The sequence below is a fragment of the Agelaius tricolor genome, unplaced genomic scaffold, assembly GCF_023055355.1.
Source record: "Agelaius tricolor isolate 1412-34295 unplaced genomic scaffold, bAgeTri1.0.p SCAF_44, whole genome shotgun sequence".
Taxonomy (NCBI): Eukaryota; Metazoa; Chordata; class Aves; order Passeriformes; family Icteridae; genus Agelaius; species Agelaius tricolor.
This window is the reverse complement of record NW_027269304.1, coordinates 831,689-1,120,046: the sequence shown is the minus strand read 5'-3', so window position 1 is coordinate 1,120,046 and position 288,358 is coordinate 831,689. Positions and strand designations below refer to the sequence as shown.

At 38.5% G+C, this 288,358-nt stretch overlaps 1 protein-coding gene, 2 long non-coding RNA genes and 2 other non-coding genes across 5 annotated transcripts; 3 read left to right on the top strand and 2 right to left on the bottom strand.

The window, feature by feature from the left end:
* Positions 1 to 43,886: 43,886 nt before the first annotated feature.
* LOC139604106 (uncharacterized) lies at positions 43,887 to 44,248 on the bottom strand. Its single transcript, XR_011683893.1, has 2 exons — positions 44,118 to 44,248; positions 43,887 to 44,071 (listed from the first exon to the last, which is right to left on the bottom strand). It is a non-coding gene; the product is annotated as an uncharacterized lncRNA (long non-coding RNA).
* A 51,807-nt stretch (positions 44,249 to 96,055) lies between these two features.
* On the bottom strand, positions 96,056 to 237,937 carry LOC139604122 (uncharacterized). The gene is made up of 2 exons (XR_011683896.1): positions 237,689 to 237,937; positions 96,056 to 96,142 (listed from the first exon to the last, which is right to left on the bottom strand). It is a non-coding gene; the product is annotated as an uncharacterized lncRNA (long non-coding RNA).
* A 4,539-nt stretch (positions 237,938 to 242,476) lies between these two features.
* Positions 242,477 to 244,733, top strand: COX7C (cytochrome c oxidase subunit 7C). The gene is made up of 3 exons (XM_071455106.1): positions 242,477 to 242,647; positions 243,587 to 243,732; positions 244,645 to 244,733. Exons 1-2 carry the CDS (start codon positions 242,573 to 242,575, stop codon positions 243,701 to 243,703), a joined length of 192 nt encoding a protein of 63 aa, XP_071311207.1. The 5' UTR covers positions 242,477 to 242,572; the 3' UTR covers positions 243,704 to 243,732; positions 244,645 to 244,733.
* LOC139604141 (small nucleolar RNA Z39) lies at positions 242,797 to 242,859 on the top strand. The gene has a single exon (XR_011683899.1). It is a non-coding gene; the product is annotated as a small nucleolar RNA Z39 (small nucleolar RNA).
* LOC139604142 (small nucleolar RNA Z39) lies at positions 244,020 to 244,080 on the top strand. The gene has a single exon (XR_011683900.1). It is a non-coding gene; the product is annotated as a small nucleolar RNA Z39 (small nucleolar RNA).
* Positions 244,734 to 288,358: the final 43,625 nt, after the last annotated feature.

Genomic DNA, 288,358 nt, shown 5'->3' with positions numbered 1-288,358 from the left:
TCTTGGGTGTGTTCAAGTGCAGACAGAGAATAAAAAACATGGGATGTTCACATCCTCAGGTAAAAGATGTGTCCAAAATATTAAAAGTGAGAGATTTCTTTTTGTCTCACCCTGAATGAACAAATTAGTATAACAAGCAATATCAGTGACTTCCTCTATCACTTCTAGGTCTGGTAGTCAGCAGTGCTCTTTTTCCATTCCTTATATTTCCCCACACCACACATGATAAAGTGAATTGGTGCTGGCCACGGCTATGTTAGATTTCAGCAATAGTAAAATTCATGTCACCTTTGCTTTGTTTGTTCTGTGTAGGACTTGAGAAAAAGATGGAAAGCTTTCCCCCAGGGCTGGGTGTGAAGGGGGAAGTTTGCTGATTTTTGGGTTGCCAGACAGAGCAAGAGCCACTGTGATACTATATCATTTAAGGGAGAGCTCAAGATAATTTTGGCAGTCGGTCACAGCACTGACACAGTGTTTTTTCTGCATGCAACTTGCACACAGATCTTCAGGAGACTTGTTAAGTCCCATCATGAAGAGCAAATGCTGGGAAATTATTACTAAAGCCATGGTGGTTTCCTTTCATTAGGCTGTTATAAATGATCAAATCGGAAACCAAATTCATAAGAAAATTTAGCAATGATTTATTGGATCGTTAACAAAATAGAATTCCGAGGAAAAAACCAGCACAGCCAAGGCAGCTTGAGCCCCGGGTGCTGGCGCTGGGCGCGCCTGGGTCAGGCTGACAAAGCGCCAGCGTCTCCCCGGTGTTTCACCCCAGTGCTTCACGCTGCCGGCTGACAGAGAGTTTATCCTGCCCGGGGCAGGGGTGAGCGACCCTTCCTCTGCGTCCCTTCACACGCAGAACCGGGGCCATGCGTGTGCGGGGATGGGCAAAAGCGAGTCCCGGTGTCCGGATGGATGTGCGAGCCCTTCCGAAGGGTCCGCGTTCACAGGGAGCAGGGTGGCACCGCTGCTGGAGGGTGGTACATGCAATATCCCGGGTGCAGGTGCCTCCTGAGTGCCCTGACATTCCAGGGAAGTCAGCAGTCATGGCTGGGAAGGTTTCATTCCTAAATTAACAGACTTGATACTATCTCAACATTGTCCGTGAACTAATTGAGTAAAAATAAGACTCTGCTCCCAGCCGGGGTGGTCAAAGACATAGCTTGGATTTTATAATATTTTATACATAAATAGCATGAATTATCTCTACCTTATATTACAAGACCTACCCATTTTTCTGTTGGATACTGAAAAAAAAGGTAGAAGATTCTTGGAGAGTTAACAGCTAACGACTAACCTCTAGATTATAAACAGACAGATGGTAGATTTTCAATGTCAAAAATTAAAGACCCGAAAGTGCAGGACAATTGCCTACTAGCGCTCTTTGTCCTAGTCTAATGACAGCATAAATGTGAATTACTTGAGGACATTTTTTGGGGGAACTTCACCACCATGTCTCTGAATTTCCTCAAATATCTGATGAGTTTTCCACATGATCCCTAAATTATGGACCCTTTTAGTTTTCACCTTCTTTTTCTCCAAGCCTCTGTTATCCCAAACCCCATCCTTTTGAAGCCTAAAGAATTCCAGCAATGGAAAACACAGCCTCTTGTATAATATTTTTGTAGATTTTTTTTCCCTTCTTTTCCAGAAGTAGGTCAATGTTTTATACAAGTTCCTCTGGAATGACCCAGGGAATGACAATAACAATATTAAATATGCACAGGAGCCCTCAGATCCCCTTTCCTCAGGATGACTCTGCAGCTCTCAGGACATGGAGCAGCACGAGGGTGTTGTTAAAAACCCTCTGCATCTCCCTATGGCTCTGGGAAAGGAAAGAGGAGCAAAACCCAGGGGCTGGATTACCACAGCAAGGCTGGTTCATTTGCTCAGTAATTATGACTGATCTCACACCTAAATGTGGCAAAGGCCAAGAGGAAGGAGACACTAAGGGGACTCACTAGTTTGGAGTTAGGACAGAAACAAAACAGACATAAACACTAAGTGCACGGAAAAAAAAATTTTTATCAAAAAAAGCTGTTATTATCAGCTTAATTTCATTTCGGTGACGCAAAGGGGGATTTGTATCCTCATTAGAAATCTAAATTGCCAATGTCTGCTCCTATATCTTTTCCCAGGAAAATTATTTATAGTAATACTTGGCAACTGGGCTTGGAGGAAAAAAAATCATGAAACCTCCATTTGCAGTGTTAGAAATCATGTTCTTAAAAATGTAATTTATCAAAAACATGATTATGAGAACTTTTAAATGTTTGGATTTTTTTTAAATCAGTTATTCTCCATAACCCCTTTCTAATCATGTTAGTCTTGAATTTTTAGAGCACAGTAATATAGTATATATATATAAAAATCTGTAATTACCTAAATTCACTAGATGATGGAGTTTACTTCATGCTGTAATATTAATGATTTAATATATATAGAAAATTTGAAAAAACTTAGTTGTAACCTGAAATGGAAAATTCTCACATCATGCAGCAGTCACATAATTTGTGTTTTGACTCTGGGAGGGAAAAGAAAAGAACCACCCCTCTGGGTGTGGAAACAGAATTGAAAATAAGACTTTTCCTGGTTTCAGCTCAAATAGAGTTATATTCCTCTCAACAGCTGTTTCCAGGGGTGTGTTTGGATTTTGGAATGAAAATAGTGTTGATAACACTCTGATTGTTTGGGTTTTCACTCAGTTGTGTTTATCTGAGTCAGACATTTCATTTTCCTTGTCTCCCCCTCTGGCACTGAGGAGATTCACAATGGAAACCGAGAGGGAACATAGCCAGGACAGGTGTCCCCAAAGAGGGACACTTCACACCCCAGAACTCCATGCCCAGGATACAAACTCAGAGAGTTCCCAGAATCCCAGCTGATCCGGGCTGCGGAAGAGGGGTGTGGCATCAGTCAGCAGGTGATGAGCAATTGCATTGTGCATCACTTATTTTCCCTTTTTAATAATCTTTATCATTATAATTATTACTGTATTTTTTGTTTTATTTTCAATTATTAAACTGTTATCTCATCATATCAGTTCTACTTTGATTCTCTTCCCCATTCCACCAGGATGGGCTGAGAAGAAAGCGTGAGTTGAGCAATTGGCTGTGCGATGTTTTGTCTCCAGCTGAGCTTAAAACCACAACAAATGTTAGAAACATTTTAGAAACCACCCAGTAGCAGAATTGCATTACTGTCTCTCCAATTCCTGCAGTCCTGGATCAAGGCTGTCATGACACAAAAGAAACCCTGGCTTCCCAAATAGCCTGGGTATTTTGGATTGTGGTATGAGTCCTTCTCTGGCTTTGAAATGTGTTCATCTCTGTCATGGACATATTTTCTGAAAAATACTTTTGCTAGGATTTTTCTCCTGAGGAGATGAGAGGCCTCAGAAATGAAATGTGAACAATGGTTATCTGCTGCTGTGGGTGCAACAGGTGCATCTGGGATTGGTCTCGTGTGGTTGTTTTTAATTAATGGCCAATCACAGTCCAGCTGTCTCAGACTCTCTGGTCAGTCACAAGATTTTATTTTCATTCCATTCCCTTTTTGCTAGCCTTCTGATGAAATCCCTTCTTCTATTCTTTAGTATAATTTTAATATATCATTTTCTTTTAATATCATATATATAATAAAATAATAAATCCTCCTTCTGGAACATGGAGTCAAGATTCTCATCTCTTCCCTCATCCTGGGACCCCTGCAAACACTACCACACATCTCCAATGACCAATGCTGATGGCATGTATACAGAACCAAAACTGCCTCCAAAAAAATTATATCGGTGATACCTATTTCTTCAGCTTTCACTGTCTGTCTCTGGAAGGTATTACTGTCATCATCTCTGCAATACCTTTACTTCTTCCAAGTGTTTTTAATCTGCATTTTAATTGGCAGTGCCACTGCCTCAGACACCACAGAGGCTCACATGCTTCCAGCTTGTGGAATCACAGGATCCTGAGAGGTGGAAAGGACCTCCAAGGTCCCTGAAGATCTGCTAACCCAGCACTGCCAGGTCCACCACTAACTCACATCCCTAAGCTCCACATGCAATGTTTTATCACGAGACCTTTGGACAACAACCACCTAATCTAAGTGAAGGACTGTGAAAACTGCAGTGGGTGACAACCTTTTGTCATTAGCCTGAGAAGAGCTCCCCTTGAAGATGACAAACGAATACGTTGGCTGCCACACCAACCCAATTGTTATGCAAAAGGCATTGGATGAGAGTTTAAAGTAAGCATAACACAGAAAATGCACTGTCTAAATGTCCTGCTGTCTTTCCCAAAGCTCTGTGAGGCCGTCACATCCTTTGGGGATGTCATTGCGTGTTGGCGATAAAACACCTTCTGCTTCAGAAGGCTGGAGCCGGTTTTGAACACATACAAAATTAAACAAGCAGCTTCTGAGAGCATGGCTTACACAGCAGACCATCTGTCCGTCCTGTCCTGCTTTCCCACATGTCCAGTTGTTCCCTCAGCCATTCAATTTAGATTTCACAGCACCACCAGCCCAGGGGAGGTGAGATGGGAATGAACCTCTCTGTTATATATGTATACTTTCATTTTCATGTATTATTTTTGGGGTTAAGTGTTACAGACCAGCTCTCATTCTGGGTCTGCATGCTATTGCTTTGGACAATATATTTTTCTTTCCTTGTCAAAAAAGCAAAGTCATCATTTTCATATTTTTTGAAAAATCTCTTTGCCCAGGATTTTCTCCTGGGAAGCTGAGAAGCCTCAGAGAAAAAGGAAACCAATAGCCTCTCATTTGCTTCTCCTGTGTTTTGCTGGTTTGGAATGTGGTTGGAGATTGTTTATCCAACAGGTGAATTGTTTTGACTTAATGACCTATCATGATTAGACTGTGTCAGGACTCTGGAAGGAGTCACAGGTTTTTCATTATTATCTTTTAGCCTTCTGTCTGTATCCTTTCTCTATTCTTTAGTATAGTTTAGTATAGTATTCATTAATATCATATAGATCAAAAAATAATAAATTAGCCTTCTAAGAACATGGAGTCAGATTCATCATTCCTCCCTTCGACAGGGGTCCCAGAAAATACCACACAAAGTTGAGACAAAATTTTGAATATTCAAAAAATTCACCAACCTTCACCAGAGAGATTAAAAATCCATAGAATCTGTGATATGAGATGACAGAGGAAGTAAAATAGATATATAGGACATCATATGATCATTAACATATTTATCGTGTTTTACTACTGATAATTTCTAGTTTATGGAACATTGCACTTAAAATTGATGTCATAAACTTAAATAAAATTAATTCCTTTTATTTAAAAAACATGAAAAATATTTCAGTAAAGCGTTTCAGTACTTAAACACTTTCAATTACTAGGAAAAATGTGTTTGGGAAATATTTTCTCTCCTACCACCACTCTGGAGCATTTGAAAGCATTACTCTGGGTAAAGATGGGGTTTTTTTCCACTGCTGTGTGCCAACATGAAGATAAGTGCCATCTGTGAGAGGGATCTCTTTATCAGGCTTCAACAGTTGTAGGGAAATGCTAACAGAAGTTATTGTTGCAAGGAATGGGAAATATATCCTAGGAGAAATGGACACTTCAAAAGCACTGAGCTTTGGGACATGCAGAAAAGTTCTGTTTCAGTTTACGAAGTTTCCAAAGGTCACACTGCACTCCTTCCTGTGGCTTTGGCCCAAAACAAGAGTGTCAGAAACATTCACTCCAAAGCTGTAAATGTTTTGTTGCTCTCATTTCATTCCAGAAGAAAGCAAGAGTGTGGGGAGAATTTCTGACCATTTTGAAATCAAAGACTATAAGGAGTGATATGTTTATTTAGATATTATGCATGCAGATTTTTTTTCTTAAATTGGAAAACGTGACAAAATTTAAGTAACAAATAAAAGAAACAAAATTACTTGGCACAAGGAAATTGAGAATGCCCCTGTAAATTAAAAATTAGGCCCTGAAAGAACATTTCTGGATGTAACAATTTTTTTTTTAAAGAAACACAATTGTGGTCATACAGGGGTCCCTTCTAGGTAGCACTTATTTTACAGAGGAAGTTTGTAATTTTAAGGTAGCATGGTATTGACTGACAAAGAAAGAAGTTTTGAAACTTTTCTGTAGTAAGTGGAGTGATTTGGTGCTTATTCATACATAAAATGAGGAGTCCAGATGTGACATTTAAATAGATTAATAGACATCAGGACCAAATGATCAAATAGGCAAAATGGTGAAACTGAGGAAAAAATATCATGAGAAGAAGAGCATAATTCTATACCTTCCTCTTTAATCATTTGAATGTGCCCTGAATAAACCTATTTCCCTTCAACATCATACCTCAGAGAATTTTTGGTCAGATCTGTAGAGCTTCAGATCACTGAGTTAGAGGTGAATGGCTCAGTACCTGTGCCCTGCCTGGGTCAGATCCTCTGAAGCACAGGTTTTGGTCAAGGTTATACACTAAATACTTGACTGAATACATTTATGCATAAAACAAGGAAATCATTTATTTTATGTTAAAACAAGAATCATTTTAATATAAGGGCAGATAACCCCATTCTGATTGCATTAATCTTGTGAATCCATAATTTTAAGTTATATCAACTCAAAGGGACCAAGAGTATTTGCTGTAAAAGCAAATGGTTCAAAGAATTAAAAAAATATAAAGTGCCTGAAATGAGAATATTTTTTTAAAAATAGAAAACAAAACAAAACAAACAAACAAACAAACAAAAAGAAGAAGAAAAAGCTGCATAAAGTTGTACAGCATAAAGATCTCCAACTGCAATTTTTAACACCAACAAAAGAGTAAAAATTAGGATGACAGACTTTTTGGCTAAAATGTACTATTGATAATTGTGATGAACAACAAAGAGAAGCAGACTGTCAGTATGTCTATACGCAAAATTCACTATTGACAAGAGCAAAAAAATATATGTTTTCAGAATATGAACTTCTTCAATATACGCATGAATTTTACCACAAGATTACCACAGAAGGAAGCAGTTTCAGTGGCATAATTGCAAATTCATTTTCTCATAAGGCACTTCAAAGACTGAAGATCTCCACTACAGTGATATTTGGATTGCTGTCTGAGGAAAATAGTCTCAAAATATTTAAAGTCAATGGTTTAGTAGCTCTGAACATATATTCACCCCAAATGATTTAATAAAGTAATATTTGATGGTAATTAGTTGTTTATAAGTACAGATGTTGTATTTAGACATTGGTGCAATATGTCTTGGCTGCTGATGTAGATGATAAAATTCAGTGGAAGACAGTTTTGACACTTAAATAGGAAAATGAGTTACTAGAAAGGGAAATGTTCTTGTTAAATGGTGCAAGATGATATATTCCAGTGGTCACTACAGCATAGAAAATTACACCTGTGTTAGTAGAGGTATTTTTGCATATCTTTGAAACAAATCTTTTCACTGCCATGGTGAAGAATGAGCAACAGCAATTTGGAAACTATTGGATGTAAGATGGGGTCTATTATTTTTCCAGATCTACCAGCATGGATCTCTGATGAGTCTTTGGGTTCGCAGCTCCAGAAACATGAGCTTCTCTAGAAGCAGAGATCTGAGAGTTGGGATTGTTCAGCCCAGAAAAAAGAATTTTTGGCCTGAGCTCAGGGTGGCCTGGCAGGGCTTGAAGGGGCTGCAGCAAAGATGGACACGGACAATTGCCAAGGGCTGCAGGGACAGCAGCCGGGCAATGGCTGCCAGTGCCAGAGGGCAGGGCTGGCTGGGATCTTGGCAATGAGGAATTGTTCCCTGGCAGGGTGGGCAGGCCCTGGCACAGGGTGCCCAGAGCAGCTGGGGCTGCCCCTGCATCCCTGGCACTGCCCAAGGCCAGGCTGGACATTGGGGTTTGGAGCAGCCTGGGGCAGTGGAAGGTGTCCCTTCCAGCCCCGACCTTTTTTGTGATTCTGTGTAAGAAGATGTTCACAAAAGTATTCCCTGCTGAAGACACTGGAAGAGTAGCCCCCACTGTAAAAGGGTTTTCTGACAGATTCCCCCATGTGGGATCTTTGTCTGAGTGGTCTGCACTGAAATTCTGACTGCAGCCTTGTCAGGGCAGAAGTGATTCAGCTGGATAAAGAGACCTTCCTGATTTGCAAGGTGTTTGGGTTTGTTATTTCATTATCTGTGTCATTTGAAAGCATCTGTGACTGTGTTGCCTGTTTTGGATGTTGCAAATGTTCTGTTTGCATTCCTCCAGACAAAACTCAGTGTGATTGCAGATAATTGCAAAAGAGCAGCAAAACTACAAAAAGCACAGGGATGCCTAACAAGTGCAGTAAGCAGAGTTGCCTACCAGTTTATTTCCTCTCTATAACTACCTGGCCTGGTTTAGAGGTAAAATGAGGAAGGTTAGGAGACAGAAAGATCTACCTGTTACCAGCTGTGATCAGAAGGGCACTTCTGCTATGCAGAAAGATGTTCATGAGCATGGCCAAGGCCAGGGGGTGGCACAGAGAGTGGTCTGCCCAGAGAAAATCTAAGGATTGAAAGGTCTTGACAAAGAGTTGAAATGTGACTGAGGAAAAAAATCTGAGCTTGGAGGCAGTTGCCCCCTGTTCCCATGAAGGGTAGGCAGTTGTAATCATGAGATTAATAGGCTCTCAAATCCATCTTGCTGTTAGACTGCAATGTTGTAACAGCAACAGCTGAACCTGTGTACTTTTACAGGAAAAACTAAATCTGGGAACTAGATTTTCCCCAGCTGCCCCAGATCATTTGTGTGGGAAGCATGTTTATTAGCAATACAACAGCTTGAACCCTGATCTATTGATTACGGTTGCAAAATTTTGACACAATATCATAACAAAATTCTCCAAGTTTAGAGGCAGTGGTGTACCCAAATCAGTCTGGGGTCAGAATACCAAATTATCTAGACTGACTAGACAGTGGGGGCTTTTTTTCTCCCCTCTTCCAAAGTTCTTGTTTTGGATTTGATAGAAATTGAGAACAATAATTATCTGAAATAGGATTTTTTTTGAGCTTTGCTGCAAACCTTTGTGTATATAAAACACGTTTAAAGCTGTTGGCAGATAAGCAATAAAGATAACCAAACCTAGATTCACATAAAACTCCATCATATATCCACAAAGTCACCTGAGTGATACTTTCAATATGCTGGGTACTGATATAGCTGAGGCTGAGCTGGCATCTCTACATCTCAGCTGTCCATTTACTAATGTACAGAACAGGAGTGCAACTCTATCTTGCAGTGAAGTAGTATAGGATAGATACATTAACAAGAAAAAAAGAATAATAGAAGCCATTCCAGTGTGAAATGTGATGGAGCACAGCTCGGCCATATCACCTCTTTCCGTCTCTCTTGGGAAGAGAGCAAGCACAGAGAAATATCCAGACCAGATCAGCAATGCACAACAGCTTCTCCATGTACCAGGGGAGTGCTCTACCAGGCACAGGCTGCCAATTTATTGGTCCTTTTGTACTGGATGAAAGATGTGGAGGATAGAAGAAATAAATCCAACTGAGAATCTGGCCCTGGAGTATTTAGGGGTTATATCGTGTGATTGGGATTTTCATACCTCTATTGACTTCACAAAGCCAATAGAAAATATATAGAGAGGAAAAAGGAAGTAGAATCCCCAGACCACACCATGTCTCTCAGGTCTGGTGTGATATCCTTCATTTTGTCTCTTCAATGCTTTTTCATCTGTCTACAGAAGCTGTAAGTGGATATTAGTGTCTCTGCATTGCAGTCTAAGTGCAAGTAAAGGCTCCAGTCTGTACATGTCTGGAAAAAAAAGTATTACAGGCTTTTTCTCAACAATTCAATTTTTACTCCAGGTGTTTCTCTAGGAGAGATCATTCACTCTTGTGTAGGCAAAATGCCATATGAAGAAACTAAGGAGGGATCTTTCTTTTATAATGCCCTCTGTTTCATTACACTCTGGCAAGCAAAGCATGTTTTATGGCTTTTATTTTATTTCCTGCACCATTGTACTGATAGAGGTGAGAAAAAACTCTTCAGATAAGGAACAACGAATGAAAAAATAAAAAGCAAAGTGACAGGAATAAGAGCAGCAGATACTAAGGAAGTTCACAATACTGAGGGGAGCTGTCGACTCCCTCGAGGGCAGGGAGGCCCTGCAGAGAGGCCGTGACAAACAAGAGGCCTGGGCCAGCTCCAACTGTGTGAGGTTCAATAAGGGAAAGTTTGGGATTTTGCCACAGACAGCCTGGGGAATGAGAGGCTGGGAAGCAGTGCCAGGGAAAGGGACAGGGGTCCTGGTCAGTGGCAGTGCCCTGGAGCCAGCAGGGACATCCCTGTCCTGGGGACACCAGGCCCAGCATGGCCGGCCGGGCCAGGCAGGGATTGTCCTGCTCTGCGCTGGGCCGGGGAGGCCTCACCTGGAATATTGGGTGCAGTTCCGGTATCACAACACAAAAAAAGGCATTGAACTGTCAGGGAGTGTGCAGAGGAGGCCATGGGGATGTGCAGGGCCTTGAGGGGAAGCTCCGTGAGGAGCAGCTGAGGGCGCTGGGTCTGTTGAGATGGAGGAGAGCGAGGGGAGGCCTCACTGCAGCTCTGCAGCTTCCTCATGAGGGGAACAGGAGGGGCAGGCACTGATCTGTGCTCTGTGGTGACCAGGGAATGGCCTGAAGTTGTGTCAAGTTTAGGTTGGATATTAGGAGAAGGTTCTTCCCCCAGAGGGTGGTTGAGCACTGAACAGGCTCCCCAAGGAGTGGTCCCAGCACCAGTCTGTGAGATTGAGGAGTGTTTGAAAAATGTTCAAGGCCAGGAACTGGACTCAATGATCTTTGTGGATCCCTTCCAACTCAGTTTATTGTGTGGTTCTATGAATATCACTTAAATATGAAAATCTTCTCCCAAAAATTGAAACCTTACCACTGAATCAATGCCTCTTCTAGGGGCATCACCCTCTTTCCACACAGGGTGTGCATGTTTCCTTTCTCTACGCATTCCAGCAATATGTTTAAAATCCTCAGGAATCCGTGTTTTATGTTGTTATGATCTTCAGTGTTTCTCCAATACCCTCCAACAGCTTATGTTTGCAGTCAGGAAATCACAAAAACAGGACAACACTGACCACCCCTCTACAGAGTGCTTCCAGCTACTGCAAGATACAAGCAGATAAACCTTTTTTTTACCCAAAAAATAAAAATGCTCTCACTCTAAACAGTGCTATGCTCTTATTTGGCAATAATCTCATGGGATTTATTTGCAGTATGACTGGATAGCTTGTACCAAAATTGTAATCAAAATTTTTGTACACATCACACATACACGCACACACACACACAATGAAAGCCAGAATCCATCTGTCTGGATCAAAGGTTCTCCTGGGAACTCTTGTTGCCTAATGCAGGAGCTCCTTCTATTGGCAGTCAAATTAAGTTAGAATGGGAAAAAGTCACCTGATAAAGAGGGAGTAAAAATAGCTTTTGATGCAAATTTTAAGATGAACTCTCACTAAACACAACTATATACATCTACTGTTAAGAACCTAAAGAAAATTCTGCCCTGAAATTAATTTAATTTTGTCATAAAAGGAAAAAAGCTTGAACCTCACTGTTAAAACATTCATTTTAAATAAGTGATTAGCAATTCCCCATTAGATCATCAGCAATCTTGTTCTTAGATCTTCAAGCTGCAAAGCTAGGGTTAAATATGCTATGAAAACAAAAGGGCCTATTATGGTGGATAATACCTTTTTTAATAGTATTTTGCTCATCTAGACATCTTTTGATCATATAAAAATATTTTGTCAGCGTTAAAAGAAAACTTTCTGAACATTTTCTCTGTTATCATCACACAAAGGATTTATTTTGTCAGGCCACTAAAATTCCCAGGATAATCCCAAAGTAACCACTGCTACTTTAATAAGGTTTAAGAGTTTACCAATGTTAAGGTCAGTTTTAAAGGATATTTAAGGGTCAATATTGTGCAAACTGGTGAAGTGCCAGGAGGATTGGTTGTGAGGGAGCATGGAGGAATGAATCTTAAACTAGGCTGCTTTGTCATCTGAAATTGAGAACTAGGTTCTCATCAAACTTACAGTAAAAGTTATGGTCCTTAATTTTTTAACAGATTTCAATTGTCAGTGAAATCTGATTTACCATTCCTAGCTGCCTGAAAAATTGGAAAACCACCTCCAAATTTCAGTGTTCAAATGGTAAGGACTCATCATGTTTTTTTTCTGAGACAAATTTTGAGAAGAACAGGCAACGCTGCAACAGAACTGAGAGTATGAAAACAGAACCTGGAGTTGTTCTCTAATAACTGTAGAATGTTTTCAATGTCCTCCAAAGGATATTAACTTCTTCCTTGACATCATGAAGACAAGCACCCTGTCAGAGGCCTAAGTAAAATTCATTTACACATTTCTCAAAATCTCAAACCTTCAAATACAGACTTGATTTTATGCAAGATTTTTGCACAGTTTTGAGGAGCTGTCTAGATACCAATTAACTCACAAGGTTACTCTGGCATGTGAAAAAAGAATACAATAATAGAACTCACAGCTACTAGTGAAGAGATATAAGATTTTAGGCTTGTCACAAAAAATGAGAACAAGTGTGACAAGTCACAGAATGAGTTGTCTCATACATCTGCTGAGTGGGAATGGAGAGCAGCAACACAAACAAATATCTTATAGCTCACAGACTGTCTAATATGTTAATGACCTGAAAAATGAAATACCAAGTTAATATATAAAATTAGACTGTCAAGACTTCTTAAAAGGATTCTGAAATATATGTATATATATATTTTTTTAAATATATATGATTCAAGAACAGTAACTCAAACATCACAATGATTTTTTGATAAGCAGCTTCGGCCAGTCCATATTAAATTGACACCTTTCTGATGTCCCCTGGAAATTAAAAATAAAATATGAATAAGAGAAATTGTAAGTTAGGCTGGGGACTCGAGCATATCTGGTGCAGGAATGTAATTACCTATTTATAATTGTCATTTGAATCCCAAAGAAAGTCTTCACTGAGTTGAAGAATATGGGTTGAACGTACTTAGAACAGTAAATGTTGGCCTTGGAAAAGACAAATATACGAAATAACCTGCATTTACATTACAGAGCAATATTTGCACTAGTTTTTATATTAATTTTTAAATCCAGACTCAAGGTCACTGAACCAAGAGTGTTCCACTTTCTATTCATGAACATTTTGACAGTGAATTCAAGCATGACAATCCTATTGCGCACAGGATATAATTTGGGATGCAGGTCTGGACTCTCTGACCTGCAGTGCACTTACCTTTCCTGCTGCAATGGAAATGAACACACCAAATCCTGCAATCCCTCATCCAGGTAAGTTACCAAAGCCATGAGAAAGCATTTTTGGGTGGAAAGCACCAACTGCATGATCCAGGACTTGACCTGACCCACTCCTACACTGCTCCATTAAGGAAATATTCACTGCCACGTGGAGTCTTGTTTAGGAACATGGCTGGAGTGAGAAAATCTGCTACTGTAACCTTCAGAAACAGAGCTGAGCAGTGCCAATTAGAACATGCCCTGCTTTTTTGTGACTGGGAGCAAGTGCATTGCAGAGAGCATCAGGGATTTTGCCAGTGAGGAACTGTACATTCTCCACTGATAAGCTGTGTTCAGGTCCCAGGAAAACTTTAAGAGAAGAGCAAAAACCCCTCAACATTGAGAGCTGATGTCTCATCCATGTGCCTTAACTTGGTCCAAATGTGTTACAAGTAGGATTTCCTTGTCCACCTGTAGTCACTCACACCGTGCCTCCCTCTCCCACAACAAGGCACTTCCGTTGTCTTGAAGATTACAGACTAACAGAAAATTCATGGAATGTTTTGGAATGGAAGGGACCTCAAAGTCCATCCAGTGCCATGGCAGGGACACCTCCCACCATCCCAGGCTGCTCCCAGCCCCAGTGTGCAGCCTGGCCTTGGGCAGTGCCAGGGATGCAGGGGCAGCCCCAGCTGCTCTGGGCACCCTGTGCCAGGGCCTGCCCACCCTGCCAGGGAACAATTCCTCATTGCCAAGATCCCAGCCAGCCCTGCCCTCTGTCAGCGGGAAGCTGTTTCCCCTTGTCTGGCACTCTATCCCGTGGAAATTTTCTCTTTCCATCTTTCCTATTGGCTGCTTCAGAGACTGGAAGGCCACAATTAGGCTACCCCAAAGCTTCTACTCTCCAGGCTGAACAATTGTCCCTGTGTGTCATTTTTTGTGGAAATGTGACTCCGCAGTATTTGTCCTTTGCTGACCATGGAACTGAGAACAAAACAGAACCTCTCCCACGAACCTTGCCCATTAGGCAGCAAACTTTGTTTTGAAATGCAACGTTCACTGAGAAAACACCTAGAGATCATTTAAACTGGGTCTCAGTATCCCAAAACACCACCTTAGACTAATGCATACCTTCAGTACCAAAACAAGTGGACTGTGAGCCTTAGTGAAAGGGAATGGAGCCTTAGTGAAGGGAAGGTTCACCTGCAAGTGATGGACGGCCATCCTCAGTAAATAAAACAAGTTTTCTTATGAAATTTTCACTGATGCCCATAGTCTGAGTTGGCGATTGCTGGAATATTTTTAAAAACTCCAGTAACGATGTCACTGTTCCACTTGGTCTATGAATCATCCAAGGAATATTCCAAGGCTGTCAAGGGATAATTGATTATCTCATTCCCTTCCTTAGTCACACAGAAGTTTCTATGCAGACATTCCCCACCTAAGTCATGCAGGAGTTTCTAGTACAGACAAGGGATGATTTACTGCTCAACCCATTACTCAAAGTCTGCGGGATAACAGGAATTCCTGGGATCCTACAGCAGCTTGAGGACAGGGCAGTGTGTGGGATTCACTACCACAATACTGCAGCATACATGAGCACTGCCTTTCTTAATTCCAAATAAGTTAACATGAGAGTTAATGTCAGTATTTTATTTTGAATAAATGAAAACAGTTTCACCAGTAAGTTATAGCATAAATTCAGTAAATAATCAAGGTAATGAACCAGCATTCAAAAAAAAAAAACCAAAAAACCCAAACCAACCAATCAAAAAAAAAAAAAAACCCAAAAAAACAAACTCAAACCAAACCAAACTTAACACAAATAAACTGACAGATAAAAATAATCCACAAGACCACACTGAGAGAGCTCTCTTCACCATGTCCTCTTGTCAGGATCTCTCCCCAGTACACTCTCCACTCATATTCTCTGTTCTGTCTCCAGATCACCATGGTTCTTTCATGTAAAAATCAGATTTTTCCAGAGATCCTGGCTGATCTTCCTTTAAATCTCTGGGCACCCAGCCCCATTGTGCCTGGGGGAAGAAACCTACATCAAGAGCTGTCTCAGGACATGCTGGTGGCAACTCTTTCTCTGAATAAGACCTCAGACAAAACCACAAGCTTTCTGTCCAGCTCTACGTGAGGTGTTCTTTCACCTCTTTCAGCTTCTTTTGAAGTTTCGCAAAGAGTTTTGCCATTTTCCCCTGGAAGTTTCCCATGTTTGGGAGGAAAATGTATAAATTAAACATACTGCAAATTCTCTCTTAAATGAGCCTGTGATGAAGTACACAGGGAAAAAAAAATTCTTAAAAGGGAGCCAGAAAGTATATTATTCTTTCCTAGGTTTTGCATGTGCAATCCATTCTGAAGCAGCCTTTTTTAGTTTGTTTCTGTGTGTCCTTCTCTCTAAAATTGCTGAAGAGCTGTACATCCTACTCCTGCATGGGAAGCCCACCTGCAGCACCACACAGGAGTGTGGTGGCCCATGCTCATGGACCTGGAGCTAAAGAGGGTGGCAGAATGAAACAAAAAGGGGAGGAAATTGCCATAATTTGGTTCCTTGAATGCATTATAAATGAATGTTTTTAAGAGCAGGGAGAGCATTGCTTATCTCTAAGGGAGTACAGCTCCATGAGAAAGTATCTGCAGCAGGAGAGACTCCTGGAATGAGCCTTTCCTCTAAAATTAAGGATTTTACTGCAATCAGCAATAGCCCAAGAATTTTAACCTAACGTATCTAACACGCATTTTCAAGGGGTACTTAAAACCAGAAAGTGGAAACAATGGAAAATTTCTGAATTAATTTAAATTCCAGTCTTTGATTATGTTTAAGAAATTAGCTGAGCAACAAACAGTGATTGCAGCACACCTATAAACTATAGTGGAATTACATTATGAGCATAACACCACAGTTAAATAAGTACTTCACAAAACCAGTAACTATCCAGACTACACTACTCTTTTCTCTCTTTCTTTTTAGAAAACTGCACTCAGGGCTTTTAGCATTGAACCACAGGGCTGTTAAGCTGTAATAAAATATTGTATCAGAAAAAGCTAGAATGAGCTGCAATAATAAAACCTTGATTATAGGATGTACAGAGAGATAATATCTATCAGATAACCTTACTTCACCTAATTTGTGTAGGATTTTTTGCTACATTTGTGCTTGCAAATTGAGAAGTAAAAATTATCTTCACTTTAATCAAGCTTCAGTGATTTTAATTTGCTCAGATTCCCCTTTTTTCTGTTACTATGAAGACATTTGCTTCCAGCCTTGCATTTCAGTCATGAAAAAAATCAGTGTGGGAAAAAAGAGATTATATAAAGAATTGCATGTAAGTGATTTGCAGTAAAAAATTGCAAAGCTCATGAGTATTCTGTGGGAATTCGTCTGTTTCAGAAACACGGGAACCAGAGAAGCCATAAGCAAAATAATTTTCTCCTTTATTTCAGCAATTGACTGGAGATTAGAGAAAAATAACCACCAATCTTTCACTCCACAGGCCAGCAGCAGGAACTTGCCACGTTCTGCCACTGCAGAAGGAAGGACTCAAATTCAGAGGGAAAGTGGCAGATCCTGGCCCTCAGCCACATCCTTGTTACGGCAGCAATTTGAGGTCAATCCCATGGAATACATCCTCTCACAATCTTACCATTCCTTTAGATTTGAAGTGTAAAATATTAAAAAAGGAAATATTTATTTTTGGGATTGCCATTGTCATTTGGAGTGACTTTTTTTGATGGCACTTTCCTGTGCAAACATCCAAAACAACTTCCTCACAGACTTTTTCTCACACATTTATCTCACACAGGCTGGAATTAAAGCTATAAATTCTCTATTAACCTTGATCAACCTTTCTTCATAAATAAACTCTGAAAAACTCCTTACCTTCACCTGGTTTTTTTTTGAGTGAAGGGAAGAATGGGAAGGAATAAAAATATTATTTTTGAAAACTAAAGCTCTAATGATGTTACTGACTAGTGCAGCATAGGAGCATTAGCCAAGCTATTTGAGGAAAATGCTTTTGTAAACTAAAAAAAACCCCAGCATTTTATTTGCATAGTTTTCTGCAAAAACTATAGTATTTCAATATTCTAAAATGTATGGGAAAAGAATACCTCAGGTCTGCTTTTCTGAACATTAATCTGTAACATCTTTAAGCTTGAGTAATATACACAAGCCAATAATAAGTATTTCATTGCCTGGTTTTTACTTGGCTTTTGGTTAATGCCAATTCCACTGAAATGTAGTTTAGATGAATACCACCATGAGATGATTATTATTCTTTAGTTGGAAACCAAAGATGAAGATTGATTAACAAATGCTGCTAATTGTCAGGTTGCAACGATAAACATATTTTAAGATAAAGACACCACTTTCAGAAACCTTGCAAAAAGTTACTTGTGTACCAAGAGCTCACTTTCCATTGAAGTACAGTAATTATCTAATTGGATTTTCTATGTAAGTGTAATTCTTTTTTAGTAGGCAGTTAATACTACTTTCGTGAAATTTTAATTTAGTAGAGGATGTATTTCTTGTCCTTCCACCTGTGTTTAATTAAAGCTTTGAATATAGTTTAAGCCTATCCATATTGGCAGACTTCTTTGAACTTAATTTGCTTTATCTTGCTTTATCCATGATTGTTTCCATTTCCTTGCCTACATTTTCCCAAGATTGGTGGGCATTTCTGTGGTGCAGGAAAGCAGGGGTTATATTTACCTTTTTTTTTTTTTTTGACTTACAAGCATTGTAAAGGTTTAGGTTTTGATCTGTAGCTGCATTAGCTAGACTTCTAGACTTTCACTGTTGCTTACACCCTTTTTTGAAAAGGGAGATCAAGTTTGCATGACGCCTCTGATGTTTCAAAATTCTTAAGTGAACTCAAACAAAATGAGATATAATACATATTATTAAAAAAAACAAACAAAAAAAAAAAACAGAGTAAAGCTGAGAAATTTATTTTGTAAAACATAAGTTATGTTTTCCTGCCTGGAATGAGTTACTGAGAAAATCATGGTTGGGAGGATCTGCCAGTGACCCTTCCCAGCATAGCCAATTTTAAATTCACATGAACCCAGGATACACAGTTCTTACACTTTTTTTTACACTTTCCCATTTTACACTTTTCTTTCCCATTTTCTTTCACAACTGTACCTCAAAATACAGGAAACTTTTTAGGTCCCTCAGACAAAAGTGGTGCTTGGAGCAATATTGTGGATGCACCCACTAACAAAATCCTAGATGGTGGTAGTTAAGTTAGACTTGGTAATCACGACATAAATCTTCATACCAACATGTAAAATGTAGTCTATTAAATGGTGATATTCCATACCATAAAATATGATATACTTACATGACTTTCTGGATGGTATTAGTGACATTTTATGTATAATTTGCATTATGCAAATGGCACATTTCTATGCCAGCTGTAATGTTTAATTTTTTTGCCTATAAAACATGCAATAACACTTTGCTACATGGTTTTATGGTTAGGTGTGGTATCAAGAGAAAAATGTCTTTACTAAAGCCAGAACTCATCTGATATAAGACAACACTGCTCAGTGCAGGCCCATTAACTACCACCACCACCATGAACTCTGTACCCAGAACAGATTTCACTTCACCTGACAGTGTCTGTTGATTTTTTTTTTTTTTTTTTTTTGGCAGCCATTCTGATAGTTACCACCATCAAGCAAGAATCCGAATAAATGGTAAATCACATTATCACATGATAAATAATCCTAGGGGAAGCCAGGATTGGGAACTGGGAACAGTTGGGTCTCCAGTGCATCAGGAAGAGTTCCAATAATTAATTCTTCCCTAACAGAGACTCAGCATATAACATTTTAAGGATGGGCTTTTAATTGAACTGGCTGACAGCTACTTTAACTGACTGGTTTGATGGTATCTGAAGGAAAAACATCACTCAGATCTGGCAAAACTGCTCAGACAGGTTTTTGGGGGGATTATCTCTGACAAGGTTTCGTACACCTCTTGTTTCAGTGCAGCAGCCATGCACACTGATGCTGACAGCTTGTCACATTTACAGCATAAGTTTCTTGTAGAAAACCTGTGCTCCTCAGTAGGAGCACATCACTCTGAGAAACACCTGTTTTTTCTGTGTTTATCCCTGACTGTACTCTAAGTGAAAATTAGGAAGCCAAAGTTCTGTATTTTTAACAGGAATCTACAGACTTCTGTCTGAAACTAAAAAAAAAATTACTAAAAAATTCTAGAGTCACAGAATCTGGGGCTAATTCTAGATAAGATGCACACAGTTTTAGCACCACCTCTTGACAAAAGATAGCACAATGCAATTATGTAGTAAGCACATATTAATTATGTAATAAACAGTAAACATCCCATAGCAATAGTAATAGCAGTAGTAATACGAACAGTAATTACAAGACTGAGAGCAAGACTAAGACTAGGTAAGTAATAGCAATTAAAACATGAACAGTAAGTGCAGTAATTACACAGTAATACATGCACTATGAAGGCAAGGGTCAAGATTCAATAAACTCCATATGAGCTGTCTCCCACACATGGCTGAAGCCCAGATGGCTTTATTGAACTTCTAGACAGATAAAACTTCTTATCCATGAAGAGTGTAACATCAAGGTCTTCATAAATTCTACTTTCTTCAGCATTTAGTCCAAAGAATCAGTAGTAAATACCAGTGACAGGTAAATTGTGCTTAGGCTACCCAAGGGTACACTTAGGGTGTGGGCATTTTTACAGTTGAAAGAAAAAATCATTATTATGCAATCTCTAGTCTAACTATTTGTGTGCATCACATAAAAATATGCAGAGGTATCTAAGTAAAGGGTGTTGTAAGCACTTTTAGTACAGAGGGAACCAATTAAGTCTGAGATAATAGTTTTCATTTAAGAAAAGATAAAGAGAGAAGCAACTGATGTCTGCCCTCTGAAACAAACATTCTGTTTTCTTCTCTTTAAATAAAACTTGAGCCCAGACTCTCAGCAGTTTCCTGTCTGTGCAAAATGATGGGAGCTATTATTTCCTCATCAAAACTTTCTGAGGGGATTATTCATTTTGCTACAAACCGTTGTGATGCCAAGTCATGGTGCTCAGGAAGCAATGGCAGGAAATCGTCCTAATGCTCATGCATAATGCTTTTAAAAAATTCTGCCCATAAAGTCAATCTCCTCTGTCATTTGCTGTAGTTTCCAGCACAATTTAGAGAACACTGGGTCTTTCACTGCTGCTCCTGGTACTCTTAGTAAAGCCTTTGGCACAGCTTTCCCAAGGAACATTTGAGATATTACTTACCTGCTGAAATGTTCAAGTGGAAAATCAACAGGCAGATGGTAGGAGATAATAATATTTTAATAAAAGCAGAAATTCAGCCGATAAAGTTGCATGCCATTAAATTATTCAATGTTTTGTAGCTAGGCACACTAAAGCAGTAGTTATTTATGCCAGAGACATTAGAGGGTTTTTTTTAAATAGAACTAAGACCAAAAATTCCACTTGTGACTTTTTAGGTGCCAATAAGCAACAGCAAACAATAGGGCATCAATAGGCAAACACATAAAGCTAACTATAAACCACCACAAAAAAAAAAAAAAAAATCAAAACTCCTAGATGTTTTCTAGAGTAGTTTTAGAAGAGACAATGATAATGCAAATGTAGCTATGAAATGGCATAATGATCTTACAGCAGCAACCTAGACTCCTCAAAATGACAATCAGAGATGCTGGGATGAAAGCTGCAAGATGCCTGCTGGTTACCTGATAATCAGAGAACCATCAATCAAAAGCACACTGCCTTAAGATCTTCAGCATTTTGAGAGAGTAAATGAACAGACACACAAAGGATTTGCTCTCAAGAGAACTAGGACATGTTTCTGCTACAAAATTTTAATTGGGTAGTGAAAACTCTGTTTATTCAGACAGTTTTGCTGAATATTTTGCCAATATTTTTTTCCTCCAGGTTGCACATCAGCTGGAGTCACTTTGTTGTTGTCTTGCTGCTCCTCTTGCCTGAGTTACTGCTACCTCTCTTTTACCTTTCTCAACACATATGAATTACCTGAGTGTGTGGATTCCAATACTAGAAAAGGAAGGGGCAGGAGGTTCTCACTCACATTTCCTCTCCTCTTTTCAAATAAAATTTGAGATTCAGAAAATCGGTATTCTGTACGAGTCCTTGACTAGTGGAATTTGGCAAACTCACAGTGAATTTAAAACGAGTTTCATCATGTTATTTCAAAATGGTATGACATTTTTTCAGAATGTGGTGATTGGCAGGGCCTGGTGGCAGAGAAAACAGGTACAAGCTGCAAGGTTCGAAATTGCAATTAGAGGACAGGAGAAAATTTCTGACTCTGAGAGAGGTTAAATATTGCTGCAGTTTTCCACAGAGGTTGTGAAACAGCCATCCTTGAAAATACTCAAATCTTACCTGGGTGAGCCCAAAGAAAACTGATAAATGTTAACCCTGCTCTGCTAACAGAGATGAGATGAGTTTAGGGATCACAGCATCCCTCCAAACACATAAACTTTTTTTATGCCCTGTAGAATTAGTAACATGCTAGACAAATTGCTTCAGTGAACCACAAACCACTAAAAAGCAATGATTTTTTTAAAATTTCTTTTTCAGAAAGTTTTCTTCAGGTGTGCACACTGCAAGCATGGACAAAAGTATGAGGTGTATGAATTCTTTTGCTCCTTCTCAGCAGAATTTTGCACTACTGAACAGAAAGCCTTGACGAGCTGTGAGGAAGAAAAAATTATGTTTGATCAGACAGATGGTGTAATTTTGAGATTATTATTAAGAGTTGTGGCATTTGATTTTCATTTGATTGCACCCTTCTAGATTTTTATTTTTATTTTAACAAAAAACTTTATTTCCTTTTACTTTCTGCTGTCCCTGTAAACTGCACGTTTGCCATAATTTCCACTCATTTCTAGAAAGCAATTATTTATACTCTTATTTCTCCTACAAAAATAACACTGCAAAATTCTTTCAATCTGGGTGGGTGACAAACACAATTAGATTGCTCTTATTTTATGAAAAATGTGGCTGAGGCCTTCAGGGCTCATAATGTTAATGTAATAATTCATTGCTACTTTTTGATATAAAAATATATCACACCTTTACTGTCTTCTTTACAAAACCTTTACTCCAGTGAAAAGCAAACTTCCTCTGCGGACATACCCAGTTTCGATGATCTGATTATTTTGAGAGCAGATGTGAAATTAAAAATTGGCTCCATACTGCAAAGAAAGTACCAGGGAATGTAAAAACAGAGAAATGTCATGACTCACACAGAGAATGTTGTTTAAAAGACACCCAGCCTAATTTCTTATTTTAGAAGGTTTTTTTTTTGTTTTGTTTTTACTTTTGACTATCATATCTACTGGTAATGAATTATACATTTTCACAGATTAACTGCTGTGTACATTCATTTCTGGTTTTCTGCAGAGCAAAGCAACACAAAACTTCACAGCAAACAAGAATAATAGGAGGAAAGATGATTTATTGGCTTCAGTAGTAATCCTAAGGCTGTTCACACCTCTTGTACATAATTTCATTTAATAGGAAAAATTTCTTTATGAGGTCTTTCAGCTCAGTGTTCTAGAGGGTGCTGGAAAAACTAAAGAGCACGATGGAACTATAATGATGCACCAATACCATGGAGAAGTATCAGGAAAGTAAAAAAAATCTAGAAAAACCAACAATACAGAATACTTTTTGATATTGAGCAAAAAAACCCCAAAACTTACTCTTAATGGGAAAAATTGTTTTGGGAAATAGAAAGTCATCTGTCAGGGAGAGGCTGTGGAGCTCTAAAAGAATTTTCTTAACATCTCTTAACAAATGCTATTTTCTAGAATATTGATTCGCATGTGGAGAAATGTTTAACAGAAAATAATTCTGTTGATGTTATTCTGATTTCCTTTTCCCCTTTTGTCTAAATGTATGTATGAATCTCTAAAAGGATTGCAGCTTGAGCGGTTGCTAAAGTTTAATGTCTTCAGGGTAGACAACGACATGGAACAATTTAAAAAGGAGAAAAAAAAGCAGAAAGCAAGAGTCGCATTTTGAAGGACACCACAAACCCTGCAAAAACACATATGAATGAAATTGCCTAACCTGAATGTCATTAAAAGTCAATAGTAACAACCTTGTTTTATTCTTTATCATTCCTGTCCTTTGTTTTGGAACCACTCAAGAGAAACTCTCATGTTTAGTGTGTCCTCTTTCCCATAATTAATTCTAACATTTCAATAGGACTGGATAAATCTTATTAACTCTCTTTGCTGACAGTTCTTTCCTGTTTATTTCTCTACTACTCCATTTGTAATAGACTTCATGGTTTTTTTTTTTTATATTAAGATGAAAGTTTCTATATAAAGCTTATATACAAAGTTTATATATTCAACCCATTATATTAGTCAATTTTTAAATGTAATTGAAAAATATACCTATTCAATGGATTTGAATGGCCACACAAGTACAAAACATAAAATATTAATATATAAGCTGAAAAAATTTGCAGCATACTTATGTATGTGTGTCTGTATATATCAAAACATATTTTGTTATGTTAAGGTCCTTCCCATTTGTAATATTTCAGTTAGAATCTTCACATCTAGGATTTTTTTTTTCATATATTGTTTTATTCTCTCCTGCACATCCCTCTCCTGGCAACCAGACTATTTGCACGCTACAAAGAGCAAGAGCTCCCTCACAGAGGTCACCAGTGCATCAGAGAGAATATCAGGTATTTCTGGATGTTGAGCAAGACATCATTTGACATTATTGAAGGCACCCAGTAGTGCAAGACATTTTTATTACTTCACATGGAACAACACCGTTTGAAGAAATGTATGTGCAAGGGCAAATGGCACAGCTTCAGATTGCATCTGGCAGTAGGCAACCACAGGAACAAAACCTGGGGACAAAGAAAAATGATAAATCGATTTCACAGACAAAAAAAATTTCAATCAGAAATTCTAGCTCTAGTTATCCCATGATATTCACCATATCTGAAAATCTGAGTGGTTTTTGCAAGAAACCATTGACTATGGTACTTCATCAGCTATATGAAGTATTTTAGCTGTCTTAGTATATGTTCAAAATCCCACTAAAATTGCTGTTAAATTGGGAGGAACATAGATCTATGCAACATCAGCTAAGGAAACAGCACACAGGTGAACAAATTTGCCAGAAATATAATTAAGATAAAATAAGCAGATCCGTTTACCTTTAGATTTCATTTTGGGAGACCTTTCTGCACAAATTCAGGTATTTATTTATTCTGTTACTTGTCCTTTTCAGCTTGTTTTTTGCTAGACCCACTGGCTAATTAGAGAAAACTGGTATTATTAGATATTTGTAATCCCCTGGTAACACCTCCTAATCTCTACCTTTCCCTAGATAACCACCTCGCAGCTCTGCAGACTTTATTCTTTTAATCACTTCCCACATAATAACACTGCAGCGCATGACTAAATACAACCTTTGAGAAATACCTGGATGCAAATATTCCTCACTCACTCCTTGTCTCTCTTCCTCATCACATTCCAGCACTTCCTTTCCAGTTTCTCTCCTGTTCTGAGCACACAGGACACTCCAGCCCAATGGGACTTTCTCCATTCTTGAAATATTCTCCAACTTTTAACAATTGTCAAAGAAATAAGAAAATGTGACCTATTTCCAAAATTTCCATACACTGCAATCTCTGGGGTCACTCCTGTCTCATTTACACCTTTTCTATGACTTGACATGAGTCAGATTTACAAAACCACAAAAGTTTAAGTGTGCTGATTTTTAACTTTTTTCCTTACTATTCCTGTTGTTAATGGCTATTCTTTCTTCCACTGTCTTCTCAACATCTTCCCTGGTCTATCTGGTTTTTTGGGGGTTTTTTGCCAATTTTAATGTCATCGGTATGATAAATCCAAGAAAAAAAAAATAATGAAAGAAATGAGTTACAGAACGACACCTCCTTTAAAAATATCACTTTACCTTGAATTATAAAAAAAAAAAGGCCAACAAACCAGCAATCAGTACTTTCTCATTTCTGTGTTCCCAGGGGAAAAAAGGCCCTGAGGAAAGTAGCCTTTTACCACCAGAGAAATAATTTTGCACACAACAATACCCTTGGCTGATTTTAATCGGGATTTCTCCATGGCCTTCACGAGGAAATTGCTCTCCTCCAACGAGCTAATGACTTCCTCATTTCAGCTGCTGATGGATTTTTCCTCCCCGACCTTGGGGATGTCCCCAGCTTTGTGGACCTCTCCATCTCCCAGCAGACCGCTGCCCCTGTGTCCATGGGATGTTTGCCACAGCACAGTTCCAGTATCCTCATTTCATCTCTCTTGTGTCACCTGCTCCCTACCAGCATCCCTTCTACTTTACAGACAACTTTTATGTTACTTTTATCACTTTTTATCGCTTTCTTTTAATCACTTGCTATCTTTTTTTCACACTTACTACTGGGTATTCACATGCTCTGAGCTTTATCATGTTTTCTTAGACATATCTTTACATATTGCATGTAAATAAAAATGCTAATATGCCACATATATTTACTGGTAATAAATAAAGGGGGATGACTTGCACTAAATAATATGTGGATTGTGCTATGTTTTGGGTTTGTTTGGGTTTTTTTTTTTATTTTCATTTCAGAAAAATCCAAGGATATCTACACATCTCTAAGCACATCATGTTAAAATCACAAGTTAAACTCTGTTTAGACAGTTGAGATGAAAGGACTAAATCTCAGCACTGAAATCCTAGAATTAATAGTAAAAAAAGCTATAATCAGTTCTTGAATGTACTTTTTCTTTCAACAGTACTGTGAATGAAAACAGAAAGTATTTATATTTCAGGGTAACAGAAAAAAATTTAAAGTTACCAAGCATTTAACAAGAAAGGATAATGACACAATAACGAGTATAAGGAAAATAATTCTGGATACCACAGGAATGTGAGCAGCAGACCCACAATAGTCAGTCAGTGGGACTGGGAGGAGTTTTAGTGGAAGAATTTTAGGAAACAGAGGAGTGTGGCAGTGGGTCAGTCCTAGGAGGGAGGAGATGATGGCTATTGCAGTGGTAGGTGCAAAATTATTCATCTCTTTCCTTTCCTAAGTGCCAGTGGCACTTTAATTATCAAGACCTTGTAACTACTCCCCTGGCTGTGACCAATTTTCTGCATTCATAAAAGCCTGTCTGATTAACAATTAGGTGCCACCTTTGGACAGCAGCCCACAGTACTTGGGAGAAAAAGTCTGCTCACTGAAATGAAGGAGGAGCAGGCTGGCAAAACCTGAATGAACAATTTATGGGGATTATTTGAGTGGATGACAACCCTGTCTTCAAATGGATGTCAACAGCCTGCTCAGGAGATGCAGGTACCTAATTCCAGTGTAAGAGTCTGCTGAGCCAGAGGAACGTGGCCACCTGCATACAAATCAGAATTCAGCATCTCCAGAGACAAAAAGATTTTGTCTCTGCTTCTGTACCTCATATCACAAAACATTCAGAAACAGGTGCAAGCTGTTTAACTTGCTATAACTTCAGTTTTTCTTCAGTTAGCAAAAATTACCAAGCATATTTCTGTGGAAAATTCGTACTTTGCTTTCCTGGTTATGGTAATAACAAGGTTGTGCTAGTTTTTCTTTTCTGAATAAAGATTTAACATCATGCCTGAATAAAAGCAAACAATAAATACTATGATCTCATACACAATTTAAGCAGAATTTCCCATATTAACTTGTCAAAAAATAAAGAACATGTCTCTGGCCTGCCCACAATTTTCAATGTGTTTTTGGTTACATAGTGATTTAGTATTGACTCTTTTTTGAGACTTGGTTATTTTGAGAAAAAGTTTTTTTTTTAAAATAATTCAAACTTGTAACTTGTCTTACCAACAGTTTGAATGCTTATACTTTTAAAGAAATCCTTTTCTGAACATTTATGCTTAGTAAAAGATACACTGAATATGGAAAGCCATTCTATATGCGGCTGACGTGTCTTTAAAAGTCAATCAGAATTAATTCTCAATAAATAACTTTACAATCTTTGGAAATTTCTTGTTTTATGTGAACCTATCAGTAGTTAAAGGTCGTTTACTCTTCATGTCAGGGGAGTGGGATGAGGTGAGGTGGGTGTGTTTGCACAGGTTTAGAGAAATCAGAAATCACCATAGCAAGGTATTGTAAAGCCAAGTACTCTAAACTAGATCAGTGAGAGCAAAACGAAAATGCTTTTCTGAGAAACCAGATTCAACGTAAGCAAAGAGTGCTGGTTTCAACAATCAAAAGTCAAAAATTAAAATATATGGACTAGCCAAATCCATTTACTTCAATATACAGACATTCTACATAAGAGTCATAACGTAGAATTTACTTGTAATATTAATAAGTTAGTTGTGACTTTCTGCTTATCAAAATCCATTGATTCCTAGGAACCCAATTAAAACCTCATAATACTTTGAAAATTAACAAGTTCCTTTGCTCTGGTATTAATTCCAAGTGCATAGGCTAAACAAGTAACCATTTCAAAGGTAGGCAGGCTACAGTCAAAATGGTCTGTGGTGTTTGGTTGTTCTGCTCTCTCCAGATGAGTTAAAAATTTAATATATACTGCTTCCTGCTCACATTTACATCATGTGACTAGCCAGCTTCACAAACTAACATCATTTGATGTCATATTCAGAAAAAAAAATATAGATATAAATGCATGCAGATAAATGAAATGCTTGTATTTCACTTTATTTATATGAACAGTGCTTGTATTTTTTCCAAGGCTGGACAAGAGAAATCCAGCTGATCTGATGCAGGGCTGGCAGTGTGACAACTTCTCTTGTGACTGCTGAACTCAGTGAGGCAAATCAGTCTGAATGTGGCTTTTTAAGCTGAATCAGGTACTTTGAGTTCTTCTTTTTTACAGATAATGGACTTGAGCAATATAAATCTCCTGCATCTCACTTATCTGTTTGAAATGAAAGAGACTGTCATGCAGCAAGGTCTATTCAAATCCATCCCACCAAGCATTAAACTGTATTACTAAATAAAATTGGAATCTGTAAAGTAGTTATTGTACAGCCAGGATATTGTACTAAAATCAGACTTTTGTATGATATAATGCCTTTATGCCAATAGCTGCACATGTAGATAAAAAACAGATTATCAGGAGTAACTGGAGTACTATCTCATATATTTACCACTGCTACTATTTTTTACAGATTGTTTGGTGATCATTATGTGGGACACATGTCTGAAGAAAGTCTTATTTGTGCTAAATTTATAATCTGATTTCATTTCAACCCTCATAGTACCAATATAGAATATAATATATATAATATTATAATATATAATATTATTTTTTATATATATATATATATATATATATATATATATATATATATATATATATACATGTCAAATTCTTTCCAGTGTTCAGGAGGAAACTTTGAGTTTCCTACACTCTCCTGTAGCTTTAAAAGCCCCCACATAAATGCAAATTTGAAGAATAGTTGGTACAAAAAAGAACTCTTTTGCATAAAGTCCTACTGTGCCTTTTTATTCAGCATTCACATAAGTGCTCCAAAGTCTAGAAAGAGCATATTTCTTAACTGGAATCTCTTTGAAAGTGATCCTAATTTCCTCTATTCGAAGAAATGAGGCACATAATCTGACAGAGACTCTGTCAGCAGGTGGAGATGACTTGGACACTCCTGTGCCAATTCTTTAAGATTCCTCTCTCCTCACATGGCCATGACCAAAAGAGGCTGCCACATGCAATTAAAGAGAACAGAAAGAAATTAAATACTTTTTATCTACAATGAAAAATACTGTCATCACCAAAATTACAGAGAAGAAATGATACGACACTCAAATACTTCTCTCAAAAAGTTTCTGCATTTCTTTATCTAATTGGAATGTCACGCTGCAAAAATCAATGCTTCTCTAATGGTTTACCTGCTGCAGCCATGGCCTTAAAAGGATATTTATTGCATAGGTGGCTGCTAGTGATGACTACCATTATTTCCCCATTTTATAGTTCAATTGCATACTCTCATAAAGCATTGTGACACAACTCTCGAGCAGCCCTGTAATTTCCCCAAAATTACTGGGAATTTTGGGCAGGGCTGTCTGGAGAGAATTGGTATCATTCACACAAATGTATTATTGATACTATCTTTGCTCTCCTCTTAGACATATTAGTTCCAGTAACTTGTTTCTGCCAACTACAGCTCTTCACAATATCCTTCTCTAAACTGGAGAGAGATGGATTTAATGAACAGGCTGTTAGATGGATAAGAAAGTGGCTGGATGGACACTTACATAGAGTAGGGGTCTCAGATCAGAACCCTGATGGACATCAGTGACCAGTGGTGTCCCTCAGGGTCTGTACTGGGACCAGCATTATTTAATATCTGAACCCATGACACAGCCAGAGGGATTGTGGCACCCTCAGCAGGCTTGCAGGTGACACCAAGCTGAGGGTGCAGTGACACCCCTGAGGGACAGGGTGGCATCAAAGGGCCCTGGACATCCCCAAAGGATCCCATGAGGACCTCAGGAGGTTTAACCAAGCCAGGGCTGGTGCTGCCCCTGGGTCAAGACAGGCCCGGGCTGGATCGAGGCTGTGCTGGGCTGGGACCCCAAAGCCCTGTGCTGGGCCCAGAGCCCAGACCCCCGTGCTGGGCCCGGAGCCCAGAGCCCAGAGCCCAGAGCCCAGAGCCCAGAGCCCAGAGCCCCGTGCTGGGCCCAGAGCCCAGAGCCCAGAGCCCCGTGCTGGGCCCGGAGCCCAGAGCCCCGTGCTGGGCCCAGCCCAGCGTGGGCAGCAGGGCAGGGGCGATTCTGCCCCTCTGCCCCTCAGTCAGAGCCCACCTGCAGAGCTGCCCCAGCCCTGGGCCAGCCCAGCAAGGAGCTGGAGCTGCTGCAGCCAGGCCAGAGGAGGCTCCAGGATGGGCAGAGGGATGGAGCAGCTCTGCCGGCAGCCAAGGCTGGCACAGCTGCCATTGCTCACCTGGGCAGGAGAAGCTTTGGCCTGAGCTCAGGGTGGCCTGGCAGGGCCTGAAGGGGCTGCAGCAAAGATGGACACGGACAATTGCCAAGGGCTGCAGGGACAGCAGCCGGGCAATGGCTGCCAGTGCCAGAGGGCAGGGCTGGCTGGGATCTTGGCAATGAGGAATTGTTCCCTGGCAGGGTGGGCAGGGCCTGGCACAGGGTGCCCAGAGCAGCTGGGGCTGCCCCTGCATCCCTGGCACTGCCCAAGGCCAGGCTGGACACTGGGACACTGCGAGGTGTCCCTGCTGTGGCTGGGGTGGTGCTGGAATGGACTTTAAGGCCTCTTCCAGCCCAACCATCTTGGGATTCTTTGGTTCTACTGTAAGTGCTGCTAACCATGGCTCTGATCCATTCATGCTTGACATACCATGCTAAGGCCTTAAATCACGTACAACTGTATTATCCTTCTAACTTCCAAAAGTCTTTTTAAAGACAGGTGTAGATATCTGTCTTAAAAAAGTAGCAGCAAAGAGAGGTTTTAAAGTCACAGAAAATTGCTCTGATCACGTACAACACTATTAGAGAGATCACCTTCCCTTTTAAGATTTTATTTTAAGATTGATAAACCCCCATGTCAGGAGCAGGAGGCAGGATGCGTATGTTAGAGGTAAACAATGAGAAACGACTTTGAACCCTCATTAATTAATTAATGCACATGTTCTCTGCAATTTCTGTAAATGACAGACAGGAGCATAGATCCACTGCAGCACAGTGTAAAAATAATAAATAACCTACTGCCATCTGCTGCTCATGAGTCTGAGCTATCATGTGGTGTCACTCGGGTTTGGCTTGCACTTGTTTTGTGTTTGGAAGAAACAGACTCCCATTGCAAATGTTAAAAAACCCTACACAAAACTGTTCAGCACCAGAGTTCTTAAAAAAATTACTTCTCAAAACATAATTTATTATTAAAAGTTGATAATTTATTCATTTATTGATGATTTATTACTTAAAATTTTTTGAAAGGTACTTTTACCAAAGAATATCAGCCATTTTCTAGAAAAAATTGTGATTGCACAAAAAATGCTCTTGGTTTAGTTTCCAAGTTTTTGAAAAAACATGTGTTAAACTTTGGTAATCTATTATTTATAAGACCCAAATGCTGGAGTAGCTCTAGAGAAATAAGACAATTTTTATTGTGAATTTTACCAGTCTTTATTTTATGCTGTGATAATCCCTTTATTAAATAATTTCTATCTCATAACTAAAAGATTGTTAGCTTAATTAGGATTTTTTGCTTCAGAAATATATGGATTATCTGAGGTGGGTATTCAACATATTGTCTATTCATTTGCATGATTAAATTGAGCAATATGACCCAAAAAATGTCCTTGGAAAAATGAAATTATCAATTATGTTACAATTATGGTGTAATTAATCCCATTTATCTTTAAAAAAAAACCCTAAAATTCTATGCCCTGCATGGTTCCTATCTGCTACATTTTCAATTAGGGAATCCTTCCATAGGAACACAGATAACTCTGTTATTAAAACTTTTTTTTTTCGCCAACTAATCTCTTTAATTATGTTCTTGAGTACATAACTGTGAAGAAGTGAGCATTATGATTTTCTTCAGTGATTCTGAACTGCTTCCTGACCACTCGACAACCTTGTGCAGCCACAGTTTACCCTCCTGTTCCTCTCCATGGTGTTAATTAACACAGTGTCACCTTTCTGAAGAGCTGTTATTCAGTGCAGGCTGCCTTTTGCTGTAAAGATGATGTCAGCAAAGTAATTGTTCACATATCTGAGGCTATTATTTCCTCTGGTGCAAAATAACTGCACAAGCCATTGAATTATACAGAGAAACAAAATAGAGTAATCTAATAGAATAGTCTAGAATAACCTTTACGTGTTTTGGGTGTGTATTTCAAATGGATTTTTGAAAGTTTTCGATGTTGACCAAGCCCTGCCTCCATTGGCCTCAATACCTTAATTACAGTAAGAACATTAGGTCAATGCCAGGTGTTTCTTTATAATCCAGTAAGAGGTTTTCTTTCTGATAGTGTGTGAAATATTACCCTTAAAAAATAGGAAGTCTACTCTGGAGAAAAAGGTCATTTGCGCTTGTGCTGCTCTAGTTTTCAACAGATGTGTCGGTTGTTTTGATAATAAAAGTCAAAGCTGATGGAAAGGATCTTTAAAAAAAAGGTATCGTGACATTATGAACACCAAAAATGTCTTGAAATTAGATGTTTACCTAAATCCTTTGGACCAGCTGGGAAAAAAGTAAGGCTTTGATTTCCTGAGTAGGAAATGCTTATAATTAAAAATGGATTATCTAATTATGATGAGGGAATTAGTGATGAAGTACATTATTTTATGAAGTACAATATTTTGATTAAAAAACAGAAAGTGATAGCCTGGTCATACCTCCTTGTACCCAGCACTTCTCAAAGAATTCCCAGAATTAAGGGATTTTATGTGTAACATGTCTTCATATTTTATGTACAACATTGTCTATAAATCTACTCATTATTTAGACACTCTCCCTCTAAAAAAGGAACCAGAAAATAATATATTATGAAAAGTCCTTTATTTTCTGAATCAACATCAAATACTTCTAAACTTTTTGCTGTCCAATGACAGCTGACAGCAGAGCATGAACGGAATAATTTTGGATAAGTATTTTGTGTATAGTCCTCAATACTTCTTGAACCTCCTTCTCCTACTCAAAAACCTGCAATTACTGTGCCATTTGGAAACCAGGAAAAAAATCTTGATTGCATAGCTTTGTAAATTTTTATTGTTTATGGTCCACAGTTTAAATGTTGATAGAGCTCTTATCTGGAACATGAAAAATTGGCTCTTCGGGAGGTGCCTCACAATCCAGCACATCCTCACATGCAAAATCAGTAAAGAATGTCACATTTTCTTCAATCTTTGTGGTGGTGCAAGTTCAGAAGACAAAAAGATTCTCAAAAGACACAGCTAAGCACATATGTAATCTTCAGAACAAATATTGGATTATTTAGGAGCTTAAACTCCTTCTAATATCTCCGGTAAAACATAATTGGTTAAAAAAAAAATCCATAATACTGAGTTAATGGATTTTCCTCTTATTTTACCAAAAGATATCACAGTCACTCCAAAATAACAAACAGACATCTTTTATTTCAGAACTTCATAGGAGTTCTTCTCCTGGAGGAAGAGCTAAAGTGGCCAAAGTCTATCCAAAATAACCAAGATGGATATTATAATTTTACTGAAAGAAAAAATATCATGTGCTTTTTAAATCTACCTCGGGTATTTGGAAATTCCTGGATGCTGGATTTTCACATTCTTCATGACCTAATTATCTCACAATGTAAGGGACATTTTCAACTTCTACAAATATCAGAAACTGGATTCTGTGAGATTATGAAGACTGCAGTCCAAGGAAAACATTAAGTCTGGATCACTCTTTTACAATTTACATTTTAAAAACATTGTCATTAATTACTGTTGTTTAAAAATAAAAACTAAAAAGCAGAACAAAAACAAAAAGATAAAATAAACAAAACCACACAATGAGCAACTCGGGAAGAAAAAATCCCCGATCCAGACTCCTTAAATAAAACAAGTGCAATAGTTGTGGGAAACATTTGAACTGGAGAGAAATTTTATGAATACTTATATCCATTCAGGGAGAGTTTAATCATATGTTTAAGTACTCAAGATCCTAAGATACCACTGCTTTGTAAGTATATGGGTAGAAAATTGCTATCTAAAAATCAATGTCCAGGAGCCCTGGAAACTCTCACTAAGGAAAAATTTGCAAATAAGCAAAGCTTCTCAGAAGTTTTCTTTACCCTTTTTTTTCCTCCTGAACCATGATTTCTATGATAAAAATGAAGATTGAAGGGAAAAAAAAAAAAAAGAAAAAGAAAAAAAATCTCCAGGAAATTGAAAACAATTAAGTGCTTTATTTGATTTTGCACTACCGTGTTGTTTATTCCAAATTCCAAGGTTGCAATTCCAAAATTCTTGTGCTTGGCACCGGATTTCTGCTCATTTTATTAATTTAATTAAGTCATCTTGTCATCAGAATCAATAATTTGAAACAGGATTTTGAAAGGCTTTGGTTAACCCATCACATACTGAAATGTGGGAAGTACCCAGTGCTTTTGAAGACTCAAATTGTTGACAGAATGAAACCTATCAATAAAAATAAATTCATTGGGGGTGCATCAACAAGAATATATTACAAATCTTGAAGCCAAAAATAGTAGTGGAATATAAAGGTTTTTTCATACAAACTGTGAACAATTTGTATTTGATTAAAAAAAACCAAGAAAACCAACCAAACAAACAAAGAAAAATCCAAACAAAAGAATCCAAACAAAAAATCCAAACAAACAAAGAAAAATCCAAACAAAAGAATCCAAACAAAACAAAAATCCAAACAAAAAAATCCAAACAAAAGAAACCCAACCAAAACAAACCCTTGAACACTAGTCTTGGTTGCAGGTTTATAGAAAAGAAGATCATACTGAAAGGGATGCAAAAATGTTGCTAGGATTCCCAGGGGAATTAGAACACAGGATATAGCAGATGGGTGATAAATTATTATCTTGTTTTAAAATGTAGAATAAATATCAAATCAGACAAAATCCTCTCCACAGATGGCTCAGAAGACAAAAGGTAAGAGAAGTTTTAGACAAACCATAGAGCAATATTTTAACCAAAATTTGCCAAGGACAAAGAGAAATCCATTTATGATGGTATTTAATCTTGGAATTGGTTAACTATTCCCAAAGAGCCAGCAATTTTTAAAGGAAAACTGGTGGAAAATTCCCCTGTATTCAATAACAGAAGCAAACACTGTTACAGCAGATTATGCTGCATGGCAAGAGATTGAAGTCCACACTCCAAGAGATTTTTTCAAACTCCGTGTTTTTATCGCATATATTTTACAGTTCAGTTTACCAAAATACTTTATCTTTTACTCACTGTCCCACTATCAAATTCCTTGCCATCCTCTTCACTGTCAAAGCAAAGACAGGTATGAGAGAAACAGAGTCCAAATCCTGGCAACTTAAGTGGGCATTGCAAGACCTGGCCCTCACTTCAGTCCATGAATTAACCTTGAAAAAATTAATTGAAATTTTTTCTTGGGTACAGGGCAATGTTAATTTATTTCAAAGTGTCTCACTGAGAGAAGTGCTAATGAAACACACTGGATATAATTTTAACAGCTATTGCTATTGTTATAACGACTCAGCATTTCATCTGAAGGGCATATTTTTATTAAATAAGATAGGCAAACAACAAATGTCAAAGTCGTACAAATGTCCACACAAGGGAAGTCAATCTTTATTCAAGGTTCTACCTTTCAAAATTAGGCAAGTGGATTAAGTCAATTAATTAGCCACCTATTCAACATGAACATGATGAAGTCCTTTGTCAGAGCCATCTGCAGTGCCTAAATTTTAAACATGATGTATAATAAATTGAAACTAATTCAAAACAGCAGGGGTGGAATGTGGGAATTATTAAGTAGGTGTCAAGGGTTTGTCCTGCAGGAATACTTCCTCCTACTGCCAGTGGAACAGAGAGTGGCACCTGGCCCTGACATCCTGAAGCAGGAATGCCTAACATTATTTTGAAATGTACTTTTTTTAGAGTCCTGTCATTAGAACAAGCCTAAGAACCTCAGTTGCATCTTTTGCATTACTTCTGGCCTCTGTTTCACTATTTAAAGATTGTTGTACCCCAAAGCTGCTTGGATCGACTACTGAAGGATTTTTTTTCATCTCTTCACAACTTTGAGGTGCTCTTTTGAAGGCTGTTAGTTTGTCCAAGACTTTAATCTCAATATTGATGACCCATCTGCTTGGAGAGTTTGCAACTGTCTCACAGCACTGAAACACTGAGCTTTTTTCCTACCTCATTAACTTCTGTTCACAGGCATAGCCCAATAAAGATTAGTACCAACATATTAGGTTTCACCTCTTTTTGTCACCCCTACTTCTTTCTTTTTTTTTTTTTCCCCAAAAATGCCAAGTCAATAATTTGTTATTTTCATTCTACTTCAAAATATTTTTCCCCAACACATTTTAATTGTCTGTTGGTCCAGAATGAAGTGCCTGCCACGCACACCTGCTTCTCACTGCTCAGTCACAAAAAGGGAATTGCAATCCATGTCTCATTCAGATTGTCATGATTAATAAAGGAAATGGATATTAATAGTTTTGTTTTGTTATTGTAACACTATTCTCTGTAAATGTACAAATTTCATTATTTTGGGAATTTGAGAGCTGATGTTGAATCACCTGATTTCAGTGGGCATTTTGAAGACTTAAGAGATGTATTTGTGTTGAGATTAATTCTAGCCAGGTCATATAGTTAAACTTTGAAATGGGATTATGACAAAAACTAAATGTGCCTCCATTTTTCCCTTGACTTCCTAAAGGAAAAGATGAAGAGCTCATAAAATGGTGTGGTGACCTTGGGAATACATTTCTATTACAGTTCTTGGGGTTGTTTAGGTGCAGTTTTGGATTTATGAAGTGATTACACTGACTTCATGTTTGCCCTGAAGCTGAAATTCTCCAATTGCCTGCAAATGACCCCATCCTGGCTCACCCCACAGCTCAGTTAAGTCAGGCTCTCCCCTTGGTGGGGAATCTCAGGCACAAAAATGAGCTCTCATTTGCACTGGGACTTAAAGTGGGACCCAACCTGCTGTGGGAGCTCAGGGAGGGTTTTTAGCAGAGTGCTCAAACGTGTACATCACCTTTTACGAGAGGCATTTCTAAATGACTTAGAGAAAGGGAGAGACCCTAGAATTTGGGAAATGTTCCACAGCAGATCATCCGTTTCATTATCTCTGTGCTAAATGATTGCACTTTGCCTTAAACTCTGAAGCATACCATTTTTTTTCTTTCTTTTTCTTTCTTTTTCTTTCTTTTTTTTTTTTTTTCTTTTTTTGTCTTTTACCATAAACATGGGTTCTGATAAAATACAACAGAAGACCTTCTGGAGAACTTAGCAGCACAGATTCTTCCATCTCGCAATCTTTGCCTTGACAGTAATGGCGTGCATAATGTCTGAAATAATATAAAATCTTAATAATTACTGCAAAACAAAAACTATCAAACCAAAGTTCAAGAACTATTGCAGGTTTTTCTTGAGCGCTCAGTATTAGTCTGTAAGACATTTTTGACTTCTTAAAACTTCAGCTTTTTTCATTATTGATAAGAATTATCTGAGTGAGGACTGATTGAAAGGTTAACACAGTAAGCACGTGGTGCAAGTAAGCTGGGATCACAAAAAAAAAAAAGAAAGGGATTTTCTGTGCAATGTAGAGTGGAAAAAAAGCTAAAGTTCTAACTTTTATTCATCACTCAATTGTTTAATCACTCTCTTGGGATTCAGGAGTGGCAATCCTTCTCCTGCCTGAAGCTCAGAAAACAGGTGACTCTTGTCCACCACAAAATATGAAGGAGGAAGACACTGGCACTGGTCACAAAGCAGGTAAAATCTTTGTGTTTGAAAACACCAACACCATGACACAGTTTCTTCTCAGTCACTGATAATCAGTGGCAAGAGGAGGATTTTTTATTTGATTTCATTTTGTCTCAAGGCTGTTCCCAGTATGGCGTAGCTGCACTAACTACAATAACTACAGCCTTGTTTGGCTCTCCCTGAAGATGCAGTGATGAGACAATGAGCTCCTACAAAAGGTGATTTTGGATATTCTGCTCTAAGCAGCACCCTGGAGCATTTCTGCTCACTGTCTGGTTATTATGCCAGGCACCAGCTGCCATGTGTGCTGCTCTTTTCTCACAGCAGATGACAATGTAATCAGTAAGACTTTGCTCACTGTGACTCACTGAGATGAAGCATTTGGCAAAACAACATATCTAGAACAGCATCACGTGTTATTGAAACCATTCCTTGCTGCTACCTGTCTGTATTAAAGCCCTTTGCATAGGGGAAAATTACTTTGGACAAGAGGAAATAAAACAGCTTCGGTTTCTCTTCACAATTTTTGTTTGTGTTTTTATCCCAACTGCACCAATCACCCTGCTCTGACCATCAGTTTAATGCAGCCCTTGTGCTCTGTGTTCTCCACTGGGGTTAAAGACAAAGGGTTTGTAATTTCATCCTTTTCTTCTCCTGCCTGGAGAGAAGAAGATTTTGTGCAGACCCAATAGAAAACTCCCAGCTCCTGAAAAGGACTTAGAGGGAAGCCAGAGAGGGACCCTTCATCGGGAACTGTAGTGATAGAAAAAGGAGTAATGGGTAAAAATCGAAAAAGGGGAAATTTGCATTTGAAAATAGGAAGAAATTATTTTCTGTGAGGGTGGTGAGATACTGGCACAGGTTGCTCAGGGAGGCTGTGAATGCCCCAGTCCTGGCAGTGCTCAAAGGCAGGCTGGATAAAGCCTTGAGCAGCTTGGTCTAGTGAGAGCTAGCAAACCCCCATGGCAGAGGGTTTGGGACTAGATGATCTTTAAGGTCTATTCCATCCCTTAAAAGTTCTATGATTCTGTGAGTCACTGCTGGGGAAATTATTATTCTATCTGGTAGTCCTCTTTGCCCTTTCTCTTAAGCAAAAAAAAAAGGAAAGGAAAAGACAATACTTCAAAAAGCTCTTCATAGATCATCTCTGTTATTCTTGTCTTTTTAAAATGTGGTTTCCTGACAGTTTGGAATTTTTTTTTTTGTTTTTTTTTGGTTTTTGGTTTTTTTTTTGCAGGGAGGGGAGAGGGTTTAATATGAAGAATATGAGAATATCATTGAATATGAAGATATCCACCATCTGTGAAGCCAGCAGTGTCATCCTTTCATTTGGGATTCAGAGAGGGAAGGGGACCAGCAGTGACATTCCAGGGTACCTGTGTGCACACCCAGGGCCTGACTTCAGAGCTGGCTCTGCTTCACACAGGTGTAGGGGTCAGAATGGGCAATGCCTTGGTCATGCTTTAACAAGGGAAAGAGAAAGGAATTCTCTTGGGAATGAAGATGGAAGGCCTCTCTGCTTTCCCTGTTGAATTTCTTTATTATTTTCTTTCAGGATCACCGTGACCTCGACTGTGTGTGGAGTTCATAACAATGCTTCGGGTTCACCAGACATTCCTGGAGGGAAATAAAATTTGCTGCCAGTTGCAGGTGATGCTAAGTTAATGTAGCTGGACTTTCTGTTTTGCTATTTTTTGTTTCTTTGCACTTACAACAATCACTTCCCCATTATGACACACATGGGAAAGACACGTTCTTTTAAACCCTGAATTTTGTACCTTTACTGAATTATTAGCTAATGACAAAGCAAAAGTGATTCTACCTTCTCTCTTTAAAGATTTTTCTGGGTCCTCTACTATATATGAAACAATATTGCATTTATTACTGCATTATGCTAATGTCAAAACCAAGAGATAAACCAAACTAATATGGTCTAAATAAATAATATTGCAACTTCTAAAAGTGGCATTCTAGGCTAGATGGACCATGGATCTTACCAAGAGGAAGATTTCTTATGTTCTTAAATCCTTTTGATTTTTATTGATTTCAAAGGAGAAGTACTGGGAGTGAGAGTGAAAACACTGCATAAGGGAATTTTTTTTATTAGGGTGTTAAGAGTTTTATGAATCTGACAAAATTTAGTGGCTGTAATATATATATTCACCTACAAACCACCAACAAGCTAATCAAATGTCTTTTTATATGCAGTATTCCTAAACCAAGATAAAACCATGGAGTTACCTGTCTTGGAAAGATAATAAGTTTACCTCAAACTCCAAAAAGCAAAATGATCAAATTATCCAGGAAAGAGTTTTTCCCAAACATAACTATTTTTGCATGTGACAAACCTGACTGGGACACGGGTGATTTCTTGCATCCCTGAGTGTGTTCCTGCCATATTTGCAGGGCTCCCCAGACAAAGGAGGAATTGAGAATCTGACTCCATGTTATTAGAAGGCTAATTTATTATTTTATGATACTATATTATATAAAAGAATACTATACTACACTATATTAAAGAATAGAGAAATACTATAGACAGAAGGCTAAAAGATAATAATGAAAGCTCGTGACTCCTTCCAGAGTCCTGACACAGCTGGACAGTGATTGGTCATTAACTCAAAACAATTCACATGAAACCAATCAAACATGCACCTGTTGGATAAACAATCTCCAACCACATTCCAAACCAGCAAAACACAGGAGCAGCAAATCAGGTAATTATTGTTTTCATTTTTCTCTGAGGCTTCTCAGCCTCCCAGGAGAAGAAATCCTGGGCAAAGGGATTTTTCCAGAAAATATGAAAGTGGCACGTTCCTGCATGGTTTAATACTTCATGAAATACAGCTGCCACATGGTAGTCACCACTACCCTGTAACTCCAGCAAATTACATGCCCCAAGCTGGGCGAGTCTCACTGTGTGATGTCTCACTTGAAGTTTTTTTCCTGCTCCTTTGAACGAATTTCTGCAGAATTCGGCTACCACACAGTGCTCGTATTTATGCAATATCATGTGTAATGCCATAATGACTATAATGAACCCTCCACTAAACCTAAATGAATAACTGCCTTTGAACCAACTTAATGGTCATTTCGCTTTATCACAATTTGGAGAGGATTCTGTTTGGTGCTGTTGATTGTGGCCATCAACAAGAGTCAAACACTAGGAACATTTGGAAATCTGTGTGTACAAACTGTGTGACCATCTGCTTGCTTAACTGATATGAGAAGACACTAATTATATGAGAAAAGACCCAGTTTGCTGCCTGAGAAATCACAAAAATGTGTGCACAGCACAGATACACAAATGCAGCCTCATGTTTCTGAGCAGCATTTGAGGCAGAACGCTCCTGAAGAGGCAGATATGTCCCAGGTCCACTGCAAGCGTGAGAGCTCATTCACCACTCTCACCTCTTAAATTCTTTGGGGTTCAAAAAACACTCAGCTATATTTCTTCAGTTACATTTTTTTTCTTATGCAGGAGCAAATATGGTAACTTTCGTTTTCTTGATGCTTTGGTGCTTGACATTCGTTTGCTGTACATCCTCCCCAAAACCACAGACAGAAGCACTCACTGGTCCAATTCCCTTAGAAGAAAATGTTGCCTTCAGATCCCAGCAAAGGGAGCAGGTATCTCAGATATTCCTGAATTGGACATGTTTGCATGGATTTAATAACCTTTAACAAATGTTTCTTCTCAAATGTTCCCTACCTCCTCTTAAACTCATGGAGTATTTATAAATTCACATGAACCTTTAAATATTTTCAGATTCAAAATCTGTAAGATATTTCCAATGAGAAGGTGGTTTGCAGAGATGTCTTGCTGCATGTAAGAAATGGATTTCTTTAGGATAGGCAAAATCAACAGTGCACATTCACTGTTACTGTGCCAAAAAGATCAAAAAGCCTCTCTCCCTTTTCAGACAACAGACTGAAACACCCAATCAACTGCTGGCAGGATTTTGAGAATTCAGCTTTTACTCTTGAAATAGTGATGGAGTTATGTTGTTTTCTTGTGAAGAATGTTAGATTTATAGGACAGTTATCGTTGTGTCAGGCAGTATCTGTGTTTTGGTTTTACGATTTCCAGATTTGATCATCATAAGAGTAGCATAAGTTTCTGAAGACAGAGCTGTTTATGGCCCCTTTTAGGACTGGTTTCTAGAAATTAGCATTTTAATTGATCCATTATCAGTTATTTTTAAGCAACTGACGCATTTGATGATTTGTCTATTCTGAACAGACTATTCCTCAGCCTCAAAGGATAGAATTGTAGAACAGATTAAAACCCAGAAATCCTTATTTCTGCAGAACATAGTGACACCTCAGACTTTACATATACAGTAAGTGTGTGTTTATACAGCCATAGCAGCTAAACTCTTCATTAGAATTTCCAGAAGAAAAGGAACCCAGAAGCTGTGCCTAAGCCAGAGCTACAGCACTGAGCTAAGCAGAGTGGCCACTTCAGTTTGCAAAGTGTGCTGCACAAATTCTCTCCTGCAATCCAGTGCAGAAATGAACTTCTACTTGGCAAACCATCATGTATTCCTGGAAAAGGGGTTGCTCCCATGTCGGGCAGATCTTGTAGTTTTATAGCTCTGTCACAGACATATTTTATGAAAATCCTTTCGCTAGGATTTTTCTCTTGAGAAGCTGAGAAGCCTCAGAAAAGAAATGTAAACAATAACTGTCTGATGGCTGTGAAATGGGGTCTGGAGATGGTTCACCAAGAGGTGCATCTTTGATTGGTTCCATGGGGATTGTTTCTAATTAATGGTCAATCACAGCCAGCTGTGTTGGACTCTCTGATCAGTCACAGGACTTTATCATCATTCTTTTCTAGCTTTCTGATGTCTCCTTTCTCTTTCTGTAGTATAGTTTTAGCATATCATTTTCTTTTAATATAATATATATCATAAAATAATAAATCAGCCTTCTGAAACATGGGATCAAGGCTTTCATCTCTTCCCTCATCCTGGGGACCCTCAAATACCACCACATAGCTCTGCTGGTGACAAACCCACAGTCAGTGCGAGATCAGGAGCAAATTGGTCATGTCCTGTCTGTCTGGTCCAGAAGGAAATCCACATCTGCTCATGCAGACTGAGAGAAATGGAATTGCAGGCATGTTCCAAAACAAGAGTGGTGTTTCCTGATTTGCGGCTTAGGTGACGACTTGAGAAGCAAGGGATGGTTATGGGATCACATATTTCGGTCCTCCCCGAAAACAAACCTCTCCCCATCCTCCGTGCCACAGCCACACCCCTGACAGGGTGACAGGCTGATGTTAGGGATCTAGACCTGCCTGCTGTAGCTTCCAGAGTCTGCTGATCAGCCAGCAAAGCAGTTTGTCCGGCAGTTTGTGCATCAGACTGCACTCCGTGGGGAGGATGGAGGAGGACCAAGAGCACCCCAAGTGTGAGAAGGCTGCATGAATTATGGAAGGCCCACCATGGCATATGTGCGCCCATGATCTCTCCTTCGCTGGCGGGAAGGAAAATAACGCTGAGAGCAAATATCTGCAGTGAGCAGGATGTGAGAAGCCAGAGCTCCCGAAGCCTGGCTGCTCTGCCCCTGCTCTGGCTGATGAAGCATAGCCCTGATGCTACAGCACCCGGCAGAAGGACCTTTAATTGCATTCTAAGCTGCAATTAATTGCGGGGTGGTTGTAAAATGTGCATTTGGACAATTACAGGCCACCTGAGGCTGCCCACACAACTGACTGAGCACAGAGGGGGGTAAATGCCATGTGCTGCAGGGGAGTTCTTTGCACTTTGCAAAACATTTGCAGGGGAGAGGTGGTGAGCTTGTCCCAGGGGGACGGTGGTGCCAGTGCTCATTTACAGAGAAGGAGGAGGCAGGCAGAAAATGCACCTGTGATAGCAGGGTCTCACTCCAAGAAGGGAAAGAAATAGCAGGATGTGGCCTCATGCTTCTTCTGTAGAGCAAATTATCATAACAATGTAAAATGTTGGCTGGGGAGGAGCTGTCATACTGGATAATACAACTTCAGCAATGTATTTCTGACCTGACAGTTTGCTTTGGTTTTTTTGTACTGTTTTGTTTCCCTCTGGTTTTGTTGTTGGGGTTTTTACCCACTCTCTTTCTTTCTTTCTTTTTCTTTCTTTCTTTCTTTCTTTCTTTCTTTCTTTCTTTCTTTCTTTCTTTCTTTCTTTCTTTCTTTCTTTCTTTCTTTCTTTCTCTTTCTTTCTTTCTTTCTTTCTTTCTTTCTTTCTTTCTTTCTTTCTTCCTTCCTTCCTTCCTTCCTTCCTTCCTTCCGCCACTTCCGCCACTTCCGCCACTTCCGCCACTTCCGCCACTTCCGCCACTTCCTTCCGCCACTTCCTTCCGCCACTTCCTTCCTTCCGCCACTTCCTTCCGCCACTTCCTTCCACCCCTTCCTTTCCTTCCTTTTCTTTCTTTCTTTTTCCCCTGTGGTGAGAATTTTTTTAAAGCTGGTTTCCTTAGGACATCTGAGTCATAAAATCCAACAGTACAGCCAAGAGTTCACATTCACATGGAGCATAAGCAGCCAGATGGAAATAAAAGGAAAAAAAAAAAAAGTGGCTTTGTTATTTCAAGCTCTTTACATCTCAATCTCAAAAAATAAAATTTAAAAAGTGCATAAAACAAACAGGGCAGGAGGGCTCAGTTTTTCACCAGCTGAACAACAGCAGACTGGGAGGAGGGAAAAACAGCTGTATTAAAAATCATTATGTCCTGACTAAATGTGAGCCCCACAACAGCTCTCCCCATGATTTTGTCACATGCAGTGCCTCTGGTTGTAGGCATCTTCTTCCTCCCTTTCTGCTGGTTCTTCTCATACCTGTCCCACCACCCCATACTCAATTAGCTTTTTACATTGAACAAAAAAATATTGTGCATTTTATTCTGTCATGTTGCCTCATGGCAACATTTTGGCAGTAATAGCTCGCCTGTTTAAACACCTGATGTTCTCAAGAAATTATTTTTTTCTTCTGGGAATCTCCCTCTGACATTACAGCAGAAGGATTCTGGATGATTTTGCTTGGGTCCTCGTGATTCCCACATCTCTTGCTGGCAGGTGGCAGGGCTCCCCTGTGGGCAAGATGTCCCTAAAAGCAAAGAAATTGTGCTTATTTTTCTGTCTGTCAAAATTAAAAGTATTCACACACAAAGAGCATCTTTTACCCCTCCCAAAATGGGGGGATTTTTTTTTCTTTACCCACCTTTGCAAATGCTTTTGTATCCTCATTTATTTAGCAACAATCTTTGCTTTGTGGCTTTCCAGGGATGTGTCAAAATAAACCATTTTTTTTTTTTTAATTATAAGAAAGCCATATGGGTTGCACAACCACATGAAGGAAAAAAAAAACATTTGGTCTGCATGCTGTGGTACTTACACATTGGAAATAAATATAGAATAAAGATTTCACTCCTTTCCCCCTAGCCCATAAGCCTGGGTTTTTTTCCCAGTGAAAATATAAAGCATGGTAACAGAGCAAGAGTGCACAATGTCCTTTGCCCTTCCCAGCACTGCATCACAGAGGAGCCCCACAGGTCTCATTACTTAAAACAAACCAAAAAAAACCAAAAAAAAACCCAAAAAAAACCAAACAAAAAAAAAATCACACAAAAAACCAACAAAAACCAAAACAAATAAACAAACAAACAAACAAAACAAACAAACAAAAAAACCACCAAAAAATAACAAACCCCCCCAAAAAAACCACAACAGCTATTTTACCCTGAGTAGAAAAGGTCTTGTGTCCTCATTCATGCTTTTAAGACCTTTTACAAGCCATTGGATTGGTCCAGAGCCTCACCCAGAGACACGATAATGAGCAGTGAGAATAACCTGCAAATAAGGGATTTCACCTCTTGATTATAAAAGTAGCTGTATTCAAATAAAATAATTTTTCAGAATAAAATAAATTTTATTTTTCAAATAAAATCTTACATTTCAAAAGAAAACTAATTTTCTCTCGAGTAAGGCCCACTCACAAAATCTTTGTAAAGAATAAGACCCACTTCCAAAACCTTTGCTTCTGGGGTAAAAATTCATTTTTGCCCCAAGGATTATGGTGGCTCCTGTTGGAGCTCTCAGAAAGCTTTTTCTACCTTTCACAGAGCAACTTGGGATGAGCATCTTGGCTCATCACCAGCCTTTTTTTGCCAGTTTTTTTTGAGTTGTACTCTGCTGCATTTTCTCACCTGGGGACAGCGAGTGCCACAGGAGTACCAGAGGGTGGACATCAATTTCCTGCACACTGGCAGGATTGCATAAGCTGCTTTCTTGCTGTGAGAGAGGAAACTTTCAAGCCATAAAATCTGATTTATTTGCTCCTTCTGAATGAGGAACATTGAGATAAAAATGGCTAAATACGGTTTAAAAACATAAAGGATTTCATTAGACACATTATTTAGAGTTACCTAATTTTATATTTTTTTTCATATCAACAAATTGCCTTAAGCATTCTATCTTGATTTAAAAGATGTGCATCCTTTGCTGTCAATAGTGTGATTATCAGATATTCAGACTATCTGATGCAGGAACATCTAGGACATTTCTATTTAGTTCATTTCTGTGCTTTATCTTCTGGAGTTTATTCCAAGTCCACAAGTAAAATGAACATTTTATTCCATCAGAGTGTTTACTGAACTATAACATGAATAACCACAATCACTATAGCTTTCAATGAATGAATTTCATTTTTTCACCCTCTCTTCTGCATTACTTTTGACAAGAAATCCATTATCTGATCTTCAAGGTAGCTCCTGAATCTATTTTGGTAGAATATCAGTCTTTTTTAAAGCAGAAAATAAATATCACATATAACTTTGAGATGTCCTACTGCTTGTAGATGATTTCCAGATATGAAGGCAATACAGGCTCAATTTTTAGGGGGGAAAAATTAAAATTGACTAGGTGGTTAAGATAATATACAATCTGACTTGCCTGAAGTAGTAAGGACATTTTTTTTTTTTTTCCTAGTTTAGGTATGCGCAGGTAAAGAACTTTTTCCACATAAAATTATTACCTGATACTTATTCTGGGCATTTCCCCATTCTGACCAAATTGAATAATACTTTCTGGAACAAAATTACTTTTAAAAATGTACCATGTGAAAGAAATAAATGTCGTGCCATAGGAGGACACAGGAAGGATTAAGGCCCAGCATGAATGAATAACGGCATTATCTCCTTGATTCAGAAGGTGAATTTTCCCATTTCAAGTCACCCTACTGCATTGGCTGTGAAAGCCAGCTTTTCCATGCATCTTTTTATGCTCCCACAACCCCTTTTATTTCCTATTTCCATGGCATTGTTTGGAATACAATCGAGCAGGACTTGTCCAATTATCCACGAAGAACCCTGCGCATTCAAGAATCTCCAAAGCCCTCTGGAGGCAGCTCTTTGATGAAAGGTCTGGAGCACAAAAGTTTGTCCATGACCAAGGGGAAGCAGTCCTAGAAGTGTATTTGTAAATCTTGCCCAAGTTCACAAGTGGGGATCTGAGCTTCAAAGGAATACGTGTTGCTGAGACAAGATAAGGCACCTTTTGACTGAAGACACAAATCTCTAAAACAAAATTAGCCAAGCTAGCAGCTGCAAGATTCACAGTGGGCCAGCAAATGAGGAAAGAATCTAACACTGCACTTGCGAAAACTCCACAAAAAAAGGGGAGTTTTAAGCACCAGAGACACTTTCAGGGATTTGGATATAAATCTCATGAAAAGAGAGAAATCTTTTGAGCTTTTTTATAGATGGACATAAAAATTCCTACTTCAAGGGGGGAAAAAAAATGCCCTCTCTTTCAGAAGGATGATGTGCAGCCCCTTTAGTACATAATATACCATTTTCACAAGGAGTAAGAAAAAATATTTCTGCTGAAGAGAGAACTGAGTGACTTCTCTGACTAATATGTACTGGCTTTAAAATATGGCTGTTCCTTCGGAAGGGAAAAGAGAATTGTTCTTCCTTAAAAGTGGGATTTAAATCCAAAATGTCTGTACTGGGGTGCTCTAGCACCAGTCTGCATTGTCAGTGGATGCCTCCTTTTCTGCCTTTTTGCACAGAACTGGACACTGATGGAGCTTCTCCATCAAATGAACCTATTCAAGTAAAGCAAGAAAAGAAATATTTATTCACAGCTGTTGTTCAAGCATTAATTAATTAAGCGTGCAGTTAGCTCCAGGACACAATATCACTGCAGCAAGAGCAGAGCCAAGTCTAAAACAATTAGTCTTTTTAAGAGTGCACTATTTCTAAAGGCAAAGTCAATGCTGGTGCTTGATGTGCTTTTACCACATGGAGATACACCGAGTCCCAGAGCTGGCTGAGGGATCAGCAAACACAGGCACACCACAAATTCTGCTGGTGAAATTAGCCCGATAAACCTGTCCACTTTACTTAATTAAAATTACCTTTTGTGAGAGAAACAGAGGAAAAAGTATCTAACAACTCTAGGCAATCTGCTATTTAAAAAAAATCTTTGAAATTCCAAGTATGGGACACATCCCACCCATACAAATGATAGATGTGGGACTTTGAAAGAGAAGAAAGGGAATGCTGTGGAAAGATATATTAAACCAGCACCAGTGATCTCCATTTCACTAAGAAAATTAAGATAAAATCATATCTAGGAAAGAAATCTCCATAGTCATGTGTCAGGCACCATAACAAGAGTAATCCATGTCACCCTGCAGACTCACTGAGAGCAACACTTTGGGACGAAATGAGGTTCTACACAGAAAACAAGGGGAGATCTCCCTAATTTTTTTTTTTTTTTCTGAATGCCAGAGAACTATTAGCATCTTATGATCCATGAAGTTACAAATATGCAAGCCATTTTACTTCACAGGTAAGAGTCCCACTATATAGAACTTAAAGCCACAGAGAGTGAATTCATTGAGAGAATCACAGAGTTGTGCCATGTCTCAGACGGGAAGGGAATCCATGAGATCATCACATTCAGCTCCTTGCTCCTCACAGGGTTAAACCAAAAGGCCAAAACCCGGCCCAGAAGCCCTTGAACAGGGACAGGTGTGGTGTCATGATGCCTTCCCTGCAAAGCCTTTTCCACCCAGTTCCAGGGGCAGCCCATGCTCGGGATGGAGAAGCTTTTCCTGAACTCCTCCCTGAGCTTCCCCTGGTACCACTTCATTCCATGTCCTGGTGTCTTCCTGCTCAGAGAGGAGATCAGCACCTCCCCTCCACCTTCCCCCCCGTGATGGGGTCATCTCTCATCCTTCTTTTCTCCAATCTGAAGAAGCCTTTGTTAAATTTCACATGGTTGGCGGTTACCTAACTCTCTGTCCTATATAATATTTGCACACAGGCTTATTCAAAGATTTTTAAGATTTTATTTCTAAATTTAACTTCCGTAGCAGGAAGCACAGTCATTTTGCTTCCAACAGCTCCAAGAAAAACATTTTTGGCTGCAGTCAGAACCTTTCTTGCTACACAAAAAATTATAGTCTCTGTGATTTTATTCTCTTCTGCTTCCCAGTGGCTGAGGCTCTTAAAAAAGTAATTTTCCCTTTCATGCATTGACAGAAGGATCCCCAAACAATGTGAAGCCAGTGCCATCAACTCGCCAGCGGCAGAGGTGAAACAGGGATTGCAAGGAAAGCAGCAGCCAGCTCAGCCAGTGGCCAAAACCCCCCTGGGCTCACTAGGTGTGTCACAGCCTCCACAGTGAGCAAGGACAAACTGCAGCCAGAAACAGAACCTCTGTGGGAAGGTGCAGCTGAGCAGACCCTTATTTTGAATTGAATCTACAGTAGATGTACTTTAAAAGATGTGCTTAATCTCTTAAACACTTTATTTGCTTCCCGCAGATGGTGGGGAGTTTTTCTTGTGGTGGTTTGCATTGTTGAGGGGTTTAGAAATTATTCTGTCAGTGAGTTCCATCACAAGATGAGACTCATTGTTTACAGAGATGGCTGTAAGTCACAAATTATTATAAGTTCAGAAACCAGTTTCTATGGTACTGTATGGGTCAGATCTAATAGAATGCAAATACAGATATCTAATATGTGTCCACATCCTATTATGCTCTCATTTAAAAAAGATCTTTTCTTTCTGATCCATAGGAAGCAGCCACTCTCAGCAGGTAGACCTGTTGTCAACCCTGAAAACCATGAAATATGTTTGGATAAATAAAATCTATTGTAAAATGTGGCCAGAGGCACTTTTCCTTAATGCTTTTGCAACACATTCTTATTTATCCCAGGGGGTAAATAGGGCAGAAAATCAGAAATATCCCTAATTTTTCACAACAACCTCCCTTAAATACTAAATAAATACTAACTACCTCATTCAAAAGACGTGAAATCAAAAACTAACCAGTTGTTAGGTTCATGATCTTTAATTCTTGCCCACTGCTGGAAATATTCAGTCTGAAGCTTGTTCTGCCATGGAACAGCTTCCCATCCTCACCCTCTTCAGGGCTAAGCAGTGTCTGCCACAGAAGCACAATCCCCTGAGACAGATCTGCAAATATGGGATAATTTCAAGTTAATGTCAGAGTTTTTAGCAGACTACACTCGTGAACTTGCTGTGGCAGATAAAATCATGCATGGTTGGAATACCAAGTTCTGCTGGGACTACTTAAAAATAATCAACTCTTGCCCTGCTGAACTGAAAGGAAAGGCTTTGAGAAGAGAGTAGGACAGTATATACTGAAGAGAAATATTTGTGATCAGAAATCTGCAGAAATCTTCCAGAAAAGTACTTGTGCAAACATTCCAGAAAAAAAAAAAAATCATGCACTAATTAAAAGGCAGATAAAAGAAAAAGAAAATTAAAAATGGTTTTAAAGTATGGATTTCAACAGAACCAGTCCAATATATATATATATAAGCTAAAGTCTAATCATTTCACCTATCGTAAAACATTCCATATTGAGGTGGACTTATATCTTTGGTCTCCTCCTCCTTTTTTTAAATAAACCAATTTTAAGGACTCAAGGTTAACACATGATTGGTGTCACCAGGATTGCCTCAATTTACCAAGGAATTCAATCGGTGCCAGTAGAAGCAGCAAGTCAATTCTATCTGCCAAATCTAATGAAGAATTCTTGCACTCAGGGACTGTTAAAGTCACAATAATAAGAATAAATCCTCATTTGTATCTATATTTGACTTTGCTGTTTGACCATGCCCTAACTCTATCTATAAAAACAGATGTAGCTACAGGGGTTTTTTTAAAATAAATGATGAGGGAGATCAGAAAGCAATGTGGAGTCTCAAAATAGCACATCTCCTACTGCAGAGGGATGTTCCTTTTGGATCAATATCCTTTTTGTCTTTAAAATTATAGAGTAGAATTATTCATAATGACAGGATAATAACTGTGCAGCCAATTTTAAGAGAGCTATATTTATACCAGCTATGGGGAAAAGAATCTAAGCACTTGGCAATATTAAAAAGCACCCTGGTGGCCAGATGTGTGACAAAAAGCATTATTGTAAAACACATGCAGTAATTATAATATAACTATAGGCAACAATTTATATTAAAGGATATATTTGACTCTTATGGAGCCTGTGCTGCTAATTATCTTAAACCTTTGAGGAATGCTGGGATCTGATGCTTCACAAAAAATAAACAGAATTTTATAAATAACCATTCTGCCTGCAAAAGATATTTTAACATTATGGCTGAAAAACTGAAAAATGTTTTATAAGAGCTTATTCCAGGTATTTTAAACACTATAATGATAGTGTTAAATATGACCTTGGGACTGTTCAGTTCCAATTCATGAGACCCAGCCTGGATTTAGCTCTGGGAACCTCGGTCCTGGAGAGATGTGGATCTGTTGGAAATGGCCTGGAGAAGGGCTAAAAAATTATCAGGGAGGGCACAACCCTTATCCTACCAGCAAAGGCTGAGAGAGTTAGGGTGGTTTAGTCTGGGGAAGAGAAGGCTGCAGGGAGGCTTTATTTCAGCCTTTCAGAGCTTATAAAAGAGGTGGGGACAGACCTATTAGCACTGCCTTGAGCAATAGGACAAAGGGTGATGGTTTCCAGCTAAAAAGGGGGCAGATTCAGATGAGATGTCAGGAAAAATCATTTTCTGAGGGTGTTGGGAGCCTTGCACAGGCTACTCAGAGAGGTGAGAGCACCCAAGGCCAGGTCAGACAGGTCCCTGAGTAACCTGGTTTGGCTGAAGATGCTCCTGCTCACTGCTGGGAAGACTTTTAGAGGCCCCTTCCAGCCCAAACTCTGCTGTGGCCAAGACTAAAGTGAAAGCTGACTCATTTCTGGCCGTTCTGACATTGCCGGTCTTCCTTCAACCAGCCCTTCCAAAAAGCAATTTTGCCATGAAACAGTAAAGGTATTTTGCTGCATTGTATTTATAGAATTATGGAATTGACCTGCAGTTCTAACAGCTGGCTATGAAGTGGTGCATGGCTGGGAATTCCTGGGGAATATTGCATTTACCAATCAGAGTGACCACATGTAGGCTACTCAAGTGAGATTCAAATTGAGGGTTAGAAAAAAATAAATGAGGGTTGTATATTATTCATATTGCAAAGCAGTTCAAACTCTGACCCACAAACCCATAATTCTGACAAAAACAAACCAAAAAATTTAGATTTCCCTGCATTATGTTATTATTTGGCATTTAGGGATGGCATGCAGGACAGCTGGTTTGCATGTGGGTTCACTTAGGACAAGGGTCAGCAGCCAGGAAGTTTTAGAAGGCCCTTAAAATAGATCTGCATAGGCCATTAAATTTCAGTGCCACAAATTTAGTAAATAGTAGTGCATTTTCCAGTCAAATTCCATATAAAATTTCTCATTCTACTAGTAGGACAAAAATAGGTATTTTTTTCCCAAAAGAGTTAATTCAAATGTTTAGGTTTAACTACTATAAGTTTTCACTTCAGGTAAAAATGAAACAGAAAAGAAATCCACAGGTCTGTATGTTAAGATTTTTTTGGTTGTTGAAAACAGGGAAGGTGGTCAATGACATTATCTGAAGAGAAGGCTTAACCTCTGTTTTTGCAGGGTTTGTTTGGTTTTTTTTAATATATATTTATATAATATAATTTGATGCATAAGCCATACAATTTTTCTTTATTTCTCTTTTCCTACCTTCATTATGTCTCCTACTGTAAACTTTCCAAATCTCTCACAACCTCATAACAATTTTCAAATCAGCTGCTAAATGAGTTCCATTCGATGATAATGGCAATAATGCTGTAATCCATTTTAACTCACTCTGTATTTTGGATAACAATGAAATGTACTCTGTTTGCTCTTGACAGTGTATATATTTACACTATCAACGACAATTGTCTTTATATTGAATCAATATATTATAAAATGGGGTATATTCTACAAATTATTTCTTTTTCTCTAGCAAAGGCTCACTGTAAGATATCATCTTCCATTACCTTTAGTTTTCCCCAATTTTCATGGTGTCAACATTCAGATGTTTGCTGTTTTATAAAAGAATAGATGTTAGTCTTTCACTCTGGATGAAGTCAGTGTTTTCAGCTTCTTCTCCACAGGAAATTTTGCAAATGGAAATACATCATAAAAGAAAAGCTTAATGTTGCAAAGTACCCAAAGAATTTATGTCAGAAAACATCAGAATTTGCCAAATGAGCCTGAAAATATTTGTGAAATAGAGATGTAGACTGATGAACTGATTTGAATCTCTGCTGGCAAATGCTTGATTCAAAATCACAATGGTTTTGCTTCACTAATATAATGAAATACAATGTCCATTTTTTATTTATTTGACAGGCCAGGAAAAATATTGGATAGTGGAAAAGTATTGCTTGGTGTGTGGCGACACAGAGTTTGTCAAATGATAAAGGAGAATGTGTAGAACAGTATGTTGGATGGTCATGCAGGATACGTGCTTTTATAAAAAATTATATAAAATTCTACTTGCTACTAGAGAAATGAAAAACTAAAAGCAATTCTAAACAGGAAATTTTCATTACCTCCATGTGGCAGGGGACATCTCTATGGACACAATGGATGGAATGTCCCAGTCCCAACTTCCAGCTGGCAGGGCAGTGTGAAAAACAGAGAAACCCTTGACACCGTGCAGGCTCTGTTCACCACTAGATAAGAATTCCTACATTATCAACACTGTTTTAATCAGAAATCCAAAACGCAGCACCATGGGGAATGATACAGAAAGATTATCTCAACAAAAACCATTCACTCCTTCATGGATGCAAAGCACTCTGTATCTGATGAATTTCAAAATAAATTCAAGGTTCCCTGCCCCCAAAAGAGGGAACTGACTGCTGCCTCTTTCCAAACCAAACTAATGTGGTGCTAAATAATTTCATTTACTGTTTAAAATTTGAGACAGAAAAAGAAGGCCTACTGCAATTATATTCCTACTAGAAAAATATTTACAGGACTGATGTCAAAGATGGATACGAGATGTAAATGTAAGACACATTCCTTTTACTAATGGAAAAAACCTATGGAATCAAGACTAGTCAGTTCTTCATTTTCCTTGTTTTTAATATTAGTTTGCCACAAATTATAGATTTTTTGGTTTGTTATTCATTGAACGTGATAAATCAAGGTTGGTTTTTTGACATTTTTATCTACACGAAAAATAAAGATAATTCAATTCTTAAAACAATCATAAATATGATACTCACTCAATGCCACATTGCCACTCTTCTGAAATATGGAAGACACGAAACCAAATTATCACTTGGTACAACTGTACTCAATCCTCAAACTTAGAGTATTCAGTGCTGAATTTCAGTAAATATCTGTATATAAAGTCGTTCCAGAGACAAATTTAATGTTATCAGCTAAGGTGCAACATTAAGTCTATAAAATTAAACATATATTTAAACATGTTCCATTTCATTCAGTCACAAATTATGAGTCTTAGGACAGAAGTAACTGGATAAAATTCAATCATTTCTCAAATGTAGAGTGAGAACTGGTTACACAGGCCTCCAGCCCAGGGCGTTAAATTGTAGATTCTTGTATTGATATTGAAGAAAAATTACCACCACCACTACGTAAGATTTTAAAGTCATATTCCACTTCTGAGAAAAGAAGCTGGGTTGACAATATTAGTTACCACTATCTCTACACCATCTTGCTCTACCATGATGGCCTGGCACTTCAGGTACTTCAAAAACACCTATTTTTCTCTGTTGACTGCAAAAAGAGAGAATTGGTGGCTAAGTTTGTGTCCAAATCTACATCACAGATGAAATAGGTGGGTGAAATAAGCTCCACCCAGGGGGCCAGGACTAAGAAATCAAAGAAATCTTTGACTTCATTCCTTCCAGAAAAAAAACCTCTCCTCTGCACACATCCAAAAACAAGACCACAATTTGTTGCATGTAGCCAACACTAACAAATACTTTGGATCTCCCATAGCCTAGGAGTTCATTATCAGTTTATAAGCAAAGAAAGCCTTGGGTTATTTAAATAAATGAGCTGCCAAAAAACATTGAGATCAGTCAAGTGGATCTATCGAGTATAAATCATACCACTTTCATTCTTCAGAGAGATCTTTCTGCTGAAATTTTATTGGAAACATGGATCTATTTAAAAGTGATTATTAATTTGAGGCTGATATTTTTTGCAGAACATGAAAATGGCAAAGTATTTAATATGTGCAAATTTATATAGACAAAGCCAGATAAGAAATCAGATCCCAACCAGAAGAAAAGGAAATATTCTAAAAAACTTTTGTCATCTACCTCTGAAAAAGCCCTCCAAAATCACAATTTCAGCTGCCATCTAACTCAGATTCTGGTAAATTTAGACTTGATGGGAAAATATCTAACCTTCCATTTTTGTTACTTGTATTTTTTTCTTCAGAGAGACACAGAAGTTCTTGTCATGAACAACAATTGTCTCTTCCTACACCTTTCAAACCACTCCATTAGTGGGGTGAAATAACACAAAAAACACTGTTGGAAATGTAGTTAAAATATATCTCTAAGTATGGATTGTGCCAGGATCCTTGAATTCTTTCCTAAAATATATTGTGGTCATGAGACTGGGTCCATATCACTCTAGAATTGCCTATTTCATTCTCCCTTCAGAGTTCAAGTGTTCAAATCCATATTTCCACTCACCATCCAACATTTTCTTCGAAAGTTCACCTCAGGGAGAAAAAAAAATAAAAGCCATTTCAGAAAAAAATTATGTTTGCCCAACCACATGACTAAAATTTATGGCCAAAATGTAGCTCTGATATAACTTTCTTTGTGATCATTCACTTCAATTAAGCCATTCATAATTAATTATGCCACTTCCACAGCAACTTTGCCATGAAGGGATGGTTTAAGCACATCCATCCCCAGGATGGAATGATCTCAAGTCATTTTCATGCATGATCACACCTTGATTTTCAAATTTGTCTTTAATAGGGGTTTAAAATATACCACGAGTGCTCTTAGGCATTTCCCTGATTAGTACTGGTAAAAAAATTTTCTCTTGATGACTGTCACATGACAATGATAGCAAAACAATAGTTTATATTTCTGTTAATAAATAAAAAATCTATGCAAATAAAAATTAATTGTAAAAGTTTTGATTTCAGCATTTGATACAGAAGAAATATTATCTTGTAAGAAAAAAAAAAATCAAAAATCAAAATCCAAGGCGAAATATTTTAAATTATTGCTGCTGTCCAAAACAAAGGCCATTTTTCAGGCAGTTCAGAAAGTGAGGCAGAAAACTGACCAAAAACACTGCTGAAGCTGGCTTCACAGACCTCAACAAGCATTTGAGGCAGAGTGCTGGATGAAGACAAGACCAACCCAGCAGCTGTGAACAACAAGAATTTTGTTTTTCTATACTGCTAAACAACATTGGCTTGGCTTCCTTCTGGTGCTGCAATGGAGATTTAAACCCTGTGAATAAAATCTGGATTAAAAAAATCTTCAAAAAGGATTTCTCATAGTCTTCCTACCTTTCTTCTTTTTTATCCCCAAGCAAAGGTTACTGTACAGCTCAGATGTATGAAGTCCCAAGATACAACATTAATGTCTTCATTAATTTAGCTGAGGAAGGCATTCAGCAGGAATATGTTCGATTAATTCTTTTAGAGGTATTTATATCCCTCAAAATGCAAGTTCATGGGTGTTTTTCAAAGCACTGTGGTGCCTTTGTAAACAGAAATTGAGACAGAAGTTGTACACACCAAAGTTTCTTTGAAATTTTCATAGTTGAAGGGTTTTTTTTTAAATCTCAGGCTATAATATAGAATAAGAGTATTTAAGAGCATTTATGTGGTATAAATGATTTTTTTTTAATATTAGTTGCAAGTATTCCATCATACTCTGGTGGCTATGAATTTGTCTTTTATTTAAAGTTTGCAGATAATTCCAGAGAGAGCTTACCTGCCCTTCTGAATTCTTTCACAGAGAAACAAGACAGCTTTTTTTAGAAAATAGCTGAAAAAATTTCTTTCACTACCTTTTATTAGAAAAGCAAACAAACAAAAAAACAGACCAAAAAAATCCCACAAAGCAAAACCCCCACATTTAATCAAGTGACTGAACTATTTGAGTAATTAACGACCTGTGGAGGAACCATTTCTTCATAAATTGAATACCAGCAGAGAACATCAAATAGAAAATAGAACAAATTCAAGTAAACTGCAGCCTGGAAAGAATAAATGTGGCTTTAGTTATACTAATTTCACTTTTCTAAGAAAGGAGAGGCTTTCAAGCCTATTTAACTGGTTATAGAAATTTTACAGGTTTTTACTTTCATTGCAAACAGCTTTATTCTTGAGTCTTTTTATCCTTTTCATATTCTCTGATGTAATTTTAACAGAGGACAAAACCTTGCTCATGTGGGATAGCCAAAGGTAACAGAAAATTACTGTATTTTGGAATATGTACTTTACAAATGTGGCCTTGATAGGTACATTTAGGCCTCTTTTTTAACAACACAATTGACAAATAACTTCAAAAATGTGCATTCCAGTAAGAGAAAATGTCATATTTACAATAATGGGCAGCGGAACTAAATATTTGGAAATTTATATTCTTTTCCTACTGTTTCTGCAAAAAGTTTTGTTTGCCACATCAATGCCCTCTCTGTTAATCTTTTCTTTCATTAAGTTTAAGCAGCCTGGATAGAGTAAATTGGATATCCCAAGTCCATCATGCAAGCTAGCTCAATCAAAGCCTAAGATGTTGTATGTGCAGACACACTCTGAGCATGAAATCAGAGAGGCTGAGGCATTTATAATTCTACATATGGATGATGAAATTCCCAAAATGGCAAGATCCTCCAAGATAAATTCTTCTAAGGCTGAATTTTCAGATTTAAATTGGGAAAAACCAGGACACATAAGAGCCTGTTATTGCAGTGAAGACAGGAAAACACTTGGGCACGTAGGACACCAGAAAACAGCAATCTTGCTGTTTAAATAAAAACAGAAATTCAGGATTTGCGGTTATTCTTATTTCAATATTCTCCATAGCTCTAGACAGTAACAATCAAGTGTTCATTTTTCCTTATTGCTCCCCTGACCTTTTCAATGAACTCTACAGCTGTAAATGTTTGGGTTTGCAGCATGAATTGCAGAGAATATTTGACTTCCATCACCAACAGCAGTTATCTCAAACTCAGGTTTGCTGTGCAAATAGTAGGGACCACAAAGTGACTTTTATAAACTTTCTGAGTCAGTTGTTAACATTCTCCTCCAGAGAACTTCTCAGAAATAACTTTTTTTTTTTTTAATAACAGCAGACAGGATGGTGACAGATAAAGATCTTTGGAAGATATTTTATTTTAAAAATAGAACATTGTGGCATGTTTCTCAAAAGCTGTGTTTCTCCTTACAATGCATGACAATGACTATACATATAATGAGTTTTTCCTACAGTTAAAGCTGTTAAACAGACTTTAGACTGCTTTTCTAACTTGAATAGACTTTTTGTAGATAATAGGTAATCTTCTATGAATCAGACCAGAAAAAAGGAGGGAATCACTGCACTGATACAATGCAAATCATCCCCACCTAATAGCAAGTAAAATAAATGAATTTTAGTACCACATTATTATAGCAAGCAGCGAGGAACATTAAACATATAAATATAATGAATTACTGACACCAAGGTGACAAAAACATTAATGACTTTTGACAGCTCATGGTGTAATTAAAGATGCCATAGTATATTTGAGTCTGTAAAGTCTCTAACTGAAGGATTAATTTAAAGATTACCATATTAAGGGCATAAATAGAATTTTCAAATCTATATCATTTGGGCCTTTTAGGAAAATATGTTACTCTCAAGAACAGTTATGTTGTATAGACATAAGTCTTCAGCCTTGTTGATAAGAACAAACTCCTCTTCTTAAATTTGCTGTATGGTGATGAGAAAAAGGAGCAAAAAAGTTTATCCAGCCTATGGCCAAGAGACTGCAGCCATGAACCAAAGCTGACCTGCTATGCAGTAAGGAACAGAGTTATCATTAAGTTAGAGAAACTAAATAATCCAATCTGCAGACCAGACACACACATTTCCAGTGGCTTAGAGAGGGAAAGAAAGACAGGAGTGCTGCAAAGAGAGTATTTATTTGTTGCTTGTGGTCCTTCAACGAACTTGATTGTCTCTTCAGTTCCTCCTCATTTCAAAAATTCAAATCCCAGCTTCTGGAAAAACTTGAGGAATTTAATGCAGAAATTGGGACAAGCAGCACAGTAATGAAAAGCTTTGTCACTTCTTTTGCAAAAAAATTATGCATTAGGAAAGGTAGCAATCAATATTTCCTATTTCCCTGTCAGTAAAAACTATTCCCTCTGAAGAGAAGTGTCACTGAGAAAAAAATAAGAGTTCAGATTCCTTTGAAGAGGCAGGAGTCAAATAATACTTATTTCCCTATGAAGTCCAAATTGGCACAAGGTAGGGTGCAGCAGCACATTCTGCAGAACAGAGATGTGAATATCAGTGCTTCTGGCAACAATTAAATAATTTATGAACCTCCCCAACACAAAAGTTTATAAATGTGAGCTCTGTAGGGCACAGCCTTACCCATGACAGCCTCTGCCATGACACTGGGTCGTGCCACCACCACCCCAGTGCCAGGCATGACTTTGGAGGCAACTCTTGTCTCCAAAATGGCCTGGAATAAGATTTCATACAAAAAAAATGAAACCTAGAACCATCCAGTCCCTACAGTACAAATTTCCACATGCCATAGGAAATGCAGTATTTTTGGACAGTCAGCATAGCTTTTCTTTCACAGCGTAATTAATTATACGATAGCAGCAGCAAGGATATTTTCCCCCCATCACATCCAGTTCCAGAACATGAACCTCTGAGAGGTGAAACTCAGGTTTCCACTGGGATTGGGAACAGCAAAAATCTCTCCAGGAGAGCTACAAGGCAGGAAGAGAGAGTTTTCCAGGTTTCTGTAAATAGTCTTAGATGACTTAGAAAGGCAATAGAAAGCTGAGAGCTTAAAATTGAAACTGCCACACTTGTGCAGTGAATTGGTAGGGGTAAAAAAGGGTTCAAAACTGGCTTATGGGCACCATCCATACTGTGGAATTACTTTCTAACATCTCTACTTTCTTTTCTCCTTAATAAGCAGATTTTTTCCCCTCCACAATAATCTTTCTCAAATGCAACTTCAGTTCCTTAGCTTTCCTTCTCAGAGTTTGTTTCCCTTTCTCTAAAAATAAACAGAAGTTTGACTCCTGCAAGCCTGTCCTACAGGAATAAGATTTGAAGTCCATGTGAACCATTCTTTAAAACTGTTTTAGAGAACTGACAGTGTGCTTCAATAATCCTTGAAAAAAAATCACTGGGAAAAGTAAACACAGTAAATAATTTTTGGACAACACAAAGCAGCAATCTTTGGGCAATGTTAGTAAAAATGAAGCATCAAGGGAAAAGTTACTTTAGAATACTCTCCCCTTTTGATCTTTCCTTCCCTCTTGTCCCTCTTTTTTTTTTTTCCTTTTTTTCTTTTTTTCCTGGTAGTGATTTAAAGATCCCACTGTGTGCCATTTTTACATGAAACAGTAAATGATGTTCTGACTAAATTCAAGTTTGAAAGGCCAGTGAAATGTGCATGTTTTAAGTGGAACCATTTAAAATTTGCCAGTACTACGACCTCACTTCTTACTGCAATTGGGTATAGAAGGTTTATTGAAAGAATATAGACTTATATGAAGAATGTATAGAATAATGGAATATCAGTGTATAGAGAGATGTGTTAATGTCCCAATGATCTTCTGCTGCTCCCTCACATGTGATTATCAACTTTCAGTCTTTGGGTCCTCCAGAGTCCTCCTCATTACTTCAGAGGTACCTGAAAACTTAGAAGAAAAACTAAAACATAGCAGCTATGCACCTGTACTGAGAATCAGAGGTTCAGCAACTGGTAGAGATTTAAAACCATCCCACAACAGCTGAAATGGCCTAAAAAATCACACAAGTTTCACATGGTTTTCTTCATTTCTGCTGCATAATTTACCATCATCTCTCTACTGCCTTGGAGATGCAAGGGCTCCTTTGGGGTATTTTATGTCTGTTAGGAATGTGGAATAGCAGGGTTTATTTGAAGTCACCACACATCCTGTGATTTAAAGACTCACCTTAAATTTATTGATGATTCTGTTGTGCAGTCAAGTCCATCACAGAGAAGTGAACCTGCAATTCAAAACCCTGCCTGTGCACTCTCCTCGTCCTCAAATAATGCCACAGGTTACTTCTGAGCAAAACTCCTTATCTTCCAAGACAGATGTGGAATAATTAATTCAGCCCTTGCCTGTCTCTAAAGCCCAGGTTGAGTGAGAGAGAAATGATGAAATGACAAAGGAAAAAACCCCACGCTTTTCTATCATGTCGCTTTGATGAATAATCCATAAAATAAACATGAGACCTTGTAAGGGTTGTGCGATACAAGAAGCACAAAACCATAACATTTTTAAGGTTGGAAAAGACCTCCAAAATCACTGCATGGGACCATTGACCTCCCCACCACTGTGTCCACCTCTAAACCTTGTCCCCAGAGTGCCACATCCACGTGGGGTTTTGTGCAGTTTTGGGGGTGTTGGTTCCCTCCCTTCCCTATTCCACTGCCTGACCACCCTTTTAGGGAAGAAATTTCCCCCTAATATCAAATCTAAACTGCTCCTGACCAAATGCAAATTGAGGCCATTCTGTCTTGTCCTGCATGCCATGCTTCAGTTTAAGCCCCAAAAAATTTGTGAGAGGGGAAAACAAGAAATAAAAGAGCGAAATAAGTATCAGTCATAGGATTGTTTTTTTTGCTCTTCCTTTGCAGGAACATTAAATAAATCTTGCCACATTCCCCAGAACACACTGAGAGAATGCATAGAATCCTTTCTATGCTTTAGACTCTATCACAGAATGCACCCTTTCATTTTAATTCTTTTGCTCTGTAAATAACTTTGCATAATCATAATTAAAAAAAAAAAAAAAAAGGAAATGCCAATTTGGGAAAAACAAATAATTGTTCTATATGTGAGAGCCTTTTATTGCTACAATCTTAGTGCCCCAAAGATTAACCGAGGAGAAAAAATTACACTGATGTAATTATGTGTCTGAAGAGATTAGGTAATTTTAATAATTTTACGACGTTTTATTGCAAGACATTTATTCTGGATGACTTAGGATGAATCATTAAAAATCAGTGCTGAATTTTGCTCTCCTAATTTCCAGATTACACAGCAGGTGGTGGGGATGGGGAAGAACAAGGAGAAGAATATTACGTATGAAATGTACTGTGAAGTTTTGTGTGCTTATGAAATGAATTGTTGAAATTTCCTGCAAGGGTATGGTAGGAAATACAGATAATACTTTAGCAGTGTTTCTTCAGCACCTGGGAAAAAAAATATCATTATAGGCGTAGATCTGTGCCTTTATTCTTCTACTTTTTGCAATTTTACTTGTTTTCAAGACCTGTTAAGGAGTATCTGAAAAACAACAGGAGACCAAGAAAAAGGGGAGCAGACAGGTGTGTTTGACAAACCACTCATCTCTGAAAAAGACACTGCTGATGTTCAGTTCTAGTCATTGGCTCCCTGCCATTTCCAATCTAATTTCTTCTGGAGATGGCATCTCGAGCAGAAATCAGCCCAGCACTGCCTCAGAAGTGAAGCAGCAGCAGAAAGAAACCTAAAACTGCATCCAACAGCATGTGTGTCAATTTCTGTGTGTGGTGGTTTGCAGGGGTCCCAGAACAAAGGAAGAGAAAGGACTCTTGGCTCCATGTTTCAGAAGGCCGATTTATTATTTTATGATATATATTATATGAAGAGAAAATGATGTACTAGAGCTATACTAAAAGAAGGATTTCATCAGAAGGCTAGCAAGAAAAGGAAAGGAATGGAATGATAACAAAACCTTGTGACTGACCAGAGAGTCTGAGACATCTGGACTGTGATTGGCCATTAATTGGAAACAACCACATGAGACCAATCACAGATGCACCTGTTGCCTTCCACAGCAGCAGATAACCATTGTTCTTCTTTTCTTTTGAGGCCTCTCAGCTTCTCAGGACAAAAAAATCCTGGCCAAAGGATGGTTCATAAAATGTGTCTGTGACATCTGTGTACTTGAAAGAAGTGGTTTGCCTTTGCTTTTCTTTTAAATAACAACAACAACAAAAAAAAGCCATTATCCCAACAAGTGCATTAAAAAGGCATTTAAAGAATGATGTACATTCTTGGGCTCTCAGGAACCACTGGGCAGTGCAATAACAATGTGCACAGGATGGCCAGAAACACTCATTTATCTGCTCACTTTTGCACAGCCTTTTGAGTTCTTTGCACCATTATTCTCTTCCCAGACAGCACCCCTTGCTCAGATTGCATCACCCCTTTGTGATTCCCCCAGATGCAACATGTTCCCTTTCTATAATTAATAAGTGAAAATTGCTAGACAAACACACACTCTGGATGGAATAATTATTTCATTTGGAGATGTGCTGAAGCAATTAGAACTCGCTTTCCCTGGGCAGGGGGAGAGCAATAGCATAGTTTGCTGTGGTAAATTAATAGCTAATTATCTTTATCCTGAAACTTTGTGGGACAGTGCTCTGGATCCATCAAAAAGCCCCAGTGGTATTCCTGAATTATTGCTCCTGAGTAGAATCTAGGAATTATTTTAAGGCTTTTTCCTTATATTTATAGGTTGTTCCCATTGCCTTTAGCTGGGAAGGAAATACAGAAGACCCAGCTAACAAGGCACAAGGTAAAAAACACACAGAAATCTGTGATTAAAAAAAAAACCCTAAAAGTGTCTCCTTGTGAGTACTAATTGGAAATTAAAAAGTAAAAGGATACCTTGTTTCAAAAAACAGACTGAGTTGACATTGCTCAGTTAATTTAATAAATTGAAAATTGTTAAATATGCATTCATGGGGTTGACAGGAAGGGGTTGGATTCCAGTCAGTTTGCAACCAGCTGTCTGGGTCCAGTTTTTGCACAGATTGTCAGCCACCTAAACCTGAATTTACTTATGAGTCTGCTTTCTCTGGCTAAACTGAGAAAAACAAATTCATTAGTAACATAGTTGCAGTACTTTACCACAAAAGCAATAATAAAATAGCAAACACAATGGCACTGCTGCACAGTGATTCTCCTGCTCATTTCCTGTATATTGAAAATATTTAGTTTGAAGATGGAGTTTCTTACTGCTGCCAGAGGAAGATCTGTGAAGAGTGCAACCCTTTCATCTTTTATTTTCTTCTAAGATTTTTTTTTTAATTTTAGACAACTTCATTCATACTATTAAAAAATTAAATCATACCCATACATATGAGTACAGTAAACTCCCATTGGCCACTTTTATTAAATAAACACAATATGGGATTCTTCCTAGTAGAATTTTGTCAGATATTGGATTTCGAAAGCTTCTGAAAAAAAAAAATTAATTGGTACCTAGCAAAAAATTTGCAATTGAATAGGAGCTTCTAACACTTCCAATTTATGTCAAAAGTAGTTAATTGATTAATGACAGTTACTCAATCATTTCTTGCTTCTGAAAATGTAGCCTCTGCAGTTCAGAAGAGATGCAGCAATGAAAGGCTGTGAGGTGCTCGTGGCAACCCCTGTCCCATCTGTAACCAATTTCACAAGTAAACAAAAATTCCCTCTCCACAGGGGATGGAAACCAGAGTGTGTGTATTTATATGTTTCTGTTATGGATCCTATTACAATTTCATTATCTGAAATTCACTGTTTTTCTACCTTCCCTCTAAGTGATCCAGAAAGTGTAAAGGCACAATAGCAACCAACTTACATAACAGCAACCAGCAAACTGAATTTCAACAGCTGACTGGAAAAGTCATGAAAATCCCATTAAATGCAAAAAACAGATAATTATATAAAGCTTGCCAATCCATTTAAATAGTGAATCAGTTGGGATTTACATTAATTTGGTTAAATCTCCAAACTTCTTCTTGTTTGTTTGTTTTTTATTTTCCTTTCTAGCTGGATTTCCTACTCCCAATCCAAGAACCAGGAACATCCAAGACATTTCAAGAAGTTTCTTCCTAATATGCCTGTGTGTTTTTGGAAATTAAACCTGTCCTGGATTTCTGGAGCAGAGGATGCCCCTCTGCCTCTGATCATCTCCAGTTCAGCTGCTGGCCATCCAAGCTTGGCCCGCATGGGAATGTTCTCTCCTGGACTCAGAGCTCCTCTGATGCACCTCAGCTCTGGAGCAGCTCCATAAAAATCCAGTTTTCCCCCTAAAAGCTGAATTTATCATATCTTTCCAAACTGCCCACCGATGTGCAAACCAGACTGTTCAAGGCAAAAATGTGGAAGGTGCCCCTTGCTCAGCCAAGTCTGAGAACCAGCTGGGCAAACACCTACAAGCAAATATCACTGATCTCTTGGGAATTCAGATGAGAAATCTGACACCCACAAACGGGATTTCTCTCCTAAGACCCAGCTTATTTTGAGCCACTTCAGAGAAACGCCAAGACAGATGTTCAAGATGTTATCATCTTTCATAAACAAGCTTTAAATATTACATGGGAATATCACTGAAGCTGTTTAAATGTCTGCATATGTGCACAAAATCACATAAAGATTTCTCTGTTTTATTCAGATGTTTAACTCAAAACTAATCCTTTGGTAATTGCTTCCTATCAAAAGCTGAAGTCTGGATGCCACTAAAGTATCCTGCAAAGCATTTTGAATGCCGAGGCTATGAAATATGGTTAATAAATAGTCAAACATACATTTCATTCATACTTAGTCCTTGCCTGTGTAATAGTTAACTATAGTTTAACTATATCCTGTGATATATTTAAATATCCATGATGGATGCTAAAAAAGTTCTTTAAAAATTTCCCTTTAGGGGTATGGAATTCACTCTGTATGACTTTAAGAATCAGAGAATCCCATAACAACTGGAGCTGGAAGGGATCTCTGAACATCACCCAGCCCAGCCCTGCCCAGGCAGGGTGCCCTGGTCCATCCCCCAGGAAGGTGCAGCTGGGGCTGGGATGTCTCCAGCCAGGGACACTCCAGGCCCTCCCTGGGCAGCTGTTCCAGGGCTCTGCTGTCCCTCCATGGACACAAGTTCTCCCTCCTGCTGCCCTGCACCTCGCTGCCCTTTATTTGATGGCCACTGCTGCTCATCCTGGCACTGGCAGCACCGAGCAGAGCCCGGCCCGTGCTCTGGCAGCCCCTGCAGATGTTGGGATGCATTGATGGCATCCCCTTGGCACCATCCGCTGGGGCGAGCGGGGTCGTGATGGCTCCTTCCCAGATCCCAAAAGTGCAAAAGACAAAGAGCAGGGGACTGTCAGTTTAGTCACAACAAATGCACCTTTACTGAGGGCCAGCAGCAAATGTGATGGAGGGATCAGGAAAGGAAATAAAGCATAGAAAGAAAGAGGGTGCAGGGAATATAGCTACCAAGGAGACGGAATCCTCGTGGTCCAGCCACACAGATTCGCCGTGTCCCTGGGGGTTCACCAGAGCCATCTCAACAGTTCCAGTGCATACAGTCTCAATGCAAAGCAGTGGCATCTGGCCCAAAGGTGGGGAAGATTCCTGGGCCATTGTGCTGAGAGCCCTCGGCGTGTGGGGCAGGTGCGAGCGAGCAAGGCCGAGCCGCTGCTTGTCAGACCTTGTGGGGCAGGTGCAGGCGTGTGAGGACAAGGCCCCATCCATCAGAACCTGTTCCCAGCAGGGCTCTGTGCAGGCACAGTGAGCACACTGCAAACAATCCCTTGGGATAACACCCAGAACACGTCCAGCCAGGCCAGGGCTCCTGACGGGGCCTTCAGGGCCCTTGCCACCATCGTGAGGCCAATGAAGGAAACTTCAGAGCGTCCCTTACACCCCTCTTGGTGTTCCCTTCTGCAGCCTGGCCAGCCCAGCTCCCGCAGGCTCTGGCCAGCCCAGAGCTGCTGCAGAGCCCAAATCCTGTGTGTGCCTGCCCTGGAGCCTCTGCAGCAGCTCCTGGTGTCTCCTGTGCTGAGGAGCCCAGGGCTGGAGCCAGCCCTGCAGAGGAGCCTCAGCTGGGCCATCCCTGGCCTGCTCCCACTCTCTTCCTGATGCTCCCTTAGCATCTTTATTCAATTTTTTGCCACAATGGGAAATGTTTTCCAGACCCATGAACCAGGATGGGTTGAACAAACCTCACCTCCCCTATGAATCAGCTCCTTTCTGTAGCAAATTCCTCCCTTCTGTGCTTTTTTCCCGTTCCCACTGGGGTGGCCTAACTCATAGCAAGCTCCTTGTGTAGCCTGCACAGTGCAAGTGAAAGCATTCAGTGAGAGGGTTAAAATTGTTCATTCTGAAGAACAACTTTCTCTCTACTTGTTCATGAAGGAACATCTGTTACTTTAAAAAAAAATTATATAATTGTGATAGATTCCACTATCTGTATTTAAAAAATATTTATAATACCCTGGATTACTTCTGATGAGTTCCACTTACATGAGTGAATTTGTGTGTGGAAAAAACTAAAGAATCACTAGACAAAGAAATATTGGCCACTAATTATACATTTATATTCCTGTATGCGTATTTTTGCATCCATATTTTTTATTTATAAATCAAATAAACTACATGTCAGTTATCAATGACAGCATCCTGTTTATATCAAACTCCTTTTCTATTTTTGCTGCCTTTTCCTTTATTTACTGAAAGATATATAAATATTTCCTTTGGATCTCTCCTCCACAGACCCCAAACTTCCTGGATGACCTGCAACAGAGAACAATGTGCAGCATTTTATATTTATATTATGTATATTTATATTATTTGTGTTACTTATATGTATATTATACATTATATATTATATATTATATATTATATAGTATATAGTATATCATATATAGTATATATCATATATCATATATCGTATAATATATATCATATGATATTTGTTATATAATATATAATATATAATATGTATCACATAATATAATAATATATAATAATATATAATAATAATATCTATAATAATATATCATATATAATATATAAATATAATATAATATGTATTATATCTAATACTATATATAATAGATAATATCTTTATGAATATATTATATTACATTTATAAAATATTTATATTTATATTTATATTTATATTTATATTTATATTACATATAAATATGTAATATTTATATGTAATAATACATATAAATATAATACATATATTTATGTATATCAAGGACAATCTGTAGCACTTCGACAGAAAAGAGGAACCAATGCAACACTATTTACACATACTAAAATTTAAATATGAGCCAAATGTTCTTTACAATGTGATTTAAAATGTAATTCGAAATTATATTCTGTGCAGAGGTGAGGACCTTATCTGTTTAAAGCCAAATAATAGTTTAAGTCACACAACAAAAGTTGTTTTGACATCAGAAAACAATCTCTACCTCAAGTCAGTGTAAAATCTCAAACTCATGAAGAAAAAGCAATGCAAAAAGCAAAAAAAAAAAAAAACCCTTTGCACTTTTCCCGATTCAAAATTAATTTGAAGTGTTTTTTTCCATGGCAATGATAAGGGAATATGATTTATTTATTTTAATTAATTAAGAAAATATAAAAAATAAGTGTCCTATCAAACATATCTGAAATACTAAACCATGGGGCATCCTTAAGGTTCCTGTTAGGCAAGAGCCAGCAGCATTCTGGTGTCTCTCCATGCTGCAATCAGAATGTGTGACTTCCAGCTGCATGCACAAAATAAAGCCCCTTGCTCATCTGTGATTGTGATCAAACAGCCCAGAATGAGCAGAATAATTTGTCCTTGAGAAATGAGATTATCAGGAGCTGGAACCAAATATGGAGAAAATGCTCCTTGAGAGGGGGAAAGTGGCAGCCAAGCAAATTTATGTTCCTGAGTGGGGAAAATCCCCCAAAGGTTTGTTGAGGGATTCTCCCAACTGGAGAGGTGCTGGAGCACCAGGATGGGTCCAGGGGCTTTGTGTCAACAATCTCAGGAAAAAAAATGCAGCAAAGGAGGAGAAACTCTGCATTTTGTGAGTTAATTTTTCCATTGCAGCCTTAATCTCTTAGAATTCTGACAAACAGGGCTTTTTCATCACTAAATCATATAAATGAACCGCCTCCAAAAAGGCATTTGGGGATTAACTGGACCTCATGTTTCATCCCAAACTATGACAATCAATCAAAATAAACTTGTGTATAACTTTTACTTCAGAAAAGCACAAATTTATAGTATCAAGGAAATTCTTAGCATGGGAAATTTTTCTATGCATTCATGCCATGTAAGCTTCACTTTCGAATTTCTTTTTTTATTCCTCATCAGTCAAAAATATATTTTCACGCGATAAATATATACCCATATACAATGGGGGAATTTCATTACACATTACAAGAATTTTATTCCTGTGTCACACATTTTTTATATTTTCTTTCAAGATTTATATTGTTGTCATGCTCTGAAACTTACATTGAAATGCAATTTTGCATGGGTTCCTATCATTTATTGGCTAGGACAATTTGATGCCCACAATGCATAATTTTGGGATCTAGTTATATGTAGAAATCTATTATATTTTTCATGTAAATTTAATATTATTATTTGCAATTAATATTTCTTTTAAAATAATATTGTACATAATGTAGTAACTTTGTGTTAATGGTTCCAGAATGAGCATTATGCGTCTATTATAAATATTTATTTATTTTATAAATATATTTATAAATCTATATTTATATTTATAAATATATGGTTTTGTTTATATATATTTATTAATATAAAAATAATTCATGTGTATTGAAAATAATTTAAATATTAGTCAATTTGAAAGCTCTGCTTGCCTGAGTTGTTATTAGTTTTTAACATATATTTTTGAGTTATACATTCTGTTTACTTTGGAAAAAGAACACTCTTGGAACCTTTTGTCCCTTTAGAAGCAGAAGGACTTTCATTGCTGCCTGATTTTGTCCTTCTGTGTCATTTTTTTCCCCCTTTTGATGGGAACTGGAATGGACTCCCTAAATATTTATGACCCTGTGATCAGGCCTCCTGCTAGCACTGCCTTTACCCTTTAGCACTTAATCAGGATGGACATATTTAAAACATCAAGCCTGAATCTTGGCCTTCTTGCAGTCAAAGGACATTTTTGCACGCATTCAAGCAAGTCCATGGCTCCACCCTCTGGGGAAGGTTCTTTGAAAAGTGGGTTTTTTTGGTGCCACTTCTGAGCAGTTGGTTGCTACACATCATTTTGGAGGATTTCAAGGGACAGGGTAAACAGCTCCAAAATTCTCCACAGCAAAGCCAGGGTGACTTTTTCGTTGATTTCCAGATGGTCCTTTAAGCTTCTCTGCAACTTTTTAAGTTTTGGTTTATTTTATATCCCTTTTCTCAACCTGCAAATGTATTATCCTTTATTGGTTGAAAATAATCCCTTCTGTATTATTCTGCAATGCCCAAACTTTCCTTGGATTTTGATACTAAGAGTGACTCTCCCTTACCTCTTTAATTGTTTTCTTGTAATCCCACCTCCACAGAATCATGGGCTTTTACATAAATTATGGAAAGATGTGCAATTGAGAAATGTTATTTTTTGATAAATTCATTGCAATGTATAATTCTTATGCTTATTGACAAATGTCTTCTGATTTCATTAGCATTCTGAATTGTAGCCTTGAAAAATAGTACAAACTGATGGAGAGAAGGAAAAAAAAGTTGGAATGTCCTATATATGAATTTTTAAATTTCAATTTGGTTTAAATTTTACTTCAGGTCTTTGGTTTAGACCAAAGAAAGGTTTCTGAATCTTGGATTAGATCTTAAACTTAGACTCATTCACTATTTTCAGGGTGTATCAAGCGGATTTGATAGATATAAAACCAAAAGCAACATCTGGAATTATTAAAAAATAACACATCTATCAGTCACTAGGACAAATTCAGTTTGTTTCAAATTCCTTCTCTGCAAACTGGGGGAGCATTTTTTTCTTTATTTTTCTTCTATACAGGATTGTTGGCCAGCTTCACGTAATCAGATTTGGGTTTTCACTGATTCCTACCTGATATGAGTTAAATTTTAACTTATCTGGTGCAGCTCTGTTTTTAAAAGCAGACAAGTCGGGTTACACAGCTCACTGGCATTGTGTGATTCAGTATATTTTAATAAACATACTGAATTTAAAATAGGCTGTTATAAATACCTCCAGATACAAAAATATATATATAGATGGACACGTACGTGTTCACTCCAGGTGAATAGCAACCACATTTTTGGTGCACAAAGATTGGATGCAGAAGTATTTGGCCTATTTTGGCCCAAAGGTGGAAAGAATAAGGCAAAGGTATTTATTAATATGTTTGTTGCTAGTGCTCTGTGTCAGAGCAAAGTGAGAAAATAAAAACTGTGCCAATTTTAGCACAGAACATGGATAGTATAAAACATTTTCCATACAGAAAATCTCCCTCTTGGGCAATAGCTCAGCCAGGGACATGGAGGGGGAGTTTATGAGATCATAAGTTCCAAAATTTGGGTTATGTGAGACATTTCCCCCAGCCTATGCACTGCCCTAAGTGCAGATGAGGAGGTTGACCACTAATTAACCCAAAAATACTAAAGATTAAAGACTTCTGCAGACCTTCCTACTGCTGTTTGGTAAAAAAGAACAAACACAAGTCTGCTTAAACAAGAAAGATTAGGTTTCCTACCATGAAATTATCATCCTTTCTGAGCAGAGGAGCAAGAGGAATTTATTTTTATATTTGTGCTAAATTCTTCAACGGTGGAAGTGTCTTGAAGCCCCATTAAAGTAAGGCTCTTAAAATAAGCATCATCATCAGATTTATTGTGAAATAAAATTTTACTATTATTTTCACAAGTACAACTTTTATTTACAATATTTATGGCATTTTTATATTCAGAACTTTCCCTGGAACTGTTATTAACATCTTCTGCCTAGAGCCTTTTCACAAATATCTTGGAATAGTCGTTTCTTTTAAATTCTGACTAGACAGCCATTAAATGAATGGAAGCAAAAGAGTTACACATAATATTATTTCTCTGCATAAAATACTTCCATCATAAGTCAATCAGCTAGTTCAGGGGACTCAGCAGGAAAATCAGTGTAATTACTGTTCCTGGCCTCTAATTTTGGTCACTCTCTGCTTCCAAACTTCCCACAAGGAGAACTGCCACACCTGGGAGCTCTCAGGTGCTCAGGATGGATGTTCCCACAAAGTTTTACATCTATTTTTGTCAGACAGGTGGATTGTAGTATCTCATCCTTGAGGATGTTAAAAAATCTGCCTGGGAAGGGTGTTGGGCGTCCCTGCTTGAGCACAGAGCTTAGGGCAGTGACCTCCAGGAGTCCCTTTCACCCTCAGCTGCTCTGTGACATTCCTTGTGACATCAGGGACAGCTTGGATCAAGGCCACACTGTGACAGTTTTTATGTTCTTTAAGAAAACCCTAACATTTTCCTTGAAGGTTTTTAAATACAGAGTTTAAATACAGAGTTTTAAACACAGAACAGTAGGTTTCTGTGCAGAGGCAGGTTCCTTATTGAAGTTTCACACCAATAATTTTATCTCTGCCTACGTATTCTCCATGACTGAATTACAAATGAGTGTATTAAAGTATGTTCATCATTATCAGTGTAACCAGAGCCTGAATAAGCCATATTATACATGCTGAATTTATGCGTGGGAAAAGCAAAAAAAGGTATCTTTCCTGTCTCTGATTCTTCCCAAGGCCTGAACAAAATGCACCTCATTGGATTCAAAATAGCTCTTCCTGAAAGAAAATAGTAAAACAGTTTCTGAAAATAACCTGGAAAAAAGGAATCTTCTATCTGACCACTAATATATGTTCTGAAGAGACACATCATCACATTAGATCCTACCATTCCCTATATTATCCCTAAATGCATGGCTTTCTCGATATTAATCCACTAGTAGCCTAGGAACATAAAAAGTTTTTAAAGAATTAAAAAATTTATGAACTGTATGAGAAGTAACCACCAATTTTTACATAAATTACTTATTTTGACATTATTTAGTATCTTATTATGTTGTATTTCCCTCCTGTTTTGCCCTCTGTCTTTCTTTACCTGGCATGAACTACTCCCAGTGACTTTCAACTACTCAGTCCTGAGGGCCAGAATAATCAGGGGAATGGAAATAAAAACAAAAGATAACTCTATAATAGGAGACACAAGGAATTGTGAATCAAAGTGGGCTCTCAAGTAAAAAGCAAAAACCAGCAGCAAAGCAGAGTCACTACAATGAGACAGCACAATGAAGAAAACTAACCTTGTTTTTTTTGTTTCCTTCCTCCAGATATGGCTTGTGGTAAGGATGATGTCAGCACAAGGGCGAAGGTTGCACATTTCAACCAGAAAACTCCATTATCAGAGAGGTCAGATCTAGAGGAACTTGGAAATATGAATCAAGGTACACAAAACTTGGTCAGCTGAGCTGGCCAGCAGAGTCAATCAAGGGAAAAGTGTAGAAAATATTCACATTTTAATAAAAAGTATTAAATATCAGTTTTAAGTGGGACAAGCATTTCTTAGATTGCTTCAGGTGATGGAGGAGGTGCAGAGTTGATCTTTATTATTCTCTGTGGATCTGAGAAAGTCTCTCCATCTGCCCTTAATATCTGACATGTATAACATAGGCATTTAGATCTGAACTAGTTATCTGGATGTCTTTTGCAATTGTCTGAGGAAAACAAGCACAATTTATTGAACCTGTTTCAACACACCTATTTAAGGATAAAATTAATTGTGCTCTTCAAGTGCTCTCCCTTGGCTGGAGCAGACACATGTGTTACCACACACAAGTTAATATAGTTTTCAAACATGAATTGATAAATCCCACCTTGCCACCTCTATTTTCTCTCAGCCTTTTTCCACAGTCATCCATCTAAGCTCTAAGATTTCTGTGGCAACTTCTAAATTCACGTGGTGGTGTCTTGAATCAATCAACAAACTACCACAACAGCACTTTTGAACAAGCAAGGCCTTCTCCCACTTTGGAAATTGTTAATGTACCTGGAAATGCTTTCCTGACCTCGGAGTTAGGATAATTTTGTGAGTTCTGTGCCATGAACAAGCTCTGCATCCTGGATGGTTGCACGGAGGGACACACTTGGTGTCTGGTGCTGTTTGCACACACAAAATCCTCAATTTCCCATTCATCAGTGGCGCTGTCCAGCATTAATCCTTCCCACAGCTCCTGCAACAGGGTTTTGGTTCCTCAGACCACTCATTTCTAAAAACCTAACAACCAGACTTTGTTATTTTTACCTGGCATAATCTCACTTATCTCCAGGAAAACCCTTTCCTAAATTTTGCTCAATAAAATTCCCTAAAAGCAGCAAATTTATGCCCATTGCTCAGAGATCTGGCTTTGTCTAGAGAAAAAACACTCAGAAGGTGAGGGAAGTGAAAACAATTAGGAAAACCTAAAAAGCAAAGTAACTCTTTCAATTTGCAGTTTTAATTTCAATGTTTGCTTTTCCTACCTTCTTCTGCTGCAGGGTCTGAGTCAATAGAAACTCTTTTGGCTTCAGAGAAAATGCTTTTTACAACCAAAAAAAAAAAAGACCTTGTGAGGCTAGCTCAGGCTGCAGTGACATGAAAGCAAGATACTGTTTTTATTAGATCCAGGTAAAATCAGAACAGTAAAATTATTTCCATTTGCCTCAAGAGAGTGTTGACAATAATGACATTTTGCAGTTCTGCAAGAACATTGGGTTTGCAAACTGTGGCAATGTAAATCACCTTGAGAGTTAGATTTTGGCCTTAAAACACATTTTATCATTTTCTCAGTAACATGATTGCATCAGGACTTTTGTTACTGCTGGAGAAATGTGACCAAAATGTTCTCTTAATGTCTGCAGTTGTGAAAATATCCTGTTATTTGCATTGTACAACACTCTGGAAGGAACATCCTGCCTTGCAGCTGAGTATCCCATGCTCAGAGCTCAGTTATGTTTAGAGTCTTCATGTTTTGCAGAAATTTGTACCGGAATTGTACAATGCAAAGGCAGTATTTGTGCTGCCTTCTGCGGGGTTTTTTTCCACTTCCCTCCCTTGCCTGTTTATGGAAAAAAATGTAACACTTATCTCCTTGAAATGGCTCTATACTGGAAATAAATAGAGCCTAAGTTCTGCCCTCAGATGAGCATGAAGTTTTTGCTGATAGAAATAATAAATTTGACTCACATCCTCTTTACATCTCTGCAGAGAGTGCTTAGGAAAAGCAGATGCTATCTGCTTCTCAGAAGTGGTTCTGCCAGGCATACTCACATGTACTTGTCAAGATGAAAATAATGAAAATTAATCCTGTTGCCATTAGTGGGAAAAAAGGGTAAAACCTCTTAAGCAGATGCATCCTATTAAAAAAAAAAAAAAATCTTTAGAAATTTTGACTTGTGTTTTGGCAGAGGGAACTCTTCAAGTACCTGGAGATGTCCAGCAGTGTCTGCCCAGGTTAGGACATGGTGTGTTTTCCTCCCTGTTTGTGTTTTCTCCCTTACTGTCTGTGTTCTGTGAAAAGAGATTTCCATCTGGCCTTTTCAGATGCTAAAGGACAGATAAACATGAACAAGGGTTAGGTGGGAAGGAGGAGTATCTGCAGACATTAAGGATAAAGAGTTTAAAGATGGTTCATATATGTAAAAAAAACAACTTCTCGTATATTTAGAAAGGAGTTTTTCAAATTTTTTTCAATTTTACGTGATGGAAAACCTGAAAAAAAAAGTAAAAAAAATATATGTCTGTTTAAAAAAATTTTTGAATAGATGCATTATAATCACATTTGAAGGTAAATGAATTACAATTAACAAAATGCTTTAAAATTTCCATCAGGTGTTGACAAGGTCTCTTTCAGCAAAATGGTGAATTAAAGTGTTGAGTCAAAACAGAAAACTCAGGCTGGCTTGTAATGATGACTGCAACAAAACTTTCTGCTAATGATGAGCAGTTTGGGAAACATAGAAGTAAAATGTAGTGTTGTAAAATTCAGTTCCTAAACAGAAAAAGAGACAAAACCCAGGTGTAAACATTCCTGAATTTCTGTGATTTCCTTCCTGTGAGAGTTCTAGACCTGTCTATAAGGATGGCAAAGCTCATCTACTTCGCTCACTCCTGTTATTGTGTCAAGTGTCAGAGAGTAGAAATATGACTTTTTTAACTGCCTTATATAAGAGAAATGGAAAATATTGAAAGGTGTCTGGGTTTCTCCTTATTCTGTTTTGATTTTGGTGGGGTTTTTTCTGTTTAAAACCTGAACTTTGTCTTAAGAGGCTCTGAGAGAACAAAGAATTTTTATGCAAGTATAAATAAATGTTAGAAAATTAATTTTCATTTTTGTTATGACAAGAAAGGTCTTTACTAGAAAACAGGGAAAGACGAACTAATAACATCAAAGGGTATTTGATCTCCTTCTTGCACATTTTTTTTTGAGGAGTTTTCTTGAAAGTTAACAGCTGGAGCCACTTAAAGTGACTTGACACTTGTGCAATGATGCATATTTTTGTAAGAAATTCTGAAGCAGGCTATTCTGTTGTCAATTATGAATTTAATATAAATATAAACGCTGCAGCAGGACCACCCCAGCTAAGAGGGAGAAAAGGAATATGACAATATTACAACCTTTACACCTTCCAAAGTGGTCTTACCACGACTGTTGGTGACAGCAGAAAATTATCATTGTGGTTGCTATTAAAGCTATCTTAAATTTCTCATTAGCCTCAGTAAGACCAAGGACTTAACTTGTTGCTTTTTGAAGGAGGAATACCTGAGGTGGAAGCAGAACAGAGGTGAAGTGCAATGAGGAAAGTGCTCAGTACTGCAACATAAGAGCAAATTCTACCTAAACATAGCTTTTCAGGCATGTTTTGTGACTATACGGAAAGCACACCCACCCTTAGCTTATGTTTACTTTAATAAAGTGTCACACAGATAAAGCACGCAGGGAAAAATACCAATATTTATTTAAGAACATTCCCACCCACCTGTATCCCTCACAATTGCGGCGCTGGCACGTAAATTTCAGAGTAAATGTCTGCACACAATAGCCTGCAAATGGTGCTAACAAAATATTCAATCTGCTCTGAAGGCAGGGGGCTGGCACAGTGGCATCTGCTCTTATATCTGCTCTCACTGTCAGCATGCAAAATGCAAAGAAACCAGGAGACCGGGGGAAAAGAAAAAATAAAAACCTGGTGTGTTTAGTACGAACGACAAATACTATAAGGAAACAATGTCTCCTAATTTATTATCATGCTGGGATCTGTTCCCTTTGTGTTTATAAATGGATTTAGTTTATAAGTGAAAACAGATTGCCTGGCTGTTTTGAGATAGGAATAAACAGATGCTGAACTGCTGTGAGTATTAGGGAGAAATTCCTAAGAAATAGCTTGTCTTAGATCAATGACTCAACATATTCATTTATAATGCCTACATCAGTGAACAAGGGAAGGGCTGCAGATGTCATTTTTCTGGATTTCTGTCCCCCACAACGTCCTTTTCTCTACACTGGAGATGGGATTTGATGGGTGGGCATTTGTATGGATAAGAAAGTGGTTGGATGGTCCCACCCATGGGTAAGAGCACTGATGGATAAGCTCCACAGTCTTAATAGATACTCTTTCTAAAAAAAGAAAGAGATAAATAAAGATTTTTCTTCAGTAATAACGGGAGGGCACTACAAGAAGGAGCATTTCACCTAAAAACTCATGTGCTGTTCAAAGAAAATTTACCTGAACAGTTAGTTTTAGACCGTGCTTTTAGGAAATATTTTTTGTTCACTTTTTCTTGTGAAGTATCATAGCATAACAACCAGGCATGAAGAAAAACAAAGCAAGACAAAAAAAAAAAAAAGAAAAAAAAAACCAAACAAATGTTGCCTGCTAAATATAGAAAAACAAAAATTAAATATTTACTTTTTATTATATTTTCCAAGGTAACTATTTTTTTTAACCAGTAGATAATTTCCATACATGATCGTGCAATTGTTATAAACTACAAGATTGGTTTTCTTTTAATAAAAAAACCCATTTCTTCAATAAGGAGACAGGAACCTGATGAGGAATGCTAAAATTAGAGCAGTTTAACATGAGCCCTTATTAAGAGTTATAAAAGTTTTGTCATGAAGTGATGCTACTGTGCAGAAGATAAATACCACAAGCTGTTATTCTCATTTAGGAGAGCTTGAAGCTAACTTACACAGGAAGAACAAAAAAGAAAGAAAAACAAACCAGCACTTAAAACCCAAGAGTATTTGATAGATATATTTTGTGCAGGGATTTGGGTTTTTTTCTCTGTGTTTCCCCTCTCTAGGTATTTTTACCAGTAAGTTAAACCATAAGAATAAACCTCAGCCTGAGCGGAATGAACCTCACATTTCTCCCCGGTCAATCTTACACCTCCAGAGCGAATGCTAAATATTTTAAGCAGAAATTAATGAATTTTGCCACATTTCCAAACCCTTCTTTCACTTGGAGTCAGCAGAGCAGTTCAGTGTACTGCACTTTCTGCTTCACTGACCCTCACAGGCCCTGTGTTTCAGACCCTGCTTGAGGCATGGCTTAAATTTTTGATGAGGAGGGGTTGGTGTCTGGACCTCAACAGCTCTGACTCTGGGGTTGAGGCAGTAAGTGGTAAAGAAGTGAAAATATCTGTATGACACTCAGAAATTAGTCATCCTTGCACCGCTGAATCATGTTTGAGTGATTCAGAAACGTCAAGGCTCCCAGGAACCTGAGTGGAAAGGAAATTATTTGTATTTTTACGTAGCCCTTGATGGTGTCACAGGACTTGACTGAAGTGCAAATTTTAGAAGGTACTTTTAAAACCCAGGTATTATTTTAGCTTAGCCACAGCAATTTAGATGTGAGAATGATTAATGGAGAGGGAAAAGCTAATGCTGTTGCACATCAGACGAGAAAATTGTCATCTGGCAGCCCAGACAGAAATGGTTCATTACAATGAAGCACACTGGGGGAGAGATTTCTTTAAGAGAAAAAGAAGGAGAAAGGAAATGACTGAGCAGACGAAAGGAGGTAGCAGAACATTGTCAAAAAAGGAGCAATTCAGGAAAAAAGGTGGATTTATGGGCAGTTTTGGGGAAATGGCTGTGATCTTCCTGCCATATGGGTTGGGATTGTCCCATCTGCCAAGGGCAGGGTCCCAAAGAGGTTTTTTGCTGCTTCTTCGTGGAGTAATGGTGGAAGTGGAATAAAGCAAACAAAACCAAAGCCAAAACCAACCAACCAATGAACCAACCAATGAACCAACCAACCAACCACAAAAAAAGAAACAAAACAAAACAAAAAAAAAAACCAAAAAACAAACAAACAAACAAACAAACCAACAAACAAAAAAAAGCACTGGAAGAAAAAAAACCAAAACAATAATAAAAAAAAAGCTACAGGAAGAGAAAAATTTCTCAGAGATTTTGTCCTGATGCCATCATCATGGAGGACCCAAAGGTCTTTTAGGTGTTTTAGGATCCTTGCACCTGGGATTTTATGTATTTCCTGAACTGGCTTTTAATGATGGTGTTAGCACACACATTGGGGTATATAGAGGGCATGTAAAACACAGCAAAATCACTTAAATAATTTAAAAACCTGACATAATACATTTTTCCTTAAATTCCCCATGCAACTGTAGTGAAGAGAACTTAATCAAGCTAAGTCTTGCCTCTCCTAACAATGAAGTTCAGATCAAGACATTGCTGTAAGTACAATTAACACTGCTACAGCACAGCAAATTATAGAGGAATAAATACATTTTGATGAATTCACCCTCATGTTGTGCAAAAAACATATGTTTCCTCACTGGTTAATTATTAAGCTTTTCTATAACAAAGATCACTAAGTAATATGTTAGAATATACAGTAAAATATCCTATATTTTTCTTTGTGATTAGAGTTGAATGGTGTTCCTAAATTTTGTGGCCCACTGTTTATAATAAGAATGAACCTATGCAAAAGATAAATGTAAGTGGTGAATAGAGACAGAATAAAAAAAAAAGTGCATGTTGAACTCTTCTCAACCTTTCCTGTGTTAAAGGCTGCATAACAGTTTTGAATGCTTTCATCTCAGCAAAGTGTGGAAGTGTTTCTTCTTTATTACGTTTTTCTCACCAAAGACACTCTGTAAAACAAATTTAATTCTCACAGGAAGGGTTCTGTCTTCACAGAAACTTCACGACTGTCAACTTTTTTTTTACCCCATCATTTCTGGATGCAACAAAAAAGAAAATAGGGCTTTCCCTTTTTCTGTCACCTTCTCCTAGAAGAAAAGGAAGAATTTTGTCCCACACCCAAGTCTGAGACCTCCCCAAGCTCTGAGCTCAGCTCACTCCCTTTGAGCAGGCAGAAAGGGAATCCCCCCTCCTGAATGGGATTTGGCACAGCTATATAGGGCTACCCTTTTTAACAGATGCCTTTGGAGATCAAGATATATTATATAAATTTACATTTATATAATATTTACATTTGACTGCTCTGAATCGTTTAAATCCATTTCACTTGGCACCGAAAGCCACTGCAGGACTTGGCCAAAGCAGCAAACCTCCACGGGGAAGGTTTCATGGAGACATTTAAACACAGCACACAAATGGAGGTATCACCCTCATTTTTATTTTGACGTGATTTATCACCAAGCAGGATTTCCTTCTCCCCTCCAGCCTCCACAGAGCTGATACAAATTTTTTTTCCCCTCTGCCTTGTGGTATGACAAGCAGGAGGATTAATGACAGGGAACAAAAGTCCTCTTGCTATTTAACTGATAACTCCATCAGGGCAAAGTGTGTGTAAATCAATACCTCTGCCCTGCAGTGTCTGTTCAAATTCTGGCGTGGCACCAAAGGGGTGCTGTTGTATTTCCCCCAGCTGGCACGAGCACATTTATTCAGTGTGGGTCAGCGTGGACAAATATCATGATCACTGTGAGGAAACAGCCCCTCCTCAGCCACAGTCAACACCTGCATTTTATTTGCATCAATTTCATTTTAGCATCCTATTGAAGTTAGATCAAAGACAAACAATTATTTTCAGGCTTATTTGAACTTTCTTCTTTTTTTTTTTTTTTTCCAGTTGCTTTCTCAGCCAGCTACAGATCATACATTTCAAAATTCTTTCAGATTAGAATGGTGGGGTAATACCTGCACATCTTGTATTTGTAGAGTAAACGATGTTTAAATTAGCAATCTGATAAAAGCTGGGGGTAAAAGCTGTGATAAAAGGTAGGTTTGCACACTTGCTGTGTACTGATTCTGTGCACACTTGTAATTATCTGAGCAGTCAATAAAATGAAGCATTAGCATTTTGTCAATCAATTGACTAAAATGTAACATCCATAGAATTTTTTTTCTGTCGAAATTAATACACTTATTTCATTAATCCAAAATGTCCCTCCTTAGCTCTAAGAATACTATTTATATTGCTTTTAAATTGTCTTTTTATATTGCTTTAAAAATGAAGTAAAGACATCTGAATGTCTTTGTCTCCCTTTTTTTTTTTCCCCTGCAATTTCTACTATACGGCAAAACATTAAAATAATGAAGCCCCTACTTGTTCTAAATGCCTTTATTCTAAATGGTTATGTTCTAAATGCCTTTCTGCACAGGAACTGCAGGTAGGAATAATTTCTTTAGAGACAGAAACACTAACATGTTGTCACTGGCCCTGGGGCTCTCTTTAACAAGTGTACTACCACTAAACACCTACTAAGCCTGTCCCCTTCAGAGATAAATCTGAGCAGAAATTTAAAATGTGTGGATGGGCACAAAAAGCTGCTTGGAGCTTGGAGATGGTGAGAAATAATCTTGTCAATCACTCTCATAATTCCCCATTTAACTGACACACATTTGCATTAATACATGGGGTTTTGGGTTTGTTTTGTTGTTTTGTTTTTTTTTTCCAGGTCTCAGTAATCTATCCAGGGGGAATTAAAGACTGAAAGAAAAAATAAAATGCTAGGAGGTGATTTACTGCCATGTGAACACCAACCCTTCTCTCAGGGCAGTGTCTGGGATTACAAGTGCTGCTGATATTTGTCAAAATGTGTTTCCTCACCTGCAGCTTCGCTCTGTCTCTCTCCAAAACAATGATCCAAGCGTTTTGCTGCCATTGGAACAGTGCTGGGCAGGCTCAAGTGCTGCTCACGCTCAAAGGACTGCTTTGGTGAAGTCTGCACCCAAACGGGTTATTCCTGCAGCTGGAATGAGTCATGGCTAAGACCCCTTTTTTTACAAATAATTTTTGTGACAGAAAACAGAAAAGGGCTTTCACAGGGTTAACATGGTGGCAATGTCCCTCCTGGTGAACCCTGCTGAAAGATGGGGTGCTTTGATCCCTGTTGATTTGGGCTTTCTCTATTACCTGTCTTTACCTCAACCCTAAACTTTCCTCACTTTGCCTTTCCGGGTCTCTCTTCCAGGATTAAGCCCCAGCAAACAGAAAGGAAATTGGACACAGATCTTAAAATTGGACACAGATCTTAAAAAAGGGGGGTTTGAGGTCAGGAAACCTACACTCAGGAAAAATGGTTTAATGTAATGTATTCGAGTGACAACAGCAAAGACATCCTGCACATTTACATATATATATATATATATGTGTGTGTGTGTGTTTGTGTGCGTATATATATATATATATATATATATATATATGTATGTGTATATACATAAATATATACACATACATATATATATACACATACATATATATACATATATATATGTATGTGTATATACATAAATATATAAATACATATTTACAATATATCTAAATATATATACACATATATATACACATATATACATATATATACATATATACATATATATATGTGTATATATATGTGTATATATATTTATATATTTATGTATACTTTTTATATATTTTATATATGTGTGTGTATATACACATGTATATATACATACATATCTACATATACATACATATATATATCTTTACATATGTATTTTTATATATGCATATACATATATGTATGTATGTATGTATATATATATGTACCTTATAAGGTATTCAGCTTTTCCAGCTTCTGGCACCTGACTTTAGGATTATGGAACAATTTTCCCTTTCCACTCACAAATTCCGGGTATTTGTCACTGCCAAGACCTTACCTGGGCTTTGGGCACATCTTTTGTTGGGCTGCTGCAAATTTCCAGCTGGGGAAGCTTTTCTTGCCCTTCACAGCTGTGCCCTCGGGGTGCTTTAATGGGTGATCATTTTTTCTTGTAAATCTTCCTATTTTGCTGACACTTTCTTTTCACCCCCTCTGTGAATATGAAGAAATGATCAAACCCAGAAAAACCCACCCAAAACACCAAAACGTGTCATTTGGGAAGATAAACTGCATTGAACCTCTTTATTAAAAAGCTGCATAACTGCCAGGTGAGATGAAGAGAATGCCAGAAAAACAGCTCTCATCACAGATGCCATTTAACAAATCTTCCTTTCATCTGTGTGAGTATTTACCTAAGACTTTGGTGACTTGAGTGTGGTTGAGCAGGATGGGCTAAGAGTAAGGAAAAAGCAAAATACAAGATGAGGATATAAAAGTTTGCACTTCTTTTCTTGCTCCTCTAAACATGCTTCTGGATTTTTTTTCACCAAATTTTGCCTTCTGATCAATAAAAGATTTATTGTGTAGTGATACATGTAAGCAGGAGACTAAATTACTGTTCCAGCAATATTAATTCCTCAATTATTAAATGGTAAAAAAAGCCAAAAAACAAAGCAAAACAAAACAGAACAAAAAAAAACAAAAAAAAAAAAAAACCAAAAAAACCACAAAAACCACACAAAAAAAACCCAACAAACAAACAAACAAACAAAAAATGTTTGGGCATTTAATAACTATAGATAGAAGCATCAAGTCAGGAGAATGGTAGGTCTGGGTACATCAAGTGCAAAAACTTGGTTACTTTGTGGAAATCTGCTCCCAGTTAGGCTATTATTGCAGTTGGAATGATGTCCATGAGTAGGATCTCTTTCTTTCCAAACAGGTTTTATGAAAGGAAATAGAAAAGAACTTTTGCAGCATTAATTAAACGGCAATATCCCTCTTGATGACCCATAAATATGCCACTTAATACAGTTATGTTCATACTTAAGACTGCAAAGAAATCATGCATTACACTTCCGTTTTGAAAAGCAGGTATTTAAACAGATGAATTTAAAAGAAAAAGGAATGTACTAACACAGATTATTCTAAATTTAGGAGCTAAAATGTGGATGTGTTTATCAAAACTGTGGCTCACTCCACAACAAATGCAGAAAAATTGGCTTTCTGGTTAAACGGGGACTTTCTTTGGTTGTTCACCCAAAAGCAGTGAATTCTCTTAATTGCATTGTCAGAAAAATGGGAAATCTTAAAGAGTGAGAGGAGGAACCAGCTGTGGCCTAGGCTCTACAAAAAAATAAGGTGTTTTACACCTTTGTCATAGCAGATGAAAGCAGAGGGTGGTCAGACGTCATCTTTAAGGAGGGGAAAGTTGACACGGCAATAAAGTTTAAAACTCACCCAGAAACCCCATTTCCTTGTCTGTCCACATCAGTAATGAGCTGCTGACCTTCTGCCAAGGCAGCTTGCCATGGTTACAGCAAGAATCACCAGATAAAGATCCCAGGTTTATTGCAAATTTCAGTGCAGACACGCAAACCTCCCTGTAACAAGCTTAATTTTGTGAGAAGGGGAGAAATCCGAGTGGATTTATGTGGGAATCCACAAAATCAGAGGGGTTTGGGAAAGCTGCAAAAGGCAGGCCCCAGAGGCAGTAGAACTGTGATTGGAGATAAGCAGCAGCCATGAGATTGGTCAGCAGAAAAATTATTTAAAAAGTAGAAAAGCAAGGATAAATAGAGCAATGGTCTGTGTATTAATGCTTGTCTAGAAAAACTCCCTAAGTTACAGAAAAGTTTGTCTAGCAAAATATTAGGAAGTTTGAAGCTTCATAATGGAGCTCTGTGCATTGTGTTTTAAGGCTCACAAGCAGTTATTGTATTTGAAATAAGCGGGCATTGTTTAACCACAGGTACCTGTGCTTATAGTGATTGGACAGAACTACTGTCAATATAGAATATTTACTATACAGATATAAATACTGTCAATGTGCTTTTGCTTTGTGGGATTGGTCAAAAAACTTATAAAGTGAGTTGTAACATTAAGTTCTTGGTCTGCTGCCTGGGATGTGAGCTGGTGGCATCTTCCCATTGTCACAACCATGGAATGAGACTGGTGCTGGAAAATCAAACAGCTCAAGGCACGTTCCACAGCAGTCCCATCCCGTTTGTGATTTGTGCACAGACCCTGGTCAGTGATAGATTTACACAACAGAAATCAGGGAGTGGGGGGTGAAATTAAGCATTTTAGCAGGTCTAGGTGATCAGGGTGCTGGAAATAGCCTCAGTGATAAGGGCTCTGCAAATAAAATCAGCAGGGATTTACAGCCTTCCAGCTAAAATTGCAACTTCTCACCAGGCATGCAGTGCATGGTTCCAGGAGCCAGCAAGCTTCCAGGTCAATCTCCTTCAGGCACCTGGTCTGTGCTGTTGTAAAAACACCTTTAAAATTAAAACACAAACAAAAAAAAACTAGAAACAAACCTGAAGAATGAAAAATCACCACCACCAAAACAACTTGGGGAAAAAAAAAACAAAATCCAAAAGAGACAAATAAAATTTAAAAAAACAAAAAACAAACAAACAAACAAACAAAAAACAAAAAACCCATATTGGTATGCCCATATTGGCCAAAATTCAAGAAAAGAATCAGCTTCTAATACACAGAGAAAAGACTGAAAATTCAAAAAGAATGGATGAGCTTCAAAGCTGGGGCAAATAGAAATGTCTGTCCAAGGGTGGCCATTCTTTAAGCAGTGAATTTTTAACATATGCATATTTGGCCTATACATATTTTATTTTATTTTATATTACATAAAATAATACACACACACACACATATATATATACATGCATATATATATATATATATATGTATGTATACAAATTTTTTTTTACATGTAATTTATCACATATGTATACTGTATCATTATATAATAATATATATTATACATACTATTATATCTATTTTAGTATACCATTCTATAAAATATATTAATTATATTATATTATCTAATATCTATATCATACTATTATATCTATAATCTCTATAATATCTATATCTATTATATCTATAATCTCAGCTACATCACATATATTAACCATATACACTAAACCCCTCACTTTTATTTCGGTATTTTTAAACAAGCCAATTTTGTTACAATATATAAGATCTCAGTGCTGTGAGTTCTGATTTTTTCCTTTGAAGCTCTTGGCACCTGCTGATTTCAGAATTGAAGGTACTGTAGAGGGAATGAAAATGTCAACCACATTAAAATTGCGTTAAGCAAGAAGGAAAATATATTTTTTAAGGAAAGCTTTGCTCTCCTAAAATGAGACATGCATAGTTTTAAAGGATCGTGTGCATCCTGGAAGATAATTACAATTTCTGGGTTAACTCTGTAACCAACTGATATTTCTGAAGTTTACAAATTTTTCGTTTTAGGTAACACTTATGAGCCTGGATAAAAAGAAGAAAAGATGAAATACAGATGTAAATAATTTATGTGAGCACCTCAGTTCAGGTTTCTGGAAATTCCTTATTCCATTAGGATGCTCAGAATTTACAGCGAAGTATGAGCAGAGTCAGTGCACACCCGAATTTGGACTGATCAGAGCTCAGGCAGAAGAGAGTAAAAGACTTATTTGAACTCCTGATAATAGGAGTTGGTAATAGGCCAAATGTACTGAGAATGTAAACAAATTAAATTCAATTAATGATCCATTAGTGGGCACAATTCTTCACAGCTTCATGTTTAAGGGGTTTGATGTTATAAAACTAACAATTTATGAGTCACTATGTAAAAAAAATAACACAGCAATTATGCTGAAATGTCACCCATTACATAATATAAATACTACCAAATGCCAATAACTCATCTATAAATATCACTTTCTTAGCTGCAGGGGGAATTTGCTGAACTTCCCATGCAGTTACTTCAGTTTGTTTAGACAATTTTTTTTTTATCCTAATGGGACCATATAAGAAAACATTAGTGAAGGTCTCTAATGAAAATGACAGCATTTCTTATTAATTATTAAGAGGATTCTAACAGTCAAGATTAATTATAAATCATGGCCTAAATTATCAGCCTTCCAAGAATTCCCCCACACAGACATGACAGAGCTGGAGCTGGTCAAAGGAACTTCAGGAGAACTTTGTCCCATCAAAGCTCCCCATTCTAAAAAGTTGAGGTGTACTTTAGGCTCTTAGGTGATTTCAGGATAATTTTAGTTTAGACTACATTTAGGAAGTGAAAGTGAGGCAATGTAATATCCTTTACGCAGAAATATTTTAATATTGCCTCTCCTATTTGAGACTCCCCTTTTGGAATAAGTTCCACTTTGATATTTTTCAATGCCATGTAGATCAAAAAGGAAACTTAAATTAGAAAAAAAAAGATTATTTGGACTGAACTTTTCTGAAGAAAAAAAAAATTCCCTTTGGAAAATTAAGAAAGGTGTTGTAAGACAAATGGGTTTAGACTAGAAGAATGCATTTGGCATGCACAAATTCTTCCATCAATTCAATTCCTATGCCCCCAAAGAAATCACCCATCCATGAAGGGAAGGTTCCCCATCCCAAGGGAAAGTTTTGGGGGCAGCCATGCTCCAACCCACCTCCTATCACTGCAGAGATTATTGGGTTTCTCTGGAAGCTTTGCTCAATTTCAATAAATCCAGTGCTAAGTGGCCAAAGCCACTTTAGTGCTACATTAAATTAGCTCTGCATTACAGTGGAACTCTTATGGCTGTGATGCCATAAAATTAATTTTAAAAGAGTTCATTGGTATTGCTGCAGCCACACTGGAGTGAATTGAGGGGACACTCAGAAAAATTAAAAATTTCCATTGAATGTTGAGTACAGTTAGTGCATTGTGTTTTCAAGCTATTTTTCCATTTCTGCAGATTTTTGTAAATCTACACCACTCAGACACACAAACATTTGAAGCTGAACAAGAGACTTTTCACAAAACCTTAAGAATGGTTTGACGTGCCCTTTTTTCTTTTATTTATCTTCCAAGAGTTATTTCAAATTATCTCTTCACTGGCTTGCAGCTCTCCTCCTACAGTAAGCTATCCCGTTTGAATTTATGAAGTGCAGAAGAGAAAAGAAAGAGAATTTTATAAGGGTTATTCTACCTCTGTTGCACATAATTCCTTAAATGCTACACTTCAGACCTGAAAAAAACAACACAATTATCTTCCTTTTGTCTCCTCAGCGTGCATGTATATCAGATTTTATTTCAAAGAGGGCATATACTTGAGATTCATGCATATAAGTACAGAGTTCCTATGAATTACATGAGAAACTTCTTCGTATTGTCAGTGTGGTTTTCAAACACAGCAGGAATTGTTTTCTGGAGATTCCCTGGAAGAGCTGAGCGCAGTTTGAATGAGAAATCTGTGCCACATGTCTAAAATCCATATTGTCCTGTCCCAGGAGTAGCCTCACTCCACTCACAATTGAGAGTTAAATCTGAATTATTCAGATGATAAGGACCTAACACAATGATGCCTTTTCTTCCTTTTCTGTGTATACTTCAAAGGCAAAACAAATGAAAAAGATCGCTCAATTCCTTTTTCTAAGTATCTCCAATCATGGCAATTCAGAGCACGATGAGTTTCCTAAAGTAAAAGTTTAGGGTGCTTTTAATTTTTTAAAATCTGTTGCTGAGAATGCTGCATGTCTATAATATAAATAACCTCTATTTTTAGATGCTTACATGGAAAAAATATTTAAACTTTTTCTCTCAAACTTGAACAGGATTATTTTAGCAACACTGAAAAGTTTTCCATTTTTAAATAGCAAATTGTTTTAAAATTACCCTTTTCTATGGACATTTCTTAGTTCAGTTGAAACGCAAAGTGAAAAGATTTTGCTAGAAACTCAGAAGTATCATATTCAAGTATTGTCATATTCAAATTAAGTAAATAGAGGGTTGCATAAATTGCAGAGATAAAGCGAATAAGTAGTTTTCCGCCTCATTTTCTAAGATACAGCACTTCCAAAGAGATGGTGTTTCTCACAGCTGTGATTCAGAAGTCTAATTTGTGTTAAGTTACCCAACCTTTTTTGTTCTTAACATGAGGTTTTATGCAGGTGTAATTGCCAGACTGGAGAATGTTGGATTTGATGCCTCAAAATGGAAAATGCAGGAATTTACTTGAACAACTATTGTACATAATAAGAAATAAACTATTTTTTAAAAGATTTCATTAAATAATCCAGCAGCAGGCCCATCAGTTTTCCCTATCTTCTTGTCACTTATTCTTTGGCACCTTTTAAAATAAACCTGCAAACATATTTTTGCCAAACTCCTTCCCTACAAATTCCTCAGCAAACAGAGCATAATTCTCAATATTCCAATCTGTTTCTTTTAGACTTATCATTAATTTGGTCATAAGCATCAAAAGTGAGCGACAATTCGGAGCCAAAATATAATCCCTGTTCCAGCCTGCAATAATTTGATATTCACAATTTTTTTTTAAATCTTGACCTTTAAAAATTATTATTTTTATTAGAATTGTCATTATAAATGAATTATTATTATTATTATTATTATTATTATTATTATTATTATTATTATTATTATTACCCTATTCAAAGACATGCCTCCCTTTAAAAAGAACTTAATTATTCTGGATCTACATTTTGATGGGTTTCTTGACTCTAGACTCACACAGCCTTTTCATCTATCCCCGGGGCCCAATTCTCAACCACAAAAGGCTAAATATTACCTTGTTTATTTTTAATGGATGGAGGAAACCCTCAGATTTTCCAGGCAGTGTGACCAGTACACATATTTAAGATGTCTCCTGGTGGCTACAGTCATGATTCAATAGCAATAGTGACAAAAAAGCACTTCAGACAGTTCCACTTCCAAGTCTTGAAGGTTGTTGGATGTCTCACAACACATATTTACTTTCAAAATACTTCCTTTGAAGCTTTAACCTGTATCCTCCTGTGGGGAAGAGATTAAACATTGCCTTCAAAGCGAAACAGGAGTCTTCAGTTAAATAAAACAAAGTGTAAATGAAAAGCACTTTGCAAGGCTAAAGAAATATGATTAAAAAATATTTTTAAGCAAATACTTTTGATGTTATTTCTTGTCTTCCTCAGATAAGAAAGTTTTATTTGTGTCTGTTATAAACCTGTTTCTTTGGTTCGGTGTGGCACATTACATTTTGGGATTAGGATGTGGCCTTTTTTCCTTTATTTAAGAAGTGGATGGTACAACAATAAAATAAAACAAATCATTTCCTTATTTTTGCTGTAGGGTATTACCAGTGTAACCTTACACTTCTGTTAAATGCTCCCTTAAGCACTCTTTCACAGATTCTCTTTATAAAAATGAAGGTACTTTAATCAGCCATTGCTACATATTTGCCACTCTTTCTTCAAGACAGAGATGTAGAATTCTTTGCACTAGGATTTCTAAAATTCTTGGGAACCAAAAGCAAAAATATTTCACTTTTGAGCTGCTTATTTCCATTTTTACGCTGTTTGTCAATACCCACTTGGCTTCTTAATTTTGCTTTAAGTACCCACTATGTACATCAGTTATTCAGCAGCAGAAACTATTAACTGTGATTATTCTATTTTTCCATCCTTTAAAACAACAGGCCAAACACAGTAGTTAGCATGAAGCCATTAAAAAAAAAAGAAGAAAAATAAATAAAATAGGTTTTCCAAAGGAAGTTTTCAGTGGTTGGAACCTCTGAGTGGGTTAAAATTGTAGAGATAATTCTACTTCACAAGATCACAGTCAAAAACAAAATGAACAGGACTGATGGATCAAAGCAAGAGATCAAATATCTCTCATTGGGTCTGAATTTTTTTTTTTGTTTTTTTGTTTTTCAAATCTCATAAATTATGAAGTGGGCAAAATCAGAGGATCAAATTCCCAAATGATATCAAATGATACCACAGAAGACACAGAATTTTATTTGGACTCATTATGTAGAACCTTTGCTACTTCTGATCCCCTTGAGTTGTCAATAACATCAAGCATTTTATTCACTTTCTTTTAAAATTCTTTTCCCATATCTCTAAAAAAACCAAAACCTTCAATTAACCAAAAAAACCCAGCAAAAAAAAAAAAGAAACAAAACCAGAAAATATCCTAATTGATAAACCAAAGCAATTAAGCAAACTAAAAGCCTTGCAATAAACAAAAGTTTAGCTATGAAACTGATATTATGGATTTACTGAACCAAAATTATATAATATTATCTATAAGATATACACCCCCAATATTTTCCAATTACAAGAATGAAATAAAAGTAAAATAAACCTTTTCTTGTTTAACTCTGGTTGTTAAATTTCACGTTAGTCTGCATTCTTTCAAGTTTCACTTAACTATTAAATATACCAAACCTAAGTAGTTAAATTTTGATCCTTATTTGACTCAGAATCTCTCACTTCTCAAAAAAAATTTGGAGTTATGTGGTATCTTTAAATAAGCATTTATGAGTAGACATGCATTTTGGGGGGAAAATTCCCATTTCATTTCTGTAAGAAATGTGACGCACCTTATCAAATCTCAGATTTTTTTTTACCACATCTTAGACTTTTACTATTTAACTGTAAAAATGTTTCCCATATCAGGACACAGGTGGAGCTGCAACATCTGATGGCAGCACTCAGCCAACCATACAGCTAATGCTTTCAGAGCAAATAAAAAAATAAATAATATTCTGTGTCCTTTAATCATCCTCCTCAAGTGCTGAGCCATTGTTGAACTGATGGAAGTGAATGGGATAAATACATTTCAAACAAGAATAAACACATTCATGGAAACCAATTTTCATCGTTTTTAAAAATGGTCCAGATGAAATATTGTTCTTGGGAAGCCCTTAAACAATGTATGATTGACAAAGAACAGAATCTTTTTATCCCATTTCATTCTTTTCTTTCTCTGAGATGGAAATAGCCTCTGATGAAAATATGTCCTGAGGACAAATTGTGCATTTCATCAACCAAATATTTCCTCTTAATTTTTTTTTTTTTGGATCCTGTTTTCTCATATTTTATCCACAAGACTGGGAGAGGGAGACAAGAGGGGCAGTAAAGGCTGAGCACTACAACCCACCCCTCTAAGAAAAAACATAAATATGGAGAAAAGTGCTTCTTACATATAGAGACATTAATAAGAGCAAGCAGAAGGCTATTTCACTCCTCTCCAAATAAATTTTTGGTTGGTTGGTTTTTTTGTTTTGTTTTTTTTTAATCTCCTCTAGATCTAAGATTTTTTTTATTTATGTAGGGTGTTTTTTCAATGGATTTTTATGTCTTATGTCCCCCTTCCCAATCCCCCCTTAAAGCAAGAACAAAAGACATATTTTCAGGAAGTCTTGGCAATAGCATTCATAAATAATAGTATAAGAAGAAAAAGGAATACACCTCAGTAAAATTATTTTCAGTATTTAATACATAACATTTTTATTTCTGCCAAATCTCAAATTGTGCTACATTACAGAAAATAAGCTGAAATCAGAGGTGTTGCCAAAGGAGAATGTAAACTTCATTACTACATCTTCAAAATATTGAAGTATTGAAAAAAAAGAAATAAAATTAACACTAATTGAAATAATATGGCAGTCATTATTCTTTTGGATATATTCTTTTTCTTTCAGTTGACTTGGAAGAATCTCATCATCCAAAATATATTAAAAAATAAAAAAAATTATCCAAGTCACTTAAGAAATTTTTCTACAAATTGGAATATTTTTTTATTGGTTGCCTTTGGACTTAGGGGTAGAATTTTTCCAATACAGGGTGAACCGGGACATCTAATTGTAAATGTAAAATTTAATGAGTCTAATCTTGTAATTTTATGCCGTTCCATACCACTATAACCTTGTAGTCTTAAAATTACTTCCAGAAACTGTGTATAGATTTCCTACTCAAGAGTTTTTACTTCTTGCTCAGGTTTTCTCAAATTCAAACTGGTCTGCATCAAAGGAAGTACTAGCACACATTATGTAACTTCATTGTTTTTAACTTCTATATTTAGTCCTTTTAACACACAGTAACATGGAAGATTTTCAGTTGCCATTTTTTGGTTTAATTAGACTTAATTTAAGGTAGCACAGGAGTGACATTTGCCATTCTACGACAATTTAATGTTCTGCAACACATGAGCCAGTCCTTGACAGACTAATTAAATGGCTCCATTTTGTAAAGTCCATCCTCACTCTGAGAATATTTTTACTTCAAGTAAAAAATATTTTCAAAATATATAAAAAATATTCTCTTCAAGTTCCTCAAAACAAATAATACATATTTATAGAGTTTGAATATTTACAATTATTTTACTTGACAAAACATGCTGGTATTCATAATTTTACACATAAATTATGATTATTTCTTTATCTGATTTTGTGGTTTCTATTTAATTAACGAGAGATCTGTGCCCTGCTTTCAACACAAAACTGTAACAAGCATTCTCATTATTTACAGACCTTTACCTGACACAAGCTGCACAACTGAACAACCCATTTTGCAAGTATTGAACATTTTCTATAGGTCAAGTTGTATTTATTTTGTATTTTCATGGCAATGGATTTAGAATCCTGAAACCTGAGTGTCTTGCATGCTATATTGACAATTATTATTATTGTAAGTTTTAAGCCAAATGAATTGATAATATCTTGGGTCATCTTATGGGTATATTTCAACATGTGCAACTTTTTTTTTAATTAACTATATATTTTGAATAATGTCCTTTTCTTCTCTTTACTTTTAAAGAAAATTCGAAAAACATTTCAAGACTTGTGTTTATGTGGTAATGCACACCTGCATGTGTCATGAGGTGATTCCATCCTTTGAGAGACAACATCACTGGTAATAATTTAACATTCTAGTTTATCTTCATATATAATGACAATATTTTTGTATATCTCTTCTTTCACATATAATGCCAAGACCATATGCCAATCTCATTTCTCCTGCCTGCCAGAAATGTAATAATGTACTTGAAAAAGATAAAATACCAGAACTAGTGTCCAAGTTTATTCTAATCAAGGTAATGGTTCTTTATAAAAGACAATAATGACAGATTCATGTACTAGAAGGAAACTCTAAATAACCTCAGAAAGTTATTTTACAAATTAAAACATTCATCTCTCAAAACAAAGAGGATGAGAAATCATTCACAGGAGATATCCTTTCAGGAATCAAGGACTAGATCTCAGTAAATCTTTGAGGTTTGCAATCATTCAAAAATGTGAGAATTACTTTTTTAGACTTCCCAGTATAGATCATGAAGACTTATGTGTAAACTTTCATGTAAATGCCTTCAAGTTTTGTGGATGAGAGTATTTAGATCTTTAACTACAACCGCAAATTTCTTCTAATTACCTGATATTTGGCATACAAAAATAAAAGTTGGGCAGTAAAAATGTACTTAAGATGTGCCTTAAATTCACAAGAGAATTTCACAAAATGTTAGAGAAGATCTGCCCATCACCTTTTTTGTTTAAATTTATTTGTTTACAGAAATTCCTAATAATATGACAATAAATACAGTTTCTATGAACAGGAAAGAAATGTCATGTCATAAATTGAAGGCTTCAAGATTCTTGGTATGCTGAGTGATGCTAGGAATTATTCTGTTTTTATTTCTCACCATCTCAAGGCAGTGGTGGCTTGGGACCTGTTTTCCAAAGTTGCTCTGGTTATCCTCCCAAATGAAGGGAGTATTAGGCATGGTGGATGTGGAGCCAGTGCTGAACAGGCCAGTACTTTGTCACACATGTATCATCTCAAATCTTGTCACAAACTCATGGGATCAAACCCATGAGAATTTGAAAGCAGAGGCACAGTTTGTCTCTGGTTTTGGTATTGTATTTTACCTTTCTCCAGGAAGAACTCTGGTCCATTCCCCGGTTAGAGTTTTGGGAGTTCAATAGTGAGAGATTATGTGGGTTAAGTTTGTATACAGACAAAGTTAAAATGTGGGGGTTTTGTTGACATTTAGCCAGGCTAGGTGGTTTTATCTACTTATTTCAGTTATCTGGTTTGGAATAAGTTGTCAAAGAGAATAAAATTGAATCCCCAAAAGCTAACTTTTCCTCTGTTACATCCTTGTCCATAAAGTGTCCATAGTTTATTCACCAGATTTATGCCTAAAATCAGCAAAACATGAAAGCTGGATATGTTATTCTAATATTTTTTATGTTCTGGGGCAATGGGTTCAGCATTACTTTGTAAGATTTGGTTCTGATCCTTACTCTGCCCTGACAATTCCCACTTCTGTGATGCTTATTTGACTCCTTGGCTGTACCAATGCTGTCCTGCAACAGAGGACAAACACTTTTGTGCATTATTGCTTATTCCCCTCTGTGAATATGTTACATTTAAATTTACAATATTTTATAGGATTTGAATAGTCAGACACAAACCCATCCAGGCCTTGCCAAGAGATATTTTTAGCTTTTCCTCCACTCTCAATTCCCTGCTAGGTGTATGTGACTGGAATTTAGCCAAAGCAGGATTTATGTTGCAAATAGCAGGTGTGATTTAGGAATGATGACCCCATTATTCTGTTATCAGTGATGGGCTCTACAGTCGTATAAATCTCCCCACAAGAGCAACAGAAGACATAATGGGAAGATGGCTGTCCTAACTATTATGCCATTAAAATACAGAAGGAGAGGATGCCTAGTGAAGAGGTGTTTTCTTTTGTGGAGATATCATGAATCAAATTCATCTTTTACAGATTAAAAAAAAAACAAAAAAAAAAAACAAAAAAAAAAACCTCATACCAACCAAATCATTTCCCTAGTTCAAGAGGACTAGAATTTTAATAATGAAATTATCTTACAGCTCTCTCCTGGCAGTTGTACTGTGGAAATAAGTTATATAGATGTTAATAAAATCTTCCTGGGTGGGATATTTGGTGAGGAAGTCCAAGAGAACTGGTACTATCAAAGGGTGCAGCGAACTTTTCATTTTGAGGAAGGAGAATAACTTCATTATCTAGCACAAAAATTGACCAAAAAGATTTTTGGCACTTCTCTCATGTATCAAGAACTGCAACAGTGATTTTTTTTATTATTAGAATGTAAAAATTGTTTACTAGTGTGTGCCTGCAAATTTTCTCAGAGTTCACTTGCCCCTTCTGCCATAGGGGAAAAAAATCTGTGTAGGTCTCTTTCATCCTTTTCCCTTTTGTCTTTTCTTTACAGCAGGAAAAAATTAATTCAGTAACAGAATTTGCCTGCCTCTCCTTTCAGTGCTGCTCTAATACATCAACAGCAGAGATTTCACATGCACAGCCTGGTAATTTTCAGCTTTCTGGCACTGTGAAAATAAGACAGCACTATACCCTGCTGCTGATTTATACAGCAAACACTACACATTCCCTCAAAACAGATTAAAGGGTCTGCAAGCCTCTTTGATGGGCAAGTTCAAAAGAAAAATAGGCTTAGTATATCTTCTTCACCTGATAGACTTGTATACTTACTCAGGCTAAATGGTTTAAATATGCTGATTTGTCAGGAGCTTTAAAGTTGAAAAGAAGCCATGTTCAGCCACATTATGAGACTATAAACAGGGTTTATATATAGGATATTCCAACATGTTAGGCAGCTGTGAACCCATGAATCATCTCTGGTGCTATACAACTAATTAGCAGCCAGCAGGAGTGAGGTTTTTTGCAAACCAGGAAGGTCCTTGTGTCATTTCTCAAGCAAATACACAAGTAGAATATGTAAATCTTTTAGGTCTATTTAGATAACATTGAACTGTGCATAAACCAGAGGCTTGCCTGTTTCTTAGCTTCTCCTGCTTTCAGCACTCTTTGAGGTGAATGCCCTGAGCAAAAAAATTTAAAAGCTTATTCGATTTATTTTGTTGTTATTAAACGTGATGTTACACAATTTGTTTAAGCAGCAGTTAAATGAATATGGAAGGTATCTGCAAGTTATCACAAAACACTTAAAAAGTCTGTCACCACCTCTACTAGTTTATAAATTAATGTCATTTTCAGTACTCCCAGATTATGGTCATTTTGACATTTCCTATCCAGATGATCATAAATTCTGTTTCCAAAGTGCAGTCCTTATGACTCCATTAAAATGCAGATGTGTCAGGTGGATAGTTATGATAATAAACAACAGAGAACCACAGAATTATTTAGGTTGGAGGGAACCTTAAAGATCACCTAAAGGTTCCCTACTGGCAGAGACAGCACCTTTCCCAGGTGAAAACGCCACATATTTTGGCACATCATCAAAAAATAGAGGATGCGATATGTTACATTTTAAATGTTTGATTTTAATCTTGTGCCACTGTTCTGATTTATTTCAAGGAAACAAAAAAGAATGAATAGTGGGACAGGTGAGATCAAGAAGAAACCTTTGAGGTTTTAAAAGCACAAGATCTATTAAATTATTATTTATTATATTAAATAATTTTGAGCTGGGTATTTTCAAATTATTGCACTTTCATGGCTCTCTAGTTTTAATTTCAAGTCTTTGTGAGAAAAGAAACAAAATAGCATAGGTACAATCTTGCAATTTTGATGTATTTTACCCAAATACAAAGCTCTTTAGCAATTTAAATAAATTACTAAGACACTTTCCTGCTGTCCCAATTAATATATTGGGTCAAGTGGTGGACAGAGAGGAGAATGAGCTGAGTATTTCAGTGGAACTCCTTCTGATGACCAATAAAACCTGGAGAAATATTTAATTTCCTGCAGCTTGGCTTTAGGAATGGAGTTTCCCAGTCTCATGTGCATGGGAACTTCCTGTCATCTGTAGCCCTTTCACCCCACCTAAAATCTGGAACTAAAACACCTGAGAGACACAAAAAGAGGCTTGTCCTGCCAATAGGGTGGTGCAGGAATGCCTAAAATTCTTTGGGTTCTTCAGGGTCCTCTTGTTAACCCTTAAAAGTTTCAGCTCCTGGGTCATTCCCAGGTTGAACAGGTGAGAGCAGTTGACATTCATGCTTGGAAACACGGTTAGAAAAATTATATTTAGTTCATGGCTTCGCACCCTATCAGAACAAATCGACCCAAAGGCCACAGGTTTACCCAGGAAGTCAGAAAACAATTTGTGTAAGGCTTTAATGGAAGGATAAATTTTGTTTCCAGAAGAAAACTGTTGGAAAAAAAACACTCACATAACTGGTATGCCAATTTGTGTAAGGCATGGTCCTAATTAATGAGGACTTTGCTGTGGGACTTCAGCTCAGCTGGAATGAGAGGTTTTTTTTCATGAAAATCAAATGCAAGAATAACGATTCAACGCTGAAAAATGAAGTATGGGGTTTGCCAGCGGGACAGCAGGATATGTAATGGTATAGTGCTCTGAAAAAATAAACCTACTCTAGCCCTCTTCTTAGTAAGGATCAATAAATTCATGCTTGCTTTATATATGCTGTAGGAATTAATATCTTGCAAAAAGCACTGGGCTTCTTGACTCCATTCTATTAGTAGCCACTTATTCATTATGAACAATCAATTTTGCTATGGAAATAAGTCATCAAAAAAACCTGAGCAGAGAAATTAATTTCTTTCATATTTTTTCTTTTCCATGGCTTTGGATATGGAAAGAGTTTGCACCTGTTATATATTTGATAATGATTTTGTGACACTTCTCTACATAATGCCTGCAGATAAATATCAATATTCAGTGAAATTAGGGAAGAAACATGCAATAAAATAAAAGATTTTTTTTAAAAATAACAGTTTAATCAGGGAATAAGGACTGTGGAAAGGTCATGATATGGAACTCTATTAAAACTTTCAAGGCACTCTTTTGAGAGTCAACAGCTGTGAAATGCAAGATATAAATCCATATAATCCACATATCAGCACATTACAGCAACATTATTGTAAAAAGGGAATAAACAAGGCTCAGGAGCCTGTTTAAAATTACAAAGCATCAATTGGAACATAAGGGTGGTCTAAATATTCTTTCCTTTCCTTCACCACACAGAGAACGAAGTAATGAAATGAGATATATGGTACTGAACATAAAAACTGAGACATGACTTCCCTCCAAATGTAATTTATCACACAGCCACCGTAAGAACAAATCTATGTATCATGAGAGATAAATATAAGAACAGCAACAATAAAACGAGTCTTAGATCCCAATTTATTTCTGGCTTGCAGTTAAGGTTTATGAAATAGAGTTCCAGGCTTTCTTTTGTAAATTGTGGAGAAATGTTACTAAGCCACTGAAATTGTCCAAGGGTTGGGGAATAGACTGAAATCCACACATGGGATCACATTTCCATTCAAAGTTTGAACATCCAGACACCAGGTACCTCATCTTCCCAGAAATATTACCTGCTTTCCTCCTTTGAAATGGTCTCAAAGGTTTTTGCTACAACCACTGCAGCTCCCAAACCCATTTGGTGATTTACTTGGTCCTGCACAGTTTCTGACATGTGAGGGAAGGGCAGGACACCAAGACTTTTGCTATGTGAAAGTTCTCCAAGGGATTTGGCTGCAGAACAGAGAAAAAGTAAAAAAAAAAGAACTTCGCAACAGAGGATACAAAGAGAATAAAGAGAATTTGTATGCTAAAAGTCCCTTCTGTATGGGAAAACCTCCTTGTCTTTCAGAAGTATTAACAGATGCTGGGTGAAGACCTAAATCCGCTCCTATTCAGAGGAAAATTCAGTAAGGAAATTTTTCCAGAAGGGCATCCTGGAAATGCCTGACTGCAACTTGAGGTGGCCTCCAGGTCCTGTCTGAGCACCTGGAAACCACTGAGCACTGGGAAATTGTCTGCACTGATCCTTCTTCCAGGGCCATCCCCTGATGCCAATGACCAGAGCATCTCCATTAGCCCAGTCCCTCAGGCAAACAGGAAATTACTTTCTCCTTTTTTTTTTCTTTTTTTTTTTCTTCTTCTTCATATATTCCTTTTTCTATCAGTTTTTGCCACTCCTGTATCATCAAATTATTTTTAACACATCATTTTCGTACCCAAATTGAAAAGCAAATATGCATTATATTGCTATGCCTTAACTCGAATGCAATCTGAAATATTGAGATTTCTGCTGGTAATAAAACCTCGTGGAAATCTTATAATAAAACCTTAAGGAAATTGTACAGGGAAACTGTTTGTTCCAGTGATTCTCAGACCTCTGTAATTCTGCTACATTAAGATAAATATCCATCTAAATGTCACTCCTGAATGGTTTAAAATCATTCCCATCCATCATTTCTTGTATACTTACAGCAATTTCAAGTGAGTGTTTTCATAGCAAACACTTTCTTGTATCATAAAAAATGCCCACATTTCTGAGTATTATATGATATTGTAAAATAAAACTTGCTGCTATGTTATGGACTGCTTAAAAAATTATTTTTGCTATCTGCAAGGAAACACTTTCCCTGAAAACACCATTTTTTTATAATATTTGTCTCTTTGCATTTTAATTTTTTCACTGATTCTTACCAGGTCATGAATATAAATTACAGTGAACCAACAATAGTGAAGTCACAGATTCATGTGCTTGATGCTTTTTTTTTTTTTCATGCAAAAGACAATATTAAAGTTAAGTTTGATTGTTAAACAATGCTGGGTTTTTATTGCACTGAAAGCACAAGAAAAGAGAAAACTCAGGGCCTTCTGCGAATTCCGGTTTTTTGGTTCAGGTGCAGATTTATCTGTTATTGGTGAAGAACAGAATATATAGGGTTTTTTCTTTCTTTGGCACAAGAATGAGGCATTTATTCACACCTGTTATCATCCCCAAGTCGTTCAAACCATATTCACTTTACAGAGGAAAAATCAGCAGAGTGGAAGTGACCCTGAGTGCAAGTGTGCACAGAGTTTCTTAAAAAACTCATTTTTTCAGGAAAATTTGAAAGGAATTGTGGATTGTAAAATAATCTGAAGATCATAAGATAAAACCTCTGGAATTTATATAAAATTAGCACATTTAACATTGATTTTTTTAATCTCTTTTCCCCAAACTTTTACCAAGGTGCCCACACCCACCCTTAGAGAACAAACACTGCACATTCAGTTTGAAACATCCTGAGAAATATTTCAAATATATATTTTAACAATATTTAATTTTCCACATGTACTTAACAACAGATCATTCTCACCTCAGTCCAGACATCTTGGTGAAGGCACCTGTGCCTTATCTAGAGTCAAGATAAAAGAGAAGTTTTGCTCACCTGAGGTCTAACTAAGAATATTTTTACTTGTTCTGCCTGGTCCCAAGGGATAATGAGATAAATGTGCAGTTAACTTCACAGGTAAGGAGAGAGTAAAAAATAAGGGAGTAACAACAATGATAGATTCCACCACTTAACCCTCTAATGGCTCTACAGTAAAAAACAATTTACTTTTCTATTAAGAGACATCCAAGTTGTATATTCTGAAAAGTAAATTAGGAGGGAAAAGCTGAAGGATCCCTCAGAAAATTCTGACGTGAAAATATATTTGGAACAATTTGTTAAAATTTTAACTTTAGCAAACAATCAAATATATAATTTGCTAAAATAATGTATTTTAATATATGTTATAATAATGTTTTTTATATTTATAATATATTATTTTTAATTAAATTATTTTTTAATTGAAATTGAAAAATTTTAAATTGAAATTTTTATTTTATTGTTAATATAATATGCTAACGTTAAAAATAAAGAGGTAAAAACAGACCTTTCCATGGCAGGTGACCATAGTCAAACATGCTCAGAAATATTTAGACACATCTATACCTCTTTACTCGTTTTCCAAACATCAAAAATTGGTAAGTTATGAATAGATCACACATCTTTCTTCTGTCTGTTTTCAGACTTTTGGAAAAAATGAGCACTTTTTGTGTGCAGTATATTAGAAGAACTTTTTCAATGGGATCAGGATGCATCGAAGGGTAACCAGTAATGGCTGAAGGGTAAAAAGCATTTGGAGATGGGCTGGGATGAAGTCAGAAGAAGCTGCTTATAAAATCATAGAATCACAGAATGGTTTGGGTTGGAAAGGACCTCAAAGCCCATCCAGTGCCACCCCTGCCATGCCAGGGACACCTCGCAGTGTCCCAGTGTCCAGCCTGGCCTTGGGCAGTGCCAGGGATGCAGGGGCAGCCCCAGCTGCTCTGGGCACCCTGTGCCAGGGCCTGCCCACCCTGCCAGGGAACAATTCCTCATTGCCAAGATCCCAGCCAGCCCTGCCCTCTGGCACTGGCAGCCATTGCCCGGCTGCTGTCCCTGCAGCCCTTGGCAATTGTCCGTGTCCATCTTTGCTGCGGCCCCTTCAGGCCCTGCCAGACCACCCTGAGCTCAGGCCAAAGCTTCTCCTGCCCAGGTGAGCAATGGCAGCTGTGCCAGCCTTGGCTGCCGGCAGAGCTGCTCCATCCCTCTGCCCGTGCTGGAGCCTCCTCTGGCCTGGCTGCAGCAGCTCCAGCTCCTTGCTGGGCTGGCCCAGGGCTGGGGCAGCTCTGCAGGTGGGCTCTGACTGAGGGGCAGAGGGGCAGAATCGCCCCTGCCCTGCTGCCCACGCTGGGCTGGGCCCAGCACGGGGCTCTGGGCTCCGGGCCCAGCACGGGGCTCTGGGCTCTGGGCTCTGGGCTCTGGGCTCCGGGCCCAGCACGGGGCTTTGGGGTCCCAGCTCTGCCCAGCCGAATTCTGTCCTTTCTGATGGGCTCTCACTGCACTTTTGAGTCCTCACCTGATCAACTGCACATTTTGGATGGGAAGTTCTGGCAAAGAGACAAAATAAACAGATCTGCCTTGGGGCAATGTGGTTTTGACCCAAATCTAGATACAGGGTGGCTCTGTGGCATCCCTACACACTGTTTGCTGCCATGAACTGTGAGGACTTTACATGAATCCAATGTACTATTACTGGTGGTACCATTAACAACTAGCATATATGTCCTGTTACTCCAGTGGCCAGAAATGTAGAAATGTCTTTCTACACTGATAATTGCAAGAAATTATACAGTAATAAGCAATTAAGTAAGCAATCTATAATAGTGCACGTTAATTTGTACTCATTGATGCACTTGCCTCATGCATCCACAAAGATTTATTATTGAATCTGAGGTTAACTTATATATTATTTATTACCACTACATTAATTTTAAAATAGGGAAATTGGGAAAAAAAATATTTGAAACAGAGGCTTTGCAAAGGTTTTCGAATACTTATATAGGAATAAAACAATTTGAATAGGAAATATTCTCTTTAAAGTTGGGAATATTCAAGTTTGTAAGTCAAGCATTAAGATTTCAGGAATACTCTTCCTCCTCTTCTTAAAATGACTGAAATAAATAACCCTAACCTTCTTTAACCTTTTAATGATGAAGATTTAGTGGTTTATATTTCACTAAATCCTTATTACTTATCTCCCATATAATCATTTTATTTCCCAGAACTGCCCTTCTTGGTTAATAAAACTGAGGTTATTATCTTTATGATTCTCACATTATTTTAAGCAGTACCTCTACTGTCATTAACTCTTTCACTCACCTGCAGTAAATATATTTTAAAAAAACAAACTTTTGTAGATATTTCATAATCTTCTCAGGTTTTATTGAAAATGTCTCAGAGCTTTTCTTATTTAAATTTTAATCTTTTGGTATTAAAAATATGTCCACCTTCACTTGTTTTATGCTGAAAAGTTGTGAAACATTGATTTGTGTTCTTCACTTTTTGAATCTGCCAGCTTTTATTTTAAGGGTGTTAAACAGCTGCCAGTCCTATCTAAACTGTTTGATGGGATTACCTAAATGAATGTTATTGCTCAAATGTCTTTCCAGGGTATTCTCAATATCTGTATTTTTGTTGGGGTGAAGGTTGCAGAAGGGAAAACTGCTTTGTATTTTTCTTTACAAGTATCCATTGTCCCCCTTTTTTGATCCCCATGAACCTTTCTATTGAATTTTGCTGAAGTTTAGAGTTCAGAAGAAAACAATTAGGAATTTATTGTCCTTTCACTGAACATTACAGTCCAGGTTATAAATGCAGCAGGTTATCACAGCACCAATGGTGAATTAAAAAATACAGTCAAAGGCTAAATAAACTTGGAAATTATTAACAGATTATTTGAACAGACAAAGAAACCAAGAAAAATGAACCATTTGAAGTATCTTGTTAACTTTTGATTTTTTTGTCCTTTAAGAAAATTTAGGATTCAATTAAAACATCCTAGTGAAGATGGCTTCCAATCCATTCTGTTTCAATAAGTAAAATAACCTTTTCTCACAGGGGAAAAATTAGGAAATTTTTCAAGTGGCTTTTTTATAAGAACTCTTTTCTTGTCACCACTTCAAGACTAAGAAAGAAAAGTTCATATTCTCTCTAATTACAGCACCTTCATTATTGCACGGTGCAGAGCAGTCTTGGCTACATCAAATAGGCAAGCAGGTCCTTGGCTAGAGCAAAATAGATCAGCAAGCACTGAAAACAACTTTTCTTTCAAGTTACAGATGATTTAATGATGCAAAATTTCTTCAAATAAAGTAAAAGAAGGCTTGCATTGATTGTGAATGCTCAAAGCTGGGGTTAAAAGTAAGCCACCAGAAAAGTTTGGATCTGGGAGTCTCAGCAGCCTCCATCCCCATGAATGATGTCCCTAGTGATAGCAAATAACAATATTTTAAGCAGAAAGCTGCAATATTTGACATTGCCTATCTACACAGACATTATTCATCTGGAATAATTCTGCAGGCAATCTGGGAAATGCCACCACACTAAAGGTTAATTAAGCAGTTAGACATGACAAATCATGACACAGTGCAAATTTGTACCTACCTCAGGAAGACAATGAGGCAGAAGGTAAAGCAAAATGCCTCTGCTGCACCAGAGCTATTTATTTATAAGAATTAATGCCTATATATATTTTTCTTTAATTTTGAAAAAAGGCTTTCAATTGTCCACTTGAAGTACATAAATACATAGTTGAAAATCGGAGGAGAATTTGAGCAAATATCTCAAGAGGGTTGGAGCACAATTCTGAAATTATACCACCATGGGCTGTAGAAGCAACAGGATTTTGGGCAAAAGATATCAGAAATTCAACAACATATCAGAAATGCTTCAGCTGGCGGAATATCTGCTTCAAATGGCAAATTTCACTGGTTTTCCTTTCCCTTAAAGCACAGGAACTACCCTGTGCCCTTACAGCTAAAATCAACTGCAGAAGCATTCACTGGAGTAACACTGGAACAAATCCTGGACCATGTCTCAGAAATATTGTCAGATATTTCTACAGGAGGAAGGAAAAAACCAAACCAGTTTTTCCTGCTTTCAGACTGCAAATGAAATTTTCCAGCACTCAATCGCTTGTGACATAATGATTTGATCTTTTTTCTTAATACAGATTTTGATTGCAGCGCCATTCTCCACCTCTAAACAACCTCATATGATGTTTTAATTTTAGTTAAAATGTACTCAATTACAATCAAAATCCACTACCCAAGGTTTCATGCTAAGAAAAAAGGATTTGTCAGTCAGAAAGAGCAGGCTAAACCAGAAATCCTGTGGTGAGGCTGGTACAGCAAAACTTAGCCAGATGCAGTTATTTGAAATGATTCTAAATTATTTCAATTTGTTTATAACTAATTTAAATCTTATTTTCAGTGGTAATTGTATTTTATATGATTATACCACAGCAAATTAGTATGTATTAAATAATAGTTGGCTACAAAGTAATTACAAAGGGATTTTAAGATTCTGATTGAATTAAATCTGACTAAATTCTGTGCTGTTAACTTAAAATTCTTTACATAGGGAAAACCCAAACTTTTAGGTCGTTAAAGGATCTTAGTGACCTACTGCTCCTGATGAAATATAAAATGGAGTTTAAGTGGGTAATCCTATGAAAATGTCACCTGAATATAGATATAGATAGATAGATAGATAGATAGATAGATAGATAGATAGATAGATATAGATATATGTATTTATAGATATATATATAGATTGATATAGATATGTAGATATATAGATATATACATATAAAAGTTGCTATGAATTTAAGGAGAGAGAGCACTACATGAGGTAATTTATCTGCATCTTGGGCCTCAACATGAACTTCACTGCTTGAAATCAATAAATACACCCTAAACTTGGTTTATTTCCAAACACAGCTTTGCATAATTACGTTTTCATGGCTGTATCCTCCTCCTCTTCCTCCCAAGGTATTTATGGAAAATGAAAACTAACCAACTAGAAACCTTCTCCCTTCCTTCCACCATTAAGAAATATATACTTACTTTTCAATGGGGAAAAAACCCAACCCTCATTTGCAGTTATAAAGAGCAATTCCTCTTTTCATGTCTGCATTTTGTCCCCAGACCAGGTTTTTCAGAGATTTTGCTTGTTTGTGACATAAGTATAAAAAACCAGGCCCTTTGGACCAAATCTAGCCTTTTAATTACATCTATGAAGATAATTTTGTACTCTAACCAGCATTAACTAGGAGAACAAACTTTCAAGTTGTTAAGAGACAGTTAATAGTTGTTAATAGTTATATAATAATATAATATAATATAATACAATATAATACAATATTATATTATATTATATTATATTATATTATATTATATTATATATATTATATACATATAATAATATACATTAGCTACCTATCACTGGCAAATTAATAGGTAAAACATCTAATTAGGGACAAGATGTTTTTATTTACGTAGCAAACATAAAGAACAAATATTAATTGTCTACTTGAGATCATAAAGAACTTGCCCAGGTTTTCTCCTCCATAGCAAGCTGTCCTGAAGTTTTCATTAAAATAATAAAAAAATAAATTAAAATAATAAATATAAATTTAAATTAAAATTAATTGTAATATATATATATATACTTCTAATATAATATAATTTTAATTTAATGTATATTAAAAAATAAAATCATAAATAATTAAAATAATAAATTTTAAAAAGTGAAGGGAGGGGAAAAAAATCTGTCCAGGTTCCAGATTTAATGCTACAAAAAAAAAACCATAGGACAGGAAAATATTAAAATGGATAATTTGCAAAGAGAATGAGTTCACAGGCGTGACGTCTTGTTGCTTTCATATAATCTGTGACCTTCTTATGGAAAATTGTCTTCTGCTCTGGAACTGGAGTCCAAAATAAACTGCCTTTATATTTAAAATTAAAAATAACTGCTGCTGCACTTCCTTCACTGTGCCCTGGGTGCCGGAGAATGTACAAGTGTTGTGCAAATCTAATTTTTCAACATGTTCTGATCAGAGCAAGTTATACCTTTGCTTGTGGAGTTTAATGTTCCTTAACTTCTAGAGTGGCTGGGTCTGGAGAGTTCTCAAAACATAAACACAGCAGAGAAAGGCGTTGCTTTTTTTCTTGGCAATTTTGGGATTTTAGGCAATTTCACCCTCTGGAGTCAAGGAGTTAAAGATGTTTCCAATATTCCAACTAAATGCAAGCGTTTGAGTTTGATACTGATTTTTCTTCTCCTAAGCAAATGTTACATTTGCTGCTGCTTGATCTGCCAAGAACTGCAAATACTTGTTCAAGACTACATTTTAAGCTCTGCTGCCTGAATGCCCCAAGGTTTTCACCTCATGATCCAGGTCAAATTCAGCCAAAGAGTCCTCAAGGTTTTTTCACAAGATTTCTCACAGAGCACAATGAAGAATTAGAGACCTAGTTGGTTTTTTTTTTTTCCTATAAGCATAGGGTTATATTGAAAAAAAATGTGTTTTATCTCTCACCTTGAAATAAAGTCACGGTGCAAGTCCAGAACAAAATAAAATCTGTGTATAGTTAAAATTAATTTGCTTTTCAAGATTTAGCTCTTTTGTGCCTACATTAAAAGAGCAATTCTTGATTTCCATCCAATGCATTTATACAGAGAATCCAATTTTTAAAAAAAGCCCCTACATTCAGACCCTATTTTTGATGTGAATTTTATGTCTCTAACTAACATTTACTTTCTGCAAAATGTGTCCAGCTTTTGACAGACAACTGACAGGAATATTAATGTAGCATTTAAAGCTATTATTCTGTCCCCAGAATCACTGTGATAGTGTGTTTGTGGAACCACTGGAGGGAAAAGCTGCCTTAATTACATTATTGTGAGGCAATTGCAAAAACAATTACATAATTAGTGACGAATCCATTAAGACTTCAAACAGTAGACACAATGGCATTGAGCAACCAGCAGCAGTGAAAAGTGTCCGAGAAAAATAAACTTATTTTTGTGTTTGGAAACTTAGAAACCTCCTGCAACCTCCTGGAGGCATTGGAGCATCTTCCTCCATCTGTGATGCTTTTGAAAACTTCACTGACTGACCCTTAAAACGTTCTCTAATTGCTTTAATCTGCCTTTTACTCTTCATTAAGGAGGCACAAGCCCAGCCATGGTTAAAGCAATAATATCTACACCATGAAAAGGGAGATTTCAGTGCCCATCTGAGCCTTTTTTGTGAATCCTCATGGTCGTGCAGGGTCACATTTTCTTCAGGAGGTTTGATTCATTATGTTTCATAAATCTCTCTGGAGCTCAGTTTTTCTGACACCAGGTTTTATTTCTGGGAAGATTTATGTACCTAAGCTTTGGGTTAGTCACTTAATTTAGGAAAACAAAGGTTTGAAATCAACATTATAAAAAAAATTTTTTTTATTTGCAAGAAAGCCGGCCAATATGTTTTATGTAACAAAAAACCCCAACAAACAAATGAAACAAAACAAAAAAATATTTCAAAAAAATTTTTAAATCACACCAAAAAACAGAAAGGTAAAATTAAGAGCCAAATCTAATGAAAACTGAGAGATAAAAGAAATGTTTAAAAATTGCAAATCTAATACACTATCGTTTTGTGGCCAGATTTTCAATCCTGCTTTCTGCACAAAACCTAATTTTTTTTGTGTTGTCAAAATGACTTCCCAGGTGCTATGGAAATATTATTGCAATCCTTACACGTGGTATGACTTTTGGAAAATACTTGGGTTATTTATTGATCCCGCTGTCGTTTTATGTCCTAACAGCTGACAGAAATGACAGTGATATTATAAATTAGATCAATGATCCCAGAGGAGAGGATTACCTAGAACCCACAGTTAATTCCAGCCTTTCTTCCGCCTCGCTGCAACCTAAGAATGTTCTGTGGCAATTTAATCAGCATTTCTTGTGATTAAAAAAAAAAAAAAAAAGAGGGCTGAATTAAGAATAAGTGGTTTTAGTATCACTATTTACTTTGCAATCATTACTGAAAAGCAAAAAAAACTTCATTACAAAACAGTTATTAGCATGGAACATAAATGCAGGGAAGATTGAGAAGGAGCATTCTGTTCAATAAAAGAGAAATATGGCCCTGCTGCACTTTAGCATTCCAAGTCCAGTAGTTTTGCTGCCTCTAAGAGGTCAGATCAGTAGAATGATTTATTCAGATTACATTTTAGTTTACTCCTAATTTCTGTTCTTGGTCCTGGTCCTCCAAAGGCTCCATGGGTCAAGACCTGGAGAATAGATAAAAAGAAAAAATAACTCAAATAACGTAAGCATGGTATAATACTCTATTTTAATCTCGTTAATATCATATTAGACAATGTCAGACATCAATAATGAAGGCATTATATTAAGAAAGCCACTACACGTGAAAATATCATGGTCTGTATTTTATAATCACTTTCCCAGCTGCCATGCAAATGAGCAATTTGTTTAATTTCCTCTTGCTGGTTGAGCAAAACAAAAATGCTCACATAATTCAAAACCCTAACTTTCATTTAGTTCCAGTCTGATTTCCTTTCTTTCTTTTGAGTACAAGCCCAAATATTCCCATTAATCCCACAATATTGTCGTGTGGCAGATGCAACTGCCCAATTCCTCATTTTCTCAAATCTGGAAGAGAAATTAAGTCCTCTGAGAGGAGGAAAAACATGTAAAAGGAACTTCACCACCTAAAATATATTTTTTAAGGTAGGTTTGGATACTTAGGACCAGCGTTTTTCTGAGGTCTGCTCAGTTTACCTCCAGCTGTCTTTACTACTGGTGTGCAATTCCACATGCAAATTGCACTTAGAAACAACCCCCTTCAAAGTGCCCAACTCCCACCCAGAAAGCAGACAGAACCTTGTTGGCAGAAGCTTTAACCCACAAAGCTTAATATGCAGCACAGAATTTATCTCAAAATGCAATTATCTGTGACCTGGTGTTGTCAAAAAAAAAATCACTGTGGTGATGTCAGCATGATAGTTTCGAGAGTAGAACTACTCCTTGCATGATAAACCTTGATTCCAGCCCCCAAAAACCTGACAGTACCCATTTCCTACCACTCAGAAAAGATTTTTAGCACTCTAAACATTAGAAATGACATTTAACAGCAGATACCACAGCACTGTGTGGACTGCACAGGACTGAGCCAGCTCAGTGCTGCTTTGAGTACCACAGACATGTCCCGAGGTTTCAGCAGGATTTCTTTTTAGGTATACAAGTCCTAAAGTCAGGCATTTACTAATAACAGGGCTGTAGCACCTACAAATCTGTTTTAGCAGTAGCAGAACATGGCCAATATTGAATAATTTATACCATACCCACAAACATTTCATTACTCTTCCTTTTCTGTAATTATTTCCCGCTCATGGCCAAGCCACATCAATGGAGCAAATAGCTTGGGAGGGTTGATTTTCTGAGCTGAGCTTTCAGAATTCCTGGGTCAGAGCAGGACAGACTGAGATTAGAAGGTAAATGTTCTATGCTCCAATAACAGGAAAACTCAAACCCTTTTGCTGACAGGAAGGTTTGTATTTCCCCACACCCTCTACACCTACACTGCCTCCCCACAAGTTTCATATAAATCATAATTTTATCAACTTAACATTCTTCCCTCTGGATAATTTATACCATTTTATTAAATATTTATTTACTTTTATTGTTTGTTTATTTTATTTTTACTGGCATTGTTACACATGGGTACCTTCAGCCACCAGCCAGGGAAGAATATCACCTCATACAGCCATGGAATACTATCCTAATTTTAGGAAAAAAAGATGGAAAAGCAGAGAAATTAATCACTTGTCTAAATCAGACAGAAAATCTATGAATAGCAGAGAACTGAAGCTGTATTTCTGGAGTTATAAGAACCTCTTTTATATTTATCTAGTGGGCCCACACTGAGGCTTTACATGAGGCTATGAGAAGCTGACACACACTTCCTTGGATGCTGAGTCTAAATCTCCTCTGGAGACCACAAACATCAAAACCTCATTAGCTGTGTCCTGCATTTTGAAATACAAAAAAAAAAATTACAAATTTAAAAATAATAATTAGCAGATTTTGTAAAAGTCAGCTGACAGAAGCATACTGTACAATAATTAAAATTGACTTTATTTCTGCCTTGTCAGGTTTCAAAATTAATTGCCTGTCCAAAGGTGTCTGGCAGACAGCTATTGTGTTACGGGGATCGATTTAAGAATAGCCACTATCTGAAATGGGAGACAGCTTAACATACAGCACTTCAATACATGCCAAAACTAAATTCAGAGAGATTTATGGTTTTATTTTTAAAGCATTACAAAGTTTTCACTGTTGGGTCTCCTAGGAATGATTTCCTGCACTAAGGAGACCCCACAGCCTGGTTATCTGCACCATGGGATTTATGAGAACACACTGTGGTTCCAACTCACCCGTTCAGGAAAACTTTGAAAATCCCAGTGCCCTCTGATTGGTTGCATGAGATGCTTGTCCTCTCTTTCAGTAATAATTTACATTAATGTAAACAATATGTGCAGCATTTTCACAATAATCCTAAGAACAAAGGAATATACAACTGCTCTGAGCTACAGCTCTAGAGGACATCTCAGTTTTACTGAACCATTCTGTTTCCAACTTCTCCAGAGTCCTGAAATATAACAAATTCAGGGCAGCGGGGGAAAGGATGTCAGAGTAGAAAGAGCCTAATGTGTTGTGAGAACAGCAAATTAAACAGAAATTCAAGGGTGTAAGTGCTGCTCTTGATCTAAGATCTCTGTGACTGGGAAGGTGAACAAAACACGTACAGAATAGAAAACTGGTGTGAATGTAAAAACTGGTGTGAGTTTATATAGGGAAACCTTGCTTAACAAGCTTGATGAACATCACTGAAGAATAATGAGAGTTGACAGAAGTCACACTGAGGAGTTTACTTAAAGTTCAGGAAGGCTCTCCTAAAAAAGTGTTACATGTGGTTAACAAGTGCTGGGTGGCTTGTGACATGCAAAAGGGGTAGAGAGCAAAAAATAAAACCAGAAATGTGAAAGGAAAGAAAGGAGAAAGGAAAATATATTAAAATCAAATTAATTCTGTTATTCAGTGACAGAAGTGATCACCTCTGAGGCACACTAAATGAAGGGACACTGAGGGACTCCAGTTTGCATCTTTTTTCAAAAGGTGTGACTGTGCAAGAGCATGTAACAGGTTTCTTCTAAAGCACAAGCCCCAGACAGCTCAAAACTATTTCAGATAATTAGCAAAGGTAAAAATACTTCTGCAAAAATCAGTTTTTCTCTTTAAGATAATTTTCCAGTTGATCCAATGTTTCCTCTTTCACAGAGGAGGTGTTTAATATTTACCATTATATGTTTCTCAAGTGCAGCACTGTCATTTTCTTTATGTCAGCATAAATGACAGCACTTTATTTTCTATAAAATAAAGCAATTCTGAAATATAAAATTCTAAATCTGAATAGAAATTCTAAATTAATTCCATAATATAAACATCAGCACTTTATTTTCTACAAATCCATTTCCACACAGAACTGTTTCTGAAGAGTTCAGGTTTTAGTTTCATTCTCCTGGTCAAGTCACTTCTCCCTGAATTTTTTTGAAGTGATCACAGTATTCTGTCCAAAATACAGTATAATGTTGCAATGTGGTATTATAATAAAATATTTTGGGGAAAAAGACTCCCCATTTTGGTTGCACTGGTCTCTGAATTCAGTTCATAAAATTCTGAAGGCCCTTTCTCAATGTAGAAGCTATATATATGTAAATCACTTTAATCATTTTTGCAACAACACAAGCATCTCACAATGCTCATAAAACATGTTTCACAATTATTTGGGTGTTATTTTCAACTTTCTTCAGCAAAAGACTTTCCTAGTATAACTTCAGGGTCAGAGCCCATCAAGCAAACACGATGCAAGTACCTGATAAATTTCACCATAACATTTGCAAGACGTTTTTCATCCATATTCAAGTCTGAAATTGTTTTCATTTTCCAAGTGTTTATTCATCTCATAGCATCACACATAGATTCATTGTCTTCTCTCAATTTCCTGGAAGAAAGTAATATTTTAACAGCATTAATTCTAGAAAACTTCATTTGTAAAAACCGTACACTCATGTTAAGACAAATGGCCTAGAGCTTGAATCTCCATTTCAAATGCAAATACAAATGTGGTTTGTTTTTTTTTTTGAAGACCAGCGGTTTCCACCAGATTCTTTATGTTTCTTTATCTACAAAGCTGATAAAAAAAAAGAAGAAGAAATAATAAATTTCAAAACCAGAGCTTTGGTGCTGAAGGAAGTCATCAGCCTCATTAAAAAATGCAGACACATGTCCTGCACTCTGCTTTGCTATTTTCCTGCATAACCTAACATCTGAGAGAGTAAGACAAATTTAAATTGCTCATGTATCAAAGTAAGCATTAAGTACAAAACTTGCATACTGGAATAGCTTGCCTTATAAATGTAGCACTGAATGCAAATATGGCATGCATATGTGATTACCAATTTTAGGGTTTCAGCTGGGCCCATCCTCGGGTTTAATGAATTGTTCCTTAGAAATCTACAACAAAAAGGCTTTTAGATGGAATATAGGAAATTGGGAGTAGGATCTTGGTGGGAAAGAGTTACAGAGCCACTGACTGGTTAGGGCTGGAAGGGACCTTAAATATCATCTCCCCCCCCCTGCCAAGGATTGATTCTGTTTCTGAGAAATATTCACACATGTCAGAGAAAAGAGAGGAAGTTGTTACTAACACAAACACTGCAGGGCAAGTAACATTATTTACAGCTGTTTACTGAATCTTTCTGAATAATGCCAAAACAATATCTGCAGTCCTGAAGACTAAACAGAGTATGAAATATAATATTTAACAGCAAATTCAATGAACTATTGGCAATTTGATTAAGGAAATAACATTGCTGTAAGTCAAAAAGGAAATCCATTACTGTAAGAAAGCATCTGACTCATATGCAGCAGCGAAGTTTGATACACTGATTTTTTTTTTTTTTTTCCTTTAAGATCTGCAGGTCTGTAATCAAATCACACAATAAAATCACCAATATAACTATATTGAGTTTCTGTGGCCAGGTTTTGTTATTGAGGGGGCTACATGGATGGCTCCTGTGAGAAGCTGCTGGAAGCTTCCCCCACACCCAGCAGAGCCAACCCACCACGGCAACAGATCAGAAATTGTGGCTGATTGATCAGAATGATTTATCAGAATTTGTGCATTCACGATGTGAATCCTCCCCTGATAGATAAGCAAGGGCAGGCAGCACTCTTCCCCTATATGGGAATTTTCCAGGAGCCGCATGCATGGTAATTAATCACCAGAGTGCCCCAGTTTGTGTTTGTGTTATCCCATTGATTGAGCAGACAAGGATAAATTGGATATCAACAAACTGGAAGGGCACCGTTGGTATCAGAACCACAGTATCCAATATGTGATTATTAGCACTCAATGAAATAAAAAAAAAAATTAAAAAAAAAAAAAAAAAAAACCCACGCTTGTCTGATAAGATGTACGGGATCTGAAGCTCTGCTCAGCACTGGATGAAATGCCTTGCCTGCAGCACAAATTTTTTCACTCATTTTCCACGTTTACGACACCTCCTATGCAAGGCTTCATTTGCCATTCCACCAAGCTTTTCTCATGGTGAAAACAAAGTTTTCCAAATCATAACTTTGACGCCAGTAGACTCCAATATCAGCCCACAGAAAATAAATCAGATTCATTATTTTCTTACCAGAAAAGTGCAATACCTAAAAAGCACAAAAATTAATTGCTACAATAGGCTGTTCTGCAGTAGTTGTCAGCTCAGACCTGTGGCCATTTTGCTACTTATACACAACTAATGAAAAAGTGAGTACTGACTCTCTGTACATTAATTCTCCAACTAAATATGGGCTGCTAACAGCTTTGGCTTACTTATTTTAGACAGGTTTTTACCCCCACATTTTGCTAATCCTCTTTTAGTCTTTAAAAAGCGCTGTAAGAAGGTTGTAAGTGAAGGAAATTGGACCCTGTATAGAGTAATTTTAGAATAATTGAAATGTTGAGCTCATTTAGTAAAAGCTCAATACTTTTTCCTCCATTCCCTCTACAGTCATAGCTATTTTAGTAATTAGTATGCGTTCTATAATTAGTACAGTATTCAGTATTCATTTCAGTTGCATATGCTATTTCCCAAGTCCAGTTTTAAATATTCTTTATGGTTTTTTAAAGCAGTATTTGATAGACATTTGATTCTTATCATTTCACTGGTGTTGCAGTAGCTGGACCAAACCAATATGCTCACTTTCAGTTGCATAATAATATTGATTTACAATCATTATTGATTATAATTATTGCAATCACTGATAATAATAATAATAATATTATTATTATCATCCTTCCATTTAAGGAATATATTACAATACAAAGTAGCATCAAAAAAATTAAATGGGTTTGGGTTTTTTTTCAAAATGTTATCAAGCATAAGCTGCATGCTTTGGCCAGTGTTACCAAAAGAGGGGATGGATTTTCTGAAGAGGTAAATTGTCACAGCAACAATAAAGTCATGGTCCATGATCATTTAAACATCTGAGCCCAGATGTCAAAGACGAGTTACTTAAATCTGGGTTTGTGCCACAGGAATCAAAGGATTTGGTCCATAACCTTTTTCCCTTCAACAGGAAATTTGTGGCCATAAAGAACTGTAGGAAAGTGCAATCACAGGTATAGCTGGCTGCTAAACATTTTCACACTCATAGAAAATCCCCATAAATGAAATAAAATGCATAAAGTCTGATTTGCACACAACTTTCTCTGTCCTTTGGGTCAATGAGCTGTCCTGCTGAGTACATCTCTCTGTTGCTCAAGTCAATAATCACCCAAAAATGGTAATATCATATTTCAGAAATGAAGATAGAAGGTAAACATTTGACAGAAAGTAACATTGGAAAAGAAGAACAATTTTCACTTTCTGATCTCTCCTGTTAGAAACATTTTGTTTTAGAGCCCACTGCAAGGTAAGATCACACTTTTTTCTCTTTTATCCCCCAGGAATTCCAGAGGTAAAGGAATCCAGGCTCCCTGCAGTAGAGTCGATACAAATGTTTTGTTGGAAATAACGAATAACACCACTGTAGATTCTGATTCTGCAATCAGAAAGCATTGTTCCATAAATAATTAATGGCATGCTCTGCAGAGGAAAACCCGTGCTGCTGTTATTTCTGCTTCATCCCACCAGAGCAAGGGAAAACCCTTGGACAGTTTCAGGTTCCCACAGGGCATTCAGTTCAGCCACGTGCTCAAAGCTGATGTCTTGGGGATGCTTTTTTTGGTCACATTTCTTCTTCTGGGAAGGGGAGTTAAAAATTTCTCCTCAAAGTATAATTCCATTGAATTTTAAGTCCATTGTATGTCCATTTTGCTCCAGACAGATAAGGTTTAACAAGAACTTAGCACATAAAACACAAGATTGCCATGGTTCTTTGTATGAATTCATGATTAATTCTGCTCCAGAGCACAGGGCTGTCCTTATATTAGGAGAGTTTCAGTGCTGAGAAATTAAGATTTCCTAGTCCTAGTACAGCAGGTGGTGAGTTATGTAAAAAAAAAAAAAAAAAAAACCAAAAACCCAAAAAAGGCTTAGTATCTTGTAATTCCAGTTCTCATATGCTTATAATAAAAGTTCCTAGTACAAAATAAAAAAATCAACACCCCCAAAAAAACCCTAAAACTGTTAGATATTTAAGAAGGAGAAGGTAATTAGGTTGTTAAGGAATCATAAATTTTGACTGCTCATACATCAGCCACAATCTGTAAATTATCAAATGCTTTGTAGGCACATTGTAAACAGAAACTTGAAAATATCTTTGGGTAGCTGCAAAAGTGTAAAACTCCAGGGAGACGTGGGAGGGAATGGAAAGGTGTCGCTTGAGAGTTTGATAAATGGACCATGAAAATTTGGATATTTAAGGAAAGAGGTGGAATCTCAGCAGCATGAACTGGTGCAGGTAGGTCTCACTCGTGCTTCTCAAAATTCTCTATGATAATTTTAATAAATGAGCCCCAATGTTCATATATTATGCGGTGTGATTTTTCAATTAGCTGATTTTATAGATGATTACAGCACAGACCTGGTATGTCGTTTTCCCTTATACTAAATGTACATACCACGCTTGAATCTTAAATTAGGGAGGAAAGAAGGCATTCCAAAAGGAGCAATTCCACCCTGGAAGCACCTGTGGTAAATAAATTGTAAGCGTCTCTTTGGTTTTGGCTTTTACTGCAACTCTTTCTGTTTGTTTGCCTATTTAAGCCTTTATAGCAAGTTTGTGTCTGCATTAATAGGCAGAGAATCACACTTTTCACCTGGTCAGCAGAGCTGCTCATATTTGCAGCATGATGGATGTTCACATTTGCTAGTAGAAATGCACACTCTGCCTTGTATAAATTTCAGTTATTCAGAGGGTTTATGGAAATATCTCTGTGATTATACAAACAGCAGTCTTCTACAGGTAACGACAGAGCTGCAAAGACATAGCTGGGGGAATAAGAGCACAGCAGTGAGGCAGCACAAACCCCAGGCCAAAGCCACCACAAGAAAATTACTTCAATAATAAATACTAAAAAATAAAATAAATGTAATTTATGTCATTTACCACCTTTTCTTTTTTTTTTTTTTTCCCCAAGCCTTCCTATCCCTCAGAATTTGCATCCTGGGGTCTTCCTAAGACTGAGGAAATGTCATGTATTTAATATTTTTATATTCCTTGCTAGAATTTTTATCTGTTAATTCTCCTGTTCTAACCTTGAACGCAACTAGGCCACTGCTGTTCTGCAAGTACTGCTGATTAAACTACATAAAAATTTTGTGTTTGAAGCTGCCTGGTGATAGCTCTGATGCCCTTTAGGTCTCCTATCAGAGGAAAGAGTGAAAAAGTGATGCCTTCTCCATGCTGCTCCTGCTTTCATGTATATCTACCAGACCTCTTATTCATTTGTTTTTTTTAAACTAAAGAGTCCTAGTCTGCTTAATCATTCCAAATAAAGAGAGCCCCTTATAATTTTGATCATGCACATCTCTCTTGTTGAATCAGTGAATTCAGGGTGCATATTCCTTCACAGGCTTGAGAAAATATTTTGTTCTGTGAGCTATGAGCAGTCACACAGTTTCAATAAGAACCCTCACTAGGGTTCTGAAGATAAAGATATAATGATGATGAGGAGGAATATTGAGAACTGAAGCAAATCAATAATTGTTTTTCTGCAGGATGAATGGGAAGGCCACATTCATTATGAAGAAATTAACTCTCACCCTTAACTGTAGCAGTTATCATATAAAATAGCATTATGACATTGCTGGTGGCTGCTGGCTTGAAAAGTTCATTGTTGTGCAGATAAACAGCCCCATGAGAGCCTTTTTTGGATTTATTTTTCACCTGTACTTCTCTTGAGTATTTGGCTTTTGGGTTTTCTGGAAGAGGAGTTTCTGTTTCATCAACATTGTCTGATACTCTGCCTTCATTTCCAGCCTGGAGACAATCTGATGCCCTGAACAGAGGAAATAAAGAGTTTTGGGTCAAATTACTGGCCAATAATAATAATTATTATTATTATCATCATCAAAAACCTGATTTGATCTTACTTAACTTCCTTTGGTACCTGACTTACTTCACTGTTTTCTTTGAGAATTCATTTGCTGATTTTCCATGAACATCTCAAATTTTTATTTCTCTGCATTTTTCCCTGGACATTTATGGCTTTTAATGTTGTGCTCTGAATTCATTTTAATTTCATTCTTTTTTCTTTCTTTCTTTTTTTTTTTTTTTTGGTACAAAAGCCATAAGTATGTTCATATTCTGATAGAGTATCTGCATAGCGTCAAATGATCTTTTTAAAAAGTCAGAAATATATCTTTTGGGGTAGGATCACAAATCTTCGAGCCTCTAGAAGACAAAATCACATAATCAAGTCCCCATTTATGGAAGTTTTAAAGATGAAATTGGAAAGAGGGGTAGAAAATCCCACCTGGGCTGCCTTTCTTGTGAAATGTTGGATCAGGTGGTCTTCCAAGATTCTTCCCAAACTGGGCTGTTCTGTGGTTTTATCTTCTCTGTCTGGGTTCTTTTAGCCCAGGACAGCTGCAGTCAGGTTTCACCTGCACTTCTGAGATATTTCAGTGGGGTTTTTTTTTTCTTATCTCACGGCATAAGACTGCGAAAAAAATAAGAAATGGGAAAAATAAACTTGCAGCATATGTTGTGTCCATTTGTCTTCCTAATGTTTTCAGATTTACTTTTTAGACTTCTCCTAAAATCATCATGAATTTTGGAGGCAAGGGCAAATTAATTTGGTTTTATTTGCAAACCCTTAAAACAGTTTAACAAGGTCAGCACAATTCTGGAATGTTTTTGAAATATGCACAGGCATAGAAAATACTGGGGAAAAACAACTTTCATGGAGACAGAGAGGCAGGGAAAAAAAAAAAAAAACCAAAAAAACAGAAAATAACCCTGATTTTCCCTGGATTCCAGGAAATCTTTGTCTTGATGAAAATGCGCCTCTCACAGTGGGAAAAGGATTCAGAGGTTTTCTGTTTGCTGAAAAGAGCTCACCCTGTACAAAGCCCAGGAAGTTCACAGAGCATTACAACAGTATTGAGTGAGTTAATTGAAACTCCCAGCAGTTTGTGTAAAAGAGACAGCACTACAGGAAAGAAAACTAATTATTTTCATTTGATTCTGAGTCCAAACGGATTATAACCAAAGCCAAGAACAAGGGGGTTTTTTATGATTAATTAATGATGGGCTAATTTGCTTTAGGCGAGCAGCGCTTTCCAGCCACTCATTAATCTCAGAAAATGCCACAGGCTACAATTGTTACTGTTTAATTAAAAAGTATGTCACAGTTGCAAAGCTTTAGAAAGCTGTAAATATTTTGTTTTGCCAAGCATTTACATATCCAGGATAATCTGCAGTCAAAGGCAGAAGTGCAGGAGGAAGGCAGAGCCCAGCGCCAGATGCTTTAGGCTGAGGTAACCCATTTTCTGTCCCTGTGATTAGACAGCTCTGAATTTATACATTTTTGCAGCCTCTTTCAGCGACAGTTTTTCATCTCTGCGGCTGATCCTTTATGATTCTGTGAGCCTCAAGTAAAGCCAAAGGAAAGATTTCTGTTGCCTTCCATGAGAGATTGGTTCTGCCCAGACAGCCATGAAGTTAAGGCACAATTCACCCTCTAAACTTCAGGAGAGGAAGGTGTCAGAATGCAAATGAAACACTTTAAAAATATTTCTGCAGCATTTAGGGCTCTCAAAAGCTTCTTTGTGAATACAAGATAATGCAGTCCTGGAACTATGAAGTAGCATATCTATGATCTTTATAAGGAAAAGAGAGACAGAATCATGCTCTTAAAATATAGAAATTGTTTACCTTATAAATCTGAAATAAAATCCATAACTTTTTTTCTTTTTCCTTTTTTCCTTTTTTCTTTTTTCATTTTTTCTTTTTTCATTTTTCTTTTTTCTTCTTTTTCATTTTTTTTTCTCTTTTTCTTTCTTTCCTTTTTCCTTTTTTTCCTTTTTTTTTTTTTTTGAGGGACACGACTGTAAAGACACAAAAGTGCAGAAATCTGAAAGCTGAAGTGACTAAGTTTTCTTATCAGACTGGAAGGTTTCTTACATTAAACTGTTACCAAGTGAAGAAATGTGTCAGTTCTATGTCCTAGTTGCTAAAAATTTACTTAGAAATAAGATTTAAACCTAAAGAAAAATCTATGGCTCCATTTACATCTATATCTTTTCGATGAATGAAAATTCTGAGACTGTTGAAACAGATCCTATATTTCATTTTAATCTTGTTATTAGAATGCAGATTTATTAAGTTAAAAGGTGTTGAAAAAGCAAATTTTTTTGTACAAAACTAAAAAAAAAGATGCAAAATGTGTATAAAATTATACAAACTCTGTTTTCTAAAACAGCAAGCACACACAGCCTGGCAGTTCAACACAAAAGCCAACACCACCACCCCAAGGACCACCTGTCCTGAGCCTTCCTTTGTGCCAGCAGAATTTAAGGTCTTGCAGGATCCTGTTCAGAGCTCACATCCTTCTCATGGAATTTATTTGGGAGATGGAAATTTGGGGTAGGGTTGACCCCACTGGCCCCAGGCTGCTGCTCCTGTCTGGGATCAGAGGGACACAGGGATTTGCCAGAGTGGTGTGGATGGAGGCAATAGGAGATTTCTGTTAAAGAAACAGGAGATTTCTGTTAAAGTAGAGATGTTTTTCCCCTTGAAAAGAGACCAAGACCCTTTGCTAAGGGCCCCTCAGTCTGTGCTTGGATGGACCATGACTCTGTAAGCGTTTTCCCGCTGCAAATTCTAAAGCTCCTACCACAAAAAAAGACAAGATGGAGAGGCAACTGTGGAAAAACTGGGTAGCAAAACTTCACACCTATTCTCTTTTTAATGAGCTTTATACAGAATTATAGACTCTAACTATCTTTTTTAGCCGCTGTCTCTTGACTTTGGTGTCACCCTCTTTGAGGCGCAGAGCAAATAGGCATCACAGGCACCTAAAGCTCCTTGTGGATAAATGACAATGAGGTGCTTCTTGACTCACACAGGGGCCTCTTTAGATCTGACTCTTGAAGTTTGTCCTGAAGCCTAGGCAGACAGTTTGGACAGACTATTTTGTCTTTTCGTTTACTGCAATTTCTTCCTGTTGTTTTGTTGGTTGTTTTTGTTGTTTTTTCCCTTAAAACCTCCTCTCGCACTGATTACTTGTTTGTGTAGTGATCTCCAGCACTCCATTTCTTATGTTTTTTCTGTGCTGGCTTTTCCTTATCTCTGGGTTTTTTTTTGTCATTTTTTACTTTGGTCAGGTTGCTGCATCCTTATCTTCAGCAAACCATTTTTTCTTTTAATCTCTTTTGATCTTTCTCTTCTGTATATTGGGCTGTCATTCTCTGTGCTCTTCCCCTTCTGTCTGTGTGTGTATGTCTGTGTGTTTGTGACTAGCTTATGATATTTTCTGATCCCTATGAAGATATTTCCTTTGTGCTCTTCCCTTTATTTTTAATGTTTCTGTGGTTACTTTTGTTATAATGTGTTTCTCAGTCTGTGCCATTTTATTTACTTCTTCCCAAATCCTGGCACTTTCTTTTCCCCCTTCTGGGTAATCTCGTGGTGTTTTCTATTTTATTTTTCTTTATGTGTTTTTTGTGCTGACATCTTCATTTGAGTGTTCGTAGAGACCAACTTCACTTCTGATTCTGTTCCTAAAGTAACTATATATATATTTATTTATTTATTTATTTAAATATATATATATATACACACACACACATACTTTTTCTTTAATTTCACTGTGCTAGCATGAATAGCAGGAAAGAATTTAAACACCTTTTCATGCCAAATTCTCCACTTTTCTTTTTAGCCTTGACTTTGTTTTGGAAGAAAACAAGTGTGCCACAGAGAACAGCAACACAATTTTATTTTTCTGGCCACTCACCTGACACTAAAGCCCCTTTCTGGTGCTGTGGCAGCAAACAAGGTGGCCATGGAAAATGAAAACCATGTTTGGCCTGTCTCAGCCTTGACCTAAACATCTCAACAGCAATTAGTGATGAAGTGGATATCACTGATGGATTTTCACTTTTCTGATGGAATTGCTGACAAGGAGAACCGTGTGCTTGGAGGAAACAAGGAATGTCAATCCTGGAAATGGGCTTCAGGTCATTGCACACTTAGTGTGCAACTCTTGGATATTTTGGAATGATACTGATGGTGGCATGTTAATATGGCTGGTGCCTCAGCCATGTGCAGAAACTGATTTTATTTTCTGCATTAGGGATTTTTAAGCGTTTTTTAAAATCTCTGCAGGGAAACTTTTCCTGGTTTTCAGGCTTACATCCCAAAATTCTTTTTAAGAGGGAAGAGGAGGATGGCTGCACACCCAAAAAACCAAGTGCATTCATCTCCTCTTCTCAAGGGCTATCTCTGCATTTCATGTCTGATGTTAAACCCTAAGTACATAATCACTCCTTGAAACTAAAACTTAAAGTGCCCTTTCCCAAGGGAAGGTGTTGAAATCCATCTCAGAAGCTCCTACTCACTCTGGTCCCTTTTTGCCCTTTGCTACTGAATTAGAAACTTTACCAGGCTTTGAGGGCGTTTTTTTTTGTTTGTTTGTTTTGTGGGTTTTTTGGGTTTCTGGGGTTTTTTAGGGGGGTTTTTGGGTTTTTTTGTTTGGTTGGGTTTTGGTTTTTGGGGTTTTTTTTTATTTGGGGTTTTTTTGGTTGGTTGGTTTGGTTGGTTGGTTGTTGTTGTTTTGTTTTGTTTTGTTTTGTTTTGTTTTGTTTTGTTTTGTTTTGTTTTGTTTGGGGGTTTGGGGGGGTTTTGGGGGGGGGTTGTTTTTTGAGGGGGGGCGTTTGGTGGGGTTTTTTTGTTTTTTGGGGACTTTTTTGGTTTTTATTTTGTTGGGGGGTTTTTTTGAGTGGGGGAAGGGTTATTATTATTCCACCCCCAGCTTCAGACTGCTGCAGCAGAGCCTCACAGGCTGGTGCTCTGCAGGATCCTGGGGGCAGGAGTTATGGTTTCAATAACCTAATGACAGGGAGATAATTGTGTCTGATCCCACTGCTCCTTGACGCTTGGGCCAAGGTAGCATCATTTTCCCTCTGCACTTGGCAAGGGAGCTGAAAAATTGTTATCTCCCCTCTTCCTCTGCTGTGAATACCCTCCCAAAATGGCTCCAAATCGTGTTCCACTGGACCTGATGGAGGTGGAAGGAATAAATTCTCCCTCCTCCCCAAAGTTCACCATTTTTTTCTATAAATGCTGCAGACAGATCCCATTAAGGCCTTTCAAGTGAGACAGAAAAAGGGGCCTCCACACCACAGATTTTGATAGTGAGTGGAAGTACAGGAGGTACTAAACTAACCAAAGGTGAAAAGGCCATCTCTGGGTAAGCACAGAGATGCCAAAGCGCTGACAAGCAAATGCATTTGAGGGAATGGGGTAGGAAGCTGCCTTTTAATATCCATTTTCTGTCTTTCTCCATAGCTTATTCCTTTCCTCACTTTTCCTGCTAGTGGCCTTTACTACTTTGATTTTGCCTGTCTCTTACTAGTCCTTCATATTTTGTTTTTACTGATCTGTTGTAAACAACCCAGCTGTGTTGCCAATTGCAAAATTAGGAGTTTAGACTTTCTATAGAAATTATACTCATTGGAGAAAACTGAAGTCGATGCACTAAAGTCAAATTATGCTACAAAAAAATCTCTGTAAATAAAACTTATTCACAAGTCAACAGTCTAAAGCAGAGTGATTTTTTTTTTCCTTCTCCACTGTCCAGCAATTATTTAAAAACCAGATTGACTAGGACCTATCCAGGTTTTTTCATATTTTTTGGAGGTATCGGGGTGGTACTCCTGCTGGTATAAACCTCATGAAATTGCTACTACAAAGCCCCACTCCTGTTTGGGAAAGTTTGAGGAAAGTAGATTTTTGTGAAGAGCTTATTGACCTATATGGAACTATTATTATTATTATTATTATTATTATTATTATTATTATTACTATTACTATTATTGTTGTTTTGTTGTTTTGTTGTTGTTGTTGTTGTTGCTTGTTGTGTTGTTGTTGTTGTTGTTGTTATTACTACTACTATTATCACTACTATTATCACTACATAGTAAGAATAATTTTTCTACCAATTGGTTGCTTTGAAACCACAATCAGTTTGCACCCTGCCCCTTTTCAGTTCTGGCAGTTATTTCCATGATGGTTGGTACAAAATCTACTTTTAACAGCTTGCTGCATATCTGGTGGTGAAGTCTACAGATCCGACCAAAATTAAACACTGGATTAGGAACTGTGCTGGTTTTGCCTGGCGTGGAATTAACTTTCTTCCTAGTGGCTGTTAGGGGGTTCTGTTGTGGATTTGTCATGGACACAAGAGTTGGAAATTTAGAAATGTTTTTGCTGTTGCTGAGCAGGGATTGCACTGAGCCAAAGCCTTTTCTACTCCTCTTTCTGGTGGTACCAAATCCTCCAAAATCATTGGGTTAAACAAATCCCTGTAACATTGCCTTTCTAGTGCCAGCAAGTCAGGCATTACTTTGTTCCTGGTCAGGGCCTTTGCGTGTGGCTGACAAAATTCTGGCCTACACAGACATAGACACAAAACTTTGTCACTTATTTATACATTTTGCTCAAAGAACTGAATTAATGTCTGGTGGTTGTAAATTCCATCATCCTCTCTCATTAATCAGTATTCTCTATCAGTTATTGATTTCTCACTTCTCATGCTAATGAGCCCACATTTTTAGTCTTTTTAGCATGAGTTTCCTCTGGTTGGGGTTTTCCAATGCATATACGGAGTCTTTTTTGGTCTCTTCTTTATCTTCTATTTTCTGCAAAATGCCTTTGTGGCCCACAAATTCTGCATTCCAGGTGTCCAACCTCAACAATACATTTCTCTCTCTCTCCCAGGCTTTGCTCATTGAAGCATATCAGAGTCAGTTTATCAAAACTTAAAGTTTCAGTAATTTTCCCAAGCTGGGCTCCTGCAAAAAGCAGCTCATGACAACTTTGATAAATGCTGGCTAAGAATAACACACAAGTCATAACTAGTATATATACATTGGTTATGATTCATTAAAACAATTAATTTAGGAGTTGATTAAAACCATCAACTGAAATTATAAAAAAAGTTCTATCATTTTCCAACACTGCCACTCTGGTGAGGAGGCTGGGGCTGCCTGGGAGGTTTGGAGGGGACACAACCAGGACCCAGGTGACCCAGACTGACCCAAGGGATGCTCCAGGCCATGTCACAACGTGCTCCATATGGAAACTGGAGGCAGGAGGAGGAAGGGGATGTTTGGAACGATGGTGTTTGTTTTCCAGGTCATTGCTCTGCAGGATGTGACCCTACCCTGCTGCCGGTGCTGGAGCTCTGCTTGTCTGTGGGAAACAGGGAATTGATTCCTTGGGGTTTTATTGCTGGTGCTGTCTTGGTTTGAAAAGCCAGATGTCTGCTGAGGAAGGCGGGAACTTCCCCTGAAATAAAATGTAAAAATGTAAACCCCCCTCCCTTTATATTAGATTATTACATGATATGATATTTATTATATTTATTATGTATTATATTGCATTACATTATATTATATATATGATATGATATGATATGATATGATATGATATGATATGATCTCATCTCATCTCATCTCATCTCATATCATATCATAGTTGTTATATTGTATTTATTATTAAAATTTTAAAATTAAGGGGCTCTCAGGCAAAGATATGAGAATAGGAATAACAGTTCTTTACTGGGAAAATTAAAAATATAAATGCAGTAGTACAAAAAAAGAAAAAAATAAAAAACATTGACAGAGTCAAAGTGAGAGCAGGCCCTGTCCCCCTGTGTGTCAGGGGGTGGCACAGCCCCATCCCATGGGGGCTCAGCCCTCCTGCAGTGCCAGCTGTGGCTCTGCTGGAGCAGGGATCCTGCACAAGGGGGGAGTTTTCCTCTGCAGCTCCAGGGCTGCTGCAGATGGGCCTGGGCTCCCTCTGGCCATGCAGGGCAGCAGAAGCTGCTCCTCTGGCAATGCACTGGGCAAAGGCTGCTGGGCTGGGCCAAAGCTCAGATTGGATCCAGGTAGGAATGCTTGGCTCCTCCCCTGGGCGGAGCAACTCCCCATGGGATGATGGGATTGGCTCAGCCCTGCAGGGACACTCACTGGCCATGGACAGAAGGTAATAATTAATGAATGGCCCATGAACAGCAGAGAACTGCCCCAGCTCTGACAGATGGGAATTGAATACTTATCTTACAACCCAGGACAGGTGCACAGGCTTTTTCTTTTCCTATTAAACTGTCCTGGTCTCAATCCATGAATTCTGCAGCTTTTACCTCCCCAATTCTCTCCGCAACTCCTCTGGTGGGGCAGTGAGTGAGCGGCTGCCTGGGGCTGGGGGCTGGCTGGGGTTTGAGCCAAGACAGATACCAAATTTGGGGATTTATCGCTGAATTCAGTGTGTGCAATGCTGAGTGGTACAGATTAGCAAATCCATGAAAGCAGAATCCTAAATATATCAGAATAAAGACAGATGTTATTTGCACAAATGTATTTTGTAACCAGGAGTGATCATAGAGGTGCAGGGGAAAAATTTTAAGGGCCAGATTACCAGCTGATATAAAACTGCACTTCCCTAAACAAGCTCTCCAATGTTCAAAAGCCTTCTTGGTTTTTTCATTGCTTAAACCACCATCAGACTGAAAGATTAGACAATAACAATATTTCTGAGCAAATACCAGCAGAGCATTATCAGTTTCAGATTCTTAGTGAAAGAAAAACATAAGGAGCAACATTGTGAATGGATAATTCTGTTCGGGTTAATACACAAGGAGATGTCACTTTAAAATACACATTTTGAATACATGAATTCTAAGGAACATCCTTACTGAACAAAGCCACATCAGCATTTAAATTAAAGTTCCAGGTCCTGAGGAAAGAATGACAACAATAAAAGGAGGATCCAGTGCAATTTCACATTTCTTTTGAGGTTGTTTGTTGTAGCAAATGTACAGGAGAAACTTTCACATTCCCAGTGGATCTCAGAAGTTTGAAATTAATGTTACTTTAATTCCATCACCACATGTTCAGGGAAGAGTCTGGGGTAATAGTCCTTTCCAACCAATTCCCTCTTACTTATGTATAAAGGATGAAAGTGGCAGAGCTATAAGGGAGAAGTAAATGGCAGGAAAATTACAGAACTAGAGACACACAGGATAAAATAGAACAAAAAAAATTGCCTTTTGAAAGACTCATATGACAGCATCAGAGATAGGAAAAGGTGAGGAGGAAAAACAAACCCACAACCTTTTAGCAAACCAGAGCTTTTGAAGTATTTTAGGGGCCTCTCTGAGATGCGATGTGAGAGTGCTGGAGAGCTGAACCCAGCCTGTGCTGAACAAAGCTCCTGATAAATATTGTAACAAGGGCTATTTATGCAGTCAGAGGACAGGAGGGGAAGGATGCTGCTGCATTAGGAGAACTCCATAAAGTTCAGGAAGGTCTGCAGCTGCCATCAAACTCTGCAGGCGGGAGGAATATTTATTTACATAAAAGTCAGACGATACATTAGACTGTGCCTGCCTTGACTCAGATAGATGAAAGGAGTCACAGCTCCAAATGAATATTAATCCACTGCTATGGCTAATTTTAACAGCTTGAAAGTCAACAAACACATTTGTCTTGGGTCCGAAAGGAATGGATGTGCTTTTGAAGTGCAGTGATGAAATTATTGCAGGAAATAAAAAGCTAACTATTGTAGCAAGTGTTAGGAAGATGAAACGGTGTCTTGTCAGGTATCTAAAGAGAAATGAATGCAGATAAATTATAATTAAATGTGAGCATTACAACAATTTTTTATGCTTCAAAGCTATGCATTACACCTCATTTATCTTCACTTGTTCACTGTTATTAATGGGCAAAATTGGCTTTCACTAGCTGTGACTTTCTGTGTTATGAAGATGTTCTCTTTTTTTTCCTCTGTGTGTCAAAGCTCATCTCACAAAAATGTTGTCACTGACCTAATGTCATTAGTGCCTGAATGGCTGATGGAACTCAACAGGAAGCAGTAAACAGGGACTGAGTTGCCTCTTCCATTCCTACTAAAGTCAATGGAAGCTGAAATTGGCTCCTAAACCAGTTTTATAATGGCATTGATGGACTTACTACCTTCTTCCTGCTTTCTGGCCAGTAAAAGAGAGATTGGTGAAACTTTTTTTTTAATTTCTTTTGATTATTTCAATTTTTTCTTGTCCCAGGCAGCTTTTCAAACAGAATTTAAATGTGTATGACAGCAACCTGATAAAAAGGGAGAAAAACATTCCGTACTTGAAAAAGAAAGTACAGCAAAATACACAAAATTATGAAAGAAAAACTTCAGGGGAACAATGAGGGGAGAAGTCAGAGCAGAGCTAAGGTTTGAAGTCAGGTTCAGATCAGCACTTACAGGGGCCCCAACACCAAGGACACCCTGTTGAAGCACTGTGTTCTTATGGCATGAGATGGTGTAAAAGGTAGCCTTAAACACCTTGAATTTCCTGTAGAACAGTAAAACACCCTAGAATTCATTATGACATACAAAATATCTATGGATTTCCTGGATATCGTCTATTTCCACAAAGAAAATATGGGTTTTGTGAGCCAAAAAAGCACTCTGGGGTATCCTGTGTATGAACTCCTTATATGACCAGTGTAATAATATATTCCATGAACAATCTGAAATGTGATAATTATTACAGAAAAGAATATATTTCAAACGTATATTTAAAAAAAAATTGTGACTATTATATTTTTCAAATAATGGGCAAGTAGACTCTTCGACCTAGTCACTTACAGATATTAAACACCCACATTTGTACATTTTTTAATATTATCCTCATTCTGTTGCAAGAGCATGTACCTCTGTTTTGTTAAAAATAAATTTGTGCATTCTACATAACTAATCATGATACCTTCAGATCAACTTTTACAGAGGTCTGAAGGTCATTTACATTGATGAGATGGATTTTTTTTCTTTTTTTCTTTTTTTCTTTTTTTCTTTTTTTCTTTTGTTCTTTTGTTCTTTTGTTCTTTTGTTCTTTTGTTCTTTGTTTTGGTTTTTTTATTTGTTTGTTTGTTTTGGTTTTGTTTGTAAGGACCTGAAACTAAGGCTTGCAACACTCCAGTATCTTGGTTCACACCCTTTAAGGTAACTGAACACAATTCACCAACAAGGAATCAAAAGGCAAATCTGTCATTATTTGGTTCCAAAGACATTGCATTTTTAGTGAGCTCTTGTGTCCTTTTCTGATTCATTTTGCACAGCCTTATCTCACCCTTTAGGATTCTACCCAGGCAGACTGTGTGCTTCAGGACATCATTTCTGTGTTAAAAATGGGAACAAGTTAAAAATCATACTTCTTTTTAGTCCTTGGTCTTACTAGTTCCTGCTTCCTCCACTTCCAGAACTGAGTTTTCCAAGGACACTGTTCACACAACACCTTTACTCCTTTGCCTTTGGGCTCCCCACAGAGTGGCAATATTTCCATAAGACATTTTGGACTCTCCTTTCTGACCATGGGTTCTTCACATTTATGTTAAACCTGCACTGTGCTCACACCCTGACTCCCAACCCCTGGAAAGAGCTGCCAGACACTGAAGGAAATGTGTTTTCATCATCCCTCTGTAACCTCCATCTTCCCAGCATTACAGCATCAAAGTGGCATATAAATTTTTCAAAGCTGGGTGTCACCTTTCAGGATGTAGCCATCAAAGTGAGCTAACACTATTTCTCAACTTTGCTTGAACTTAAATTTCCCCTGCATGTTACAGGGAGTTACATCGGCTTTGTTCACCTCTAGGAGTTGCTCAGGGTCAGCAGCAGCTCAGAAGCAGATCTCACCTGAAAAAAAAAATAGATGGACGTTCTTCATAATGACATTTCTATTCTCAGAACAGCTTTTTAATGTTGTGAATGAGAAGCCTGGTGAAAAACACAGATTTTGATTAAAAAAAAAAAGAAAAAGTAGGATTTATCAGGCAAATAAAGTGCTAAAACTGCACAGAATCAGTTAAGGAATGATGGAATCAGGGAATCTTGGAATCATAGATTCAGGATCTATAAGAGTTACAGAAACATGAAACCATAAAATCATGGTTACAAAGGATTGTGGAATCATTTAGTCAAATAATCACAAAATCGTGGAGCCACTGAGCCCCATGCTCATGAATCATGGCCTATTTGCGTCATTACATCAGGCAATCAAAGAATCATTGCATCACAGTAATGGAGTAATGGAATTAAAGAGCAGTGGGATCATTACAATTGCATCCCAAGAGTCATGGACTCACACAACCACAAAATCAGAAAATAATCCAACATAGAATCAGGGAATTGTAGAGTCATAAAAACATGGAATCACTGCATCAATGACGTAGAGAATCGTGGAATTATGGATGCAAGGAATCAAGGGAATTACAGGGTCATAGAGTCATGGATTCATTGCAACTTAACAGAGATGGAGTCACAGAATTATAGAGCCAATAGAGCATCGTAGATTTATGGAATCATAGAATCATGGAATCAAAGAATCATGGAATCATGCGTCATAAAGACAATCACAGAAATATGAAATCATAGAGTCGTAGGATTGTGAAGTCACAGATTCATTGCATCACAGAGCAATGGAATCAAAGAATGAGGAAACCATAGAAAAATTGCATCATAAAAGCATGGAAACCTACACTCAGATAAAAAGAATAATTCAATAATAAGTGAGAATCAGGGAGTCCTAGAGTCATGGACCCACAAAAACGCATCACAGAGCCATAAAAACCCATACAATTACCGAATCATAGAATAATTGAATAATTAAATAATAGAATCAGGGAATCATAGAATTGCAGTATCTCTGTATCACGGAGTCGTGGACTCAGAAGCATTGAATCACAGGATCACAGAATAATAATATCCATGAGAATGGTAGAATACTTGAATAATTAAATCAGAATCAGGAAGTCATAGTGTCATAGACTAATAGAGGCATATAATAAAGAGGACTGTGGAAGGATGGAATCTCTAAATTGTAGAGCAATGGCATCATAGAATCCTAGAATCAAAGAATCATGGAGGCACAGAATTGGAGACTTGTGGAATCCTTGCAGCCTGCGCCGTATTCCCAGTGTTCCCAAGCACAAGGCTGACCACTGGTACCACATTCACTTAAAGCTGCAGTATCTAAGGAGGAAAAATTAGCCACTTTTATTTTTTTTTAAACCTGCAGAGAACTCTCCTTTACTGTAAAGACAAAAAAAAAAATTACCCATTTTATCTTTGAGATCATAGAAGTGATTTTGTGAACCCCAAAACACTCCATTTTTTAGCTATGCAACTTCTTTTCCCACAAAGGCGTTTGATTTTTTCTAAGAGTTCATGTGTTTAGATCTATGATCCAAAAATGAAAAAGAAAATCCAAAACCCCCATAGAATTTTTTCAGAGGCTTTTGAGGGAAATGTAGATATTTTTTCTAGTAATCATGGTTACTTAGAAGAACCAGAATATGATTCTTTCACATTGAATTTTCAAACATACCTTTTCACTCTCCACATGAGTAAAACTTGTTTTGGGGTTTTTTCCCATTTTTTATTTATTCACAGTTTCTAATGCCACAAGTGAAACAACTAGATTCTAGTTTGGTTTTTTCCCTAATTTTTTTTTTTCAGTAATTTTGAAATTCCCTGGAACAATAGGAATAAAGGGAAGGACTTGAGAGTGAGAATGGCACAAGAAAAGATAATGAGAATGTCACCACACTGCCAGCATTCAGGTGCAAGGACAGAGCATCATGACGATGTCATAAGAGGAAAAAACATGGCAAGAGAGGAAAATATAAAAAGGTATTTTTATAGAGTCATAAAAACACGGAATCATTGTGTCATAGGCATCTCAGATATTTTCTCACTGTCATTTAACATTGTCTCCACTAATTCCTGTTGACTAATTTCTACTGACTTCAAGGGGCCTTGTGCTTTTTTGGCCAGTGTTTTTGGGTTGGTTTTTTTTTTATTTGTTGGTGTTTCGGGGTTTTTGGGGTTTTTTTGGTTTTTTTTTTTTTTTTCCTTATCAAGGTATCAGCAGCTTTTTCTGCAGAAATTGCTAGATTAAATGACAACACGTCATGTAATTATCTCATATGCACATGTATTGTAGACTTAACAAAAAAACCACTTCCAGTATGGTTAGCCCCAAGTCATTCTCTTCCCTGCTCCTTTTAGTCTGGAAAATTTGAACTGAGATTCAATTAATCACATTCACCTTTGCTTGGTCACCACATAAGTCTGAACCTGAGGCTCTTTTTCAGGGCTTGTATCTACAGTCAGTTCTGTGTTGACACCTCTTTCTGAGCCCCATCTCATCTTCAACAGCCTCAACAGGCAAACACCTCTGCCCATCAGAATGTGTGGGGCTCCCCAGCTCCTCAGGAACCCCCAGATATTTATTGTGCCCATGGTTCAAATGGTTGTACCTCTTAACAGTCCATTTCTGGATGGCCAAGGAGCTTCCAATCCCTTGGGTTCCAATCCAAGAAAGCAAGGACTTTTATGCCCCTTAAACCATAATTTGGAGTTCTAAATGCAATTAAATTTCTTTGCTTCCTATAAATTTCAGCCTGGGTAGTATTTCTTGCTTTCAATCTGTGCAAATTACAAGAAGTTTTATTTCCACACATTCAGGTTAAGTGTCATGGGACTGAAAAAAATTATGTATCTGTATCGTTTAATGAGAAAAATGCACGGATTACAGATTAGGATTATTGCATTTTATATCACAGCACTTCTGGGGAGTTTTGGATTTTCCAGAATGTTTTCGTGAGCAGCATTCCTGGATTCAGGACAGTAGCAGCTATAAAGACGAGGACAAGCCTCAGGTGAGAATGGGTGACAGGGAGGTGGCAATCCAGCTCTCCAATTCCAGTCCTAGATTTCAGAGGGAAAAAGCATCACTTATCACCTGTGCCCAATGTGGACTAAAGCCACAAAATATATACACAGTAAAGCACTACTCAGCTGAAAATAACAGAGAGGGAACAGAAGAAATAAAGCTGAAGAAAACAGAGGAAATAAAGCTCTAATAATATAGGAATAATATAATAATAGCTCTAATAATATAGGAAATAAAACTCTAAATAAATTAGAGGCTGAACCAAAGAGTATTAAAAAAAGAAAGAAGTAGTTTAACAGATTGCAATTAATTATAGTAAGAAACAAATCCTTATTTGGCAATGTACTTCAGTAATTCTGATGCTTGTAGATCTCCAAATGTTTACACAAATAACAGCAACAAACAAGGTCGTGAACAGAGTATGAAAACATATTACCAAAGCAAAAATTCCATTAAAAATACACAACAGAACAACATTTTTGGGAGATAAGAGCTTGAATTTTATGTTAGTCTTCAAAACTAAAGTATTAGCTGCATGTATGTAAATCATCTTTAATTATTACAGTTATTCAATTTTAGAAGCATTCAGTACTAGTAAAAGTACATGGTCATGTACATGATATCAGTTTTCCCGTGTTAACTTGAATTCCATGTAAGTGTTTGGAAGTTTTTTTGGTTTTGTTGGGTTTTTGAATCGGTTTTGGGGTTTTATTTTTTTTTTTTTTTTTTGGAGGGAGATGGTGGTGGCAAGGGACAGGAATGAAAATAAAACATGGATTCAAGATACCCTCTGGTTACCTAGAGCAATAGTAGAGAAAAAAATAAGAAAAGGAAAATGCTACACTTTCACATATTGATGGTTTTCCATTTTCTTTCTCCTTCCTATTTGGAAAATGAGAAAGGGAGGAGCAAAGAGGTTCCTCTTTTCCTGCTGGAAAGCTGTAAATAGTCAATCTCTCTGACTTAAAGATATTAAAAAAAAAAAAATAAAGACTTTTATTTCCCTAGGCATAGGAAACAAAATAAATACATAACACTGGTTCAAATAAAATGGAAAAACCAAACTTGAAGATTCCAGGAAAGTGCTCATGTCCAAAAACTTATTCATATTTGAATAACAGTGCAAAATGTTTCAAAATAAATGTTGCCTAACATATAAGCTTGTACCAACAGTCTCTAGTTTAAAAATCTTTTTCCTTTCCCTCCAGTTTATGTCAAGACCTTTAACATGACATTTCAAGACTGTGCTTTACTAGAGAAAACTAATCAAAATAATTTAGTCACTTCTGAAATAAAGACTGGCAAATAATATGCTGCTTTGCCTAGTACATTGTAATAGCTGACCTCTAACATTTTCCTGGAAGATCTAATTTATCTTGGATTATAGCACAAAGAGCTTTCCCTTGATTTTCAGCTCTCCTCTTTAGTAAAAGTGATTACCTTATGTGTGTGAAAACCACAGGGGTTTAACAGGATAGAATTAAAGTGAAAGCAGTTTCATCCCATAAACAGCCAAGATCTCAATGAAAGACTGGAAACAGAGCTGGTTATAAGAGAAAGCTCCAAAGTGTAAAGTAAGCAAATGGCCATTTTAAAAAGACCTGGAAATTCTTCTCCAGGCTGTCGTTCAGGGTGTTGTTCAGGTGTTGGCTGCCAGGCTAACTAAGAGAACTGACACACACATGGGAAATTTTCCAAGATTTAACCTCAGTCTTCTGTTAAAACTGATCTCGTCCTCCTCCCAGTTTCAGTGCTCATTATTTAGCCCCAAATGAAGATATAAGCTTATGCCAGACATGACCAAAAAGACACAAAGCCTTTTGCCCCCCTTTTAATTCTAATTCTAACTGAGGTCAGAATTAAAAAAAAAATTATGCAGGCAATGGGATAGGAACTCAAAAAACATTGTCTCATTTTTCTTTTCATTTTTGTTTGCTTGTTTATGAAGGTAAAAATCATCAGCAGGTGCAGTTGGCATTACTATGACATTGAAAATCTGACAAAAACTATGTTTCAGGGAAGATAATGCCCTCTGGATACAGGGATGAAATTTTATTTCATATTGTGCACCATGTCTTCTTGAACTTCACCTTCTGCTCCTCAGTGGCATGGTTTGCCTGAGGTTTTCCCTCTGCTCCTTCCTGTGCAAGATATTCCAGAGCAATTAAAAAAGCTTGGGTATTTGGATCTCTCCACTGAATTACTTCTTAAAAATAAACTATTTTTTAAATCAAATTAAATTAAATTAAAAATCACATTTCACACAGCTGCAGAGAAAAGAAAAAAAAATCTGTTCTACAAGTGGTGAAGAGTCAAATAAGGTTTTCCTCTCAAATGAAGCTGGAAGCTTCTGTGGAACATGCAGTTTGTAGGCAAAGGCACTGGGGATAAGAAGTGAAGAGCTGCTCTCTGCATGCCTGAGAAAGCTGGATGATTTGAATGCAAAGATAACAAACATTTATCTTGGTAAGTGGCATGGGATGGAATTAAGCGCTGTTGGATAACTACCTTCGAGAATAAAGAGCATGTAGAGATGCTCCTTTATTTTTTTCCTTTTAATTATGTGCTGTAGGTCATTAAATCTTCTTATCATACTCCTACACATTCAGTTCTTAATGTAACTTGAATGTAATTGCGTGTTTTACCAAACCAGATTGGAAGTTAGTCTTTCTTTAGCAAATTTTTATTGCAGGAGCAGAGGAACCAGACAATATGACTTGGGGGTATAATTTGCATGCATTATATCAGATGCTACATTCTGTTTCCTGAGGGGGGAAAAAAAAAAAGAATAAAAAAGACAGAAATTGGACCCAGACACCGCTACTGCTCTGTGTCACTATCATATTTCTTCACTGTATTCTGCCACGAGCATACATAAGGCAAAATTCATCATATGCTGTACGCATAAACTTATAATGCTGTCCTTGTAAAGCACTTCAACTATTGACATATTTCTGGATCCTAGGGCCAGAACTGATTTAATTTCCTGCATCAGACGAATGTTGGCATCAGCTTTTGACCAAAAAAAAAAAAAGGAGTTCTGAATTTTCATCTTTGAAAGCAATGATCATTAAGTGATAAGGCATGTGGCTTCCTAGCCTGGAAAATTTGAAAAATTCAGTCCACATAGCTCAGAATCTTCTGGATATGTCTTATTCCAAGTTATCCTAAAATTGTAAAAGGACACTAACTACAGATTTTAGTCAGCTGTTTGAAATTCCCCTTCCCACTCCTAGCCTGGCTAATATGCAGTTAGATCAAAATGAAGGGAAAGGCATCTCTCAGCTGCTATCTCATAAAAAAGAAAATTGCAGCAAAGATGCTTCAGAAAAAAGAAGAACAATAAAAAATAGGTGTACCAGATGGCTCTGTGTGTTTATATATTTATATGAAAATATTCAGGCAGTCTGCAAGATTCATAGTCATTCATAGGACCAACTACTATGAATCTTATTCCATATAAGGATGTAATTAGAAATTAATCTTATAATAATTTTTAGAAGGAAATTCAGTGTTTTGGAATTTCAGCCGGTTTTTTTTGGGGAATTAAGGTGAAGGTTTATGATGCCCGCAGGTAGAGAGGGATCACAGTTTTCCTGGCCAGGGAATAGTGGCTGATGTAGGTGACACTCCAGCTCAGCCATACAAGCTTTAGTTACCCAGTTTGCAGAGTGGCTCAGGATACAAAACTGGAAAGGGAGAAACAGAAAGGAAAGAGTATATTATATTATATATCTGAATATATAATATTCAGAAGGGCTTGCCTGGCCTTAAATGCAGTGAGAGAACTAAAGCAGACACATTTGAAGAAAAAAAATCAACTGCCAAATATAATGGTCCATGCTAGAAAAGTTGGATGGTTTTAAGTGGGATAATAAAATAAATAAAATTTGAAGTCCAGTGGTGGGATAATAAAATAAATAAAATTTGGGGTGCATCGTAGCTGTTTTTGTCTTCTCTCTACACTGAAGATAGATGATAAAGAGGTATAGTAAGGAAATTAAAAAAAGAGCTGCACAATGAAAATTGTTCATTTTTGCCCCTCCAAAATCTAAAAGGGATCTTAAAAAGACAAAGAATGAAAACTAAAATTACAGCACAGTCACATAGTGTTTAATCTGAAAGACTATGATGAAATTAAGAGAAGGCACCGAAAATCAAGGACAAGTACTAAGGAACAGCAGAGGGAAGCAAGAAAGGGAAAGGAAAACACAGGTGAACTGCTTGGGAAAAGAAGAAAAAAAGAAGAAAAAAAGAGGACACTGAAAAAAAGCCAAATGTATCCAAGACCCTCTTAGTAGCTTAGGGTTTGGGTTTTTTTAAATCAGGAAAACACAGATCAAAGGATATGTGGTTAGATTAAACTCATTCAGGTCAGAGGATCTGGTGATATTTATTTTGATACAATTTCTGAATTATTGATGATCATATGTGACAAGTAATGAGAAATGAATGAGTCTGGAGAATTGAAAAAGGGCATAGACACTCTTTGTCTTCAAAAGTTGTTAAAAAGAGGACAAACTGCGCTAAGTTTAATACCCAGGGAGATATCTCAGCAAATGACTAAAGAATTGATGTGTAAAGACTTCGGGGAATAGAGTATGGATCTATCCATGCCATGTGATATCAAACCAATTTCATCTCTTTCTTTGAAAAGGTCATTTAATCTACCATAAAAAAGTAACACAACAACTGTAATGTAATTTGAATTTTGTTGGGCTCCCACATGAGATTTAAATAAAGTGGTTGTAAATAAATCTACTTTGAATTCATAGCTAATGCAGTTGAAAAATCTTTTGGGGAAAAAAAAACCCCAACAACAGCACACAAAAACCCAACAAGCCCGGCTGTAATTATTAGCAGTTAAACTATGGAGACTTCTTCACAATTTAGGCAAATCCAAAGTGTTTGGGAGGTTATAAAAGAATGTCAATATATTTCTTGTCTTTATATATATATATATAAACATATTATTCTATTATTGAATGTCCTCTTTACTTAAAATTTGAGTTGCATCTTAGCTGGTTTTGTTTTCTGTCTACACACTTACAGTGTGTAGGTATGAAATAAGATCTGTTTGTCCTGGGGAAAGTGTTGCTTTTCTGCATTGTCTCTTTCTGGCCTTCACTAAAACAATCTCAATGCAGCCAGGATGATTATGCAACAACTTAATTTTCAATTGCACAGGGAACTTTTGAAATCGCGCATATTGAAAATATCTTCCATCTCATCCGAAATACCACATTTTCATTATTTTCTCGTGAGATTTCTCCCAGTATTTCCTTAGTTGCACTGAATGCCACTCATCCTTGTATCCTTGCTGTAATCGCAAGTACATTTCCTGAAAACAAATGATTTTCATTTATTTTCATCCTTACATTTCAGCCCCTCAGCCACATTCCCCACCACCTGAAACACAAGAGTTGTCTCCATCCAGATGCACTGCCCGAGATTTTTGAGGATTGTTTTGTTTTCCAGTGGGGAGCTGATACTCTGATAACACTCAAGACTAATCAATTCTTACTAATCTCATTTTTGGACATTTCCAGTCCCTGCTGAGGTAGTTCAGTTATCTTTTGCTTACTAGACAGCAAACCTAAGAATGAAACATCACCTTTCCTCTCTCCTGTTCCATCATCTTCTTCATTGAAAGGGATTCAAAACCTTGAGTCTCACATCTTTCAGGCTAAAAACAGTTTTTGTCTAAACTAGCAAGTAATTCATGCAACAGGACCAGATATAAAGAGCACATCAGCTCATTTCAGGACTTAGAGAGGGGCACTAGATGATCCTTAATTCCAAGCCAAACCATTCTGTGGTTCTATGTTTCTTGTTATTTATTCTACTATTTCATCATTCCTGCATTAACAAAGTTAATTCTTCTCAAAAATGAGATTATTTATTCTACTATTTCATCATTCCTGCATTAGCAAAGTTAATTCTTCTCAAAAATGAGATTATTTATTCTAGTATTATTATTTATTATTTATTATTCTACTATTATTATTTATTCTGTGGTTCTATGTTTCTTGTTATTTATTCTACTATTTAATCATTCCTGTATTAACAAAGTTAATTCTTCTCAAAAATGAGATTATTTATTCTACTATTTCATCATTCCTGTATTAACAAAGTTAATTCTTCTCCTTTTTGATCAGCATATACTTAGCTTTGAGGTTAAACCCGCAAAAAATTAAATTTTCAGTGTCTAAGGAAAACTTTCTTCTTGGAAAAAAAAAGTAAAGGATATGAAGCAACAGTATAACTGTCTTTTGGAAATTTCTACTTGGAATTTATTTTATTTTACATACCAAAATAATGCTCTGCACCAAAATTCAGTTTTGTTTTTTTTTTTTTTAGCCCTGCATTGAAACTAGGAGCTGACAGATGGGGATTAAAAACATGTATCATTTGGACCATCATTAGTGCTCAGGTCTGCATGATGAGAACCTCAGATCCTTCCCTCAGAAAGCCAAACATTTTTAACATAAATTTTAACACTTGCACTCTAATATTTACTTTAAATGTTAACCTCACTAAGATCCCATAGGTGTTATGAATAAAGAACTGTTCATGAATAATTTTTGTCCCCAGTTATTCCACTCTGCTTGAGAAGCATCAAAGTAGATTTGAGATGGAATTTTCATTTACAGGGGCTCAAAACATGTTAAAAATATTCATGCATCATGGTAAGTGCTCCTTCCTCTGACAAGTGGACTATTTCCAGTAACAAGAAGTCAGATTTTGTCACATAAATGTATAATAAAGCAAGGATGTAGAAAAGCTGTTGGCAGTAGCAATATTTAATCAGCAAATAGTTCAACTCCAGCTGAGGATGTAAAATGCATAGCAGCCTCTCCAATATAAATTTCCTGCTTTTCCCATGCCTATAAGACTATCTTTGAGGCCACCAGCTCCTCCACAATGGTTTCTCTATTAGCTTTGCCAAAATTTTATTTTTAACACAATTTTTCTCCTTTATTCTTGAGCCTTCTCCTCCTGCCACAGAAGTGATTCTCCACAAAAAAAAAGAAAAAAAAGGGTCAAATTTTCTCCTGATTTTCTTTTCAGAGCCAAAAAAAAGGTGAATTGTCCTGGCTCCTGTACATATTCTCCATTAAATTGTAAAATGCTTTTATTTTTGCAGTGAATGTTGGATTTCACCTTAGAGATTCCAGTTATTCATGTTCCAATTTCTGTTCACAAGGGAATAAATCCCTTGATTTCATTTATGACAATTTTTGAGGTTTTCTTTCCCTGGCTTCTAAGACAGTTTTAAAGAACAATTAAAAAGAAATGCATCTGGGGAAAGAGCAGCTGGCAAATATCCCTGGCTGAAGATAATCAAATGCCTGTTACTCTGACAGAAGAATTTTCATTTATTCTTGAAAAGTTAAAACAGTACCATAAATCTGGAGGGAAGACCTGTTTACGTCTTAGTACTCCCTGGAGTTGTTAAAAATGTGTTGTTAGCTAAGCATTGTCTGTAAATTAATTGCTATAATTTCACTGAATATTCTGTGTACTGATTGTAGAAAATGGCTGGAAGAGAGGCAAACTTTCCTCTTCTCTCACTTCTTGAAAAATATTCTTTTAGTAGCGGTATTTATTATAGACACCACAACAATAAATAGTTCTGAATTCCACTTTAAAAATCATAATCACTTATACCTACTCTGAACACTCACAGATTGAAAAGAAATAGTGTCCCTTTTGAAATCAATGGATATTTCAGCCTAAAATGAATGATACAGTGAGGTATTATTGTTACTGGACAATATTTTCATTAAGAAGCTCTCTGTAGTCAACAAATATCGTGCAGCAAATATTTCTGGTACTTTTGCTTGCACTGTTCCTATGAGAAAGGATTAGGAGAGCCTTAAACAGCAGAAAAACAAATCCAAACACAGATCACCTTTCTCTTCACTTTCATCCTGTTATCACAACTATCCAGCTCACGAACTTTTCCCATCTTTGTTATGTCAGCAGCTACAAACAGCCCAGGGACTGCAGGGCACTGTAGGGTAAAAGACCGTATCACCAGAAATACAGAAACACTCCAAGAGCATTGCATGGGCAGGATAATAGGGATTTGAAAGCCCTTTGTGCTCGCCTCCTGCATATCCTCCCTCAATAGCTCCTGTGGATGGAGCCTCTCTGCAAAACCACAACAAAGCCTGATCTCACAGGGTTCAATTAACTCTTAAAATTAACCATTGTGGAGAATATGAGAGGGAAACATCTGGCTTGTGTAGGTGCGCGCACAAGCCTGTGAGCAAGTTGGAGGACAATGGGGAATGATGGAGGGAGTATTCTGGAAAGTAAAAATTGAGAAAGTAAACAAGTGTGAAGCTCTGCTCCCTGAAAGAAATACATTTCTTAGCTACAGGAATAGCAACAAAACTTCCTTCAGACTGTTTTTCGGGTGATTATGTCACATAATCAAGGGAACCAATTTTCCTGGGTTGATGACTGATACAACAGTAGATTGCTGGTGGCCACTTGATTAGCAATCTGTTTATATTAATGAAGGGGAAAAGATCCAAACAGACAGAGTGGTGGAAGAGGAGACAATTACAATAAAGGAAATTAGCCTCCTTGCGCAAGGTTCGTTTAGATGTTTTGAGGCACACATGGAAATGAAAACTGGCATTTAATTTCTGCCTTTTTTTCAGTCCTACCAAGTTTGCAGCATTTCCTTTAAATTCACCTCCCTTGTGTCAGCAGGGGCTCTTCTTTCTAAGGAATAAATTCTTCTGGATGATTCATGGCACTAAAATCCTAAACCACAGAGAGAAGCTGAAGAAATAACCCAGTCTGGGTGCAGAGCAATGAGAGAGAAAGGGAGAAGATAGCTCACAAAAATGAATTTTCTTCCCAGGAAAGGTCCTAATTCCATGGCCATTGTTTTGATCTTGTAGTGTCAAAAGAAGGGGTTCAGAAATGCTCCAAAATTCTATGTTCTACAAATGTGACTTGCTGAACTAAGTCAGGTTTGCTGCTGCTTTGCTCAAAACCAGTTTTCCTTCTCTGTGTTGATGTCAAGCCTTATGGAAATGGTAATTTGCAAATCTCACCTCTCCTTCTTTTAATAATTCTCAACTTTGCAATAAAACCCACTCCATTTTTTTCTAACACTTTTTGCCAGATAATTGAAGAATTTAAAGTGTGCTTTGTAAGTCCAACAAAATTTCAACATAAATCAGCAGAAGGTAAATATATTAAACTGCATCTTTACTAAATACCATAGAGTCTTGCAAGAATAATAAACACTGATAAAAATATGTTCAATTCTCCTTAAGCAAATTATTTAAGCTTTTCTAATGGGAAATTTGAACCCTGGAGCAAAACTGAAATTTTATTACAGCAAGTTTTAAATATGGGAGTTTTCCAGCTACCTCTAGGGGATACTACTTCACAGGATATTTTCATTCTTAAGGAAATGGTGGCAGTAATGTAATTTCTCTGTTAATAGTCCTATTAGCCCATGTTATTTACTCTTAATTTATTTCTTTCTGAATCCAAACTTAAGGATTTGAGTAAATTTCATTCTATTTACCACCAATGTTGGTTTAGAGGAGGTTAATTTTAGAGAATAAGCATTTTTAAAAGTCAATACAGCAAGAAGTGACATTCTTTTTGGAGGTTGTAAAGAAGTCTGTCTAAATTAGAAAGCAGTTCCACGTTTCTGGAAGTTTCTTACGATGCTCTTTGTAAGTAACAATTCAGATTGGGCAATCTGTTCAGTGGAAACAAACATTTTTGTTATGATTTTTTTTAGTGCCAGATAATGTCAGCCACAGATTAGGTTTATAAAGATTTGTACATCACATTTCCAAATAAATTTTTAGTACTTGAGAGATAAAAGGAAAATAGATTATTTACTGCGACTACTTCAGGGCTTTAGGTAAGATGCAACACGATGGAAATAAAATATAACGTTCTGTGTTTGGATATTAACACAGTGATCACCTGGACATGATTCACTGTGTCTTCTCCCTGTACTCTCGCATCATTTTGAAGAAACAAGAGTCAAGAATCTGAAGGGATGGGGATAACAAATATGGAATAAGTTTCTTATTTCCAAGTGCCCCGGGAATCCTTGACACAACCGTTTTTTTCCTGGAACGGGCTGTTAAATTCCTTTCAGCTTGACAAAATGCAACCAACAAATCTTTAAGTTTATAAGGATCTTTCTTTTTTTGAACCACACTGGGAAGCCAAGGAATAAAACACCATTCTGAGAGTAAAGGTTTGCTGTTATTGTTAAAATACATGTATCAGCACCGAGTTGATCATGGAACATCTAAAAGGAAGCTTAGAAAAGTATTGACAGGGGCAATTTTTATGCTCATTCTCCTCCTTTTTAAAGTTTCAGCTTTGGAGTAATACTATTAGAAATAAGCTTTGCCTGCTAGGGCTTATTTTATTAATTTATTTGCTTTTATGTATAAATATCTAAAAAAAAATATTCAAAGATCAGAAGTTCTAAATTATACTTTTCTTTAAAATCTCATTTCCTTGAAACATTGTTCACACATCAACAGTGCTTACCTTATTTTTACATAAAGGGTAGCTAGTAATGGTATAAAGATGAAATATAATCTCTATGTCCACGCTGAAAACCAAATAGGATTCTTTGAAGAATCTGATGCAAGACTAAATCACCCAGAAATGGAAATTAAGCATGCTTGAAGCATTAGAGATCTAGCCAGGGCTGTTTTGCAATCCCATATTTGTCTCTCGGGGCATCTGAATTGGTTCTTCCAGAAAAAAATCAACAAACTTTTAATGAGAAAAATCAGAAGCACAGAGCTCTTCAACTTACAAAGCTGAAAAGCTCACTGGCAACAGACCTGAAGGATTTGACTTAATTAGTCTGAATTCCTTCCTAAAAAAAAAAAAAAACCAAAAAAAAAAACCACACACTTAAAATGAGGTGATAAGAGGTCTGGAACACAGCTCAGCTAAAAACATAAACCAAGTTTAACTATTTCAAACCAACCTTAACTAAATTCACATTTACCCCGTGGAGCAACAGGCAGTTTGACAAATAATGCAGCACAACCCAAGAGCAAGACAGACAAAGAGGTAGAACACACCTTGGGGATGATGTGCAGAACACCCACTTTCGCCTCAGTTACTGCTCAGCATAATGTGTAATTAAAGACCTCTGAAACTGAAACATCAACAACAGTCCCTAATCAGTCTGATGAAGTTATTAATGTATTTCTTTAATATCTGCATTAAACTTTCCTTCTCCAACTCATAATTCCTGCTCCCTGTCTAACCAGGAACAGGAAACGCTACAGATTTCTATCTCCTTCTCCTGACACGTGAAATTCTTTATGTCTCGCCTCCACCATACCTGAAAATTTGTTTTTCAGGAGTCTGAACCTTCCATTTGTTCCTTCCAAAGTTTCAGTATTTGGTTTCACCTTATCCCTGAGGGCAGCCCCCAAAACTGGAAATATATTCCATGTTAAGGTCCTCACAGGTACTGGTAAAATAGACAGATATATTTGAGTGATCCATGCACAAAACTCAGAAAAAAATTACGGTTTTACACCTTGTCCTTAATAATATCACTAAAAATAGAGGAAATCAGTGAAGATTTCAAAACGTTTTACAGAAATAGCCCTCCTGAGCTGTATCAAGCAGATATAGATATGGAAATATATGCTATATTTCCAAATAGAATATTATCTCTACAGTACTCATTGGATATTATGAGGGCCTGTCCTAAAATTAGCTGCACAATGAAACTGTGTGTCCTTCACTCCTAGTAAGGACTAATCTGCCCAGAGTCAGTAGTGACTAAATGTCACAGACATGTTTTCTGAAAAATCCTTTCCTTAGGATTTTTTCTCCTGAGAAGCTGAGAGGTCTCAGGAACAAAATGTAACCAATGGTTATCTGCTGCTGTGGAATGCAACAGGTGCATCTGGGATTGGTCTCGTGTGGTTGTTCCTAATTAATGGCCAATCACAGTCAGCTGGCTTGGACTCTCTGTCCAAGCCACAAGCCCTTGTTATTCATTCTTTCTTTTTCTATTCTTAGCTGGCCTTCTGATGAAATCCTTTCTTCTATTATTTTAGTATAGTTTTAATCTAATATATATCATAAAATAATAAATCAAGCCTTCTGAAACATGGAGTCAGATCCTCGTCTCTTCCCTCGTCCTCAGACCCCTGTGAACACTGTCACAACTAAACATCCTCATCTTTCTCTCTTTTCTTTGTTTCTCTCTCTCTTGCCCCTTGTCTCTGCCCTGCCCATTTCAATCAAACCCACACCATTTCAGTTGACCCAAGGTCTCCTTTGCCCCTTCCCTCGGGCACAGCCCTCACTGACCATTTCCATCAGCACCTCACAACCAGGGGCTGCCAGCCCTGAGGCCGGGGCTGCTCCAAACACTCCCAGAGCCCTGGACTGCTCCAGGGATGCCAGGGTGGCCTTTGTGACACAGGCACCTTGTGTCACAGCCCTGGGTGACACTGCGGGACACTGTGGTGCCCAAAGCCCTTTGTGACACAGGCACCTTGTGTCACAGCCCTGGGTGACACTGCATGACACTGTGGTGCCCAAAGCCCTTTGTGACACGGCCACCTTGTGTCACAGCCCTGGTGACACTGCAGTGCCCAAAGCCCTTTGTGACACAGGCACCTTGTGTCACAGCCCTGGGTGACACTGCAGTGCCCAAAGCTCTTTGTGACACAGGCACCTTGTGTCACAGCCCTGGGTCACACTGCAGGACACTGCGGTGCCCAAATCCCTTTGTGACACAGGCACCTTGTGTCACAGCCCTGGTGACACTGCGGGACACCCTGGTGCCCAAAGCCCTTTGTGACATGGCAGAGGCCCCCGGCTGGGGGTATATAAGGGACACTGCGGGCCCTGGGCTGGCCGGTGCCAGCAGAGCGGCTGTGTCACCGTGTCCCGGGCCCTGTCTGTGCCGCAGCACGGCAGCCATGGACAAGGACGAGGCAAAGCCCAACTCGCAGCCCCCCAGCCCCTCACCCAGCTCTGGGGGAGCCCAGACCTCGAGTGGGGGGCAGGAGGAGGCCGAGAGGGGCTCAGGGGGCCCAAGGATAGGGAGGAGGGGGGCCCTGCCTGGGCACCGTCTCTTTGTCTCCTTCGAAATTGAGGATGACCCAGAGCTCAGCAGAGGGGAAGGGAACGAAGGCCAGCAGGGGACTCCAGGGGAAGGCTGTGCTGAGCCACAGCTGCCCCCAGGAGATGCCTGTAGCCCCCTGGAGCTTGTGGATTGGGATGAGGGCCTTGAGTCAGAGATGTCCCAAGGGGACAGAGACCAAGATTCTTCCATACCAGAGGTGGAGCCCTCCCCATTAGTCTCCGACTGGGAGGAATGCAGGGAGCCAGGGTTGTCCCCGGGAGACATCGAGAACTGCCAGGAGATTTCCGACTGGGAAGAATCTCTTGAGCGGCCGCTGTCCCCAGGAGAAGGTACAAGCCACCAGGGACTGTCTGAGCGGGACGCTTGCAGCAAGCAAGAGCATTCCCAGGGGGAAGCCAGGAGGCAGGAGGTGTCTGAGGGACAAGGTCAGAGAAGACCCTCGGAGCAATCCAGTTGGGAAGACGATGGCGACCGAGAGCTGTCCCCGCACAGCCAGGAATCCAGAAAGCTCAAGGCCCAGCAGCGGGAGATCGATGACTGGGACAAAATCAGTATCCTGAGCTTTCATGAAAAGGATGAAGAGACCAAGCAGCAAAGACTGGCAGCGTTAGCCCAAGATGGGCTCCCTGTCTCACGGAAGGCACGAGTGAAGTGCCAGGCACCAGGGCCATGTTGCCTAGAGCTGCAGCGTGCCAGGCGCGTCCCTGGGGCAGCCCGAGCGCCCATGGGACACGCACGGGAGGGCCCCAGGCAGGGAGTGCCCCGCAGCAAACGCCGCCGGTTCTTCGGGCGGGCGCTGCGGGCGCTGCGGGGGCTGTTCCGCTGCCCCTGCCTGGCGGCACGGCCCCCGGCATCAGCGCCCGCTGCCAGCAGCGCCACGCCTGCAGATGGTGGCCGGCCCGCGGCCCGCCCGGCGCCCTGAGGGAGCCGCACGGGCCGCCTCGGCCTGCGCCTGGCCTTGGGGCCCGCCCGGCCCCGGCTGCTGCCCGGCACCCCCGGGGCGGCTCCCCGAGGCCAAAGGGCACCCGTGGGGCCGGCCCCGAGCCCCGGCCCCGGGGGATGCTTGTGCCGGGGGCTCGGCGCCGCGTCCCAGCCCCTCCTCCGGCTGCCGAGGCGCCTTCAAAGGCGTCGCTCCCACTGCCGGCCCGGCACCGCCATTGTTAGGAATACGAATACGGAGTAAGAATAAGGAGTAAGAATAAAAATAGAATAGGAAGAATACGAATAAGAATAAAGAATATCAAAATAAGTGTAAAATCTATAAAGGAATAAGAAAAAGCTTAAGAAAAAGTGTAAGAAAAAACATAAGACAAAAAAGGATAAGATAAAGCGTAAGAAAAAGCAAAAGGAAAGAAGGAGGAGAAGGAGGAGGAGGAGGTAGAGGAACAAGGAGAAGAACAAGAAGAACAAGATGCAGAAACAGTGAGGACGAGTCACCATCCCTCGGAGAGCCCCAGAGCTCTCCCCAGGCCCATTGCTGAGGCCTTGCAGCACAGCGCTGCAGGGGATGCAGAGCCATGCAACAGGTGCAGAGTCTGCTGCAAGAGACGGCCTCAAACTTCCCCCAGGCAGGGCAGGGCAGGGACCCGGGTGTTCCCCTGGCCCCAGGGTCTGTGCCTGTGCTGAGCTCCATGTTCTGGGGGACCCTCAGCACCAAGGAGAGCTGATGGAGAGCATCAATGGGATGTGTTGGCAGGCACGGAGAGGTGAAGTTTTCATCCTAATCTGTCTCTGTCTCCCGCTATTTCTCTCCCCACTTGTTACCTGTTTTCTCTTCCTTTCCTTCTTTCTTCCTTCCTTTCTTTGTCTCTCCCTCTCTCTATTTCTGACTTGCTCTCTGTCTCTCCCTCTTTCTTGCTCTTCCTCTCTTACTCTGTCTTTTTCTCCCTCGCCACCCTATTTCATTTTCTTTTCCTCTTTTATGTTAAAGTCTTCTTCAGTAGGTGAATTCCCTTTTATATGTCTGTTACCAATCAATGCTTTGCCGATACAATGTTGTCTCATTTGACCTCATTTTTTTCATAGAGCATCTATTTCTAAATAGCTCCTCACAGACCCATATTAGAACATGACACTTCCTTCCTTCCTTCCTTCCTTCCTTCCTTCCTTCCTTCCTTCCTTCCTTCCTTCCTTCCTTCCGCCACTTCCGCCACTTCCGCCACTTCCGCCACTTCCGCCACTTCCGCCACTTCCTTCCGCCACTTCCTTCCGCCACTTCCTTCCTTCCTTCCGCCACTTCCTTCCTCCCTCCCTCCCTTCCTTCCTTCCTTCCTTCCTTCCTTCCTTCCTTCCTTCCTTCCTTCCTTCCTTCCTTCCTTCCTTCCTTCCTTCCTTCCGCCACTTCCTTCCGCCACTTCCTTCCGCCACTTCCTTCCGCCACTTCCTTCCTTCCTTCCGCCACTTCCTTCCTTCCGCCACTTCCTTCCGCCACTTCCTTCCTTCCGCCACTTCCTTCCTTCCTTCCGCCACTTCCTTCCTCCACTTCCTTCCTTCCTTCCTTCCTTCCTTCCTTCCTTCCTTCCTTCCTTCCTTCCTTCCTTCCTTCCTTCCTTCCTTCCTTCCGCCACTTCCTTCCGCCACTTCCTTCCGCCACTTCCTTCCGCCACTTCCTTCCGCCACTTCCTTCCGCCACTTCCTTCCGCCACTTCCTTCCTTCCTTCCACCACTTCCTTCCGCCACTTCCACCACTTCCGCCACTTCCTTCCTCCACTTCCTTCCTTCCATCACTTCCTTCCTTCCTTTTCAGTTTTTTTAAATTAGAAATTAGCCTATCTGTTTATATCCCCATGTATGTGTCTTTCACGTCTTTGTGAATGTGAAAAACCTTACAAATATATAAGATGTCACATTTTTACAGCTATATATATATATGTTCAACCATTTGAAATCAAGTTTTAATTGCTCAAAATAATATTAAAAGGATGCTTTTCTAAACTAAGGTTGTTTTGCACTGTAAGATTTTCACTTCTCTGTAGAATGGTGATATGTGGTTACTTGTATTAATTGTGATAGCTGGAGCCATTCAGCTTGCAGCCACATTTTAGGTTCATAATAAAATTACAATATATTCATTTTCAACATGAAAAGAAATACAGGTAAGTTCCCTGTGGAAAAGCTATGGTGGATCTTTTATTTTTCTGAAGTTAAATTTAGCAGCACCCTCTCAGGTTTCAGCAGTTTATTGACAATTCAGAACACTGATTTACTCAGAACATCATTCATAAAGTCATTAAAACAGAAATTCTGTCTGTCACCCAATATATTGAGGATTTTTTGCATTTATTGTGCTTGTTGATGTAGTAAACCAATATTTACCAAAGTGCATCTTGATTTAAGTCTGGGTCAAAATGAGGGCCAGACAGGAGGAAAGATCTGTAGTACTGGCTGTAGAAACAGAATTATCCCATTTATCATTTATCCCATGAAAACAAAAGGCTGTCATTCCCTAGAAAAGCTGTTTTTGCTGAAATCAGCCTTCACACGTGCCCCAAAAGAAGCAAAAAATTTGAAGGCCCTGAGGGATATCCCCAAACTCAGCCAAAGTTGTGCAACACCTTTTCCTCCTTCACATTCCTGCCATAGAGTGAATTCTCCTCTGGTCTAAGCAGTAAAACATTCTCATTTCTCTGAAACAAATTATGCATGCTTCAGGTTCAGTATTTTAATTTTGTTAAATTATGCACAATTTAAAAAAAAAAAGGAATCTAGGGGAACAAAGGGATTTGGTCATCTGATTCTCTAAAATTATTCAAGTGAGCAAGTGTTTGTTTCCTCACTTCTTTCTACCCTTGCTTTTCTGCTGCGGTGCTTTGACCCACACAGCTGTCATCTCTGGCTCCAGATTTGCAGCCACAGGTCTGGAGCCTGCAAAATTAACCTCATTATGTCTGGCCTATTCTTATGGCGCTCTTCAATTTTCTCCTACTGCCTCCTGTCAGGAGCACACTGGGTCAGACTGCACTTGGAATGGACAAAATGGTCAAATCACACACAACTTCCTCAGCGCCACACAAACCTTTACGGACTGGACAAATCTCTCTCCATTTGGTAATAATTTTTCAGGTTGGGTAGCCCTAGGTTACTCAGCCATTGCCTGAAGAGGAACATTTAATCATTCTTGTCACCAGCTGTAAAAACTCCCCAGGTTCTACTGTGTGCTCCAGGTGAATGTCCATTGGATTTGTAGGCATATCCCATTCCTGTAATGCCAAGTGATTCTGGTTCGTTCTCTATTCCTCTCCTAAAAACTCTTAGCACTGGATTTTCTTTTTCCCCCCTCATCATTGCTTTAGCATTCATGGAGCTACCTGCCCAAAATACTGCTACCAAACAGTAACAACTCTCTTTTTGTATGTGAAATTAGGTGTCTTTGTCACCATTCACAGTGCTTTATATTTATGTGCATGGAACTACCAGACACTTTATTACTAGTCACACTGCTTTATAAGGTTTTCTGTAATGTTTCATCCTCTGCCCAGCCTTTGCATTTCCAGCTTAGTACCACAACAAAATTTTGTTTCTTCACTGCTCCTCTCCTTTTGCAGGTAATTTATTAAAAGTATAAAAATCTTCCAGTGCAGGGCTCTGCAGAGCTCAGGTGACCTCTCTCTGCTGAAAGAACTGATTATTTCTCCCTGCACTTTGTTTCTTACCTTTTTAGCATTTACCCATCTATTCATGGACCTTCTTTTTTACACCAAGGCTTCTTAGTTTTCCTAAAGTCTTTGATCAGGGGCTCTGTGCAAAGTCTTTTTGGAAATCCAAATAGACTCTATCAAGCAGATAATTCCTGTGCCATTTCAATTACCATCTCATTTCCTCTTGCTTTTAAGTTGATTGAATATCCTCTACTGCTGTTTGGAATTTCAGTTTTATTTCTCAGTTCAGTTTCTACTGGTGAACCTGCTCTCCATGTCTAAACTAATATATTTTTTACCTGCTCTGATATTCAAGGCTCTTTACTGCTTATTTTCTCCTGAGATATTGATTATGGCCTGCAACCTACTCTTGATAACAGATTTCAATGCCCAAGTGAGACAGATTGTTTTAAAATCTCTTCTTCCTCCTCCCAAGTCTTTTCTCATGCACTCCAGAAACATCAAGCTCCTTTAGATCAAAACTCTCATTTTTTTAAGTGTGTTTAAACAGAGAGGGATGAAGCTTTTAAGACCATCATCTCTAATTCTCACAAATGCTCTCTCATTGATTTTTTGCAAGTGTCCAGCTGTCTCTTTGCAGGTGTCTGCCAGTTCTTGTCCTTGAATGGGACAAAAATTGGTTGAGAAAGTTCTCTGAAGAACTTCCTAATATTGTGTTTTACAGACCCCCATACACCATGAGTTTTCAGTCCATGACTAAGTCTGCAAAAATAAGCAAATAAATCAGCACTTATTGACGGTATTATAAATTATTAATACCAACATTTCCCTCAAATCTGGTTAGGGAGGCTTGTACTCAAACCCTCTTGCTTCCAGGTCATTCCTCCCTCACACCTCACACAATCTGCTGAGTAACCAGGGCTTAGCTGCAGAAACATTTTATTTTAAACTTATTTATCATTGGTTTTGTCACCTCCAAACCATAACTGACCCATAACAAATAAAACTTACTGCAAGAAAACTCCTCAGCACAGTTTGGAAAGTCACCCACTGGTGGAGAAAAACAGCTCCTTTGTACACCAAGCAGTTGAGGATCTCACAAGAACAGTGGGCAAAGGGAAATATTTAAAATTCCTGTAGAGAATAAAGTCAGAGATAAGCATCACTGCTAACACCTCACAGCAGAGCCTCTCAGGACCTAAAGAAAGGACAAAGCAAGGGAGCTATTAGGGACACAAAAGTAGTAATAACATATTTTGTTTGCTTTCCCCTTGCACTTCCATATTGATCCTTGGCTAAAACTTCCTCTTCTCTACCCTTTTTTTATCTGTCTGAGTGCAGCTGCTGGGTTTTCCATAGAAACATACATCATGCCCTATCAGACAGCACTGCCTTCCACAGGTGATGGAGCGTGGTGGACCCAGGCAGACACCAAAGCCCCTCATAAATCTTCACATGTGAGGGTAAGAATAGAGCATGAGGACGATCATAAGGGGGGATAAAAAAAAACCAAACTTTGCCACAAGTCAGCCATTCTCAATTAAAACTAGATTACTGCTGGAATTAAAGTGCTCTCCTCGCTCTCTTGAGCTGAAATCAAGAGAAAGGGATGGAACAGATGTGCTGCTGTGTTGTGGAGATAATCAATCTGCCAGAATGTGCAGCCCTGGCACAGGTAAAGCTGCTAAAGTGGGGACAATAGGAAAAAGAAACGAGGATAAACAAAAATCCAAACACTTCTTGCAGTAGTTTATCAAAAGCATATCCTCTCAGAAGGTGCGTGGAATGAATCTTGAACCTGAATTGTTGGTTTTCATATTTACACACATTGTCAGCTGCAACATTGCTGGGGCCAGTGGGGGCAGAGGGATGGAAAAGGGACATAATTCACTCCCCAGGACACTGATGGGAGCTTGTCCTGCTGCCATGCTGGTGGGTAACGCCGTGACTGCTGCTGCAGCTTGATATTCTGACTAATATTGCACCCAGCCTGACAGCCATTAGCCTGCCTCTGAAGCACTTCCTCCCCCTCTAAATGGCTAAAAGGTTGGTTTTGATAATATCCACTTGACAACACAACATTAGGTGTGTGAGCTATTGCACGTCTGTGCCTCCTACACATGTATTTTCTTTTTTTTTTGAGACCTAGCTATCATAAGGCAATTTTTAAGATTCAGAGGGCTTTCTTCAAATATAAATAATCAAAGGGAGATTTACTGACTGAAAGCTTAAAGCTTTTCAGGGTTTTTTTTCCCAAGTTTACTGAATTTTCAAAGAAAGTTACAAAATATTTGTAACAGGCAAGACCTAGAAGTGATGAAATTCTGCTCAAGTTTAACTGTAAGCTTTGTGGCTGCAGGGTTTTCTGACCTATGGTATTACCCAGTTTTGAACATTTTCTTCTTGCAGAGTTTCTTCTCAGACATAAGCAGGGTGTACATCAGTGTCTACCAGGATTTTTCCCTGGGGAGGAACATATTTAGTCAAAGATAATATCGGACAAAAACAGCCTCCTGTAGATATTGTAAATCAGAATTTCTATGGAATAGTACAGTTTTACTAAGTAAAAAGCAAACAGGCACATTGCACTCAGTGAGCATAAACAAAAACAGGCCATGCAAAAATCATAAGAAAACAATCTCGGATTCATTCTAAAGTTTCTTTTGTTTATTCATTTATTAATGTTGTTTTGCTAAGCCAGCTAGCAGAAGTGTGAGGGCTGGTATTCAGAAACATCATGTAAGAGATTCTCCATAACACAAAAACTCTACATTTTCTCTCCTTTACCTATTTACTTGCTAAGTTGCTCTTTGCCACATTAATTAGCACATTAAAATTTAATTCTTATTAGCTACTGAAATCAGTTGGCAAAACCTTCCTCAGCAAGCATTATCCCATTACCAAGTTTATATTATTGGAATTTAACATTAGGTGGTATTTTTAACCAGGAGCAGTACAATATAACAAAATACTGGGTGTTTATTCTTCCTGCCAACAAACAACCAAGGTCATTCAAACCTTTCTAGGGGGGTAATGAGATAATTACCAAAAGTGTGTACCGTGTGAACTGCCATGTTCTAGGTAACCCTTTCCTGGGATTCCTTCTTTCCTTTATCCTTAATTTCTCATTAGCACACACATGGGGTTTATGAAATGGCTTTTCAAGATTCCTGGAAGGGCACTGTTGTAATGGAGTGTCTTACCACAGCCTGTATTTAAATCAATTTAATTCAAATCAAGCAGATTTATATAGCTTTAAAGAGCTCTCAGGAATACAGTAAGGATAGACATGTGTTAACAATGTGATCCTTTTCATCATAAATAAATTGGAAAGGAGAAAAAAAAAAAAAGGAGAAATAACACTTTGGAACAAAAGAAAATAAGATTAATAGAAAACAAGTCCTATCCTGCTCAAAGCTGAATTACTGTAAATATTTAAGTAACATTTTCCCTAAGGTTTCAAGTATTACTCAGAGAATGCAAATGTTTAAGAAAATCACTTTGGGAGGAAAGCAAGAAGTTTCCCTGACTTCCAAGGACTTCTGAAATAGCTTTAAAGAAAATTGGGACACATTGGGAAACTACTTTAGAGAAGTTGGACAAAGAGAGTCTTCTCCTGCTCAGCACTGTTCTGCACTGTTAGGGTGTCTGTTTTCCATGTTTTAGAAAACAGTGTAAAAAAAAAAAAAAAGGAACAAAAAAGCAGAAATTATCTAATTGTTAATGCTGCTCAGTGCAGGATTCACGGATGAGATAATTAAACCCAATGATTGTTGTGAGCTGCGTCTTCTCTTGACAAGAGCTTGGGAAATGAAATATTTGTTTAATTAGAACTATATGCACCTCTTGAAAAATCAGTGGAGGTTAATAACTTTTCCATGGTTATTAGAGGAAAAACTGGGGCAACTGTTTAATGGTCAGTTTGCCCCTGTATCAGGCACCTGGTGTGTTGGGGTTCCTCTCAGGGGGGTGGGAGGGTTTCCACTTTTGCTTCCAGTGGTAACACATTTGTTCTTTCCTTTAAACCTAATGAGGTTTCAGTTAAATCTGCAAATTTACTCTTAACTGGAAGATCATTAACAAAGGGATGTGCTTTGATACAATCACGTAAGGGTATTTTGAGCATTAGAGATGCACAAAAAAGGAATAGACTGGAGTGTGTCACAAGAGATCAATAAACACCCTCTGGAAACCAAAACTGGGTGTTTAAATATGGCAATTATTAGATTGTGGTCTGAGATAATGTCAATTTTCTGTAATTTTATTTTAAGAAGAAAAGCCTATCAAGCTGAAATTTTCTGAGCAAGCAGCAAGATTAAGAATCTGTAGAAAGAATCTGTGAGGGCTGCTCTTGAGCATCTGTGGAGAATTATGGTTACCTTTATGGTAAAGTGCTTCCTTCAACCTCGTTTGTAATGAAATGTGTAAATTAGTTCCTACATATTCACCACCATGTTTCAGAGAGGTCCAGGGTGACACCTGCTAAAAGAAATACATTTTACTTCAAGATTTCCTTCCTGAATCTGTATCCTATCCTTCTTTCTCCCAGGAAGATTGCATGTTAGCCTTATTTTTTTTTTTTAACAGGAAGATGATACTTTTGGTATTTTATATCTAAGTTGCTTGTAGTTGACTGTAGAAATTTTTAAACTACATTAAAATCTGCATATGAATTTATTTACTTTTCAGGAAAACAAGCAAATGTTCTCTAACATAAACACTGCAATGGAGAGGATTCTTTTGGACTCTATAGCTACTTGATATGATAGGGAAAAAAAGAGGAATGTAGAGCATTACTCTGACAAAGGTAGCAGAATACTGATATAAATCATACAGGAGGCACACATTGCTTAAAAGGTGATGAACTTCACATCAAGATAAATAAAAAATATCTTCAGGCTTTAAATAACATCTTGGTAAACTCATTACAGTGTTTGAATAGCCACATACAGGTGGCATATCTAATTTTCTAGTACAGGAAATTATGGCTTGGATGTCTTTCAAGTCAAGTCTCAGGTGCTGTGCTGGTGGTTTAAGTTCCTGAGTCAGGCATCAAGTGCAAATTTGGTGTTTGCACTGGAGGATCACATTCCTTTCTGTCCTTGCTCACAGAGAAATAGTACCACACACACAGGAAATAGGCTTTGCTTAGGTTTTGTTTGGGGATTTTTATGTGGAGGGTTGAGAACTCTTTTATTTTTTTTCTCTTTCTTTCTTTCTTTCTTTCTTTCTTTCTTTCTTTCTTTCTTTCTTTCTTTCTTTCTCTCTTTCTTTCTTTCTCTCTTTCTTTCTTTCTCTCTTTCTTTCTCTCTTTCTTTCTTTCTTTCTTTCTCTCTTTCTTTCTTTCTTTCTTTCTTTCTTTCTTTCTTTCTTTCTTTCTTTCTTTCTTTCTTTCTTTCTTTCTTTCTTTCTTTCTTTCTTTCTTTCTTTCTTTCTTTCTTTCTTTCCCTTCCTTCCTTCCTTCCTTCCTTCCTTCCTTCCTTCCTTCCTTCCTTCCTTCCTTCCTTCCGCCACTTCCTTCCGCCACTTCCTTCCGCCACTTCCTTCTGCCACTTCCTTCCTTCCGCCACTTCCTTCCTTCTTTTTTTTCTTTCTTTCTTTCTTCCTTTCTTTCTTTCTTTCTTGTTTGTTTATTGGAGTTTTGGGGGTTTTTTGGGGGGGTGCTGGGGTTCGTTGGAGCTTTTTGGTTGGTTGGTAGGGTTGGGTTGGGTTTCTTCTGGGAGAGGTGTGTACATCTAAAGAATTTATGACCAGACCTTGAAAAAAAAAATCTTTCATTTTATAAACTTTCATGGCTACAAGAACCAGAAGATCACACCACCATTTTCAGGCAGCAGTAGATATAATGCCACACCCCATTTCTTCACCAAAATGACTGATACCACATTGAATACTTCAGGGTCATTATTAATCCATGAGCTCTCCTTAGATATTACCCAGCAGAACACCCAAAGTTTTGGTCCCGTGCTAGGGAAATCTCTGCCAGCTGAATTGTTACTGAAATCTTGGTTTCCTGAGGAAAATCAAGAATGTTATGCCCTGTGTCAGCCCTCCAAAAGAGGAAGTACCTAGGCAGGATAGCAATTGGACTCCTAATTGGATACCAGCCCCTATAAATGTGTCAGAAAAAGCTGCCAGAGCCTCAAAAAAAGTGACAACTGAATAATGCAATTTAGAAAATCTTACAATGTGTGTCCTTCTAGAAGCATTTTTCAGGAACCGGTGTTCAGCTCCAAGCTGGAGTCAGAAAGTCTCCTCCTCCATGTGTTCCCAGTTAAAAATTTAAAGTCTCTGAAAGGCTCACTTTACCCAGATATTCAATTTTCTTCATTCAGCTTAGAGAAGAACAAGAGATCCACAAAAACACACAAAAGCCAAGAACGTATGAGTTAATGATCTCTTCTGGCCCCAGACTTTGAGAATCCATTTAAGATATAACATTACCCAGAGCAGACAGGATATTTTAATCTAAAATAAATATTTTAAAGTGTAATTAATATTCAGTAAAAAAGAAAGCTGGGTGAATACCTTACAATTTCTTTAACTTTTGCACAAAAAAAAGAACACACTAATTCATGTCAGTTGTTGTCTTACATATGCTTGTTAATTTCACATGAACATCCTACGAGTCCATTCCTTACTCTACAAGAGACAAAACTGGCAAATATTTAATTTTAAGCAGGTGATATCGACGGGAATGAATTCCAGATTCTGTAAAGATTTCAGCCTCAGCAGAAATTTGATAATATTTGCCTAGTGAGCTGATGAAAGCAGATGATCTCTGCTGTGAGAGGGATTTCCAAAGGGCTGAGTGCTGATCTAAATTTGAAATTACACACCGAAATTTACTTCAACAGCATGCATGGAATCTAATCAAAAACTGCCAACACAAATTCAGGTTTTATGAACAGGTGCTGACAGCTACTTGCAGATATTGAACAGACCAGCAACAGTTTGTAACTATTTCATAGAGTATAGGATTTTAAATAATCAAATGTGAGGGACAGGGGAGCAGAAAAATCTTAGTTTGCTCTTTCAAAAATTATCTTCTCAATTTTGGAAACAAGTAAGCAAATAAAGTGTGGCTGTTCTGAACTTACTCCAGCTTGCTAAGAACAAAGAGAATCTTAAAAAATACAGGGGAAAAAAAGCCTTCACTCTAAATATGTTAATCTCCAATTTGCCAAAATAAGAATAAGAAAAGAAACCTTAATCTCTCTGTGAGGGTATTTTCAGCCTTTCGGGAATAAGATACAATCAATTTTTCTGAGGAAATTACATTAATTTTATATTTACTTCTATATGCATGTAAATATGTATATATATATCTACCTATATAGAGATATAGAGAGATACTATGCAGTCTATTAAGTGAAAAGATGGAGCATGCATATTTTTTAGTAAAAAGCTATAATAATTCATATTACTCAGCTTTCTTTCATCTTCTTCACCATCTTTACATTTTCATCTTCTTTTCATCTTCTTTAGTAAGAAAAGTAGTATCATTTGATAGTACTAAATTATACTACCACTACCATTTAGTATCAAATCGCTGAAAGCATTTCATTCAGTGACATCAAAGCTAAAATAATTTTATGATAAATATCAGCCTGAGACTCAGGGAACACCAGATTATTAAGAAACCAATCTGATGATTTTATTTTTAAGTCATGAATTTAAAAAGACACGTATTTAATTGCACTACTGAAAAGGTGTGAAAACTAACTTCTAAGGAAAGAGGGAGTTATATTGTGATTTCCCTTTTGCTTTAATTAAGACTAGCAAGGAAACTGTTTCTTTTGTGAAGGGAATAAAGGGATTTTGTCTCTACCTGATGTTGTTTCTGTGCCTTTGTAAAATATAACTTTAGAAGAATGGAGGTGTGTCTAAGGATACTTTCCAGAAATAAGTGTCTCAAAGCAACAAATCCCATCTAAAATTCGGGATAAAGCTCTAAAAGGAGAAATTGGTTCTCTTCTACATTTCAGCATCTCTAGCCTGTAAAAGTAAGACAATAGAGAGCTAAGTGAGCAAAATTATTAATTAACAATTTCCAAATATTCCATGATTTGCAACACAAGCAATTGCTGGTTTCAGGCTAATTCTGAATTACATTACTGAAATGCATCATTCCAAGCGACAGCCCAAATAAATCCATTGAGGTGTATAAGATAATTACAATATAATAAGCATTATTTAATGACATCACCTACCTTCACGATGTCAAAAAAATATAAAATGTCAGAATTCCTGAAATTTGATTGACATCTATAATTAAAATGTCATGTATATCATGCTTTTACACCCCTTTTCCCTCTCTCCCCCTTTACAGTTACAGGAACAACAAAAAAATTCAATTAAACAATAACCATATGACCTGTTTAGGGCTGAAAACCACCAGAAGCCACAAAGGAAATATTGCCTGCTTTGGAAACTAAGAAGAATTTGCTATCCATGATGTGAGGAACTCCACAACTTTTCCCCTTAAAACAAGAATGTTTTCCAAGGTACATTAAATGTACTTGCACAGACTTGGCGCTCCTCATGCCTCTTCCTCCAGCTTCCCGTGGAAATGTGCATCTCCATCTGTCCTTTCACTGATCAGCTCTTGCCCAGCTGTCTCTTGTGTGGGCACACAAGGTGTTCACCAGGTTGCCCTAAGCTTCTCCTCATGGAAACTGGGCTTTTTCTCTGCGCTACCACTCCGCTAAGACAGGCGGGAAGCTGCTTGTAGGAGATTTTCCCTTCCAGATGGGTGGGACTGGAAATCCCTGGATAGCCAAAGAAGTCTCCCTAGGAGCTTCCAGGAGTCCGGACTTCAATTTCACTTTTCAGCGTCAAGCCTTTGTCCTGTTGGTGGACAACCCAGGTGGGGTCACTGTGGTTATCTGCTCTATAGGGAAATTGTGACAATCAGAACATTAAGGAAAATCCATCCATTTTCCCACTTGAGGCGTCTGAACCACATGCCCTTCCTGAAAATAAGCTTTCAAATGATAATCCCTATTGTTCTTAAAACTTTACCATAGATCCAGGCAACTAAACTTCCTCATCTTACATTATAACCGATTATGTACTTCAATGATATTTTTTAAATTCCTAAATATTGAATGACAGTTTTGCATTAAGGTACTAATACATTTTTATTACTTCTAAACAGGATCATGAAATTATAGAAATAATTTCTATAATTTCATATATTTCATGAATATGTTTATATATGAAACACTGAGAAATGTTCTGACCTAGATTTTTTTTTCATAAGCCACAATTTGTTTCTCATTTCATGACTGTGGACAGTGGGAGAAATGAGTGGTCAGTAGTACATTTAATTACTTTGGGACTAGTGTGTTTCAGAGTTAATTAAAAGATGCTAACACATTTTCATTTCCCCACAGGAGGACATGAGGGGAAAAAAGAAATTAAATCAGGAAAGAGAAATATCTTATGTTGCTTCTTTTAAACTGTGTTTTCTTCTTGCCTTTAGAAACTCACTCAATATTTACCAGAATAAAATGAGATGCATGAAGGGGAAAAATAAACAGTTACTTCTCTGTGAATTTGAGTACAGATACTAAACACAATTTTTAAATTAATCCTAGACACAAAGTACTAAACTCTTTTTTTTTTTTTCCAGAGGAGAGCCCAACAGCCAGCAGTGCATGATCCCAAACCAATATCAAGCCTGACAGGATATAGAGCTGTTCAGCTGCACCAATTCTTCAGGAAGTGTTCCTCCTCCCCCTCTGGAGTGATGAAAGAAAAAATATCAATACCACTCTGAAAAATCAGCAGTGGAAAATATGACAGGAAATAACCTGTTTCTGACTGTTTCTTGCCATTTTATTAAAGATCAAATCAAACTTGTCCATCCTCAGTGCATCCTCCTCACCCCAATGCAAGAAACATAAAAAATCATGTTCTAAAGCAAGGGAGAGTACCCATCTGTTGCACCAGTGATTGACAGAAATCCCATTTCTGAGAGCTGAAATGGCAGATGGCCTTTCCTGAACCTCGTCAGATGGATTTGTCATAAAAGGAAATGTGTCCTTTCATTTGACATACTCTTTCCCATTGATTTCCAGATGACAAACAACTAGGAAATGCACTGAGAAATAAACAAACCATGGCCTTGGACTTTGTTTCATGAGGACTGGGGATTTTCTAGAATTTCCATTTAATTTTCCATTAAATGAAGATATACTGTAACACAGTCAGCTTCAGAGGGGGTGTGGAATGAGTCCTTTAATTTCCCCACACAGAAAAGTGCATTTCAAAGCTGAACTTTTGCAGAATGCCAATAACTGTATTGCTGGAGATTTCAGGCTGAAGCTGTGGGCACATTCTGTGGTAAAGATATTTACCTTCTTTCAGGCTTTCAGAATTATTATTTAGAACATGGCTTTAGTATTGGTTTCTTCCTGAATACTTCCATTTCTGAGTACAATTATCCATTTTAAATGGTCAGATCTTAGGTTGTACCTATATTTTGGATCAGGGGGAAAGTTTCTGCAGAACACAAGGACACCGCAATCTCTTAAAGGGTAAAAAAGTGTCGTCCATGAGCATGTTTACTCATTAAATACAAGCTTCAGTCCAATTCTGCCAGGCAGAAAAAACAATTTCCTCCATACCCAGCCTTGATTCCAGGAATTTCTACTGATTGGTCAGTACTTCATAGTCCTTTATTAGACAGGTATGTCATGCCCATTAAATTCAATTATTAATATAAGTTTCGGACTAACATTGAAGTTCCATCTTGAATTTCCTTGCTCTTTAAAACCCCTTTATTCCTCATCTCTTCTGCACCTGGGTCATAGAGACCCACCAGGTGCATATCATCATCAAAATATAATTTATTTGAGGACTACAAAGCAATTTCGATCTCAGAGTTCATTTTTTGAAAGGTTTCTGAAGTGGATACAAGGAATGCCAAAGCTATTAGGCTGAAAACATTTGATAAAACAATTCATTATTTAATCGAGGACAACATGTTTCCCGGAAAGTGGGAGAATTGCCTCGTAATCCAATCTGTTTCCATCAACCAGATGAGACCACTAGAACTTTTCCAATTGAAAAGATACAGGATCTAAGCCATAATTGTGATTTATTTATACCCAAAATAACTCTCTGAATTGAATTCAGCATTGCAGTTGCAGAAGTGCAGAGCTCCAGCGTGGAAACTCTTGTTCAGCAGCCATGGCAGATGAGAGAGCTGCAGCTACAATTCTGGGCAAAACCAAAGAGATTCTTCTGCCTGCAGCACTTAGAAAAAGTCCTTTTTCAGGTTGCCAGGAGGAATTTCAATCTGAAAAAACTTCCAGGATTAAGGGGGGTGTAAAGATAGGATAGAATCTTCAAGCACCTAAAAAGCGAAATTAAAGAAGAGAACAGTTTTTGTTCCATGTCTGCACCATATGGGCTGGAAAATATTGGCCCAATGCTCTAGCACAGAATTTTCTGAATTGTAGTACAAAGAAAAATTTACAAAAGTACAAAGTATTTACTTTTATAATAAATAAATAAATGGGGACAAACTGCTCCATGACTGGAGACCCCAAGGAGTGGTTTGAAAAATCAGTCAGTGAGGACTGATTGACATCAGGGCAGAAGCTGAGCTCTCTTTCCTCAGAGATTTAGGTCCAGACAAAAGAAAAGCGTGTCTAAGAAAGTATGTAAGGATGCTTTCATACTTTTTGGGTTTGTTTAAATTTAAACAGCTTTTTTGGCAGATATATTTTCTCTCACACTAGAGCCTGTGGCAGGCAAAGCAGTCCCTTACTGATGGGACAGTCTGGTTCTGGCAACTCTCTGAAAGATTTTGAATTACCTTAATTTAAAAAATTGATTTGAGACAGGACAAAGCTTTGGTCCTGGCATAACCTAACCAGAGTCAGCCTCCCATGTCAAAAGGTTCCTATTTTCTCCCCAAACTGGGAATTTAACACCTTTTTATCTTAGCAACATCTAGGGACCTGGTTTTGGTTTGGTTTTTTTTTGGTAGGAGTGGTAAAGCAAACCAAATCTCACATCCTGGAAGGAGAGCTGTAGAGAAAATCTCCTGCATTCAAGCTCCCTGAGAAAAAAATTAGGGCTGATTTTAGGAATTAGGACTGAATTAGGGAGCAGTGGTAATAAATAAGATCAAAGCCAAGAAAGAATTGTAGGAATAATTGAAATCTTAAAAGTCTGCTAAATAGTCCAGGTCTAAGCGTTAAAGGGAAGGAAATAATAAAGTATTTTAAATTGCTACATTCTTTGATTTCTCACCTTTTCCTCGTGTCATTCTCATGCTTCCACTGCTCCCCATATGAGTTTCTCCACATGTGGGGTCCCCACTGCCAGGCCTCTGCCCCATCCTCTATGACCCAATCCCTGCACTCCTCCTGTGCCTCCACTTCTCCAGACCTGCCCCTTCTCTCCAGCCAGGACTGCATTTTTCAATGCTGCATTGCAGTGTTGGACTTGTAAATACCTCTCTCAACACAGAAAAACTACTTGTTGCATTTATCTTGATAAAGATGTACATATAGATATAGATATAGATGATATATTGATCTATTATATAGATTATATCTATATTAGATACAGATAAAGATGATATAGATATATATAGATGAGATAGATAGATATAGATATAGACATAGATGATATAGATATAGATGATATAGATATAGATATAGATATAGATATAGATATAGATATAGATATAGATAGAGAGAGAGAGAGAGAGAACTAGATTTAAAAATTCCACCATGAAAAAAACAACCAAAAAGAACCAACAACAAAACCAAAGAAACCCCCCCCAAAAAAATTCATTATCACTGTCCCCCTCTTCTTAATTGCTTTCAGTAATTATTGCTTTCATCAATAATTACTGAAAGCAATCTTAAACAGACCAGTTGAACTCTGACTACTTTTCTTTATACATTCCTCCCTCCTTCAGACTCTGGCTACCAAATCCATTAATATCTTATAATCTCCTCCTCTGCTTTTGGATCTCTCATGAATGACTCTCAATCCATGGGTTATTCACGATTTTTTTCTTTTTTTTTTTTGGCAAATAGGTGCGAACATATGGCAGCAGAGCAATTCCTTTGAGAGTGCATCAGATTCACTGCTCACACACAAGCTGTCTGACATGCAGGGCTCAGCAATGAGCTGCAGAGCTCCAGAGTATCCCTGCTCAGGAATTCAGGATGTGGGTGATGCCAGGAGAGCTGCTGGATTCCCGGAAATCCTATGTTTTATCAAATAAATCTGGGTTTGAGGCCAGTGCTGGCATGCACTGGGGTAAGGAAAGGAAAAGGACATGGACGTGGTGTTGTCACCTCCAGTTAAATCTGTTTATTTTCATTCTGTACAAGTTCTGTCAGCTGTTCTTCTGCCACAAGGACAACCAGCTGCCAACCTCTGGATCTGCAGCTGTGCCCATACACAAGGACACATCTCAGCTCTCTCCTACTCCCTGAGCTCCTCCAGTCTGGCCTTATTTTCTGCCTGGCACAAAACCTTCTCCTTCCTTCCTTCACTCCACAGACTTTCTGTGGCATCTCCTTTTAGTGCTTGCTCCATTTTTGTTGGGATTCAAGTCACAGCAAAGCTCCTGTCTCTGATGTGTAAACAGCAAATGTAACTCTTCACCCTAAAATCCAGATGGTTTGTCACCTGCCTGATGATGTTCCCCTAAACATGTTCTCTATTTTGTGTGAAATAGGAAAAAATATTTTTAAAAAATTAAGTAAAATATTTAAAACTAATGTTCTCCAGCTCCACAAATTTTCACTAAAGTAACAAAATTGTTTGGTTTTAAATCCATTGTGTTAAAAAAAAAAGGAAATTTCAAATAGACAAGGTGGACTCCTCTGCTTTTGACTGCCAATTCTTTGCTTCAAAAAAAAAGAGAGTCCCTTTTTGTTATGCACTTACAAACTGCAGTGTCTCCCTCTAGGATTTCAAAAATCTATGTTTTAAATAAAGTCAAATAAGTAACTCAACAGAGGAAAGGAGAGCAAACATGAGAAATGACTGGTTTTGAATTAAGAGATAACAATATTTATTTGCTTACATAACAAAACGTGAACATGCAAATAGAGTTTAGAGCTTTCATACAGCTTCTGCTGGTTAGAGATCTTCACCCAAAAATGTGCAAAATAATTTCACACTGTCAATCCATCTGCAATATTATGTTTGGCTTGGCAGTTCATTAGTCCTTTTGAGTTCAAATGCTGCAATTCTGCATATTTACAGGATTTTTCTTCTTGTATTATTAACAGCAACGGAACACTCAGGTGCTGAGAAAACAAGGCAACAGCTAAAGCATTATCTCTGGAATAAAGTAAATAAATAATCACTCACAGAGACATCTCACTGCATAGTTTGCTTTGCAGATTGCTTTATTGCATCTCCTCGTTATCCGGTGTCCCCCACCCAATTATTGACAGGAACCATCAGACAGGCAGTCCAACAAAATGTGCCAGCATCAAGGAGGTTCCAGTGTTGGGAGGAGGAAAATGAGACAAAAAACCAAAATACCCCTCCTGACTGGGGTTTTCAAGGAATTACGAAACAATAAATTGCAGATGGCAATCTCTGCCAATTAATATCAGATATTTAACCAGAATTTAGCCCCTCAGAGAATGCAAAGGAGGGTGGCAAACACATTTTGACAAGCATTGACAAACTCGGTGCTGTGAGCTGGTGTGAACATTTCTCCAGCCCTGAGGCTGAGACCACCAGCTGGCCCTCAATAAAATCCCCTTTTGGCTTGTGCTCCTGTGTGCCAAATAATTGATGGGAGTCTGACAACTGCTCTGCCAAAGGAGGAGGCGATGCCCATGGATTCCACATTTGTGCAGCATTTGTTTAACATATGAAGGGATTCAGTGTGGAAGAGGACTCCATTTATAGACTCTACCTATTGTGAATGAACACTTCCAAGTTACTGGCAAACAGAGTGGAATGCCCCAAAGCTGAAATAATTATTAGGAAGATTCATTAGAAGAAAAGCTAGAAAATGCGTGGCCCCAAAATATATTTGTTTTTAAAAAGGAAAATCTCTTTCTTCCTTTAAAAAGGAAAATCTCAATACAAAACAGTTCTGGAAGATTCCATACTTGCAAAGGTAAAGTTCTTTATGCTTTATAACACTGTAAATGTTACCAGATCTATGAAATGTCATGGGGATGTAATTTTAGGTGGATTTGAAAGATGCAGTGGCATTTCCAAGAGTCCTAACTGTCTTAGCAATAAATCCATAAATGGACTTCAGGGTTAGTTATGGCAGTGTCTATAACTGGTCTGACACTGCCTTAAACTTGAGTTATGCATCCTGATCTCCACAAAGCACAGACAAAAAGTTTAGGGCTCCACAGGTGCTGTCAGTGAGGTCCTGAACAATTTGAGCATAAAATCATGGATTTTGTGCACTCATCTCTCCCTAGGCAGGCATCTACATCTGCTTATATCAAGAGGGTGGAAGAAAATCAACAAAAATGATCAAATGCCCAGGAAGTTTGCATTCAGGACATGAAGAGTCCGTGTGTTTAGACCTAGGAGATGAGAAATGCTCCCAAACCTGACTTCTCACAAGATTTCCAGCCATGCAGAAGTGCAACTGAACTGCCAAAATAGAAACACAAAGGAGAATTCTAACCCCTAGTCCCAATATTTCAGTCCCTATCTCTTTCCCCTTCTGAAATTTCCTCTGCATGTAAATCCCACACCAAAATGAGGATTTCCCAGTTCAGACAAAAGAGAGCTATGAAATGGTAGGAATCAGCAAGGTTGAACATCTGGTTTCAACTCACTGCTTTCACAGAATTAGAAAAAAAAAAAAGGATTGCTAACTCTTAAATTTGGAAAGTCTCCTAAGAAGTTTTCTGGGAGGTGCTCTGCTGATTTCATGGTGAGTAGGAAAGGCCTCAGCACAGACCCTGCTGTGGTGCACAGGGCTGAATTCACATTAAACATGGCTCAGAATTATTAGCACAGGCACCAAGATGCAAACAGTCACCATTTGAGAGCCACTGGCTGTTCAGAAACCCTGATTTTCAGAGAGCTCTGTCAGAGGCATCAGCTCAGCAAGGAGGTGACCAAGTTTTGGGAAGCTGCTGCTCCTTTCCTGCTGTCACCAGACAGAGCCCTACAACAAATGCAGGTTCCCCCCACCCCAGCTGACAGCCTGAATCACTGGGCAAGAAATCCCAGCACAAATCTCTGAATGAACCTTTGGTTTTACCTCCCTACAGCCCTGAAAGACCTTCCCAGAAAGCTTCCCCCAAGGTATTTGCATTTTCAGGAAACGTTTGGCTTCACCACTCACTGTTTCTTGCCAGTAGCACACACCTAGAAAAATTCCTGACAGTGTCTAAATTCTCTACGCCAGCAACACATATTAAAAGCTTGTTTTTCTAACATATGTAGTTCCATTCAGGACAATAACCACACTTTCACAGGGACATGGCTGCACACCACACAGGAATAAGCAAAAAAAGCCAGCTTAGGATGGCTTAAAACCACAGACCCAGCTATTTCAAGGGAAGCCAAGGATCAGGAGTTGTTGGAAAAGGTCCACATTTCTGTTAGCAAGTTGATGTCTTCTTTATTGCCTCAAATAATGAAAGAAACATTCAGCACTATTCATAAACGTTGATATTTTCAGAGGCCCTGCTGAGGTTTCTTCCTAAGCAAAACCCAGCCAAAAATACCAACATTTGAAAGTAGCTGAATGCCAAATATTGTGCACTGGAGTTTTGCCATTTACCTCAGAGGGTCCAGCAGCAGGCACAAAATCCTCAGGAAACTACTACCCCCTGCCAATCACTGCTTTTATAAGGTGTATTTTTGGTATGAAGAACAAAATACATAACCCTAGCTGTTTTAAAGCCTCCATTTCAAATATCAAGACAAACAGACCTTTTAAGAATAAGCACAAAGAGGAGAGCAAATATCACCCAGGCAGCCTACTATGAAAAATGTGAGCTGACCTGAAAAGAGAAAATGGACATCAGTTTAGGCACTGCACCAGCACAATCCTCATTCTGCATTTCCTTAGTGGTGGTGGCCTTGTTGGCTGACAAGAGACACTGATAATTCCATCATAAAACTTTATTTTTGATGTTCTGGGCCCCCAAAAAGCTTTGCAGTGTGCCATAAATTAATGTTGTCCTGTATGTTTCTGCCTGGTTCCCTTGCACCCAGAGGGAGATTACTTGCATGAAGGGGGGATCTTGCTTGAGACTAAAATTTTATGTGGCATCACTTTATATTGCAGATAATTTATCTCTTAATAGGATGCAATATATCACAGAAGATGGGTTAAGCAGAGGTGAAATGAAGACTCTGGAAACTACAGACAGGTCCCATTGAGGCAGCAGCAAAGTTCCCATCCACCAGACCACATCCCATCAAAAAACACAGGCGTCCAAAAAAACCAAGTACATTTTGTTTAGTGCTTTCTCTCGCTTTCTTCTTTTCCCTTTAAAAGAAAGCAAACACAGATGGGGATAAGTTTAAAACGATGGCACGCCTGCCAGCAGATATCTGGATGCCAGTCTAGCTAGGAAGGACTCTTTGAGCACACGGGAAAGGAGCAGTTTCCTTAGCAACCAGGAGAAAGCTCTGGGAGCATCTCTTCAGCCCTGTGCTGCTCGGCCCTTGCCCGGCTCAGCCTGCCACCTGCCTCTCATACATTTCATTTAGTTTCACATTTTATGAGGTTCGGGACGGTTCCTACCCGTGGAAGAGGCAGTAAAGCCACAAAGGGTTGGGAGAGGGCTGGCAGGGGGAGAATGCATCCTCACAGTGAGGGCTTGCACACCCTGGGGAGGAGTTCCCAGGTTTACCAGGGGTGATCCTGTCCTTCTCAAATCCCAGATCCCTCCTCCAGAGAGCCTGGGCTCTGCCCCTGACTTCGAACCCCCTCTCTGCTCACCTGCCTTTGCAAAGCAGCTCAGGGGCTCTGCTGCTGATTCCTCCCCTTTTTTACAGCTGCTGCCAGAAATGTGCAGGGTGATGCCTGCATCTTTTTATGTTTTCAAATGTCCAGACAACTGTTAATCCATGCATGTGATCTTTAGATGTACCAGTACTGTCCTGCACATTCCAAACTGTCCTGGAAAATGAACTGCCTTGGTTGGATTTTCAACTGGAGGCAAGGGCATGGAGAGGAGAAAACAGACCAATTTAATCACCAAAAGCTCCCCACATTCTTGAATAAAAATAATATGATTTTTCCATTTTATCTCCTTTTTTTTTTCCACCAAATCCAGACTTCTTCACTCTTTTTTGTACACTTCCTCTGTTTTAACTTGAATGCATGAATTCAGATTGCCCCAACACATTTATAAAACCTTCAGCTAGTATGTGCAACTATTTCCTTTTCTCCACTGAGAAATCTGGTGAAAAGCCTCTGTAGTACAAGTTATTCCTCTTAGTACAAGTTATTCCTCTTTATCAGATGACACTTTGATGTGGGGCAGTACAACAGGCAGCACACAGCCCAGTAATAGTGCTAATACATGCTAAACCTGCAATTCCACAGCATTTTGATCCCTTTTATCAGGGAACATAAAGGAACTAGAATTGGTGGCACACAACCAGCAAGGAATTCCTCTCCTCTTCCTGCTCCTGAGAACATAAAATTGGTTGCGTCCCTCCCAAGAAATCTTACAAGGGAGGCACCCTGTGTAAGGAAGGTGTAATTTTAGGGATACAAAGACTTAAAATACATGAAACTCCCTGCTCCCCCGACCTCTTAGAAATTGCCAGACTCTGCCAGTAATGCCAGAAATAACCTATGAAAATGAGATGTAACTGACCTTGCTTTCACACCTGACACATGGAAGTCTTACCCAGAGAAACAATCTCCAGTGCCTAAACTGAGCTTCCTCCTTGTGTCTTAAAAGTGAAGCATCCCACACAGTGTGGAAGCATGCTGCAAGTCTGTGGAAAGTTTCACTGAATTGCATATATTTTAAGGAAAAAAAGACACAGAAAACGGTGAAACTTACTGGTTTTAATCACACAGCAGTTTTTGCTAAAACATCCTGATGCTTCTGCGAGATGCCTGAATGAGACATGAATATAAAGAGACAAGATAGGAATCCCTCTTGACTTCCAGCCATCTGTGATGGATTTCTGGAAGTTGGTGAGGTGATCATATCCCTGGATGCTTTAATCACAGCGGTATTCTATCACACACATTCCCAAGGCATCCATTTGGAAAGACTGATCTCATCTGTCCCTAATTGATCAATCTGTGCAGCCCCTCAGAAATACTCACACCGTGTCAGCTGGGTTTTCAGAACCTAAATGACTGGAGAGTTTCCAAATCCATGTTTTAAACTGAATTTCCTCATTTGCTGAAGCATTCTGCAGCTCTCGGGCTGAGAATGCATCCCTCCACTGTTGTGAGCTAATCAGACATAACATCAGGCAAGAATATTTATACAAGTTCATTCATTTTAGAAATTTATCTCGTGCTGGCTTGGATTGATAGACTCAATCTTTTTTGCTTCTGAAGGTTCTACTTTTTCACGTGTGCTTGTGAGGCTACATATGTTGTTTTCATGAAAAATACCTGATTTTTTAGGTGAGGAAACTGCTCTGATTTTTCCAAACCAGACACACCTTTATGAGTCAGTTCAAATAGCAGGGAAAGGGAAACAGCCTTTACTGTGCCCTTCCCTCTTCCTTCTCTCAGCTTCTTTCATCCTTCCCTCCTCTTTCTCAGACACAGAGAGAAAGTGAAAAGTGTAGATAAGGAGCACAGCTGAGTTGTGAAGGAAGTAAAATTAACATTGATTGAGGTAAGTCAATCAATCAAAGGCAGAAAGGAGATGAACTGCCTGCAAGGAAGCGACGGTGGAATGGGAAATGCGCTGAGCTGGGGAGGGCAGAGCACAGGGAGAGGGAAGATGAATTTTCAGAGCAATTTTCAGACCAGCTTTCCTGGTCCCACAGTAGTTAATGGGAATTCTGATTTTGAGAGTCAGGATATCACCCATGTCATTTAAACACCAACTGGCAGATGTTTAATCTGCAGATGGGAAGGAAATTAGATGAAAGATGAGAAAATAATGTCCCTGTAGCTGTGTGACAATGCAAAGCTGTTCCTCACTCGTAGGCGTTCAGAAGCCAACATTGCTATTTTGAGTTTATTGTTTTGGTTGCATTTGGGCTGTTCCAAAAACAGTGACCTGATTATTAACCACACATTTGAACAGGGGGAAGGTGCATTCACTTCAGGTGGCCTACAATTCTCACCATATTCTAAGAGCATGAAAATGACAGGAACCCTTTTTACCCAAAAAGAAATATAACTGTAAAAATAAATACATTTCCAGGAACTACAGGTGCCACCACAGGTACCAGAAAACTCAATAAAACACAAATACATACATAAAAGTGAATGACACTAATAGAAGTTGAAATAAAACCCAGCAAATAGAAGGCTGAGGGAAAATATTTCCATGTCACAGCCTTCTGAAAACCCATGGATTACTTTCCACTAAAGTTTTACCAGTATTGCAATATTTATAAAATCTCCTTGAACACTGTTCCACAAATATTGTGAAAAATTCATGTGTTATTGCCCATGACTAATTCATATCCCCTTCTTCTCTTTCTCATTTTGGATGAATTTTTAAGGCTTTTCTTTGAACAAAACAAAACAAAACAAAATAAAAAAAAAAGACAACAAAAACTATAAACCTCAGATTGACTGGAGGACCCCATCACAAGGTATAATACTGTCCTCCAGCTACACACTTGTCATCATTTTATCACCCTGATTAAGGGTCCTGCTCTTCCACAAATAAAATAAAATTATGAATTGTGAGGTAAAGGTAACATGCCAATAACCCAGAAATCTTCTCACACTCCCATGCCTGGCTTGATCCAAGATCTTCTTATTTTGTTGCTTTAATGAATTTGAAGACAACCTTCTTAAGGCAACCAAAGAAGACAAAAAAATCTTCGTGGAACACTCTTACAAAATGTCAGCAGCCCTCATTGTGTTGGCAAATGCATCCCAGAGGCACAGAGGACCCTAAAAGAGTCATTACAGAGTAAACAAGGTATTAATGAATAATGGAAAGCCTGAACAAAAAACAGAATGTAGGCAATTACAGCCCAGATGCGGCACAGGGGAGAACAAAGCAAACACAGCCCGAATTTACCCAAGCACTTCCCAGCAAAGAGAAATTTCTCCTCTATTGAAAAGCAAGGGCCCTCAGCAAGGGGACAAAAAAAAACAAAAACCAGAATTGAGGAACTCCATGGCTGAAATTGTCAGCTGAACCCAAGTGTTGAGGACAGCACAGCTTCAGAGCCAAGGTTCTCAGGGCATGATGAGCAGTCCTGGAGAAACATCATCACGTCAGCGGCGGGAGCTGTCTTCAAAATTCTGTTTAGGGAGAGCATTCCTTGGATTAAGCTTTAATGAGTCCTCTAAAAGGCCTGCACTGTTCCTTCCGCAGGTACAGCCAAATGCCAAGAGGACCTGGACAAAAAAAAAAAAAAAAAAACACGTTACAAAGCCTCAGTTCAGTTCAGTTGAGCTAAGCAACAACAACAAAATCTTTTACTATCTTTTCTTTTCTTTTCTTTTCTTTTTTCTTTTCCCATACCACTTACGCTCAACACTTCCTCAAGAGGTTTCCAGAGCTTCCTGCTCCAAGGCAGAATGGAGCACTACCCAAATAGCCTCCTTTGTAAATAATCAATATCACTGCTTTGAGCCTTTGCAAAAGCACTGCACTCCAAACAAATATCTTAAAAAACAGGAGGAAAAATAACTGGTTTTGCAAAGTTGAAAGCACAAAGCTTGAAGGATAACACTGGTTTCCCATTTCTACGTGATCCCAGTCATAGGTTCTAAAACAGAGAGTGCTTGCCTAGTTCAGCAGCAAAATACTGATTAAAGACATGAAAAAGTTTAAAAAAACTACCTGGGAAAAAATGCTCTTTACCTGAAATTTAACATGTACAGATCAAAAGGGTCTCTACTAAATTCCCTCCCCATCCTCCTTTATAGCATGCAGAGTTATCCTGTGCCCTTTATTTCAGTCAGTTGCATTGTTATCTGATATTCCCAAGTCTCTCTAATAATTTGCATATGCCATATTTAAGTGTTTTAATTAGATTTATAATCATAACAGCCAGTAAAGTATCATTGCAAATTATCCCCTTAAACAGAGCCCTCCAGTCCATTTTGACTCCTTGTACAATAAACTAAGCAGCACAGAAATTACAGAGATTTTTTATTTTCCTGTAAATTCTCTGCACTCCATGATGGGACCACCAACATCACCCCGCTTCTCCCAGATTCCCCCGGAGCATTCCCCAATGTTCTGTCAAGATCTCATTTGGATGAATTCTTCTCACACTTTTAAAACACCCAGTCTAGAGTGCAGGTATCCCTTTAATTTCTGAATAACCATTCACAAGAAGCAATTAAACGTTCACAGATATAAATGTAAAATTTTTGAATGTTTAAGATGTAATAATTTTTAATTAATTTATCTAGTCTTTTGGAGCAATTGTGCCACTGACTTCTTTCAGCTCCATTCAGAATCAGCAATTTTACTTGAAACCAGAGACTTTTCTATCAAGCAACTTGACATATATAACCAGTAACAGAGGAATTACACAGCCCATGTGAACTTGTTTGGGTTAAGCACCAATAAAAGTGCTTTAGGCAGCAAGGAAAGCTTGAAGTTGGAGATTACTGAGCCTGAGATTACTCGAGAGGAGACACTGTTAGAGCAAGACCCAAAGGGCACTATTCTTTGATCAGGTAAGACAGGCAGTGAAGAGAACCTTGGAAAACAACTTGGTTTCCTTTTCAGTGGAGAATGAGGCCCTGAGAGCTGCTGACATCAAGCAGATTAGCTCATTCATAGTGGCACTGTACACAGGAAAAAAATAAAATACACTTTTCTTGAGAGTCTGTAGCAGCATAAAGTACATGAAGATGATAATTATGTATATATTTAGGTTAAGGTCACCCTTTTAGAAAAGCATTAAAGAACTGGATTTCCTGGTAAGACTGCAAGCTGCTTTTTTAATGGCTGGGATTTCTTTGTGCTCATCTTTTTTTTTTTTTCAGTACAAGCTGATTAAATGGAAAATCAAGTATAACTCACCACTGGCTGCTTCTAAATCCCTGTTCAGCTCCCATCAAATGCCAGGGCAAGATTTGCCTCCTTAGATTTTTGAAATGCTATCACTAGTCCTTGATATGCCAATTTTTTTTTGTAAACTATTCTTGTTACCCACAGTAACCACATTAACTTGGATCTGAAAGGTAGAGGCCATAAAGAGATGTTACATTCAAATCATGCACTTCATGGAAAAGACTTTGTGGAGTCTTCTTATTTTATTTTCGCTAACAGAGTTCCAAATGACAAAATATGTCTTAGATTATAAGGATACCAGAAAGACATCAACAAACGTGCTATACTGTTCCTAATTTTAAGGGCTATCAATATACCTAATTTGACAGAAGAAGCTTGATCTGATCTGCATGATCAAAAACCTGTTGTTCCACCATTCAAATTTCTGCTGCTGGCTCGGCACATAGAAATATATTTACTTTTACAGAGAAGCAGTGAATTTCCTGATTTGGTGTAAGTAAAACCCTGAAAGGTCACTCTGGGTTTCTTCTTTTCATCTCCCTTTTTATTTTTTTTGTAACTTACAGCACTGTGAGATGTCAATTGATTTTTTTCATCCAGCAGTTCTGAAATATTAAAGATAGCCTCTTGAAAAAAAACAAAAACAAAAGGAAAATGGCACTATTTATCATAAATAACTGAAATAAATAATAATGTACAACTCACTTTGGGGGAATTCTGCATTAGTTTTGTGCTCCTCATAAGAGCTTTAGGTGTTACAAAGCCAAGATGTGAGGAGAGATTGAAGATACAGCAGAGCACTTTGTCTTGGGGGTTCTTCTAAATACTTTGAATCAGGAATAAACTATTAATAAAGTAGAGAAAAAAGTTTGTATGGGAGGCAAAGTCACTGCTCCAGCAAAGGAAACAGGGCAGAAAGTATGCTGTAATTTAGGAAACTAAAAATAAATGGACGGATGGATGGATGGATGGATGGATGGATGGATGGATCATGGATGGGTGGATGATGGATGGATGGATGGATGGATGGATGATGGATGGATGGATGGATGGATGGATGGATGGATGATGGATGGATGGATGATGGATGATGGATGGATGGATGGATGATGGATGGATGATGGATGATGGATGGATGATGGATGGATGGATGGATGGATGGATGGATGGATGGATGGATGATGGATGGATGATGGATGGATGATGGATGCATGGATGGATGGATGGATGGATGGATGGATGATGGATGGATGGATGATGGATGGATGGATGGATGGATGGATAGATGGATGATGGATGGATGGATGATGGATGATGGATGGATGATGGATGGATGGATGGATGGATGGATGGATGGATGATGGATGGATGATGGATGGATGGATGGATGGATGATGGATGGATGGATGGATGGATGGATGGATGATGGATGCATGGATGGATGATGGATGGATGATGGATGGATGGATGGATGAATGATGGATGGATGATGGATGGATGGATGATGGATGGATGATGGATGGATGGATGATGGATGATGGATGGATGGATGGATGGATGGATGAATGATGGATGGATGGATGGATGGATGAATGATGGATGGATGGATGGATGATGGATGGATGGATGGATGGATGATGGATGGATGGATGGATGGATGGATGAATGATGGATGGATGGATGATGGATGGATGGATGATGGATGGATGGATGGATGGATGGATGGATGGATGGATGATGGATGGATGGATGGATGGATGGATGGATCATGGATGGGTGGATGATGGATGGATGGATGGATGATGGATGGATGATGGATGGATGGATGGATAGATGGATGATGGATGGATGGATGATGGATGGATGGATGCATGGATGGATGCATGGATGGATGGATGGATGGATGGATGGATGGATGATGGATGGATGGATGATGGATGCATGGATGGATAGATGGATGATGGATGGATGGATGGATGGATGGATGGATGGATGGATGATGGATGCATGGATGGATGGATGATGGATGGATGATGGATGGATGGATGATGGATGGATGGATGGATGGATGGATGGATGGATGGATGATGGATGGATGGATGGATGGATGGATGGATGGATGGATGATGGATGCATGGATGGATGGATGATGGATGGATGATGGATGGATGGATGGATGATGGATGGATGGATGGATGATGGATGATGGATGATGGATGGATGGATGGATGATGGATGGATGGATGGATGATGGATGGATGGATGGATGGATGGATGGATGGATGGATGATGGATGGATGGATGGATGGATGGATGGATGGATGGATGATGGATGGATGGATGGATGGATGGATGATGGATGATGGATGGATGGATGGATGGATGGATGGATGGATGATGGATGGATGATGGATGGATGGATGGATGGATGGATGGATGGATGATGGATGGATGGATGGATGGATGGATGGATGGATGGATGATGGATGGATGGATGGATGGATGGATGGATGGATGGATGATGGATGCATGGATGGATGGATGATGGATGGATGATGGATGGATGGATGGATGGATGGATGGATGGATGGATGGATGGATGATGGATGATGGATGATGGATGATGGATGGATGGATGGATGGATGGATGGATGGATGGATGATGGATGATGGATGATGGATGGATGATGGATGGATGGATGATGGATGGATGATGGAAGGATGATGGAAGGATGGATGGATGGATGGATGGATGGATGGATGGATGGATGGATGGATGATGGATGATGGATGATGGATGGATGGATGGATGGATGGATGATGGATGGATGGATGGATGGATGGATGGATGGATGGATGATGGATGGATGATGGATGGATGGATGGATGGATGGATGGATGATGGATGGATGGATGGATGATGGATGGATGATGGATGATGGATGGATGGATGGATGGATGGATGGATGGATGGATGGATGGATGATGGATGGATGATGGATGGATGGATGGATGGATGGATGGATGATGGATGGATGGATGGATGATGGATGGATGATGGATGATGGATGGATGGATGGATGGATGGATGGATGGATGGATGATGGATGGATGGATGATGGATGGATGGATGGATGGATGGATGGATGATGGATGGATGGATGATGGATGCATGGATGGATGGATGGATGATGGATGGATGGATGGATGGATGGATGATGGATGGATGGATGGATGGATGGATGGATGGATGGATGATGGATGGATGGATGGATGATGGATGATGGATGATGGATGGATGGATGGATGGATGGATGGATGGATGGATGATGGATGATGGAAGGATGGATGGATGGATGGTGAAGACCCAAATAGTTTTGGTCACCATCACATTATCTGACCCAGAGAAAGATGAAGACCATGCACTGCTCATGTCTTTTATTTACATGAGACATGCAATGAAATTGTCAAATAAAATTATTTGATTTTTATGCAGTGTAGAGACACTAATGTGAAACACAGGCAAAACATTCACTGTTTTTCAGGCTCAGCTTTTCATGGATAGAAATAAAACCCAACACCACAGAGATGTGAATTGTAAAGGTTGTGTTAGAAAAATAAATACGACGGGGGACTGTGCCATTGTTTACCCACTACTGTTTCTGGTGCTAGGCTGTGTTTTATGTACAATCCAAAACTAAATCATGGATGTTATTCTTTTAATAAATTTCAGATGTATTCCAGAATAAGTAATTTATAATGTAGATGAAGACACCAACAGCTCTGGTGTCTTCACAGGCAGAGCTGGAAGGCCAAAGAGCAGTCACGGGGTTTCCCATTTTCACCTGTTGGTTGATGCTACACTGCACAAATTCCATGGTCTTTAGCTGATTTTCCCAGGTTTTCATGCATAGCAGTCCTAGCTACAACAATTATTCCCCCTGAAGTGAAACTGGGCAACTTTCTGAGAAACTGGTTATGTTTTTCTTGAGCACCATAGTTTCACCATTAGATTTTAATAGATAAATCAATGTTAACAATAGATGAGAATATTTAAAAACAAGTTATAATTTACACTAAGGGAATTTTGTTGAATAACTTGATTGCAGTGGGAAACACGAGGGGTCTAGGGGAAAAAATTACGGTTCTGTAATTCAACCATAACTGTGCAGAAAAGAGGGGCAAATAGACATAATGCCATTTTCACATTAGTATTAACATATACTATGAGAAGTAACATGAAGAAGTGACATGTGCAAAAGTTCATACAGATAATTGTTTTCTCCTTTATTAACTGTTTTGTTGTTGTTGTTTTTATTGTTGATTCCAAATACAGTCATAAATATATATCAAGTGTATATATTTAATTAGCAAATCTGTGAAAATCATATAGAGGGTCTAAAACTCCATACTCCAGAAATTTGACAGAATTGGGCAATGCCCATCAGTTAACTTCTTTTCTGCAGCCACTTTTTTATATTCTACTTATCATCCCATTGTACCAAGACGAATCAGTAGCACCATCAATTTTGTTCTTTCTTGTCCCTCAGTCTTCATATTCCAGTTTCTTGATGACTTTTTTTAAAGTAAGCTTTATATCACAGAAAAAAAAATTGCACAAGTGCAAGAAAAAACATGTGTCAGGTTAAAAAAAAAACATTAAAATCCCTCAAGAGCTTTAAAGTTCTGCATATAACCTTAGCATGACACTGCTGCCCTTGCCTGCCAAAGTAGAGAACTGCTCTTGGATTACACGTTAATGCAGTGTGTGGTGGAGAAAGAAATTGCTTGCTGTACAGCTGCTCTTGTTAACATCTAGCTCATCAGCAGGAAATGCCTTGTCCATTAAATACCTCTTTAGCTCTCTTTTGTCCAATTCGAGGAGCAGGAGCATCTCTGACAGCCAGGTAATTCTGTTTTAAATGAGTGACATCCCGAGGCAGCCTGACCCTGCCCAGCTGGTGAAGGAGAGCAGGCTGGGGCTGGAGGTTGGGTGGCTGGAGAGACAGGGAAAAGGAAGGAAAGCCACAGAGCTGTCACTGATAATCTCTGAGAATTGACAGCGCTAAGAAAGCAAACCAGTGCTACGTCCTAAGCTCCGAGTGAGCTGCTAACAAATGCTAATAGCACCAAGTATGTAACACTATAAAACCAGCAGCAAGAGACTTTTCACTGCTCGCCCATGGACACAGCTGCCACAACATTGAAAGGATGTTCTGCTTCAACTCTTCTTTGCACTCAACATCTATCCATGTAAACACCCAGAGCTGAAGGAGCAAGTAAAGGACTTAAATTTGAGAAGAACTCAGACGACATCAGTGAACTTTATGGACAATGGGGGTTGACAGGATAGGTTTCATTGTTTCTGAGAGGAATTTTTTAGGTTGTAATCATTGTTTTTACTCCTGTTTCCCTGTTTAGTTAAGTATCTGCAGAGGTCTACTGGGGAAGTTTTCATAGTAAGGAAAAACAGGGGAGTTGTGGAATCCTCTGACTCCCCTCCCTCAAACTTGGTATCATAGAGTTTTCCCCACCTAGGCTGATGCAGAAGACTTAACCCATGACGCTCTGCAGCACTACTGCCAGTCTGCATCAGATTGCCTGCCCCATTGGCCAGGTGACACTGCCCACCCCAATTCTTCATCCCTCATCCCCCGCTACAGGTGGCTGCCCTTTGCCCGCCCCTGTGCCCTCAGGTCCTTGGTCACTGACCCCACACTTTAGTTGTGCAGAACACGTGGTTTGCTCTTTTGTCCCTTGGTCCTTCAGGTGTGATGGAGGCAATAAAACCCTCGCTGGAATTTATCATGCAAAGACCCTTCCTGTTTTTCTTCCACTGAGCTATCTGTGGGGTGTGCATGTATCGAATTTGCAGGTAACCCTGATGAGGGGAGACAATGATGCATCTGACTCCATCTTATCAGAAGGCAAATTAATCACTTTGTTATACTATATTATTCTATACTATATTTCATTTTATTACATTACATCTAAACTGAATCTGCCAAGCACTCAACTGCACAGAATCTCGTGACTGTCACCCAACAGTCCTGACACACACAGAGCTGGCCTTGACAGGCCAAAGAAACAAAATATCATCACTTTGGGTAAACAATCTCCATATTGCACTCGACTTTTGCGCAAACACAGGCACAGCAAATGAGATAAGAATTATGGTTTCTTCCTCTGAGGTTCAGAGAATGTAAAACCCAGAAATATTCTGGGGAAGAATTGTGCCTTGCTTTTCTCCATGAAGAGAAACGCGGGGCTGCATGCATGGACTGGAAATGGCTGCTCTCGGGGCCTTCCTCTGAGTCTTGAGGGCCTCCCTCCTTCTGAAGTAGACACCTCAAAGAAGGTTGCAGCATTTCTACCACCCTGCCACGCTGATAGTAAGATTTTAAAATCACGGAAAATGTGGGGAGCTAGAAAGAAAATTAGGCTTAGTAGGCCCTGGGAAAATGTTAAAGGTAGGCCCTGGGAAATGTTAGGCCTTGTGTTTGCTAGATCATGCCAAACTGCACCTATGTACTCAGTATGTGATATAATTGTTGGATGTGATCAGATATAATTATTGTTTAAAGAATCATGAGAAACTATGTTAGGGGTTTGACGGGGATCATGAGAAATCCATGTTTGAATTAAATCAATGTATACAATGGAACAATGTGAGTTTAATAATCAATATGTAAATTATATAACACTAGAATTATTAACACTAGTTTAATAATTAATATGTAAGTTATATAACACTAGAATATAAAACATGTTCAGCTTGAACACATGTTGGAGTCAGATTTGAGTCTGTAGCCCTGACACCCAGAGCTCTTCAATAAAAGCACCTGCATATGATCATTCTGTGATTATGTGTTTCTGAATGCTAACAACACTGCAACATCACCCAGAATTATTCTTCTAGATAAAAAGGGAATGTATGAATTGGGAAACTCACAACATGGCCTGGAGGTAGCTGTGTGGGATAGCTGGAATCCATAAAATGGGAGGCAGCTGGAGGCATGAAGGAAACAACATTAAGGATAATGGAGGGACCCTGCACTTAAAGGATGCTATTTTTCTCCACTCTGTTCTATTCTTCTAAAGAAACTCTGGTCAACTAGCTCAGATGCAGAAACGCAGATAATAAATGTACAGGGAAGCATGACAGATTAATTATCTGTGCAGATACTTTTGCTCTATTTAACAAAAGTGCTCATGGCACTTTAATCGATGCACATTTAAAAAGACAAGACATCATCTAGAGACTTCTTACCCACTAAGGGACAAATGATAGGATTTACTCCTGTGATTAGTAAGAGCACCAAGTGTATTTAGTTCTTAAGTCATACTCACAAACAGACTGGGGCAGGAAGCAAACCCTCTACTAATAGCTTAAAAGTCTTTGTGGACTCTCCTGTCTGTGTGACTTACCCTGTAGAGGACGAAGAGTCTTGCAGATTGTTCAACAGCCCTTGGCCTTGCACAGTGCACAATCACAAAACAACAAAGCACCTGTAGAGCTGCTTCAGGATTGTGTCACTGTAGGGAATTGGGAGTGTGGACCTGACTGTTTTCCATTGCCCTCACACATACGTACGTTGGTGGACATTTGCAAAACAAGCACATAAAAGACACCTCTTCACTTTTCTAAACACACAAACTCTAGCACTGTTCAAATCCAATTTGTGATTATTTCAGTCTCAGGGAACCCAATGTGAACCACTCAAATAGTGAAAAAGATTTCTTGAGAACAATTCTAGGCGCAATAAAGAAACAAATCCCCATTTACACTAAGCACTTACTATGCACTTTGGAATTTTTCCAAAGCTAGTTAAATACCTTAATTGTTCACTAATTATTTGCAAGAAGAAAAGCAAAATGCCTGAGAGAAATTATTCATAATAAACAACTCAGTCTGACGTTTTAAAGTGCTGCAGTGCAAGTTCCTTGTACAACACCTAAGTGTTACAGTAATATGCTGGTACTTGCATCCAAACTAATTACCCTGCTCTCCTCCATTCAAAAGGACAGCATTTCTAGGGTGTGATGTATTTCATTTTAAGCAATTAGGAATTTAGGAATTTAGGAATAGGTAAAAAACAATTTAGGAATAGGTCAGATGCCTTTTTCAGAGACATCCTCTGGTGTCTAACCTGACACAGATATTCACTGCAGCCTCCTAATGCCCAAGGAGATGCACAGCCCATTAAGGGTTTTCTTGTTTGGTTGGCTGGTTAGTTAGTTTTGGGGTTTTGGGGGGTTTTTGGGGGTTTTTGGGTTTTTTTCTGTTTGGTTTCTGTTCTTGGGTTTTGTTTCTTTTTATTTTTGGGTGGGTTCTTTAATTGGTTTTTTGGAGTTTATGTTTTTGTATTTTTTTGTGGTTGCTGTCTTTTTTTTGTTTTGTTTTTTTTCATTTTTCCTAGACATTCTGAACTAGTCCAATAGAAAAAATCTAACCACAACCCAGAGATGTATATTTATATCAGCCATAGCTAAATGTCACCCATTCAAATAATTTTCATGGGAAAGTCCTGTGTCCTTCTCCAAACTTCCTAGAAGACCATGGTTTTGGAATATTTTTTGCAATTAAAGCTGCAATATCTAGTGAACTGTCTTCCCATAGGCCAGAACAGATGGTAATATAATCGGTGGACAGGAAAAGAGAAAAGGCAAAACAAAGAATTTATTTGGAACAGCCCACCTAAAAATCCCCGAAAGTTCTATAATAGTTAAATATCTGACTAGAACTTGCCCATCTAAATCATGCAACAATATTAATGCTGTGCTTTTGCAATTTATGTCTCAAAAATCTTGCAGAGGCAAAACAGGTGCATTTTTGTATTTATGCTGTGTGTAAGAAATAAAAGCAAATTTCTATGTCTTTTCTTGCCTTCTCCTCTGTTTAAATTCACCCTCAGTATGATAAAATTTCATTGGGAAATGCAACAATATTATAAAGCCAAAAAGTAAACATATAGTAATAGAGGTTTTCTGCTTTTATGAATCACCCAACACAGGTCATTTGCCTGATGAAGGTTTGCTAATCAAATATAACTTCATGTTTTTAAAGAGGACAAGATATATTTAAATAATCCACTTTCTTTAAGTATATTTAGTTCGCTATCATTTAAAACTTTTGAATTCTTCTCAGCCTTACCAAGACAGGCATCTACTACTTCTTTTCCTTAATAATTTTGTGTTTCTTCTTCCATTTTTCCCTGTAACTCTAAATCTTTCAGCACCCAAATGAAACCATAAAAAAAAAAAGCAATTTGAGTTGACTCTTTCCATCCTGAATTATCCACTTTTGCCTCCTCCAGATTCCAATTTATGTTCCAAGAGGTGGCTGGAATGAGAGTAAGAACTTTTTTTTTAATTCACTGGTTGTGTATTCTGTTCTGAGCACTATTTCTAGGACAGATTCATGCATCAAAAATTCACAACAACAAGAATATAAAATTGCCTTGGGATGACTATTTCTGGGGCACATTCAAGCGTTAAATTTGTCCATTACAATAAGAAAATGAAATTGCCTTGGAACCAGCATTTAATTATTTTTTAAATTGTCCTGTTGAGGTGATGTGCAATAATCCCCTTTTGTCTTCTACAAAGTGAACTGTATTACTTAAATAATTTTTCAGTTTCATTTATATTTCACTCTTGGTAACACCAAAACAGTGTTGATGTTTTTTAGGTTGGGGTTTGGTTTTTTCCCTAAAGGAATACTTTAAAGCCCTTGAAAATCAACAGAAGTCTTTCCATTGACTTCAGAGCACTTCAGGTCAGCTCAAACATTCTAAGTCTTCCTTGAAAGGACCTTGAGAATTCTAGGGGGAAAAAAGTACAACATAATGATTAGAGAGTTCCTGGACTATTTTTTTTTTATAATCCACAAGTAAAAAGTGACTCTCTCCACAGTTGTCTGCAAATTAAGATATTCCCAAAGCAATTTCAGCAATTTTAGAAAAGTTTTACAGCTAAAGAAAATGTAGGAACACCCACCAAAAAGCAGGCTCTATCCAAAGAGTTAGAAAATTAAAAGCCATGTGCAGACTGCCTGTTGTAGATTGAAGGCAGCCTGAGAAACTAAAACAACAAAAATGAAACAAAAAAAAGCTAACCAAAAAAAAAAAGTAAAAACAACAAAAAAACCCCCAAACATTAAAGAAAAAAAAATAAATAAAACCCACCACCAGAATCCAAAGAAGGAAGAAAGCCATGCAGTATAATAAGCTTTTATTGCTTTAAGTTGATTGGGAAAACACTGACCAGAGGAGTTTGAAACAGAGAAATTGCTTCAAAACTTTTACTAGATAATAATACAAGACAAGCAGAATTTGTTAGATCTTACTCTTGCAACTAGAACTGAAAAAAAAAAAAAAAAAGAAAAATATGAGACCTCTAAATTCACAGACTCAGACTTCATATTTCCTCTCACTTGGTGGTGAATATTAATCTCCAGTGATTCATAGGATTTTAAATCATGTGTAACTTAAAAAGCTGTAATGGTAACCATAGCATAAGATGCAGAGGCTTGTATGGTAATATAAATATGATTTTGAAAACAGTAAATCAAACAAGAAGTTGTAATTTCCTCAGTAATAAAAGAGGTGTCCTGGTTCCAGCCTTTTGCTTCTGGACCAGATTTTCTAAGTGATGCTAACACCACCTCAGCTGCAGTTTTGGGGGATTGGTTTGTTGGCAATGCCAATTTTAGCCATATGTGGTGTCACTGAGCCAAATACATACATGCAATTAATAATCCAACCATTGACAAACTTTAATAGTTTTAAAATTAGAGTGTTTTTTAAGAACAATATGTGAAAAATGTATTCTGTGAAGTGTAGAAGGCATAAGGTAAGTTTGAGGAATTAGTCAGGAATCTTTAGCTTTAAATGACTGTAACTGAATCTGTATAGTGACTCCAGACCTGGAAATTCAGAATCTTCAAAAGAGGAAGTGCCTCTGGGTGTTCTTTGCAGTTTTTGTACTTACAGCACTCCACTTTTGACTATTTAAACTTCAAACTCCCTTTTTAACTTTGTCACTCACAGTCTGTCCAGGCTGCTAAACCTGCTCTGAAAAAATGCCAGACATATTCAGTCTTTAAAAACACTGCCAAGCAAGTGCTGCCCTGAATCTTTCAGCTCCAAAAAAAAAAAAAAAAAAAAAAAAAAAAAAGCAAAGAGCAGCTTCATATTGGGCTAAATGTTACATTCTCCCCTTTGTACAAAAACTGAGTCCTGAAACTGAGGGCAGCACCACAGTTAGAAACACAACCCTGCCCCTGGCAGAAAATAACGTTTCTATTATCAGTATTTCTCAATTCTCCTGGTACACAGGCACAGGGAAAGGCAATGGCTTTGCTGCCTGTCAGCCTCTCACTTGCCCTGCCAGAAATATTCCCTCAGAGTCAGGATGAGCTCTGGAGGCAGAGCAGAAGCTCAGCTCTCGCTGTCCCTAAACAAGGCATGAGCTGAGGAGTCAGGCTTGCTGTGACCCACTGCATCCTCTCTTTTCACCCTCTCTGGGTGAAGAGAGAACAATTATCTTCTTTCCATCAGCAAGTCTCTGTTTGTCACTGCCAGGAACATTGCTAGAGCTAGAACTGCAATGTAATCACAAGCCCTCTCCCAGTACTTTAAGTTCTGCAACTGAGCAGAATAAATTATTGTCAAGAACATCAGAACTGATCTCTCCACCTCCCTAGGGGTGTTCTCAAAAGCAGAAAAAGAAACTGAAAAAGCTGATCATTCACTGGAAATAGTCCCAAAGCCTACTGTGAAAGTAGTGTTAGCCCCAGGAGAGGCCCATAGGGAAGCAAGCAGCATTTCTGCTCAGACACTGGGAAAGGACAGAAAGAAAAAGGGGGACCCCAGGTGCCACCCAGAGCTGGCTCACCTAAAGTGGAACCTTGGAAGTCTCTCCTGAGACACTGCTTAAGCACAATGGTTAAACATTAACTCGGGAAAAGCATCAAAATTCACCTTAGACCTGAGTATTCCCAGCAGTTGTGTTTCTGCCAATTCCCAGTGCTTTCATCTTGACAGTGCTGAGATCTGCAGGCCTCTGATTCTTACTGGGATTCAGAAATAACATCACCTGCTCCATAAGACTCCTGAGGAGTTCAATCCCACGGCTGCTCTGAGTCCAAGTTAATTCCAGTAAGTGTTCTGAGACTAAATTTAACACTTGCACCAAGACTGGGGGATTCATAAAGCAGGACCAGCCACTTCCTTCCCTTTGAATAACCAAAGAGCTGCATCAGAGCTGAGAAGAAATGGGAAAGACATTGTCAGATCTCTACAGACTTTCAGAGCTTCTGCTGAATGCACTGAGAAACACCTGCTATTTATAAATTACTATGGTTTGGCATCTACTTTGTTGTTTTTGGGTTTTTTTTTTGAGAAAAAAATTCAATTTCACATGCGTGACATCAAAAGTGTGCATATGAACTCAGAAACTGGTTAAAGTATCAAGATTGAATTAATTTCAATAAAAGCAATAAAACCGATGCTGTTGAGTAGTGCCAAACTGTGACTGTCAGCAATGCAAGAACTTGCCAAGATTTCCTGATTTGATCTTTATTGAAATGCAATTGATACTAATTAAATGAATGCAGAAATACTGGCTACAGTGAAGTAACATTATTTAGGAATAGAAAAGTACAGACAGCATGCCACCACTGCCTGGCAGCCTTCATGTACAGCTTCCTTCCTTTTGCCTTTAAGACCTCAGAATAGGACAAATACGAAGGCAAGAGCCAGCAAACCAGAACCTGGACACCTTGAAGTGCTGACCTGACAAATGAATTTCAGTTATTCCATCTGATGGAAACTTTCCTTTATTTCTATTTGCTACATCTCCCTAAGCAGGAATATAATGAATTCTGGAAAATGCACATTTTCACAAATTGTTTTCCTATAGCCACAGATCTCAATTTTTTATTACTTTCTTTTAGCAGGACCAGCTACATGAGATCACAAGACCAGAGGCTATGTCAGAAAGAAATTGAGTCAGGAGAGACAAGACTTGGCCTTCCCAGTATGTATTCTGAGTGAAAAATCATAAACAGACCAGACATGATCTGCATTACTAAAATATACCCTCATTATTGTGGATGTGGTTCATGATTCAGCTAGGGGAAAAAAAGTTACTTTACATAGGGGTGAAATGTCAGATTTATTGGGCTTTTTTTGTTGTTTGTGGTGGTTTTTGGTGTTCCCAGAAGGAAAGGCCATATTAATAAGGAGATAAGGAGACTCAAGACCAATTTCCTCCTATAAAGCATCAGCAGGACACATTGCCACCCCATAACTTATGGCCCAGAAGTACCACCTGTCCTTATGGAAGTTTGATTAAAACTAAAACAAATGAAACTTCTCAGATTCTTCCACAGCTGGTAGCAGTGGCCACACTGGAAGGAGAGATGAAGCACCCTCAGGTCTCACTCATGGTCCATTCTACAGTAATTTGGCTTGGAAAAATTTCCCACAAAAGGTTCTCACCCTTCCCTGCATCCTCTGAGGCTCATCACAGAGCCAGGGCATGAGGCAGCAAGGAGCTTGGTGCACTCAAAGGCAGAATGGCAATGGTTTTATCTTCTTCTGAACTTGCTCAAGCTGTAAAGAAGGGATGAGGCAGCTCACGCTAGTAAGGGATTACTCACCAATCCAACCAGTTTCCAGGTTTTTTTGCATTCATCCCTGCTTGCCCCCGATAGAACAAATTATACATGAGATATCTGCGTTCTGTAGAATTTAATTAGAAACACTGAGAGGGAAAACAGACATGAGAAAGAATTTAATTATTTAACATCATCCAGATAACCAGGTTGCTCAGACTCAGTAGCAGTCGGAGTGTGTTACAGGTGGTGCTTTGGGAGGTTTTAGCTTCCTTTGATTCCTTATTCCACATAAATTGAAAGACACGATAGGCATATTTTAGCTCATATTTTCAATTCTTTTTGAGCAGATGATATGGCTAAAGCTCAGCAGCCAGCTAAGAAGAAAAGGAAATAGTGTCTCTGCGAAGTTAATTTGCTAGAAAGCACAGGGCACTGTCCTGTAGTTGCCCATGACCCTTGTCTGTCACTGCCTTCCCAGGAAGCTGGAAGAGCTCAGTGAGAGGGATGGATAGCAATTTGCAGTACTCAGTCCACAATGTGCACATCTGCTTAATTTTCAGTGAAATTATGGGCTAAACATTTTTACCTCTAGCTGGGAAACCACAGACATTGTCTTCATGGAGAGCACTACCAATATTCATAAAGAGAAATGCCTGGATTTTTATTTGACTGAACCTGTCACCCACACAGACAGGCAGGAACCAACCATTACCAGGGATCAAAGCCAGAAAAGTCAGGAGTGAAAGATCAGAATTCCATGAAAACTTGATCATCAAGATGGAATAATTAGTCTGTTCAGTTGCTGGAAAGAGGTGCTGTAGCTGCTAGTTGAGATGGTAATAATTTCTGATAATTTGTTTTTCAGATGCCCACATGTCTAAAGAAAATTAGAGCATTAAATTGTTTTCTGGCTACAAAGCAGCCATCTGAAAGAAACTTTTGAGCTCTTTCAACTTGAACCAGGCACAAACTCAGACTCTGAAAGGAAAGGTCCTTCTCTTGGGCCAGACAGACACCTGGAATGGTGGAATAAAAGCAGATGAATGCAAAAGTAGCAGTTACCTCACTGCAGCTACTCTGCTAATTCCTCTCCTATTTACACAGTGTGCAATTATGTATTTGCATTATTTAGCCATCTACAGATATGCAACCATAAATTGAATTATGCATTCTTCTCAGAATGAAAGTTATAATGATACATCAAAAATGAAAATTGCAACTGTGTATCACTTTCATCCTTTTTTCATTTATTCCATGTCATCATTCATTTTTCCATTACTCACTTTCCACATGCATTATTCTGTCCAATTCTGTGTAGGAAAATACAGTAAATATAGGGAGTCACACATACCTTAATGGCAACTATTTTATTTACAAAGACATGAGCAGGATTGCTGTCCATATAGATTTACACAGAGCTCATATTAATATAAAATAAACTGTCTACAACTTTGAAAATTGAGGTTGTTTAAAAATTTATAAGCTTTGTAATCCTAAGCCACTTTTCCACGATTATCTCATCTGTAATTCAAATTAAAGGTGTTGTAAATTATTATAGATCAAAACTGTGGGGTATTTTTTTAAAGCTCTGTATCAAAGGTAATCATCTCCTCATGATGTAAAATAAATTGTAAGTAAAATACATGAGGGTCTAAATTTTATTCTGGAAGCTGTGCCGAGGCTGAGTTTGAATAAGTAACCTTGGTCTCTTTAAAGAATTCTTTCACTTGACAGAAAACAAAATGTGGGGGTAAAAAAAGTCCAGAAAAACCATCTTGCCAAGTGATATGCAGTGGAAGGCCAGCGACTTTTTGGTATTTTGATGATTCCCAGTTGCTCTGTAATGCCATAAAATAGAGAAAAATTAGTTTATTCTTTTGAAATCATTACCAAAATTCACTGGCCATTAGGCAGCAGAGAGATCTCTTGCTCAGGAACACTGAAATGCTTCATTCTCTGCATCAGACAAGTTGCTCCACCACCACAAATTCTGAAGTAGGTGTTATGCTGGCACTGAGCAGGAGATTGCTTTTTCCTCTCATGATCAATAGTTCAGAGAAAATTTTCAGCACAGATAAAATAAGTGTATTTTCAGTTTGAATTACTCAGAATGTTCTCCTGACATCAAAATAATCCTATTTAAGGGGTTTTGTGAAGATTACAGTTTCACTTCTCATTAAATTTCCGAGTATCATGCACTTAAATTCTGTTTCAGATAACAGAATCAAAATCTCCACTGTAACAAGGCAAGCACCTGATATAAAAATCACTGTTTTCCAAAGCATTTCCTGACAAGTTGACTGAAACAAGCACTTTCTCATGAAAGGTTTCTGTTTTGCTAAATTACCACCTTCAACAACAAAAATGTCTCACAATATGAGAAGTCTTGTATTTTTTTAATGAAACCTATCTTTCCAGTTTCTGCTAATACATCTCTACAAGAAGCAAACTCTTTTCCAAATGGCAATTTTCCCACATTTCAAGACTTCTATCTGAAATTATGAGGTGTGTCAAAGCACCCTGTACTGCAGTGTCTGGCTGTGAAGGGTTCTGGGACATTCCTACCTTGTAAAACCCACCATGAAATTCAGTGGAAATTCATGAAATTTCAGTTTTGTCAATGACCGAAATGCAAAAATGGACTGGTGCTCCAGTTTCAAATGTTTAACACATCTGTACAACCAAGAGAGGACAAACATGTAACAATTTAGAGGTAAACTGCACATGTTGGTGGCTCATTTTATAAATCCACACCACAGACATGTCTCTTGTGATCTGCTCAACGTTTCCTTTGTCCCTTCTACAGAAATCTCTTCCTTAGTTTCTTTTGCAGAAAATTAAATATGTCTGGTTAGAGCAGAATGCCCCACAGGAGCATCTAAAAAGTGCTGCCTCTTTAGCCGTGACTAACAAGCAATAAAACCCTACAAATCAACCTTCGCTTGCCATCACACAAACAAAAATGCGCGTTCCATGTTCCTCTCCTTTGCTGCTCATTGTTCTCCACACTCAGAATTCCTCTTTGCCAATGTGACAAAGTCTCCTCACCAATACGTCAGACATGCTTTGGTCAAACCTCCTGGAAAAAAAAGAGGAGGGAAAGGTGACTTCTCAAGCTGTTAAAAATATCAACATTTCCCAGCATCACCTCCATTCACCTCCCACACACTCACCAATCCCTCAAAACACTGCACTAGGAAGTCCTGAAATTCCAGCCACAGCAACCAGACGCACTCAGAATCCCAGAGTCACAGACTGGTTTGGGTTGGGAGGGACCTTAAAGCCCATCCCAGGTTGTTCCAAGCCCTGTCCTGGCCTTGTGTTAGGAATGTTAATGGTGGTGAATGCACGGGGCAGTGTTTGTGGGCATGTGTTTAGTGGGATGAGCAACTCCAGCAGTGCTGGGAAAGCTAAAGGCACTTCTGGCCATGTTTGACTGACCTGACTGATCCAGATTCCACTACAAAAGGGATGTTTTTCAGTGTGATTTGCACAGTACATTTACTTCTTCTGAAATAATGATGCCTTTGCCAGAGGCAGGGGGTAGGATTGTAACCCTCTGTGTGATTAGAGGAGTAAAAGTCACTCTGGAACTGACCCTTGTTCACCTCTCTTGCCCTCTTTCTTAAGAAATCAAACATCATTAAGTACTTGGTTTTATTCTCATTGGACTTAAAATAAATTATTATAACGAAAGATCAATGTGCTTTACAAAATAGAAAGAGAATGACTTTACAGAGTTCACAGTCAATCTTGTGTGGTTGATTTCCTCCTTGAAGGCATATTTCATTTAAATAGATTTCTAAAAGTTGGTTAATGTAAGACTAGATCTATATGTAACATATCAGCCCGTAGCTCTATGTGAAAACAAGACAGTAAAATTTGCAATGAAAAATAGTAATTAAATATTTATAAGATTTCTTCATGCCTATTTCTTGAATCAATCTTCTGAATCGTCATTTCTCTTAGATTTTATAGCCCGATATTTTATCATTAACAATCACTGAATACTAAAATGAGGTTTCTTCCATGACAGGGAAAGAAACAAAAACCAAAAACCTACAAACTCATCCTAACAATCAACCAATAAACAAACAAAAAAAATCAAAACAACCCAAAAGCAAACCAAAACAAACAAACAAAAAACCCAAACATAATTCTGAAGTTAAATCATTGTTACTCACTTGGGAAAATTATTTCAGTTCAAAAATCTGAAGGAATTTTCAAGAACTGCACTCCTCATTTTCTTCAGCATTTCTGAATGTGCTAATTTTATGTGCTGTGAACAGTTAAACCGATTTTGGTCGAATATTCCAAGTAAAGTAAAATGTGGGACAGTCTGTAACAGGTCCTAAATCACCTCAACAGTGTGTCTGTTTCGTGTTCTGATTTTTTTCTATCTCTCTGGTTCCAGGTAAATCTGATGGCTTGAAGGATGTGGCAATATGAAGTACGGCAAAAAAAAATATGAAATTTTATTCAACAGCTCCAATCTTCACTCAAATGTAACTATTGTCAAAATACACATATATATCTGTACTATATATACAAAATGTATATTACAACAACATACATAGTCTCCAGGCTTTCATCAGCAAGCCACTGACTCTCCTGTTTGGAGGAGGATAAAAAGCAGTAGTGTCTTGCTCACAACTGAGTTTGCCATAGGGAAAGTTATTTCAGTCATTTTCTGTGCAGCAGGAAAGGAGATAATTTTTTTATCTGCAGTTTCTAGACAATCATTAAGGGCTCAGCTGCCAGTCTTTGCCTGGCTGTAAATTGGACAAAGTGATCTTCCATTCCCAAACAGAATGAGAATTACCAGACAATGGTTATCCCAACAAAATTCCATTATAACTACAAGGTATCAGGGAGTACAGGAAATGCAACCAAATTTAGGAAAAACGCTGCAGGCCTGATGAAAGAAAAGAACAGGTAGAACAATCAAAAGTTCTGTCTCAAAACATTTGAGTTTTATATAAAAAAACCCTCATATATCAAAAGATACGACTTCTGTCATATCTTCCCATTGCAACAAGTTCATTTTCTGTTCATCTGACAGTAACTTGTCCTGCAAAGAGGCAAAACGCTTAAATGGAGCATTCATTCCTCTTCCCCACTGGACATCTGCTCCTTGCAGAGATTTCCAGCATTCTCTTCCTGAATTTTTGCTTTTTTAAGGCCAAGCAACTGTGCAAACATTTTCCCAATGGAAAGCAGCCAAAATATACTCATGTAGCTGGTTTGAATTCATTTGCTGTAAACGTGTTATTCATTCTTCACCTTTTCAAGTGGTACGTGCTTGTGAGGGGAGTGAACAGGATTAGCCCAGCATGTATGAATAGATTTTCATAATTAATACAGCATTTGAATTCTTAATCCTTGTATGCTTTAGGTGAAAAATTCTTAAGGCATTCATGAAAAACAGTCTTGCAAGACTTTGAGAGAAATGTTTCTAAGAAATGGATAGCACAGACAGTAACATGCACTTTTTCCAGGGATTCTTTCCTTCTGAATTCTTTTAATTGTGCAAAGACTGGATAAATGTTTAGCAAGTGTTTTTTCTAATAGTAATCTGGAAGTATAATATGAGAAGCACTCGGTTAGAAGAAAGTATCACATATCAGGCAACCCAACTCTTTAAAGCCCGACACGCTGTCATGATCTTATCCACACAGTAGAAATAGAAAATTGGACATAGATTATATTTGAACAATAAAAAAACCCAAAAAGGTCATTCTGAATATTTTGCATTATAAGCTTTGTGGCTATAGTTAATTATTTTGATTAGATGAGTGAATAGGATTAACAGCTAGTTAAAAGATAGAGTTTCATTAAGCACTCAATCAAAACAGATGAGAAACATCAGCTCTGAATACTGTATTATTGCAGGATCCCTAATGGTGTCCAAGATACCAGATGCAGGTGTCTGAGTTACCTCCCCTAAAAATTGTTTCATTAAAGGATGCCATATGTTTTAATTCAGTGCTTTTCAGCTGTAACACATACTTATTTCTAATTATTACAGCAATATTTTGGACTGCTAATGAATCAAGTGAGGTACTGAGTGATAGTTTGTCTAATTGAGGGATTTACTTCACATTAAGAGGCCTCCTTGCATTTTCTTTGTCCTTTTGTTAGTAAGCACAACTTGAAGAGTGTTCAGCTTTTACTTCAAGAATTTTTTCCATTTAGTTCAGGAGGTGGAATGTTCCTTTGAAAAGTTCCATTTTACTATTATAAGTGTGTATTTCAATCTCTGTGCTGTCTTATGACTCTGAATTTTAAGAAATTTATTTTGGAGGGTTATTCTCTTCTCAGAGCAAAATATCTAACGAAGAGCACATCTTATTATAAAAGCCCAGTGATTTCTTTCTCACAATCCACAGTTCACGCCTTTTTCAGGCAAAAAACTGCTAATTGAGGCATCCTACTGTGGAGCTGAAAGAGCTGCAGCTGGATTATCAACCACTGTGCTAATGAGCAATTCAGCTGCAAGAACACCTCTCCTGCGAGGAGAGGCCAAGAACTGGATTTGTTCATCCTGGAGAAGAGGATCCTTGGGGTGACATCACAGTGGCCGTCCCTGAAGGGGCTGCAGGAAAGATGGAGAGAAGTTCTTTATAAGGAATGAAGTGAAAGGACAAGGGCAGGGCTGGCTGGGATCTTGGCAATGAGGAATTGTTCCCTGGCAGGGTGGGCAGGCCCTGGCACAGGGTGCCCAGAGCAGCTGGGGCTGCCCCTGCATCCCCGAAATTGGATCCCTGAGGTTGGAAACTGGGGCTTGGAGCAGCCTGGGATGGTGGAAGGTGTCCCTGCCATGGTAGGGGGTGGCACTGGATGGGCTTTGAGGTCCCTTTCAACCCAAACCAGTCTGTTTGCCACCCCCTGCCATGGACTGAGACATTTTTCACTGGGCCAGGTTGCTCAGGGTCCTGTCCCACAGCTACTGCCATGACCTAGGGCTCTGTGTCTACCAAACATGCCTCAAAAAACTGCTGTTTGGAGGGAAAGAAAAACAGGGGGGGAACTTTCTCTCCTTCACTTCCACAACCAGTAAAGTATCACAGAATGCACAGGCTTGTGCACAATGTTGTTGCGTAAACCTGCAAAAATTCAAATGTATGAAGGCATCTGAGTGTTGAAAATAGCACATCAGGACAGGTAAGAATAAAGAGATTAATAGCGTTAATGCTTTGTGCCACCTTAATGCTTTGTCAGGCTAAATATTTCATTAAATATTTTATATGTAGGACATAAAAAATGTCAAGGTATTGGTATGAATAACTCTAGGAGATTACAGAGTGGGGAGTTGTGAACCGAGTTGTACTTAAGGCAACTGAACAAGAATCGTGTTCTTTGCTCTGTGCCAAAATCCTGAGAGCAAAGAGAAGCTCTAAAGGTTTTAGAGGCTTTCAGAATGGACTGAACAGTCCCATTCAAAAGGAAACATGAGTCACCACGTCCTGCCACAGGGGACTTGTGTTGGACACATGTTTTGCCTGCTGGTCTGGGTGTCCTGAGTGTGTGACAGCTCCAGACCTGTCCAGTGCCTGCTGGACTGTGGGGACACATTCATTTATTTACAGATGCTGTGCATTGGGTTTTTCTTTCTCCCCAGTAAGCTCTGCACATCTCTATCAATTCCAAGCAAAATGCTGGATGCCAAGTCACCACAGGGTATGTGTCAGCGTTTGTTAAACACACTCTGTACACTCTCATTAATTTTACATGGCTGTGGTTTCACTGTTGGGGAAATGCAAATGGCAGCACATGGCATTGCCCTGTGGGGAAACAAGGGAAACGCTGCATATTTTAGTAATGCAGGATTCATTTTTCCTGCTTTCATAGACTTCTTTGCATTCTTTTGCTGTATGGACGATTTCTGTGCCACTTCTTACCTGCCTAAGGCACTCCTCTATAGACAGGATTTTTTACACATGACTTACAAATCTCTGAATTTTAAAAACAATGAAATATAGGCTTTCATGGCAGGAGAATACTTCTGGAAAGAAGAAAACAACCCCTTAAAAAAAAAACCCAGCAAAATCCTTCTTCCCTCTGTATCTGTCCATGAACTTTGGAGGAAGGTTCATACAGCATTTCAGTTCTCAAGTTTGCATACTCTCAGTCCAAATTCCCTATTTTTAGGGCTTGAGAAACAGGATCAGAGTGGAGTTGCATGAACATCCTGCTTGATTTGTAAAGATAAGAGGAGCATTCCTCTTGCAGAAGCTGTTTTTACTCTGATGTGGGAATAAATTGCAGCTGAGGATTTCTGTGGCCAATTGATGTTCCCAGCGAGGAACAGCAATCAGGGCTGGTGAAGCACAAGGTTGATGTGATGTCAGGGGAGCATCGAGAGGGGAGGATTGGGCAAACCTGCTGCTCTGATGGAGCACATTTGTCCTAATATCAGTTTGTTACAGTCATCCTCTGCATTTTTCTGCCCATTTTCACATTATTCGCTTAGGATTCCTTTACCAGCAAAACCCCTGAGCATGAAAAGCCCATCCTTTGCAGATCCCATGGATGCAGAAGGTTGCTCTAAGAAAAATACCTGTAACAATTTGTCTTCCATTTGAGCCCTTCGTCTCATGACCAGTGGCCTGGCACCATTTTAAAAGCCCAACATTGAATGTACCTGCTGTATTTTCCATTGGGCAACAGTTAATTTGTGTTTTCTTACCTGATGTCAGCCAGAAATGATGAAATGTGAGAAGCACAAGATGTACAAACACCATTCAGCCCAGGGACTCAGCTTCCACTGAGAACTAAATATATTCCTTTTTCTACCTCACTAGCCTCTAGACATTCAGCAGCAGCCAGCTCCTTTCCCAGCATTTTACAGTTTCAGAGGTTTTCAGCGTGTTGTGGTGGTTTCTTTTAACAACATCCTGCTTTACTTCTTGATAGTTTTGATCTTGTTATAAACAGTACATCTATCACTCCCAGATGTGAACAATACCAGGTTAGGCACACATGATAGGAGGGACTCTGCTTTTCACTTCACTGTAAAAGAAAAAAAAAAAAAGAAAAAAAAAAGCAGAACAAATCACCAAAAAATCCACACCAAAAAAAAAAAATTTAATAAACCACACACACACAAAAAAAAATACCATTAAAAAAAAAAAGAAAGACTTAACTGAACAACTTCATTTCCATTCAGAGTCATAACTTGGGGAAAAAAAAGTCCCTGGAGTAGGTGATCAAATAATATAAAGACTACATTTATGATAGCTCAAGGAAGCCAGGGCTATAGATGTGCCTCTGGAACAGCTGAGAAGATAGCATTGCACTAACAGAAATGAAAAGTTGAATATGTTTTAATTATTTCTAAACCTCTGGCCAAAAATAATACCCATTGTTGAATACATGACTTTTTTTTAATAATGATTTAAATTCAGTGTGTCTCAAGGATATGCTCAAGGGTCATAGCACCATGAGGATGCACTGCAACTAATTTTAGATGTATGTGAAAAAACTGTGTTTCTTCATAAAAAAGAGTAGTACATTTTGGATTCTGCTTTTTGTCACAATGTACTTAGCACACAATTCCACTTATAAGAAAAGGAAAGTAAGTTTTGTATTAATTACTCAGTAACCAGCCCTGTACCAGGCATGATTTACACAGCATGAGGTCTTTAGTATGCACGTGGATCAGTACCCAAAATAATAAATGCTAGTAGCACATGGCTTTAGAAAAAGTTAGAAGATACTAAATTTAAAAGATTAGAATATATTATTCTCTCAACATAGTACAAAATTGTATTGTCAAGCTTGCTGCCAAAAGAAGTGAAGAGTGGGATTTTTAGAATTTAAAAATAGAATAAGGCATAAAACACTTTGCTTGTGAAAATGATGTCATTTTTCACAAATTTTTTTTTCCTCTCATTTTGAAGATTTTCATATCAAAGCTAGAGGCCTTGAATAGTCATCACTCCTTCAAACAAAAGCTTTTTCTTACAGTCTATCTAACATACTGTTTTTGAAATTTTTGGCAAGCAAACATTTTAATAAAAGAGGAACTATAGCCATAGAGGAAACAGATGAAAATTAAAGTAGCATAACAAAAACATGATTTTTGGGCCTGGAAGCAGGTGCTGAGAACTGATTTTAAAACACAAGCTCAAAATCTGCCCACATTTTCCTCTTTATTTCTGCCCTTCCTTTCCTCCCCCATCCAGACAGACATTAAAAAGGAATGAACACTAACCTTAAAAAGGGCAAATCAGGGTATCTGTGACTTTTCCTCAGGTATTTAAACCATTGCTTTTGGCCAAATTCCAAATTTTCTTTTCTTGCTCATAATTAGCATTTGGGAATTATGTTAAATTGGAATCTCCAAAATTTTGGAGTTCTTTCTGTGTTGCAAATACTATATAAAACTGTTAAACAAGTGAAAATAAAGAGAGAATAAAAATCAATAATTCCATAAACTGGACTGAAACTGAAACTTATTTCACTTGCATGATACTCAGAAAAAAACCTTCTCTTCTGCCACTTCCAGAATCTTAACTACCAAATGAAAGAAAAAGTTAAAGTGTTTATTTGGATATTTTCAACTGCTTTCATACATATGCATAATGCAATTGGTTTCCTGCTAGTTTGATTGTAGTAATTTATCTTGTACACCACAAAAATAAAAATAACTCCTGGGGAGTTTAAAGTCTGGCAATGAAGATTATATGGGAGCAAAAGTCTATTATCTGCCAATGCTGGACAAATTAATGCTTAAATAAGGTTAGTGTATCTAAACATATTAAATCACCTAAAATTTTGCCACTCAAAATATTTTATCATTGTAAAAGACCAGTGGTCAATGATCTATCAAAGAAACAACATGAGAAAGTATAATTTATGTGGCTCAAAAGATTTCTGGGGGAAAAAAGAAAAGTAATTTTAGAAAAATACTGAATACCTTTCTGTATCACAAGTCAGTGTTGAGTAGATGTCAAGCAGTACTTCTGAATTTTATTTCTCTTTAGAGTAGCAAGAGTTTCTCCCACATTTCCTTCTGGATTTGGGGAATTCCTTACTCTGAAGCTCCACTGGGCATTAGTCCTCAAGGTATAACATGGTTTTTCTCACATTAATACCACTGTGTATTTATCCAGTGACTTTAATAAAGATCCTCTCTGCTGACAACTAAAACAGTCAAGTCTCTGACTCTTTTCTCTGTCAAGAAATCTCCATCAGAACTGTGACTCAATCACAGACAAACTGGAGGTTTTCATTATCACTGGCTAAACCAGCACAAAATATCTGCTTGACAGGGAGTTTTTCACCACTAGAAAATTCACCAATTTCTTTGGTACCTCTGTCAGAGAAACCTCTGGATCACACATACATTATTTTATCATTTTTCAGTTTTTTCTACTCCAGCAGCACATTATGATTTTGGTTGGTATGTAAGGCTAAAACCAGTTCCTGATTGTTGATTCAGAGAGAGATTGTATTTTCTACCTCAAGGCACAGTGGATTTTTCCTTCTCTTTTTTCTGGGGGAAAGGAATGACAGTTACCTCCAGAAAGAGTAATTTGAGGATCATTCCTGCAGATTCATTTTTCTATGGGTTTTATATCATCATCAAATTATCTGAGTAGAGGATCTCCCACTGTTTAATGAATTTCAAGAATACGAAATAGAGACAGTCCTACCTTCTAGATAGTACCAATTAATTGATGATTAATTGAATTTAAATTTCTCATACTTTGTGAAAGATGCTCTGAACAGAACTGTGACTACTCTTGGTACCTGATTTTTAAACACAGAATAATTTCAATCACCCAATGCTCTCCTGCTCCCCATTTTCAATCAAGCTCATACAAACCCCTGTTGCTGCTTAACACTTTCACTGGTTTTAAGCAGTGAAAAGGTTAGGAATAAAGTACCATATTTCTACAGATTCCAGAAGAATCTTGCCATTTATTTGGCTCTGAGCAGAGAGAGTGATGCAATTCACAGACTGGGTGATTAGAGCACTTATTGGAAGGGCAGAGAGGTTCTTATTGTAGTGACTTTTCAGTCTTTCATTCAATCTGAATTGGCCTCAAATGACAGAATTATACTTTAAAATGCCTTTTATCCTGAATGTTCTCCAGGCAAATGGGCATCAGGGTTCAAATCAGCACAAACAGAACAGGGTATTGAACAAGTTTCTATTTGAGTGTCAGTCATTACAATACTGTTAAAAAGCACTGACCTGCTTTAGCATGCTCATTTGGCAAATTCTTCTCAGAATTTATTTCAACTGCTTCGCTTTCTTTAAAGATTTGTGAAAAGAAACATTTTGTCCTTTGGGCTGGAAGGACACAAGAGAACTCTGGTCATATTTCTTTCCCCCTAAAACCTTCAGGGGTAGCAGCAAGGGGTGGATTCTGCAGACTTTGTGAAATTGAGGACAAGGTTTTTGTTGTTTTGTTGTTTCCTTGATTTAACTCAGATGGCATTGACATTGTCAGAAATACATTTAACACCAGTGATAGTCGTTTGTTACTGGAAAATTTTGGTTTAAAAGTTCAAAAATTACTCAGACTCTTAAGGTCTCCTCTTAAGGTCAGATACAGGCAAAGATCTCCCCATACTTCTGCAGGAGGAACATCTACTAGCACTTGACTGCAGACCATTCCCAATTTCATTTTTCCATGTTCTCACAGTCCCCTGAGGTGAGATGTCTGGTGAAATCACCATATCTGCTGCCAATAAGACCAGTGGCATTAGTCACCAAATTTTCCTTTTGTTTAATAAAAACTTGAGAGGATTCAGTGTAATCGGGGAGGAATATCTGCAGTGTCTCAAAAACTTGAATTATTAACTTCACCATTTTAGTATCACAACCCTTGGTCTGTGTCGCAGACATCTTTCATGAAAAATCCTTTCTTAGGATTTTTCCTTGTGAGAAGCTGCAGTTTCAGCAACCAAAAGTAAGCAATGGTTATCTGCTGCTGTGGAATTGGTCTCCTATGGATGTCTGGATTTCCTGACCACTCATGGCAGAGCTGGCTCTTGCTCTCTGTCTGAGACACAGATCTCTGTCATTCATTCTTTTCTATTCTTAGCTTAGCTAGCTTCTGAAGAAACCTTTTCCTTTCTATTTCTTTTTAGTATAGTCTTAATGTAACATATATCATAAAATAATAAATCAAGCCTTCTGATCATGGAGTCAACATTCTCGTCTCTTCTTCATCCTGAAAACCCTTGTGACCACAGTCACAGGTCTGCACCAAAGGGTCTTTGTGAAATGCAGTAATTAAGCAACATCTTCCCACTTTTAATGGAGATGGATAATGAGTTTCTAACAAGAATGGATGATGTCTCTCATTTCTGATTAGAATGAGTATCCCCAGGGAGGGATAGCCACCCTAAACCTGGGCATGAAAGAAACCAGTCTAGGCCAGATATAAAGGTTAACCATAACCTCTTCAAAAAGCTGGGGAGGAAAAAAAAAAAGAAAATAAGAAAGGAAAGGAAAAAGGAGCACCAAAATGCAGCAAGTATATTTTCTCATCATTTCATTGGACTTGAAAGGGGTGCTTAGTCATGGAGTAAACAACTTCCTTCAGCAGGCACATAAATCTGCCCTGTACATCCCTTACTGCTCTGGGAAAGAATAAATTTCTGTCCTGGCCTTCAGGTCTTCGATTGCTGTGTATTATGCCTGAAGCATTTTTTCACTGTCACATTCTTAAAACCTTATTTGGGTTATTTTCAATACATTCCTTTTCTGGTCACTCTAAAACCTTATTAGTTATGACTAAGGCTGATTTTTTAAAATCTGTATTATTGAAAAAGAACTTTGTACAAAATTAAAGCCTACCATCAATCTTTACATTTATTCCTTAAGTTAGGGTTTTTCTTGTAATGCCTTTTCTATTTTTAAACAAGTAGAATATATATCAATTGAAAAGTTGAGAATGTGAGCAAGTGAACCTAGCATACTACAACTTACTGTATTCTTCTAATTACTCTTCAATTTTTAAATAATTTCCTATATCTAACTTTAATTACTGTTAGAGGAAAAAAATATTTTCCTCTAATTAAAATACAAATTTTACCCAAACAAAACTTTGGCAGAGAACAAATCTGGTAACCTCAAAAATTAAATAGACACTTCCTAAGAAAAAATTCTTAAGCAATCAATAGTCCTAGGCCATTTTGCAGTCAACAAATATTGCAAAGTGTTAAATTCCAGATTGCTGAATTAAGAAAAAAGTACATTGGTGCTCAAGTTTTCATTTTTGATAGCCAGAATTTTTCCAAGAAAATAAGCCTTCCTGATGAGCTTTAAATGATATCTAGCTGGCATTACACAGTATACAATTTTTCTCTGACTCTTCATAAACAAAATCAATATATTTAATTTAAAAAATAGCAATTGCATACTTGTCTTGCAGGTTGGGATGTTGGACAATATGGAAAAGCCTCATCTTGTAAGTCCTGGTGACTTGGGAAAATCAGACCATATTGTGCAATTTTCTGCAAAACCACAGGAAAACTCTCTATACTATATAATGGTAGTCCTAAGCTACCATTTTCTGTGAAAAACAAACAAGCAAACAAAACAAAACCCAAGAGCAACAAACCAGACTGAAACAAAGCAAGAAACATCCCTGGTATCTGAATAAATTTACATTCATGTGCATTTCTTACATCTCTACAGATGTTGATAGCAGACAAGCTTCTTCTGGAAATAACCTATGCTAGCAGAGAAAGAATAAACCAGGCATAATTCTTGGGCAGATAAAACAGTCATCAAGAACAGAATCTGCTCTGCAATCCTCATCTTGTAAAGTACTTATATACTGGTACTTTAAAAGAACCTGGAGAAATAAAGAGCCATCATTTGTGGCACTTTATCTTCTTTCCATTTCCTGGTACCAGGAGCTTGTGGGTATTTATGTTTCATCTGCATGGGACTCCATTGCACAGCTAATGTAATCTGCACTAATAACTACACCCTGGAATTACTGCTGTGCTAATGTCTTTCCACAAACCCTCTTGTACTGCCACCTAATAAAGCACCGCCTGTGAAGAGAACAGCTACGACTGCCCCGTTTTTGATTTCTGTATTTTGCGTGGAGCTCAAGGACTCTGTGGCACAGTGAGAAATGCCCTGGCTGCACATGTGAGCCCCTCCCTGAGGTGGCCAGAGCATCCCTCCCTCCTGCACAGCTGGACCTGGAGTGATGCTCCTGGTACCACTGGAGACCAAGCTGTGACGCCACCCAGAGATGCTCCAGCCTCAGCAAACAGGGATGCCCTTCCACCAGCAACTGGCACCAATCTCAGGATGAAGGAATCTGTAGAGAGGGTGAATTTTTTAAAAAACATATCCAGACAGCACAAATATGTAATTCTGTTTAAATATGTTTAAATATGTTTAAATATTTCCGTGTGATTTTGTCTAAACATATCTTTCTTAGACATGAGAGGGGTTTGAAAGAGCGAAATCTTTTAAAGATGTTCATTTCTAAAAGTACTGTGAAGTATACATCTCTTGGGCAATAGATTTGCTTGTAATAAGATACAAATCAGTAAAAATACACTGGGTCACATTTCTGTACGTGGGCTATCCTCTAGCTTTAGACAAAACACCACAAACATCTGCTGTATCAACTGTACATCATCAGTCCACTGATGTTATAGTTTTTACTGTGGATTTTAAGTGTGGTATTTAAAAGCAGCAGATGTATATCTGAAGATTCCTTTCAAAGAATGATTGCAGCTCTGGAACACGGTTGGCAGATTAATATACCTTCAATTTTTATAGGTTTACTCTTAAATGTTCGTGAAATACATAGGGCAGAATTGTTCAGATACCAGGCTGTGCTCCCAACAAAAAATCTTAAATTTTAGCTTTACATGTGGGTTTTTTGGGCAGAGGAATACACCCTGTGCCATAACAGAACAGGTTATTTGATTGCAGGCAATACAAGATAGTCCTGTGAATTCAGGACTTTATATTTTACACATTCCCACAATGCATCCAATGTTAGAATTAACATCTCAGTTATAAAAGCACAACTGCATCAGGAGTTATTTATAAAGAAAAAGAACAAAGAAGAGTACTCCCAGCTTTCATAATACATTTAAAAGGGATTGAATATTGCAGCTTTTGGATTGAACATGTAAATGGAATATAGTCTGGGGGTTCTGCAATAGGGGAAATGGAAGAAACAGGTGACTGCGTGTGGGAATGTTTCTTTATCTATATGGATCCACAGGGAATGCTTTATTTACCACCTTTTTGCAGACAGAAAGTATTTTCTATTCTCCATCCCTTTCTCATTCATAACCCAAAAGGAGAAATGCTGATTTCTGCTGACCTTTGGCCAGGTGGGTTAAAGGGGGATGTACCCAAATATGCACTTGGACATCATCTGGATCAATTTTACCAATGATCCTAGCTGAAACTGCTGCTTGGAAGAAGAGCAAATTAGGAAGGAGAAGGTTTGCAAATGCCTACCTAAATTTTGTGAGCCATGCAGAGTTCTACTCCATATATTTTAACTAGAAATAATTATGTGAAATTCAAAGTTCCTGGAAAAAAAACATGTTTAATTTCCTTTTGTTCCTTATTTCCATTGCAATCAGCAGGAAGAATAGATACCGTAGCACTAAGCCATTTAGCTAATATTCTGGGGAATAGCAAAGAATCATGAAGTACATATAAAGGTCAGGCATTTCTTTTCCATGTACAGACTGTGTGCAAACTGATATTTCAACAAATGTCCTGACAGTTGCCTAAATGAAACACATGGCTGTGCCCGTGCCTGTGTTTGAGAACCTTTCTGTTAAATTTTCAGACACATCAATGGGTTTTGGCCTGAACCTTGTAAATTCAGAACCTGTTGCTCACCCAAGGCAGCTAAAAGGATCCCACAAACTCCCAAGGAAATTTAAGTTACTATTTGTTCCTGAAGTCAGGAAGTCTGCTTAAGTATAAATACCTACTAAAGCACTATGCAACTAAAAGCTGTGTGTCAGGTTTATTAGTAACAGTATTAATATTAGTATCATTAATCTGGTTATCCTTTATGATCTGTTCACACCCACACAAATGCACAGGCTGTCTCTGAGGGGGGAGAAAAAAAGAAAAGAATAAAAGAAAAACCAAAACTGAGGAAGGGGAAGGGGAAAATAATAAGGAAAAGGAAAAGGAAAGGAGGAGAAGGAGAAGGAGAAGGAGAAGGAGAAGAAGGAGAAGGAGGAGGAGGAGAAGGAGAAGGAGAAGGAGAAGGAGAAGGAGAAGGAGAAGGAGAAGAAGGAGAAGGAGAAGGAGAAGGAAAAGGAAAAGGAAAAGGAAAAGGAAAAGGAAAAGGAAAAGGAAAAGGAAAAGGAAAAGGTGTCCATATAAAAAAGCTGTTCCTAAGAGAAAATATAGTTTTTAAACACTGGAGTTTTCCCACAAAATATGCAAGTTCTTACTTCTTATACTCTATTTATTACACAGAGTAACTTACTAACACTAGGATTGATGGGAAATACTTCACAATTTAGAATTCATTCTGGATGTTTCAAATTGTGGATGCCTCTGATGAGATAAGCCTTTTTAAAAGCCTTACTGTATGTGTGTGACTGCTCAGGATTTCCTGAAAATCCTGCAAAATTGCAACTCTCTCCTCTCTTCAAGAAACACTACCAGGAGTACTGCATTTGTATTACTTAAAATGTTATTTCTCCAACAGAAGCTGAGTAAGATACATTTATCAAAATTGGTAGCTATTTGGTTTCAAAAAACCCTACCAATTAATGTTGCTGTGATGTATTGATTTTTCTCCTCAGTTTTTAATGAGGGCATGTAGAGCAGTAGAGCTTGGGCTTGTGGCTGTAAAAGACAGAAAAATATTCTAATTGGGTAAAAATATAGACTTATACACTGCCAAAATATGATTTCCACTTAGCTCCACCATTCACTTACATAACCTCAGCAAATTAAGACAAACTTCATACTATTGCAGTGGAGGAAGCTTTGAAGCAACTGTACTAAAAAAAAAATAAAAACCATAACTGAATAAGTAAAGACTGAAAGTAGATAATAAGGTAGATTTTAAAAAAAATTAAAAACCATAACTGAATAAGTAAAAGACTGAAAGTAGATAATAAGGTAGATTTTAAAAAAATTTTAAAACCATGACTGAATAAGTAAAAGGCTGAAAGTAGATAATAAGGTACCTGCTCTGCAATTAGCAGTGATGCAAGGGTCTTAATGAATGCCTATGGAGCTCCTAAGTTAAAAATATTTTTTAGAAATTTATTAATTATTAACTATTATTAATTTTTATGCATTTTGAAAAGGCTTTAACAAGTTAAGAAATAATGCCTCTTGTTATACACACCCCAAATCTTCCAGAGAAACTTTGGAAAGGCCCAGAATGAACAGAAATTCAGGGACAATGGTGTATTTAAAGCTCAAACTCCCACCGTGTTTAGTGCCCAAGTCACACCAAATTCCCGACAGATGCACTTCAGTCTCGCATATCTTTTCTGAACATACCAAGCTTTTGTAGTTGAGCAGGTCCCACCTATTAAAAACATCTGGCAGGTGAATATTTTAAGCCTCTAAGTGAAGGCTTTCAACCACACAAGTGTTTTTTCATTCTGGTTTACCCTTTCTGTGTTCCTCTCATTTGCCATTTTTTCCTTAGTTTCCCTTCCAACCATCTCCTCCACTCATTTATTCACTGAATGGCTCACCTTCCATCACTCATATTCCTTTTCGACCTTCATTTCAAAACCCCTTTCACCTCCTTTTTCAGGAGTACTATAACTGGGATAGAAACAACATTTACACATTCCATTTGAGCTCTTGCAGAAAGGTATGACTGCCTAGGAAAACAACTCGAAATGATGATGAACTTATGCCTACAGAAGAAAAAATTTCTGTAGGGCTAGAGAGCATTGAAATAGTCACCATTCCTAGCCTCGTTTTTCTTAAAAACAAACAAAAAATTTCTGTATTTATGCTCTTACTAGAAAATTCTTTTTTAAAAAGTAAAAGAAAAAAAAAAAAAGAAGAAGAAAAATCAGCATTTACATAGAAGTGAGACATTTGGTAGCTAAATACTGGGAAAGAAAAGACAAATATAAAAGCTCAAATCCAGTCCCAAGGGTAACTAGTAGAGAAGATGTTCCGGGAATTGAGAGACCCTGGACATTTCTTGGAGAAATTTAATTTAATAAACCCTGTAAATTGCAAAAGACACCAAGCAGAATATTCTGAAGGCCCACAGAGAATCTTCCAAGAATTCATAAGAGAAATTATATGCATTAACCAAGGTGAAGATTTAAAGAGCTGTGCATAGGAGAAGCACCTCAGTGCCTGGAAGTGAGTACAACATTCACTATAAAATTAATTAAAGACCTGTCTCTTTGGTACCTTATTGTAGGACTAAGATTTTGCTCCTTGGGAGCAAGACACCACAGAAGGTGCTGCACCTCTGTGAGACTCCTGACATTGGTATGACAGGAAGAAACTAATCTAAGCCTAAGACAATTTGCTGACAGGGTTCACAAAGAACATTTTAGCAATATCCTTCTCAAATCCAGTAGGAAAAGAGAAAAGGGAACAAGAAAAGAAAAAAAATGAGAGACTGTTTCAATGAAAGATAAAGTTCAATATTAGCAAATGACAGACAGGTGAGTTAGATAAAATTAATAGCATGAGAAGATATTTCCTTTTAGGCAGACATTTTGTTAAATTCTGATATTGCTAATGATAAACTCAGCACTGCTACCTTTCTTCAATTACTAAATTTTGTTTATGGGGCACTGACAGTGGCAAAAACAACATCTCTGAAAGAGAGGAATATAGGGAAAACATTTGGAGACAGAAAACAGCCAGGAAGAAATTTTAAAAGGGTTAGATCATGGTAATTATTCATTAGAAGTCTAATATATGTTCCACTTGTACTTATGAAGGGCAATTTAGATTTACACAAATAATAACAATGTACTTTATTTACATGAATGCACTTATGTATACATTGCAATAATAAATAAATACCACAGAATCCCAGGATGGTTTGGGTTGGGAGGGACCCCAAAGCTCATCCACTTCTAATCCCAACACCTTCCACCATCCCAGGCTGCTCCAAGCTTCATCCAGCCTGGCCTTGGGCAGTGCCAGGGATGCAGGGGCAGCCCCAGCTGCTCTGGGCACCCTGTGCCAGGGCCTGCCCACCCTGCCAGGGAACAATTCCTTCCCAACATCTAAATCCCCTCTCTCTCAGTTTGAAGCCATGTGCATGAAAACATACACATATATATCTATGTGTCAAAGTGGAAAAAAAAATTACTTCTCAGATGTATAGAAAAGCAGGAGTCATGACATTATAAGATTTCCCATAGCTTTAAGATGTATATGGATTTACTTGAGGTGTACATATATTTTGAAACAAGGAAATTCAGCCTCAAAGTTGTTCTTCTTTCCATCCCCCAAAAAAAGGTTTTTGATTCTACATTTTACATCCAAAATTTGCTCTTACAGAAGCAAATAAAAAGCTTTTGATTTTATAGGGAATTTGCATTGCATACACAATAACAAAATTTACCATTCCCTCAGAAATGGATTTAATTAGTAGTAGATTTTGCTAATCACTGTGTATATAAGTTCACCTTGTGCATGGATAGGAACAAGTGCTGGGACATTAATCTTGTTCTCACCCACAGACCTGAAGGCAAGGGTTAAACCAGCCATTAGACTTTTTGTGGCTTGACTTCTCCCCTGATATTCTTCTTTTTACTGGGATAAAGAAGAGGGGGGGAAAAAAAGGCCAATAATCATTATAAAAATGTCTGTGAAGAATAAAGAAGGGGAGCCAACCTCTCAGAAATCTCCCTTCCTACTTTATACTTACAACTGAAGATGGTACATAAAGCATGCATTTCATTAAATCCTACTGTGGCTCACTCAAATGAGGTAACACTGTGGAAAATGCAATTTTTCCTCTAAAATCACCAGGTTTTATTCATATAACTGAGAGATAAAACACAGTGAATGATTTAGCGATATTCTCAAAATGTATCAGCTAAGATTTAAAGATTATCCATTAGACAAAACTTCAGCATCCAAAAAGATGTCCAAAGACCAATCATCTCCTCATAAGGGTAAGCAGTAAAATATAAAACACAAGTACAGATCTTTCCATGAAAATTCATACAAATCCTTACATTTTCTCTGTAGACACTGCAGGTTTCAGTTTCTGGGAGAAAATATCTGACAGATGATCAGGGGGGGTTTCAGGAGAAGACCAAGCTGCTGAACGAGAACCAGTGGACCCCAGAAAGACACAGGTTGATATTTTCTTTCTCACCTCAAAAGCAGCACAGATTCTAAAAGGATATGATGGTTACTACTCAAAATTTAAATTATCACCTGCTTTTCCACATCCCAAACACTGCAGAACGAAATGCACCTATCAGCCAATTATGTATTCAATAGATACCCATTAGGAATGCCAGGCAAAACTGGCAGAAACCATCTTTTGAGCTGATCTTGGTCACGTTTGTTCTGTCAGCATGTGTAAGTTATTTCCTCTTCCTGAACATATTCACTTAGTTCCAGAGATTAAGAAATTCTCAGTAAACAATTTTGCCCCTGGAGTGGATTAGCAGGACATATTTGCTATCTGTCATCAAAGCCATTTGATATCATTCTCTCATTAGGAGCCATGGCAACAGAGCACAGTGAAAAATGATGCTTCTGAGGGAGGGCTCAGGCCTCAAGAGATGAGATGCTCCCAGCACAGAAGCTGATCTCCCAGTGCTTCCCATGCCAAAGGAAGTGCAATTCCCTCCGAAATTTGCCATCAAGCTTCAGGTCTTTCAAGGCTTTCACACCTAAAAAGGGATCATCTGTATTTTGATAGGCTTGATTTCCTACAAAACAATAAATACTCATCTGTGGCCCACTTGCAAAGATACAGATCATTCTAAAGGCAGGGATTTTGGTGAGTGTTGCCCTTTGCAGACTATGAGTTATCCAAAAGCACTTCACAGACAGTAGAAAAAAGCCAAAAGTATATAGAAAATTTTATTTAATGTATTAGTTGTTTTGAAAGACCATGAAGCAGAAGTGAGTGGCCAAGAATAATGCTGTTGAGAAAGTCTGTATAGAGGAAGACTAATAATGAAAAAATAAAGATTAAAAAAAAACCTAACAACCACTTTTCAGTGTCTCTCACATGGATTTCTCTGCTCATGTTGTCCAAACCAAAACATTGGAGGTGCTACAACTTAAGTTGGATATATTTGTTACTAAACAAATGCAAGATGCAAGTCTGCAAACAAATGCAAGATGTAAAATCAGATGCAAGTCTGATACTGCCAGCATTTGATCTGCCAGTATGACCTCTTCAGGAAAAAAGAAAAATCTCATCCTGGTCCAAACTTGGAGAAGATTAAACTCAAAACAGTTCCCATGCAAGAGCAGCCAAGCAGGTCAGAACCAACGCAAGGAAAACCCATTTGCATCCCTTCTCTCTGCCTGGCTCAGACTTCCTCAGGATCGAGTGCAATAGCAAAACACTCAACAAACACTTCATGCAGTTTTTGTATCAATCCATGAAAAATTATTGGGTGAAATTTGGTCATCATCATCTTACAGCAGCTTAAACAGAGCTTAAACATTCTAGCATGAGAGAGGGTGAAAATAAGTCCTAAGTACACAATTACCCCTTGTAGGAACTACAAAAGTCCAAGCAAAATTTGACTGTTTCAAAGTATCTGGGGAAAAAACGCTTGTCTGATGATGAAGCCAAGATGCTTCTTCTTCCTTTAAGTATTTTGTGTCCCCTTGCTCAAGGACAGGAGTGTTCATTTTGAATAAAGAACTGGAGAGTTTTATTTTCTCAGTCCCAAGTTATTAGCTGCCACCATGGTGATGAAGCTGTTGTGACTACTGTGGCCTCTCTTACTAAATAGTGAAGGAAAATCCTATTTCAGTAACACAAAAATTGTATTTTAAGGAATGGTTCTTTGTCATGGGTATATTTATCAGAGCAGAGACTAAAAGTGCTATGCACCTTTAGTTCTAAGCATCAAGTCATTCATTTTCACTTTTTCTTCTAAAAACAAAAAGAAGAAGAGCAGAGTCCAAAGGAAAACTCATCACAGGTAACCTGAATGTGAAGTTTCTGGATTATATGCATCTATTTTTATTGCTGATCCTATTCTTTATTAACCATTCCTTTGTACACTGAACACCTGTCAAAAAATAAACAAATTCACCTGTACAGCAAACAACACTAAAGTTCCTTTATGACAGATTAAGTGCTATACTGCTTGCAAAACGTGGCTTGTTAAAGCACTAATTATCTGAATTTTTCCTTCAAAAGAAAAAATGAAAATTAGTCCAGGGTACTCAAAAGATTGGACCTCAGGACTTCAGAATAGTATTTTAGGTTTCAATGCAAAAAAAAAAAAAAAAACCAAAACAGATGCATGCATTTTTAACAGTCCCTTTCCAATTTATTTTTCTGCAAGGACAGGCATCTGTTCTGTCAAAAAACAAGGGGAATTTAAAGACACACCACCCACCCTCCCTGCAAGAAAACTGTAGAAAGGATAGGAAATTTCCCTTCACAAGCTTCAGAGCTTCAGATTAAAAATCAACACCCAACAGCTACGGGGAACATTTCTGTTTCCACCTTCCATAACTCTGATCTCCCCTGCCATCACCGGGCCAACCTACAACAGGAACAGCACTCAGTCCATTAATTCACTTTCAATTGAGGTTATTTCACTTTACCCCAGGAAAAAAATAAAACCACACAAGGTAAAATTAAAAGTCACAGACCATTCACGTCAAAACCCATGCACTTAACAACCTCAGTTCATTATGAGGCCACCTAATTAGAAATGTTTCATGGAGACATCAAGAGTTTTAGCCTGATCTCTGAAGATTTTTTTTGTTGTTGTTGTTTTGTTGGTTGTTTTTCAATTTGGCTAGCTGTTTGAAAATATAATCAACGGGCTAAATAGAACCGCAGCTAAGATGTATGCTTTAATTACAGGAACTTCAAACAAGTTGCCAACTTGGCTTATCCGACAAAAACATTTTCCAAATTGATTTAGAATATTCTGCCATCACCTCATTAGTAGTACAGTTAAAATGCATTACTTGGGTCAAAAGAAGCACAAGTATTCAAAGACTTCCACAGAAACCCAAAGACAAAACCATTTCAGTTAATGTAATGACTATCTCAAGAGTTCTAGCAAATTGCCTGATACACAAAGGTGGTAAGTAGCAAAATGTTGGCAAAAGAATAATCCTTGGCGAAAATGTTTTTCTTTGGTCTTACTCCTTACTATTTTCTAACAATAGGTAAGCTTCTAATCTTATTTATTTTTCTAGGGAGAAAGAAACAATTCCCTTCCATATTTGATTCTTTCAGGTTATGAGTTTGAGAATTGCTTCATGATTCTGAATGTTTGCAGTTTTAAGTGTCTACATTGAAAGGTATTAAGGGAACAAGACAATTATATTTGGGTACTCAAGAAACAAAGGCACAAAATCATCAGTTTTCATACTGTGTGCTTAGAATGACTTCAGTTGTTTGAGTTACAGTTTGAAATTTTGATAAAAATTCTAAAGAAGTAAAAGTAGAAGTCTATAACTGATACAGAGCAAAACAACAAAAAATCAGCAGGGTTTTAAAGTTATTTCAGACTTTGCAGTCAATCTCAGGAACGCTGATGCATCCGTGTTTCGAACCTTGATATTTCCTATGAGATAATATACAGAAGTACAATTTTCTGGAGTGTAATTGCATAAAGCATTTCTTAAAGAGTAATAGAAGAATTTCAGGTTATCTATCAAAGGAAATCTAGTGAAAAATAAAATGCATTTGGTTGAAAAATGAGGAGATTCTGTCACATTAGGCACCACTGCCCTCTTCAGTCAGGCAGACATCAATTTCATATACTTGTTCAGAGAACTTTGCCTGATAAATCCCCACCAAAACACCAACAAGCATGAACTTTATTTTTACTTCAGGCAATATTTCTCTCCTAATAACAGGATAGGATGCAGCATTTCATTAACCTAATAAAAATAGATATTTTGCTGTAATGTTTGATTTGACATGTGGCTTAAACATATGCACTATGAAGGCAGTGTGTATTTCTCTACATACTTAACATATAAATATAAATATATGTATATATGGATTTGAGAAATATGGGGGTTTTTTGAGGGGAAAGCTGTATCACTAAGAAAACAAGTAATTAATGGATTTCATTTACTTAATATCTGACAGGACTACTAAGCAATCACATAACTTCAAAGCAGGACTTAATAAACTTACAAAAACTAATTAAACATAAAATTTATAACATATATATATATATATATATATATATATATATATAAACATAAAATGTAACATAAAATCCTACTTCTATATTTAAAAAATAAAAAATTAAAACACCTCAATACATCTGTCTCAATACTCCCTGACTAGGATGTGATAATGCATGACTTACACTGGGAATTTTTTCCTTAAGGTGAAAACATAACCTTTGCAAGCAAAATATCTGAGATCTGAGAGTTTTCAGGTACACTGGGATGAAAAGGCAGCACTGAAAATCCAAGCAATCCAAAGAGAGGTCTGGATGTCAAGAGATTCTTAGCTCAATACTTTTTAAATCATACCACTTAAGAATTGAGCCTTAATTTAAGAGAGTTACTCTTTCAACAGATGGCTGCATGAGAATAAAAACTAGGTAAAACATTCCTTTTAACCAATGGAAAGAAAAGTAATTTTACTTCTCAGATCTTCAATTTATTTTCTTTTTCCTTGTCAATAAAATGGGAATAGGTTGTATTCATTATCATAATTCTGTAATTTGCTTTTCCTGTCTCCACTTTCAAAGACGGTGAAAATTTACAAAATCACAGAATATCCAGGGTTGGATGGGAGCTACAAGAATCAGTGAAGTCCAACTCCAGCCATTCAGGTATTGTCTAAAGGCAGGTCATACCAAGCAGTGATTTCTGCTTGCAACCTTGAAAGAAATCATTAGTAAAAAAAAAAAAAAAAAATTGCACAGCACTTTATCTCCAGACTTTAGAAAGTATTCCATATCTAGGATCAAAGATGAGCTGTCCTGTAGCCTGCTGAGGCAGTTTAAGTGCCACCTTTTTATTTAGTCTTCATCACAGCTGCATCTGTGTTTAGTAGATCTTAAAACTGTATCTCTCTAGCTCATTTATCTCCCTTTCTCCCTATCTTCCTTGCAGTAACTTATTCCACAGTTCCAATTCCTCTCTCACTGCTGTCCCTACTTTCTCTCCCACCATTTTTAGGTGTAAAATATGGGTAGGACAAGGAAAAAGTCCAAACAGAATATGATTCCAAGAGAGCCAACACAGCACCAACACAAGATGGTTAGAAGGAAAATGTTTTTCTTTAACTGTTTGACTGAATGCCCATTTGAGATTTCTATGGCAGAAGAAAGTTAACAGCATGACGAAGTAAAATACTCCTAATATATGAATAATTTTAAACTGTAAAAGGACATTATGTGCATTTGTACTCCCCTGCACACACCTATCTGCACCTTCAAGCAAGCCTTCTATCCATTTTGGGTACTTGTACAAACTTGTAATGGGCTTTTGCATGATACAAATAGCTCTGTAAAAAGAAAAAAAAAAAGAGCACCAAACCTACACTGAATTTTTTTTAAAAAATAGAAGCAGTAACATCTACAAACTTTTGATTTTGTGGTCCATCATGCTATACCCAGTAGGAAAAAATACTCAATAAACACACCTCCAGAAAAAGTTTTCAAACAACTTTACAACCCTGAAATCATACGAAAGTCCAAAGCTTCAACATTGCAATTCATTATTTGGAAAGACAGCACATGAGAAAAGCTGTTTTTGACATTATTCCATCTCTAATACCATTTTAGAAACCAGCAATAAAGTCAGAATCTGAGAGAGGACAGTGAACTGTGCTCTTAATCACCAGGTTTTACCTGGATCAATAGAGTGGATCTAGTTGGAATTTCAAACACTTTATCTGTTTTCCTTCTTCACTAAAACTAAGTACACAGAAGATATTGCTCATGTTTACTCAGGAATGCACAGGGCTGCATGAGACCACAGGAAACAACTGAGAGGGTCAGGCCAATGGATAACCACCACCACCACCATCATCATCATCATCATCGTCATCACGGATAATAATTAATTCCTAAAGTCAGTCTTCCTAAAATCAGCTGGAAAAGGAAGACAAGGACCTATTAAAAGTTTTCACTGTTTGCAAATTGACTTCAAATGTCAACATTTCAGAAATGATAAACAAAATTTTAAAATCCTTGTCTTTTTAAGAAATCCATTTTATTTTGGCTTCACACCAAATTTTCAATGAGGTCAAGTGTCTAACTGATTCAAAGAGATGATTAGAGAATTTTCATACATAGAAACACGGAATCCCAGAATGGTTTGGGTTGGAAGGGACCTTAAATCCCATCCAGTGCCACCATGTCAGGGACACCTCGCAGTGTCCCAGTGTCCAGCCTGGCCTTGGGCAGTGCCAGGGATGCAGGGGCAGCCCCAGCTGCTCTGGGCACCCTGTGCCAGGGCCTGCCCACCCTGCCAGGGAACAATTCCTCATTGCCAAGATCCCAGCCAGCCCTGCCCTCTGGCACTGGCAGCCATTGCCCGGCTGCTGTCCCTGCAGCCCTTGGCAATTGTCCGTGTCCATCTTTGCTGCGGCCCCTTCAGGCCCTGGAAGAGGCTCTGAGCTCTCCCTGGGGCCTTCTGCAGGAACACCCTGAGCTCTCCCAAGCTGGGTCCAGAGCAGCAGAGGAGCTCCAGCCCTCAGAGCATCCCTGTGGCATCCTCTGGACTCACTCCAGTATCTCCATGTCCTCCCTATGTTGGAACCCCAGCTGCCAGTGGGGTCTCACAAAAGGGGAGCAGAGAGGAAGAACCACATCCCCCAGCTTTCTACTCACACTGATTTTGATGCAGCCCAGCACATGACTGACAATTCTTATCCAGGCAATGTTTGAAATTAGCTGGAAAAAAGAATTGGATGCTTTTCTGAAAGCCTATTTTCATCCTTTATCTCAAAATATCCTTTTGGCCTATCTTCATCATTCAGTTTTACAGATTTTTATTATCATCTAAAGCCTCACTCACTCTGTGATCAATAACTTTTTTTCTAGCATTAAAATGGAAAGCAAGTTTCTTCCTGTACTACAAGTGCACACAAACCCCAACATAGCTACATACCTGTGACCAGGAATGACAACAACTTTTCCTCATTGACTAGGGATAAAAATAGGTGCACACACACTTTATGTAAAATTTCTCTTTTCTTAATATTTCTTTATATCTTCCCTTTTAATTATATTTTCCTTTCAAAATAAATATCATAACAAAGAGTCCATAGTTTTTATTTATGTTATTCACTAAAAACATAATGAATAGGGTGACATTCAAGTGTCACCTGAGTGACAAGGGTCTCTGAGAATGTGTTTATGAAAAGCCAGAAGCAGTGTCAGACATTCTAGGTTTTTTTAGCAGCTACCAAGTGACAAAACCAATGACTTGGAAAGCACTGCAGAGAGAAATAAAAACATCTACTGCACTAACAGGAGTGGTAGAAGGAGTCAGGAGGCAAGAGAAAGGTACTCATGATACACTAGGGAGAATTAATGTTGTTTTAAATGACATGACAGTCCTGCACTGCAATTTCTGACCCTGTCTGCTTTCTGGAAACTGGGCAGAAGCAGCACAGGTTAACAGCAGCTCTTAACAAATGCTGCCTGCAGAATTCCGACCTCATCACACACTTGGAAGAAAAATCTTTAACCCAAAAGATCAGTGTGACATTTCAAGCAGAAAATCCCTTCATAGTGATCACCCAAACTCTACAGGTACCTTTCAATTCACCTTTCTGTTTCTTGCTGGCAGCACCAGAAGCAGCATTGCAGTGATACAAAGAACTGAAAATCCTTCCTTTCAGAGGAACAAAAGAGAACAAAAGGAAAACCAGACAAGCACTTACCTCTGTGTCCCTGAAAATACAAAATGTGAAGCCAGGGAAAGATTATAGTGAAGAGGAATACATTTGTTCGGGAGGGAAACTATAGAAATGTGAAAACTTGTTAACAGCTGCATCAGAAAATTCTTCCTGGCATACACGTAGAACAAAGGCAGCATTTGGTGAATGGGTCAGCCCAGGTTTGTCTACAGGAAGAGAGAAGAAGAAAGCCAGTGTTTGATATCTGGCTTCTCAGAGGGTTCATTCATTCTTTTAACTAAGAAAAAAGTAACCAGGGAGGCTGTAAGTTGGCAGGATGGGCTTAAAGAGATGCCTATGGCTCTCTGAAATTGCAGTCTGGCACTACTGCCAACACAGTATCAAAGTAAATATGAACCACTTTTTTTTTTTTTTTTTTTTTGCTTGTATCAATGCCAATAGCAGTGTTGGAGCTCAGTTCCATCTTGCTCCTGACCATGTTTAGCAGAAATCTGCTGCAATATTCAGCTGAGTGCTCCAACTTTATGTCCAGCTACAAAACCCCACAGTTCTGCCAGAGGCTGTAACTGACACAGATCCATTTTTGCAACCATATCTCAGTACAGGTTTGCTTCTTCAACTTCCTCCAGCTCACTTCCAGTTGCAAAGATGTGTCTTAGAATTAGGAGATGCTGCCACTGATGGGAAGGGATATTCTGAATTACGAAAGGATCTCAGCCATGCTCTGTTTAGAAAGGGATACAGCAGGACACCAAAAGGGGCAGAGCAAACTGAAGTCATGCCTGGTACAAATGTTAGGCAGCACACAAAATTAGCCCAGACTCCTGCTAAATTCAGGTTCCACTTACTTTACAAGCAAATCTCCCAACACTGGAAGGTTTAAGAATACATGGCTTACCTGAAAGTATGGACATGATCCATTGCCTCCATGAAATGGCTGCATATATTTGATCACAGACAAGCAGACCACCTGTACATCACATAAAGAGCTGAGTTAGAGCGTGAGCAGGGCACTTTCTCTGAGCTTCCTGCACATCTGTCATCTCAGAAACCCACAAGCAGAAAAATGCAAAGCAACAGAGCTATAGACTGCTGCTTTTAAGTTGTGCTACAGCCAAAACAAGTAGTAAAGTAAGGTCTGTTTAGCATTTCTGACATCATCAGTAAGAACAGCAAATGAATTAACTCACCAAAAGCAGACTGAATGGAGCTGGGCCACAGCCAGAGACTGGTGGTGTAGTTAGAATTCACCTACAAATCTATGAGCATCTAAGGCTTTAAAAGAACAAAACCAGCCTTCATATGAGCTGGTGTAGGTTCATCAGTCCATTCCTCCAATGCAAGTGAGATCCCTACTTTAAAAAGTGTTGTCCTTGCTCCCTAAAAATGTATCCATACTTTTTTTTTACTCTTCATCTTAGAGTCAGAACAAGAAAACAAAAATAGGGAAAGATGTGCATGTGCTGTAGCTGGAAGGTGCACTGTCGGAATCTTGGACACTGAGAATTTTAAACTTTCTGTGCTGAAAGGCACAGACCCACAAGAAAACACTACACTTGACCTGAGGCCATGGAGAGGGTTTCCAATATTAATTAATAGCACTGGGATTATGGGTGGGTAGTTGGTTAGAAGTGTGTAATATCACAGGGTGGGAAACTTAGAGCTTGGGGTTTTAGAATATAGAAATAAATATGAAGCAAGATGGAGGTTTTAGGGTGGAGACAGGCTGTTCTTCTTCACCTTCTTCTTCCTACTTCTCCATGGGTTTGGGTGGCATTTTGTAATTGGGCAGAAAAGACCCCATTGCAGCTCTTTGGGATCAGTTACTGGGTTGAAAGGGAAAATAATCTAGGTGTCAGTTCTGAATTAGATAGTTTAGTCTTAAAAGGTCTTGTAACAAGAGATTGTTGGCCATTTTGTGCCTTGCTAATGAAAGGCTGCAAAACTCACTGCTGTGAGACTGTAACATTGTTAGGAAATCATAAACAGCTGAGTCTGAACACAAACTATCCTCTCAAATACCTTCAATCCCGACCTCAAGAGAGAACCCACAGTAGTACAGCCATTTCCCAGGCATTTTTAAACTACTTACCTTTGGTACACCTGGCAGAGAAGGGCTGACACAAAGAAGTGCAGCTGGACAAACTGCCTGAGTGCTTGCAAGTTCCAGGGTAAAATCTGGGCAAGCACAGAGGGGACAGGGGCAAGGTTGTTGCTGGCACCCAGCTTCACAAACTGCACTCAAAGAGGTGCATGAAGTTTGTGTTACCCTTATTGAACAGCGAGTGTAAGGCAAGGGCTGAGCTCACAGTACATTAATATGGACATGGAAGCTCTGTGTTGCAGGAGGTTTGTTATTGCAGGTAAAAACAAGGTAAAAATTGCTCGTTTAGAAATAAAATTCTATCAGACTTCCATAAATTGACCTGTTCTAACTAGAAAAAAAATATTCATCTGCTTTAAATATGAATGGAAAAATAGTTCCCAACCTATTATTTTCTTAAAAAAGAAATTTCATTTTCTTGAGAAAGGAATTAAAATTCCTTTGTGTCTTAAAAAAAAGTTATAAATTTTATTCCAGAGTTATCTTATACTCTTATCAAAGCAACTGGTATGACTGAAAACCATTTACATTATAGAGAAAAACATATGAGAAAAACATGGACCTTTAAATATTAATAGGCCTGACATTATGATGTTTTGAAAGAAATCTGTTGCCTAAATATAATCTATCATCATATCTTTGGGAGCCTGGAAACTCCATATGGTAACTGACATATGTCACTGGGAAAATAAATAAATCTGGACGTTTCCTTTTGCTCCACTGAAACATGATTTATGCTGTTGTTTACAATCAATAAGGCTGAAAAACCAAAAATATGAAGGTGTTTTAAGACCCAGAGCTGAACAGCACTGCCCTATTTCAATTTGTCGTTATGCAGAAGTTAAAAACCTCTCTCCTAATGAAAGGATGGGTTATTAGCTCAAGCACTACACCTGGCTAATAAACATAATTCTCAGACCAAATTAGTGTCTTCACAGAGCTTTCCTTGGTCCCATGGAGACACAAACACTTGGCTGAGGCTCACTCAAGAACAGATAAAATGCCCCACTACATAACTGAGAACTGAGGAAAATCTGATTTTAAGATCTCAAGTAATCAATGGGTACTTTCCAGTGAGTTAGTTGTGTTTAACTTGTTTACATTTTTTCTTCCACTTTCTTTTCTCTCAAGAAAATGCTGTGCACTGCAAAAGCCCAGGGACCAATGGCAAGCTCTTTCACAGCATCCTGAAAAGGATTGTGAGTTTTAAAGCCAGTCAGGAGGGACAAAGAAATGAGTCAGTGCTCCATAAGTCACAGAATTGAGGAAGGGAAATGGAAGAAGTCTGAGAGACCACCTAAGGCACCGCCCAAGAGCAGGGAAAATTACATGAATTTTCATAAAAACTTTCTTAACATGTTCTTAAAATCTCTTACAGTTGTTAAAACAGAGGGCCTGCAATCACTTAGGTGGCACCCTAAGTGATCTCTCTTTTACAGATCTTGTTAATTCCCAAGCAATGACAAAATAAAAGGTTACAAGAGGCTTCAAATAAAAAAGTGGGAAGAAAAAAAAAAGACTGCAATGCAATGAAACCAGCACAATTTAATTGTCTTGGGGTTTTATTTTGGGGCACCCTAAGTGAGGATATTTACTCAAACTACAGCAACCACTGATGTCAAGAACTGAGAAGTATCCAGGTGATTTACGCTTAATGATTTATTGGGTGTTTTAGGAATCTGAATCTATATTGTGAATGAAAATGTTAGATTCTTGATTAAATGCTCCAAACCAAACTCTCTGTGTCTTTACAGAGTTCCACGTTAATTTAGTTCTGGTCTTGTCTGTAGTGGAAATCTTCCAGCTTTTAATACTCAGACTCTTTAGCAATAACAGTTGCCACCCCTGCATGCCAGAGAGTTATCCCATTTGCCTTCTTTCCTCCAGAGCTGCCCAAGATCATCCTCAATAGCGTGGCAGCATGGAACAGAACCCATCCCAGCTTCTGGCCCCTAGTAAATTCTGCAGAAAGGAAGGAGAAAGACAGCAAACACCTTCACAGAAATGAATGTGTGCAGCCTAAAAAGTGCTCTGTGCACATGAGTGAAGAAGAAAGAAACTAGATGATATTATTATTATTATTATTATTATTATTATTATTATTATTATTATTATTATTATTATTATTATTTCTATTATTTCTATTATTTCTATTATTTCTATTATTTTTTATTATTGGGTTTTATGTTTATGTTTAGGACAAGGATTAACTGTCATTTTTTTTAGGCCAACAGAGGACACATATTTCTGAAAAGAAACTAAAGCTGGGGCTGGGGTGGGAAATCTCTCCAGATAATTGCAATTGTCCCATTTGTGATGTTCCCCCTCTCTGACAATCACTGCAGTTAACAGGGACAGGCTTCTGTGATTCCACGCATGAGTCACACTGATGCCAAGCAACATTCACTTATTTCCCAGCAAACTCATTTAAGCTCCATAAACTGTGCATCCACTTCTCCCCTTTGCAGGGGGGAAAGAACGAAATATTGAGATCAGTTTCCAAACCCATTGCTTTTCCTTCCTCCCTCCTTTTCTCCCAGTGCAGGTGATGAAAGAGCATCATTCCCAGCCACGTCTCACTCACCAAAGCGTTAAATAAAATCGTAAAGTCAAACTTCTCATATCATGAAACAGAATATAATGCAGATGTCATGCATCTAGCTAATCCTACCTACATGATGCTGCCCAAGCAGACACCACCACTCACACATGAGGGGAACACATTTCCAAAGTATTGCCTGAGCTGTTCAGTATCATTATCACTTCCTCAGGCATCCAGGTGAGTGAACAGGCACTGCTCAAAATCACACCTCTGAAAGGATCAGAAATTAAACTGGTGAACAATCCTACTGGCTGCCTGTCCCACTGACAGGGCATCAAGGATTCCACCTCCAATCTTTTATCCTCTGTAAAATGTAAAATATATTTTTAATCTTAGTTTACTATTCTTAATTTCTTTGGCAATTGACAATAAATTATGCTTGCTGACAAGAAGTTACCAATTGAAATTAAGGAAATTAATCTGCAATTAATATTTTAAATCCAAGAAATCACCTCTAGAATGAGGTTTTACAGATATTTAATAAAATTAATGTTTAGGGTAAGATCTTGCCAGTACTGGCAAAATTCCCATCACTTCTCATCACAAAAGGGTCCAGGACTTGCAGTTTGCAGTTTATTCCAGTCAATCAAAAAAAAAGAAAAAGGCAGTAATTAATAGATATCTTTACACTTGCAATCAATTTTCACCTCTAAATCTGTCAGAATTCCCTTGGTGTCAGTAAAATCTTTTGAAGGTTCAGACTCCTAAACTAAGGGATCACCAGAAATTTGCCCTGCATATGTTGGATGAGTTACCAGTTAAATTCTCAGATTTCTAGGAGCATTTTGCAGAAAACCTGATAGGATTTCTTTTCTCACTTGAAAATAAACAAAACAAAGCAAAACAAAAAACACACAAAAAAAACTAAAAATAATCCAGCAAACCAAACAAAACCTTTGCAACATTTGTGAAGCCTCCAAGAGGCCATTCAGATTGCAGAGTATACAAATCTCACTGCCAGTCTTTACTTTGCAAATAAATTAATGGAATCCTTAATGACTTTGAAGATCCTCTATCCTTTTATTCCAGTTTATACACAAGCATGGTTTTGATACGTTTATAGCAATGGAAAATTTCATACTTAGTGCCAAGTGTAAGAATGTCAATACCACACACTCTTGAGAAAGAAAACACCCATAAGGATATGGCAAAACATGTGAATGCTTCTTCATGCCAGTAATTTCTGTCACATCCTTAAAAGCAGATTATTTGTGTCATGGGGCAATTACATTTATGTACTAAGAGTTTTGATGTCTTCCCTCCAGCTGAAGTAATCTGGCTTTTTTCTATTTTCTCATTTTTCTTGCCTTCTTCAAGAAAAGCTTCCTCTTTTTCATGCTGTGCTGGATCTCATTTTCTAGTCTTTTGTTTATTTCTCAATTCCTTCAAACTTCATTTCTAGAAGCAAAAGCCAGTCAAATGTATATTATCAATGTCATGCTAAGACAGTAAGCTGGTCTACAAAACATAAAGACTTAAACATAGCCCTGATGTTGAAAATATTTAAATCATAAATAACAGCTTTAAAAATGTGTAAAGCAAAAAAAAAAGGGCAACATTTCAATAAATTAGCAAAAAAGGAGCCATTACAGTTATAAAATTGAAAACCCTAATTTATTTAACACAAATAAGCCAAACCAGCTGGAGATGTTATTTACAAGATCCTCAAGTGCCCAACATCTTTCTTTGACATCTAGTTTCACAGAATATAAATCTACTTTAAAGAAAGGTAAAAAGAACAGCAATAATTATTTGTTATCTTTTTTCTCTGTCCTTGCTGTTAATTGAATTTCCTCTGGCTAAGGCTTAGGCTGGAAATAGCAATTCAGTCACACGTAATTTTATTGAGAACTGTGATATGTAAATGCAAAATAAACCAAAAAAAATACAAATAAGGATTTGGGCATTTAAGGATAGTTGGGTGATAGTATCTTCTCCATTGCCTTAAATATTAATTTTCTCTCCATTATAAGAGTTTAATTTTTATTGCCTCTCACACTCAGACCTTTCTTTACCTCCCCCTCCTTCCTCAAAACAAAGCTGAGATACAAAACAAAATTATAAGAGGTTAAAATGACCAAGGAATTTCTCAAACATTTACCAATTTTGTACCTGGCTGGGAAATAATCAGAACCAGGAATATTTTTCTCCCAACAAATCTGTTCCTGTACTTGCCCCATTTAGGCAATCTGATCTGTTTCCTAGTCTTACAGAAACTCATATATTTTTTCACCCTCTATTAATCTCCCCCCCAAAAAAATAACTAACACTGACAGCACCTGTGAATTTGAGGTCAAAAATATTACAATAGTAACCCCATGGTATTCTGCTCTGAAATGAATCTAGAGAAATGTAAGCATGCAACAAAAAATCACAAAGGTATCTAAACAACACACATTCATAATTTTATATTAGTGCTAAGGAATACTTCTACAATTTGTTGATATAATTTCTTTCCTGACATGGGGCACCACTTAAATGAGTGTGGCTTCCTCCTGTTTGCACCCTCCTTCAGGTATTTCTACTTTCATGAGTTCTCTCTGGACCTTCTCTTCTGCAGGCTAAGCCATCCCAGCTCTCTCAGCCTTCCCTCATAAAAGAGATGCTCCTGTCCCATCACCATCATCATCATCATCATCATGACAATCATGGCCTTTTGTGGGACATACATCCACCATGTCCCTTTCTCTCATGTGCTGAGGGTATGTAAAACATATTGTCCCACATAATTTCAAACTGATTTTAATATTTCCTTAGCCTAAGAGCCATTATTTTGCACCCATTTTCTGAAATTTTTACAACCAATGAAAAACTTATCAGATTTACTTCAAAACTAAAAATATTTCAATAGTCAATAGAGAAAATATTTGGATTCTATTATTCTGCATGACTTCACACATAATGTGACTAAATTTAAACACAAAAATCAACTCAACTTTATGTGTAGTGCTGCCTTCTCTGCATGTTGGGAGTGAGAAAAAGAAAGTAACTGCTGTCCATCCAGATGGCAAAACACATCCATGCTGACTGAGACACGTTTTGCTTTTGAAATGAAACAGCATCCACACATACTGAGCCTCCAGGCACTGAGCTCTTCTCTTCACCCCAGAAGAGCAAAAATTCTGCTTCCTACCCTGGAACTGTCTGTTCTTCCAGCATACCATAGCAAAAATGACCCTCAAATCTCGAGTCTACTTATAACAGCTTGAAAAAAGAGTTTCCTGGCAATGGCTGAAGCAAGAGAACAGCAGGCAACTGGTGCTTTTGGACTACGTTGTTGGTTTCACCACGAAATTTGGCAATTGCATGGGTCAGTCAAGCTGAGGATACTCAAGTTTAGACCAGAAGGAGTCATGAACATGGCTTACAGCTAGAGCACCACTCAGCTGTCTCTCTACCACTTGAAAACTTAGCAGCAAGATTCTCTCTTTCATCTTGAAATTGGAAAGTGCTTTGGGGATGGTTGTTCTGTATCATTTGCAAACAACTGCAAGAAAAGGTGTACACACAGCAGTGCTGTGTATACATATACACATAGAGATATCAAAATGAGACGGAAAGCAACAGTCTAATTAAACTGCAAAAAAGCCACTTCAAAATCCCAGTGTAGCACTTTATGCATAAATTTAGGAATTCCTTGTGATTGTGACAGTACCTGCTCATGAAGCAACATTCAAAACAGTTTATATTCAAGATTCTTTACAACAAGAACAGGTAATGAATACAAATGGAAATAGTCTCCAAGCTTCAATTTTTCTTAGAAAAACCAACCTCTGTTTTCAAGCCAAATGAAGGAGTACCCAACTGCTTCCATGTTATTTTAAATTACATATAAGTGGACTTGTACTATCACCTGCTGTGAAAGCAGAATTCTGAAAAATATCATCAAGTTCAGAAATAGATAGGAATGTTTTAAGATAATTTAATAAAATAAAAGGATGGTTTGAGTTGGGAGGGACCCTAAAGCCCATCCAGCACCACCCCTGCCATGTCAGGGACACGTCCCAGTGTCCCAGTGTCCAGCCTGGCCTTGGGCAGTGCCAGGGATGCAGGGGCAGCCCCAGCTGCTCTGGGCACCCTGTGCCAGGGCCTGCCCACCCTGCCAGGGAACAATTCCTCATTGCCAAGATCCCAGCCAGCCCTGCCCTCTGGCACTGGCAGCCATTGCCCGGCTGCTGTCCCTGCAGCCCTTGGCAATTGTCCGTGTCCATCTTTGCTGCGGCCCCTTCAGGCCCTGCCAGGCCACCCTGAGCTCAGGCCAAAGCTTCTCCTGCCCAGGTGAGCAATGGCAGCTGTGCCAGCCTTGGCTGCCGGCAGAGCTGCTCCATCCCTCTGCCCGTGCTGGAGCCTCCTCTGGCCTGGCTGCAGCAGCTCCAGCTCCTTGCTGGGCTGGCCCAGGGCTGGGGCAGCTCTGCAGGTGGGCTCTGACTGAGGGGCAGAGGGGCAGAATCGCCCCTGCCCTGCTGCCCACGCTGGGCTGGGCCCAGCACGGGGCTCTGGGCTCCGGGCCCAGCACGGGGCTCTGGGCTCTGGGCTCTGGGCTCTGGGCCCAGCCCAGCCCAGGCTTTGGGGTCCACGCTCTGCCCCACAGCACTCCCAGGGCTCCTCCAGGGCTGCAATCCCTTCTCTACCCAGCCTGGATTCATGCTTGAGATTGCTGAACATTTTATGCATTTACCAGTTGCAATTTCTATATATTTATCAGTATATTCCTATTAAAAAGACATAATTTTAACAAAAACATGCAATTTCTTTTCTGACATGGTGTGAAATTGGTGCTGGGCAGCTTAAAACATGTTTCTTGAACACTGGAAGAAAAAAATAGCTAAAGTATGCAACTAAACTATTCCCATGACCATAGTCAGGGGCTGATATAAATTTTATCACTTTTATCCTTACATTTGCAGAAGTACAGCTACATATCACACACTGCATCATGTATGTGTGTATGGCTTAATCTACACTGTCACTTTTCATCTGTTTTCTCCTTTTTAATTGTGGGAACTAGGCTACTACATTTTATATTTTTAATTCCCTATCTGAACTTAAAATGATTAAAGAACATTTTAGATGTGGAAAACCACAAACCTAATTTCAGCAAAGACTACTCAACTTATATAGATTTATACTGAGAATAGTTTAGAGAGCTCTTCTGTATCTTCTAAAGACACAAATTTATTTAAAAAGAAGCTTCCAGCTCATGAAGCACTATCAAGAGTTTTTTCCCTGTTGATCTTCAAAATGTTTCTATAGGGCACCACTTTGTATGGTACAATTTGTGTGGTAGTATAGAATGTCAGAGGCTTGATACCAAATTAAAAAACATAGATTTCCAATTTAAGAAAAATATTATGAATTAGAGTCCTACTGTGGTCAGTACAAAATCCCTAAGTGAGATGGGAAAAAAAGCAATATTTACCCAGTACCATACGATGTGAAAAGACATGTATGGGTGTACACATAAACTCAACAGGAGAATAAGCATCAGAGGGAGGGAAGTGCACACACAAATTCTTTTACTTAAATCCTCTAAAGGAACTTCCAGACAAATATTGGTGGTAAGTATGACTTTTCTCAGTAATCAACAGATTCTTCTCTCACTGATTTCACTACCATCTAGTTTTTAACTCTGAACTGGGACACCGTGGACTCCTTCTCATGTGCTATCCGTCTGCCTCCCCTTTAAAAGAAAAAATATATCTATATAAAAATAAAAAATATACCTACATATATGATACTGCTGGAGTAGCTGCAGATTAAATAGCTTAAGGAATGTACAGAGAAAAGCAATACAAAATGAATTAAATTTCTTAATATGTTTTTTACAAAAAGTTTTCATTTCTTAAGAGACTAATCTTCCTTGTTTTCCAAACATAAACTTATGAAAGAGGTTTCTTGGGTTCCAGGGTTAATTAGCTACTTGGATGTGCACACACCAAACTCCCAACACCCTCAGGAAGAAGAGAATGACAGTATCTAGTTTCTTTCATACTGATCTGTATTCAGAAATAAAGAGAGGGAAACAATACACAATGATTTATTTTTATGAATGTCAGGAATGACAGTGCACTTTAATTTTTTTATCCATCCCAAATTATATCTGAGCCAAATATTTCATTTTAAAAGAGTCCCGTTAAATGTTTTCTAAGGCCTTGTTCTATGTGTTGATGAAATAACTCACTATTTTTTAGCTTTCAGGAATGGTAATTGCTGTAAATCTTGCAAATTAGCATGAGTAGTACCAGCAAGACACTCTGTTAAAATTCATCTACATTGTTGCTGGAATATTTATTAGGTACTAAAATATTTAAAGGAAACCTACAACTACTACAATTCAAATTTCATTTCACCTAAGAAAACCTTTCTTACAGCAATTAATATTATTGTTTTGTCACTGTGTGAGAAAGTGCCTAATCCAACCACTATCTTGAGTGGAAAGACTCCTTTACGTTAGGTGGCTGAATGAAACCATTATATTAACTGGATCTTCCCTATTGTGTTTTATCAGTTTGCACAAGTAAATTGCAGTGCTCATTGTAGTAATTGACATTTCCAACATTTGCACACACAATAGAAATGTTAGCACCATTTATAAGCTAGCTGGCTCTTGATGGATTGGTGACCTTCAGAGGTCCTTCAGCATGGATTTTCTCTGGCTGCTGCTGCAGCAGTGGGGGAGATCACCTCACCCATTCCCTCATTATGGTCACCTGCTTTCCAGCATCCCTTTTGTGTCAGCATCTCCTAACCAGTAACAGGCCTACTGTAACTGATGCTGCTATTTAAATTTTTTAACATTCACCTCAGTCCTTCCTCACTTCCCCCTTTGCTTCTTGGAAAGCTGATTTGGATTCCCTGCTCCAGCTGATGGTGACAGGAGCTGAGGTTTTCAGGTGGAGCTGCACAGACCACAGACCAATTCCTTCACATGCTAAAAGACATTAATATGTAAAGGCCAACCTCACAAACTGCCTTCTTCCTCCTTTATGAGAAACTGCTTTGAGAAAAGAGCTCCATATACAGACCTGGCCTCTTCTGTTGGTCCTCCAAATCAATATATAGCCTAGGAAACAGAAGAAACTAACAGATTTTGGCTTGGTACAAAGAAAATTATTAACATAATATATATTATTCTGTGGCTGTATTCCTATTTGCAGTTAGCATAGGAGCAAAACCTACTGACAACAGAGCTGACTGAAGATAACACATGTAGCAACTTCTCTTGTCTAGAGTCAGTAACAATTCAAACTCACAATGAAATGAACACCTCATCTTTTCAGGGGTAAGAAAATAAGATAAAAGTATTTTGCAGACATAAAATAATCACACTGCCCATCTTTGGTGGAAAGGCAAAACCACATATTTTTAAGAGAAAATATACCATTGTATCAGATGTTCCTCTTTAAACTATTTGCACAACCCTTATAGTTTTGGTGTTTGATTAAAGAAACACAAGCCACAAAAACTAACAAATAAACAAAACCAACCAGTACAACAAAACTCCAAACAAACAGAAACTAAACTGAGAGTCCTGCTGTTGTTATGCATGTATTGCTACTTCTCAGGGAAAAACAGCTCTCAAAATGCTCTGCCATAAGCTGCCATGGGATGGTCCACAGGATCTTGGTACTTGCCCTCAAGGTCCTGGTGGAAGTCTGTTCTCTTCTGGTTGTCATGGCTGTGAAGCAGAGACATTTTTACAGGCCTTAAAAATAAGTAATCTTGAAGGAAAACAGAACTCAGCCAAACTAAAGGAGATCCTGTCATGTAACATTCATCTTTCATTTCTTCCCCGTAAAGGTAAGAAGAGGCCAGAGGGCAAGAAGTCACTGATTCTGAGATTCTCTGCTCTCTAAAACATTGACGCGCGATTTCATTGCAAACAATATAAAGCAGCAGCAAGAAAGTCTGGGTGAGATATTTAAGACATTTTCCCAGGGAATTTCTCTAGCTTCAGTTTCAGCAAAGGAACACCTTCATACAAAGAAAGGTTCTGACAGGAAATATCCAAGTTGCTTTCCTAGCTGCTTATGTTTTTATAGCTGTACCCAAACACAGTGTGTATATATACAGTATCCACACGTGTTTATATACACACCAAACAGCACCTCATCTACCATTCCCTCACACATGAATATAAGAAGTTCCTTCTGCTTTCTCATGCTTTCTGATCTATCTTTTGGATTGTTTCATAACATTCCCATGCCCCTAACCACTCCAGGCAGATGTGGACAACTACTAGCACCATACTGAGGCTGAAGCCAAGTGAGACAGGCTCCACACCAGGATCAGAAGCAGGAAACCAACCCACTCCTTTTGCCATGGAGTAAGGGAAAATGCATTCTGCAGCAGGGACACAGATTCCTGACCTACACAAAAAACCCAAGGCTTGGAGCAAACACAGTAAAATAGCAACTTAGAACTGCAGATACAGCCAAGCAGTGACCAGCTTACACACACACTGCAAGCTTAGGGGGAAAAAAAATTGACAGGTTATTCTTCACTGGATCAAGTTTATTCCAATATACCAGTCAGTAAATAAAGGATATCCTTTCCAGGGGTCAAATTAAAGTAGTCTCAGACATCACCCTGAAACTAACAAGGAGAATTTATAGAATCTGACTCTGGTAGTTAAACTGATTGATAGCCAAATTTCAGAACAATCCTGGTCAAAATTAAATCAATGCAAAATTGTTATTTTGAAAGTTTGTGGTACTTCTAAGTTTTAGATTAGTTCTGTGAGCTTTAACTCTTCATACAACATTGCATAAGAACTCTACACTCTTCAGTAGTCATCACATTTTCCCGTGGCACAATGTTCTGGGACAAGAAGATTATAAAAACAAAATATTCCATGTTAAGAAAAAGGGTTTTTTATTTGTTACTTATGTCTTTATTCATTTTGTGTGCCTCTGTAGTGAGAGCTCGGGTCATGCACAGCAGAACTGGTGGTAAGCACAAGTCTCATGCCAATATTATCTCAGAAATTCCCTGTGCCTTTGGAGGTCTGAAGTTAAGGTACTTACACTGAATAACCAGGACATAGCTTTGCTGTCAGACTATCATGACCATCAAAAAAAAAAAACTCCTCATATGTCCCTGCACCATAACAAATACAACCTGTAGATCTCTCTTTGCATGCACACAAATAAAAGATTGACTTTTCCTCCCTCTCTAGAAGCAGACCCAATGACTAGAAACAAGAAAAATTCATTTTCTTCTGCTAACCTTTCATTTTAGTTTCCTCCGTCAAATTAACAAGATTATAAAATGTCTGTACACAAACAGAAATAGCCAGCACCCCTGACACACAGCTTAGAGAAACTGTCATGGGATTTTAAAATTTATTTATTCACAATTTCTCCAGAAAAGAGAATCACTACAATACATTGTTGAGGGCAGTTTTTACTTAGAGGAAGGACTAATACATATTAGGAAAGGTACTAAACAGCAGCATAACCCTCCTTGCACCTGCATTTTCTGCAGAATTCCTGTGGACAAATGCTGGATAATCTCTGCAACACTGATTTTGACAACAGTTTCTTCCAAAGACCACACAGCCACAGGCACAAGACCAAGAAAAACAGTAGGATCATTCTTTTTGTCAATCAAAGAGAATAAATTAGTATAGATAGGACCTGCTGCTGACCCCTTCAGATCTAAATCACAGATTTCATTCAGATTTGGACTTTGTCTCCACAACTCATCTTTCTTTGCTTGCCATAAATTCAAGCACAACTTGGAAAATGGCCCATATTTTAGCTTTACATGGAATGAACATGATTCTCAACAAAAGCTTCCTAAGGCTAAAGCCACTGTTGGACTCCTGAGCAAGTGATTTAACATCTCCTTTAAAGTACAAGGCTATGCAATCTTCTTTGGTGATCATCTGATTTGAAGCCAGGCCCAGCTCTCAAACAACAGTTGTGTAATCTTGGCTACAACTTCTGGAAAAAAAAAAAAAAAAAGCTAAATTGTCATAAAATGCCTTCGCAAAGTCCATAAGGTAAATTAGGGAGGCAGATTTGCAGAGAATGTTAGGGTTGTTAAGAACAGTTAACAGAGATTTCAAGAGAACAAGGACTTGCACAAAATATTCTGTCAAAAAAAAATTAAGAACTAAAACTGTCTTAAGTACACATTGTCATCATCACATGTAAGATGTGGACATGTAGGATATATGATGTATCACACACTAACACTAGTCTGCCTCTGCACAACTCATCCAGGACAAAAATTTGCTGCTTGAATGTTTTACTGAAAGAGGAGAATGACAGCTGTGAAAACATATGTATCCTCTCATCAAATATGATAGTCTCAGTAGGAGGCAAAAGAGTAAACATCACACGAGGCACAGTAAATACAAACTGAAAGTGTTTATTATATTGTCACTTCTAATTCCAAGAAATTTAACAGATATTTCCTTATAACATTCACGTGCCCTTTGGAAACTGTGATGAAGGAATGATGTGTTACTGCCTTCCTTTTATCAAGACACCGAATCAGATGCATCAGATGAAAACATGGGCTCACTTGTAAAGCCAATCCCAGTTTGGGATGCACTTCAGCACATCCCATAGCACAATCCAGTATCATGCACTTGAACCCCAAAGAGTCTTGCTGAATATGGCAGCACAGAACACAGAGCTGATGCTGTTAACTCATGGGTATGTCATCAAATCCCCCATATCTTTTTTCACTGGTCGTCAACCTTTTCCCAAACATCCTTTCTTAATGTATTTGTTTTCAGCCCTAGTCCTTTGTTTCCTTCTAACTTTCTCTCCAAATCACTGTTTGTGGTATTTGCTGGGTCCCCAGGATGAAAGAGGAATTGAGAATCTCACTCCATGTTCTTGGAAGGCTAATTTATTATTTTATGGTATTATATTATATAAAAGAATACTACACTAAAACGATACTAAAGAATAGAGAAAGGATACAGACAAGCTTACAAAGAATGACAATGAAAACTTGTGACTGTTTCCAGAGTCCCAACACAGCTGGCTGTGATTGGTCATTAAGTCAAAACAATTCACATGAAACCAATCAAACAACCACCTGTTGGTAAACAATCTCCAACCACATTCCAAAGCAGCAAAACACAGGAGCAGCAATCAGATAATTATTGTTTTCATTCTTCTCTGAGGCTTCTCAGCTTCCCAGAAGAAAATCCTGGCAAAGGGATTTTTCAGAAAATATGACAGTGACAACTGTTCATGCATCAAATACTCAAGAGACAGAACTGCAGTTTAAGGCAATCCTGTAAAACATCCACAGATTAAAAGGCCTCAAGGGATCTGCAAAGAGACAGAAAGAGACTTCAGATTTGAGGAAAAAGAATAAGGATCAGAACAACTTTTGGCTCTTGTGATATGACTTGCAAGTATTTTCCAAGAAAGAAATAAATTTTTGGAAAGAAATCCCAGAAATACAGAGCAGAGGCAAGAACTGGGATGAAGTTGCGGCACGCACCCTCAGTCTCAAGAGACAAGAAGCTTCAGTGTTCTCATCCTACATGTGCAATTCTCACACTTCAGACATACTCTAGGAGAAAGTGTGATTGGTGACAAAAATTTTGTATGAGAAGTTGAAGTGTGACATTATGCATGTCAGTAAAAGCTGCGGGAGAAGTGAGTTTCTTAGAGAAACTTTGTGTATTTGCCCCATATTCCTACAGCCTGTCCCTGAATTCTGACTCACAGAGCTGAATCTTCAAGAACGAATCCACCCATGCTGCCTATTTATCTGAAAAACTGTTTCAAAAGTTCTACAAGCAGTTTCAAGCAAGACTCAGCAACAGGTACCCAGCCATCTGCTTGTCCTTCCAATACAAAGGCATCACCCCCTGCAGATGGGGATGAAATTCATGTCCCTGCTGTCCCAGCCCTGTTCCCTGCTCTGAGGAACCATAAGGGAACACTTTTACCTGGATTTCACTGTGCTGTGCGCTACCAGAACAGTAGGAAACAAATAAGTACAATGGGCCATCAATCTGCTCAGTTTTGTGTAATTTTAAATAAGAATTAGCCATTCATAATCTTAATTTCTAATTAAGACAAGCAATAAATAACCCTTGATTCAACCTGAGTAGGTTTATGCAAATGACATTTTTCTGTTTCACATTTCCATTACTTCAGCCTGGTTATTTTCAAAGACAAGAACCACTTGCTCTACAATAACGTGACATTCTTGAGCTGAATTAAACATGCTGTATTCTTGCAAAGTTAGCTATTTTTACACTTGAATAGTCAAAGCAAAAATTGGCAGTATCATACAGCTCTAGTCAGAAGTCAAGTTTCCAACTGTGAAATGAAATTCTGTGAAGCAATTGAGTATGTGCAGTAGGGGGAAAAAAATCCACTGCTATCCCCATGTCTAGTTGATAATGATTTCCTTTTATAAAATGTATTGAATTGCCATTTATAAAATGAACTATTTTAAAGGAGAGAGCTGAGTCCCAGTGACAAGCTCCTGAAGTTATCAAATTCTTCGGTGAAGGTTTTGCATACATCTCTTCAAGACACAGAACAAGACAAAGATGAGACATGAAAAAAAAAAAGATAACCTTTTGGGAAAAAGAAATTCTTCAAGGTATTTGATAAATACATCAAACATCTGATAAAGTTTGGAGCCACAGAGGATTAAAAATGACAGTAAGTCCACCTAATATGAGTGTGTTTCTCCAGACATGTAAGAGGATTTTTTTAATCTCAGGAACAAATATTAAGCTGATAAAAATATTTTTTAAAATGTTCAAGCAAAGACCTGAATAAGGATTTTGGAGTTAGGCAACTTGAGAGGAGCCAAAAGGAGTGCTTTTGAGAATCAAGTTCATGATTTCCAAGGTAAGGAGTGCAAATTTAAATTTTCCTAACACAGGCTGGCTATTTCAGGACCTTATCCCGCAGCCCTCTAGTACCAAAACCTTGCCACATAAACCTGATTCAGCAGGAAATTCTCCCATGGTGTCTCAGAGTGGACCAAACAAACAGTATTGGTTTGTAAAAATCCAGTTTTAGGTGGAGAAGGAGAGCACACACATAGAACATTCCAGCACAGGAACCTACACACTATCAAAATCCAGCTTATGTTCCACCAAAATGTTTGGATATGTCACAGAAGCAGATCCACTGCCAAATGGTGTGGCAAAAAAATTGAGATTGCCATTTGGAAAAATAGTGGTTACTCAGCATTTGCAGTTTGCAGCTTGGCACAAACTTTGTTTTGGATACTTAGTAACCTACGATAAGGCAGTAACTGCAAACATTTCGAAAATGCCACTCTACAAAATAAACTTTTTGGTTACCCCATTATGAGAAGTTTGTCAGTAAAATATTTCCTCCTACTCATGTGACTGGTAAAACTTGACCCTAGACTTTCTAGCAGAGTGACCTTGTTAGTGTTTACCATGAAGATGATGTGAGTCCTCATCACTGTCACTTCATTTTAAGTTCATATTTAAAAGTGAATGGGTCAGTGCAGCCTGAATTACATAGAAAACACATAACAAAGTCCAAGACTAAATATTCACTGCACTCTCAGCATGCCTGAGTGCTGACCAAGCAGCCAGTCCTGACATAAAAAGTGTCTGTGCTGTGGCAGACGTTGGCTCTTTGTTGACCTCATAAAAAAGGGGATAATGTTGATGCACAATGAATATAAACTAGAGGCACCAGCAGACTTCACATCCAACATTTCAAACAGTTAATATTTCATTATAATGATCACTGATAGGTGACAGACTATATTTCACCAGCATATTACAAAAACATTCTGAAAAACCAAGTCTGGAGAAGAAATCAGTGAACAGGTGACTGGAGGAACTGACAGGCTCATGTGTAAATAAAATAGTTTAGCTAGACTGAACTGGAATGTTAATAATGAATCAAAATATCATAAGAAACTTTCATAGTTTCTTGTCATGTATTTGCAAGAGGGTGAAATATTACCCAGTTCCCTCAGGACCTGTGGATGCATCTCACCAGTCCCATGAATTTGTGCACCTTCGCTACTTTCAGCAACTTCAGAAGTTCCAGCTTTGAGCTCCAAGAACTAAGATGATAAATCATTTTTATATCCTCACTGATGTCAAAATTGAAATTACACAATTTCACCTCTTGTCAACACTGGCATGTCTGTGTATGGTACCTGAGAATGGACTGTAAAAACATCAGTTACTGCTCTTTCATCATGGCAAGTCAGCAGTAACCACACTTCCAGGCATCTTTGTTGTAAAAGACACAGTTAAAAGCTGTTGCCACAAGTGAATTTTCTAGTCTAACAACATATTTACAAGAAAAATTACAGCAACACTTGCTTAGCAGCTAAACCATCTGCCATAACTAGAGAGAGAAAGTAATAGTACAGAGAGCTTATGCTTAGGCCAACTAGAAGTTGCTGGAAACATCAGTCCAGAAAGTGTATTGTGAAAATACAATAATAAACAGAGGGATAATTTCATTTTACAGTAAGTTATAGAGGAAGAAAAATTGATCTTCAATAGTTAAAAGTGATTTTTTGCATGAAAAGTACCTAAGAGAAAAGCATTCCTCCCTCCGCCTTTATTTCTCTCTAACTGTTGTATTTCTTTTGGCATTGTCTCACAGAAAGCCTCAGCACTGGGAATTTCCCAGAGCATGCCTGCAATGACTGAAAATAAAAAAAAACAGCTACCACACTAGGTAAATGCTCCTCAATTTTTGGTTCTTATGCTTGGTCACCCCTTTTCATGGAGATTACAGTAATTTGGTATCTTGGCATACCACTTTACTACACATACAGTTGGACATGTTGTCTACACAAAAAACCCCTTTCCAATTCATTGTACATCAACTGCTTGACTTGGTAGTTTGAGTGTAATTTGTTCTTTCAAGTTGTAAAAAAAAAAACTGGGTAGGTTAAACACCTGCTTCAAAACTCAGCAGCCTGAGTTTAATTTATGGTTATCCCAATATGTCACAAATTTTAGCCTATTTTAAGAATACATTTCTCTAGGAAACATTCACAATATCTAGCATGGGTTTGGAAACAATTAATACCTTGTTGACAACACTGATTCTATTAAATGGGGATGTATCCCTTAGCATTTCTTTCCAAGATTAAGGGACAAAAAAAATTGATCTTTTTTTTTTTTAACTCCATTTTTAATTTTTTTTAAAGACACATGCAAGTCTTTCACCTACCTCAGTCAGGGTGATAAAATGTACAGCTGTGAACATCTAGAAACAAGGCAGATGTGGAAAATGTTATAAATAATAGGTTTTACAAATAATACAGGAACATGAATATATTAAAAGGAGGGAAAAGACATAATGTGTGACAAGTATGTGAATCATATATATCATACGTATATTGGAATAACTGTATTTGGAGGGCTCTTTTTTACTCCCATATTTTGAAACACATGCAGTCCTCCAGATGGAGAAACCAATAAAAAGAGTTACAAAAAAAAAAAAAAAAAAAAAAAAAAAAAAAAAAAAAAAAAAAAAAAAAAAAAAAAACGAAACAAACAACCAAAAAAGAAAAAAAAAATTAAAAAAAAAACTTTTCAAACTATAGAAAAAAATAAGCATAAATAGGGCAGAAAAAATAAGGGCATTTAATTTTTTACTTTTACCACCAAGTAAACTGAGTATTACACCTGCAAGGACAAATGGTGATTTCAAGGCTCCTAAGATATTCCTACACACAGAAGATCTCCTTCAAGCACAAGCTTTAGCAACCAAGCAATGGCTGTTATAATGAGATAGTTTAAAATGCAAGTAATTATAATGCTGCTTGCTGTAATCGCAAACCAACTGTCTTGGTGTCTATGATAAAAAAATACAGAGCTTTGCATAGTCCATTTTAGAGAAAGACAAGACAAAATAAATAATGCAAAGTGGCTCTTACTCACTGTGCAAGTGCAAATCCTTGTGAAGCCTCTGGAATAGGTTCTGTGTAACCAACCTTCCCTTACGTATTTTAGACAGACTTTTGGGAGATTTAATTAATGCTGCAAAAGGCTAATGAAAAAAGTAATTCTGTGAGGGTAAAATATTATTGTTAGGCACTTATTTCAGCTGCTGAAATACTGATAGTACATACAAATGAGACTCTGCTTCCATAAGGAATTGCTTACATGAAGGGGCAATTTTGGAACTATTTCACATGATGTGAAAATAAATTTATCTAGGTACATTGCCAAAACTGTGATTTTTGTGCACATCCTTAGCTTAGCTGCTTTCATGAGTAACAACACTCAACCTATAAATTTGTGCTCAACTTTTCACAGTACCTGTGTTTTTCACTAAAAAAATGACACCAAAAGCAGAGACACAGCAAAGAAGTTCCTACAGCACTTTTATATTCATAAGGGCTTAAAAGTGTGAATTACATAGGCACTGTGTTACTTCCCCTCACAATCCTAATGACAAACCAAATTATACAATCAGAGTTAACAAGCAAAATTGGGATGTACAGGCCCACTTTTTGGTTTAAAACAGATGCAAAAATAATGGTATTTTAATTCAGGTTGAGAGCAGTAATTTGAGCTGCGTATGTTAACTCTTATGTTAGCATGTTAATTGTAAAAGGTTAAAAAAGTTAATTATACAGTCTTAAAGGCAATTTGTGAAGTGGTGGCTGACAAAATGACAACAGCAGATCATCAGGAAGATGATTGCACATAAAGATATTATAGTACAAAGCAAAACTTCCACTTATTTTGTTTGCTTGTTTATAACATATCACGATACACTGAAATCTTCTTAAGTAATATTTTAATACCTACCACCTTATCTTGAATATCTTCATGAATGATGCTGGGAAATAGCACTAATAAATGCACTTATTAATAAATAAGGCATTAGCAGTAGCTGGGGCTCGGGAAAGAGTTTTATTTTTCTCATGTGACAATTTTCTCATGCCCCAATACCAAATAATATAAATGTATTCTGCAGTGAAGCTGCAGCTGGACAAGCTCTCTCTGCCAATATAAACTGACGTTGCTGCCAAGAAAAGCACTGATTCTATGCATCCATTTCCACCTTTTTAATGCTGCAACTGTTTCACACCTTCCTGTGGGCCAGTTGAGCCTCTGTGCCCCTACACCCTGGACTGGATCTGTGAGATGATCCAGTCCAAAGAACAGCTGGGGGAGGAAAGTGCCCTTTGAGCTGTGCCCTGAAAATATTATTTTCAGTGCATATTTACATTTGAAAGTAACTCAGTGTCACACCTTAGGGAAGGCTCGCACGTTTGGAAGCTTGACTGGTTTCAACAACTGTATTGAAAGAATAAAAGATGCTCCTTCTCCAAACAGACTCCTTCAATGGCATCTTGTTACTATCAATGTCTGCAAGAAATGTCTAACTGCTTCCACAGGATAATTCCTTTACTACTCTGCTTCACCTGCCTGAGACTTATGTGGACTCTCTGAAACCAAGGCAATGAAACTGAGAAATTAACCCAAGTTTTGCTAAAAAACATATAATTAATATCCATTACAGAATGTCTCTCCAGCTTCTACTCACCCTTTCTCTTTCATTACTTAGCATTTAACAACTGCTTAATTTTATGGTTAATACCTGACCTTATGACTTAAGGGAGGTTAATTCCTACGTTGAATGCTAGACAAAATAATTTATTTTGTCAGCAAAAACAGAGGATAATTTCTGTAGGAAAACAATGTTTTTGTGTCACCAATGAGTCATTTTGTCTCCTGAGCCCTCTGCCCATGGCACTAACAAAACAGTTTAGGGAGTTTTTACTATTAAAAAGCTTTTGTGAAGCACACACACCTCAACTTGACTATACATAATTTCAGCATTCAAAAACAGCTGTTTACTTACTCATAAAAGAGGATTTTAAAAGCCAGTATGATTTTATGTTGGTTCTCTCACTGTACCTCAGTGATTGGCAGTTTCAACACCCAAAGCCTGGCCCTGTGTATTTTGTAAAACATACACTAAGCTTTCTGAGCTTCTTTCTTTCATCAAGATCATAAAAGACAGATCCTGTGCATTATTTTCTTTAGCTACCTGTGGTTTTTTTTCTTATTTGTATTTTTTGGAGTCAAGATCAAGTAGAGAAACATTTTGTGGGGAAAAGCGAGTAAGAAAGCAGCTCCTGAAAGAACTCATCACCAAATCATATTCACAGCAACAAAATGTAATTATTGAAGGTGAAAAAGATAATTTGGCAAAAAGTAATAGTTTTTTTTTTTAAGGAAGAAAAAACTGCAGACATAAAAGATGCATGTGAACAAGCAGCATAAATTCAAAGATTCATAGATTTAAAGGCTGGGAGGTACCAGGATAATCACCCATTCTGATCCCATGCATGGCCCAGGCCAGGGAATTTCAGCCAGTAATTAATTCTGTAATTCCCACAGTTTGTGTGTGAGTTAAGAAGTGCCTTTTTATACAGGCACAGAGTGCAGCATTTGGCATTTCCTGTAAAAATCTGCCCTGATACCTGATTAGCTTCACCATAATTAAGGTACATCATATTTCTAACACTTTAGAAGATATTATCTTTCATTCTTTTGCCAAAATTCCAACCAATGCCATACTCTAAACTCCTCCCCCATGGCTTTCTGGGGCTGGCGAGCACTTACTTTGTACCAGTTTATGCCTTAAAGGAGAACAGATTTGAGTGCTCAGCTCTATTTCTCCAGCTGTAAAACAACTCTATGTATCTACCACTCTCTAATCATATTTACCTAGAGATTCCCCAGTTCTGCCTACAAAGAAAAACATCTGCGGAGCATCAAGGATTAAACTGCTGCTGCTAATGCAACTGTGTAACAGGAATCTTTATGCCTCCCTTCAGCATCTCCTCTGCGGCAACACCATAAAATCCACTGCAGGATGAGAAGAGCTACATTAAAACAAGAACATTTGTTATAAAGATGATAAAGCAGATTGCAGAGCACTATCGTGCCATAAATTCCAATTAGAAAATGCTTGAGAAAGGGGGAGCAGGGGGGAGAAGAGGCCTGGCTGCCTGAGCAGCAATGGAGTTTACCAAGAGTAGGAAAGCATCTTTTAATAGACCTCAGAATTAGAAAATGGAGAGGGAAAGAAGTATTGCGAATTCTGAAAAATAGAAATAAAAGTCTATCTAAATAAAGGAAAAAAAAATCTAAAAAACAACTAAGTAATCACAAGTAGATCCACAAGTAATGACAAAAGGTGTCCTAGAGTTCTGTATGACCTGTTAGTGGTCAAAAACCACCAACCTATGTAATTAAGCCTCACTTCTCAAAGTCATTTTAACCTTTTTTTATTAAAGCATTACTTTGGTGAGCAAAAAAATCCTGGTTTTCTATCCTTTTACAGTACATAAACACACAGAAAGGCTATGAAAAAAAAAATTGCTTCCTTGCAACACTGAGATAAAACAGCAGCATCACACTTCTTTTCCTGAAAAGGAAAAGTTTGTCTTTAAAATAATCCATATAAGAAAACAGATGAAGACCAATAATACTGAAAGTAACTTTGTTATTCCTTTGGCAAATGTGAAGGGTGCGGGGGGGGGGGGGGGGGGGGGGGGGGGTCCTTTCTTTTCCTTCTCATTATAAAGTATAAATAGGCCGCAATATAGTAACTGAAGTCAGTGATACCATATAAATAAGCCATGTACAAATCACCACCATCCATCGTGACAGAGACGAACGCTTTTAAAAAAAAGAAAAGCGTGGAGTGACAGGAGAAGAGGCAATGGATGCAGACTAGGAGAGGGCAGGGCTGGCTGGGATCTTGGCAATGAGGAATTGTTCCCTGGCAGGGTGGGCAGGCCCTGGCACAGGGTGCCCAGAGCAGCTGGGGCTGCCCCTGCATCCCTGGCACTGCCCAAGGCCAGGCTGGACACTGAAGCTTGGAGTCACCTGGGATTCTAGAAGGTGTCCCTGCCCGCAGGGGGCGGGGAGCGAAAAACCGGAAGAACTTTATGGCCCTTTCCAACATAAACCATTCCGTTACTAAATTTTTCGTCCATTTAGCGGGAACCATGAGCTCTAAATTGAAAGTGGTCCAGTGCAGCTCGTAAAACGCAGTTCACCCTCAGCCCCGCTCCCGCCATTTCCCGCCGCCCCCTCAGCCGCCACAAAATGTCGGCGGGGCCGAGCGGGACTCCCGGGAGCGCGCGCGGGGCTCGACCAATCGCAGGGCGCCGTTTGGCGCCACGTGACGGCCAGGAACTACAACTCCCGTCATGCTCACGCTGCTCCCTTCCTCCTTCCCGCTTCCGGTTCCGGCTCCCATTAGCCGCGCCACCCTGAGGAAGGTCGCGCAGGGCGGACGAGTGGCCGCTGTCTCCTGTTCCTATCATGCTGTCCGCCGGTGTCCGCCGCTTCGCCACCTCCGCCATCCGCCGCAGCCATGTTGAGGAGGGACCCGGGAAGGTGGGCAGCAGCGTCCTGGCCCTCTGAAGGTTGCGGGGTGGGGGTTGGTGGCTGCCCTGCGCCTGGCTGTGGTGTGTGGGCTTTGGGGTGCGCAGGCACAGCAGCGCGGTTCGTGTGGGGGTGGAACCCCAGCGCCTTTCTCTGCGGTGGTACAGATGATGAGCATTGCGGTATGAGGGGTAACAATGATACTGTAAACGCTTTCTGATGTACCTGGCCGGTTTTCTCAAGCGTTCGGTCTGAAGGATTAATTTTATATGCATAACTGATACGAGGAAGTTTTTCACGGTGACGATAATGAAATACCAGAACACTCGGGGGGCTGTAGGTGTGTATCCTCAGAACTTTTATAATTGACCGTATGAGAGCTGCAGCAAACTGGCCTCACCTTGGGCAGGACGGGGAGAAGAGAGCACGAAGTGACCTCCAGAGGTCACGTGCAGGCTGTAATCATAGAGTGTTTGGGTGGAAAGGGCCCTTAAAGATCATTTTATTCCACCCCCTGCCATGGCAGGGACCTCTCCCACCATCCCAGCTGCTCCCAGCCGCAGTGTCCAGCCTGGTCTGGGGCACTGCCAGGGATCCAGGGGCAGCCCCAGCTGCTCTGGGCACCCTGTGCCAGGAGCTCAGCACCCTCGCAGGGAAGAATTTCTTTCTAGTACCCACCTGAACTCTCTCCTCTTTCACTTAGAATCTGTTCTGTCTTGTGCTGTCACTGTAATTCTTTATGAAGAATCCATCTCCAACTTTCCTGTAGGTACTCTCTAGAGACAGGAATGTTATTATCCTAAATACTGTGCTTCTTTCCTTGAGAAATCATGAAAATGCTCTTAAACTGCCTATTTGTTTTGTTCTGAGATTGTTACCCACTTCTAAATGGGTTAGAAAGGAATTAATGCTTGGTGTGCAAAGGCTAAAACTCTCTTTTTTTCCCTCCAGAACCTCCCATTCTCTGTGGACAACAAGTGGAGGCTGCTGGCGATGATGTGTGTGTTCTTTGGGAGTGGATTTGGTGCCCCTTTCTTCATAGTCAGACACCAGCTCCTGAAGAAATGAAGGGATCAAGCTGCAGCTGCACCAGCTGGGTAACTGCTTTGGTTGGATTTCGTAGCACAGCGGAATTCAGGGAGCCTGTCCTGCTCGGAATTTCACAGTTCTCAGCCTTTTGCAGCCCGGGTGCTGCAGTGCTGGGGCCTGCAGTTGCATTGCAGTAGCTGAGACAGCGAGCAGGTGGAAGTTTGGTGTCCCAGAGCTGCTGCACTCGGTGGTTTGTGACCTTTGCCTCCCCAGGGGCCACTCCTCTTTGCCTGCAGCTCCTGGCTGCTTCCTCCCCTGAGGGGGTGAGGAGGTGCAGCTGGTGAGGGAGGCGCTGGCACGTGTGGTGTGACACCGCAGGATGAGGAGCTGTGATGCTGTAAACACTTTCTGATGTGCCAGATAAAGCTCTCGGGAGGGAAAAAAAATCACATTTTCTCGAGCCTGTGTCAAAACAGTCTCACCATTTACATCATTCACAGGTTACTGTGTGATTAAGGTAAAGTCATTAGCAGGAATTAATTGGTGCTTGCTGATGAGCCTAGCAAAGAAAGCATCAGACTGTGCAGCCATGGCACTTCAGTTTGTCTTAAGGTGATTCCATTTTGGAAATAACCTGGTATTGTCTGAAATCTGAGAAACTGAATATTTTTCAGGAGCTTCAGTGACCCAGGTAGTTGTTGAAAGGAAATAACAGTCCTCATTGGAATCTCATAATTGGAACAAATTGAGTAATTCCTTTGCCAGTTTGATGTTTATTCCCCGCTCAGCTGAGGAGAAAACAAAAATTAGATTTGTATTGAAGTTGGGCATTTAGAACTGTGGGGTATCATGCAAGCTGAGGCCTCTGATGCAAAACCAGACAGTGGAAGAAGCAAAGTCCTCAAATAAATCAAAAGTTCAAATTAAAACATATGTTTATTACAGGGCTCTTAAGTTTCTTCCATTTCTTTTTCTTGCAGAGTTGAAGTCTTGTGCACAGCATCGTTCAATGGGGATATGATAGCTGCAACCCATGCTGGATGTCTCTAAATAAAATCTTAAACCCCAAGGCCTTGGCCTGTGTGTTTTGTGAAACTCCTGAAGTGCTTTTGACACCTGGTGTGTACTGAGAGCCCCTTCTAATTTCAGTGTATTGCCATTAAATTAAACACTTAATTGTCATACTGTATTAGAACAGACTGGGGAAAATCACATTTCTGAACAGGGATGGGCTGAACTTCTTTTACTGCTTGGAATAATGACCTGGGACAGTTTATAGCAGTGGGTATCCTGTCACCATAATCCATGCTGCAGAAATTTTAACTTTTCTGTGGCTTTCCTTCCAGGCTCAGCAGTTCTGAAGAGCTGCTGTTCCCTGATCTCTGTAGCATCAGCTCTGAGCAGGGACTTGGCCTCTGCCCTAAAGGTTTCGTGAGGCTCCAGGCTCAGGGGGTGACGTGGGCAAAAAGAAAAAATATTGGTAATATTCCATAGTTACCAAATCTGAACCTGCTGTGGATTTCCAGGTGTTCGGAAGGAACTGATGGCTTTCTGTTGGTACTTTCCAGTTGTGATCCTTTCTGGTTTGCTTTCCCCCCCCACTCAAACACCCTCCTGCTGCAGCACAGTGCATTCAATGTGGTTTGAAGCATCAGAATCTGCAAAGTGAACAGTTCACAAAGTTTTGAAATCTTTTCTTGCCATTCTAACCTGTGTGGATGCCAGTTTCTCATCGAACTCCCTCAGCAGAAGTATGTGGGAGTTGTAACACAGTGCTTGCAGCAGAACAGGTCCTGGGTGCCACATTTCTTCCTTCCAGGGTGAGTCTAAAGTGCTGATGACTGTTCCCCCTTACTCTAGAATCCCTGATTGTTAGATTTCATAATTCCATTTATCTAAAATACCTACTTTCGTTTTTAAGGCCATCTTCTAAAACTTATTTCTAGCTCCACTTCTCTCTCAACAATATCTTACCCTATAACATTTCCAAGTCAACATTTCTTATCTTAAAGTTTACATACAAATACATGCTGTATGAACTTTATATCAGACTTTTAAAATTCTCTACAAATCCATTTCCCACCCCTGATGTGTTTGGAAGGAGCACACATCACGTCTGAAGGTTCACCCTGTGTGAAGCCCATTACTTCACTGTCCTTAAGACAAGGTCCCCTTTCTGAATTCCACCCCCTTTTCTTGTAACCTTCTAAAGATACTTTTGAGCACAGGGTGATTAAACTTGGAGCAATTATTTTTGGATGAAATGTTAGATACTTGAGAAGTGTTCTCAAACTGTAATCACCTCACAGTGTTGTTATCCTGATGGATCACACTCAGGGGCAGGAAGGTCCTGGGGGCTCCCAGTTATGAGATGCCTCTAAATCCTGAACTGTTTCCAAGCCTGCCACCAGCTTGGGTAAGGAAATCACTGATGTGGAGCACAGTACCCTGTAACCTTTCCTCTGCTGATTTTTACATCATATCCATGGCTGAGGGGATGGAGGAGCTGAGCCTCCTCTGTGCTGCCACCCCCAAATAATCCCAGTTTTTGTGTGCCAGCACAAGTCATGCAAAAATGAAACAGCATCAGCCCTGCTTCCTGTGAGGGCTGACTAAACACACCACGTTAGTCTTAAACTTTGATAAACCTGTGCTTGTCATGTGATACTACTTTCATTTTTAAAGAAAACGTGGTACAGTTTTGTAGCCTTCACTAATGCAGTCAGTTCATTCAAGGTTCCTTGAGTGTAGGAAGTTGTTAATTTGTGTTTTTGATAAAACACCTGCACGCTGTGAGTTAGAAAATGAGGACTCGTGTTCTCCACTCATGGCAAACTCTGTTTCTCCTGCTGTAATTAGTCCCTTTAGAACTGGGCTGTTCCCCTATATGAGGTGCTCAGGCAGTTTTCAGCAGTTTTTGAGCCCCAACAATTACCAAGTCCGTAAGTTCCCTGCCTGACTTAGGTAATTGGTTCCCTTAGGATCCCAGAAGTTTTCACTCCTGCAGCAGAAATGTGTTAATAGATCTGTGCTGCTCTTTCTGTTAATGCAGAATGGGGCAGTCTGCATCCTACCCAAGGGCATTTTTTACTCCTAGATTATCTGTGATTTCATCACTGCTCAGTAAAGCAGAGTCTGAAATGCGTTGTTTTGGTTGCCTGGGTGGAAAATAGAGGTTGTCATTGAGAGAGGTGTGGCTCCTGTCATTAATAGCAGGTGTTTGACTGTGTTTCAATTTCACAGAGGCCCAACTCCACATGGCATTTTTTTCTTTGCTCTTATGAGAAGATCACTGCATTCAGCCAACACTTCCTCAACCATACTTATTTGTTTATTAATTTAACTACCCATTTTTTTCCATTTACTCCCCAAATTTACCTTGGTCCTCATCCTTTGTAGTTTACCCATTTCATGGTTTATTGTTTTAAGCTCTCCTAGTCCATTGTTTCTTTATTGACTGCTGAAGAGATGAGCCAGAGAAACTCAGATTTTCTTTTTCCTCACCTCATTTTCTCATTTTGCAACGACTTTTCTAAACACATTCCCACCACAGATCCTAGCATGGAAATACCCAGCTCTGAGTGATTCTAGAAACAGATGTGTCATTATAAATATATATTAATTAACTGATATTTAATGGTATTAAGAGGGATGGATGAGATTCATTAAAGCCCACCAGGTGCAGAATTAAGTTGTGCAAAAACATAACAGTGTGTCCCATCACACTCAGATATACGATAGTCTGTGTACCCAATGAAATATTTATTTTAAAATAGCCTTTTGGGTTCCCTTTAGGGCACCTTGACTTGGTAGAAGATAAATCAGTTGAGAATAGGAAAAAAGCAATATGTAAGTGGTGCTCCTCTGGCATTAAAATTGTATGAAGGAAACAAGGCAGTGGTTACAGGACCTCTGGGAAATAACACATCTGTCTGAATGATTGTATTTTTTTGCTTGCCAGATGCCAATTTTAAGGAAAATCATTAATGATCCCTGATGTTTTTTCCAACTTCCCTGTTATAATTTTCACCTTCATGTTTTCTGTTCTGGCACAAACTCAAAACCTCTCTGTTTTGCTTCCAGAGAGCTTCGTAGCTTACCATTTTAATTATGTCAGGTATAGTCTTCAAGCAGTTTCTGAATTAAATCTGAGCAGATGTGAATTAGATGTCCTTATGCTTCAATATTTTGAATGTTTTCAGTTTGTGGATCTTCTTTTCTTACTCTGGAACACTCCTTATTCCAGAGGGACAAGTCTGGAAGGCCTTCAGTTCAATTACATTGAATGGGGTATTTTGATTTGGTGAAAATGAACACATTATTTTTCAAATAAAATTATTCTAGAATTTCTGTTCAGCAATTAATTTGACATTGTATCCTTTTCATATCCACTCTTCACAAAGCAACGAGAATTTGATTTTTCTTTTTTTTTTTCCTCCCCAGAGAACAGAAATTTCAATTCTTGTTCAGTTGTGCTTTGAAGCATCTGGTATTAATCCATGTTGGAAATAAGATACTGGCTTGGATGAGCCCCACTTGTGAATTATTGTGGGCAACCCTTGCATAATTGATCTAAGTACAACAAAAGCCTGGACTAAGTTTTTTCTTCCTTTAAATTGTGACCCCTTTACAGAGGTGTTGCCCTGTACAGCAGGTGAGAGTGTGAGTTACTTATGAAAATTGCTTTTTCTGCTAATTAAATAGTAGGGGAAAAATTCAAAATATTTTCTAATATAAGTTACCAGTCACTCTTTTCTTGTTTCTTTCTAGCCTGAGATTTTTTTTCTGTCTGAACATGAAACAATTTAGAGCTTTATAAACAAGTAGGGCTGGAGGATGAAAATATGAAAGTAGAACTTAGTATTGCATGGGCTAGCACATTCAAACTATTTTTATCCTTCAAAGGTAAAGATCATTTATACATTGCAATTCATACTATGGTTGAATTTTCAGTGCAGGAACATCAATGGGTTTGGGTTTTATTTTAATTAAATAGAATTAGTAAGTAGAAAGAAGGGAAGGGAAGGAAAGGGAAAAAAATATTGGTGCCTCCATGAAAAAGAAAGTAGTTGTTCTCAATTCCATGATCAAGAAAATAAAGTTATATAAAGGTCAAACAATACACCCAATAGGGGATATCAGAGCTGGGACACGATATCCAGTGCTGTAAAAATATTCCTGCACGTCCCCACCTCAGTGGAGTACATCAAACAGATATGAGAACCTTCTTGTAATCGTAATTTTAATGTGTGAAAATACACATTAGGATAGAAATAGGGCAAAACAGTCTCTGGGCTGCTTAATTGGAAGTTGGGAATGTGTATCAGAGGAGCAGAATAACACAGTGATTTCTTGGTAAAAGTGTCGTAATTACATCTTAAATTGTGACAAAAAACAAAGTTGAGAAATGAGGAGGAATGGTGCAAGTTTAGGGTATATGTTACTGGAAAAAAAACACTTTGGAGTAGCCCAGAGTGGCTTATGGCAGGTCAAGAGGGACAGACAATGACTGTGAGACCCTCTGTGGTGCAATTAATCACTGCTTCAATTAAAACATGACCATGGGCTCTGCCCCTGCCCTCTCCATGGGTTTTCCAGAGGCAGCTCCTTCTGCAAACAGCCCAGCTCCTGCTTGCCCTGCTTGCAAACAGGGAAGATAAATGTTAGTTGCTCTCTGGGATGATATGCTCAATAAGTTTGACTTGAATTTAAATGAGTTTAAAATAATAGTATTTGCTGGAATTAATGTGATCCACTGTTCCATTTTCTCCTTTGGTATTCCATGAATAACATTAAGTTCTTTTCTGTGGTCGCACCACCTTTTTCCATTAGCTATGTAGAGCGTGCAGCTCTTTGAAAAATGTCACTGTATAAATAGTGTTGCTGAGAACCTGACTAAGGCACAGCCAGCAACAAAATGTGGAAATGTACCTTGCTGGTGAAAAAAAAAAAAAATTAAAAAAAGTTTAAAAATCATGTATGTGAAAATGTGTATAAATGTATATAAAAATTCTGACAAGTGATGGAAGGACGGAGATGAGAGGGAAGAGTGTGGTCTGAGGTTTTGTTTCTTTTTTGTAAAATTCTGGTTGCAACATTAAAATTCATAACTCTCAAGAGTTCTTTAGATGAAGTTTAACCAAAAACAAAACAAAACAAAACAAAGCACAGCTCTGTAATTCTGGATTAACTGTAGTTTTGTAAAGACAAGAAGATCTCTCCCTCAAGGGAGGAAAAACCAGATAAAAATTAGATATTTAGCTAAATGGAGCTTTGCTGGGAGCCAAAACTATTGCCTGAAACAGTGGCAGAATGGGCTGTTGGGGGAAAAAACACAAACACAAATATACAGGCCATTGCCATGAGTGAGAAATCCTTTCTGCTTGCCTCCATGAGCCATCCAGGTAATTGAGACTGAAAACTGGAGAAGATGTTCCTCCCTGAAGAAGACCCATCTCTCCAAGTCCTTGTTTTCTGACAGCCCAGAGCAGATTTGGGGAACAGCTAATTGGAAACTTATCTGGAAATGTGCACACCCCTGTGCTCCAGCACCATGCCTGTCCCTTCTCTTTCCTGTTTGTTTCTCCTTTGTTTCTCGAGGTGCTGTCCACTGAATGCAATTCTGCAGAGAATTGTTTCCAGCCAAAGAGCAGGAGCTCACTTGTTAAATCAGTGCTGTCCCAACCCACTGCCAGGAGTTGTAAGTGCCTCCTTGCAGCTCATTTGGGAATATTTTAGTGCTGGCTTTATGGAGCTGTGTATGGAAGGGATGGGGTTTTTTTTGGAGGGGTCAGGGGGAAAGCTGGCAACACCTAAGCAAGGTCCTTTATCCTGATATTCTGGGGTGGCAGCACAAATGGGGAGCAATTCTGGAAATACCTGCATAATTTAAATTGTTAGGCACAGCTGAAGTTCCCCTGCCCACTACATAATCCAAAAGCAGCGTGTGGGCACCTGACAGCCTACCTGCAGTACAGATGAAGGTGTGACTTCAAAGTTACCTAAATTTTATTTAATTCTCTGTTTGACGCTGCTTTGAAGTTAAAGCAACACAGCAGCAGTTCAATTGGAACTTACCTCTGAAATCAAACTATGTGAAACAATTTGCCAGCTACTCTAATCCTGAGTAGGTCAGCAAAACCTAAGCGAGTAAGACTTTAGATAAGTCTAAGTTAAGTTTATTCAAGTTATTTTTCCCGCTATGCAGACAACCCCAAGACTGGGAAATGCAAAGCCCAGAAAGACAAGCAGAGCATCAGCACCAGGAAAGGACCAAGGACAAGGACAGGGCTCAGACCCCCATGTTTTTATGTTTTATGTCTCTCTTACAGAGAGCCCATAAAATTGATAGTCTGCCTAATTTCACACCTGAGAAGACTGGACTACCAGCACTTGCTCAAAAGCATGTTTAAATACAACTGTATGTAATTATTATTTTTTATTTACTAGAACACTAACTTAGGCTCATTCTTGTTGGATTATGTTCTTTTCTGACTTCGAGATGGGGTAACTGAGAGGTGTTTTAAAAAATTTTATTCCATTTTCAGTCTCATGAGAAGGGTATAGATGAGACAATATAGATGTTATAATTCACACTATTACAATTATAAGTCAACTATTTCTTAGAATACACTATAAGGATTTCTTGGCCTATCAGCTTTTGCCACACTAGACTGCAAATGCTTTAAGGCTAATCATCTAAAATTACCCCTTGTGGGTCTTAATATAATTCATCTTTCATAGTTCTATTTCTCCAAAGTATCTAGTCTTTTTTGTAAGGTCATCCTTTGAAACTTGTTTCTATTTCCATTTTTCTTTCAACAATGTCAGTCCTATTCCATGGCATTTCTAAATTAACATTTCTTATCTCAAAGTTTACATACAGATATAATACTATGTGACCAGTCTGTCAAGTTTTGAGAATTTTCTACAAATCCATTTCCCACAGTTCTCTCCCAGTAAAATCCCACAGCCACCCCTCCTACGCCACAAACAACCCCTGAAAAGTGGAATAGCAGCTCGGACTGTGTGGATTAAAGCAACACCCCTGGGAAGCCACCACAGATCACCTGAAACTGAGCCTGGGCCTCTCATTTTCTGCACAACAGCTCACCTGGATGGCAGGTGACCACACACACCTCTCCTTTCTCCAGCTAAATTTGGATACCACTCCAGCAGCCATGCGAGCACCCTTCAAATCAGGTCATGCAGGAGAGGAAATAACCACAGGTTCTGCTTTTGAGAATGGCATTATTGCCAGAGACACGCTCTAAAAGATGTTTCCTGAAATTGCAGGAGAGGAAAAACACAGTATGTAATCAGGGACTGAAAACGGTCGTTTATTAAAAGCCCCTAGCAATTTTCGCGTGAGATTGCTAAATGAAACCTTTGTTCTCCCTTAGGAATCAATGACCTTTGAAAAATTAGTGACCAAACAGAAACAGAAGACAATTCAAGGTAAGTCTATTGACAAAAGAGGAAAAAGAATCAAGAGTCTCCAAACTGTCTCGCTGAAGGTGAAATAGTGGAGGGTGCTGCTGGGTGAGAGGTACTAAGTAAAGGTTGAAATGTCTCACATCTGCCACAAATCACAGTTAAGAAAATCTGCCCACCAAAGGGTGTTTGGCCACCTGCCAGGTGCACAAAATTAGGGAGGAAAACCTAAATTTCCCCAGGTGCTTCTCCTCACTAGTTTGAGTTGTGCCAGGTGGGGTAAGAGGTTCAGGGTTTTTAAACCCCAATCACATACATAAGAGGGAGAACAGGTTTTGGTAGCTGTGTGCCAAAAAAAAAAAAAAAGGATATTTTTTCATTCTCCTGAAGAAACATAAATCAGGATTCCCATCTACACTTTAAAGGCTGCATTGCCTGCTACTGAATTTAGCCTTCTATAATTGCAGAAGGGTTTTAAAAATAAAGCATCAGCCATGGATCTCCCTATTCTGGTTCTGTTTTTTCTGCAGCATTTATGACCCCAGGCATGCAGTTCTGAGTATCCACACTCAAATGATTCAGACAGAACATTTTTTTTGGAAAAGTATTCCAACCCAGAATTTTGTAAACACCAGATCAGTGTCAGATTTTGGGAAGTCATACTCCCAAAACGTAGAAATCTCTAAACTAAAATTAATTTAGGAAAAAACAGCCCATACACTAAAGAAATATACGTTGTTGTTTACCCTTCATCCCAAACACTGTCCTTCTCAAAAATTTGCATTATGTCACTAGCCACTCTGTAAAACTAGAGTTTCTCAATTTCTAGCTATTAATACCCTGTGAATCTTCAACACCGGTTCTATGAGTGCTGATACCTATTAATTAAATTAAACTAATTTAAATTAGTTAAATACCTATTTGACAATCCCATTCAGCTGCTAATACTTAAAAATTTTTCAGTCTTTTTGTAAAATGCAGAAGTAATTCAGAAGGCAATGCACCATCTGGCCTCATAATATCTCTGTTAGTTTTCCAGGTTATCAAAGATTCAGTGCTCCCTCCCTCTCCTTCATAATCTTCTCCATGTTTTCTCTCACAGTCAGTTTCTTCTTATCATAAAAAGATTGTAAGTTTAGAAAGCATTCAAAACCCCAAAAAGAGCCAAAGCTCTATGGTACTGTAAGGGCTGTAAAACAGATGTGGTTTTAAGGCAGGAAGGATGGCACTGCTGATGTGACACAAAGCAGACATTTACAACAGGACTTCAGGTTTTCCTTACTGAGTCTTTACAGACCCTGTAAATATATTTCCATTACTTAGAATACAGATATATTCTTTAAAAAAAATTGAGAAGTCCTAGCAAAAGGTTCTGTGGGGTTTGTTTTGACAGGGAAGCCATAAAATAGCAGTTGGATATAGTCAAAGTCTATCCAATTAAGAAACTCTTTTGAATATCAAATTAACTGAAAAACTTACGTAGATATGGTAAAAAAAAAACCAAAACTGTGGGGAAAAAATGTCAGCTTTTTGTCCCAGCATTTTATTTAGCTTTATGTGATGCATCTTTTACTAGTTATTGGTTTACATCCATTTTTTATGATTATGTATGATGGTGTACAGGTAAAAAATAATAAATATGTAAATGCTTGGAGTTCCTCTCTGTTCAAGTGGAAAATAATATTTGTTACCTGGGAATGAATATGCACAGAATAGAGAAATTAAAATTATTTCTAAAACTTTGCCATTACATTTCCTTGTATTCTGTACTTTTTAGCTGTAAAACCTAATTCCTATAACTTCAGTCTTTGCACAGAATTATTATTTATGTAGTGCTGCAATGTCTGAATAAATATTGTCTAATTCTTCATTTATTTGCTCAGTTCAAGTGGTCTCACACAAATGTCCAAAGGACTGTAATCATTCCCTTACCTCATTTTCTCAACAAGGCAGTGTTTTCACAGTGCTCTCTTGCTATAATAGGTATTATAGTGGAAGAAAATTGAAATGCTTGCTCAAACATTTGCCAAAAAATTAGAAATTCTGGACTGCCACCAAGCAAATGAAAAGAATTCCCAGTCAGACATCCATCAGCTACTCCCCATCCATTCAGAGAGCACCCAAGGGAGCAGGATACTCCTTGGTTTGGTGAGCCCTGTAAAATTCAGGAGAACCCAAATTAGATGCCTTTTCACGCAGTTTTGTGCCAATGCTTGATTTCTCCATAGTGCCTGGAAGTAATTTGTTAAATGTCTCATTCTTCCATGAGGTACTGCTGGTGCCTAAAACATCACCCATCAGAAGGGAATGACCTTTCCACAAAGGAAAAAAAAAAATTTAAAAAACCCCGCTTATGCCTTTTTAAATGCTGATAAACTTAGGTGGCACCAACAACCCCATCAAGATTTATTGAGCAATACCCTCCAGTATATAAGCACCATCAGGTAGCTTTGCATTCTCTGATGAATAAACAATTGAAGTCGTAATTGTTTGTGCATTCCTGAAAATGTCAACAAAATCAAACATCTGTCATGCCAGATAAGGAAACACGGCTCGTTTAATACACTTAGTGCTCTGCTCAGCCTTGAAAAGGTCACTCCAGTTTCAGCAAGCAGGGTGTAATTTATTGGCTCCCAGTAAATGGCCATGTAGTGACAGCAGAGCTGTGGCCGTGTTTGGTTACCCTTCAAACGAGGTATTTGATTAAGATGGCACATCACATTTAGCACAATCTGTTTAATGTTGCTTTTGGATGCGCTCTCACCCTCTCAATTACAACCAACTGCGAGGCGAAACCATTTTCACCAAAGCAACACTCGCAGCCCCCAGCCCCAGCCCACCACAATAAAGCCAGGAGGACGGCCTTGAAATCCACCCATGTGAGACAACAAACAGCACACAAAGGCAGCATTCACTCCTCTGCCATCTTCAGTGGCAACAAACAAAACCCACACACGGCTCCACTGCAGACTCGAGCCATCTCCAGCACACAGGTGGTGCCTGTCTACCAAGAAGGGCTGGACATCTGGAGGTAAAGAAAATATATATATATTTATATGACAGGTATCTGAGGAACATCTGGAGGTTAAAAAAATTAGCTAGGAAATGGTTTTTCTGACTCTGCTCTGGCTTCCTGGATCCTGAATCCCTTCACAAATAACCCATGGCAAAGTGCTGCTTGCTCTCCCTGCTAGGTGCACTGTGGGGACAGCCCAGGGATGCCTCATTTTGCACAGACCTTTCTTTAGCTGAAAACTGATCTCTTGGAACCACTCTCAATGAGCTCCATTATTCTCCTGTTGGACTGTGCTCCAAAGATTTGCTAATGTCAGTGAGAGGGAGATAATTTGGGGTGAATATGGACGCAGTGTGGCACAGGGGGATCCTGACTCCTTCAACAACACATTGCCTTGAAGAACTGTCAGTTTTTTGCCTGATGGCTGTTATAACCTAAGAGTGCAGTGCATTCAGTGTCATTTGGCCCTAAAACCCCTGAAAAAGTGTTAATTATTGGTGCTGATGAGTTGGTTCTGCCCCTCTTTAAGCTGAGAGGTCTAATCCTGCAGGATACCATGGTGTGGGGGATCCAAATAAGCAGTGTGTTTCTCAGGACTGGCTGGCAGGCCTGAGCTAGCACAGATGCACAAATGTGTTGATCACATCACTGGACAGCTGGTGGGAGCTGGCCCAGCTCTCTTCCCTCTGTTCTTCTCCCAGGCATTTGACTCCTGAGCCAATTCTGTGAACTGGCTCCAGGAATTTATTTATAATCCATGGAGGTGATTTGGGGTGGGAAGACAATGCTCTCAGAAGGTTTGTGCTTTTAGGGAAAGGTGAATTTGAGGTGCTTTGACTGTCTAAATTATGTATGACCTTAAACAAAAGAGGAGGAAAGGTATGGACTCTTCTTCCTTTCCTTTACTTTTTGTACACAGGAGAGTCACAAGGCCAAGTGAGGATTATGCTACCCAACAGGATTACAAAATGCTTTATGAAGTGTCAGTTTGTTTCATGCCTGCCAGTGATGGAAAATGGGGATTACAGCCCTCTTTGCAAAGGCTGATCACTGCTCCCCTGAGCAGGGACAAGAGGGCCTGTGCATCCAGATCAATCCTAAAGGACTCCTGTGGGAAAATAAGATTGGATTTTGGCTGTCTGAGTAACCAGGCTTTACAATGGATTGTTACTAGGCTCTCCCACAGCCTATTTTCAGAGTTTGAGTTGGCCTGACCCTTTCTACTTACAAATACATGTCATGTAAGGACATCAGAATTCACTCCTGAGGCATCACATGGCATCTCTGTGAGGGAGTGGGTCACCCATGCTCAGGATCAGCTGTCATGATTTATGTGAGACATGGTTTAACAACAGCCAGAAAGTCACCCCCACCCTGCCCTGGTGGGATCAGGGAGAGAAGTCAAGGGCAAAAGCGATAAACCCGTGGGCTGAGATGAAGACAGTTCAGCATGTAAAGGAAAAGCCACGCACACAGCAGAGCAAAACAAAGAATTCATTCCTCATTTCCCGCAGGCAGGAAGGTGTTCAGCCATCCCAGGACAGCAGGGCTCTGTCACACGTCGTGGTGACTTTGGATAACCAAGACTCCAAATGTCCCCCACCGCCTCCTTGTCCCCACAGCTCTACATGCAGAGCATGATGCTGCAGGGTCCTGGGTGTTGTCCCTTGGGTTGATTTGGGTCACTGTCCTGGCTGTGCCCTCTCCCAAATCCTTGTGCACTCCCAGCCTGAGCCCTGGTGGGGTGGAGGGAGGAAAAGGAATGGTTTTGTGCCGGGTCAGCAAGAACAAAAACATCCCTGTGTTGCCAACACTCCACCACAGACCCAAAACAGCTGCTGTGAATAAAATTCACCTTGCCAAAGCCAAAAGCAATCCATTCTCCCCTCCTCTCCCATGCCCAGGCCACACACTCTCCAATACACCCTCATTAACCACCACCCCTCTTTCCATCCTTTAATGTGGCACAGAGACACTGTTCCCTTAGTCCATGGAACCACTTTTGTAAAATGTCCTTGAAATGTCTAAAATGTCCACAAAATTCTCACTGAATCCATTTATTCCATGGCTTTGGGGTCCATCTGAGGAACAGCAGTGTTGGTGTGGAACAGCCTCTGTCCTCCTGTCCCAAAATCTGGGTGGCTCAAAAGCTCAGACTCTGAATTCAGTGCTTAACCAAAAATCTCAGCTCTGGTCCTGCCAGCAACCTCCTGCTAAGCAGGAACCAAACAGCATTTCCCATCATGGGGTAGGGGCACCCAAAACAAACAGAGGGAAATAATCATCTTGCAGATTGCATAATCCCACTGTGGAACACATTGCTGCAAAATGTGTGAAGGAGTGAGGAAAGGATCAGACAAATCCAAAGAGCCCAGGCACGTCAGTGTGAAACCAACAGGAGGCTCCACAGAAAATGTGAATTCTGGGCTGTGAAGCAGAAAGAAAGGGGGAGATGTCCAAAAACAGAACCTATATGTAATGCTGTATTTAGTACCTCTCCAAAATTCTGTTGTTTTCTATGTCTTGTGTTGGTGAGTCTGCTGTTGGCTGCCCTCAGAGACAGCACGGGTGTGACAGTGTCCACAGGGGTCCCAGGAGGAATCTGACTCCATGTTTCAGAAGGCTTGATTCATTATTTTATTTTATATATTACATTAAAACTATACTAAAAGAATAGAAGAAAGGATTTCATCAGAAGGCCAGCTAAGAATAGAAAAAGAAAGAATGACAACAAAAGCTTGTGTCTCGGACAGAGAGTCTGGGCTGTGATTGGCCATTAATTACAAACAACCACACGAGACCAATCCCAGATGCACCTGTTGCATTCCACAGCAGCAGATAACCATTGTCTACATTTTGTTCCTGAGGCCTCTCAGCTTCTCAGGAGAAAAAAATCCTAAGGAAAGGATTTTTCGGAAAATATCATGGCTACATTTCACCCTTTTAATTTTAATTAAATTAAAAAGAAAAAAGTGTTTGTAATTTTGTCTGCTGGGCCCATGCAGAGGAAAGAACAAACACTTGACAGGTTATCTGTTGCCAGTCAAAACCTCAATCAAATGCTGATGTGGAATGATCAGGGAAATTCTTCACCTGTAGAACAAATTCTATCATATCACTAAAACAATCTTACAATATAAGAAAATGCAAAAAACAATGCAAAGAAAGTTCATTGCTTCAAGTCCAAACAGCTGAGTTTCAGGAGAAAGTCCATGCACTGAAGATGTTCCTCTTTGACATCTCTGAAAGTCCCTTTTGGTCCTGAAACAGGCTTGCAGAATCCTGAAACAACAAATTGCTAACGAAAAATCCATCAATAGTTATCCAAAATCCATTGATAGTTATTAAACAATTTTGAGAAAAATTTCTAGAATGTCTTGGCCACAGCCCTTTATTGAACCACTTGGGCTGAAGCTAATAATTTGGCTTTTCAATGCTTCTGAGCTGCCTGCTAGCTCTTTCAACTCTTTTTACTTAATTTTTTTTCTTTTTTTTTTTTTTTTCTGAAAGAGCAGCAGCAGCAGCAGCAGAGGAGCCACTGTTTACACTTGTTCCTGGGGCCTCTCAGCTTCTCAGGAGAAAAAAATCCCAAGGAAAGGATTTTTCAGAGAATATCGTGGCTACACACTGAGAGAGCCCTTGGTCTGAGGCAGCAAGGACCAGGCTGGAATATTGCCTTGAGCAACCTTTCAGATGCACCTTTAAAAACCTAATTGTGTTTCAGACCTGCCAAGTGTTCGGCTGATCTTGGTCATAAAGATATATTCCTCTTTGGTTTGTATTTTTAATCTTAATTAAGTCCATTTTTCTACACTTGGCCTTATTGCTATTTCATTTACTTAAGCTGTAATGATTAAATCTAATTTACTACTCTGTGAAATCTTAATCCTTCTGAAAAGTAATGGGAAAAGTATACAGGTCAGTTAAGAAACTGATTCACCACATAACCTCCATTTAGTAATTCCATTTATTTCAATAAAACTAGCTGGCACATGAAAGGAAGACTCTACAGTGGCCTTTAGTCTCCAGAAAATCATAGAATTTTTAATACAAGCACTGAAGAGATGTCTTGACCTCCTCCTGAATGTATCATTTTTCATGGGAAAAAATCCAAAACAAACCCAGCTCATAAAATCTCTCTAAAGAAAGCCACCTACAATTTGTGCTTGTTCTTATTTTACAAGTACAACATTATCCTTTTCAAATATACAAAATGTCAGCTTGATAATACAGGGGAAAGGGCTTCCATTTCCACAGTGAACACGATTTCTCTAAAAAACAATAAATGAAAAGCCTATTACTAATGCAGTATTCTCATTTAATCACATTTGTTCATTGCTACCATATTTTAGGTGATATAAAAGGAGGAACAATTATTGCCTTGTTCACTTTGATTTATTTGGCTCAGTGCCTCCTTACCTAGGTAATGTAAAATAAACTGTGCTACATGGGTCATTTATGATGTGATTTAATAAGATGCTTTTTATTTCTAGCCTGTAGGGAAGCATATTATTTTGGAGGCACCTGGCAAAGAAAAAAAAAAAAAAAAAAAGGAAAAAATAACTCTAAACAAAATCAAAACCAAAACACCCAACAACATTACTTTTGTTCATTTTCTATTTCCATTCAGCAGACTCCAGCCTAGAAGTTAATTTAAAGCAGGTTTTTCCATGGTGGTAATATACTAAAACAGGGCTTCAAAACCCACATTAGGAAACGGTGCCTGGATATCAAAATAAGGAAGGTTGTAACTACAAGCTTGACCAGCTCCTAGCTTCCTTTGGGCATTTCCGTGTAAATTAAGACTTGCTCCTTTCCACTGGCTGAAACAGGTTAATGTTTTTTGCTTAGCAGCAAATGCTGTCTACAAACAAAGCTGTATTTATATAACAGGTATATGAGAGACATCTGGAGGTAAAAAAATTAGCTAGGAATTTTTTTTTCCACAGTGAATAACATGAGCAAGTTTACCACACTGAGACTTACCAAAAACTTGCAGGAATTTGGGATCAGTTTCTATGGATTTTAGGGTTTTTTGGTGATTCACTTATAGCCATTCTGTGGGAACAGTGTTAACTCAAAATTCTGCAGATGGCACAAAGTTAAAGGAGCTGAAAGGATTTGAAAATCCTGTGTGGGGATGTTCTATATATTGTAAGTGGAAGAGCTGATGCTGATGACAAAGCACTGCAGCAAAGATCTACCTGTTTCCAGTATAAATTCCCGGGGTTTTGTCACTCAAAATTTTCATTTCAATTTGAAACAACACTGTTTGCCTTAAGGATCTCTCTGGAAAGAGATTCATGAGTGAGAAGAGTTCAAAAAAATTTCAGAAACTCAATAATTGCACCTATTTTTTTCTATTTCTAAAAATTAGTAGCTCTTTACCAGACAGCTTCACAAGGAAATCTTCAGCTGACTCCTTTTTTAGGGGTGGACCTTTTTCTTTATCTCAGCTCTAGTGTTTGTCTGTATTTACCATTGTATCTATGTATCCAGCATTGGATTTTTCATTAAGTTTATACCCCCCTTAATAAAATCCTGTATTTCCTGGTATACAGCCTCCTTCAAAGTTAAAAGCACAAGCAGGAAACCTTTCACTGCAGCCTGAGAAATCCCAACCAACAAAAAGCTCCACCAAGTGCCTGCCTGAAGCCCTAAAATTCAGCATATTTAGTCCCCTGAATTTTAGAAGCTTGGCAGCATGACCATGGGGAAGAAACAGGGAGGCTCAGGAGGTGGTGAAGGGTTCAGTCCCCATGAGACTTTTGGGATGAATTTAAGCAACAACACAAATCTGTGAGAATTGTGAGTCCCCCTGGAAATGTAGATGGGGATGGCAGGAGTACACATCATTTTACCTGTGCTTTATGAGACACCCTTGGATGTCCTGAAATGTAGAACATAAGAACAGGTAGAAATAAGAACAGGTAAGGTGCTGAAAAGTACTGATGGCTTAAAATCACCTGTGATCCCCCTGTAGCTGAAAATCTTGATACAATGAAAATCACCTGTACAGTGGCACAGATTGTTCTGCACAGATGGCCTTCTACAACAGGAAAGAAAAATTGTGCCATTATCCTGAGCAGAAATTGAAATTTCATGTTTACAATGGTGTTCTTGAATGTTTTCATTTTTTTTCAGGTAAAAAATATGCACATCTCAGAGGGATACCAACACGCCTCCAGCTCTCTGGGGTCCCAGCCCAGCAAGGAGCTGGAGCTGCTGCAGCCAGGCCAGAGGAGGCTCCAGCACGGGCAGAGGGATGGAGCAGCTCTGCCGGCAGCCAAGGCTGGCACAGCTGCCATTGCTCACCTGGGCAGGAGAAGCTTTGGCCTGAGCTCAGGGTGGCCTGGCAGGGCCTGAAGGGGCCGCAGCAAAGATGGACACGGACAATTGCCAAGGGCTGCGGGGACAGCAGCCGGGCAATGGCTGCCAGTGCCAGAGGGCAGGGCTGGCTGGGATCTTGGCAATGAGGAATTGTTCCCTGGCAGGGTGGGCAGGCCCTGGCACAGGGTGCCCAGAGCAGCTGGGGCTGCCCCTGCATCCCTGGCACTGCCCAAGGCCAGGCTGGGCACTGGGACACTGCGAGGTGTCCCTGACATGGTGGCACTGGATGGGATTTGAGGTGCCTCCCATCCAAACAGTTTCATTATTCTATGATTCTTAGTATCACCGGCTGGGGGTCTGTGCACAAATCACAAACGGGATGGGGCTGCTGTGGAACGTGCCTTGAGCTGTTTGATTTTCCAGCACCAGTCTCATTACATGGTTATGACAAGGGGAAGATGCCACCAGCTCACATCCCAGGCAGCAGACCAAGAACTTAATGTTACAACTTTATAAGTTTTTTGACCAATCCCACAAAGCAAAAGCACATTGACAGTAGCTCTATCCAACCACTATAAGCACAGGTACCTTTGGTTAAACAATGCCTGCTTATTTCAAATACAATACCTGCTTGTAAGCCTTAAAACACAATGCACAGAGCTCCATTATGAAGCTTCAAACTTCCTAATATCTTGCTGGATAAACTTTTCTGTAGCTTAGGGAGTTATTCTAGACAAGCATTAATACACAGACCACTGTTCTTTTTTTCCTCGCTTTTCTCCTTTTTAAATAATTTTTCTGCTGACCAATCTCATGGCTGCTGCTTATCTCCAATCACAGTTCTACTGCCTCTGGGGCCTGCCTTTTGTAGCTTTCCCAAACCCCTCTGATTTTGTGGATTCCCACACTTAGTATACAGGTAAAGGATTAACTAATCTCCAGTTATAAACTGTTTTCAGCATGAGGCTTTCAAGACAATTTCTGCCTCTGCTGCTGCAGTGATAACATCTGATGCTGTATCTTCTGGCAGTATTTAGGCATGTGAAGTAAAGCACTTACCTAATTGCATATGAGGGTAGTACATTAATACAGCCACATAATCCATAAACATTTCCCTTTCATAAGCTCTTATCGCATTACCACTGATTATTTAGGGGGCAAAAATCATTAGTGTTATGTGGCATCCTTCCCTTTATTATTTTTAGCCTTTAATGAGGTTAAAATATGCCAAGGAGCAGGAATTTAAGGTGGGGAGCAATAAGACTGGAAATTGAGTGATTGGAACCACTTCAAGGATGTGCACAGAGAAGTTGCAGCTCTATTTCACAAGCTGCAGCCTGGATATAGCTGTTCCAGGCATGGGTGGGAGGGAGTGTCACAGTGTGCCAAGAGCTGCATTTGCCAATCCATTTTGCCATTCTGAATGGCTAAGGCAGCACAGTTCACCACTCAAAGAGCTGTCTGGGAAGGACTGAGCCAAAATGGCATTAGTTTAGATGTTTTTTTTGAGCTGTGGAAGCAGAGATGCTGAAGATGATCGCACGACTTGAGAGATTCCATGAAGAAAAATTGTCTCATAGACTCAGCTTGCTCAAAAAGTGTTCATGAAAAATGCCTCTTGATGCAAATCACCAAGAATCACACTGATTCCTCTGTAAGATCATGCTTCATTACTCACTGAAATTAGCAAAATTACTTCTCTTAGCTCCAGAGGCACAATCAATTGAGGAAGTTGTGAATGTGATGAAGCTGCTTCTAAACAGGCAACAAAAGATGATGCTTTGTGGTTTTGTTATAGCAAACCTGACTGCAGTAGAAGACCTAAGGGACCTAAGACAAATGGTTGTAAGAAATTATTTATGGGTAGCTTTTGTGTCATCTCTCTCGTGCCTGCTAACATAGTAGGTTTACTTTAATAAAAACATAGGAAAAATATCTTAGTATCTGGTTTAAAGGTTATTATTGTTCTTTCAGAGAATCTAATCTTATCCTGGGCTCCCTGCTGAGCTATATTAACTAATAAAATTTTCTTTTGTGCCTCTTTAAAGACACTGCCACGCCATGTGCAGTTCAGTGAAAACACTTAATTTTTGGTTTTTAAACTTGGTTTATAGACTTGCCATTAGTCTTGGGCTTCCATAAAGAAAGGGCTTGGTGATAGCAAGGAGCCTGCTTAAATCTTGTAGCAGCAGCACAGACTGCATGGGGAGCACAGCACAACAAAAACAACGTGCTCTGCTCACCCTGATGCCTTGGGATTTTAGCTTTTATTTTTTCATGTATTTGTAATCCTGAAATTCTTTAATGTATCACTCTAAACTCCACATTCCGTGTCAGCTGCTGCTTTCCCATTTTGGGCAAACACAACAATTCCTCTCCAGGCCTGGCAGCCAAGGACACCTCACTGCCCCAGGGCCCAGAAATGGAAACAAAAGTGAGTTGGGTGGGCAAACTTGGGGTAAATGACTTCATTACCTGAAGCTGTAATTGCAAGATTAACCCCCAATATGCAAATGGTCCAAACTTACAGAAGTGTGAAAACCCATGAGTTGCCATCCATTTTTTGGGTGTGGCCCCTGAGGGGGCTTTGTCCGCCCAAAATGTACCTGAAGGCCCTTCAATAAAATTATAACTGCTTTTTATTCCCTTAATTTTGCCTGGCCTCTGTTTTTAGGTTGCCCCAAAAGGCATCAACCCTTGAGCCTTCAGTGTTGTTCATCATGGTGTTGGATGAGAGAACCAGGGGATCTGCCCTGGGCCACAGCAGTGGCCAGGGGAATGTGTCAGCCCTGGGACAGCTATTAGGAAAATGTGCTTTTTGAGAGCAAAAGGAGAAAGGCTGGCAAAGGGCTTGAAGTCTGTAATTTAGATGTCAATATGTGTCAGATATATCACTGTCAAACTTGATCTGTTAGCACTGAGTGTAAAATTTACCCGCAGAAGTTCTCCTCCAGGCAGTCAGTGGCCTGCAGTCAGTGCTGGGAGCAGGTCCAGCCCTTCTGGAATGAGACTCTAAAGTTGCCTGGATTTCTGCCCTCACAAAGCCAGGACCTCTGGGGTTTTCAGTGATGCTCTGCTCTTCTCTCACCTTCACAAAACAAAAGGAAATACAACTTTATCAATGTTTATTTTTATCAATGTTTGATTACTGATGTTGCTGCTTCAGTGGAAGTCCATAAAGGTTAGACTCATCATAACCACTGATTCACACAGATTTCCAGAACAAAACAAAGGTGATACCAAACCAACTGGGGTCCAAAAATTAAACCTGTTCAAACTCTGCAACAATTCCCTCTGCCAAGTTCCTTTGAGGCTGGATGGAGCTAGGATTAATTGGCCACCAGTTGCAGACCTGCTGCCTTAGTTGTGAACAGCTGCCAAGCAAATCCTACATCCTACCTCAGCACAGTCACTGGGCTGTTCTGGGGGATTCCCTCTATTCCCTTACCTCTGCAGTCAAAATCCATGTTGATTCCCCCATGCAGTCACAGTTTCAGTCACAAATCCCTGACAAATTTATTTCAGTTGCCTGTATCAGAAGGAGGTTCTGCAGATGCTGTTGACTGCCCGCTCAGACTGTGGTTACAGAGGATGAACCTTCCTGTCCACTTTACTGAGCACTCACAGTGATCAGAGGGTCAGTCTGTTGTTGCAGAAAGTCAGAGTTTAAAGCAGAAATAAAAAAAGAGACATTAGCACTCCTACTGAAATTAATGTTGCATTCCTGCAAAGGGAAATCTCACAAGCATCTGTCTGCCATTCTCACAACATCCCTCACTCAAAAAGACAAATAAGCTACACCAAATGTCTCATCCTGAAAGAAGCTGCAATGCAGCCCTCCCTCCAAAGTACACGTGGAAAAATTCATAGGTGCACAGACTTATTTACCAATTTTCCATGTGTACAGTCTTTTTATTCCACTGCCTAGGAATCAGCCAACTTGCTGTTGCATCATTGCCATGTTTATACCATTTTCAGAGTCAAAATGATCCTACAAGTATCTGCTGAAAACCTTCTTAAATGCAGGCATTTGACTCTTCACAAGTTGGTACATCAAAACTTTGTATTACTTCATGCAATGTTTAAAAAGCAAACTCTCCGTCAGGGGAAAATCTTCTTATTTGGAACAGGCTGATTGTTATTCCAGGCAGGAATAAGTATTCCAGAGAAGCTGTGGCTGCCCCTGGATTCCTGGAAGTGTCCAAGGCCAGGTTGGAAAGGGCTTGGAGCCACTTGGGATAGTGGAAAATGTCCTTACCCACAGCAGGAGGAGGCACTGGAAGAGATTTTAGGTCCGTTCCAACCCCAACCATTCTAAAAATTTATGATTTCACTTAGATAAACACATTTCCCAGATAGTTTGGCCTAATTTTTTAGTGCTCTTAAAAATCAAAAGAAACCTGCATATGAAGAAGAGCACATAATGCTTTATGAATTTCACACAACACAGAGCAAACGAGGTTGAAGAACCTGTGTGGTAGATCCTTGTATTTGGTGGAGTGGGGATGAAAAAGATGTAACAAATTTTTGTGAGGCATGGGGGGGTTATATTGTGCTCCAGCGACACGGTGATACGATGTCATGTTGGCTCAAATGCTGAATAATTACTCTTGTTAACAGAACACAATCGGTTATATGACTTGGAAATCCATTGTGGATGTGGTGTCTTGTGGCTGGACCAACAGGGAGATTTTCCTGATCAACGTAATGGAAACATCCCAAGACAGAGGGTCTGCAGGCTACAATCAAATCTAATTCATTGAGTTCATCAGCAACAGATAAAGATCTGACCAGTGCAGCCTAAATTTGAGATAATGGCTCCTTCCAAGACAACACTCATTAAATTGATCTGATTGCATCTTTCTGGCATTTTTAATTCAGTCAGGCAATAACCCAGCGTAAGGCTGCTGGAAACAGCTCCTGCTGGTGGAATGGGGCAGGTTACATTGCTGTGGCTTAACTGGGAGAGAAAACCATTCCCCAGCCCTGTGCAGGTGCAGAAGCTGAACCACCAAAAGCTTGTTGGGGTCACACTCACACTGCTTTTCCTGGAAAGAACAGGAGCATCATCCTCATCTCGCTGCAGACCAGTGAGAATCCAACACAAATGCACACTGAGCAGAAGGGATTTGTCCTTTAATTGGTACACTAAATGTTCTGCAAGCCTCATAAATAATTTTTAAAGCTACCTACTGTGATAAAATATGTAGCCAGGATGTGACTGGAATACTGTGAGAGGATGGTATTCAGAGTTCTGTGTCTCACAACACCTTCTCAATCCTCTCATCTGGTGTCTCCCCACCTCCCTTCTAATCCCCCACGAAAATTTTGAATTGTTTTATTGTGTAAAATCCGTCAGGGAGTTCACAACATGCAGATTGTCACCAGCAGGATGGTTGGGTTTAAGTTAACACAAAAAATGCACTGTGTGCTACAGGGAGAGATATGCTCATCTTTGAGAACACTAAAACAGTGAACTTGACCAACTTATCTGGTTTGGTTATTTTATTGGTGCCAGGGTGGGGGGTTTTGGGCAGATTTTGTCAGATTTTTTTTCTGTTTGGATTTTTTTTTTTTTCTGTTTTGTCTTGATTTTGTGGAAAGCTACAGGATAATGTTAGTCTTGGTGAAAATATACTTTTACTTTCTTTCATTTTCCAGCAATTTATTGCAGACCAGAAAAAAAACAAACCTCAAAATATAAAAAAAACTGTCTGTCTCAGACACAACTTTCCATCAGATATCATTCTCTTTGTAAATATTGTTTCCTTCCTAGAAAAACAAAAATTGAGTGAGCGCACATTATCCTGAGGAAACCCAGGATAAAGACGTTCCCAGATCAATGGACCTGGGGAGAGGAAAACCTGAATGGAATCCTTGCTTCTTACCTGATTAAAATGAGTAAAAGCTAGATGGATCAAGGCACCCTATGTGGTTTTATGAGCGTGGTTCATTCCTTCACCCCCAACCCTGTGCCTATTTTAATTTTCTTGGTAAATGGTGCCCTCTGCAGCATCCCTTGGACTCTTGCAAGGTTCTCAGCACTTTGACTGAGCCTTAGTGCATCACAGGCAAGGGACATGGTGCCAAAATACAGAATTCCAGCAAATCTGCATGGCTTTTGTGTTGCTTTGCAGTGTCTGCTGCAGGTCTAATGTTTCCCAGGCTGCAGCCAGCACCAAGAAGAGATTTTACTAATTTTGGGAGAGAGACAGCGTCTGTACAGAAGCCAAAGCTGGACACAGAAAGGGAAAAAAACCCCTGCTCATTAAAGCAGTTATTAGAATATTATTTGGAAAACTTCCATATGTGATTTTTTTCTAGTACTAATAGCATTCACTTGTATGATATCTTTCAGCCAAGGATTTCATTTAATAAGCATTAACTATTTATTCCTATGGGATTTGCAAAGAACATGAGACATGTTATTAAGACCATTTTAGGTATAATTGACTTTTTTTTACATTTATTTTGATTTTATCAAGGATTTTTAAAATCTCAGTGTATGCTGCAGTGTGTAAGTATTTAATCCAGAATTCATTATAAAGAAACCTGGTAATGTAATGACAGCAGTTTCTAGGTCAGACATTTTCCCTTCTGAAATTCTCCCTTGTCTGCTGTACATAATTTGTCTTACACCCTACAGTCTCTTTTTCAAAGGGAACTTTTAATCTTTTATGGAGACTTGATAGCTCCTGAATCATAAAAGAATAAGTTCAGCCAGAGAATTAAAAAATGCTGGGATGAGAAAAATAAGAGCTAGACAAACATCTGTCAGGAATGCCTTAACTTTAACTGGGGCAAAACATCAGCTAGGTGACTTCATGAGATCATCTTTGTCTCCATTCCCATTTTTTATTACTCTATGAATAACCTCTCTTGAAAGGACCTTGTCTCTTTCCTAAGGCATTTAACCTTGTATTTTGAGGACATTTCACCCAATTCCCAGCTTCAGAAAATACACTTTGAAGTACAGCTGCTTAATAAATATTATGTGTTTGAGCAATATAAAAATATTTGTAGCATTTCCTTATTGTGTCAAATCCAGCAAAAAAGACATGTACAGTTCCTGGGTAGGCACTCCTGGAGGGTTTTTTTGCATATCACCACCAAGAACAAATACATGGATATGGGACTTCAACAGGGATGGGGTTTAACATGTCTAAAAGATTGACAATACTCACAAAATTTATGGAATCTTGGAACTGTTTGGGTTGGAAGGGACCTCAAAGCCCATCCAGTGCCACCCCTGCCATGTCAGGGACACCTTCCACTGTCCCAGTGTGCAGCCTGGCCTTGGGCAGTGCCAGGGATGCAGGGGCAGCCCCAGCTGCTCTGGGCACCCTGTGCCAGGGCCTGCCCACCCTGCCAGGGAACAATTCCTCATTGCCAAGATCCCAGCCAGCCCTGCCCTCTGGCACTGGCAGCCATTGCCCGGCTGCTGTCCCTGCAGCCCTTGGCAATTGTCCGTGTCCATCTTTGCTGCGGCCCCTTCAGGCCCTGCCAGGCCACCCTGAGCTCAGGCCAAATCCTCCTCTCCAGGATGAACAATTCCAATTCTCCATGTGTTCTGCAGTCACTGCCATTTCCTCACAGGAAGGCGTTTCCATGGTTTGGAGCAGTGTGACCTCATCCATACCCTTTCAAGACATCACTGAGCATCATCTGACCTTTTATTGCAGGGCCTGACCTCAGCTGAGGTAATTCCTAAATCATCAGGCAACAACAGAACCCTGAGTGTTCTGGCCTGATATATTAACATTCCATTTGTAATCTACCAGTGTCCAGTCTCAAGGCATCAGAGATGGAGACCTTTCCCAATTCCAAGTCACTATAAATTTCTAGATCTGCACAACTCACTCCCTTTCCCTCCCTGCCAAGCAAAGATGCAGTTATTTTAAATTGCAGGATTCCACCAATTATTTTCTGTTTGGTCTGATAATTCATCCACTTGAAAACAGTTCACCAAGTCAGAGATAAAAGCTGTTGGGTGAGGAAAATGACTGAGAGTTATTCACTTGGTCTCTAGATGACCAGAAGTGTCTATCAGCAGTCAATATTGGGAAAAAAAATTACTGATTACTATAGTAAAGTATTCCAGAGTCATTGACCTTTCAGGGTGTTCGGACCTGTAGCTCAAGACAAGATAATTTCACCTTGAATATGCATTTTTGGAGGGGAAAAAAAAAAAAAAAAAACCAACCAAAAAGAAGCTATTCCTGCTGTCATGTCCTAAAAATTGAATTACACAGGTGGTGCAGTACCTGTGCTGTAATGCCAGGTAGAAGGCAGGAGAAAGAGGGACAAGATGAGCACTAAATGAATCACTGCTTTTCAGATTGTTCCTTCTTTATTCTTCCTTTCTCAGATTAAGCTGGAGCCTACAAGTAGATGAAGTAATCACATGGAGTCAAATAAATACTTTTTCTTATTCTACGTGCCATACACTTGCCCTTCTGAGAATTTTGAATGGATTAAAAAAATGTATTCATTTTCTCTGGGATGCTGTAGGAACATTTTTAGCCATTCAGACAAAGGACCTGTGTTTTTCCCCACCATATCCACACTGCCACACACTCATCACGTGTCAAACAGCTCCACAGCTCATCTCTGGCATCAAGAGAAGGTGGATTTTAAAGGTGGTGCTTCAAAATTCAGGAGTGCAGCAGGTCCTGGCTGCTGGGATCTCCCCGGGTCATGCAAGGCTCTTTTAACATTGTTGGGACTGGGTACAGGAAGCCTGGAAAAGGCTGAGAACTCAAAGGATGCAGAGTTACCAGAAATTAAATTTATCCCTGATATTTGCTTTTGGCATTTTAGAGACATATGAGGAAATTTGCTCTTAACCTTTAGTTTTAATCTAGTCTAGGCTGTTCTTAAGAAAAGGAGCAAGAAGGAAAAAATAATAAAATAAATGTTAAGCTTGTAGCACATTTTCCTTATTTTTTTTTTTCTCCTGAGGAGTACATATATTTTATGGATTTAATGCCTGAGAAGTAAATTCACTGAACCCTCCCACTTCACACAAATCTAATTTCTGGAAATACCTTTGCAAGCCTGCATTAATACCATCACTCCCACCATATCCCTTGCTGCCTGTAATTAATGGCAGCTAAAAAAACAAATTGGAAAACTCATCTATTTCATACAGTGTTTTTCCCAATTAGCCAAGAAACTCTTTAAAGCTTCTGGCCTGCCCAGGAAATCTGTTATCCTGCTTGCACAAGTAGGTTGCTTGAATGCCTATACAATCTTGCTTAGACCTAGTGAAGTGGATTTTTAAGAAAACAACCTCCTTTTTTTGGTTTGGTTGGGTTGGGGTTTTTTTTGTTTTTTGTTTGTTTGTTGGGTTTTTTCTTTTTTGTTTGTTTGTTGTTGTTGCTGTTTTGAAAGAAAAACTCAGAGATTTAGGTCTCAGTGGGAAGGTCTTACTAAATATCTTTCAGTGGCATAGCTCCATAGCAAATCTTTCTCCTTCCCTGTGAGGCAATTCCACCCATTTGTCAGGACACAGAGGAAACGGGATAAATTCTGCAGTTTTCTCAGTCTGTTGCAATGCCATGATCATTGAATTAATGCCTTTAATCAGGCCTTACTTAGGTGATCTTCACAAGTGCTTCACATTCCGAGGGTTTAATGAAAATGTTCTCTTTAACTGTCCAGTGTTATTCCATCAGGATTTTATGGAGATGGTATATGGCTTCATCTTTCAATCTCTTCCTGTGGACACATGGGTAATAAATGTATATGTATTAGAATTTGTCCTTAATAAGAGCCATATATTTGACTGAGGCAGGACTCTAAGAGAAGACAAGTTCATTTACACATTTCAAAGGGACCTATAAAAACCTGTTCATCTGACTTAATTATGCCAGTGCTGAGACTTGGATTTAGCATTCCATCATAAATACCACTTAAAATTTAATTTCAGGTGTTCTGCATGGAGTACACTTAAAAATTAAGGCTTGCAGAACTTACAGCTTCATATCAATCCAGCCTTCCAACGACCTGCACTAAAATCACTGCAGTCCTGATAGAGAGACTGAAAGATACTTTTTATTTTTTAAAGCATCACGAGAACAATAATGAGTAAGTGAGTGTGAAAAGCTCTGAGTCTTCTGCAGAGTCCTGTGGATATGTCTGCAATATTGATGATAATTCTGGCAACAGGTGCAATTTTGCTAAGTTTTATACCAAATTTACCTACAAATGAGTCCCTGATACTCTTCCAGCAGCTCTCAATTCCTTACTTCTCTCCCTGCTCCTTTCAGTAAAAGTTATTCAAGTGCAGAGAACTCTTCCTGGAAAAACTGAGGAAAATATATTTTCCCCTCATTTATTTTAAGACCTCTATTGCTTTAGTGGCTGAGTAACAACTTCAGCTCTCAAGTTACAGAGAAAAACAGCATCCCTTCCTCTGCTCTTCCACTTGGAGAAGAGGTTTTTATCAGACAATTATCCCAAACATGCCTTGAATTTTCCATGTTGATGAATTTGTTTCTTCCTACTATTTTTGTGTGGTTACAGATAAGTTTCTATCTTCACCTCTTGAAAAACATCTTTTTATGTTTTTCCCTTTCAGCAGTTGCCATTTTGATTTGGATAAACTAGATAGCAATTGCAGTTCTTAGGTAAAAGAGAAATTCTGTCAGAATCTCACTGTCATTTATTAATTACCATTTTTAAGGTTTGGGAGCTTGCCTCTTTGCTTGTTTTTGATAAGTAGACATTGATTTAGAAAGCCAACTTTGACTATAAGATCCTTCTCAAATTAGAGTCCACAAATCACTGACGGAATTTATCAACACCTAAATTAAGCTCTTTTTCTTTTAAATATATAAAACCAATGCAGAATAAAGAAGAATATTTCAGAAAGCAGAAAAGGGCAACCCCTTGTAGCTGTATATTCAAAAGTACTCCATTTAATCAGGTAAAGAGATATTGAAGCAGTTGTCTTGCTGTGGTAGGGACAGTAAACCTGCTTTAAAATGAGAATATATCACAGAAGCTGCTTTTCATTGACAGTAATTTAATCTTTCTTGAAGTTAGTTGCTAAACGTCAAAGAAGCTAGAGTTCTTTTAGATATTTCCTTAAGCTTAATCAGTTCTCCCAATTTAGAATATAGGTAAAAATTGTATTTTAAAAAGGAAGGACTGTAGCCATGAGGTTGATATTTTGTAAAGGGGACCAGCAAAGAAAAAACACACACAGGGAACTGGAGTCTCAAGAAAATGGAAAAAAAAATACATTTTCAAAGGAACTGGTGCAGCTCTTGGTAAAATGTGCAGAAATCATAATCAACTGCTCCTACCACACTGTATATAAAGTACAGTTTGGAAAGTGCTGTAGATAGATTTATAACCCGTAATTTTTTATGGGATTCAAATGCACAGCACAGCATCTTATGTGCTGGACCCCCCTAGCCTGTGCCTAACAGGGATAATCAAGACACATGAAACAACCCTCATCAGCAGGCAAGCAGCAGAGCTGCAAAAATGAGGATGCAAATGCCTCTCCTGTCCCTGAATAGCATCCTGTATCCTTCTCTGCATAAAAATGAGGTGTACATTTGTCCCTGAAGCGTTTGGCAGAAATGGTCTTTGCCATTATCCAGGCATTCCTCTTCCTGCTTGAGGAACATGTGGTCTTTGCCTCGTGACTCCCCTCTTCGCATCACCCTTGTGGGAATTTATAAAAATAGAGGGTTTTGGGAAAGCTGCAAAAGGCAGGCCCCAGAGGCAGTAGAACTGTGATCAGAGCTAAAGCAGCAGCCATGACATAGGTCAGCAGAAAAATTATTTAAACTGTAGAAAAGCAAAGACAAATAGAACAATGATCTGTGTATTAACTCTTGTCTAGAATAACTCTGTAAGCTACAGCAAAGTTTATCTAGCAAGATATTAAGAAGGTTGAAGCTTCATTATGGAGCTCTGTCCATTGTATCTTAAGGCTCACAAGCAGGTATTGTATTCGAAATAAGCAGGCATTGTTTAACCAAAGGTATGCGTGCTTATAGTGGTTGGATAGAGCTACTGTCAATGTGCTTTTGCTTTGTGGGATTGGTCAAAAAACTTATAAAGTAAGTTGTAACATTAAGTTCTTGGTCTGCTGCCTGGGATGTGAGCAGGTGGCATCTTCCCATTGTCATAACCATGTAATGAGACTGATGCTGGAAAATAAAACAGCTCAAGGCACGTTCCCAGCAGTGCTGTCCCGTTTGTGATTTGTACAGAGACCCCAGTCAGCATCAACCCTGATGCTCTTTCAGAAACTTTTCCATAGGAGCAATTCCTGGGGGAGGCCAGCATGGCCCTGGGGCTGTGGGACCCTCGTACAGAAGTGTGGTGGGAAGGGAAAGGGAAAAAGGAAAAAAGGCCTCAGGAAGAAGCAACACCCAGAGGCTGTGTGAAGTAAGCAGCTTTTTATTTTCTCTTTTTTGACTAAAGAAAAGCCTGCTCGTGTCACCAATGGGCCCGAGGGCTCTCCGCTTCAGGGTCATCATGATGCCATGGCTGAGGGGTCCCTGCCCAGACTGGGACCAGGGTCCCTGCAGCCACTGACACCTCCCCGTGCCCCTTCTAGGGCTGCTCTGTCTCTGCAGGGACGCTCCCACATGAGCTGGGCCTCCCTTCGAGGCCTTCCCCCGACGAAGTGCCGGCCTCATGCTCCGCGCTGGATTCCGGCGGCCCACACGAAGCGGGAGCACCCCCAGGGCAGGCCGAGGGACCCGAGCTGGCCCCGGGGCTCTCGGCCTCCTCTGGGGCAGCGTGGCAGCCCCACAGCCTGCGCACCTCCTGGCTGCACTGCGTCTCGATGATGCTGAGCACGCCGTGCACCAGCAGTGCCGTGTAGTGCCGCAGGCGAGGCTGCAGCCGCTGCACCAGCACCTCCCTGTCGGGGCCGAAGATGCACAGGGCCAGCAGGATGCTGCTCTCCGCAGTCTTCACCTGCCACCACCGCTCCCTGTAGATCTTCAGCAGCCACTGCCGCAGCCAGGCCCTCACGGGGTCCAGGAGGTTCCATCTCCTTCGGAAAAGCTCTGCCCAGAGCTCGGGCAGGATGCCACCCACGGCATCCTGCGGCCCCGCCGCGCCCTGCTCCGCTGGGGACAGCGAGGCAGAGGCCGGGGGTGGCACAGGGCTGCGGGTGCTCTGTCCATCCCGGCTGCCACCAGCGCTTCCAGAGGCCTCTGTGGGGTGTCTGATGATGCACTGCAGGCAGTCCTCCTCCTGCTCCGAGAAGCTGACGGTGGAGATGAGTCTCCTGCAGAGAGGGCAGGTGCGGACGGCCCGCAGCCAGCGCAGGATGCAGCCCAGGCAGAACTGGTGGCGGCAGGGCAGGGCGTGGGCGATGTCCCCGGGCACCTCGCAGCAGATGGGGCAGCTCCACTCCCTCCTCCCGCTGGCCATGTCACCTTCTTGCTTCTTGCTTCAGCTCTGCCACGCAAAACCTGTATGAGCAGGGTCATAAACCACCTCCCAGTGATGTCAGAATGCGGCACAAGTTCGTGTCACCCTTTGCCGCCCAGTGATGTCACAATGGGACAATCGCTTGGCATAGTTGACTGGAAAAGCCTCACAACTACAATTCACAGTTCCTTAAACACTTTCAGGAGCTCTACCTAGAGTGTTCAGGCTGTCTGCAAGTGTTTTTAAGGCTACCTAAAAATGTTTAAAAAAAAAATCCCAAAACAACCAAACCACTCACGCAGAAAAGTGCCCATTCAGCAATGCACCCTACTTGCATGGCCCTGAAAATCTGGGAGAAATCCCTCTGAGTCACAGGACTGCTGAGTTTATTTTGCATTGTTTTACCTGAGTCACATCCAGCCATTTTCTCCATGTTTTGGTCCAAAACTGCAGCTACTGGAGATCAGACAGCAAATACAGTTCAGTGTTTGTATCACCACCCACCCTCAAAAAAACCCAAAAAACATGGTGTAAAATGTCTTGGTATCTTGACATATTTGAAAAAATATTATGACTCATGTTCCTGAGCAGTTTAATTTCTCACATCAGCTGTGAACTCATTAGGAATTAAGATCTGACTGACAAATGTAATTTCTACAGATTAGCCAAACTTCTTACAAAATCAAGAACTTTGAAAATGCAGCTGCAGTGAGAGTTCAGATTTAAATAATATTTGTTGAACAGTTCTTACCTTTCACAGGTTTCAGCTGATCCAACTCCAGCAGTTCCTAAGACAATATAAATTGCATATATAACCTAACACAAAATAGTTTCACAATGATGTTTATCAGAATATCAGTGCAGCTGTTGCTGGAAACCACAGGCCATCATGGTTAAAAATAAATGAGATCAAAAGATTTAACCCAGAAGAAGGAAAATTAAAGGAAATTAACATTATGTGTTTAATGAAAGTGGTACACAACATCACAACTGAACCCAAAATAGCTGTTTAGACCAAGAACTGCATTTGCTAACAAATGGGCACTGCTTACCTCTCAGAATTAACCTACATTTTACATAAAAGTCTGTAGTTTAAGAAACAGATTGTAGCACTTGAGAGAAAATTTGACAGAAGAACAGCAAGACAATTCAACTCCAACAGATTTTACTTTAGTTTGAGCTTTTAAATGTACAGTGATGGACTCTCTAATTTCTGTACTTCTTGGTTAAGAAATGTCTCACAGGCCAGCTGTAGTTGGAAAACCTGGAATGCTCATCACAAGAGTAAAGACAGTTCCCTGGAACTAATAAAAAACCTTCCCCACACACTTAAGGTCACTTATATTTCTGATTAAATCATTACATCAGTATTAGAATATATGTTAGCATATCTACTAGATGTCTGTTCAATTTGTTATTAAGAATTTGCCATCATGCTGCTCTAAAAATAATTTCTAATGAAACACTTTATAACTACATCCCTGTGTGCTCTCTTCAATTTTCAGCACATTTAAAGTAATGAAAATGTAACGTATTTAAAGCAGCAACAAGAAAAACCAGGATCAGCAGATACCAGCATCAGGGTAGTAACCCATTTTTCACCGTCCTGATCCAGGTAACAGCAGCTCCCACGCCACAGAGATCTTTATTAATTGGCATGGGGATATTTGATGGTGTAGAGGGACAAAAAGGAAGTGTCATGGAATTGTATCATCCAGAAGCTCCTGGCTCAAGCTCTTCTGCCCTTCTGTGCTGGTTGACTCCACCTATTTGTGGCAATTACATCCCTGTGCAGCAGCTGATTTCCAAGGAGAAGTCTTTAATGAAGCCACTAAACAAAGCTGTCTGACTTTCAAAGCACTTGGAACTTCTCAAAAATTCTGAAGGACAGGCTTCGGATTTTTGTCCACACATTAAACATAAAACTGGGCATTTATTAAGATAAGGAATGTGAAAGTGTTTGACATAATTTTGTTTCTTATTTCAACTCTCCTACTTCTGTGAGTTAAGCCACATTTAAGCAGCATTTCATGTAAAGGCAGCCTTTCATTTGCTAAAGATAAAGGTATAACATTAAAACAAATGAGGATCTTAATGCTGTGGGAGAAGAAAAAAGGTCACACTTGATCAGTCTCTAATGCATCAAAAATGAAACTTAAAAATTGCCTCTCAATCATGACTTGCTTAATTCAGGGCAAAATTGAGCCATTTATGATCAATGCATTGCTCTTCTAATGAACTTCTGTTACTGCATTGCACCACCAGCTACTAATCTGACATTTCAAAATTTGTCAGATTTCCACTAACAGCTTCATTTACTGAAGCAGTAGAAAGCCTCAAACATTGACAGCAGCAAGTTAGCACTTTTCTCCAACGCTTCTGTCTGGATTCTTTCGGGGGAGCAAAAATTTGCTTCCAAGTCTTAAATGGGTGTCAATGAGAAGAAATCTATTTTAGTTGCAGGACCATAAGCAAACAGGTGCCCATAATTCTCCTGTTTTATTTGTCACTTGGAGTGGGGAAATCCAACTCACTGGTACTGAGTGCTTAAATATTAGACCAGTGAAGCCCCCCAGTGTCTGGGGAAGTCTGGGGCCCCTTAAACTTACATTAATAAAATTAGGGTTGTGTTCAGACATTTGCTAAGAAATGGGCAGATTACACTCCAGACAGCTGCTTGATCTGGGCAGAGACAGAACCAAATCAAAATCCAGAGGATATGTTGGAAGCACAGCCAGAAGAAGTCACTAACAGGCAAACTTCTGCTTTATTCCAAAAGGACTCTCATTTTAAATAAAACACTTAGAGCCCAGCTAAAATGAGTATTGCAATAATATTAGCACAGAAAAAGCAAGGAAAAAAATGTCCTGGAGCTTCCTATCTTGGTCTAAATTACACTCTTTTCTTTTTAGTGCTATCCATTAAACAGTATGCCCAATACTGTAATTATAGGCTTGGAAAAAGAAAAAAAAACACCTAAGATATATTTTAGGAATTACTGGTTTTAGCTATGAGCCTTTAGTCCTGCTTATGCTTCCTTAAACATAGGACCATTTTTTTTTAACTAGGTACTAAAAAAAATCTTGCTTTAGGGTGAAAACTGTCTTCAAACTGTTCAAAAGATGTAATATAAGCTCATATGGAATTTGCATGAGTGTTCTGGGACACATGTTCAGGAGATCACGGATTTGTGACTTGGTAGGAAGCATTTTTCCCAAAGCAAGTCTGCAGAATAAATAATTTCTTAATAAAACCTTTAATCCAGATGGGAAAGATCATAATCCAGGTGTCTCTTTGCTGTACATATGGTCACTCTTAACCACAGACATACTTTTATATTATACCAAACACAAAGATTGAGGTTAAATTGAAAATATTCAAAAGACATACAATAAAAGCAGGAGCTGGTAACACAGACACCGAATTTATCATTTATCTTCGGTGAAACAAGATTTCCAAGGAAATAAAAACAGGGCTAACCTGAAGGGGCTGCAGGAAGGATGGGGAGAAATAATTCATGGATGGAGTAATTTATGGATGGAGTAACAGGACAAGGGGGAATGCCTCTCACTGCCTGGCAGGGCTGGATGGGATATTGGGAATTAGGAATCGTTCCCTGTCAGGGTGGGGAGGGCCTGGAATAGAAATCCCAGAGCAGCTGGGGCTGCCCCTGCATCCCTGGCAGTGCCCAAGGCCAGGCTGGACACTGGGACACTGGGAGGTGTCCCTGCCATGGGTGATACTGGGTGGGCTTTAAGGTCCCTCCCAACCCAAGCCCTTCCATAATTCTATCACCCTTCCATAATTCTATGCCAAAAAAAAGAAAATTGTGTTAAGTGATTCACACTTTGCGTTGCTCCATATCCCGACTTTTAATTGTTACAAATCATCGTTGACATGAGAGATTTAAATTTCTGCCTGTGATGTCAGAAAAATCCGTGAAGTCAGCCCAGCATGCATTAAAGTCCACAGAAGAGCTGCCATTAGCAGCAACAAGCTTTGAATTAAGCCTTGCAGTAACTCATCAGAAAAAGGCTGGGAGAAGCTCTTTGAACCTTCAGGCACCTTTTCAGCCTGCTGTGACTTTCTTGCAAAGAAGAAATGCCTTTCAGTATGACAGAATGCTAACCATGCAGACAAATCTCCCACCCCTCTGGCCTCCTCAGAAAGATGTGACATTTTCTGCAGCAGAGCAAAGGAATGGGGTAGATCTGAACCAGAAACTTCCCCATTATTTGTGTGAGATGGCACACTTGCACATATTTCAGTGAAACATTCAGAGACACCACCACACCTGATACACCTTTCCTGGCTTTTCACGTGGGTGTTGCCTTCTGAATTCACCTGGAATGTTAGGAGAGAGGACAGATAACCCAGCACACACAAAACCTGCATTGTCAAAGATCAGCTTTGGCCATCCCCAAACCTCCTGTCTTACACAAAATGTACATTTTTGGGATGCACACAGGTGATATGCAATAACCCTGACCACCATTACCTCCTCTCCTGCTGGTGCACAGCTGGATCATGAGAAGGGAAAAAAAAAAAAAAGTTACATGGTGAGAAAGGAAAGGAAAAATAGGTCAATTCTGCAGAGCAGATTGTGAGAAAGTCAGGAAAAATCCGACGAAGGCACAAGAGATATTGGACTGCACAGATCTAACACCACGTGTGTCTTTATTGAGGCTGTTCACACAGGGATTTAATCAGTTTTTATTTAACACACAGGCTGAATCTGGTGAAATGCAGGGCCCTACAGAGACTCTTAAATCTCTACTTTTTCAATTCTCATGAAAAGACATGAAATCCATAGAGTAAGACCCAAAAGTAATTCTTTTTTCCTCTGTCTGTTAAAAAGCCTGAAATGTTCAGCCATAAAAAGCTGAAATGTACTTTGATCTAGGAAAGATGTAGAGGATTGATACCTGAATTTTCTATGTTTTGAACATGGTTTATAGGACTTTCCAAATAATCATCTTACCAGCCTTCTTACTAAGAAACCAACATTTTAATTAAGTTATTTAGAAAAGCAAAAAAAAAATCTGACAATCACATATTCATCGCAGGATTTCACTCTTCTCTATAGTCTGCAAATGTGTTCAATTACCTAATTTGATTAACTGATGTAGCATAACAACTTCAATCCTTATCAGCAGTGTGTTTTCTCCTCTTCCAAAGGTCAAGATTGAGGCAGATGTTTGAAAAAATTATCCCCTCCAACAATTTTCAGCCCATCTGGCAGCTGTTTTTCCAGGAACATTTTCAATCTTTTAATTATTTATTTTTAAATTACGAAAATGAAAATGAATTTGATAACTGAAAATTATCTTTAAAAAAATAAAAATTTGTGTAAGTAACTAAAAACTAATCTTTCAAAGCTTCCCTTTGATCAAGAAATGACAATTTGCTGGAACAATTATATTTTCACACTGATATTTCACAGGAAATGGCACATAGGAGACCTGTCCCATGAAGACTGACATGCACAATTAGAAGTCATGAAGTACTACAAGTAAAGCCTGGAGTGATAAGACACTTACCTTAGTAGTAAATAAGAAAAATAAGAACTGGTCCTTTGAGAGCCACTTTCCTTTTGAAACGCATTAATTACTCTTCTAAACAAGAGGGCAGCTGGAGAGCCTTCAATATGCCCTCAGAGGAGCATTTTTTAATCTCCTCAGGGTTTAATCTGTTGGATTTGGTGCAGTGGGAATGCAGAAAAGTGATTTTCCTCTGCCTGGACCTGTGTCTGCCAGCACAGCAACCCAGAGAGAAGCAGAGTTCTGGGAACAGGACAGCAGTGACCATGAGTCTGGATGTGAAGTGGGGTTTTCTTTCCATGGGTTTTTGCTTCATTTACAACTTTTTCCCATTTTTTTTTTTTTTTCCTAAAAGCTCCAGAGCAGACTTCAAAGTCTTCTTCTGGGACATTCCATTGCATCTGCAGTTGTCCCAGTGGAAGCAAAGCAGCTTAGTTTTTCTAAAGAGGCACATTAATTTACCTATTATTAATTACATATCATTAATCTTTATATCTCCCTCTCTCTAGAGGGAGATATAAAGAAACTGAGATGGTTTCCTTTCCAGTTCCCAAATTGCTATGGAGCTACAGAGCTTTTCACAAGTGCTCCTTTCACTAAGCCCCACAAAATAGGTCACAGAACTCACAGAATTTCGCAAAATATGTCGTGAAATAATTTAATTTGCATGGTAGTTGTCATTTGGTTTTGTCAAATGTTTCCAGCCAGCGATGTTCTCTCATGCTAGAAACATCATGAGGAAAGGGGGGCTTGGAAATTTCACATTTTCAGGGCTGGATTTGCAGAATGCAGCCTGTGCACTGCTTTGAGTTCTGCATCCACAGCCAAAATTCAATGAAGGTTTAAATGTGGAACTTAACATTGGGAGGGGCAAAAAGAAACTGGGATTTCAGTAGAGAGCCTGAAGACCATGCAGGTGGCTCAGAAGTGTGTGGGTTCATGTTTGTAAATTTTCCTTTCCTGCCAAATTTGATTAAAAGACCACTGTGCTGTGCTAAAAGGCTGTGTTCTCACAGCAAAAAAAAAAAAAAATCTCATTGAACAAGTTAAATTCTTAAATACAAACAAAAAAATGAATAAAATTTAGTCCTTAAGAGAAAAGCAACACCTGGTATTGTATGGCTGCAATCAACTACATATCTTAAACCTGAGCTCTTGAGTTTCAGGACCTGAGTTGGGAATGAACCTGTGCCTGAAATTTTGACTGTCCCCCTTTGAACAACTTGTGCTGAACTCTTTCAAACTGCCCCCAAAAGAACAAAGATGTTTTACAGGTGCTTTGTTTGGGGCTAATGAAACAGTCATCATTTCCAAGGGAAACACCTGAAAAATCAGAGCAATTTGCTTTGCTGTTTTGGTGCTGGACCCAGACCAAATTTCCAACCTACCCTGATGTAGAACCAGAAAATCTGCATCACCTCCTTGGCTGTCCTGGGATCCTTTCCACCCTAGGCCATGCCAGTAAAAATATATGTACATATAAAAGAGAATACCCTTTACTGTGGAGGGGATCATACACTGGTTGCACTTCTTGACTTAAAGAATACAGTAGGGAAAAAACAAACAAACAAACAAATAAAGAATCAAAACCAAAAAAAAAAAAAACCACCACCAACAAAAAAACCTAAAACAACTACCCAAGCAATTTTTTTCAAACTTGGCAGTAAACTATTAGACTGAATCTGCACAACTACCACAGATTAAATTCTGATTAAAATGAAGTAAAGTAAGCAGAGGCAGAGAAGTCATGCTTTCGGTGTAAGGAGGAGAAGTTAAGCATAATACAGAAATATAATTAAAATATAGGTAAAACATATGCTCTTAATTATTTTAAACATAATGTTTTTACAGTGTGGCAGCACATTGTCTGGATAGAACCCTCATGAGCTCAGGAATTATTAGCAACAATGAAATTTATTTCATAGCTAACAGACACACTGCAGTCTGTGCTGCTTGACCTCACTCTCACTTCACTACATTAGTTTCTCTCATTATTGCCAAAAGAGCTAAACTTAGAATAAACCATTGTATACTGATTTTTTTTCACCAATGCGCGTCAATTTATTAACAATGGCACACAGTGAAAAATTTGGAGAAATTTTTCAGAACATAACAATGTGACTGGCTTAGACAATGCGGGGAATTTATGATGCAACAGTTGGAGGCAACAGAATGCCATTGAAATTGTTTAAACCACAGCAATAAATCTGCTGATTTGGGGTCAAAATTAGTGAGCCTAAAAGAAACCTCAGCAGAAAAATAAAGAATCCATTCAGCCACCAATTGGATTCTCATTCTCACGTGAATTTCCGATGCTCACTGTAGCACCGACTGCAGTGAAATTCAAATTGTAGAGTCAGAGTACTCAGGTTGTGAGTTGATGTGGATACTGATGCCCAGTGAGTGACTGTACATCAAACTTGGGTTTTCCCTTGTTAACCCTCCCAGAGTCACCACTTCCAGAGAAAGGGGCATTACGTTTTCCCTCTCATTCCAACACCTGGGAGAAGGAAAGTAATAAAACCCCTGACGTCTAATACAGATGTTTTAGAGGAAAAATATAAATAAAAGAACCAACTGTGTTCATGTGGTGCTTGCCGTAGCTCACGGCAGACTACAGTGGGGTGGATTGTGCGCTCTGTATTTCACAGAGCATCTTCAGGGGATGAGAGCTAGCACCCTACGCGCCACCAAACATCTGCAAGCAAGCCCAGGCGAACAAAGAAGGCTCTCAGGGTCCTGGATGATAACTTGGATGTGTTTTGGATTTTTGAAAGGAGTGTTTGTGCAGGGAAGGATGAAGGCTGGGCAGACGTAGCGCAGCTGCGAATTTCCAGGGAGGTTTGATGCTTTGCAGTTGTAGGCCGGAGAGGAGAACAAGGTGGTGCCACAGAGATCAAGAGTAAAGGTCTGGGAGCCTGTTTGGTTTGGCTGGGATTCATTGCCAACATGAATGAATACTTCTGTTTATTTTAACAGTTCTAGCTATACTCTGTTTATGGCTCTAATATTTCCCTAACATTATTTCCTCCCTTCTCTTCAGCTCTCCTTCCCATCCTCTTGTTTTACCCCCTTTCTCTTTATCAGCTCACAGGGCACTTTTTCCATTTACTCTCATTTCCCAAGCACTGCTTTTGCCATTTTTCTGTCACAGCAGAATCTCTAAGTCAATAAAGCGATCTCATGTACAAGGTCAAATTACAGCAGCCAGTGTAAAAACTGTTCAAGTCAGGGGTTAGTGCATGAAACCCTTTCTCAGCTCATAAATAAAATATTATAACCATTTCTTAGTTGGGTTTTTTTTTTCACAGTTTAGTATGATGTACTTTAAATGTCACTTGGGAGAGAATTCAGTACAGGTAGCAATATCCCCCTGGTGTTTCCTCACTCTGGGACAGAAAGTTCAGCACCGGAGTAAATTTCCACACTATTATGTGTTGGCAACCTCATCAAAATCAATGCAATTCCATCCATAGTTTTAAAAAGTGAATTACCGAGGACTTAACCACACTTACAGTATGCATTAATGCTCACATCTTCAAATTTTATACACAGTTAGAGATTGACAGTTCCTATGGCAACAGCTACTTTTGGTGACTAATTTCACAAACTCAACAGCTGAACAGAAAATCATCAAGGACGTAATGAAAGTCAATAATTAACAAAACTCACAGGTTGGAAAGCATTCACACAAACTTTTAATTGCATTTTGTGAGCACAACATTATTTTAAATGCATTTTAGCCATGGAAATTTTAGTAAGAAAAGAATAATAGCACACATTCACATCCAATACTACTTTTGTGTCTGCAAGTTACCTTGGGGAAACAGTGGTCTTGTCTCAAGACCACAGGAATTACTTTATCTAGGTTCAAATAACTTGCACAAGTTTATAACCTCTGCATAAGTGATGTCTTTAGGAGCACAATATAGTAGGTTTGTTGTGTAGAAACTGAAAAAAAGAAAATTAATTACGGTTAGCTCAATTTTGTAGTTGTCTACGTATTTAGAAAGATTTTTAAAATACTTGAAAAGCAAGAAAATTATTTCATTTATAATTAACAATTTTGATTCTCCCCTGCCTGTAATGACATAGCTTCCTACACAAATTATTGCATTTCTCTGTCATTGGGAAATCATTCTTAATTTTCACGATAATACAATGACAGTGGCTCTTACAATAAAATACACTGGTTTTATGTATACAGTACTAATATAGTGACAAGATAAATATCTAAACAACTGATTGGCACATGACTTAGGCATTTTAATCACCACAGTCATACAATTGTGGCAATAACAGATAAGATCTGTGTCTTTTCTTGCTGGAAATGCGTGGCTGTTCTCAACTCTTCACCATTTCTGTCTTCACATTCTCACCCCAGAACTTTTCAGATCTGAGGCTCATGAAGTAATGAAATCCAAATGTCCCCAGGAGACCTCTTGCAAAGGGGAATTATCAATTAATTATTTGCCTGTGCAAATAAGCTGGTAGCACAAAATATGAGGGGTACAGCTTTACATGGTGTGTTTTGACGCAGCTTTGATCACCCCTCCCACCTGCTAATGCTCGCCAGTCACCAGGGATTTATCATTATGCATACACAGCTCTAAGCAGCTGGTTTGGATTTGACTAAGACCAAATTGCTTTTGATAATTACAGTGGGCTTTTCACCCCTGAGCTCACCAGTGTGTGGTTCCTTGTCCTGTTTGTCTGAGAAGGCCGGGTCCCCTCCAGTGCTTTGGGGAAAGTGGAATGGAGGAAGCCTAACCTCCTAATTCCCACCTGGATTTTACCACGTTTGTGCTGCTGCTTTGGGACAAAGCTCAGCTCAGAGAAAGATGTGTCCCTCCTGCCCTCACTGACCCCTCCAGAGCTGCTCTTTTCTGGCGGAATCAAAGCTGTTTACCTGTAACACCCCTCAGAGCCAAGATTTCAAGAGCAGCGGGTCATGCCCCAGAGTGCTGTCCTGAGAGCTTTATTAACCCCATCTCTACAGATCCGCGGCTGACTCAGAAACTTCAGAGAGCCTGCTCTCCTCCTGGTGTGCAGCTCTGGCAGGGAATCAAATTTCCCTAAACTGCATCTGAATTATTATCATGAACTTTTGCACTCAGCGACTACAGTCGCTGTAACACAGAGCCATCATCTGCTGCTGTTAATTATTCAAACTGAATTTGCACATCTGTCCTGGCTTTATGCAGCTTGGCTCCAGGCAGGCTGGTTGAGAGCTGCTGGAGATGGAGGATAGATTTGCTCCAAAGAGGTTGTTTCAAATTGGAATTGAAGAGCCTCCTGCTCTATTTTTCTCCATGTATAATGCATGACCTGTCAGCACGTACTGCACAGCTTTTACTGCTGTTTTCTTCTGCATTCACACAGCTCAGAGTGAAGCCTGGGAGGGACAAGGGAACAGTTTTTTGGGCTGAGGAGTCTCATTAGAAAATCAATTTCACGAAGGTGATTATTAAATTAGTTGAGTCTGGATGACCTTTGGACAATGCTGGAAATATTTTCTTTCCTCGGCAAACTTCTGAACCATAAAGAGAATAGATTTGCTGAAGTTTTTGGGGTTTTTTTTGTTTTTTTTGTTTTTTTTTTTGGTGGGGGGAGGTTTGTTTTGTTTTGGTTTGGTTTTGTTTTGTTTTGCTGTTGTTGGGTTTTTTTTATTTGTTTTTTGTTTGTTTTTAATTTGAAGGAATCCTACTGGTGCAACTTTCTTTACTTTGAAGATAATATTTTCATCAGGCCCTCTAAGGACTTCACCACTATTAACCCACTTTAAATAGGTGTGACTTGGATTTTCCAGCAGTGAGAAACCTTTACCAAATAGACAGAAGCCATAGAAATGGGGTGGAGGATGACACGGAGGGTATTGCTAACTGGACCAGAGCACAAAATAATCCAAGAAAAAACAAGTTGTACCCACAGTGTACAACGATTTGAGTTAAATCTTAGACATCCATGAAGTCAAAAACTCTCACTATTTACAAACAGTTCCAGGCATCACCTTTAAAACAAAATCCTGAGACCACTTCTATTCTGAGTAGCAAAAATACATGATTGAGTGGCTTCTGAAAGGCCATTTATGTGCATGTAGGTCACATGAATTGAAAGACAAGACATATTTTATACAGATTGTTTTGTCAGACAGCTCAATGTATACAGGTTTTTAATCTTTTATTCCATTGGATGTGATTTATTATAACTCTTTAACACAGGAAATTTTGTTTTCCTATATTATAAATTTTAAACAGCTTGCATCCTGCCGGCTGAGAGGTCTTTATATCATTCACTGTTCCCCCCAAGTAGAGCAAATTAGCTTTAAGGACAGGTTTTCATTTCACTGTCTAACACTCAGCTGGACTTTTGTGAATGTTTTTTGTACATCTGGTTGGTGAGCAGCTGATTTTTGGGAATATTATATTCTCATACACAGTGTTCAACTGCCTGTCACCCAAAACAACAGCTTTACCCAGCTGATTAATTGAGCCATCACTACTGCAGTTTTATAAGTCCTGAATTTCTGTTATTATGTTTGAAGCAGTATTCCTTCTGTGTGCTAAATTTTTTAAGAGGGTTTGATCTGTGATTTGACACATTTGACATTCCCCAGAAGTAAGTGGATGGTTTCTGGGACTCGAGCTGTGCAGAGCTTACAAATCCCACAAAATTTGATGTTTTCCAAGCAAGACATACAGGCTGAAGTGTTGACATGTTTTCAGGAGCAAGCAAGCCAAGTGAAATTTGTGAGAAAGAATGTTTATGGGAGGAGGGAAAAGCAGTAAAACTCTACTCCTGCAGCATTGCTCCTACCTTGCTGGAAACTGCTGGCAGGTCCAAAGTGCAAACACTTCTCAAATTGTCTAAAATACTGGTTTTGTCTGCACTTAAAACTCTATAAAGGGAAAACACCGGTGCAGTGCTCTTCGTGTCACACCTCACCCTGGTTTCGCTGCCACAAGACAGGGGAGTTCTTTTGAGATTTGTTATATTCTAGAAGACTTCATGATTTCTTTTATTTCAGAACTATTAGCGGCGTTTGATGCTTTTTGCAGCTGAAAAAAATCAAAGTTTCTGTTTCCACTGAGCTGCAGCAATTTTATTCCAGGTCAGAAAAGGTCCTGGAAGAGGTTGCTGGTTTGTTTTGGTTTTTTTTTTTTCTCTCTTTGCCAAGGAGAACTGGAAATCCACACAACAATGTCATGTGTGATGTCCAGACAGGAACAAACTCAGACTCCCCTCACCTGCAAGTTTAAAGAGCAGAAAGGGAGGAGCAGCAGCAGCTGAGCCCAGGGCTGTTCACTGACAGGGTACGGCCAGTGAATCATCACCTTTTTCTCAGTCCTTATCTCTCTGCCTGCACTCTGCCAAAGTCCTGCTGAACTGAACAAGAGTCATGTGTATGACCCCTTTTATGTCTGCAAATTCTGGTTTCCAGAAGAGAGTGAGCAGGCTTTGGTGTGCACTGTGATGTCTTCCCCCAAATCTGAGCCCAGTGTGTAACAACTATGGTGTACTTTCAAGCACTCACAAAAAATGCCTAATGTCACCTTTCTATATTATTATTATTATCATTATTATTATTGTTGTTGTTGTTGTTGTTGTTGTTATCATTATTATCATTATTATTATCATTATTATTATCATTATCATTATTATTATCATTATTATTTCATCATTCAGCTCCACAGAAAATAAATTCTAAAACATTTGTGCTCAGGGAAAACGTGCAGGTTTTCCACTGTTTTTTCCCCTCTGTTATGCCCCTCATTTTTCCCAGTGGATATGCTGAGTTTGAGGACCCACCTTCACCAAGGTAACTGAAGGATCAGGGGCTTATCTTGCAGGAGGTGACAGTATTTTTGCAACAATTGGCTCACCTATTCTACAATTAATTGTCAATATCATAAGGAGAGAGGGGAATTCAGCTGGTCAGATACGATGTCTCCAGTACTTTTATGC

What these genes read in the sequence shown, in the direction of transcription:
- COX7C (XM_071455106.1), top strand. Translation starts at nt 242,573, where the DNA reads ATGCTGTCCGCCGGTGTCCGCCGCTTCGCCACCTCCGCCATCCGCCGC. An exon ending in TTGAGGAGGGACCCGGGAAG is followed by an intron (nt 242,648 to 243,586) that starts GTGGGCAGCAGC and finishes TTTTCCCTCCAG; the next exon opens with AACCTCCCATTCTCTGTGGA.